The 288,358-nt window shown below is 43.0% G+C and overlaps 1 protein-coding gene across 3 annotated transcripts; it reads left to right on the forward strand.

Moving 5' to 3' along the window:
- Positions 1-2,147: 2,147 nt before the first annotated feature.
- Positions 2,148-224,871, forward strand: LOC310922098 (guanine nucleotide-binding protein G(q) subunit alpha). Of its 3 annotated transcripts, XM_083882439.1 has the most exons (8): positions 3,032-3,135; positions 27,732-27,825; positions 59,588-59,772; positions 134,430-134,584; positions 179,108-179,236; positions 180,210-180,339; positions 201,197-201,350; positions 220,263-224,871. In XM_083882439.1, exons 3-8 carry the CDS (start codon positions 59,626-59,628, stop codon positions 220,451-220,453), a joined length of 906 nt encoding a protein of 301 aa, XP_083738565.1. In that variant the 5' UTR covers positions 3,032-3,135; positions 27,732-27,825; positions 59,588-59,625; the 3' UTR covers positions 220,454-224,871. The 3 variants fall into 3 exon arrangements, with proteins under 3 accessions (XP_083738564.1, XP_083738565.1, XP_083738566.1); XM_083882438.1 differs by lacking the exon at positions 27,732-27,825 and having other exon boundaries at positions 2,148-3,135; XM_083882440.1 differs by lacking the exons at positions 3,032-3,135; positions 27,732-27,825 and adding an exon at positions 31,901-31,952.
- The last annotated feature ends 63,487 nt before the right edge of the window (positions 224,872-288,358 follow it).

The raw sequence follows: 288,358 nt of genomic DNA on the forward strand, positions 1-288,358 counted from the left end.
AGCCAAACAGTTAAAAAAACCCCACAAAAGCTGCTGAAGGATTGCTGCTGCAGTCTCTTCAAGGCCAGAGAAAGGGGAAAAAGAAACTTCTTGCCTAAGCTAATGAAAAACCCAAGCTAGCTAAGCAACAAAGTAACGCCTGTCCGCACTGCACCAAGCACGTCTAAGAGTGAGGCTTTGAACAAAGCTGCTGCAAAAGCCTCCAAGGCTCCCATTCCTCTGCCAAACCCACCTTAAAGGTACGACAACCATTTCTGGGCATAAAGCACACAATCAGGAATAGAGTATCATCATAAAATCACCCCAAGACAGTCTCAGGTACCAATAATTGTACTTTTCCATCCTTAGATATAATTTGAGCCTCCAATTTACTTAATAGATCTCTTCTCAAAAGAAGAATTGAAAGGAATGGGAAGGAGGTGTCTTTACAAACAAACAGCGGGCCTGATGGTAGATAAGGCCAGATATGGAGAGGTGAAAGAAGCAATGGGGGGAACCATAAATTCTATAGGAATTCCACTAATTGGCACAGACTGTTAATCACTCAAGACTGTGCTACATCTCTGGATTTAGAGAAAAAGAACACAGACACAAGGAAAAAGAAAAACAGGGTGGGTATACATTAGAAGGGGGTATTAGGTGTTTTGAGAAGTCTGTACCTCTCAAGTACCTCAGCCAAAGGGGAAAGAGAGAGAGAATTGCGACTATGAAATTAGGATTAAAAGGAGGCTGCATCTTCTAAAAATTTTGAGACACCCCATGGAGAATGCCTCATGACTGCTCCCTTTATTTGAATAAAGTTACAGGACTCCTCTGTCTCCTTTTTGGACATAAACCTCTGGTGTTTGTGGATTAATTTTCCTGACATTCTTATCACCAAATTTAATACATTAATCTGGGACCACAAGATAGATAAATACATAAATATACCTATATACATTTAAATTTAGAATCCACATCAAGTAAATTAAGAAGATGCTTTTATTGAAATATCATTATTGATTAATAGTAGGATTACAGAGTTTAGAATAAAATTCACATATTCATTTACTGGAATTAACATACTTATAAAAATATTTAAAATTTTCTTAAATGCGTTTATACATTTTACATAGAAAACTGATATAGATCTAAACAAAAAGCACACATTTTGTAAGTAACAAAAACATTTTCATTCTCTAAAAACTGAGAACTGTATTATTCTACTGACTGTTAGATTTTCATCTTTTAATTTCCTCTTAGTCTTATGCCTTATGTTGGACTCTACTTAATTCATATTGACAACATATATGCACAGTTGTAGGAAAGAGCACGTGATCAAAACATGACAACAGGTGCCGGAGAGGACATTGAATGTGAAACTAAAAGATGGAGAGTGATGCACCCCTCTAACTACCTAATAGACTATTATGACTTTCCTGGAAGATTTTTCAACATTCACAGCTATTTATTTAATATGGAGGTGGGAAAAGGTAGGGCAGCTGTGGGGATTTTGAAATATTTTATGAATCCACAAAAACTAGAACTTAATATGTCCATAAAATTTTGTGCTATCACTCTGGAAGCTACTAAAGGCTATGTTAAAGACAGGCTTTCTAGTACTGGAATTGAAGGCTAGCTGGTCTGGGTTTGTGAAAAAGGATGGTAGGTTAAAGCATTGGTTGAATAAAGGTTACAACAACAGGATATAAAATGGATATCGATGCCTTGAAATAATAGAATATTAGGTTCTTACAAGCAAGGGAAATATACTACTGTTTTTATCTGTTGTAAACATCTTTTATTTCTTCTGCATATGAAAGAAGTATTCAAGTATTTTCAGGATTACTGGAATAAGTTACTAGTGTCTAGTATATTTTTATTCCCCACATTTTAATTGCCATCTGAAGGTGGAGAAGATCCTTCTTCCCTCGTGTAAATTATTACATTTCCCTCTTTTCCCTATGAAGCAAAGGCATTTATTTTAGAAAGAGAATGCAAGGGTAAAATAAAAGTGTGCATTTATCGACTAAAACCAAGGGTAGCAAAAGCAAATAAAACGCGCATGGTCGGGAGCTGCATCCCCGGAGTTCCTGGCTCCTCCAGCCACTTATTCCCATCGCGCAGCAGCGCAGAGGAAGAGTGGAGAGGGAGCGACAGGGGCCATATTTCCGCCAGAGTCCGCCATATTTCTACCTCACCACGCCCGCAGACAAGCCATTGAAAAGCCCGTCGAGCTGGGCTCACAGTGTGCATGCCCTAGTCTCCACCTGCCTTCTCTTCCTCTCTGGTGGAGCCCTTTCTACTCGTCCCTCTCTTTACTGCCAGGGCAGGAACGAGCCGCGACAGCTCTTCAGCAGCAGTTCTCCTCGCGAGAGGGACGAGCGACCGTGCCTGGTAAAAAGGTTCACCGAAAGGAAGTTCTCCCGCCTGCCGCACGCTGAGATTGCCGGGCGACGGCGGCCTTGCCCACTTTCGGAGGAGCCGAACTGTCGTTTTAGGACAGAAGGAGCGACAGGGAAGCGTAATTGAGGAGGAGGGGAGGGATTAACGGACAGAAGCATTTCAGCATTTCCGTGGGGGGTGGTTATTTCGGAGGGCGGCGTAGGGTGTAGTTTGCGAGGGACATTCGTGTGGTGGCAGCGGTAGCAGAGGCAGAAATAGAAGTAGTAGTGAGGGAAGGAGGAAGAGGAGTGTTTGTGCTGAGCAGCTTGGCTCGAGAAGAAAGCACTGCTGCCGCCACGGCTGCAGTGGTGGATGTTTTCATGTTGTTTGGTGCATAATTTAGAGGAGGAGTTGGAAGCGGCGACTATTTGAGGCAGGGAATTTGTGCTGCTGGGGGCCTGCTTTTTCCTTATCTGTGTGTGGCATCGAGGCAGCTCGCTGCACTTGCTCTACAGTGCCCGGGTGGGGACTTCCGGGCAGAGAGCGTCTGTGTCCCCCGGGGCTGGTGCTCTGGTGGGGGTGTGTGTGCGCGCGCGTTTTTAGGGTGGGGGTTGTGTCTGAACCAGTTAGGAAGAATGACTTTGGAGTCCATGATGGCGTGCTGCCTGAGCGAGGAAGCCAAGGAAGCCCGGCGGATCAACGACGAGATCGAACGGCAGCTACGCCGGGACAAGCGGGACGCCCGTCGGGAACTGAAGCTGCTGCTGCTGGGTGAGTGTGGGCCGCCGTCAGCACACACGCCTTAAGCGCCGCTGGGGGTGCAGCCCAGACATCGCTGCCCCAGGCTCTGTCCGGCTGGCCCCCAGTGCATTACATGGCGTGGTCGGTTCGGTTTCCCCCAGGTGCCTGCCACCTTCACCGCGGGGCGGCCGCGTTGTGTGTGCGCGCTCGTGTGCAGGCTTCGCCAAGGCGCTTGTAGCTGGGTAAATAACTGTGGTTCTTGTGGGTGGGTTTGATATGATGGGGAACCCGTCCTTCCAAAATGGAGAGGGAAAAGATGGCTGGTCAGTGGAGGGGGTGTTGGGGGAATATCGGCGATGATGGGTATAGGAGAGTGATGGTAAGGAAGCAGATTAATGAAAGAACTTACAGGGGGGTTGCTTTGCAGATTTCTGGTGCGTTGTTCTCCGAGTCTTAGGTTGCTGGGTCACCAGTTGCATTTTTTTCATTGTAATTTTTATTTAACGAGGCAAAATGGGATAAGGGGCTTATGCCCAAATTTTGTAGACTGACTTTTAACAAAAGGAGAAAGAAATCATAAAGACCAAGATGCACCCATGAAGGTGAAAAGTAACCTTAAAGTATACTAGTGGCTAGCAGGATATTTAACACCTTTGGAATCCACCCACTGTTCCAAGAAATAAAATCTATTGTATCATTTATCTTTAATTAAAACAGGTTGTTATTTTGGAGCCACACATGTGCAAAGGCAATGTTTGTTATTTAGGAATTTGGCTTGTGTTAAAATAAGCTTTTTGAATTAAAACATTTGTCTGTATCTGAGGTGCTCTACTACACTGTGTAGTTCTTGTGGTAATATAGCTTCTGTTGTAGACTAGCAGGCCTTGAAATATGTCTGCACCAGTATTTGGGTGAATGGGAATGTTCCAAATGGATGTGAGGTGTTTATGCCAAAGACTTTAGTCTTGGATCAGGTACATGAGAGTAATTATTTATCTTGTGGTAATAAACTGCCTTTACACTAAGGTAATTTGAAAGGACCTAATTTATTTTAATGCTTGCTTATGAATGTGTTATTTTCTGCTTTAAATAATAGTTTGTCTTTTGTATATGTAAAAAGGTATTGGCATCCTTAACTGATATGGAAAAAGGAGAGATGGCGACAGATACAACGCTTCCAGTAATAACATTCTGTTTCATTTTGGCCTAATTTTGGGTTGATGTGTGTGCGTGCTGTGGCTATTTCAAGATCCAAAACCAAGATAAAATAGAGGACAGATAGCTTGCATTTTTTAAAGTTTTATGGATGTTCAAGTATAATTACTTAACTATATGCATTTGCTATGGGAGAGGCAGTTGATGTTTGACTTGTTACTCATGTCAAAATTGTTGCTGTGTATCCTGGACTTCTTGCAGTAATGCTAGAGATTTCTCCCAAGTTTTTACAAATGCATGAAACTTACTGAATGGTACCAACATATACCACACAGAGAAGGAATTTAGAGATTTAATTCCACAGTCAGTAGTGCAGATCTGGTATTGTTTTATAAGATCCACCCACTGGTAATGGTAAGTGTATGGTAATGGTAGATTAGGGCCTAATTGTGGCATTACTTTTAGATCAAATGAAATAAAGTGTTTTCAGAGCAAATAGATAAGAAACCATCACTTAGAAAGCTTTGAGGAAAACACACTGATTGCCTGTATGAATGTTTTCTTCATATATCAGTATCTGTATAAACCGTGCTTCTGAACGTATAAGCATGATGTACATGAAACCGAGGTAAATGTTCTGCTTCATACTTAATAGCATATCTGTATTTGAGTAGAAATCAGTATAGAAATTGTTCTTGTGTACACATTTTTCATGTTATACTTTGTCAGCTGCAGTCACATATTTGATTGAAAGTGTTTGTGCACGTGCAGCTGTTTAACAGTTAATATTGTAAAATGCAGTATAGCAGTAAACCACTGTTGAAGTCACGGGGTTGGATAAAGATTCAAGTTTCAATTTATTAAAAAGCCCCAAACAAACCAAAACTCAAACTTTCTAAAAATTTGTTTTAATTAGTGTATTTCTTTTAGGTATCTGACAATACTTTCAGTCACTCTCACTGCTTCCCCAGCATAGTCATTTGATCAGTTCTTAGGCTTGTGTTATTTGTTTGGGTAATTCATATGGTTAGGATGGATAAAACCATTTTAAAAATAGGAAAATAATAATTAAAATGAAGAAACTGGAAAATGTCTGAAGTTGCCATCCATTTTTAAAATTGGCTTGACCTTTACTTTCCCATTATGTATCTTTAGCCATCAAAACTTAAAGTAGCAGTAGTGCTTTATTTTATGTAACGGAAACTTTTTTTAAAAGTGCCAACTTCTCAGTCTCACACTGAAAAGTGTTGTTGGATTTAGAAGCCTAAATGGGTTAAAGGCTTTTGAACATGGAACAAAAGGTATATCCTTTTGATCATAAGGTGAGAACACAGCTTAAACTGAGATGTGTTAACTGACCACATATGCTTTTTGAATTTGTTGCAAGTGCAAAGTAAAAGGTATTAAATCAAAAGGTTGTAAGGAACAAATGAGCATGTCTATGCCATATTTTTTGTTCTTGTTTAAAAATTAGACATACATACAAATGCAAACATCTAGCAAATATAAAGAAAAAATTCTGAGTCAGAATAGAGGATTTTTTCCCTCCTTAACTTATAGAAATTATAGTGCTTCCTTGCAAAGTGAAATATTTCCCTCCTAACTGTGTTGGTTACTGTGACACACATTATGCTGTGTGCACCTTTCTTGTGTATTAACGATATGTTTTTACTTTCCTGGGATCAGAGTTTAAAATGTTGAAAGTCGTTTCTGGAAAACTTTTTGCATGGTGAGATTAGTTTAAATTATTAGTAAAAAATAAGCTCTCTCCATGATTAAGCATTAAAATGCCACTTTTAGATACTGCATTGAACATCATTGTCCTGTTCTAATCTACTGTAAAAAATTAAGCAAAGTCTCTCTTACTATTGTAATTCTAAAAAGTGAGAACTCTAGCATATGCACTGAAAATAGTTCAGCTAGCACAAGTTGGTTGCAATGTTTAATGTACTTTGGAATAAATTCAGTCTTCCACTGAATTTGGTTTTTATCTCCTGTATTTTTGAAATTCTTCTGTATTCCATTACTACTGAACATTTTGTGAAACCTTATGATTGTTGTCCAGAGCATGAAGTTGTTAACATTTATTTGTTGTTTGCTGTTGTAAATACATATATTGCTATAATACAAAAAAAGGCATGTGTTTTATATTCGTATGCACCAAACAATGTACAGTATTCTGCATGCTTGCATTTTAAGCATGTATGTATGTATTTATTGTTAAGTAGCAAGAGGTATGTGATCTAACTTTCTATGTATATAATTTTGACTGTTATCAGTGGAAGTTTTACCTGGTCTCAGAAAGCAATGCTTGGGCTTAAACGTTAGTTTGTAGCCATAAATCTTCACTACTGGAAATAATATGCCTGTACACTGTATATATTTGTGTTATGCATTATTTTCTCTTCAGGAGTATTTAAGAAAATAATCAGCAATATCTATAAGCTTTGGCAAAATTAGGTATTGGAGATGAATCAGTGAAGCAAGGTGTCAAATATGAGTATCTTTTCATTATCTATATGTCACCAAAGAAAACAGGTGGGAGGTAAGCCTTTTGAATTTAGCATGGATTGAAACTAGTCTTAAGTGGAAGACTTTGTTTTTTCTCCAAACCTATAGGATATATATATGTTGTAGGGTTTTATTTGTATACCTGTGGTAGCTGAATGAAAGATTTGTGTACAGAACTCTGTAAATTAGCAGACTTAGACTTCAAAAACCTCGAAGAGAAAGTGGGCCCATCAAGTCAACAATCAGTCTTCCTTCCCTACTGTAATCTGAAATGTATATGCAAATAGACAGTCTCATCTACTTATATAAGTAGATAAACTGATACTACATGTTTCAGGATATTTTGTGCACAATTTAAAAATGCTGGTTTTGATTAGCATATCCTAATTGAATATTTTCTTTGCTCTTCATAAAGCAGAAAATGTAATTATTTTGAAAGAGCATTGCAACCTCTTTTTATCTTGTATTGATCCATACTTATACTTGCACTGAACACTTGCAAATTAGTTTAGGTAATTACAACAGTATGTATTTATGATTAGAAAACAAGCAAATACTTAATATATCTCTTGATGATGTATGTTGAAACTAGATTGGCAAGTATATTTTAGTTTGGAGAAGCTGTTTCTAAGGTTATGTAATTTGATTCTGGATGACAAACACTGATCTATTATATATATATAGACATATACATCCAATTATAAAAATAACTGGTTTTGAGGAAAACATGAATCATCATCTTGATATCTATGTGATAGAATGATTTCACATTTGCTGGAAAAGAGCATATTAATTTTTTAATGCATGGTAAAGGAATATTTCATTTTCAGCTCTTATAAAGGATTTTCTTCTGGGTTATTTTGTTTTGATTTTCCTCCTTTAAAAGTGATCTACTGTAGTTAACGGAAATTACTTTAGAACCTCAATAGTCAAAGAATTCTGACTAACTTAGTTTTTGCTTATATGTCAAAAAATCAAGGGACCCCAAATTTGTACTTCCTTTTATAAACATTATTGAATTTGTACAGGAGGGAAACATGATAAACAGAGGACTCTTTTGAGAAGGGACTTTGGGGTATATATTGTAATGTTAAGAAATATTTATGTGTTTTTAGCTACTTCAAATTATGTTTGGTGAGTGAAGGCAGTGGTAATTTAATAAGCGACAGCATTTCTTTTGAAGTAATACGGCAATCTGCAAAATTAATCCTGGGAAGGGAGAGCATGATAAAATAGATGTGTGTTTCTTGCTCTGCTGAATGGATTAATACTGAGGGAATGTGTTCTCATACTTGAACAAGATTGCATGCAGCTGTTGCTAATAAAATTATGTGACTTTTTCAACATTTAACTGTTATTTTCTCTACTTATTTAAAACGTATAACTTGCAAAAATCAAGAGCAACAAAGTAAAATAAAACCTGAGGAAGCACTTGAATATTGGAAATACTATGAAGCCATATAAATAGTATTCTTAAAATCAGAGAAGTGGGCAACAGGCTTTAAGTAGTGTTAACACTGTGCAAAGAAATAAGATACTGAGGGGCATAAGTCTAAGTGATACTACAGTTTGAAAAGTTTTCAAAGTTCCTGGGGAAGTTCTAGAAACAACATATATCTGTGGGTTCTTTTTTTTTTTTTTTTTTTTTTTTCCTTCATGCTAAATTTGAGAATAGAATAGTTCAATTGGAAGGGACTTAAAATGATCATCTAGTCCAAATGCCTGACCACTTCAGGGTGGATCAAAAGTTAGAGCATGTTATTAAGGGTGTTTTCCAAATGCTTCTAACATTGACAGGCTGGGCCATTGATCACGTCTCTGGGAAACCTATTCTGGTGTTTGACCACCCTCTGGGAGAAGAAACATTTTTTAATGTCCAGTCTAAACCTCTCCTGGTGCAACTTTGAACCATTCCCACACATCCTCTCATAGTATAGTTCTGGACAAAATGTCCAGCACACAGATGGATAAGCACATCATGCAGTGGGTGAGCAACTGGCTCATGGGTCAGACAACAAAGGGTTATAGTGAATGGGGTAACATCAAGCTGCTGACCCATCACTAGTGGGGTTCCACAGGGCTCCATCTTAGAGGCAGTTCTCTTCAGCATCTTCATAAATGACTTGGATGCATGACTGGAAGGGATACTAAGCATGTTTGTAGATGATACAAAACTGGGAGGAGCTGTTGACTCCCTTGAAGGCAGGGAGGCCCTGCAGAGAGACCTCAACAAATTAGAAGACTGGGCAATCACCAACTGTATGAAGTTCACCAATGGAAAGTGCTGGATTCTGTACCGAGGATGGGGCTATCCTGGATGTACAGACAGATTTGGGAATGAGATGCTGGAGAGAAGTGCTGCAGAAAGGGACCAGGGAGTCCTGGTCAACAGAAAGTTGAATATGAGTCAGCAGTGTCCTGGCAGCCAGGAGGACCAACCGTGTCCTGGGGTGCATCAGACATAGCCACTTAAGGGAGATGATTGTCCCACTCTACTCTGCACTGGGACGGCCTTACCTTGGATATTTTATGCAGTTTTGGTCACCACAATATAAGAAAGATATAAAGCTATTAGTGTCCAAAGGAGGGCTATGAAGATGGTGAGGGGCTGTGAGGGGAAGCCATATGAGGAGTGGCTGAGGTCACTTGGTCTGTTCAGCCTGGAGGAAACTGAGGGAAGACCTCATTGCAGTCTACAGCTTCCTTGTGAGGGGAAGAGGAAGGGCAGACACTGATCTCTTGTCTGTGATGACCAGTGACAGGACCCAAGGGAAGGGCCAGGAGTTGTGTTAGGGCATGTTTAGGTTGGATATTAGGAAAAGGTTCTTTACACAGAGGGTGACTGGGCTCTGGAACAGGCTCCCCGGGGAAGTGGTCACAGCACCAAGTCTGCCAGAGTTCAAGAAGTATTTGGGCAACACTTTTGGTGCATGGCATGACTTGGAGATGGTCTTGTGCAGGGCTGGGAGTTGGACTTGATGATCCTTGTGGGTCTCATCCAACTCAACATATTCTGTGATCCTGTCTGGATACCAGGGAGAAGAGATCAGCTCGTCCCTCTCCACTTCCCCTCCTCAGGAAGCTTCAGAGAGCTGTGAGGTTGCCTCTCAGATTCCATTTCTCCAAACTAGACAAACCCAGAGTTCTCAGCCACTCTTCAGAGGATGTGCCTTCCAGCCCTTTTACCAGCTTTGTTGCCTTCCTCTGAAGGCACTTCAAGAACCTTCAAATCCTTTTTTAATTGTTGGGCCAAGAAGTGCATGCAATACTCAAGGTGAGGCCACCCCAATGCTAAATACAGAGAGATAGTCACCTCTTTTGTCCAGCTGGTTGTGCTGAGTTTGATGCATCCCAGGATGTGTTTTGCCCTCTTGGCTGCTGGGGTACACTGCTGATGTCAATTGAGCCTGTTGCTGACCTGCACCCCCAGCAGGGCTATTCTCTAGCCCCTCCTCTCCCAATTTATACTCTTAAATTGTTAATCTGAATGTTATTTCTCTTGGTCATGTTAGAGAACGTTGGATAAGAATTCCTGAAACTACTTCTATCCATGTTTCTGGGTAAATGGGTTTCAGCCAGAAAGACAGAAGGTTTCTGTAGCAGCAAATGCTAACTGATAAGACCAGAAAAACTCAAATGCATGAAAGTTGGGAAAGGTGTCAGGTGGTTTTAGGAACCTATCAGGCTTGGGAAACTGAGGATCTAATATGGGACTTTTTTTCAAACTGATATTGGCTTTACTAAGCATTATGCATGCCACTTCATCTCATAGACCAGGGCAATGCTATCAATAAAAATTCAATGCTATATCTAGATGGGATGGAGTTAATTTTCCTCATAGCAGCCAATATCGTACTGCGTTTTGGATTTGTTACTAAACCAGTGCCGATATCGTCAATGTTTTGGCTATTGTCAAGCAGTGCTTTCACAATGTTAAGATTTTATCTTTTATTTCCCCACTCTGCCTCCCATCTTCCCCCATCCTCTATCTCAAGTCAATAAGGAGGGAGGGGTGGCTGGTAAGATGTGCTCAGCAATAAAAGCTCTGGGAAAGAAGGAGGAGAGGGAGAAATGGCATTTGTCTTCCCAAATAGCATTGTACATGCTGAGGCCCAGAAAGTGTCAAAACAGTGAATGAATGCCTCTTTTTGCTTTACTTATACGTGTAGCTTTTTATTCACCTATTAAACTCCTTATCTTGCTACACAAAGGCAAAAAATGCACTCTTGAGCTAAAACTCTTACAGATCAACATGCTTTCACAATACTTGGTATGTTATAAAAAATAACTTTCCCCTGTGAAACATTGTCCTGTTTTTACCTTGAATTTGTCCAGGATTTGCTTCTAGTCATGTGTTATATTTTGTCTATTTTGACCTTTGATATTAGATATATGACCCATGGGCACTTAGAAACTGAGACCAAGATGGTCGTTAAGCTTTGTATCTATCATGAGGCTAAATTAATTGATTTCCTAATGCTAATTGTAGGGTGAATTTTTGAGTCCTTTAATCATTCTTATAGTTATCTTTCTCATCCTTTCCAACATCACTTCTGAATTACAGACTATGAGAAATGAGCACTGAGGTATATACATTCTTTACTACAAGTGCAGAAGTAAAACTTTTTTTGTGGTAGTTGAGATGCCGCTGTTGAGATTTGTACAAGGAAAGCAATGACCTTTTTAGTTATGGCATCAAACTATTCATGTTTGGATGGCTATCTACCATAACTAAAATATTCTTCAAAATAATTGCTTTTTAGGGTGGGTTCATTCACCATTTGCAACCTGCTTTCTCTATTCCTGTATAGTTAACCTTACATTTACCTGTATTCAGAAACACAGTCTCTGCCTGTTCCTGGTTTACAGGTTATTCCAATTACTTCACATCATCATATCCTCTTCGTAATTTACCAGTTCACAGCTTTTGTGTCACATACAGGTATTGTCAGTAGTAAGTTGAGGGTTTTTTTTTAATCTCATGGGTAAAGATATTTAAGTTTCTTATCAGAATGGGAGTATCACTGGGATCCTGTTAGAAACAAAGCTGCCTGAGGACTTTCTCTTATGTAATTTAATAGTTTCTGCTTAAAGAATTAATGTGTGCTGTTTGTTTGTTGTATGATACCAAATCAGTTGCTTAGCTGAAGTCTAGTTCTTCAAAACTGCATTTATAAACCAAACCACTAGAACTGTTGGAACTGCTTCACTCTTAGTATGCAATCTCTCTCACTTTCCATTCCCATTCTTGGTGGGTTTTTTTTGTTTTTTTTTTTTTTTTTTGTTTTTTTTTTTTTGTTTTGATATTTCAATATTTTAAAGACAGAAGGGCTTCTTCGTCAGTTATCCCTTTGATAAGAGGTGTCTTGACTTACTGAGTAACAACAATGTTCTAACTTTAGTAACTGCTCTGTAACATCTTCAGTAACTGCTATAGTGGAAACTCTTTCATTGTCACTTTAAATATGATCTGTGTTTCCCTAAAACCAAACCAGAAATATTTGCAAACTGTGTGTGGATTTTTTGGTGTTAATATGAAGAGCCATATCCATTTAATAGAGGACCAATGCAGTTTTAAGTTTGAGGGTTTTTTGGCATGAAAATATGACGTTTAGAAAACAAAAACCAAAAAAAGCCCCCCCCGCCAGTCTTTGGAACCCTTTAGTTCTTCATTTGACTTCTCTTCCCCCCTCCCTCCCCCTTAAGGATTTTTAATACATATGAAGGTTTTGACTTACCTATTTCAACTTTCTCTTTTTACATCCCCTCTTATCCAAACTCATTTTACTGTTTTTCATGCTTTCTTGTTTTGTGGAATTAAGACTGTCTAGCTATTTAATGAGATGTCATGAAATGCCTCTTAGTTGTTCCCATTTTAAATTTATTTGCAGCTGTTCTCACTCCTAATTCTGTCAGCTTTTGTTCAAGTATCTCTCATGAAACATAAAGTATTTGTACTACTAGTTTTAGACTTTTTTTGCTTGCACATAACAAATGTAATCAAGTCATGATAATGTCCTCTAAAAGTTACTTTTTATTTCAGTTCTGCCACAAGTTCTTTTTCTTCATATAAGATGTATTTCTGTATGGTGCTTTTCTGTGTTAGAAAATAATAATTTCTGAAATACAGACATTCCAATGTCATTTGCTTGAGACTTTTAGCATCCGTTATGTTGCCCTGGGAGACTATTACCTCCTGTTTTCATTAAACTGTTTAAGGGCCCTGCTCAGTTGTCTGTCAAATCACCTGTGACTTGGTCATCTGACATGGTTCTAGCTTTTGTGTCAATTCTTTCTGTCTATTAGATTTTAAAGTGGCAACCTTAAAGATCACTGTTTAGAAGCCAATTTTGAAGCACAGAAATATTAATCACTGCACTTTGACGCATGTAAATATTTGCTTTGATTATACCTCCCTGTTTAAATTTAATTTGTATATTAGCAAGTTTTTGGGTTTACCACCTACACACCTAGCATTTTTGTAGACTGTTGAATTTCCTCTTTTAATTTGATGCTTTGTTCAATTTTAATCTTATTTTAATTTTTTTCTGCTAAATAAGTACACTATTGTTTTCCTTCTCATCCTTCTCTTTCAGTAGCGAAATGATGCTCTGGCCTCTTTGGCCAGTCTGTCTTTCTGAATATTTTTCATTTTAACAATAATAACTATCCAAACTCTGCAACTCCATCTTCCACGTACATCCAGTGATGGTCTATTGTATATTCTTTACCTGTCCAGGAGTTTACCCTTAGGTGGTCTGGGTTTTTTTTTCTCCTGGTATGTAACAAAACTGTCAATTAAATTTGATGCCAAGCTAATAAATGTTGTATGTTTAGATATTTATTATTTGGAAGAATTGCAATTATTTGTTTATTAGCAAAACTGAAGTATCATCAGTGGATATTCCCAGATGACTGTAGCAGAATTTCTCAGAGAACAAGGGCATGATTTATATTTGGATTGAGGTTTGAGCTACCCCAGCCTGGGCCCCAAATTCAGGCCTGTGTAGCCTGTGGCACAGTTCGAAATTATGTTAAGGTATTGATTTATTAAAAAAACTATGGACATTGATCTAATACCAATATCCAACTATGACGGACAAAGACTCTCTAACAGTTTAAAGTTAGAAAGTGTATGTTTATTACGACGCCGGGCAGCGTGCGGGATCGCTCCCAGAAACACACGCGCCATTTACAGATCATCACAGGGTCTTTTATCTACAGGAGTATTGAATACACAAACTACAAATGCATATTCATAGCTCTGATACCTCCCATTCCCCGCTTCGTATGGTAATTAGCCCAAAAAGCCACCAAGCATGCGTAGTTTGTTCTTTGAAATGGGTCGGTGGTCTTTTTAATGGGGTGGGGTCCCAAAATGATGAAGTAAGATTGTCTTCCTCAGCTCTGACTTTTTAACCTTTAGTGTTCATGACAGCTAAATCCTGTTTTTCCCAGGACTGTTTGATTTATGATTGTATTGTGTTCATAGGGCCTATTGATTATTCAGGATGCAAAAGCCTAGTTTGACAGCTTCTCTGATTTATTAGTTCCTTCTAAGATTTATCAGTTCCTTCAGTCTGGCTTCTGTTAGCAAAAGGGAAGTCCTAGCTACATTATCTCAGCACTATCTATTTTGACTACAGTCTTTAATTCTTCTAAATCCATGCCTCAGTATTAGCATAAGACAGAGGTTTTTCTAGGTATTAATAGGTATAGTTGGTAGTGTGAACACTTTAGCCACCTTAAGAATGAAATAAACAGTCTGTTTGCATTTTTCCGTATGCTATATACCAATGAGAATGTATTTGTAATTGTAAGCTATATCGAAGTGTATGTAACCTGCCATTTTAGACAGAATAAACGGAGAACGTATGTTAACCATATTGGTTGGATCTGCGTTGCTCCTGTCCAGCTTCCCATGTTTTTAAGGGGTTCTCTTCTCTCATCTGGTGCCCGACCAAGGCTCCTTCGCTTAAATGTGGTCTCTCGCTTAAATGCAGTTTCAATATGGTTTTTTCTTCTTTTTCACTTAAATGCGGTTCGCTTAAATGCGGTGCTTAAATTCAGATTTCACTTCAATGCGGTTTTGATTTAGTTTCAATATGGGAAGACTCCGCACTTGTTCCTGGTTGCAAACTGAAACGGGGGTGAGATTTCGGAGCTGGGGAGCTAGAACGCGATCGCCTGCCTCAAACACAGAGCAGCAGCAATTTGCCGTGGAGGAAGGTAAGCTGAAGTGTGAAACGAAGACAGAGAAAGGAAAAATGGATAAAGAATTGAAAGCAGCAACGCGGCTTCTTTTGAATATTATCTCTAAGAGAGGTGAAAAATTAAAAGAAAATTACCTAGAACAGTTAGCCCTGTGCGCCAAGAAGAAAGGAAAGCTAAACGGACTGTCACTGGTGTTTAGTGAAGCAGAGTGGCATGAGATAGGAGACACGCTGTGGGATTGTGCTATTGGAGGCGGGAAAGACGGAAAAATAGCTCAGGAGCTCGGCGCAGTTTGGAAAAAAGTTTTGATTACCTTGCAAACTGTCTCAGCTGAAAAAAAGGCTGCCGAGGCTGCCATTCAGGCTCTTGAAGGGGCAGTGGATGAGAGAAAGGAAGTACAGAAACCCTCCAGGGTTGCCAAGTTCTTTGGTGTTTACAATACCTGCCCCATGAAAGGAGCAGTGGTGCTGGTCAGTCCCACTTTGCAGGATGTGATAGACCACGTGTCTCAGGCGGCGGAAGTTTCTCCGCCGGGGACAAAACAGACTGAAAGAGAACAGGAAGTCGCACAGCCACCCGGCTCTGGGGGCATGGTGAAAGACGAGGAGTCAGGCGGAGCCGAGGGTGGAGCGGGGCTGGCACAGGGGATGAAGCAAGGGGGCGGAGTGCAAGACGGAGACAGGAGCGAAGCGGTGCAGCCTCCTCCCTCCCCCGAGAATGAGGAAGTGGCAGAAGCCGCGCGGGCGGGAGTGGCCCCGCCTCCCACAGCAGCGGCAGCAGATGCTGCGGTGGCACAGCCATCAGCCCGTACACAGCACGCCACAACAGCAGCACAATGTCCCCTCCCCATGGACTCTGATTCAGAAATTTCAGAGACTGAGAGTCCCAGTTCCAATTCCCAAGGCAAACAGCGGTCGCAGAAAAAATTACAGCGTGCAAATGAATTGCAACAAATAATAACCAAGCTTGCTGAGCTCTCGAAACAACATCAGTTAGAAAAACAAACAACTGTAATTCCTCAGCCTTGGTCACCGGGAGAACACAACCCCTTTCCATCCTCGCCGACAGCTCCCCCTGCACCGTCGATTTTTCCTTCAGCACAGCTGGTGCCGCTGCCAGCAGTTCCAAAATATCCAATTGAGAGACACTGGTCTGCAGTGGTCAAAGATGCTATTTTGGATGGAGATTGGCAGACCGCCAGCTCTGTGTGGCCTGTCCTGTTATTAGCAATAATGGAAATGCTAGTTGGGAACCTCATGAGTGGAAAGTCATTCAGTCAGCAAAACAGTCACTAATTATGGAATCAGATCAGAAGCAGCCAGAAACATAATTCAATATATATTTACAGCAGATGTACTTTGCCCTGCTGATTCTGCGAGCATTGCGTCTCTGCTGCTAACACCCTCACAATTCCTCATTTTCGAAAGAGAGTGGAAGCGTTTGGCAATCGAAGAAGCCAACAAACATCAAATATTAGGAGACCCTTTGTATGCAATCCGGCCAGACATGCTGACAGGACAAGGACCATATGCTACAACAAATGTACAACTTACCTATACCATTGAAATCCATCAGCTGTCTCAATCGCTGGCTCACAGCCTTGCTTCTAGTTCCAGACAAAAAGAAGCCAGAGCCCTATTCTACAATAAAGCAAGGAGCCACAGAACTGTATGGACAGTTTATTGACAGACTGTGAGCTGCTTTGAAAGATGCACCAGATGTGTCACCAGAGGTGCAAGAACACTTGTTTCGTTCTCTTGTTTTCGAGAATACCAATTCATGCACGAGAACCATTCTGGCCATGCTCCCACAAGGCAGTCCAATAGATGAAATGCTGGTGAGGGCTACCTGAGCTGAACAAAACAACCAGACTGCAGTGTTCACAGCAGCCATGCATGATGCAATGCAGCAACAAGGACACATCATTGCAGCTGCTTTGTCAGGTGGCAAAATTAATAACCCCAGCCACAGCAACAAAACTCCACGTACCAACAAACCAGCTGGCATCATTTGCTTATGATGTAGTGAAACAGGCCATTTCAAACAAGCCTGTCAAAAGACTGTATGGTGTCACAAATGTAATCTTGCCACCCATGCCACTGAAGCTTTTTGCAAGTCGGGAAACTTCAAATGCAGCACGTTAAGGCACCATGCGAAGAGACAAATCGATGCCTTTGGAGAATTGTTTTTGCAGTTGCGGAGTGTGCTGAAACAGTGTCAGTATGTTTTTTGTGTCATGCACATTCAGAGCCATCAATGCAACAGTGGTTTGGGAGAAGGCAATGCACAAGCAGATGCTGTAGTCAGCTATGTTGTCCATGTTCCCCCACAGAACAAGTTTGAAAAGGCTTGCAACAGTTATGAAACATTTCATCAAAATGCAAGAGCCCTGCACCGACAATTTCAGATCCCCCTGAATGATGCACAAGGGACTGTGCGTGCCTGCCCTCAATGTAGTAATCATGGGCCTGGCCTTGGGCTAGGCACAAACCCAAGGGGACTGAAAGCTTTAGAACTGTGGCAGATGGATGTAACTCATGTTCCAGAGTTTGGAAGATTGAAATATGTCCATGTGACTGTAGATACTTATTCAAAATTTATTTGGGCAACAGCACAAACAGGAGAAAAAGCTTTGCATGTTGAAAGACATTTATCTGTATGTTTTGCAGTCATGGGCGTACCTGTGGAAATTAAAACCGACAATGGTCCAGCTTATGTCGGTCAACGAATTGCTAAGTTTATGCAGAAGTGGAGGGTGAAACATACCACCGGAATCCCTCACTCTTCTACAGGTCAAGCTATTGTTCAAAGAGCCAATTGTACCTTGAAAGAATATTTAGCAAAGCAAAAGCAAAAGCAAAATGATGAGATTGATGTAGTTAGTCGATTGTCAAAGGTACTGTTTACTTTAAATTATTTGTGTTTAGCCGAAGGAAGAGAAGAACCTGCGGTCGTGATACATCACCACGCAGTGAAAGAGGGAAGACCACAGGCAATTCTAGGACTTTATGTTTATCACAAAAATATGTGAACGGGTGAATGGCAAGGATCAAGTCCTGTGTTGTTTAATGGTAATGGATATATGTGTGTTTCTATAAAAGCAGGACCTGTTTGGGTGCCAAATTGATTTACCTGTGCATGTCCTCAATTAATGATACCAGCTAGCAGTGATAATGACGTTGACAACAGCGACTTACCTGGAACACCCTGTGACAACTCTGAGACTGATGAAAATTGACTTTAGAGTGTGCAGAAAAAATAGTTTATATAATCATAGTTATAAGATTTAGTTTATTATAAATTATAATTAGTATTTAGGATTAAATAATAACCAGCTGTTGTTTTTCTTTGACTGAGAACTGGAAAAGATAACCAAAAAATATGAGAAAAATGTTGTGGGTTGGAATGTTTGTTTTAAGCAGTGTTTTGGCAAAGAAAATATCTGGAGGGCTTGACATTGACCAAAGACAAAATATGTGGGTCACTTGGGCCAATCAAACTAGACAAGATTCATTTTGTCTATCTTTAGCTACACCGTCCAATCCTTTTTGTACCTGTTTAATTGAAGTCCCATTGAATTCTATCACAGAGTTGAAAACTTGGACTCAAGCCAGAATATATTCAAATTTGAATAAAGCCTGGAATGTGTGGTGCAATAAGTCCACCTGGTCCTCCAGCACTCATTTTGTCAATTGATGTGAAACCCAGAAAATTCCAAAGAATGCTTTAGGAGCACAAGCTGTTGCAGTCGCACAAAATCTCAAAGTTATGGGTACTGAGTCACAGGAATTCGACCTTCTTGGTTCTGTACCAGGCAATTATTGTTTAATATTTGGACATCGTGTTGAAAAATCAAGTTTGTTATATATGAAAGAAAAGCAGCCAAAAGATGGCAACACTTGGTTGTCTCCCAAATCCCCATTGTATTATAATTATTCAGAATATTGTAACAATTGGACTCAATCTGTAACACCATTAAAAGGTGCTGCAAGAAAATTGCCACCAGGAATTTTCCTCATTTGTGGGGACCGAGCCTGGTCTGCAGTACCTCAAAGAGCTGTAGGAGGTCCATGTTATTTTGGCAAATTAACACTGTTTGCTCTCACCATTCATCAAATTTTTGGATTGTCTCAGAAACCCCGACAAACTAGATGTTGTGTTCTCCAACTAGGTCCTGATTGCAAAGACCAAGTATCATTATGGGGGCATCCAGCTGTAATACTAGCGTCAATTTTTTCCCCAGGAGTTGCTTCAGCGCAAGCTCTCACACAGTTGCAAACCTTGGCTTGCTGGACAGGAAAACAAATTAATATAACATCTAATATGTTAAGTGAACTTGCCACAGATATTAAGGGCATCCATCATGCAGTTTTTCAAAACAGAACTGCCATTGACTTTCTTCTTCTTGCCCAAGGACATGGATGTGAAGAGTTTGAAGGCATGTGTTGTATGAATCTGTCTGACCACTCTCAATCAATCTACAAGCAGCTTTCACAGCTAAAGAGTAACATGGGAAAACTTGTAGTTGTTAGAACTCCTTTTGATAAATGGCTCAATTCATGGGGTTTTGCTGGTTGGATCAAAGACTTGGTCCATTTTGGTATTATACTTTTTATTGTTGTAGTTATTTTAGTTATTGTGCCTTGTTTATTACTGTGTATGTGAAAACAGCTAGCCGTGCCTTTGACTCAGTCTGGGTAGCTCAAAAAGAAAAAGGGGGAATTGTAGCAGAATTTCTCAGAGAACAAGGGCATGATTTATATTTGGATTGAGGTTTGAGCTACCCCAGCCTGGGCCCCAAATTCAGGCCTGTGTAGCCTGTGGTGCAGTTAGAAATTATGTTAAGATATTAGCATAAGACAGAGGTTTTTCTAGGTATTAATAGGTATAGTTGGTAGTGTGAACACTTTAGCCACCTTAAGAATGAAATAACCAATGTCTGTCTGCATTTTTCCTTATGCTGTATACCAATGAGAATGTATTTGTAAACTATATCAAAGTGTATATAACCTGCCATTTTAGACAGAATAAACGGAGAACGTATGTTAACCATATTGGTCGGACCTGCGTTGCTCCTGTCCAGCTTCCCATGTTTTTAAGGGGTTCCCTGCTTCGGATGACATGTTCACATATGTTCAATTTTGTTGTCATTGTCTATGTTAAATATACTTAAGCAAGTTCCTTCATCTGTTGTCAGGGACTTACTTGCATCCAAATAGAGTGCACATTAATGAAATAGCTATCCCAGCCATATGCATCTACCCCTTGGGATACCTGCAGACTTCTCTTATGTACTATATGTGCTGTGTTTATGGCTTGTCTACCTCATGACCACAATATGACTATAAACTAATGTCTTTGTGGAAGGAGCAATGCTTGGTGAACATTGGCAGCAGCTATTTGGCATTTCTGTGAAATATGAAAAAAGTGTTGATACACCTTGAAAAACAATTACTTTAGAGGACTGTTAGAAGGCCGCCTGCAATTTCTGCAAAGGGTCCAAGTTTGTCCTTAACAGCTGTGTGGCTCTTTTTCTCCTGAAGTAATTGAATGTTCCAGGACTTAACTGCAAGTGGAAGAGTCTGGGATGCTTACTGTTTAAGAAAAGTTCAGACCCTAGGTTCTGATGCAGAGTCGGTTTATTACAGGTCGAGCTGATGACTCCAGAGAGGGACCCCCAAACAAAGAAATCCCTGTGCCTTTATACCCTCACAGTCTGTGCACCTGATCTTCACACGCACTCTTCATGTGCCCTACACACGCCTCTTGGTCCAATGGTGATTTTTGGTCTGGGGTCTTCTAACACTTCACTGTTTTTATCCACATGGGCTGTGCCAAGTTCAGTAGTCCCACATCTGTGCTCATCCAGCTCCACAATATCTTTGGGACTTTTCTCAATTCTGAGGGTATTCCAAAATAATTTCTGGTTATACCTTCTTACATTTTTTCTTTTATTACATTAATTCCCATAACAATTAAATCTATTCCTTCTAGTGCCAACCTTATTTCTATATCCAAAGCCTGCAACAGATCCTTTCCCAAGAGACACTGATGAGTCCTCAGCTATTACATTTCCCCCATACACTCTTACTTCCAATCTTTTGTTTCTATCCTGAATTTTTTTGCCAACACTGTTGCCAATAAATTTGCCTCCTGTTCCTTCATCTTTTTTTCACCTTCCATTCTTCTACCTTTTGCCTTTCTTCCCTTCCATCATATGCAAACATGGCTGCACTCAATATATTTTTTAATATGTTTACACTTTCACCATACTAGATTTCACAGAATCACTAGGTTGGAAGAGACCTTTAGGATCATCAAGTCCAACCCATGCCCTAACACCACCTCAACTAAACCATGGCACTGAGTGCCACATCCAATCTTTTTTTTTTTAGCTAGGTTCTTCTTACTTGCAGATCACAAAAGCTGAAAATATAGCACATGAGCCTTTATATATACATTTAAACTTGAAACAACTCTAAACAGCGTCCTCCTTAGCCTTGGCATTTTACTTCCCCAAGCTGTTAATTCTCCTGAGGACCACAGATAATGGTTGTAAAATGCCAACACTGAGGCATTACTTGGCAGAGCCCTAGGTTGCATAGCAGCAGGATTTGGCACTGTGTGCAGGGACATAGGATACAGCCCTGCATTTTGCAGCAGCGGGGAGGTAGGAGCAGGAGCAAGCGAAGGGACAGCAAGTGAAAGGACAGCAAGCGAAGTGACAGAAGCAGGAGATAAAGCAGCTGCAGTTTGCAAAGGTGGGGGGTAGAAGAAAAAGCAAGCAGAGTGGCTGAAACAGCGGCGGCGGCAGCTGCAGTGTAGGGAGGAACATCCTCCCCTGTTTCGGATACCAGTTCTGTGATTGCAATCATTTCCTTTCCGATTTTGTTTTAGGTTTTCTCCTTGCATAAGCCAAATTATCCCATATAAACCAATAACACATATGATTAGAATGATGATTTTCTAAAGATATTCTTAAAGATGTTAGATGGTTTTGATCAAATGTGTACCACAACCTGGCCAGGTTTTCTATGGATTTATCCTTGTTTTTGTAGTCATGAATGAGCATTCCTCCTGATACAATTCAATAGCACGCTTTTTCAACAGTTCTTTTGTTCCAGTCTTTTGTTTTTGTTTTGCTTTATTTTTTTTCTTCAATTCTGGAGGATTTCAGCCAAGGGCATTCCCTTCTCTACTCTGGCCATATTTCCCAGTTTTACCTTGTTTCAGGAGCTCTAACCCCAAATTTCCTTTTTACCTCATTTCAGTCACTTGATCTCTGAATTTCTTTTTTACCAAAATACAGGTACCATTTTTCAGAGGACTTAAACCTCTCTTAGACAAACACCTTGTCATCTGTTATAGAGTAAGGCTGGACTCAAACCTGCCTCCTTGGAGTGTCAGATTTGAACCTGCATCCCACCTGCCTCTGTGTCAGAATTTAAACTCATTCTAGAGAGAAAGTTTCCACTGCAAAGGGCTCACATGAACTCACCTGTCTGCCAGCAGTATGGACATTTGGAGTCAGAAGGATCCAGAGATGAGACCTAGGATCCCATCTGTGTTGCTATCTGTTTAAGAAAAGTTCAGACCCTGGTTTCTGAGGCAGTTTGTTTATTTCAGTTTGAGCTGATGACTCCAGAGAGGGACCCCAAACAAAGAATCCTGTGCCTTTATACCCTCACAGTCTGTGCACCTGATCTTCACATGCTCTTCACGTGCCCCACGTGCCTCTTGATCCAATGGTGATTTGTGGTCTGGGGTCTTCCAGCACTTCACTGGATTCTTTCTTCATGTCCACCTGGTCAGGGCATTAACTGCTCTTATCTTCCAGCTTGGGCCAGCCTTGGGGCCCTCTAGGGTCTCAACCCTTATCTGAAGGTATCCAGTCTTCCTCAGTTTTCTTCCCCGCTTAGCAATTCATGCTCACAGAATTCTTTTAGAGTTCACCTTTGCTAAGTTTTGAGCAGAGCCCACTCATGCTAAGCTGTAAGTTACAATTAAACTTAAATTTACCCAATTAATTTCTAATATTCTATAAGTAATTTTTTAAAGTAAATTTATAATCCCCAACACTTACAGTACATCTTCTTTCTTTGATCATAGTCTGACTTTTGGACATGGCCAGACAATCTTACCACAGTGAGGATTTGGAGCCTGTGGGACTATGTTGTCCTACATGCTTGTGGTGACCAGCAGGTTATGTATAATTTTCAGATGTGAATAAACATAACTGAAGCTTGGTTGGGATTTGATTCCTGCTCTCCAGTGCTGACACATGAAGTTCAAACTCTTGTACTCCCTGAAAATGAGTTTCCTTGTTTAGTAGAACATTTAAACCCCTGACTCATTCTGCTTGGTGGGCAGGGATTTTGAGGCTAGTGAGTTCACAGTGAGTGTGCTGCAGCATCATCTTGCAGATGTGTATGAGCTATGTTACCACTGCAGCCAGACATTTAGTGTGGCTGGAATCTTACTATACTGTCCCTCACCTATCAGTTCCTCGTGTGCTTAGGGATTCATAAAAAATCATTTTGCAGACACTCCTGGGCTGCTATGACTGGCTACTTGAGGAAAATCAGTGAAATCTTTAGTTCTGCAGTTTTCAGGACTTCCAGCAGTAGTAGGCCAGCACACTTCTCAGGGAATAGCAGCCTCTGCTAGTAGTCTATCATAGGGGGTAGACAGCAGGATATCTTGTTACTTTATATTATGGGCTCTATTAGGTAGCCTAGGGCTGCATTTCAAGTGAGCCCTGAACATCTACAGGATTGAAGCAGAATGCAGCTTAAAGTAGTTGACTGTAAGCCAAGAGGCATTAAGAACTGACCTGGTGTTAGTAACCCCAGTGTGGTCAGCATCATACCACACCAGTACCAACACTTCCTGATAAATAATGGTTGATCATCATAAAAAACTCAGCTCTTCTGCCCAGTGCTCAGAGGCTCACTGTCTACTGTCAGCAAATTCCCTTTGCACACAAAACAAAATCTTTAAGTAACTGTATTGGGTTTGCATGTACAGGTTTTGGTAATGGGAGGGCTATAGGCGTGGCTTCTGTGAGAAGCTGCTGGAAGCTTCCTCCATGTCTGGCAGAGCCAATGCCAGGTGGCTCTAAGATGGATGTGCCACTCACCAAGGCTGGGCCAATCAGAAATGGTGGTAATACCTCTGTGAGGACATATTTGAGAAGAAGAAAAAAACAAACAAGTTATTGCACAGATGTAATTGCAGCCAGAGAAGAGCAGGGTGAGAATATGAGAGGAACAGCTATGCAGATACCAAGGTTAGTGGAGAAGGAGAGGCAGGTGCTCCAGGTGCTGGAGCTGGGATTCCTCTGCAGCCTGTGATGAAGACCATGGTGAAGCAGTCTGTCCCCCTGCAGCCCATGGAAGACCACAGGGATGCAAAGATCCACTTGCAGCCCCTGGAGGAGACCCACACCGGAGCAGGTGGATGCCTAAGAGGAGACTGTGACCTTGTGGGAGGCCCATGGTGGAGCAGGCTCCTGGCAGGGACCTACAGACCCATGGAGAGAGGAGCCCATGCTGGAGCAGGTTTCCTGGTAGGGCTTGTGACCCTGTGGAGGACCCACACTGAAGCAGGCCATGCCTGAAGGACTGCACCCCAGGGAAGAGTGATCCACATTGCAGCATTTTGGAGAACTGTTGCCCGTGGAACTGACTCACCTTGGAGAAATAGAGAACTATCTCCCATGGGAGGGACCCCATGTTGGGGCAGGGGAAGGACTCCTCTCCCTGAGCAGTAGCAGAAACAACATGTGATGAACTGACTGTAACCTCCATTCCCCATCTCCCTGTGCTGCTGAGGGGGGAAGAGGTAGAGGTGGGAATGAGGGAGGAGTGTGGGGAAGATGTTTTTATGGTCTTATTTCTCATTATCTTGCTGATTTTGTTAGTGATAAATTCAATTAATATATCTAATTCGAGTATGTTTTGCCCATGATGGTAAACAATGAGTGATCTGTCTTTGTCTTTATCTCAACTCATGAACCCTTCATTATATTTTATCTCCCCTGTCCAGCTGTGGAGAGGAATGAGAGAGGCTTTGGTGGGTGCCGGGCATCCAGCCAGGGTCAACCCACTGCAGTCTTTTTGGTGCTGTGACTCAGATGATGAGGATTTTGAGATAAGGATAGTAATTGGGAGTAGTAATGGGCAAAACAAGTACTGAACAATGTTTGAGAATAAAATGACCATGGGAAATTAACATTTTCATCTCTTTCCTTCCCAACACTTACTAATGTAAGCGTGCTATAAAGTCAGGAGATCTTGCAAAGGCCAAGATCTATCTGTAGGTTCCTTTTTAAATGTAAAACTGCTTTTCAGTGCCCTTGTGATAACTAGGCAAGGAAATCCTTGAAGATAGGCCTCAACAAATAAGAGATTTTTAGCCTTCAATAAATCATACTTGGCTCTTTGCCATTATTTTCTAAAAAGGGCAAGCAGACTTCTGATTTTTCCTATTATATCCCTGTGTTTTGTTTTTATTTGTAGTGATCTTCTGAGCTCTCAGTCTGTGGAACTACTTTACATCTTGAGATGTAAAAGCAAATAAGGACAAGTAATTTCAAAGGCTCTCCTTATTTGATTCCATGAATGGCTATTAGTGGAGTTGTCTTTGTGATGCTATACTATTTTCTTACTGAAAATTCATAAATTATAAGGAAAAATTCATTTGAATACCGGTTTATCTTTCTTCTGTCCTTTCCCGGTAGCCCACTTCAAATGGGAATGGGAATGGGAATGTTTCAGGATCACCAGCCCTTGTTCTTGTAGGTGACTTTAACCTACCAGCCATCTGCTGGGAAATTAATAGAGCAGAGAAGAGGTGGTCTAGGAGGTTCTTAGAGTGTGTGGAGGACAACATTTTGTCGCAGCTGGTGAGTGAGCCCACCAGGGGAGGGACTATGTTAGACCTGTTGTTTGCAAATAGAGATGGCCTGGTGGGAGATGTGGTGGTTGGAGGCCGCTTGGGGCACAGTGTTCATCAAATTACAGAGTTCTCAATATTTGGTGAAATGAGGAGGAACATCAATAAGACTTTTACATTGGACTTCCAGAGGGCAGACTTTGGCCTATTTAGGAGACTTATTCAGAGAGTTCCTTGGGAAGCAGCCCTTAAAAACAAGGGAGTCCAGGAAAGGTGTGTGTGCTTCAAAACAAAGATCTTGAGGGCACAGGAACAGACTGTCCCTGTGTGCTGAAAGATGAGTCGACGAGGCAAACGTCCAGCCTGGATGGGCAATGAGGTTTTGAAGGAACTTAGGAATAAAAAGAGCATGTATCATCTTTGGAAGGAGGGTCAGGTCTCTCAGGAAGTATTTAAGGGGGTTGCTAGGGCATGTAGGAAGAAAATTAGAGAGGCCAAAGCTCAGTTAGAACTTAATTTGGCAAATTTTGTAAAGGATAATAAAAAAGTTTTTACAAATATATTAATGGTAAAAGGAAGGGTAAGATCAACCTTTGTTCCCTATTGGATGCAGGAAGGAACTTAGTAACTGCAGATGAGAAGACAGAGGTGCTTAATGCCTTCTTTGCCTCAGTCTTTAGTGGGAAGATGGCTTGTCCTCAGGACAACTGTCCTCCTGGGTTGGTGGATGGTGTCAGGGAGCAGAATGATCCCCCCGTTATCCAGGAGGAGGCAGTCAGAGAACTGCTGAGCCACTTGGATGTTCATAAATCTATGGGACCAGGTGGGATCCATCCCAGGGTGATGAGGGAGCTGACAGATGAGCTTGTGAAGTCGTTGTCCATCATTTACCAACAGTCCTGGCTCACTGGTGAGGTTCCAGATAGTGCCCATTCACAAAAAGGGTAGGAAGGAGGATCCTGGTAATTATAAGCCAGGTAGCCTGACCTCAGTACCCGGTAAGGTATTGGAACAGCTTATATTGAGTGATATCACACAGCACTTACAGGATGGCCAGGGTATCAGATCCATCCAGCATGGGTTTAGGAGGTGTAGGTCATGTTTGACCAACCAGGTCTCCTTTTATGACCAGGTGACCCTCCTGGTGGATGCGGGAAATGCTGTGGATGTTGTCTATTTGGACTTCAGCAAGGCCTTTGACACTGTCTCCCACAGCATACTCCTGGAAAAGCTGGCAGCCCAGGGCTTAGACAGGTGCACTCTTTGCTGGGTTAAGAACTAGCTGGATGTCTGGCCCCAGAGAGTGGTGGTAAATGGTGCTGCATCCAGCTGGCGGCCAGTCACTAGTGGTGTTCCTCAGGGGTCTGTGCTGGGGCCAGAGAAAAGGAGACTCAGAGGTGACCTTATCACTCTCTACAACTTCCTGAAGGGTGGTCATAGTCAGGTGGGGGTTGGTCTCTTTCTCCAGTCAGCAACTGACAGAACAAGAGGACACAGTCTTAAGCCGTGTACAGGGAAATATAGGTTGGATATTAGGAAAGAGTTTTTTATGGAAAGAGTGATAAAGTACTGGAATTGTCTGCCCGGGGATGTGGTGGAGTCACCGTCCCTGGATGTGTTTAAAAGAAGGTTGGATGTAGCACTCAGTGCCATGGTTTAGTTGAGGTGTTAGGGCATGTGTTGGACTCCATGATCTTGAAGGTCTCTTCCAACCTAGTGATTCTGTGATTCTGTGTAGCATTCACTTGGCATCAATGAGCAGTGGCCCGACGCTGGACCAGCTCAAGCTTTGCGCTGCTGACAGTTGTCGCAAAATTCACTCTGGAACAGTTTCTGATTGCGAAGTGCAGCTTTTTTCCAGGTTGCTACTGTTGTGAGCCCAGAAGACCCATGTGAAACAACCCACTCCGAAGTGAAGCTTCTACCTTAAACAAAAGCTACCAGGTAAAAGAGGGTTTGCTTGGTGTCCTGGGTTAACTTTGTGATGCTTGTATCTCCAATCGTCTGTTCTGTTTATGTTGAATATTGTGTTCTGTACCTTTAAGACTGGTTCTGAGAGCGAAGGGAGGGAAAAAAAGAAGCACGCAGTTTGTTTTCAGAAACTGCTCTGACTCCTCCGCATTTTGGTTCCTCGTCTTTGTTTGTCTTATGCATGGACAGACAGCGGGACAGAGATCTCCTTTGCTTTTAGTTAGTTTAGCTAGCTGAAGCAGAGAAGTTCCCTGGACTGTTTTTTTCCTTCTTTTTCTCGGGACTGTTTAAACTTGTCCTGGACTGAAAAACCCAGAGAGACACCTGAATTTCACACCTGGGGCCCAGGAAGGCATTTTCCAGCACCAGAGGCACTAATAAGAGACTGGGTGAGCTGAGCTGCAACCCACGGCAGGGACGTTCTGAGTTTGCCATCTCACTTTGGAACAATGAGAGTATTTATTGTTTCATATTATTTTTTTTTTTTTATGCTTGTGGGCACTTTGTTTGTTGAATAAATATTTTTTTCCACTTTTTCCTATGGAGATTTTTTTCCCGGACCAGTTGGGGGAGGGGCCGTTTGGGTTTGCTTTTCTAGAGGGACCCCATTTGGAGGTTTCCTCACAAATTTGCCCTAAACCAGGACATTTGATCACCCCTGACTTTTTAAAGGCACCTCAGAAATCCCTCAGCTTTGTTTCTGGCTGCAGTGCCAGTCCTTAAAGCGATAGTAACAGTTTTGGGGCACAAATAGGTATGGAATACAATAACAATTTGGGTTACCCAGGACACCTCTAAATTCTTTTTATCTGATTTACAGATTTAAAATAATTTAAGATCAGTTATGTTCCCTCCATGACTGCATGCACATGTGCCTTCTTAGAGTTGCTGAAGAAGGACTTAAAGGTGTTGTGTAATGTTCAGTAAGCCAGTTGACAGCGGTTTTGTGTTCCTGCTGATAGCTGTTTGTGTTCCTTTTGCTTGTTTTTTTTAACTGAATTTATAATATTAAAAAATTATGAAGAATGTTGACTTGTATGGATAACATTTTAATAGCTGAAAATGTAAGCTAAAATTTATACTTGAGCACTTCTCATTTGTCTGTTTTGCAAATAAATGATGTATAAAATAACTGTTTATTCCATGGAAGTAAAAGTTTACTTTGGAGAAAAGTTAATTTTTTTTTTTTAAAAAAAGACAAGCTACAAGACCTCCTCCCTTGAGTGAGCTGAAATTTCATTATGATTCTTGTTAGGATCTGGTCTTAACATAGAACAGCAAAGAAAACTAAGTGTCTGTGAATAAAACAGATTGAACCCAGAAAGGTTCAAATTATATTCTAAAACTTTATTAAAAGTAAATGAAGTTAGATGTTGGTGTCAAAAATATTGATATATTTTATTTAATGGTAAGAGAGGCAAAGAGGAAGGAAGGAAGGAAGGAAGGAAGGAAGGAAGGAAGGAAGGAAGGAAGGAAGGAAGGAAGGAAGGAAGGAAGGAAGGAAGGAAGGGAGGAAGGGAGGAAGGGAGGGAGGGAGGGAGAGTGGTGGTGGGTGGACAGGATGAGCATTCACTGCCTCTGACCAGAGGCTTTTGCACCACACACCCAAACCCTTTCCTCCCCCCTTCTTTGGTGTGAGGATCTGTGTGAGTTTCACAGCAGATATACCTGAGGCTGTGGTCTCCACCCCGAAGGTGAGAGGCTTAATCCTGTGAATATATTCTTTTTCGCCCAGCCCAAACCCGAGGCACTTTATCATATCTCCATCAACGTGCAGTGCAGGGCCTCAGTCAGGGCATGGTGTTCTTCCATGTAGCTTTTGTTATACAATTTTGCTATAATAGGCAAAGGTACTTCATGAAGATGTTTAGGCCATAAATTATAAGATTTCAGTCTCTGACAATTCTTTGTCAGAATATCAGAATAGGGACTGATTCCCTACCTAAGCCTATTCTTGAGTATCTTATTCCATAACAAATAAAAATAACTAGAAATGTATTTGAGTCAGTTCTGCAAAACCAGAAGCAAGTATAACTAGCAAAATGTAGAAATATTGAAAACACTATAAAACAGAAACCTCTACCAGCCAGTGACTATAGTGAATTTAGAATTTTTCTTCAGATGCAGAGGCAAAGCAGGATTTATAATACCCATAACTCTTATGCCAGTAATCAGCTTGTGGACTTTGATTAAACAAAAAACCATATTTTAAGAGAGCAAAACTATGAAGAAACTTTGGGAGAGCTCGGCTTGTTCTAAGGTACATAAATCTGTACCTCAGTAGTATAGCTTATTTGCTAGAGGTGATGTTTGATTAAAACAGTAGTTGTAACTCACTGCTTCTAATTCTTGCATTTAGTAAGACTTATACTGGAAAAGTATCAGGGAGTAGATACTGTTTCTGAATGGGAACAAAGAACGCCACATCTATAATTTTCATTGTGTTCTGATTCACATAATCTTATGATTTTTAATGCCTTTTTAATAGGGAGCAGTTATTTATTAATCTATACATTTTTGGTTCATATTTTATGTGTGTGTGTTTAAAATTGCTATAAAAACATTACAAAAGAAATTATAAAAACCTTTTGAGGAGTTGCTGATTGGGTATATACAAGGTTTCATAATCAAATCCAAATAAATATGTACTTTAGGCATATAACAAGCTGCTAGGTAATTATAAGGAAAAGCAGCAGCTTTTCTTGAAGAGAATGTTGGGAGTATTAGAACCATTAGTTTTGATTTGTCTGAAAAGGCTGGAAACCATTTTTCTTTAAGTTACTGAATTAGCTCAGCTGAGCAGGTGGACAGAATGGAGTTGAATTCAAGCTAGTATGGCTGAATGGGCCCTACAGGTGAATGTTGTCCACATAATGTGATGCTCTGTTGTGCTGCTAACAATTTTGCAGAAGAAATGGAATATTATGCTGTTCTTTTCAGTCATAGGAAAGCAGTGCTTTAAATGACATAATATGTTAATACACTGCTGTTATGAATGCAAATGCAGAATGAAGTGACCAGATGTTTTGACTGATAAAATCTGCCCATTTGTCCCTGGTATCTTCTAATCTCATGTTCTTAGTGACCCAATAAAAGCTTCTGCCCTTTCCCCAAGAATAAATTTTGTTTTAATTTATTGTAATGAGCAAATACTGCATCTAAAAATTTACATTGCATTTCAGTAATTATGCAGTTAGCACCAAAATACCTATATAGTATAGTGCATAAGGCTAGCAAGAATGTCCTCTGAGAACTTAGCTGTTCAATTTGCTTTCTCTTTTTTTCTTTAATAAATAGCACAGGTTTCTTTGTGTGTGTAGAATCTAATTATTATTTTAATTATAACTTATTCTTTGATAATATTGCCCTTACCTGTTTTCTTAAACTTGCAGAATGCCAGGGGTATATTTGTATCTATAAAGTCTTCATCACTGTTTGTCTATCTACACACATTAAAGTATACACATAGGTATATTGGTGTTAAAATATACAAGGAATGTGATTAAAACGTTAATTTATTTAATGACTTCTAATGACCTGTCTTCCTAGATCGAAATGGTTGAAATTAGACTTGGGGTCTCTTCTGAGAGTATAGAAGTTGCATTGTTCCTGCCCAGCTAGAGGGCTGGCTGGCCCTGACTAATCTATATGGGAACATGGCCACCTTCCATGGGGAATGCTGGTGAAGGGGAGCTGGCTGGGCTTCCTCCTCTCCTTGCTGGTGGACAAAGTCCATAGAGGGGCTAGTTTTCTTTGAGTTTTCTTTTCTTCCAATAGCTGTGAAGATGTAGAAGTGCAAGAGCACAGAAAAAAAAAAGCTGGTGACTCTCCAAAGAAAATAGACATTAAAAAGCACTCTCAAGGACAACCCACTGTAAGCCGCAGGGAATATGTTACAATATTTGGAACTGTGCTTCCCTCTGGGTAGACTTTTAATGTTGCACTTGGAACCAGTAAAGATTTTTCTGTATGCACACAGATGTGGGTGGGTGTTGTGAGAAACAGATAAAACTGTAAGTGACCCTATAAATTCAGGACCAAGGGAGAATACAAATTCAACATTTGAGTCCCTCAGATTATGTGAGAGAGAAAAATAAAATGTGAGTAGTGTTTTCATTGTCTTGCTTCATGTCATGTCATGTCATGTCATGTCATGTCATGTCATGTCTCCTTATTGTGAACTTTCATCCAATTTGGTCTATGAATACTCACTGGGGGGAGAAAGTATGAAGGAATACTAAGAGTTTTAAGGAACAGATCTTTCAGGGACATAGCTTCTCTTAGGATTTATTAATATCCTGTAAGAAACTTTCACTTTCAACAGTGGCTTTAGTAAGGAAGAACTATGTTTAGTGCATAGCCAAGAAAGCAACAGTTGAAGTCTTGGAGCATTAATGAGAAGGGAAAGAGGGAAAGGATTTCATAATGCATTCTCAAGGCTGGTAATTGGAAAGTTTTATACTCTTTAGCCTTGCCCTCCTACCTCCCTCCAATTGCCTCCTTTTCTATTCCTCTGTTGGAGATTATGGCTAAAATTATCCATATGATTCCTAGGTAATGCTTCCTCTGTTTGTATGTTTTCTTGGTTTTATTTTATTTTATTTTATAGTGGTTTTGTTTATTCCTAATCAAATTACTAATATACCTCTTCTTTCTCCCCCTCAAAGTTTAATTATGTAATCATGTGTAATGACACTGAGGCAAATCTGAGACAACAGAGTAGCCAGGATGAGAGTATATGGGAATGAGATGAATGCTCTTTTGAGAAAGATCTATGAATGGCCTTGAAACTAGGTAGATGTAGGTCTAGATAGCTACTGCTTGTTCAGTCTTAATAAGAAAAAGGAGTGTGAAGAAGTTCTATACACTGGTACAAGGAAAAAGGGTTAAATATGAGAAGAAAATATTTATTGTGAGACTATTTTACTTACACTGTTAAGATAGTATTATCTTTATGGTACTCTTAAGATGTAGTCTCTTTGAACACCAATAAAAATATACAGTGCATAATAAATACTGTAAAGTATATTATTTTAAACTTCATGTTATCCATGAGGATTCAAGTTGTTGGAAGGCTTTGATTGCAAGACCATGGACTTGTATTTTTTTGTGTTTGTTTGAAGTAAGTATGGGTTTTACCCACACTCTGAGGCCCAGCCTGGCAGAAATGCGGCTATAATAATGAGCGAGACAGCTGATTGAGAGTGCCTTGAAAAATCAAAAGCGTTTTAATAAAGATGGAAAATAATACAAAAGGCAAAACAACAAAGCCGAGCACAGCACAAACTCCTTGCTTGCTACAGCACCTCGAAAAGCATGGAGTTCCTTTGTTCTCTCTCTTTAGTACTTAATAGCTTAGGTGGGCTTTTTAGCCCTTGGCCCAATGAGTGTAACAACAGTCTTTGAGTAACATTCTCGGGGTCCAATCTACTCTTCTGGGCTGGCTCCAAGCCAATTACAAAGAGAAATCCACAGAACTTTCCAGCTAACTTCTTAACATGTCAAAAAGTAAAGTGAGACTCTTTCCCTATTTGGAAGCACCTGCTAGAGGTGTAGGGATTGCATTACCACAAGTAAGAATTGCTTTATCATTTTAGTAGAAGTGGCATGTTTGAGCCTTGAAAGAATCCTTTTATCGTGTGTAGTTCTGAAATAGGTGTTATGGATAATCAAAACTATCAGAAGCATCTGAATACTAATATTTGATATATAATAGCTTTATGTTTCTATATTTTATTGACTATATTATATAGCACAATGAGTTCCCAAATAGCTACATGGGAGAAATGTGTTTAATATATCATGTTAGAATGACCAGCTTGATCTGCATTTATGTTTTGTACCATCTAAACCCATATGATAATGTTCTTTCTTTCACATGACTAAACAGCAGATCAAGGGAGGTGATTCTCCCCTTCTGCTCCACTCTCATGTGACCCCACCTGGAGTACTGCACCGAGTTCTGGGGTCCCCAGCACAAGAAAGACATGAGCTTGTTGGAGTGGGTCCAGAAGAGAGCCACAAAATTGATCAGACGGCTGGAACACATCTATGAAGAGAGTCAGAGTTTGGGCTGTTCAGCCTTCAGAAGGCTTTGGGGAGACCTTAATGTAGCTTTTCAATATATAAAGGGTGCTTATAAGAAAAACAAAGAGACTTTTTGCCAGTGCCTGTAGCAACAGGATTTCACAGAATATTCTGAGTTGGAAGGGACCCACAAGGATCGAGTCCAACTCTTATGTGAACAGCCCATGCGGGGATCAAAACCATGACTTTGGTGTTATTAACACAAATGGTTTTAAAGAGCTTAAATAAAATTTAGATATTAGGAAGAAATTCTTCCCTGTGAGGATAGTGAGGCCCTGGCGCAGATTTCCCAGAGAAACTGTGGATGCCCCAACCCTGCTGGTTTCAAAGCCTAGTTGGATAGGGCTTTGAGCAACCTGGTCTAGTGGAAGGTTTCTCTGTCCATGGCAGGGGAGTTGGAACTAGATGATCTTTAATGTCCCTTCCAAGTCAAACCATTCTATGATTCTATGCTATCTTGGAAAAAAGCCTAGAATTTGAGTAAATGTCTCTTCTGGAAACAGTTATTTTGCTGGTAGGCAGGGTCACCACCAAAGACACAAGACACCAGCTTAAGAAATAAGTATAATTTACTATAATGCAAAATTGCAAAGAATTACAAAAGGATAATCTAAGCAATGCACTAAATCATTAGCAAATAATTACAAAAGGATAAACTAAGCAACACATCTAATCATTACTACAAAAATTGCCTGTAGTCATCAAGAAAGATACACCACCAGTTACCCTAATACTTTACCCCTTCATCCAGATCCTCAAACACCAGCTGGGGGAAGCTGTCATAGCAAAGGACTGGAGAACCATACCCGGTAACTGGGAAATTCTGCTGTGTGTCCACCTTGCAGGCCATGAGGCTTCTGACTTTGCTGTGAGAGGGGTCCTGTTTTTATACTGTTGAATAAACAAGCTACCATAATGTCTAGTGCGGGAACATCTGGTTTCATTCTCCTTTTGGGTTTCTCCCAAAGCCTGGCCAGGGCTCAAGGAAGAACCATGGGAGTTGTCTTTGATCCTACACCCCCAAACAAGGCCAGATGTGGCCTTTTCCAGTTTCTAAATATGGAAAGATAAATACATGTTTTGCCAATGAATGAATACATACATATATCATATTGCTAATAATACCTCGTTAATGAGCAGATACATATATCATATTGCTAATAATACTTTGTTAATGAGTGGATACATATAACTTTTGGTTGGAAGGTTCATCTAGAGGTCAACTTTGGCTGAGGGCCTGTTGTTCAAGCCTTAGTACTTCAACAGTGGCCAAAAATTTGTAAGGGGAAAAAATCCTGAAAGCACTAAGAAGCACTTGCTGTTCTTAGTCTCTCATTTAAGATAATGATATTTAATATTATAAAAAAAATGCTACTTGACATAAATATTGCACTGTAACAGAAGCATACCTATTCCTATGGATTCTGTTTTCAATAGAGATGCTTATGCTGGCTTTGGTATGATAAAAGCAATTAATTTTTAAAGCATTTATACATTTTAAGAAACAAAATGCTCTGCAGTATCCTTTGATTTCCTGGATGGAGGCCCTTAATACAAGTGGGAGGTCAAAAGTTAGTTACTCTGTCAAAACAGACCTTACAAATGTAAAATATGTGAAATATAACTCCTCCTTTGGAAAGTGTACTTTTATCTTTTTGCACTTTGGTTTTTAGCATATTATTAAAAAGTAACAAATTGCATAACATACCAGGTTTTAATTTGCATTTCTGATGTATGCAAACATATATCAAATATACTTTCCAGATAGTACTTATTTAAAATATCAAATATAAAATTGAGTACCAAATATTTTATCTACAGTTTATGAAAGAAAGATGTACAAAGTATTGTTGTATTTCTGTGGTAAATGTGTGGGTTTGGTTTTTTCCTACATTTGTTTTAGTATATGATAATTACGTAGAATACTAGAAAACATCAAGAAATCCAGACTTGTCTTTTCCAGTTATAATAACTGAAATTTCATTCAGTGGAGAAAAATGTTACTCAGTGAGGCTAGAGGGGGAAGACAGGACAAATTAGGAGGAGCTGTTGATTCCCCCAAGGGTAGAGAGGCCTTAGAGAGAGAGCTTGATAGATTAGAATGCTAGACAATTGTCAGCCTTGTGAAATTCAAGAACAAATGCTGGATTCTGCACCTGGGACAGTGTAATCTTGGGTGTAAATATAGATTGGGGAACAAGAGGCTGGTGTGCAGCCCTGCAGAAAGGGATTTAGGAGTTCTGGTATGACTCAACAAAATGCCCTGGTGGCCAAAAGGGCTAACTATGTCCTGGGGTGCATTAAGCACACTATAGCTAAATGATCAAAAGAAGTACTTATACCACCATACTCAGGATTGGTCCAGCCTCACCTTGAGTACTGTGTGCAGCTTGGGACTCCACAATATAAGGAGGGCAACAAAGATGGTGAAAGACCTCAAGGGCATGAATCATCAGGAGCAGCTGAGGATACCTAGGTTTGCTCATCTTAGAGAAGAAGAAACTGTGAAGTGACCTCATTGCTGTCTACAACTTCCTCAAAGAGAACAGCAGAGAGGAGATGCTGAACTATTCTCTGTTGGGTCTAGTGACAGGACATGAGGGAATGGCTTAAAGCTGCATCAGGGGAAGATAGATATTAGGAAATAGTTCTTCACTGACAGGGTGGTCAAGCACTAGAACAAGCTCCCCAGGAAAGTGGCCATGGCTCCAAGCCTGTTGGTGTTCAAGAAGCATTTGGGCAGTGCCCTTAGGTTAATGTTAAGGTTGCCCTGTGTAAAGTCAGGAGCTGGACTCAATGATGCTCATGGGTCCCTTCAAATGTAGGTTATTCTATGATTCAAAGCGTATTCTGTTTTACCATTTTGTAGTTTCCTTTCTGCAGGATGTGTGCCAGGAAAAAATAGTATTAATGCAATAAATTGTGCATGATGTTTGTATATAAGGGGCTACTGCTGCCTTTAAGCAACTTGACTACCTTCCTGACTCTGCTATAAGTGTGCTATCAGCCAATGCTTTGATCTTTTCAGAGTGCCAATCATGGAACTTTAAAAGGTCAAATATATATATAAATCATTTGATTTCAGTGCTGTAATAATAGTCTTAAACCCCACTCTCCACCAGTAATAATGCTGTAATCATTGCAGCTTTGCTTACCTAACCTTTGAGATCCATTAACCCCAACTTTTCCTTGTTTTGTTTTAGCTAATAACACTGCTTGTTTTCTTCCAAGTTAGTCTAGTTGTGGGAGAAGTATCTGAGCAAATCCCTAGACATGCATGTATTTCATGTTCTGCCACTACTAAGCAGCTTTATTTTCACCTAAAGAGGATTTTTTTAAACAGAAATATTTAATTTCATAGTTTAAAGAGCTTTTTCTGTGCACTTTTTTTTGTGACTAACAGTAGAAAAAGATTGACTTTCTTCCCTTTGATCATAACAATCTAAGAGAAGCTATTAATGTTAAGATTTTTTAAGTTCCTGTATATTGTGCTGAAAATTACATATTCACTTCCTAATAATTTCTGTGTAATCCCATAAATTCTATTAGATCTCTAATTCATATTGTTTTATTCCATTTTAGTGCATTCTGTGATGGAAATTTTCCATTATTTCTTTTTTTACTAGGATTACTTTTCACACTTTTCCCCTGTACATAGAATCATGGAATCATTTAGGTTGAAAAAGTCCCTTTATATCATCAAATCCAACTGTAATCCTAATGCTGTCAAGTCCACCACTAAGCCATGTCCCTAAGCACCATGTCTACATAGCTTTTAAATCCCTTCAGGGATGGTGACTCAACCACATGCCTGGACAGCCTGCTCCAATGTTTGATAACGCTTTTGGTGAAGAATTTTTTCCTAAATCCAACCTGAACCTCTCCTGTCACAATTTGAGGCCATTTCCCCTCATCTTATTACTTGCTACTTGGGAAAAGAGACTGACACCGACCTAACTACAACCTCCTTTCAATCAGTTGAAGAGAGCGATAAGGTCCCTCCTCAGCCTCCTTTCCTCAAGACTAAGCAACCCCAGCTCCCTCATCCGCTCCTCATAAGACTTGTGCTTCAGACCTTTCCTCAGCTTTGTTGTGCCTGTTTGGACACATTCCAGCACCTTGATGTCTTTCTTGTATTGAGGGGTCCAAATCTGAACACAATAGTTGAGATGTGGCCTCACCAGGGGGACAATAACTTCCTTAGTCCTGCTCTCCACACTATTGCTGGCACAAGCCAGGATGCCATTGGCCTTCTTGCCTACCTGGGCACATTCTGACTCATATTCAAAGGCTTTCAACCAGCACCTCTAGGTCCTTTTCCACTGGGCAGCTTTCCAGCCATTCTTTCCAAGCCTATATCCTTGCATGTGATGACTGAAGTGCAGGACCTGACGCTCCATGCAGTTAAGGAGGGCTGGAAATGTTTGCTTCACTGTTGCTGCTGGCTTAATCACAAGATCAGTCAGTGGGAAGAAACAGGATGGTTTATTGAGCATTGACCTAAGAAGGGACAGACTTGAGAAAGCACAGAGAAATGACATTTTTATATATGTATGTCTAGTATTACATTTTCTTTTGCATGTGTGTATGTGGCTATATAAAAAGAACATTGGATCCAGTTCTGTTCCGTTACAGACTTCTAGAAAAGCTGAAGACAGGAGTAAAAATAGTTTTAATTCAGCATCATTGCATGACAATCTTTGCAAAATTTAGTATACTATTGGCGATTGAGAGACAGGGACATTCTGAGTTCTGATCAGAAGCTGAATTTATTGAGCATACAAGGCGTTTATATAGGGTTTTTCTTGTATGGCACTTATATAAGGTTCTATTTTTGGTAACAATTTTTTATTAGTTATACATTCTTTATGACATCAATTACTTGGTAATCATTACAAAATTTCACAACATGTTTCTTGGTCACTTCTACCCCAGGGAGCCTTTATCTGTGTCTGTTTTGGTTTGGAAAGACAGGTGTCTGCTAAGGAAGGCAGGAGCCTCCCTTGAAATGGAGAATGTAAACCCCCTGCCTCTGAATTATAATTTTGAAATTAAGGGGCTCTCAGGCAAAGATATGGGAATAGGACTAACAGTTCTTTACTAGGAAAATTAAAATAAAAATGTGGTAATGTGGTGGTTTTATGTTTGTTGAATTTTATTTATTAACTATGAAATAGAATTTTGGGAGAAAAAGGTAAAACAGGCTCAACTTAAAAGTAAACAGTTTATTAACACACAGTAAGGAAAAGGAAGAAAAAAAATGGAAACTTTAAATTTTTTTTTCTTACAATGTTTACTTTTTAACAAACAACATAGAGACAAAACTTGTGACATTCAGTTAATTTTACTATTTAAATATATAGTTTTTATTAATTTTTTAGGAGAGGAGTTTTTTGTTTACTATGGAATTTTTTTACTAATAATTTAGAAAAGTTTTTTTGTGGGTTAGGATTTTTGCAGAAACAGCCGCCTGGGGAAAACTTGCTTTTATGTGGTATTTTTTTATTAGCAGTTGCCCAAGCTGCTTATGGGTTGTGGAACTCAGGCATCTGGGGTGTTATTTTTTAAAGATAAGCAACTTTAAAGTAAAGGATTTTTTATTTTAAGGAGAAGAAATGTTTTTTTACTTCTTTCACTGATGGGGGAGTTTTTTATACAGTTTATTACAAACACTTTTGTTTAAAATTTATAAATTATTTTTTCAAATGCATTTTTTTATGATTTAAAGGACAATTTACTAACAGAGTTTATTTTTATAGCTTAAACAAGAAAGTTTAGCCAGCAGGCAAGTCTTTTATTTTTTTTTTTTTTAGTTAATTTTTTTACTTACTCTTTTTATTTGACTGCTATGCTGAGTTTTTTCTATGTTTACTTTGTCTCTCTCCTTTCTCTCTGGGAAGAGCTAAGTTTTAAAAGCTTTATGTTGGCAGGAAAGAGTTAAAACTTCCTTAGGCTTGCGGTTGTCAGGTGATTTTTGCTGGAGTAGTAGCCAGGATTTTCAAAAGCCGTAGCCAGGATTTTCAAAAGCTGTGGGAATGGGAGAAAAACTCAAGCAGGCAAATCTTGGAACAGCCTGGATGATGAAAGGCTCCTTGCCCCCACCCCTCTGTCTCCTTCAGGGTGGCCTTAGCTTGGAGTGGCTGCAGACTGCAGGCTCCCCTTTTTTTGTTGGAGGAAAGGATTTAGGCTTATGGGCAGGCCTCGGGCTAGCTTTTTTTTTATAGAGGGAGCGGCAGGGTGTTTTTAGCTGCTAAAAAAACCCAATCCGGACTGAAATAAGAGCACATCATCCCCTCCCCTGGCCTGGGAGTTACTGGGCCCAGCGGGCCTTTTGTGAAGGCTTGGGCCCAGACAGGCCAGGCCGCTCCGGCCCCCTCTAAAGGAGAGAGCCGAGCTTGCTTTACTTGTGAAAGGCGGAAGCAAGATTTTAGGCTTTTTTCTAACTTTTAAGGCTGTGTGTTTCCCAGAGGTGTGTTCTTGCATGCAATTGGCTATTTTGGTTGTCAATTCAAAGGAAACTACCAATTGCACCTTACTATTTGTGCTAAACCAACGCAGGTAGTAAAAAAAAAAAATAGACAACAAACAAAAAAGAAAACACTGACAGGGTCAGAATATAACCTGACACTGTTGGTCAGGGTGTTGATAGCAGTCCAGTCAAGTCCTCCTAGAGTGACAGACGTGGTTCTGTTGAAAGCGATGATCCTGTAGAAGGGTGTAGTTTTCCTCTGAAGGTCCAGTGGTGGTGAGATGGGTCCAGTTTTCCTCTGGGAATCCAGTGGAAACAGACTGCCTTGGTGTTCTGACTCTCAGATTTTAACCAGGTAGGAATACTCGGCTCCTCCCACTGGGTGGAGCATCTCACAATGGGATGATGTAATTTTATCAGTCATGCAGTGAGACTCAATGGCCTATTAACAGAAGATATCTCCCTGGGCAGAGGATGGGGCATGGAAAAGATAAAGAACACTGCCCCACCTGGTTTTAACAGATGATAACAGAATACATGCTTTTGGTTACATCTTACATTGCAACTGAAGACACTGTCTCCCATGATTTCTGCTCGATCAGGCCTAAGATACCAGGCTCCTTTATCAGTTCTATTATACTCTCTGTTTCAATCCCCATAGTATACCTTTAGATCTCCAAATATAGTTTATTATCAGCCTTAGGCTGACAAAGCCTTAGTACAGTGCCACCCAATTAAAGAATCACAAAGCTGAATAAGATATAGACTCCTTCAGTTTTATTTTTGTGAGTTTTTAAAATTTTGTTTGTCTATATGTTGTAATTTTTATAGACTCACAGAGTAAATAATTGGAAGTACTGTTTTCTCTAATATAATGCAGATGGCTTTAATGACATGTTTTCTTTCCAGTTGTGTATGATTTTAATTGCTACCTAAGCTCCCAGTAAAGAATTACAAGCTTCAAGTTTTATTTTATTTTAAAACAGAGTAGATAATACAAACATGTTCTTACCATCTCAGTGACTAATGATTTGTTTTTGGAGGAATATGGATTTCTTCTTAAAGAAGCAATATTTTGACGAAAAATGGAAGTTACTTTGTATTCCAATGATTTAAAGATATGGAAAATCATGCTGTGAAAGGTCAGTGTCCACAAAGGAGACAGAGGAGTCCTGAAAGAATCAACTTTATTCAAATAAAGGGAGAGATTCCACAAGGCCATACCCCCATGGGGTCTCTCAAGTTTTTGAAGGATGTGGCCTCCTTTCATCCTAAACTCTGTACTGCATGTTGCCCTCCTCTGTAGCACCGCGTAGCTACAGTGAACATCGTGTCCAGGGAGGTACAGCTGCCAGCAGGGAAACAGATGAAACAAGTCTCTGTTTTTTTAAGCACGAGAGTCCATTTTATTTCCATCCCCCTGAGCCAGGGAGGGAGGAGAAGGCGGAGAGAGCTAGCAGGGGCAGGGTGATGGGGTTTTATCAGATATTGCAGGAGAGGAGTCTTAGGGTTTGGGTCAAGGGAGGAGATAACATAAGGAGAGTAAGATCAGATTTCAGCTTCTTCAAAATGGGAGGATTCCACACTCCTCCTTTCCCCATTGGCTGCGGTACTAGGAAGGTACAGACTTCACGAACCGCCTACTAATTTCCCCTTTACTATGTATCCTCCCCTCATCATGCATTGTATGACCATTAAAATTAGCTTTAAGCCTCCCCTGGGCAGACAAGTTAATATTCATAAATCTATTAAACCTGAGCATTTTCTCATAAAGTTCAGACTGCTGGGTTCTGCAACAAACTTGTGTGGCTTGATGTTCGTGACGACTCCCACACCCATTCTTCCAGAACCTGATTAGTTCTTTCAGATCTAGTAGTTTGTGCAGACATTAACACCCATTTCTCCTATCAGGGAGATTTGGTGCAAATTACTTTTTTATGTATTAAAGGAAAGTTTTAAATAAGAGTTAATCCTGTCAAAAATGCATACCATATACTGTTCTGTGCTTTATGGATTCATATTGAACACTTGTACTAAATGTATGACATATCTTGCAGGAAAAATTGAAAATATTACAGAATTGTTAAAGCAATGTGTGATATGGTACTTATTTCACTTCCTATATAGTCCTGGTTTAGGGCAAATTTGGGAGAAAACCACTGAATGCGGTCCCTCTGGAATAGTAAATTCAAGCGTCCCTTCCTCCAACTGGTTCGGGAAAAGATTTTCTTGGAGAAAAGTGGAAAAAAACCTATTTATTCAAAAAGCAAAGTATCCACAAGCATAAAAAATGAACAATATGAAACAATGAAACCTCTCGCTGTCCGAAGAGATAGCAAACCCAAAAAGTCCTTGTAGTGGCATGTAGCTTGAATGGCTCAGTCTCTTATCAGTCCCTCCGGTGCTGGAAAATGCCGAGGCCCAGGCCCTGGTGGGCCACAGGTGTGAGCTCCTGGTGTTCTGGGTTTTCAGTCCAGAGCAGGTTTGAACAGTTCCAAGAGAAAGGAAAGAAAATAAAAACTTCTTTGCCTCAGCTAGCTAAAAACTAACTAAAAGCTAAGGAGATCTCTGTCACGCTGTCTGTCTGTGCTGCAGACAACACAGTCCAGGAGAGGAATGTGGAGGAGTGAGTGCAGTTTCTGAAAATAAACTTGGCACTTCTCTTTCTCCCCTCTTCACTCTCGGAACCAGTCTTAAAGGTACAGAACATACTATCCAACATAAACAGAACAGAAAATTGGGGGTACAAGCATCATAAAGTCACCCTAGAACATATATATAAGAACATGACACTATTGCATAGGTTTCAGAAGAAGGGAAAAAATGAGACCTGAGGGTAGCCTGAAACTTTTTTTTTTTTACTATGCAGTAGTTTTTCATTTCCTCGGTCTGTAATTTTATAAACTCTTGAAAAAAAAGTCATGTTCTCTCCCCTCTGGTAGATTACATCCTTCTGGCCAGTTAATGCCCTGCAGAGATGGTATGCATATTTGGTGCTTTGCTCTTGATCACATCACAGTCTCGGGATCATAGTGAAGGCTAACTGTGGAAGCAGGTTTGGTCTAACCTTTCAACTCTGGAGAAGTTTCATTGCAGCATTAACCATTTGTGTTTCCACAAAAAAATTAAATGTGCTTGTATATAGTGCTTGATTTTGTGGGAATGCATGTGTAAGGAAGTGTTGTGTTTGGTTTATACATGTGGGAGATGGGGCTGAAGGTTTCAAAACAAAGTCCACAGTGTCACAGTCTCTTTTGATCTCAAATTTTCAGGACGACATACTCTGTGATTAAAACTTTTTATCATAGTCTCAATAAGAAATACAACAATTGGGCTCAATCCCCTTTTGCCCAGACTACTCTATCACATGGATTCACTTATTCACCACTAAAGTCATAAGGTTTCATAACTGATAGCCCATAACTCTTATTATTGTGCATCTGTTACCAAAAATTGTGTATGGTTAGTCTATTTCTGAAGGTAGATATTTGGGAAATGAAGATGGATTCTAAAATTCATCTCACTATGGTTCCTGTACTGGGGTGTTTCCAAGTCTCATCATGTTTAACTTTTCCCCATAGTTGGGTTCCCAATGGTGACTCCTTCCACAAGGGACATAATGTTAATACTCCCAGTGTCCATTGCACTCTTGATTCTCCCAAGGTCCAGATTCCATTACTTCCCACCCATACTGTGGGTCCTAATGATTTTACTGTGTCCTGCTGACAGTCTATATCTCTCCAAGTCTTGTTATTTGTTAGGTGAGACCAGGTGTCATTAAGAAAGGTAGAATAATTTCTACAAACACATCCTAACCATAGAGCTTGAGCCACAGCCATGAGCTGCTGTATCTCAGGATTCTTACTAGTACAAGTGTATACTTGAGTGCCGTTCCACTTTTCTTTTATCTTTGGATCCTTTTGCCCTGACCTTATTAAATCAGAATATTTTATACCAACCTGTAAGGGGTCTTCTGGAAGGCCTGGATTCCCTTCCCAGTCCAGACACCATTGAACTGGCTGTATATATTTCCATTGTCCCATTTGAGGGCTGTTCCATATTTCCGGAATTTGACATCCCCAAGGGGTATTAGTGCAGTCTGTTGGCAGATAAATATTCCCTGAGGTTATTTACAGATCTGGTTTTGAGATATTACAATTCTCAACCGTATCATTCTTCATGTCTGTTGTAAGGAATATTCTCCTTCCATCCCTGTCCAATTGGCATGGGTGCTATTCCCTTCCCATGTGTTCCCAAATTTTTGTCAAATTACTGACTAAAGCTCCCCACAGAACTGGATTTTCTGCAGAGGTCGGTGTTGGCAAACAAGCTGTTATGGAGGTTACATTCCGTAATCTGCCAAAATCTTGCACTAGCTTTAAGATCACACTTCCCTTCTCAGAGATTAACAACCTAGTTTCTATTATTATTATTATTATTATTATTATTATGAATATGCAATTTTTTACCATTTTCATTTAGATCCAATAAATAATATCTCTCTAGAAAATCATATTGTATACCTAAAACAAAAGGATTTATATACAAAAAAAACCTCCACGGTGTTAATTAATCTTGGTTTTGCGATGTTTAATGTGTGGTTGCTGGTTTTATTTGTGTGTGATGGACCCAGGGTTTGATTCCTTCCACCTTAAGTGCCTTGTAGGTTACCCAGAGGACTTGAAAGGGTCCTTGGCACTTTTCCTTAAAGGGTTCAGAGTTCCAGGTCTTTACATATACAAAGTCCCCAGATTGGTATGGATGAACAGATGCATCCAAAACAACTGGTCCCAATAGGGTTATAAACTGACAGAGTCCAGCTAGAGATTTTCTTAAAGAAATTAAGTATAGATTTAAATCTGTTTCTCCCTTTGAATGTATTTCTCTGGGAATGGATGGTGTTTGATACAGCTGTCTGTACAGCAATTCATAGGGACTTGCTTTAGTTTTTGACCTTGGCTGAATTCTGACTCACAAAAGAGCCAGAGGGAGGGTCTGTGGACATTTTAAGGAAGTTTCTTGACACATTTTGCTAATTTGCCGTTTCAAAGTCTGATTCATCCTTTCCACTTTCCCACTTGATTGTGGTTGCCAAGATGTGTGTAAGTCCCATTTTATACCTAGAGTTTTGCTCAGCTGTTGCACCACATCTGCTATAAAATGTGGGCCTCTATCTGATGACATCCCAAGTGGTACCCCAAATCTCAGTATGATTTCTTTAAGCATGATTTTTAACACTTCCCTAGCATTATTGGTATGACAGGGAAAGGCTTCTGGCCATGTGGAAAAAGCATCTACCAATACCAAAAGATACCTATACCTGTTTTGTCTGGGTAATTCAGAGAAATCTATTTGCCAGTACTCTCCAGGTGAATTTCCCTGTTTAATTGTTCCAGGAGGTGGCCTCTTCCTATATATGGGATTGTTTTTTAAGCCAATTGGACATTTCACTAGGATTGATATTGCTATTTCAGTCATTCCTATGCTGAGTACAGAGCTTTGGAGACTAGATATCATGGACTCAATTTCCCAATGGGTTTTGTTGTGTTCTTTTTCCATTGTTTTTCTCATTACAGAAGGTGGAACTATAACCTGTTGGCTGTCTGTTACCCACCATCCCTCCTGATTCTTAGTGGCTTTTAATGTGTTTGCTAAGCACTGATCCTCACTGTCATAATTAGGCTTAAATTCAGATATGTCAATTTGTCTTTGTGGTACTAATGCTAGGATGTCTTTTTCAGCTACTCCTCAAGCTGCTTTGTCTGCCAGTTGGTTTCCCACTATAACATTAGTTTGCTCAGGTTGATGTGCTTTGCAATGCATCACTGCCACCTCTTCTGGTTTTTGAATTTCTTCCAAAAGTTGTAAAATTTCTTTTTTGTGTTTAATAGCTGATCCTTGAGCTGATAGGAGTCCTCTTTCCTTTCATATAGCTCCATGGCCATGAATTACACCAAATGCATACCTAGAATCAGTCCAAATATTCACCCTTTTGCCTGCTGCCAAATTCAATGCTTGTTTTAGTGGTATATTTCCGCCTTTTGTGCTGACGTCTTAATTGGTAAAGATCGAGCTTCCAATACTTCAGTAGTGGTTACCATTGCATATCCTGCTATCAGTTTTCCATCCTTCATGAAACTGCTCCCATCTGTGAATAATTCTAAATCAGGATTCTCTATTGGATCATCTCTCAAATCAGTTCTGCTGGAATATACCTGTTCGATAGTTTGGAGACAATAATGTGCCAGAGCTCCCTCATCCACTGCCTTTGGATTGAGGAACATGGCTAGATTTGTGTCTGCTGTCTTCAATTCCACATCATCCTGCTCCAAAAGTACAACTTGGTATTTCAGCATCCTGCTGGAGGACAGCCAATACCCCCCCTTTCACTCTAATATGGATATCACCATGTGAGGGACAAAAACAGTTATGTGCTGTGCAGTAGTGAGCTTCCTAGCCTCTTGGATCAGTAGAGTAGTTGCAGCAACCACTTGCAAGCATCCTAGCCATCCTTTGCTCACGTTGTCCAGCTGTTTGGAGAAATAGCCCACAGGTCTCCTCCAGGTTCCCAGCTTCTGAGTCAGGACTCCCAGGGCTAAATGTTGCCTCTCATGTACAAACAGTCCAAAGGGCTTGGTTAAGTCAGGAAGCCCTAATGCAGGTGCTGTCATTAATGTCTTTTTCAGTTCTCAGAAGGCAGTTTGGCACTCAGGAGTCCACAGCAATTGTCCTTCCTTTGTTTCTTTTAGGGCTTCAAAGATGGGCTTCACTAAAAGTCCATAGTTTAATATCCACAACCGGCACCACCCAACCATTCCCAGAAAACCTCATAATTCTTGGATGTTCTGTGGTTCTGGAATTTGGCAGATTGCTTCCTTTCTGTCAAGGCCAAAAATTCTTTGCCCTTGAGTGATCTCAAAGCCCAAATAGTTCACAGTTGTCTTTCCTATTTGAGCTTTTCTTTTAGTTACTCTGTAACCATTCTGTCCCAGAAAGTTCAACAGACTTTTGGTCATTTGTAGGCATTAGTTTTGGGTCTCTGCTGCTAGAAGAATGTCATCCACATACTGTAAAAGTGCTCCTTTGGTGTTATTTTTCTTCCATTGTTCTAATTCTTTTGCTAGTTGATTTCCAAATATTGTGGGACTATTTTTAAATCCCTGCAATAGGATGTTCCAGGTTAACTGAACTTTGCATCCAGAGGTGGGACTTTCCCATTCAAAAGCAAATTATTGCTTGACTCTTTTCCTCCAAGGATATGCAGAAAAAGGCATCTTTAAGATCAATCACTGTAAACCATTTATATTCCCCTTTTAGTGCTGTCAAAAATGTATATGGATTAGCTACTACTGGATGAATATCTGGTACTATTTTATTAATGGCCCTTAAATCTTGTACTAACCTATATTCCTGTAGTGGTTTCATGTTTGCCAATTTCTGTTTCGCAAAATTAGTGTAGTGGTTTAAGTGTCTACTAGAATTATTTACTCTTTTTCTGCTGTGAGATAGGATTAGGAGAAAAGCAAAGCAGGCTCAAAACTTAAAAGGTATAAAGACAGGTTTATTAACAAAACTGCAAGAAAGAAAAAATTAATACGAATTAGAATGAAACCTTCAAAACACTTCTCCACCCTACAACTGTTCACTTTCCCACTGACAACATAAAGAGACAAAACTTAGGATTTTTAGTCAGTTTTACCACTTTAAATAGTCTTTCTTTAGTTCTTAGGGAGAGAAGCCTCTCTTAGAAATCCCATGGAGACATCGCCACAAGAAACAGTTCTTTGGTGGCTCCCACATCACAAATTTGCATCTGCCCAGAAACCCTGCAAACCATGAAGTCTCTCCCATTTGGTAGCTTTTTCCACAGCTGCGCTCATGGGCATATCAGCTTATTAGGGTACAGTTTAAGGATGACTGTTCTAGTATAAAACAAAGATTCTCTTCATCTATCTCTAAAATCATCTTCATTTCAAGAAACAGAGGTCATCTTTTTCCCTGGGGGCAGAGGGCTTCATATCTCTTTCTCTCTATCTTCTTCTGTTCAAAATTCTCCATTAGATCACAACTACATCAGTCCATGGCTATGACTAGAACTTTGCATCCCCACCAAAAAGCATTCTATAAGTTACAGGGATATTTTAGTCCATTTTCCATGGCCTCACAAGAGAAGTCCAGCCCAAACTAGGCAACGTCTCAATCTTCCTCCCATCTAGGACTTTTACTCTCTCTCTCTCTCCACTGACTTCAGTCTCATGCTGTCTCTCCACATCTCACTCTGTCCTTTTCCTCTCACTTGGGGAGAGGGTTAATGTCCTCAGGTCTCATTTGTGCAGTGAAAGAGTTAATATCTTGCCCAGGTCTCTCCCTTTTGGGCTGCGGCTCATGGTGTTGGAATTCAAAACCACACTGATAGGGGGCCTCAGTAGCATCACACCTAGCAGTCAGAGCAGCCTGGAGAACAGTGGCTAGGATCTCAGCAGCTAGTCAGGCTGATGGACACTTCCCCCACCCCTCGGTAATATTGGAGTGGGCCTGGCCTAGCCCGGGCCCGGAGCCGCTCCTGGGGGCCTGGCAGACACCTCCCTTGGCCCAGGCCGGAGGTGAGGCAGGCCTTAGAGTCGGCTGGATGTTAGTAGCCGCAGTCTCCCCTTCCCCCACCGGCAGCTGCTAGGGGCCTGGCCAGGCCTGGCCCCTGGCCCAGCCCGCTGGCGGGTATTTCTTGTGTTCTGGTGTCTGTGTAAACATAGGCATAACCATGTCTCTATGTAATGAGGTCCCATGGATTTTCCCACTTGTTCATGATAATGTCTTATACCATTACTTTAGGTTTAGGTGACTGAGCATCTCCAGATGACTGCAGTGATAGGAAATGATTTAAGATCACTGGGTTTTGGGATTGTTCTGGTACTGTTAAGTGATTCAAGGTGTAAACAGCTTTCGCTACTCTGCTCTGTGGGGTCTCACTGCACATCCCTCCCTTTTGTTTTAAAGTGCCATGTGCTCGCTCTACAATGGCCTTTCTAGTTGGTAAATGAGGTATACTGGTTTGGTGTGACACACCCTAGAGCTGTAGAAATTGTCTATTTTTTTGTGATGTGTATGCAGGTCCATTATCTGTTTTGATGTTACGAGGGATACCCAAAGCAGCAAAGCTAATTGCCAATGTGTGATGGCATCACAGCCTTTTTCTCCTGAGTGGACTGATGCCCATATGGCAGAGTGCAGTGGTTCGGCTTTCCAATGGGTGCAGTTCCGGCCAGCCCTGCCGCCACTACATCCAGGGGCCACTTTGCCAGAGGCGTGGGCAAACTCGACCACGGTGCGGATAGTGCGCAGAATAGAAAGGCGGGACTCTCAGGGTGTGCAACCAAGGGGTGCGTGGTCCCAAGGCCGCGCTCCGGAGAGAGACGCTGGCCTCGAGATGGCACGGCTTTTTATTGAGTGGGTTCAGGGGTGGGATTGCGTGGGACCAATCATGACCTTTTGCCATTGTATAATGAGGGGATGCACAACTTTTGGACCAATAATAAGTAACTTGGGGAGGAGGAATACATGATGAGGGGGTGGGGAAGTTACATAACTTAAAGATTGACACTTAACAGAAAGGTGGTAAACAACTATTATGGGATAGGGTTACCAGGACAACCAAGGTTTTGGCGGGAAAGTCTGGGGGAAGGAGAGAAGGGGAGAAGGAGAAGGAAGGAGAGAAGGAGAGGGAAGGAGAGGCCATCTTAAACAATAGTAATAATTGCAAAATTATAAAACACAAATTATAAAACCAAACTGGAGCAGTAAAAACCCAATTGGAATTGAATTTAAGCACCACCACAGCAGAGGAAAAAGTATCAATCGATAAATGCACATATTTTAACTGTCTGAATTTGGGAATATGGGTGACATTAGTCTGCCAGATTTACAAGACTTTTAAGCTATGGAGATTAACTCCCATCTGTGATGGTGCAGTGTGGCCTTGGCAGTTAGCACAAGTATTGACTATGTTATGAGCCTCTGTGTTCAACAGCAGAAATTGCCTCTGCAGAGCTCAAACACCTTGATGAAAGAAATTTTGTGAGGCTTTTGCTTGTGCCAGCATGTCTGGCTGTGGTGGTGTCCAGGCAGGGCTAGCTAGGTGATCTGCTTATGCGTTGCCCTCTATAATAAAACCTGGGAGATTTGTGCGGCTTCTAATGTGCAGAATATAGTACGGGCAATTTCTTGTCTGTATGGTGTGCCACAAAGTTTTTAATAGGCTAAATAATTGTGCATTGTCAATTTCTTTCAACAGAGCTTGGTCTAATATCTGTATTATGTCAGCAACATAGGCAGAGTCAGTGACAATATTTTAAAGGGTATGGGGAAAGTGCTGAAAAGTCATAGCTACAGCACGTAGCTCCACCAACTGAGGTGACCCATTCTCATGACCCTCCAATATTTGCCATTTGCTTTTTTGCTTCCATGTCACAATTGCCTTTCTCGTTTTCCCAGAACCATCAGTAAACACAGTAATACCTTTTAAGGGTGTACAACTGTTTAGAGGTTTTAGGGATAGTGCAGTGGTTTTGCTCATTTGAAGTAATGTATGACTCAGTAAATGATTGCTAATTTGCCCTGAGAAATTTTGTAAGGCACTTTGCAAAACAGTGCTGTTGGCATAACACCACTCAAATTTTTCTTGTGTCACAGGAATAATGATTTTTGAAGGATCTTCTGCAGTCAGTTGTAAACATCTTTGACGACATTTCATGATTAACTGGGCAATTAACTCAAAAATAGTAGGGGCTGTTTTTCTAGGTTGGTCAGGTAGGAACATCCATTCTAAAACATACAAAGGGTCAGACCACTGAGTATCTCACTGTCCAATAACAGCAGTAGGATGGAAATCAACGAGAATAAACACAGTAATGCACACTTCTAGGTGTATTTGGTGGATCTGTCTCTTTGTGATGGCTTGCTCTACTATCTCAAGAGCAGCCTTTGCCTTTGGGATTAATTTCCTGGGAGAAGTTAGATCAGGATCACCCTTCCAAAGGTGAAATAAGGGTACTAATTGTGGAGTGGTCAACCCTAGATAGGGTCTGAGCCAGTTGATTGTACCCAAAAGTTTTTGAGCATCATTTAAATTTTTAATTTTTGTCGAGAATTGAATTGTCTGGGGCTGTATAGTATGATCCATAATTTTGAGTCCGAGGTACTTCCAAGGTGGTTGCTGCTGTACCTTTTCTGGTGCTACTTCCAGCCCAAATGTTTTTAATGCCTGCAACAGGCTTGGCTGAATCTGTGAGAGTTCCCTTTTTGTTTGGGTTGCTATCAAAATGTCATCCATGTAGTGGTAACAGTATGCCCCTGGAAATTGTTCTCTCACTGATGAGTGCCTGAGCAACATACCGCTGACAAATTATAGGGCGGGCTGTTTTCCATACCCTAAGGCAAAACTCTCAATTGATAACGCTCCACTGGTGCAGTATTATTAATAGAAGGCACAGTAAAGGCAAACTTTGGGGTATCATCTGGATGCAGTGGAATAGTAAAGAAACATCCTTTCAGGTCCACAATTAGAATATCCCAGTTGTCAGGAATCATTGTAGGAGATGGCATACCAGGCTGGAGGGTGCCCATGCTCTTCATGGCTGAATTGATCTTGCTCAGGTCATAGACCAACCTCCATTTACTTGACTTCTTTTTAATAACACTGGAATGTTCCAAGGGCTTGTGAATGGCTCTATGTGCCATTGAGCCAGTTGTTCCTGCACCAACGACCTAAGGGTGTGTAACTTCTCTTTCTCAAGGGACCACTGTGGTTCCCACACTGGCTGAGCGATAAGCCATTTTAGGGATAGTGTGGGATATTTCATGCCTCTTAAAACAGTGGCCCCTGTTAAAAATCCATCCCCACCTGGACTCCCCAGGCAGATAGAACATCCCTCCCCCACAGGTTAAGTGGTGCTGCAATGATGTAAGGTCACTGAGGTAACAGTTTGTCTCTCAGGATTTTTTACCAGAACAGGTTTGCTGCTCAAACAGTTCTGTGTGGTCCCTCTGTGGCCAGCAACAGCAGATCCTGCAGGCTCAGTAGGCCACGATGAAGGCCAAGTGTGGACAGAGATGATCGTGACATCTGCCCCTGTGTCAATCATGCCACTGACCTTTATTTCGGAGGGTCCTGCTGGAGGCATTGTGACAATACAAACCATATTGGGCCTCTGCTCACCCATGACCTGGGTCCAAAATACCTAAGGTTCACCTGTTGACCCGAAGCCTTGGTCTCCTCACACTCTGGGATCTGTATTTAGAACACAAGACTTAAAAGGCATAAGCTGGGCAATTCTATTTTTTTCAGGGGTAGTCATGGGTGGAGTAGGGGTGGAAACCATCACATGCATTTTTCTTGTAAAGTCTGCATCTATATCACCAGGGTGCACATAGATGCCTTGCAAGGTGGCACTAGATCTTCCAATTAACAGTGCACTCTAGTCCTTTCCTGATAGGCCCCTGTGCCTCCAGAGGGACTTTATGTACCTTTAAGGTGGTAATAGTTACTGAGATGGAGGTGGAAATATCCATTTCAGCTGCTCCTCGAGTCGTTCCTGTGAGCTAGTCACATAAACTTGCACAGGAAGGTGAGGAGATACTTGTGTCTTCATGCATCTCGCCCTCGTGTTGGGTTGTTCGTTTCCCTGGTTCTTAAAGGATTCTTTAAAAGATTGTGTATTAGTATAAACTTTGTATTTGCACTGCTTGGCCATGTGACCAGGTTTCCCACATTGATCACAGTTAATGATCATATTCCTTTGTCCTTGACATGTCCCCATCGGAGTGGACTTGTGGGGACAGTTCGCTCTCAGGTGGCCTTGCTGTCCACACCTGTAGCATTGAGATGTTACCTTTACAGCAGTTGCCATGGAATCTGCTAGCATGGTCACGTAATGAGAATTAGATCCAACCTTAGCACAGGCATTTATTAGTTCATTTAGTGATGGGTTTTTATTAGGTAGCACTTCTATGACCTTTCGGCAGTCCTCATTTGCATTGTCCTTTGCCAGTTGCAAAATTAGATGATTTCTGGCCCCACATTAACAAATTTTTTTTTCCATAGCATCTTGTAACCTCTCTATAAACTGTAGATATGGTTCTTTCACCCCTTGTCTGATTTTTGAATATGTTTGAGTCAGGCTTGCCATGTTAATTACTTTAAGCAGTGCCTTCAATCCCAACTCTTTCACTTGTGCCAGTATTTAGGGATGCAATCTAGCCCGGAGTTGGGGATCTCCCACTGGTGGTAATCCCAGAAGTTGAGGGACTTCTGACTCATAATGTGGGTCTTCTCATGGAGCTTTTAGATTTCTTAATTCCTGTTTTTCAGCACTGCTTTTCCACATAATTTTGATTACCATCTATTGGACTGTTGTAAACATTTTGGAAGCTGCTTTATATCAAAGGGAGTCACCTCCTTGGTGGTTAGGAATCACAACATGTTAGTAATGGCAGTGGAACCCAAACCATGCTTGGCCACTAACTGATGCAGTTCAGAGAAAACTGTCCACTGCAAGGGGGTGTACTTGTTAGGAGTAGTTCCATTGCCTCTTATTACTGGATAAACAGCAACTGTCCCATCCTCAGGCTCCCAGCCCCCTGACATGGATACATCAATGAGTTTTGCCCCTTCATAGTCCCCACTAGCGATAGCCGCCTGTTTTACCTTTTGCCAGACACAGGATCGGGCAGGGTCGGCAGTGCAGCAATGGTGGTGATATTGCAGTGTTCCACAGGGGGACAATGGTTCTGGCTTTCTCTGCTGGTGTCCCTTGCATCCCTTGTTTATATATTCCAGAAGCAGCTCCAACTCTGGCAGGGGCGGTGCTCTCGGGACAGCGGTGGCAGTGGTTCCAGGGTCCCTGGGTCCACTGTCACTTCCAGGTATCGTGTCTCCAGGAAGTCCTGGTGACGCATTTCCCGGACCTGCCCACGAAGGTTGGATCGGAGGTGGGGCCACGCCCCATAGGGGCTGGGTTGGAGATGGAGGCACACCACACAGAGGCGTGGTCCTGGAGCTTGTCCACTTGGTCTCAGGAGGAGGTGGTCCTGACGCGCATGTGGTAGCTGAGGGTGAGTGTGGTCCTAGCGTGTGCTGATCTGGTGGCTGCACAAGCATGGTTGGAGCTGTGGGGCACTCCATCACCATGGGAACTCATAGGCACAGTTGGAACATCTGTAGGGAGCCCTGCTTCTGTGGGAGCTGGGCACCCCGTGGTGTGGTGACAGAGCTAACACAGTCAAGGAGGGTCACAGAGCATGGTTCAGCTGCAGATGGGACTTGACAGTAGCCAGGCGCCTGCCAGGAGGTAATGGCTGGCACTATGTCGCAGCAGCCAGTGGTCGGTGCGGTCCCACGGCAAGCAGGCATCTTGTAGCAGCGGCACACAGTCTCACAGCAGCTGGGAGGGGTCGCAGAGGTCCCTGCCAACACAGTGGGACACGGGGTGGCAAAGCATGGAGTGATAGGCATGGCTTTGTGGCAGCTAGACATCTCGCAGCCACTGGGCGCAGTCTCAGGGGTTTCTGCCAGTTCGGCAGGACTCGGGGCAGCAGAGCATGGAGTGGCAAAGCACGGTTCGGCTGCAGCATGCTCCGCTGACAGCACGTCCTTGCCTGGGGTGGTGGCAGGGTCCTGGGCGACCAGGGGATGCTCCACTGGGGTGGCATCCCTGCAGGGAGTGGCAGCATGATCCTGGGCAGTTGGCTACTCTGCTCTTCCTCCTCTCCTGCTCACCCAGCACGGCATCTACCCCCCCCCCCCACCACCTCCCCTGGCATCTATTTTGCCACTTGTACCAGCAGACGGCGTCAACGGCAACTCGTCTACTGTTTTCACTTCCTGCTCTCTCTTTAACTGTTCTGTTCTAATAAGTCCATGACAAGCCTCCAAGGTTTTATAACATCAATGGTGGTCTGGTCGCCTGTCAAAGCTGCTGAAAGGATATGTTGGCCAGCCTGCTCCCAAATTTTAAAGTCTAGGGCGTCCTCTTCAAGCACATTTAATTTGTGGCTCTCACACCATGTCAGCAGGGCTAACAGAGCCCGCTCCTCATGTTTTATCCCTTTCTTTTAAAGAAAGAAAGTCCATACCTTCAGAGCAAGGTTTTCTGGTGTTGAGCTTGCTGCTCCCATGTTCCCGGTGGCGTCTCTCTTTCACAAGGGGGGAGTCTAGACCCACGCAGCTTACTCCGCCGTCTCCCACAGCAATATTCCACTGCTCCACTGGGACTTTGCAGCAATTCTGCTGCCCCACGGCAAAATCTGCTGCACACTGCAGCAATACTGCTGCTCCTCGTCTCCCTGCAATACTGCAGCCGCTTGTTGCTATCACGTCAGATGGTCACCAGATGTCGCAATGAAGTTGGAGACAGGGATGCGACATACACACGCTGAGGATCATGTGGCAACAGCTTCGTTTATTGTTTGGCAGCTCCTTTTATAGGGTTTTCAAATTTCCCACGCTGACAGACATGATTGGTCAAGGATCTTAACTCTGCCTAGCTACCTGGCCAATGATATGGGTATATTTGTGCTTCACAGGGGTTGGCTGAGGTCTTTTGACTGGGTTTGAATCTGACCTATCCTTCTTGTATCTACTTTGAACTAGGCTGGTCGAGCTAGTGTCTGTTAAGCCAAATCATCTATGCAGATATAGTCCAGCTATATTTGTCATAGCTAACTGTACTGCTTCCTCTGGATTCTCAGGATCCAGATTAGTATATTTTCTGGCAGTCACCTTCAATCGTTCTGTGAAAGCCATGGGGGAATCTGTACTGTCCTGCTTTACCTCATACAGTTTTGACCAGTTCATGGCTTTCAGTACAGCATGCTTTACGCCAAACAATGTCCATCTCTAATATCTTGTTAAACGATCTTGGAGCCCCAGTTTATTAGGGTCCCACCTTGGATGTGTTGAAGGAAAATTCTGATCTACAGTTCCTTCCAAGTCTCCATTAGCATGTGCCCCCTCCACCTGCTTTTTGGCCATGGTCAAAACCATCCTTTTTTCTGTGCTATCCAACAACATATCTAACATCACTTGTATATCATTCCAGTAAGGGTCCTGAGTCCTAATTATGGTTTCAAATACTTAAGCAACTCTATCCAGATCCTCTCTATAAACTCCTGCTGCCTTTCCTCATGACATTAAATCCACAATGGAAAATGGGGTCTTTATTTTTACTGGTCCATGATTCTCAACCGCCTGTCAGAGGGGAGCCATCAGAATATCCTCAGATCCCCAGCATTCCTCTCAACATCTCCTTGCTGCCTTCTAGTGTGTTTTGCAATCAGGCTAAAATCCTCCAATCCCCTAAAGCATTCTCTCCATTCCAGTCCACTCTCCCATGACCTACTTATGCGTCTAGCCGCATTCCCTGACGATTCATCATTCACCCCACCTGCTCTTTGCTGTAGAGAAACCATCATCTCTAAATCATCGTCCTCTCTTCCATGCTTTAAGCACCTCTGCCCTATGCTCCACGCAGAACAACACCTTTTCAACCTTTTGCCTTTCTTTTCCTTTTCAAGTCCTAAAATTAATGGATCTTGTGGGGTCCTCCTGCATTCCTTTTGCCACTCTGGATGATTTCTTAGGGTGAAAAACAAGTCAACATAAGGAACTCCATCCCACTTATTTTCCCTTCTACAAAACAACATTAATTGCAAGAGGGTGTTATAATGTAAGGTTCCATCCTTAGGCCACTTCTCTTGATCATCCAGCATGTAAAGTGGCTACCATGGATTACAAAATTTTAAGCTTTTCATGTGTGAGGGGGTTTACCCATAATTTGTTTCCAGTGTTTCAAGATACATCCCAGCAGTGACACCTGTAATACCCCTTTTGAGGTTTTGTTTCCCATTATAACAAATTACTGTTTAGGAGCTCCTTTGAAGGGACTCTAACCCTTCCCTTTCTCACCTTAGGTACCTTTAAACCAAACCCTGTGTAGCTTTTGCTGTGCCTTATAGGTAGGTTAACAGTTAACACCTTTAAAGTAAAGAATGCCTTTATCTTACCAGGGGTCTTGGTCCAATTTCCTTCGGATTGAGGATCGAAGGTTCTCCCCAAGAATCCCTCAGTGCCAGCTGGAGGTCCTGTGATCCCTTGGATCTGTTGAAATTCAGGAGTCTGTCCCATCTGGGTCACCAAAACTGTTACCAAAAATTCAGTAAAATAAAAAACCCCTTATCAGCAATGTAGCATTAAGAAACAGGCATTTTTTATTTGGCTGGATACACGGGGGGATAGCTCCTCCCAAAGCCATGCATATTGGGTACAGGAAAGTTTCTGTTTATATATGTATTTTGCATACATATTCATTGATTGTCCCAGATTAAACATACATCTCCTCTTTACTCCTGTGTTCTGTCCTGGGGGTCTCTCTGGTGGTCATAGACCCCAATGTTCCAGGTGACCTGGCTGAGTTGGCAGGATACTGAGGCTGGTGAACTTCCAGTTCTCCTTCTTACACAATAGGCATTGTGCAGTTTCCATAGGCCAGTAGTTCTGGAGAACAAGCATTCTGTTAACTCACCAGGTGTAGGTCATTTATCATCTGGTAACACACCTATGAGGAAAAAAAAAGAATTAGCTGCCTAGCCAACAGTGAGTGCTCATCCTTCCTCTTCCAGCATGGTGCAGGCATCTCCTGTATCACACCAGGAAGCATGAAAGCCTCAGCAGTCCAACTGCTGTTGGATCTACTTCAAAAGCTTTCTGGGTAAGCTGATGTTCTATACTCTCCATCTTGGAGATTTGGTCTGTACCATTTCTATAATTTAGCAGAATCTGATGAGACTGCCAAACAAAAGATAACAGCTCCTGGAAATAACAATTTTCAGGTGATAATGGTTGGATAATCGCCTTCTATCTCTTTTTGGCCACCTGTCCTGCCTACTTAGTGCTTGGCTTTGATCTAATGACTCTGCTCCTGGCATACATCAGTCCTTAACATGAGCTGTGATAACTAAAAATTTAAGTGGGAGTTGAATAAACAGTCACATACAGCAAAGACAAAATCTTGTAGCGACTTTGAGGTTAGATTTTGAGGTGTACTACCTGAAATACTTAAGAGTTGCAAGCACAGAATCATGCTTTACCCTCGCATTGCACTGCTTGTGAAATACACTAATTTGAGACACCTAAAACTGCATGTAAAGCATAAGACTTTCTTTGTCCTGGTAGTCAAATATTATATCATAAATGAGGCCTGAAAGCTTTATAAAAATGATCAAAATAAAATCTAGGCTGAAAGGCTAAGTACTGCATGCATTTAAATGCATTGCATTTCTTAGGGAGCTAAATAGCTAGGTGAGCATACAGCATTCACGTGGCTGTGCAACTTTTTAAAATTTCAATTCCTTCTTGTAAAGTATTCATATGATTTGTTTGCTTAGGTGAGCTCTGCTAATCACAGAGACTGAATTTTGCCAAAGGAAAAAATGCTGTGTGATATATTTTGTGCAAAATTCCAAATAAACAAATCTTAATTTTAAATTGGTAAACATGCAGAATATTATTTTATTAGTTATTTATGCTTTGTGTAAAGTATAAAGACACAAATAAATTTAAAGAAAGTAATGACTCTCCATTACCAAATACAAGCCAAATTTTACTTAAAGCTGATTTTATATATTTCTGAGGTTGAAGTTTGCACAACTGTAATTGTTATATTATTTGGCTTTCTAACAAATTTATGTAATGGTTGTATATTGCTGCTTACCATAATGTTCTGAAAGTTGACCACACAAGCTAATTTTTGTTCTTACTCAATTTTTTTTGTGATAGAACATCTAATAGTAATTCCCTATAGTTGAGAACTATATCTTTGGAATGGAATTTTATGCTTATAATTTTAAATACACAGTGGTGTATACTAGATTTTTTTGAGAGTATATTTTGTTTTAGTTATTAACTTATTGCTATTTTTTTCTGCTTCTATTTTGTCTTCAAAATAAATGCTTTAATTCAATGTTGCTTCAGTTGTTACTGTTACTGCTGTCTTGATATTAAAGCGAGCACCTTGCAAGCACCATAACCACTTGACAGTGTTTTGCCCGGCACTGAACAGGCTGTACACTTTGTGCAGAAAAGTCATGTTTGTGTCCATTGGCTGAAGTATATTCTTATTTGTCTTGCAGGCACAGGAGAGAGTGGCAAAAGCACGTTCATCAAACAGATGAGAATCATTCATGGATCAGGTTACTCTGATGAAGACAAAAGGGGCTTTACGAAATTGGTGTACCAGAATATATTTACAGCAATGCAGGCCATGATCAGAGCCATGGATACCCTCAAAATCCCATACAAGTATGACCATAATAAGGTGAGATTTTTTGTTTATTTCCATAGCTGAAATGTTTCCTCTTTTATCTTTAGGAAATGTACTGAAGATCTCAAAAAATTATAAATCACAAATTATATTCTATCTAAAGTTTAGAAGAAAAGGGCTTCTTCCAGTCCTGCCTCTAGTACTCTGCCCTTTGCACTGCTCTTGACAACACAGGTGCTGTTCTTATCAAGATGTTTGGGGGGATTTGTCATAGCAAGAGGGTAGAGGGCAGGCTGCTGTTTGCCTGTGACTTTAGTTATCTTTTTTCCTTTCCTCCCAGCTCATGTTCTGGCCAGAGCACAGTTAAGTAATTTTTCTGGTTTGTACCAGTACTTCTTAAGGTTTTTCATTAAAATTATGTGGGGGAAAAAAATATTGGAAAAATAGGTGGGAATATCTGCTTGTGTGTGAGTATATTATGAAATAAAACTTTTGATACAAGGCCTTAGAAGAGGTAAATTCTTTTGAAAGTGATGACATCATTGAAACTTAGAAAGAAAATACATTTAAAGCATTTTGTAAGGTTTATCTTTGATTAATCTTTTTAAAATTTTTGTTCCATTCAGAAATTTTCCATTTAAAATCAAATGTATAACTGGTATAACTAGTATTAAAATGGAAATTTGCATGTGTATTTCAGCTCCATGTTTTTGCTGTACATAAAGCACTGAATTTCCTAACAAGCTGACTTGAAAACTTAGTTGATTGCAAAGTGCACTTTTTTTTTCAGAATCGGTACTGACAGTCATTTTGCTGTAGTATATGAAAGTCATAATCATAAATCAGTAAATTATTTTCTTGTTTTATACTGAAAAGTGTATATTCTACAGTTATTGTTCAAATTGAGTGTTCAATTTATATAGGCTGTTTTTGTATAGTTGTACTGAATTAGATATGTCATAGCTGTATATATGTGACCAGACCTTTCTAATTAGAGCTGTTCATTTCTCTATATAAAAATACCTTGACTTAAAGTGAGTGAGTCTATCTTTGCACTCACCTCCTTCACAAGCATTTCCATCAGTTCTAGGTGTGGATTAAAGTACAACTTGCCAAAGTTGCCAGGTTCTAGATGCAATTCCTTTAAAAACTTGGGGATTTTTTAATTCAAGGAAATTAAAAATGCAAATTTATTTCTCCACCTCTCTTCTTTTTTTCCTCCATTGAGAAGGTAAATTCATTAGCCTTGCAACCTAAAAAACGCGGGAAGGACATTTCCCATTAATTTGAATCTCATATAAAAAAATTTGGTCTCTAGAGAATATCTCAAAGTTCAAGTAACTGCATATTTTTAGCACAGTACTTGTCTTGCACAGTAGCTTAGAAAACTACAGCTCAAGCTGATGTTTGTATGGCTGAGCCTAAAGAAAAGAGAGTGAAGTGACACTTACCAATTCAAAAAGTCCAGTTAAGTAGACAGTTGAGATCCTTGTACAGCATAAAAAAATGACATCCAGGCTGGATTATTTTAATATCAGTGTAGGAAGAGGCATGTTGTAAATTAGAGAAGTTAGTTCTTTCAGTGTTGTGTTGGCTTCCTAGTCAGTGATATAATTAAAAAGGCAGAGTCTGAAATTCATTGTCCTATATTATAATAATCTAGGATCTTTGAAATATTTATTATCAGAATAGTGAAAGTCAATTGAGAAATGTAAACATTACTGTTTACATTGTAATGTCTCAAAACTGATGGTAAGGCATTGTATCATACTTCATCACACTTTTCATCACACTTTTTTTGTCTTAGTTTCAGAATATGAGCTCTAATGACCTTTAAGATAATAGGTGAGGGTTATCACTTAGGGATATGACATAGGAAATGGTGGCTTATGGATTGTGTTTTTAAGTTTCCATTTGAGTAAACTGTTACTGTGTTTCCATTTTTTTTAATCAGAAATTTAGAATTTTTATATGCGTCTTGAATTTTGGAGAAGCAGTTTATAAAATACAGAAAAGCCTTAGGTGGTTTTTTTTTTTTTTTTTTTTGTCCTGTTTTTTTACAGAAATGGACTTTGGCAATTCTGAAAATTACCTGTCTGCAAAGTTTTTGTGAATGTACAATAGTAACTCATGTGCAACCACTGACATTCAAATTCAATTAAAAAAATCTTATATATATTTTAAAATAATTTTTAAATTGTCTTTTTAAAAATCTGACCTGTGCATTTATGTTCCTGTCAATCCTTTCAAATTCTGAATTAAAACATTAACTTTAATTTTTTTATCTTCTGACGTTCCCAGTGTTGTCCATAGTGGCTTAGAAGTCATTGCTCCAGGTAATGTAGTCCCCCGATTCTCCTTTTCTATCTTTCTTCATGTCTAATATTGCTGAAGGAAGGCTTTGTATTTTTTCCTCTTCTGTTGTTACAGAACTTTTACTAAATAAATGTACTACTGTACTAAAGATCTACTACCACTTTTACCCATTACTGTTCCCTTTCAGTGTAATTTTCAGAAGACAGTTGCCTCTTCTTACAGACTGTCAGGAAGATGTCACTCAGCAGTGGTTATCAGGCAGAAAATCTTATTTGAGTCCATATCCATAATTTCCCATGAGACTTCCTAAATATTTATAACAAGATACCTAATGTAAGATAGAACAGGTTACAAGAAACTATAGGGACTGAAAACATAAAATGATGTCTTATTGTAGAACCTGTAAGTTGTTTCCATTGCTGAAGTTGTTAATACCTCCACACCCTCACCCCCATAGAAGTAATCTACTGTAACAAACACACAAAAGTAAGATATCAGGATCAGGTATGGAGTCAAATTACATAAATTCTCATCTCAAGTAGTGGAGTCTTAAAAGTTTTTGATCTCTTCAGTGAAATTTCATGAACAACAAAGTAGTAATTTCAGATTGATGATGATTGACAGAAAGATGTGGACTTCGTAGGTTGCATGCATGAAGCCAAAAGCTCGTTTATTGATACGCCTAGCTGAGTTTATATACCTTTCCATTATATAACAAGTAATAATGCCAAGTACATTGCTTAATACATGCCTCGTACTAACTAACACAGGTATGTACTGTCTTATCTCAGTTCTGCGTGCTAAGTACGTATCGTACCAAGCACATTGCTGTCTCTTACATTCCTTTCTCAAACTTACGCTTTCAGTTGCCAAGGCTTGTGGCCTACTAATGCTCACATGTCCATTTCTGTCATGAGCTGAGCAGTGCTCCCAGCACGGCTCTCTAGCTGTATCCCCACATCTCCACCTTTCTGTTCCACCATCAGGATTCTCTTTGTAGACTTATCAATCAGTCTCTGCACACATTGCAAAACACAAGGCAAGCACATCATTATAAGCAACAGTACAGTCAAAATATAAATTCCTGTTTTAACTAAATGCTTAAGCCAGCCAGTAAGCCCCCATCCCCCAAGCATATGTCCAAGCCAATCATTATCATCCACCATCTTCAATTTGGCTACACTGTCCCGAAGGGCCTGGATGTTAGCATGAATAGACAAAGAGTTGTCAAAAAGGTTCATGCAGCACAAACCTTCAAAATCCTCGCAGCCATGTCCATGAGCTAGAAGCAAAAAATCGATCGCGGCCCTGTTCTGGAGGGTGGCATGTCTTACACTATCAACATCTGTTAGTAAACTTGTTAAAGCAGAGCTAGTAGCATTAGTTTGTTTTGCAAGCCAACAGCCAAGGTTATTCAAAGTTTTTAATGCATGTGCCGTTCCTATAGATGGAATAATTGAGGCAAACACTCGGGCTCCGAGGTTCCAGGATTCAACATTGTCATCACAATCCGGGCTATACGTGTGTGTGTGCTGCATTTTGCTCGTGCCAGCTTGTGTAGAGATGGCAAGCTGCCCCAAAAGGAGCGAAACCTGGTTAGTTGGCCAAAAGTACAAGGGCCTCCTATAGCCCTTCCTGATATTCCCTTCCAGGCTCTATTCCCACATATCAAAAATATATTGTCCATCAAACCAATAGAAACAATTCCAGGTGTAATGGGCTGAGGCATGGTATGATTACACCAGGCAGAAGCACTGGCATAGATTCCTGTGCCTGAAACATCAAGACCAAATTTTTGGTTAGCAAAAGGCCCAGTGGTATGATTTAAAAAGAAGCATGCAAAGGCCTGCATGGATCCAAAAATGTCCAATTCTTGGGGTGGTAGGGAAAGGGTAAAAAAGTCAGAAATTTTATTTACTCCTAACCATCTATCGTTAGCAAAGTACCACTCGGCTGGCCTGTTATTCTTTTTGCGATATGCATCATTGCACCACAATAGCGGCTCAATCTGACCTGAAGCAACACAATCCATGTGCATTGTTTTATTATATAAGGCATCCCATTCACTTTTCCCCAAAGGTATGGCAATTAAATAAGTCTGGAAAGGGTCACCGGGGGAAGTCATAGACAAGCACAATGTAGATTCATTTAAGGCTTGAGCAAGTGTAAGCCACACATTACGTTCTGGGAGGGGTGGCATCATCGCCACCTTTCCTTTGCCAAGAATCCACAGCCATAGAAGGGCTAATATTTGAATTTTCCACATCTCGTTTTAATTATAGCTTGCCGATTCCACAATTCAACAATCAAGCTATCTATTGTTTGGTGATATATATCACTAGCTAAAATACATTGGTCTGTGGATTCTATTCTCCTCAAAAATCCTGGTAAATCAAAATACCGATTTTCTGGAGGACCAGAAAGATGCTGTTGGAGAACCACGGGCCCTAATTGCTCTTTAATAAATGCAAATGGAGTAAATGACCTGGGAATCTCACAAAAGCATCAATACCATAAAATGCCTACAGCATGTGCAATTCTACGAGTAAGTTGTACCTTATAATGTAAGCAAACAACTGTCACTACTGGGCGACAGCTAAAATTATGTGACTGACACCATGCTATTCTTTCTAAACGACTTTGTGCCTGGATATGTGCATATTGCAATGCTTGTGTTATATCATCATCATTACCGCTGTACTGCGGCAGCGACAGGTAGCATTCTGCTAGTCCTCCAAACCTGTCTTCTGGTTGCTTATGGGTCTTCCAGCTTGCTGTAAGAAGGGCTGAACCAGCTGTCTCAGGGATGAGTTGATCTTGCAGCTCACAAGTTGGCAAGAGGCCAATGAGTCCTCCCTGATCAGGCAGAGGCTGGTTCAGGTGGTTGCAGGCTCTCAGTGGTTCTGGATTCAGCAGTCTGAGAGAGCAGAGGGGAGGGTGAAGCAGGTGAAGTGTCGAGGTGACCAGGATCCTCAGGTGAGGTGTCCAAGGGTTCTCTGAATGGTCTCACATTCTTGGCTGGAATCCACCTTGGGCCAATTTCTGTTGAGACACAAGCAAATCCTCTTCCCCATGTGACAAGGGGATAAGGTCCCTTAACTTTACCTGTTTCTGGGTCCTTGATAAGGACTGGGGCTTTCTGTTTAACCTCCAACTTGGGGTTGTTGCCAAAGTGCCTCACAATTGGAGGATTAGGATCTGTAAGTGAGCAATTTAGAAAGTTAAAAACATACAGTGCTTTCTGCAATCTCTCTGCCGGAGTGGCATTCCCCATTCCCCCTTTCTGTTGCAACAAAAGAAGCTTCAGTGATGCGTGAGCTCTTTCAATTATGGCTTGTCCTGTGGGGGAGTGAGGAATCCGTTTTGTGGGTTACCCCCCAGAGGGCAAGGAAATTTCTGACCCTCTGGGCAATGTATGCTGGGCCATTATCAGTTTTGATTTGTGAGGGGATTCCCAGGACTGCAAAAGCACTTGCAAAATGATGGCAAACATCCTTTGCTGATTCTCCTGTGTGACAGGATGCAAACAAGGCACCTGAAAAAGTATCAATAGAAGAATGAATGTACTTAAGTCTGCCAAACTCAGGGAAATGAGTAACATCTGATTGCCAAATTTGAAGGCTCTTGAGCCCTCTAGGGTTAACACCTCCTGCAAGGGAGGGGAAGGAGTGTCTCTGGCAGTCTGGGCACACAGCCACAATACTAGCAGCTTGCCATGTGCTCAAGTCAAAGGCGCGGGCAAACGCAGCAGCATTCTGGTGAAAAAATGAGTGACTGAGTTTGGCCTGGGAAAGGCGATCTGGGAGTTGAACAGGTAAAGCGAGTAAATCAGCTTGGCGGTTCCCCTCTGCAATAAAACCAGGTTAAGTGGTGTGAGACCTGACATGCATCACAAAGTAAGGATGCTCTCTAGTATCTAAAAGAAAAACAAGTTGTTGTAACCACTGAAACAGCTCCTTATTGGGCACATCCTTTAGTACAGCAGCCTCAGCTCTCTCCACAAGTCCTGCAACATAAGCAGAATCTGTTATCAAGTTAAAAGGGGTTACAAATCGCTGAAAAGCTCGGACAACAGCTGCTAATTCAACAATCTGAGGTGAACCTGATACAGTAGTGACATTCAAGTCCCATCGGTTGAGATCAGTGTCCCACCAAAGCAATACTGACTTGTGGGTGCGACCAGATCCATCTGTAAAAACAGTCAAAGCCTGCAATGAGACTTCACTTCTTTTGGGTCTTGTCAGAAGACTAAAGCTGGTTGCCACAAGCTTGTGCTTCGGGGGATGTGTAGAAAGCTGTCCTGAAAAATCAGTTTGAAAAACCTCAGATTGCTGCAACAGCCACTGTAAATAAAAGGTAGTAACAGGCAAGCAGATTAAACAAAAATCCACACCTGCAAGTGTGGTAAGTCTCTGTCTAGCTTTTACAATGCGCATAGCAAACAGTTCATGTCGTGTGCTTACAGTTTTAGACATCTGATGTGGCAAAAAAAATCCACTCAATGTTTAGCAAGGGGTCAGGCGCTTTAGGATCCCACTGGAATATCAAAGCATGAGGTTGCCTAGCCGGATTCAGGATGATTAAGGAAAAGGGTAACTCAGGGGCCCATCGGGCTGCCTGCCAGTTTGAGATAGCATCAGCTACTAGTTGCAATGCCTGACAGGCTTCTGGTGTGAGTTGGCGAGGTGATAGCAGATCTGGTTCCCCTTTTAGCAAATCAAACAAAGGGCTCAGGTCAGCGTTTGAAATTCCCAACAAGGAACGAACCAAATTAATTGAACCCAAAAGTTTCTGAGCATCATGCAAAGTATGAATTTCTGTGTGAAACTGCAAAGACTGAGGAGAAATACTCTGGGTCCTAATGCACCAGCCAAGGTATTTCCAAGGAGGTTGAGACTGAATTTTTTCAGGAGAAATACAAAGCCCAGCTTGGGTTACAGCATCAGTGACGAGAGCTAGGGCTTCCTTCATGATCTCCTGTTTTTCTGCTGCAACAAGAATGTCATCCATGTAGTGATATAACAAGGCTGCAGGCATTTTCTGGCGAATGGGGCTGAGGACCCTCGCAACAAACCATTGGCAAATTGATGGTGAGCATTTCATCCCCTGGGGTAAAACCACCCAGTGATATCTCTGCAAGGGTGCTTGCATGTTGGTGCTAGGGACAGAAAAGGCGAATTTAGATGCATCCTCAGGATGTAATGGAATGTCAAAAAAGCAGTCTTTTAAGTCAATGACTGTCAAATGCCAATCTCGGGGGATCATAGTAGGGGAGTGGAGACCAGGCTGCAGGGCTCCCATGTCTTCAATGACATCATTAATTTTTCGGAGATCCTGGAGCAAGCGCCACTTGCCAGTTTGTTTTTTAACAAGAAACACAGGTGAATTACAGGGACTGGTAGAGGGGACTATATGTCCCTTTTGAAATTTTTCCTGAAGAAGCTCAGTAAGTGCGCGTAATTCAGGCAGTGGAAGGGGCCATTGATCCACCCAGCAAGGTGTTTCAGTTTTCCAGGTTAGTTTTAGAGTGTCACGTGCCACAATGGCCCCAATTAAAAATCAGTTTGAATTTTGAATCCCCATTAAGAAAGCACATCTTGTCCCCACAACACCCTGGGCACAGGCAAGACAAATGGCTTCACAGAGGCTATGTGACCTTCAGGTCCTATCACTTGAATTAGATGGAGACTTTGGTAACTGCAACTGTTCCCCCCAATCCCAGAGAGGGTTTGGGGTACCTCTGTGAGGGGCCAAGTGGGGGGCCACTTGGCTTGAGAGACAACACTGATATCTGCTCCCGTGTCTAAGATACCAGTGAGTGTCACCTGTTGTCCCTGTAGTGACAGGGTACACTTGCAAATGGGATGTTTTTCATAAATTTCTTGCACCCATAATACTTGTGAGGTTCCTGTGGAACCAAATCCTCCCACCCTTGTATCATACTTTGCAGAAAGGAGTGACAAATTGTGTGAAAAGGGAATCAATTGTGCAATACGTGTACCTTGAGGAACAGTGCAGGGTGGAAAGGGAGTCCAAGCCATAATTTTTATTTCCCCAATAGAGTCTGAGTCTATAACTCCTGGTAAAACAAAAAGCCCTGAAAGGGTAGTCGAAGACCTCCCTATCAGTAGAGCACTTATCTGGGGCCCTAGAGGGTCAAAAATTCCTGTGGGGAGTAAATGAACAGAAGAGTCAAGCAACGTTACTGTGATTGAGGTTGCCAGGTCCAGTCTGGCACTCCTTGCAGTTGCTGGGCGAAGACTTGAGGCTGTCCTCCTCTGGGTGTTCTCGGTGGCTGCACTTGTGGGGCTAGGATCTGCGGTGGCTGCATCTGCATTGGCGGCTGAGGAATTTGTGCTGGGGCGTGGCGCCGTCCCGCGCTCTGACTCCGTTTTCCCTGGATCAGACGACCTTCAGAATCATACTTAGATCAACACTGATTAGCAAAATGACGACCTTTGCGGCACTGTGGACATATATCAGGGGCTTTCAGCTTAGCTTTCTTCCGAGCAAGGCAGTCTTTTTTAAGGTGGCCTGGCTTGCCATAGCCATAGCAAACTGCTGCACTTCCAAAAGTGCCTTTGGCTGTCGCAAAAGCTGCAGCCATAGCCTCATATTGATGTTCTGTTGTCCCAATTTGGTTACATGCCTCAACCATTTTGACAAGACTCAGATCTTGCTTAGGCAGGGATTTAAGGAGTTTTTTACAGTCTGTGTTTGCATTTGCAACAGCAAGTTTTAAAAGCAAAATTTCATGGGCATCTGCATTATCAATTTGGTGTTCTAATGCTTGTTTAAGGCGATCAACAAATTGCATATAGGGCTCCTGAGGCCCCTGGACAATGGTTGTAAATGCTTTCTGAGGTGTTTTGGCATCTGGGACCTTAAAAAAGGCTTGGTGAGCTGCATTTCGAGCTCCATGAAGGACTTCTTTTGGGCACTCTCGCGCCTGAAAAGCAGGATCTGTATACGGTCCCGTTCCCATAAGCTGCCTGATTGTGAGGGTGGCTAGGGCTTGATCAGTGTGGCCCATGTAATATAAAAGCAGGTTTTGCAAACGTCTTTCCCATTCTTTCTCCCATAAGCTGTATTGCATAGGAGATAGCAGCAGCCGGGCAAGAGTTTTTAAATCATATGGAGTCATTGTGTGAGCAGCAAACACAGAGTCCAGCAAGCTTACAAAATGCAGCGAGCCGATACCATGCTCTGTAGCTGCTCACTGGAGCTCTTTAATTTCCGAGAAGGATAGCTGTTCCCACCATGCATTTTGCCCTCGTGATCCCTGGTATATGACCAGAGCTATGATTCTTTCAGCAATTTCAAAGTCTCCCTCTTTTAGTGCTTGTCATTTTAACTGCACCCAGTTGTCGGGAGGGTCAGGGAGATATAAATCAGGTTCTTTGTCAGGATCAATAGGTCCAGGATCAAAGGGATCCTCCTCCGGACCATCTTGATCACTTTCCTCACTGTCATAGTCAGCAGCGAAAACCCTCATGGAGCATGAAGGGCCCCCTTCCCCTCTCCCCGCAATAGCTGGTGTCAGGGCTGTGGGTAGTGTTTGCTGCAGCGTGGGAGAGGGAGATACAGTCTCTTCAGTTAAGGATTTATTAGATTCAGATTCCACAGCACAGGAGGGAGAAGCAGCAGTTTGTTTAACTTTAGCAGCAGTCTCTTTAGATTTTAAAGAGCATTGAGAATCTGCTGTAGAAGAACAAGCATTCCCCATATCTTGGGAGTTTTCTTGAGCCTTTAAGGTCTCAAAAGTCACCCTCCACGAGGGTAGCATTTCCGCGGCCGCTTTATTTCCCTTGGTAGCAAGATCCCATAGCTCAACTCCTGCTTTGTCCCACAGATCTGATGTAAAGATCGTGGACTCGGTGACTCCCGGAATCTCCACCGCTCCCCAACGTAATAGAGCTTTTAAATCATGCGAAGGCAAGGTTTTACCATGCTGTCGCAACAGCCTGCACATAAACTCAAAACCACTCTTTTCCTGGGCAGACATTCCCTGACCCATCGTCCCCTGCAGCGACTAACCTCCAAAATCCAAGAGTGTTAGCTCATCTCCTATTTCCTGGAGGAGTTCTGCAGTGGTTCGGCTTTCCAATGGGTGCAGTTCCGGCCAGCCCTGCCGCCACTACATCCAGGGGCTCACTTTGCCAGAGGCGTGGGCAAACTCGACCACGGTGCGGATAGTGCGCAGAATAGAAAGGCGGGACTCTCAGGGTGTGCAACCAAGGGATGCGTGGCCCCAAGGCAGCGCTCCGGAGAGAGACGCTGGCCTCGAAATGGCACGGCTTTTTATTGAATGGGTTACAGGGGTGGGATTGCGTGGGACCAATTACAACCTTCAACCAAGGTATAATGAGGGGATGCACAACTTTTGAACCAATAATAAGTAACTTGGGGAGGAGGAATACATGATGAGGGGGTGGGGAAGTTATATAACTTAAAGATTGACACTTAACAGAAAAGTGGTAAACAACTATTATGGGATAGGGTTACCAGAACAACCAAGGTTTTGGCGGGAAAATCTGGGGGAAGGGGGGAAGGGGAGAAGGAGAGGGAAGGAGAGGCCATCTTAAACAATAGTAATAATTACAAAATTATAAAACACAAATTATAAAACCAAACTGGAGCAGTAAAAACCCAATTGGAATTGAATTTAAGCACCACCACATCTCCCCCTTTTTTATTTTTTTGTGATGGATTTTAGTAGTGTCTGTTCGGGGGATAGATTTCCTGAAACTGTTCTTGTTCCGTGAGCCACCTCTCGTCATCAGTCTCCGGTACAAAAGTCCTCTGGGTCAGGGTATTCCTCGTCTTCCCATGGCGGGAGTTGCTGCATCTCAATCTCCTCGACGGGAGGAACACTGGCCCAGACGTTGTTCACGCTGAGTGAAGAGGTGGCTGCAGTGATGGTCTTTTGAGTGACTCGTCGGACGATGCCAAATGCAATTCCAATGATGAGTAACAAAAACATAGGAGTAACTTAAAATATAACAAAATAAATTAATTAACAAAAAGCCAGTGAGGAATGGGGAAGGAAGGAGCGGACCTCTCTTCCTCCGGACTAACGGGCTTCCTTTTTCTTCGCCAAGTGACATTTTTCACCTGATGAGCTGACTCTTTGGAGGCCCTGGGAATGTAAGGTTTCACCCACTTGGCCGGCACCCATTTAAGTCCGGTGGGTGTCGATACGCAGGCGTACCCGCGTCCCCAAGTGATTAAATCGTGAGGACCTTCCATTCTCATGGTCTCCGGGTCCTTGATGAGAACTGGCGGTTTGGATTCTAATTTTAAATTTGGGTTCCCTCCAAAGTGCCTAATTATTGGGGGATTCATCAATTCAAATGAACAATTTAGAAAATTAATTGTGTATAAGGCCCTGGCCAATCGAATTTGGGGTGACTCCAATTTCAGAATTTGTCCCTGTTGATTGAGGACTCTTTTGATGTTTTGGTGTGTCCTCTCCACAATTGCTTGGCCTGTCGGGGAATAGGGGATGCCAGTCTTGTGTTCTACTCCCCATTGCTGGAGGAAGTTGCGGAACTCCTTGGAAACATAGCTTGGCCCGTTGTCCGATTTGATGACTTTAGGGATGCCTAGGAAAGAGAAGGCTTGGAGAAGGTGTTTAACAACATCCCCTGCTTTCTCCCCTGTATGGGCGGATGCATAGACTGCTCCAGAAAAGGTGTCCACAGACACATGGACGTACTTCAGCCTCCCAAACTGAGAGACATGAGTAACGTCCATCTGCCATACCTCGTTGCTGCTCAGCCCTCGGGGGTTCACCCCGGCATGCAGGGTTGGGGCTGCATGTCGCTGGCAGCTGGGACAGGTCGCCACAATGGCCTTGGCCTGATCTCGAGTCAGTTTGAATCCTCGGACCAGACCTGGCACATTCTGATGGAAGAGTTGGTGGCTGAGCTTCGCCTGCTGGAAAACGTCAGGCAGCGGGGCCTTCTCGACAGGGGCAGCAAGAGCATCAGCCCTCCTGTTTCCCTCCGCTATGAACCCTGGCAAATCCGTGTGCGACCTGGTGTGCATCACGTAAAACGGTTGCTCTCGGTGGGAGATTAGCCTTATTAGCTTCGAGAGCAACTTAAACAGAGCAATGTTAGTCACTTCTTGGAGAACTGAGTTCTCCGCTCTGGACACTACACCTGCAACGTAGCTCGAATCGGTTACCAAATTAAATGGTTCAGAGAACCTTTCGAAGGCCCTGACGACTGCGGCCAACTCAGCAATCTGAGGGGATCCTTCCACCTCAGCAACGTCAGACTCCCACTGCTGAGTCTGAGGATCTTTCCAAGTCATCACTGACTTGTGGGACCCTCCGGACGCGTTTGTGAAAACGGTCAAGGCTTCGAGCGGTCTTTTGCTCTGAACACTCCTTAAATTTAATTTAAATTGAGCATCCGAATTAAAAATTTTGTGGGCAGGCCGATGGATTAAAATTTGACCAGTGTAACTGTCTAGGGCAAACTGAAGTGCTTCGTTCTCTTGAAGCAAGTGCTCTAACATTGCCTTTGAAATTTGGCCCGTACTCAACCGAATTGGTACGTGGATCACCTCAAAGTCGCAACCAGCCAGTTCCCTAATGCGGATTCTGGCCTTCCGGATCAATTCAGCCATCAACTCCTGTGGGCGTGTCATCCTCTTGGACCTGTGGTGGCTGAGAAAGACCCATTCTATAATAAGAAGAGGATCTCTCCCGCCTCGGTCCTTCCGGGGTATGCTGGTCACCCCGTTGTCCCATTGGAATATCATTCCATGGAGGTGCGGCAGATTCCCTAGAATGACAAATCGGAAAGGCAAATCAGCATGGCATCGATTTGCCTGTCTGGTGGACATCAACTCTTGAACTTTTTTCAGTGCTTTCTGTGCCTCCGGGGTGAGTGACCTAGGGGAACTCAGCCCCTCTCCCCCTTTCAATAAATTGAAAAGAGGTGCTAGGTCCTCGGTGGTAAGGCCCAGCCAAGGCCTCACCCAGTTCAAAGCCCCACACAGCTGGTGCACATCCGCTAAGGTCTTGATGTTAGTTTGGATCGCCAATTTCTGCGGAACAATGGTCCGCTTATTAATTTCGAGGCCAAGATATTTCCATGGTGGCATCTTTTGAATTTTTGCTTCCTGCAACTCAAACCCTGCAGCAACCAGTGCAGACACTGTCAGGTCAAGCGCATGCGTCAACAAGTCGTCGCTGGGGGCGCACACGAGCACATCATCCATGTAATGAAAGATGATGGCCTGGTGTGCAGCTGCACGCACGGGGGTCAGCAAGGAAGACACGTACTACTGGCAAATGGCGGGAGAATTCTTCATTCCTTGGGGAAGAACCCTCCAGTGATACCTCTTCCTTGGGGCCTCTCGGTTGATGTTAGGAACTGAGAATGCAAACCGTGGAGCATCGTCGGGGTGAAGAGGAATTTGGAAGAAACAATCTTTGATGTCAATCACGGCCAAATTGTAATTTTGGGGCAACATGGCTGGGGAAGGCATCCCTGGTTGGAGAGAGCCCATGTCCTCGATGACCTCGTTAATTTGTCTGAGGTCCTGGAGAAGCCTCCATCGGGTCTTATCCGATTTTTGTATTACGAACACCGGGGTGTTCCAAGGAGAGGTGGTCTCCTCTATGTGACCTTTCCGGAGTTGCTCTTCCACGAGCTCATTCAGCGCCTTTAACTTTTCCTTAGAAAGCGGCCACTGCTCCACCCAAACTGGAGAATCTGTTTTCCAATTCAGTTTTTGGGTGGGGCGCCGTTCAGTGACCGCAGCCTGAAAATTTTGTGGAGGGTCAGGGAATTCAATTGTTGCCCCCCACTGGGCCAGGACATCTCTCCCCCACAGGGGTGCTTTGTAATTCAAAACAAAGGGCTGGATGTTTGCCAATTGCCCATTGGACCCCTTAATTTGCACCATGTGCTTTGATTTTTTTGCCAATTGAAGGCCTCCAACACCCTCAACTTGCTCCACCACTGTTTGCAGTGGCCAACGTGACGGCCATAGGTGTTCTGGGATCACCGTTACGTCCGCCCCCGAGTCAAGGAGACCTTTAATGATGGTGGTCTCCCCGCCCACCCTTAATTTGCACACCTCCTCAGGTCTGTCACGTGTAATTTTTATGACTGTGCTTATCTGGGGGTGGCAGGTCCTGCAGTCGCCCTCGGGACACACCCTTTCGGGGAGTGATGGTATTGCCTGGGCGACTATCTGTCCCTTTGACAGATAAATGGGTGGACTCGTGCAGCGAAGCCAGAGTTCAAACCACTCGGGATCCGCAGGAGTGGTTTGGGGAACAACTTCCATCTCCGGCGGGGTATGTTTACAATCCCCCACGACTACATATGTTGTGCCAATTTTGTGCCAGGTACCTCGATTTTTAGATACCGCCACACGGTGCCATTCATCATCACGGATCCACAGGGCATCAGACAGTTGAAGATGAAAGGGCACTCCCTCGCTTGTTGTTGTCAAGGACTTTCCTGCAAAAGGAACAGGCACATTCGGGTCAGGATCATCAGGTGAAAGACTCTTCAAAGGGGAGTCCCTTGTCTCATCCGGTGAATTTCCCCCTGGACCTTGCAGAGAATTCCTCCGCTGTCCCTGGGAAGAAAAAGTCAAGTCCGTTAAAATGTCATGTCCGGTGCAACTCAAATCTTCATTTCCCATTCCCCCTCCCCCGGCTTGGGCTGCCCGATTGGGGTCATCGCACTGGGCAGCTCCGCACTCCCTTATTCGTTTTTTGACTGGGAGTTTCCTCCCCTTCCACCTCCTCCTCCCCCCTCTTTTTGTTGTTTGAATTCCTGAAATTCCTTTCTCAGGGGGCATGCTTGCCACCAGTGGCCTAGCTTCCCGCATAAAGCGCAGGATCTGTCTGCTGCGCCCTTTGACGGGTATCTCCCTTTTGGTACCACGGCCGCGTTGTCCTGATGGCAGGTTGGGGTCGCTGCGGTTGCTGCATTCACGGCTTTCCGTCGCTGTTCCGGCCTTTCTGGTTTCCCCGGTGTCATCAGGGGGACTACCTCAGTTACCACCTCGACATAGTCTTGTAATGTCGGCTTGGGATTCCGTGGAAGGGTCAACATGGCTTGTTTGCAGACTTGATTGGCGTGCCTGAACGCCAGCAACGTGACAAGCCTGTCCCTTGCCACTTCGTCCTCTTCCTGCTGTTCTATAGCTACCGTTAGCCTTTCCACAAACAGCAGGAAGTTTTCCTGAGGTCCCTGAAAAATATCTGAATACGATTCCATGGGGCCGGAAGGCCGCATGGTGGAAAACGCCTTGACAGCAACCTTAGCAATTTGCCTTAACAACGGCTTTGGGAGGCTTTCAGCTTGTTTTTGTGGCATCTCCCATTCTCCCTCACCCATTACATGTGCCAGTGTTATCATGTTCCCTTCATTGTCCACAGCTGTGTCAGGGTCATTTGACCACCCTGGGAGAGCGTCCTGCAAGTGCCTTTTCCAGGTTGCAAACCAGAGCTGATACTCAGTTCTGGAATGCAAGCACCTGAAAAGGTACTTGATGTCATGGGGGACAACCTCACTCCCGGTAACTTGGCCATCTAACAAACCAAGGAAGTACGGACTCATGCGGCCGTACTCCTTGAGGGCCTTCATGAGTTCCCTGACAACATTCTGGGACAACTGCTGCCACTTTGCCTCCTCATGCCCTCCCCTACCCCTCCTGTAGGTAACTGGAGCGATAGAAGGGACATGGGGACCATCACTTCCTGGATCCCACCCCTCCCCCTCAAAGCCCCAAGCGTGGGAACCGGAAGAAGGGGCGTGGGAACCGGGAGGCAGTGGGCGGGACTTGGGCGTCACCGAGGGGAGTGGCTTGCGACGGGAGGGGGGCGTGCCAGGGTCTGGGAAAGGCACGCCTTCGGAGGAGTGGTTTTGGGTGGAGACTCAGGAGGAGCGGCAGGTGGGGGGGTCATAGGAAGGGGTTTCAGAACAGGGACAGCCTCGGGGAAGAGTGGAAGGGGACAGAAAAGGGTTGGGGGGGGAAAACTTGGAAGACTGGGAAGGGGAAGGGAACGGGGCCATGGCGGCGGCGGCGGCGAGCGGCGCCTCCGGCAGCGGGACGGCGGGCAGGGCGGACAAAGAGAACGACCGCGCCATGCGGCCGCCGCCATTCCGCGCCTCTGCCGCGCGAGCGCCGCGTGCCAGCGCCTCTGCCGCATGGCTGCCACGCGCTTCTCCCGCGTGGACGCCGCATGCGCCTGCCGCATGGAAGCCGCATGCGCATTCCGCATCGGCGCCGGGGTCTCCTTCCGCATGGAAGCCGCGTGCGCCTGTCGCATGGGCGGCGCGTGCCCCTGCCTCATGGACACCGCGTGCGTTTGCCGCATGGACGCCATGCGGCTTTTCCGCATGGGCGGCGCGTGCGCTTGCCATGCGGTCGCCGCGCGGCTCCGCGCCTGCCGCGCGGGCTCTGAGCGGCTTTTCCCCCGCGCCCCCCGCGCGGGCGCCGAGCGGCTCCGCGCGGGCATTTTGCGTGCATTCTCCTCCGCTAACACTGAACCGAACTCGGGGTTTGTTTAGGGAGGTTTGGGGAAGGGAAAATTCCTCGGGAGCGTGGCCAGTGCTCCGTCGGACATCCCGGGCAGACGGCTCTGTCTGACCCAGGCGGGGGGGCGGCTTTCTGAGGAAGCCAGGGCTGGCGGGCTGGATGCCCGCTGCATTCCTGAAAATGCCGCGGTGGGGTGAGGGGGACCGGGATACAGAACGGGAAGAACGGGGGGAAACAGAGCTTTCTCCGGGAGACCGCTCTTTCTGCACTCCTTTCATGTTTTTCACGGCGGTTTGAATTTGCCGCGACCAGAATAGGTATTTCGCCGCATTTTTATCTCCGGCGGCAGCCAATTTGGTAAGTTTTAACATGACGGGTTCCCAATATCGGAGCTCCGTCACAACTTCCGGGTTTGTTTTGGGAAAGTGCAGAAAAAGCATGCGCACAAACTGCTTCAGTTCTCCTTTAGAAAACTTAACATGGTTAAAACTGAGAACTCCAACAAAACAACGAAAAACGCCTTTCTGCTCTGCCGAGAGCTTGGCACCCATTTTTCACTTCCAAACCGTACCGCAACACAAAATAAACTAAAAACCGAATCCCAGCACGAAAAACTCCGGTCAGGCAGCCCCCCCCACTGCCTCCGCCCCGAAGGTGCCTCGTAAAACAAAAAAGCCCGCTTCAAACCCCGTCTGCCGCCCGTGCGCAGACCAAAAAAAGCGGGGGTGGCTCCGCGCCGGGACCCGCCGGGTTCGCCGCGCCTCCCGCGGTCCCGGTCCCGACCGGGAATCGAACCCACGTCTCCCGCGCCCGGGCCGGCAAAAGGACGAGCACGGCGCCGCTCCCGCGATCCCGGGATCCCGGTCCCCCGACAGGGATTCGAACCCGGGTCGCCGCGGCGAAAGCGCTGAGCCCTAACCACTACACCACGGGCTCTGCCGTGTTGCTCCCGCCTCGCGGCTTCCCGATACCTGCCGCGGCGCGCCCGTGTCGCTTCCCCCGATCCCGAGCGCTGCTGGGACCAGCTCGGAGCCGCGGAAACTCAAAACATAAAGCAACAAAACGAAATAAAAACAGGAACCGCGAAACAAAAACCCGAGAGAGGAAAACAACCCCCCCCCGGGCGCCGCGCGGCTGGATCCCCCCGAGGACAGTCTCTCCTGGGCTGGATCCTCCCTTTTTGGGTAGGGTGAGGGCTAGGGGCTCACTCGCTTACCCGTCCCTGGTTCCTGCGTGGAAACGGCGGTTTGGTCTGGGGATGGATCCGCACTGGAGAGGACTCTGCTGGGTGCTGCAAAGCCACCCTCTCCTCCCTCCCGGGAGCGCACCTGCCACCAGGAGGCGCGACGACAATGAAAAATCCGTAAAAGTCCCGATGGACCGGATTTGACCGCGACGCTCTCAAACCGCGTGCGCCGCGTCAGAGCCGTCGCCGCCGAGCTGTCAGCTCTTCGCCCACGCGTGACAGCCCCACGTTGGGCGCCAGCTTGCAGTGGTTCGGCTTTCCAATGGGTGCAGTTCCGGCCAGCCCTGCCGCCACTACATCCAGGGGCTCACTTTGCCAGAGGCGTGGGCAAACTCGACCACGGTGCGGATAGTGCGCAGAATAGAAAGGCGGGACTCTCAGGGTGTGCAACCAAGGGATGCGTGGCCCCAAGGCAGCGCTCCGGAGAGAGACGCTGGCCTCGAAATGGCACGGCTTTTTATTGAATGGGTTACAGGGGTGGGATTGCGTGGGACCAATTACAACCTTCAACCAAGGTATAATGAGGGGATGCACAACTTTTGAACCAATAATAAGTAACTTGGGGAGGAGGAATACATGATGAGGGGGTGGGGAAGTTATATAACTTAAAGATTGACACTTAACAGAAAAGTGGTAAACAACTATTATGGGATAGGGTTACCAGAACAACCAAGGTTTTGGCGGGAAAATCTGGGGGAAGGGGGGAAGAGGAGAAGGAGAGGGAAGGAGAGGCCATCTTAAACAATAGTAATAATTACAAAATTATAAAACACAAATTATAAAACCAAACTGGAGCAGTAAAAACCCAATTGGAATTGAATTTAAGCACCACCACAGAGTTCCTTTTGCTGGCTGGCGTTCCTGCTACTTTCAGCAGCACTTTGTTCTGCAGGGCTCGTCGTCTGTCGCTCAGCTAGGCGATTGTCGCTCCTCACACGGAGCACCATTTGATGACGATTGACAGAGAGACGTAGACTTCGTAGGTTGCATGCATGAAGCCAAAAGCTCGTTTATTGATACGCCTAGCTGAGTTTATATACCTTTCCATTATATAACAAGTAATAATGCCAAGTACATTGCTGTTGTGGTTTGAAAGCAAAATGAATGAGAGGCTCCAAGTCAGAGATATAATTTAATAAGAAGAAAGGTAAAAAGGTAAAAGTAAAATAAAATAAATGCAATAACACAAAGGATCACTGACAGAGTCAGAATACAACCTGAGCAGGATGGTGGAAGCAGTCCAGGTGAAGTGCTCTTCCTGAAGCAGTGATCCTGTAGAAAGGTCTGGTAGCTCTGGTCGTTTGGGAATCCAGTGGATAAGTGCTCTTGCACTGTCCCACATACCAGCTTATATCCAGGTGAGAATGCTTGGCTCCTCCCCCTGGGCAGAGCATCTCACAATAGCATGAGGAGTGTGAAGTGGGTCCTTGATGGCCCATTAAACAGAGATAACCCCTGGAGGGAGTTACCTGTGAGTCATGGGCCAGGCGTTAATGGGCCATTAGCAGAAGACACCCCAAAGGCCATTAGCAGAAGAGGCAGGGGACTTGGGAAAACACTAGCCCACCTGGTTTCAACAGTTCATGAAGATGGTGATAGAATAAATACTTTGTGTACATCCTACACTGCAACCCAGGACAATTGCTTAATACATGCCTCGTACTAACTAACACAGGTATGTACTGTCTTATCTCAGTTCTGCGTGCTAAGCACATATCGTACCAAGCACATTGCTGTCTCTTACATTCCTTTCTCAAACTTACGCTTTCGGTTGGCAAGGCTTGCGGCCTACCAATGCTAACATGTCCATTTCTGTCATGAGCTGAGCAGTGCTCCCAGCATGGCTCTCTAGCTGTATCCCCACATCGGTTGACTTTTTTTTTCTCCCTGGTTAAAGTAGGTATAAAGTCTAAACATTAGAGCTATATGAACAGCATAGATTGGAGAAAAGGACCTCCCTCATATACCTTACCTGATATTCAGAGTATGAAGGATTGAATCCCAAGCATCAGCATACAAGTTGTGAGATGCATTGACTCTCAGATGATGCAGAATCTGCAGGATTCATGGCCTTCTTTAAAAAAAATATAATTTTGGGATGTTGAAATGAAATGCTTCTAAACAATAGCTTATTGGTCTGAAATACACATAATAAAAAACTGAACTGTGCCATCTTTGTAAAAATATTCTTCAGTGTCTCAAAGTTGAAGCAGAGAGCTTAAAAGCAGGTTTCAGGAAAAAGGGATTTATACCAGTCATGTTAGTTAGTACTCCTAGTACTCTCAAATGTCTTCCTCTAGACACACAAAACTAAAGAAAAATTACCCAGTAAATAAAAGTTTTGCCATCAATTAAATGCTTCTAATACTGTGAAGCTACTGATGCAATTTTTTTCCACAAGAAATAGACTACCTAAGAGCAAGCCAATATGGGAAAGAGTGCAGTAAGATTTCAAGTATTGTTATCAATTAACATCTATGCAGATAAAGAAATTAAAGATTACATTTTTTTGTTCGTGAGCCTTGTTTGACATGAGGTAAAAGCTGGCTCTCCAATAGCTTTACATTTCCTCTCATGAGGATTTGCTTTAAAGAGGGCTTCAATAAAGCCATGGACATTTTTTTTCTTCAGTGCTTCATAAAAAATCAACTTCAACAATCCAAAACAGAACTCAGTCTCCCCCTAACTGCTTTTCTTTTAAACTGTCTTCCTCTGTCAGTCACTTATTTCTCTCTTGCTTAGCTGGCCTCTCTCCAGTTTTATTTTACATTTGACCTTATAAAGTTTTATCTGTTTACCTGTGACTATGTTGTCCTACTCTCTATTGTTTTCATTTTTCATTGCATTTAAAGCAATTTTTTTAAAAAGTCGTTGCTTACTTCCCTTTTTTTCTTTACCTTTTGGTTAGAGCTGAAATTTCTTGCATTTGCCTGTATTACTCCAATGATTTTTTAAATTGTTTCCATCTCTTATATTCTTCTTTACTATTTCATATTTTATCCCAACAGAAGTGACTTTTAGATTATATTTTTTCCAAGTGTAGGAAAAATTATGGTCTATCAGAGGTAAGATAGGTTAGCAGTCACTCAAAGAACTGAAAATATCTTTTGTTTTCATTTTGAATCAGCTGCAAGCCCGCAAAATTAAATTAATTAATCACACTGAAGTTCATGCATGTGCTAACATTTAATTTTGAAATGAATCGGACCTAGATTATTTAATATATATGCCAGATACAGAATACTGTAGGCATAAATTTGAAAAAATGTTAGCTACTCATATTTCAGTGCATTAAAATTTCTTCATTCCTTCTTTTATATTTTATTTTAAGAGAAGCACTTTATCTTTTTCGGAACATAATATTTTAAGTGATTAACAACCCTTTGCTCATGGGAAATGAGAAGTCAAATACAAAAGCATATGTATGGGGTGTGATGTCCATTTTTTATCTTTCCAATTCCACCATTTTACTCCTAGTAGAGAGAATGGGTGGTTAAAATGCTTGCTTACAGATTCTTGTAGATTTTGTGATGGCTCCTGCAGGTGTTAAAGGACTAATTATACAAGATGTTTCTAGTGCTTTTTTTTGGTCACTGTTGTTTCTTTTTTATAAGTATTCTTTCTCTTTTATTTAGATATGTTTGTCACAGTTATTTTTTTTATTGTGTGTCTGAAAAGAAATATTCATATAACCATGCATTCTGACAATAAAAATGTGAAATACTCTCAGGGCAACTTTTCTATGTAATAGAGGTCCGGAGTTTATTTTAAGGTAATGAGTAAGATGTCACAGTCTTGAAATTATTCTGATTTTTTCCTTTATTAGCAGTATTTTAATAGCTATAAGGGTATTTATAATATATATAATTTTTTTTAGAGCAAAATATTTGTTAACTTACTTATTAGTTCATTCATTTGTACAAATTGTGTTTACATAATCCAGCATTCAATTCTGAAATAATTTCAAATTGAAATATTTTATTAAAACTCTCAAAGTTTGGAAAATATTTTCTACCCCCAGTAAACATTTTTTTTTTTTGAAAATAACTGATACAGTTATGTTCCATTTATGTTATGTGAAATTACTAAAAGCTTTTCAGTCTCATGTCTTCATTGTTCATTTCTAACTCACAAGATTTGCTTGAAATAAGATTTACTGCCATGAATTAAGAAACCATCAGCTAAAATGGGCCATTTTTTCTGAAGATTTTATTGGTGTCTCTTTTTTAGTTTGCACTTTCTATGTGGTAAAAGTTGTAACATCTGAAATGCAAGAAAGCTTCCTCTTATACAGTTCAGGTTTGGTTTAGAAAATTGGCTAAATGTTGAGCAAATTAGTTGTGGGGTTTTTTAATAAATATTAGAAATTTACCAACTTTTTTTTATCAAGTGTTTGTTTTTTTTATTGCAGTACTAGTAGTTTTGTATTTATAGTGGGATGCATTGCCTGATAGAGATATTCTCATAATTACTTCGATTGTTGAATTTTTTCTTGCATTTTTTTCTCCCTGCTTAAAGTGGGTATAAAATCTAAACATTAGAGTTTATTACATATTCACACTATGCAATTCGGATCACATGCCTACCTGATTTCAGAATATGGACCTATGTACCTCCATTCTTACAACAAAGTGAATACAAAATCTAACTTTAGGTGACTACCTAAAGGTCAGGCATGAGACAAAGGACCAGTGTTTTATTTCTGGAACAGGAGGTGGGCAAAGAAAAATCTTAGGTATGACACTATTTGTGTTAATTTTGTTTTGACAATATGCTTTTCCAGAATCAAAGGAAAGCCTCTGTTGCATGCCTCAATTTTGGAAAGAAGTATATACATTTTTGACTGGTTTCTGTAGATTATTTATTATTATGGTGGACCTAAGATATTGGATAAGAAGAAAATTATTTGTTATGAGCAAGTGGCTTCTGTGAACAGTCTTCAGTTTGAAAAAACAGAGCTTAGTATTGGGTTGAAAGGGTAACTTGAGAGAGTTGCTTTGAATCCCTTCTTTCACTTCTCTAATTCTCATGTGCATTAGAGTTCATGAAATGTATGCCTTGGCTGGGGTAAGTAATACTGTGAAAAAACTGTTATGATTAAGATATTTTCATGCAAATTAAGTTTGTTTCAGGTTGATGACTTTGCATTTTTCTTCATGTGACCAATAGGGCAGAGTTTAAATTTGGCTTGTTTTGTTTTAGTTAACCTTGTTAGCTAATTTGTATACAGTGTAGCTATAGATTGCATGTACATGTTTTGCAAATTTTCAGTTTTTCTTGAATATTTTCAAAATGTAACTTGTGACAAGTAGTTTGTTTGAAGATGTTCCTCTATTTTTAGATTTTAATTTCTTTAATAAGCTATGACCCTTGTTTTGAGAACATATGCTCTCAGTATGTATTGTTGCTATACAAGCAGATAAATGAGCACTCTTGGGGTCTGCATACTTTATTTGCATCTTGCTTTCAGTCCTTATCCAACTATTTTTTTTGGACCAGAGAACCAAGTGCTGTCAATTGTACAGGTTATACAAAAAAGTAACTGTCACTGGAGCATAAAAAAGGTCTTGGGCACACTTGTTTTCTTTCTGGACTCTGGTACAGACATACTGGATAGAGACAGAATAGAAACATGCTCTGGAGTAGAGAGATATTAACACTGCAGTTGTGTAACCCTGGTGAATCCCATTGCAGTCTTTGGGGTGCCAATTGCACCACTTCATTACTATTTTTATGTTTTTATTTCTGTTGATCCAAAAAACCACAGAGATCAAAATTATTGACATTGGATTTTGTTTGATCATATTTTTCTTACCTAGTCTATATCTATTTGTAATCCACATTGAGTTTGCTGTATATGTTGTAGAAAAGAAGCACCACCTTGATTTGGAAAGTCTGACAGAAAATGTTTTTTTCTAACCGCACCATTTATAAGGCCACACTATGTTGTTTTACATTTGTTAAGAGGTTTAGAACAAAATGAAAATCAAATTTTTGTGCGCTCATTTCTATTAATGTTTGTTCAATTATTTTTGCGGTAGTGCAGTAATTTATTCTTGTATTGGGTTTGCATGGCAAGGTTTTGGTAGGGAGGAGGTACAGGCATGGCTTTTGTGAGAAGCTGCCAGAAGCTTTCCCTATGTTTGATAGAGCCAATGCTAGCTAGCTTCAGGAGAGACCCATTGATGGCCAAGGCCGAGCCCATCAGTGATGGTAGTACCACCTCTGGGATAACATATTTAAGCAGGGAAAAAAACTGTGCAACAACAACTGCATCCAGAGAGAGGAGTGAGAATATGTGAGAGAAACAACTCTGCAGACCCCAAAGTTAGTGGAGAAGGAGGAGAAGGAGGCACTTCAGGCGCCAGAGCTGAGATTTCCCTGCAGCCCATGGCGAAAGACCATGGTGAGGCAGCTGTGCCCCTGCAGCCCAGGGAGGTCAATGGGGGAGCAGAAATCCACCTGCAGCCCATGGAGGAGACCCACACTGGAGTAGGTGTGTAAGCACACCTTGAAGGTGTGTAAGCCTGTGGGAAGCCTGCGCTGGAGCAGGGTCCTTGCAAGACCTGTGGAGAGAGGAGCCCATGCTGGAGCATATTTGCTGGCAGGACTTTTGACCCTTGTGGAGGACTCATGCTGGAGCAGTCTGTTTCTGAAGGACTGCACCCCGTAGAAGGGACCCACGCTGAAGCAGGTGGATGCCTGAAGGAGGCTGTGACCCCGTGGAAAGCCTGTGCTGGAGCAGGGTCCTGACAGCACCTGTGGACATCTGGAGAGGAGCCCACGCTGGAGCAGGTTTGTTGGCAGGACTTGTGAAACTGCAGGGTGGTCACGTTGGGAGCAGCCTGTTCCTGAAGGACTGCACCCTGTGGAAGGGACCTGCACTGGAACAGGGGAAGAGTGTGAGGAGTCCTCCCCCTGAGGAGGAAGGACCAGCAGAAACAATGTGTGACAAACTGGCCGCAACCTCCATTTCTTGTCCCCCTACACCGCTGGAAGAGGAGATTGAGAAAATTGTTAGTAACATTAAGCTCAGGAAGGAGGGAGAGGTGAGGGGGAGGTGTTTTTAAGATTTGGTTTTATTTCTCATTATCCTGCTCTGATTGGATTGGTAATAAACTAATTTCCCTAAATTTAGTTTGTTTTGCCCATGACAGTATTTGGTGAATGATGTCTCTCTGCCCTAATCTCAACCCATGAGCTTTTCATTATATTTTCTCTCCTCTGTTCAGTTCAGCAGGGGAGTGATAGAAGGGCTTTGGGCACCTGGCATCCAGCCAAGGTTAACCCACCACAATTCTTTTCCTGCTGGATCTGCTCAACTAGGTGCTTGACATTGGAGAAATATAGTAGCACCAATAATTCAAAGATCCTCCGAGGATCATTTAAAACACAAATCTACTGAGTACAAAACATGAATAGCTTTTACACCTGCAGGGTGAACTCAGACTACACTAGAACTTATAGCTGTGCAGAAACAGGCTTCCTGTCTCATCTAAGTATTTTAATAGGTGTTCTGACATAACAGAACTTTTCTGCAGTGTACTTCAGCATTTCTTTTGAACTGGGTGTAGATGCAAAGGTAATATGTTATCAATCCTCTTTTTTAAAAACTGAAAAGATAAGAATAGTTTGGTTTTGAAGGGTTTTCCTTACTGTTATGATTTTTATTAAGAGTTAGAATCATGACAATATTCCATTAAAAAAACCAGCACCCTCCATTTCTATGTCTAAGCCATAATGTCATATGTTGTTAAATCATTTGGTAATAAAGGTAAAAAGGCCACAATAATTTCATTGTACCAGTCTCTGAAAGCTAAACTTAAAGGCACATATTACAGTCAAATAGGAAGAATCTTGTATAATTTTAAGTTTGTGAAGGGTGGAGGTTTTTTACTTAACTCACAACAGGTAATCTGATAAAATTGTATGTTTTCTGGCATGAAATATTTGTATTTTTAAGAAACCTTTTTAATAAATTTTTAATGTTTTCTTTGATGTTCCTATGCATTTTTTTAAAGCTGGCCTCATTCAAACTCTGGATTGAAAAGGGACTTTTGAAAGATGAAATCTTTTGCGGTAAGGCTTTTAATTACTTTTTCCCCATGAAACCAGTACTTTCTGGGTTTCATTTGGTTCTTTTTTTCTCCCTTTCCTGTCTTCTATTTTCTCTGTCAGCTTGAAACTTTAATACTCCCTTGGCCTTTTAAAATTTAAAACATTAAAGGATTGAAAATAAAGCTGTTCAAAAAAGCACAAAATATACTGGATATTTGTGGTGGGTTGACCCTGACTAGATGCCGGGTGTCCACCAAAGCTGCACTATCACTCCCTTTACTCAGCTGTAAAGAGGAGAGAAAATATAATGAAATGCTCATGCCATGGGTAACCCAAAATGTTATTGTATTCCATAGCCATCTGTGCCCAAAAATTGTTACTGTCTCTTTAAGGACCAGCAGTACAGCTAGAAACAGAATCACGAGGTCTGGGGAATGATAGGGCAAGTGCTTTTAGTCTGCTCTTTCCCAGGCAGCCCACTCTCTTTTTTTTTGCCTCACTGGCTTCTTGGGTTTTGCCTTAGGCAGAGCTCGCTCTTTCTTGGTTGCTTGGTTTGGATCTTGGTTTCTTGCTATAGAGCTGAGGCAGGATGGGCAGAGGCTTTTCCTTTTTGGGCTCTCTTTTAGTTTTTTTTTCTAAACTTGGAGAGACTGCCTTGGGGCGAATTCCACAGGTGCCCAACTGTTGCCACAGCCCTAAGCAGGGTCCTCCCCCTCCAGCAAGCCAGTCTAGCACACTATTGGTGCCCAGCCAAGGGGAGAAGACCATGAGCTGCCCCAGCCCAGACACTTTGCTTTTGCCTGCTCCTGTCATCTCCTGCTGTGAGGAAGGTGAAGTCCTTCTGTGAGTTTCTAGCCCTTGATCCAAAGAATACCAGTTGGAGCTCCAGACATCAGGGAGATAAGCAGAGCAGAGGGGGGCATGGGAGGAAGACTGACACCATCTTTCCCTTTGTCCTTCGAACCACATGCTCGGCTGTGGAGTGCCATCTTGGAGGGATGTGCTTGGCATTTTGGGTCTCTTTGTTCTTGGGGGAATGTGTGAGATTTAACAATGTTTTATCTAGCAGTTATTTACTGGTTTGGTTGTTTTGGGATTTTTTGCCTGTTGCTGTTCCACTTGGTAGTAAATTGTTACTGTTTCACTTATATCTACTTGTATTCATTGCTCATTAGTGGAAAGGAATTTGTTTGAACCTATAAAAGAAGGCAACTCATTCCAGAATGGTCTCCTTTAATTTGTCTCAAACCAAGACAAATTTGGCACCCAACTTAAGGGGCATGAGAAAGAAAGTGGAAAAATTACAATTTTGTCTGGAACATTTTATATTGGATACAGAACTCACTGGTCAACATGCTGCCTGGTTTAATCATGGGTCTCTGGCACCTAGGGTTATATACATCTCCATATATATGGTACAATTTGCTCGGGATATGGTTCTTTTTCAGATCAGGGACACAAACCAAGATTGCTTTGTTGATACACTCTGTGATATCAGTTTATGTTAACATCAGAGGCAGTGAGATGTGTATTTTCTGCTGTTTTGCCTGTCCTGGTCTCAGCTGCGACTTCTGGGGGTTTAGTAATAAAAGTAGGGGACGATTTTTCCCAGCCTTTTACGTCCTTCTCCCCCTTCAGGTCTGAAACATCACCTTTTGAGAATGTTCATTTCTGTCTGGATGTTAAAGACATCATGTTTCTGTTGTTAATTCTGTTAACTCTCTTCTATATGGCCTACAACACATTTAGAATCAGGGCTGAGATTTCCAGGGTGGTTGCTCAGAGATCTGCTCCAGTGGTGGAAAATCCGGAGTGGCATGGGATGCGGGAGGATATAGGCCAGGTCCTGAAGAAAATCTCTGCCCCGATAGTTTGGAATTTCGCCCCTGAACAAATTCAGAACCCAGCTGAAGTAGGGAAATATCTGAAAGAAAATCGCAATGGCAACTTCAATGAGGGGCAGCTCATTGCACTGTGCTGGGTCCTGGCTAATGCTTATCCCACACTGCTTGATACCATACAGCAGCACCTACAGCCAGAGGGTAAGGAGAACAAATCAGAGGACACCATGGTCACTCAGTCTGCAGTTAAACCAGAAGGACAGCCTAAGCCAATAGCAGTTGCCTCCATCCAGAAAAGGAAGTATAAGACCAAATCCATTCACTTGATGGATTATGATGGGGAGGCAGGACCTTCACAGGGAGCAGAGGAATCAGAACCAGAAATAATCACTGAATCTTCATCCTTATAAAGTCTCCACAGTCTCAGGAAAGACCTCACCCGATGACATGACAAGTCTATACTGAGCTTCTTGATCTGAGTCTGGGACACTGCAGGCGATGGTTCAGTTTTAGATGGTATTAAAGCAAAGCACTTGGAATCTCTGTTGTGTCTTGAGTATTGACCAGGGGATCGTGAGGAGGTCCGAACCCTTCAGCCTCTGGACACAACTCTTGGCCATTGTGAAGGATAGATACCTTTGCCCGGAAGATCTCCAGCTGCAGCAAGGCCCTCGGAAGACCATGGAGCAATGAATCCAATGCTTGTGAGAATGGGCTGTGCTAGAGATCCTTTTCTCAAATGATGACAAAACCACTAAGAGTCCAGACCTGGTAAAATGTGGGGATACAGCTAGAGAGCCGTGCTGGGAGCACTGCTCAGCTCATGACAGAAATGGACATGTTAGCATTGGTAGGCCACAAGCCTTGGCAACCGAAAGAGTAAGTTTGAGAAAGGAATGTAAGAGACAGCGATGTGCTTGGTACAATGTGTGCTTAGCATGCAGAACTGAGATAAGACAGTACATACCTGTGTTAGTTAGTACGAGGCATGTATTAAGCAACGTACTTGGCATTATTACTTGTTGTTATGAATAAAAATGGGCGGAGAAAATATTAATCTCCATAAACACCTTTATTAATCAGCTCTTCCAATATTTGCTTGAGGGGTTTTTGGCTGCCCGTGGTCGCCGTGAAGGAGGAGGGTCCTTTTCAGCTCTGCTGCAAGCAATTCAACAGAGTTGGAGGACTGACCCTCGCTGGGAGCAACCCCAGAGTCCTGACAGTTCTTTGTTTTCTCCTGTGGTCTCATCTCTGGTTTGGTCTTTTTAACTTACGGCTAGTAAGCAAAACCAGAGAAATTAGCTCTTCTGATTCTTTAGGGTCTACACGGCTGAGCATTAGTTCTTATCCGTTTTAATTTTACTTGGTTTTTATTTGATAAGGGTTTTTTGGTGTTAAACTTCATCCCGAGACGCTCTTGGAGTCCTTAATTTGCATGCGGGATCAGCCGGGGCGGGCGCTTGAAGCTCTTTGCGGCCGCGTGGCAGTTCTGCCGCAGCCATGGCATTTCGGTCTCACGCTGCTTCACAGCGGCGGCACCGTTTGCGGGGGTTTGGGCCGGGGCTTGTGCGGTGGGAGGTGGAACGTGGCGGGCGTGGGTTTCTTTCTTTTGAAACGGGGCGGCTGCGGCGGCCCGGGGTGGGCAGCATGGCGGCTGCAGGCGGACGGGGCTTTTCTTTTCGGCTCCGGCACGGGGAACGGCTGGGGGCTGGGGCGGCCGGGGCTCTTTTTGGCTCCGGCACGGGGAACGGCTGGGGCTGGGGAGAGGCTTCTCCACGGCGAACCGGGGGGGGCGGCCGGGGTTTCTCTGCGCCGAACCGGCGGCGGCTGACCGCGGGCGGGCTGCTCCGCTGCGGCTCCCTCGCCCCGTCTCCGACCTGGGGTGGGGGGGGCGCGGTGCTTGAGAGTTCTTTGACGGGAACGGGTTCTTTGTTTTTAAGGTGGTCTGGGAGGAAGGAAAGCCACGGAGGTGGCTTTTCACTGTTACATTATAGGATAAACATTTTAAATTTCATTTTTATCACTTGTTATATAACAGAAAGGTATATAAACTCAGCTAGGCATATCAATAAAAAGCTCCATGCATGCAACCTACGAAGTCCACATCTCTCTGTCAATCATCGTCAGTAAAATGTACAACACTGATGTGGCTCAAACTTGCATGACACAGGCATACTCCCATTTCCTAACATCACTGCAGTGGAATGAGGAAAACGAGACAGTGGGTACTATGACTTCTTCTTGTTAGCCATTCAGGCACAGGGAGGGGCTTCCTCCACCGATCAGAGGTGATTTTAAAAGGGAGCTGAGCAGGTGGTTCCCTTCCTCTCATTAGCTATTCAGGCACAGGGAGGGGCTTCCTCCACCTATTTAGATGATTTAAAGAAGGCTTTAGGGAGCACGGCAACCCAGAGTGGGCAAACAGGGGTGTGGTGTGTCTTTGAAGGTGTTGCACAACAGTTTGCACAGGTAGGGCAAGCAGGAAGGGTTCCAGCCATCCTCTTGGTAGTGGAGTTGTATTTTGTGTTGAGGTTTTGTTTGATTGCTGAGTTTTGGGGTTTTTTTCCTCAGCAATGGTCACCAAACTATCAAAAGCTATAGCTAATAAAAGTGTACCAACACAAACAGAACCTCTCAAGAAGGACACATCTGTCAAGACCCCTTTGTGCAAGGAGTGTTTGAGCCTGTCAGTAGTACCAGGGGATGGTATAAAAGATCCCTCATGTGGTGCAAACAGGTGAATGATCTGTTCTGTCTGGTGGTGGAGCTTAAGGAAGTAGAAAGACTAAGGAGGATTAGGGAAAGTGAAAGTGAAATAGACTGGTGGAGTTTCATCCTTCCATCCCTGAGAGAAGCTCACCAGGAGTCAGAGGACTCCCATGCCTCTTTACATCAGGCAGAAAGAGGAGACCTAGTAGATGAAGGGGAGTGGAAATGAGTCTCTACTCAGGGACTTAATAAAAATACCTCCTGATCCCCATCACCTACCCAGGTGCCACTTCAGAATAGGTATGAGGCCCTGGATGAGGAGGGTCAGCCAGATGACATCAAAGAAAATAATCTGCCTGGAGAACCTCCCAATTACACTTCATCTGTCAGATGAATCACCACCTCTGACATTAAAAAGGAAAGAGGGGTAGTCGTAGTAGGTGACTCCCTTCTGAGGGGAACAGAGGGCCTCGTATGTTGACCGAACCCATCTCACAGGGAAGTCTGCTGCCTCCCTGGGGCCTGGGTACAGGATATCACTGGGACACTCCCTTAGCTGATTCAGCCCTCTAATTATTACCCACTGCTGATACTCCAGGCTGGCAGTGATGAGATTGAAAAGAAGAGTACCAAGGCAATCAAAAGGGACTTCAAGGCTCTGGGTTGAGTGGTTGATGGGACAGGAGCATAGGTGGTGTTCTGCTCAGTCCCTTCAGTGGCAGGGACAAATGATAAAAGGAATAGGAGAACCTGCATTATCAACAAGTGGCTTAAGGGCTGGCGCCATCAGCAGAATTCTGGCTTCTTTGATCATGGGGCAACTTTTATGGCACCTGGCCTTCTGAATCCAGATGGGCTCCATCTATCAAGGGCAAAAGGATTCTAGCCCATGAATTGGTGGGACTCAGTGAGAGGGCTTTAAACTAGGTTCAAAGGGAGAAGGGGATGCAACTAGGCTCTCCAGAAACAAACCCAGAGTCAGGGGTGAAATCAACAGCCCATTTGAAGTGCATATACATCAATGCACACAGCATGGGTAACAAACAAAAAGAGCTAGAAGCCATGGTACAGCAAGAAAGCTATGATGTAGTCACCGTCACGGAAACATGGTGGGATGACTCACAGAACTGGAGTGCTGCGATGGATGGCTACAAGCTCTTCAGAAGAGACAGGCTAGGGAGAAGAGGTGAAGAGGTGGCTCTGTATATTAGGGAGGTTCTCGACATCATGGAAATTGAAATTAATGATGATAAGGTTGAGTGCCTATGAGTAAGAATCAGGGGGAAGGCCAACAAGGCTGACATCCTAGTGGGAGTCTGTTATAGACCACCCAACCAGGAAGAAGAGGTAGATAACTTATTCTACAAGCAACTGGAGGATGTTTCAAGATGACCAGCCCTTATTCTTGTAGGTGACTTTAACCTGCCAGACATCTGCTGGGAACTCAACACAGCAGAGAAGAGACGGTCTAGGAGGTTCTTAGAGTGTATGGAGGACAACTTCTGGTCACAGCTGGAGAGTGAGCCTATGCTAGACCTGCTGTTTGCAAACAGAGAAGGGCTGTTTGGAGATGTGATGGTCAGAGGCCGTCTGGGGCACAGTGACCATGAAATTATACAGTTTTCAATATTTGGTGAAACAAGGAGGGGCTTTAATGAAACTTCTACACTGGACTTCCAGAGGGCAGACTTTGGCCTATTGAAGAGACTTATTCAGAGAGTACCTTGGGAAGCAGCCCTTAAAAGCAAAGGAGTCCAGGAAGGATGGGTGTGCTCCAAAACAGAAATCTTGAAGGCACAGGAACAGACTGTCCCTGTGTGCCAAAAGATTAGCCGATGAGGAAAATGATCGGCCTGGATGGGCAAGGAGCTTTTGAAGGAACAAAGGAAAAAAAAGAGGATGTATCACCTTTGGAAGGAGGGTCAGGTATCTCAGGAAATGCTTAAGGGAGTCCCTATGTCATGTAGGAAAAAAATTAGAGGCAAAAGCCCAGTGAGAGTTCAATCTCTGTGAAGCATAATAGAAAATATTTTTACAAATATGTTAATGGCAAAAGGAAGGCCAAGGACAACCTCCATTCTCTATTGAATTCAAGAGGGAATTTAGTAACTAAAGATGAGGAAAAGGCAGAGATACTTAACACCTTTGCCTCAATTTTCAACAGAAAGACAGATTTTCCTCAGGACAACTGTCCTCCTGGGCTGGTAGATTGTGTCAGGGAGCAGAACAGCCCCCTGTTATCTAGAAGGAGGCAGTCAGAGATCTGCTGAGCGACTTAGATGCTCACAAATCCATGGGACCAAATGGGATCCATCCTAGGGTGATGAGGGAGCTGGCAGATGAGCTTCTGAAGCTGCTCTCCATCATTTATGATCAGTCCCGGCTCACTGGTGAGGTCCCAGATGACTGGAAGCTGGCCAATATGATGCCCATTGACAAGAAGGGACGGAAGGGGGATCTGGGAAACTACAGGCCTGTCAGCCTGACCTTGGTGCCTGGCAAGATTATGGAACAGATCATCTTGTATGCTATCACACAGCACCTACAGGATGGCTGAGGGATCAGACCCAGCCATCATGGATTTGGGAGGGGCAGGTCATGCCTGACCAGCCTGATCTCCTTTTATGACCAGGTGACCTGTCTGGTGGATGTGGGGAAGGCTGTGGATGTTGTCTACCTGGACTTCTGCAAGGCCTTGACTCTCCTACAGCATACTCCTGGAAAGGCTGGCAGCCTATGGCTTGGACAGGTGCACTCTTTGCTGGGTTAAAAACTGGCTGGGCCCAGAGAGTGATGGTGAATGGTGCTGCATCCAGTTAGTGGACAGTCACTAGTGGTGCCCCCCAGGGATCAGTATTGGGCCCTCTCCTGTTTAGTATCTTCACTGATGATCTGGTTGAGGGGATTGAATCTACCATCAGCAAATTTGCAAATGACACTAAGCTGGGAGCATGTCAGTCTGCTGGAGGGTAGGAGGGCTCTGCAGAGGGACCTAGACAGGCTGGATAGATGGGCCGAGTCCAACAATATGAGGTTTAACAAGTCCAAGTGCCAAGTTCTGCACTTTGGCCACAACCCCCTGCAGCGCTAGTCTGGATACAGAGTGACTGGACAATGGCCGGACAGAAAGGGACCTGGGAGTACTGGTTGACAGCCGACTGAACATGAGCCAGTACTGTGCCCAAGTGTCCAAGAAGGCCAATGGCATCCTGGCATGTATCAGAAACAGTGTAGCCAGCAAGACTAGGGAAGTCATTCTTCTGTACTCGGCACTGGTGAGGCCACACTTTGAGTATTGTGTCCAGTTCTGGGCCCCTCAGTTTAGGAAGGACATTGAGATGCTCGAATGTGTCCAGAGGAGGGCAAGAAGGCTGGTGAAGGGCCTGGAACACAAGCCCTATGAAGAACGGCTGAGGGAGCTGGTGTTGTTTAGCCTGGGAAAAAAGGGAGGCTCAGGGGTGATCTTATCAGTTCCTACACCTACCTGAAAGGAGGTTGTGGTCAAGTGGGGGTCGGTCTCTTGTCCCAGGCAACCACTGACAAAATGAGAGCTCAGTGTCTTAAACTGCACCAGAGGAAGTTTAGGTTAGGCATCAGGAGAAAATTATTCACGGAAAGAGTGGTTTGGCTTTGAAATAGGCTGCCCTTGGACGTGGTGGAATCACCGTCCCTGGACGTGTTTAAAAAAAAGACTGGACGTGGCACTCAGTGCCATGGTTTAGTTGATAAGGTGGTGTTAGGTCATAGGTTGGACTTGATGATCTCAAAGGTCTTTTCCAACCCAGTTAATTCTGTGATTCTATGACAAGAAGACTCCAGACATATGAAGACACTGTCCATGCCCTAACAAGAGCCCAAATCCTGGCTGTGGAAACAGACTTGACCAAGCGTATGCAGAAATTTGAAGACAGGATTGAAGAGACCCATCAGAAACTCAGCAAGGAGCTTAAAGAGGGCCTTCTCCAAGTCTCATCAGTACCAACCAGAGCCCCTGTTGTCAGAAGCAGACATCGCACAGCTAGGGAGAGGAGGTACACTCCATGAGCCAACCCATGGTTCTTCCCGTGTGAAAATGGGAAAGACAGGAGATGGGATGGAAAACCTACTTTTGTTCTTACAGCACAGGTGCATAAGCTAAATGAGGAAACTACTAACAAAAGGAGTCCTACAAAAATGAATGTGTCTCCAGAGTCTTGTGACCAAGCTGCTAGACATAACAGAAGGCAGGATGACATGTCAGATCCCCTTGAAGGAACCTCCAGAATGTATGCCCAGGGAGGGAACAATAGCCAGAACTAGAGGGGCCTTGCCTCCAGCCAGGTAGAGGCCAGGGAAAATTGAGTCTATTGGACTGTGTGAATCCTATGGCCTGGTGTTGTGGTTTGAAAGCAAAACGAGTGAGATGCTCCAAGTCAGAGATATAATTTAATAAGAAGAAAGGTAAAAAGGTAAAAACAAAATAAAATAAATGCAATAACACAAAGGATCACTGACAAGGTCAGAATACAACCTGAGCAGGATGGTGGAAGTAGTCCAGGTGAAGTGCTCTTCCTGAAGCAGTGATCCTGTAGAAAGGTCTGGGAGCTCTGGTCCTCTGGGAATCCAGTGGGTAAGTGCTACCTGCACTGTCTCACATACCAGCTTATATTCAGGTGAGAATGCTTGGCTCCTCCCCCTGGGCAGAGCATCTTACAATAGCATGAGAAGTGTGAAATGGGTCCTTGATGGCCCATTAAAAGAGATAACCCCTGGAGGGAGTTACCCGTGACTCATGGGCCATTAGCAGAAGACACCCCCAAAGGCGTTAATGGGCCATTAGCAGAAGACACTCCAAAGGCCATTAGCAGAAAAGGCAGGGGGCTTGGGAAAACACTAGCCCACCTGGTTTCAACAGTTCATGAAGATGGTGATAGAATAAATACTTTGTGTACATCCTACACTGCAACCCAGGACATAATCTACTCCTTATTTTATTACCATCTACATCATATCCAAATTAGTACATTTTTACAAAGATATGCATACACATAGAGAATAAATTGTTACACACTGTTCTCACTTAAAATTAAGTTTTCTTGTGGTACACAATGGGTTTTCTCATCTTTTTGTATTACTCACCAAGTGTGACCAGGTCTTTGAGCAAAGACAATTCTACGGATGGGTTTGCTTTTTTTTGAGGCAGGATTAATCTAAACAGTTTTCTTTAAAATTTTTTTTATATGTACTGCAGGGACTTTATTTTTATCTACTGTGTGCAAGGGTTCAGACTGGGCAGGACTACTTTGATTAATAGACTTTTGGGTGTTGACTATCTAGGTAGCTTTGGTTAAGTTCATTTCCTAATTTTTGAAGGTTTCTTTGCCAAGTGCTTTCAGGGCAGTCTTTAGTAGTTTATTGCACTGTTTAACTTTTCTGGCAGCTGGTGCGTGATAAGGAATGTGATATATCCATTCAATACTATGTTCTCTGGCCCAGGTGTTTATAGGGCTGTTTTTGAAATGGGTCTCATTGTCTGACTCAATTCTCTTGGGGGTGCTGTGTTTTTACAGGACTTGTTTTTCTAGGCCTAGGATGGTGTTCCGGGCAGTGGCATGAGGCACAGGGTAGGTTTCTAGCCATCCAGTGGTGGCTTCCACTATGGTTAGCACGTAGCGCTTTTTTTGGCGGGTTTGGGGAAGGGTGATGTAGTCAATTTGCTAGGCTTTTCTATACTTGTACTTTAGCTATTGTCTACTATACTACAGAGCCTTCACTTGCTTGGCTTGTTTGATTGCAGCACAGGTCTCACAGTTGTGGATGACTTGGGAGATGCTGTCTATAGTAAGGTCCACCCCTCGGTTACGGGCCCATTGGTATGTTGCATCTTTTCTTTGATGACCAGAGGTATCATGGGCCTAATGAGCTAGGAACAGTTCTTTTTTGTGCTGCCAGTCTAGATTCACTTGTGATACTTTTACCTTGGTAGCTTTGTCCACTTGCTTGTTGTTGTGATGCTTTTTATTAGCTTGGCTCTTGGGTACGTGTGCATCTACATGTTGAACTTTCACGGTCAGTTTTTCTACTTGGGCAGCGACGTTCTGCCAAATGTCAGCGGCCTAGATGGGTTTTTCTTTGTGCTGCCAGTTGGCTTTTTTCTAGCGATTTAGCCATCTTTACAGAGCATTAGCTACTATCCATGAGTCAGTGTAGAGATAGAGCTTTGGCCATTTCTCTTGTTTAGCAATATCTAAAGCCAGCTGGACAGCTTTAAGCTCTGCAACTTGACTTGACTCACTTTGTCTCTTGGTAGCCTGTGCAACTTGTTGTGTGGGGCTCTAAACTGCAGCTTTTCATTTTCGGTTAGTGCTTACAATTTGACAGGAGCTATCAGTGAAGAGAGCATATTGTTTTTCAGTCTCTGGTAGCTTATTGTATGGTGGGGCTTTCTCGACACGTGTTACTTGGTTTTTTTTTTAGACAATAATTCAAAATTTTCACTTTCTGGCTAGTTTGTTATAACTTTTAGAATTTTAGGGCGATTTGGGTTTTTAATACGGGTGCGCTGTGTGATGAGAGCAATCCATTTGCTCTATGTGGTGTCAGTGGCGTGATGTGTGGAGGGAACCTTTCTCTTAAACATCCACCCCAGCACAGGTAACTGGGGTGCTAGAAGCAGCTGTGTTTCAGTACTAATCACTTCTGAGGCAGCTTGAACTCTTTCATAGGCGGCCAAGATCTTTTTTTTGTGGGAGTGTAGTTGGCTTTGGAGCTTCTGTAGCTTCGGCTTCAGAATTCTAATGGTTGGCCTTGAGTCTCCTCAGGCACCTTCTGCCACAGGCTTTAGGACAGACTGTTGTTTCTGGCTGCAGAGTAAAGCACATTCTTTACATCTGGTCCCGTCCTGACTGGGCCAAGGGCTACTGCGTGAGCAATTTCTTGCTTGATCTGAACAAAGGTTTGTTGCTGTTCAGGGCCCTAGTGGAAATTGTTCTTTTTGCGGGTAACTAGATAGAGAGGGCTCGTGATCTGACTGTACTCAGGAATGTGCATTCTTCAGAAGCTTATGGCACCTAGGAAAGCTTGTGGGTTTTTTTTGTTGGTAGGTGAGGACATGGCAGTGATCTTGTTTATTATTTCTGTGGGGATTTGGCGACGTCTATTTTGCTACTTGACTCTTAGGAACTGGATTTTTTGAGCCAGTTTTTTGACCTTACTTTGTTTAATGGCAAAACCAGCTTTCAACAGAATTTGGATAATCTTCTCTTTTTTTTCAAAGACTTCTTCTGGGGCGTTTCCCCATACGATGATGTCGTTGATGTACTGCAGATGTTCTGGAGCCTCACCTTTCTCCAGTGCAGCCTGGATTAGCCCATGGCAGATGGTGGGGCTGTGTTTCCACCCCTGGGGTAGTTGGTTCCAGGTGTACTGCACGCTCTTCTAGGTGAAAGCAAACTGGGGCCTGCACTGTGCTGCCAAAGGAATGGAGAAGAAGGTATTGGCGATGTCAATGATTGCATACTACTTTGCTGCCTTGGACTCCAGCTCATATTGAAGCTCTAACATGTCTGGTACAGCAGCACTTAATGGTGGCGTGACTTTATTCAGAGTACGGTAATCTACTGTCAGTCTCCATTTTTCACTGGACTTACGCACAGGCCGTATTGGGCTGTTGAAAGGTGAATGAGTTTTACTGACCACCCTTTGGCTTTCTAGTTTACAGATTATCTTATGTATGGGAATCACAGAGTTTCTGTTAGTGCGGTATTGGCGGCAGTGTACTGTTGTTGTGGCAGTTGGTACTTGTTGTTTTTTGACTCTTAGCAGTCCCACAGCAGAGGGGTCGTTTGAGAGACTAGGCAAAGTATTCAACTGTTTGATGTTTTCTTTCTCAACTGCAGCTATTCCAAAAGCTCAACGATATCTTTTTGGGTCTTTGAAATATTCATTTTTGAGATAGTCTATGCTGAGAATGCATGGGGCCTCTGGACCAGTTGCGATGGGGTGTTTTTGCTACTTGTTCTTAGTTAAACTCACTTTAGCTTCTAATACAGTCAGTTTCTGGGACTCTCTTGTCACCCCAGAAATAGAGATGGATTCTGTTCTTACATACTTTGATGGCATCATGGTACATTGGGCCCCAGTGTCAACCAACGCCGTATATTTTTGTGGGTCAGATGTGCCAGGCCATCGGATCCACACAGTCTAGTAGATCTGATTGTTCTTTTCTTTTTCTTGGCTAGAGGCAGGGCACCCTTTATCTTGGTCATGGCATACATTGTTCTCTTCCTGTACGTATGTTTCTGAGGTCCTTTTCAGAGGATCAGTTATATTATCATTCTTGTACTGTCTGGAGTTCTGAGAGACTGGGGCAACTTTGATTTTAGATGGGCTTCTTGTGGTAGGTGTTTTTTTTTTTTAGTTTACGTACCCGGGCTGCTAAGGTGGAAGTGGGTTTTCTATCTCACTTTTTTGTATCTTCTCTATGCTCTTGAAGAAAAGACTAGAGGTTACTTCGTGGTGTGTATCTTCTCTCCCTGGCTGGGGGACGCCTGCTCTTAGTGGCAGAGACTTTCGTCGGCTCTGGTGAGATATGGTAAATTTCTTCTTTAAGTTCTTTTAATTTCTGATGGCCTTTTTCAATCAAGCTTTGGACTTCCTCAGCCAGTTTTGTTTCCACAGACGAGACATGGGTGCGAACTGGGGCGATGACAGTGTCCTCATAAATTCTTAATTTATTAGCCAAGACACCTACCTTGTCTTTACTTTCTCTTTATTGCAGTGTTGCCAGGTAACGTGAGTGCATCTCTGGTCTAAGCCGTGCCAGTCTTAGCCACATTCGTGATGTGCACTGGACATCATCTGGGTTTTTAGGAAATCTCTTGTTTTCTGAAAAAATGATCTCTAGCACAGCCAATTCTCTCAGGCGTTGGATACTTTGTTTTATTGTGCTCTATTTGCCTTGGTGCACTTGGAGGTCTTCTTTACAAAGGTATCTGTCTTTCACACTTTTTAGCAGTTGCTGCCAGAGGCTGAGAGGTTCTTGGGTTTTCTTAATTCCTTGGTCAATGACTAGATCTCGGGACAGTGATCCTAGTTGCTTGGCCTTAATTTTATCCAGAATGGTGTCATTGGCTGCAGCGTCCCAGATGCGGAGCAGCCAGGTCAGGATGGACTCGTTGGTCTGGCGGGTGAATTCTCTTTGTAGGTCACGCAACTCACTCAGGGATAGAGAGCGAATAATAATCTTTATCTCTGTTTCTTCTGCTGGCTGCGAAGGTCTTGCTGCATCCTCGTCAGTCACTACACGGACTGATTTGCTTTTTGACTTTTTTTTTTGAGTGGTGGCAACTGCTACTGGTTTAGGTGGTTCTAGTTCAGTGACGGTTTGTGTGGAGATACTGGCAGCACCTTTGACTTCTTTCTCCTCTGCGACAGTCTGCGTAGATGTGGACACTGTTGCCTCACTTTTTGCTTCTTTCTTCTTTTTAGTGGTCTGTGTAGATGAGGACACTGTTGTCTTGCCTTTGGTTCTCTTCTCCTTTGTATTGGTTTGTGTAGACGTGGACACTGTTGATTCACTTTTGGCTTCTTTCTCCTCTGCGATGGTCTGTGTAGATAATGATGCTGTTTTTTTGCTTCTCTTTCTTTCTTTCTTTTTTTTAAGAACACACTGTATCACACTATGTAGCGTTTTGATCTTCAGCATGGTGCAGAAAAAACAAAGGGCTGTGCAGAGAAGAGAAAGCAGGACTAACAACAACATCATACTGTCTTTGGTATCAAGAGGGTACTCAATATTTTTAAAAACTGTTGTGTTATGCTTGAAAAGCTGGAAAAAATCATTTTTTACTCTTCCCCACAGGGGCTGGGTAAGATTGTTGAGGCTCTAGATGTAGCATCTTAGACTAGAAAACGAATCTAAAACTGGGTATATATTTTGAATGCTGTTCATTGCCTCAGAGTTTATCAAGCAATGGACTTAATAGACCAATAAGGCAATTTTAGTACCATACCCTGGTCGACGCAGGAGCATTAAGACCAGCAGATAGTGCCTCATGTGTGGAAAAATATAGAGAGATAGGTATAAGACACATGTAAGCATGTTGAGCATCATAGCAAACATGTGTCTTCTTAAATACAAAACTGTAGTTCTGACTTTTCTCACTGCTTCTGCCCCACGTTGGGCACCAAAAAATGTTGTGGTTTGAAAGCAAAACGAGTGAAAGGCTCCAAGTCAGAGATATAGTTTAATAAGAAGAAAGGTAAAAAGGTAAAAATAAAATAAAATAAATGCAATAACACAAAGGATCACTGACAGAGTCAGAATACAACCTGAGCAGGATGGTGGAAGCAGTCCAAGTGAAGTGCTCTTCCTGAAGCAGTGATCCTGTAGAAAGGTCTAGGAGCTCTGGTCCTCTGGAAATCTAGTGGGTAAGTGCTACCTGCACTGTCTCACATACCAGCTTATATTCAGGTGAGAATGCTTGGCTCCTCCCCCTGGGCAGAGCATCTTACAATAGCATAAGAAGTGTGAAATGAGTCCTTGATGGCCCATTAACAGAGGTAACCCCTGAAAGAAGTTACCCGTTACTCATAAGCCATTAGCAGAAGACACTCCAAAGGCCTTTAGCAAAAAAAGCAAAGAGCTTGAGAAAACACTAGCCCATCTGGTTTCAACAGTTCATGAAGATAGTGATAGAATAAATACTTTGTGTACATCCTACACTGCAACCCAAGACACCTGGCACATCAGAACCACAAAAATACAAGGCTTTGATTGACACTGACACACAATCTACTCCAATATCATCGGGACATGTGGGGACATGTGTTGATTTGGCACAGCCTGGTTTTTTGGTAGTGGTGGGGGGAAGGACACAGCTTCTGTGCGAAGCTACTAGGAACTCCCACCATGTCTTATAGAACCAAACTCTGATGGCTCTGAAGATGGACATGCTGCTGGCCCAATTAGAGAGCTTGGTAAGGCCTCTGTGATAACATATTTAAGAAGAAAATCCAAACAGGGCACTAGCAGCTTTTTCCAGTAGGTGGTAAGGCATTGTTGCCGGGGGCCATCCCCAGTGTGGCGCAGTGATGTGCCACAGCCACCACCATCTCGGCGTGGCCTCCGGTGAGCCTTGCTTGCCTGGCTGCCCCTAGCTGGCTGTGCCATGGGCGGAGGGGTGGCGACAGCTTCTCCTTCCTGGCATCCTCCCAAAGAGAGGCCTTGAGTAGCACCAGTGCCACGGTGGCTGCTGATGCCTGCACAGTGGTGGCGGGACCATGTGGCCGGCAGCGAGGACATGTGGGCAGCTGGATGGCATCGGCCTCTCAGTGCTCTGGGATCCAGCGGGAACCTTTGGATTGGTGGAGCTTGTTGGCACTGATGCTGTCACCAAAACTGTGGGAAAAACAAAAATCCCTCCAACAACATTTTCAAGTTAGAGAGTCAAGGCATTACTTTATTATCTGGTCAGGATGTGCTAAGGAAAATATTCCAGACACACGTTATTGCAGGATTTTCCCCCAAACTTTATACAGTCAAAACCCATAGAGATGCACTGTTTCAAAGTTCATTGGTCCAGAGTTGAGCAACCCCAAGTATTCAGTTACCCGTTGGATCCGAATCTCCTTGCCTCCAATGTTAACTAGATCTTCATTCTTCAATTTTCTTATCAGTCTTTTCTGGACCAGATGTCACCAACTCTGCCAGAGGCAGCATCTGAGGGTAGATGTTCATAGATTGCCACTGATGTTCTGTTGATGTTCCGTTGATGGTGTTTTATCTTTCTGGGTATCTTTGGTCTACTCCCAGTCTATTGATATGTTAAGCCTGAGTTGTGGAAAAAGGACTTTTTTAAGGTTTAGGGCAAATTTGGGAGAAAACCCCTGAATAGGGTCCCTCTGGGAAGCAAACCCAAACAGCCCCTCCCCACAGCCGGTCTGGGAAAAGAACTTCCTCAGAGAAAAGTGGAAAAAACTATTTATTTAACAAAGTGCCCACAAGCATAAAGAATGAATAATATCAAACAATAAAACCTCTTATTCTGGAGTGCAATGGCAAATTGAGAAAGTCCCTGCTGTGGGTGTAGCTCAACTCGCTCAGTCCCTTATCAATCCCTCATCAATCCCTCCTCAATCCCTCCGGAGGTCCAGGCCCTGGTGGGCCTCAGGTGCCAGCTCCCCAGTGCTCTTCTGGGTTTTTTCAGTCCAGAGCAGGTTTAAACAGTCCCAAGAAAAAAGAAAAAAAAAAAAAAAAAACAAAAAAATAGTCCAGGAAGCTTCTCTGCCTCAGCTAGCTAAACTAACTAAAAGCAAAAAAGATCTCTGTCCAGCCGCTGTCCGTGCTTCAGATGAACACCATCCCGGGAAAAAATGCAGAGGAGTGACCGCTGTTTTTCAAAACAAACTGCACACTTCTTTGTTGGGAAAGATGGGACAGGAAGGACTTATGAATATGACTGCATGGTAAGAAATACTGCAGATATAAAACCTGTGAGTGAAATAGGAATGAAAGCCACTTTCGAGATGTGTGCATGGCAGGCAGGAAGACGGTGATTAGCTGAAGACAGGAAAACAAAAGACAAGAATGCTGCCTTTCCACCTTGGCAAAGACATCCAGGAACAAGTGCATAAGAAAGAAGTCTATAGAGTTTAGAATATAAAATGACATGGTAATGTAGTAGTTCTTATAGGCTGCATGCAAAGTTTGTAGATTTTGTATCTCATGCCGGTTGGTCACTGTAAATTAGAATATTCAACACAAAAAGAGATATAATGTATTGTAACAAGAGGATCACTCTCTTCTCCTATCTCCTCCTCTCTTGTCCTGGCTCTCCTACCTTTTGCCCTTACCTCTCTCCTCTCCTGGGTCTCCTACCTTTTTCTCTGGCCCCCTCACCCTTCTTCCCTTACCTCTCTTGGCCCATCTCCTCTCCTCTCTCTCACCTCACTTGCTCCTGTTTTCTCTCCACGTCTTTCCCCTGCTCCTACCCTGTTTTTACCCCTTAGCTCTCTTCTATCTCTCTCTCTCCCCATTCTCTCTTTAGGGCTTTGCTTCAGCCGAGGCTGGTGGCTGGAAGCGGGACCTTTTTACCCACGACCCTTGTAATAATAAAGCCATGTGTTTCTAGAACATCTCAGGTCTGCAAAGTTCTTTGTCCCTGCCATCCACGGAAAAATTGCTACACTTCTTTCCCTGCTTCACTCTCAGAACCAGTCTTAAAGGCACAGATCTCGATATACAGCACAAACAGAACAGATGATTGGGGATACAAGCATCATAAAGTCACCCTAGGACAAATTAAAAACTGTAAAGCAGGTTTGTTTTATTTCCAGCTGGGATGCATGGGGGAATTTCCACCATACATGCAGACCTGGTTGAGACAAGTTTAAGGTTTAAATACACTTAGATCCCACAAAACCTCACCTCTCTGCCCACCCATTCCCCGCCCATTCTCCACCTCCTTGCATTTCATATTATAATTAGTCTTCTGTGGTGCCATGCCTCCTGGTGGTCACAGGTAGGGGTCTTCTGATGAAATAAGAAGTCTTCCTCAGGTGTTTGCTGTTTGACCTCCGTCTCTGGGCAGGCACAGTGGAGGTTTGGCTAATTCCCAGGTCACTTTGTCCTGGCCAAAACCAGGAGCCTGGTTCTTGCTGGTTTCTTAAGCCACAGGTTCTGCTTTATCGTGTTTCTACAATATCTAAGTCCTGCTTTACTGAGTTTTAACAATATGCATCTTATCTTTATGGCCTTTACCTAGCAACTAAATTCTTATGTGTTCTGTTACAAGTTGTTTTTCTAATTCAAAAAAATTGCTAAATAAACTATATACTTCTGTTTTCCCTCCACCTGCTTAAGCTCATTATATGCTTCTAAAATTCTGAATTTTCATGTACATATATGTTTCCCATATCAAGCCCATCTCCTTAGAGTGATGCAATATCTCTTAAAAAAAAAAAAGAAAATTCCTTTCCCCGAGGCAAAGTCAAGTCAAGCCTAACTAGAGAGACAAAATAAAAATGTAAAAGTTATATTGTTTCCAACAGCACCTATGGGCAGCGGTTTTTCTTTTAGTTGGCAAAAAGGAGGAAGTGAGGAGATTTGAGGGAAAACAACATGGCGACACCAAGGTCAGTGGAAAAGAAAGAGCAGGAGGAGATGCTCCAAGCACTGGAGCTGAGATTCTTCTGCACGCTGTAGTGAGGACTATGGTGAAATAAAACTGTCCCCCTGTAATGCATGAAGTCCACTGGGGATGTAGAGATCTACTTGCAGCTTGTGGGAAAACTGGAGCGGGTGGATACCAAGGAAAGCTGTGATCCAGTGGGAGACCTGAATAGAGAGAGAGCCTCTGCTTCCAGAGATAGAGAAGGAGAGGTCTTGCTTCCAAACTAGAGCAGCCTATCCTTAAATGACTGCACCCCATTGACGAGTCACCCATGCCACAACATTTTTGGGAAGACTGCCCATGGGAGAGACCCCATGGCATAGCAGAAAAAAGACTCCTCTCCTTGAGGGAATATAAAAGGATCTCGAATGATGAACTGACCAAAATCCCCATACCCTGTCTCCCTGCACTGTCAGTGGGAGGGAGAGAGGGGCTGGGGGTGGGGGAAGGGTGTTTTAAAGGCTTATTTTACTTCTCATTATCCTCCTCTGACTCTGTTAATAATAAATTTACTTTATACCTTTAAATTTGAACCTGTTTTGCCCTTAGAGTATTTTCTCCTGGTCCTTATCTCAATTCACAAGCCCTTTGTTAATTTTTTTTCTCTCCTCTACCCAACTGTAGCAGGAGAAGGTAAGCCAACAACTTTTGTGAGTGCCTGGCGTTTGTCCAGTGTCAAACCATGACAGGGCAGAACCTGTTTCTAATACTGGGGTGACAGACGGGTCTCAACATTTGACTTTGAAGCTGAGGTGAGCTTGACTGGGGAGGAGGGGAAACAAACATCTTATTGTGACTGGTCCAGAGGGTCTGTGCATCCTTGGTATAGATTACCTCCAGAGTGGTTATTTCAAAGACCCAAAAGGACTCAGGTGGGCTTTTGGGATAGGTGCTGTGGAGACAAAAGGCATTAGACAGTTGAACACCTTGCCTGGTCTCTCAGAGGAACTTTCTGCAGTAGGACTCCTGTTGGTTGAAGAACATCATGTACTGATTGCCATCAGAGTAGTGCATCGTCAGCAATACCACACAAACCAAGACTATAATTTCCATCCATAAGATGATCCATGGAGACCCGGAGACTTGTCAGTAAGACTCACTCACTCTTCAACAGCCCCATTTGGCCTGTGCATAAATGTAATGGATAATGGAGACTAACTGGACTATCGTGGCCTGAATCAAGTCACACTATCACTGAGTGCTGCCATGACGGACATGCTCAAACTTCAGTATGAACTGGAATCCAAGGCAGCAAAGTGGTGCCACTATTGACATTGCTAATGCTTTTTTCTCCATTCCTCTAGCAGCAGAGTGCAGGACACAGTTTGCTTTCACCTGGAGGGGTGCATAGTATACTTGGAATTGACTGCCCCAGGGATGGAAGCACAGTTCTACCATTTGCCCATGGACTGATCTTGCCTGTACTGGAAAAGGGTGAGGCTCCAGAACATTTGCAATAGATTGATGACATAATTATATGGGGGAACATGGCAGAGGAAGTTTTTGAGAAAGGGGAGAAAATAATCCAGTTTCTCCTGAAAGTGGATTTTGCCATCACACAAAGTGAAGTCAATGGCCTGCCCAGGAAATTCAGTTCCTAGGGATGAAGTGGCAAGACGGATGCAGACAGATTCTAACAGCTCATTAATTAAGGACAGGCAGAGATCACTCATTGATTACCATGAGGGGAAAAACAGACTTGGCTCAGGAAATTAGTTTATTACCAATCAAAACATAATAGGATAATAAGAAATAAAACCAAATTTTAAAACACCTTCCCCCCAACCCTCCATTCTTCCCAGGTTCAACTTCATTCCCAGTTTTTGCTACCTTCTCTCCCTGAGCAGCAACAGGAGGTTTGGGGTTGTGATCAGTTCATCACATATTGTTTCTTTGTTCCTTCATCCTCCCATTCTTCTGCTCTAGAGTGGGCTCCCTCCCACAGAAGACAGTCCTCCATGAACTTCTCCAACATGAGTCCTTCCCACAGGCTGCAGTTCTTCACAAACTACTCCAGCATGAGCCCCTTCCACAGGGTACAGACCTTCAGACACAGCCTGCTCTGACATGGATCCCCAGCAGGGTCACAAGTCATGCCAGCAAACTGCTCCAGCATGGGCTCCTCTTTACATGGGTCCACAGGTCCTTGTCAGTACTCTGCTCCAGCATGGACTTCCCACAGGGTCACAGCCTCCTTTGCACATCCACCTGCTCTGGCATGGGTCTCCATGGGCTGCAGGAGGATCTCTGCGCTGCTGTGAACCTCCATGGGCTGCAGGGGCACAGCTGCCTTACCATGGTCTTCACCATGGGCTACAGGGGAATCTCAGCTCCAGTGCCTGGAGCACCTCCTGCCCCTCCTTCTCCACTGACCTTGGTGTCTGCATACTTGTTCCTCTCACATATTGTAACTCCTCTCTTCAGGCTGCTGTGTGCAGCAGGTTTTTTTCACTTTTCAAATATGTTATCCCAAAGTTGCTACCACTGTTGATGATTAGCCTGGCCTTGGCCATCAGTGAGTCTATGTTAGCCACCTCGCATTGGCTCTATTGGACATAGGGGAAGCTTCTGGCAGCTTCTCACAGAAGCCACCACTGTACTGCCTCTGCTACCAAAACCTTGCTGTGCAAACCCAATACAATTTTATAAATTCTCTTGCAGTCAGTCTGACAGGAAATGTTTTAATATTTTTCAAAAGTAGTTTGCAGAACATTTAATTTAGATGTACAGTAACAGTTTGGGGAATAAAATAATTTCAACATTTATTCTCTTTTTTTTAAAGTTTTTTCAGCTCCCTGCCATTTCAAAACTAGCATGTGTTTTTTAAGCCCTTATCTGTAGCGAAAAGGTCAACTGGTTCTGTGGTAATGCAGGTGCTAACAGTATTGGACTGAGATATCACTAAAAGATATGGAGACCATTTGACTAGTTTGTTTGTACTGTGGCTGACTGTATAAAATGGATTTTTCTAAAAAAAAATTTGAGTTACTTCTCTGTTTCAAATTTGCTCATGGGAAAAGGTTTTCAAGGATATGCATGAGGAAATTGAGGAATATGTGAAAGGACATTTCTTCAGGGGTTGCAAAGGAGTCTTGAGCAATGGGATGTTTGCACAATGGGATGTTTGCAATGGACAACAAAGCATTCAAGTAGTTTCTAAACTACCTTCAGGAAGTTTCTAAGAACCTTATTTGTCCTTTCTTGGATGCTTATCATCTTTTGTGGTCTTTATGCAGAACTTTCTGTGTGCTGTTTTTGGATACCATATGAATCAGCAGTGTGTGTGGTGTTTTACCCATCTGACAAATAAAACTACATCAACAATATTTTTAATATTCTTCATTGACACTGGCTTTATTAAGAGCACTGCTTTCTTAAGTTGTACTGCAAGTAATTTATGCAATCCAGTAGGTCTTTTTTAATTTTTGTCATTTACTAGCTAGGATAGGCAGTAGAAAACAGCCTTTTATGAATGCATCCCAAGCAGATGGTACAACTGTCTGAGTGTGCTGAAACAGATGCCATATATAGAAGCCTTTTCTACATGAAATCAATTCATGGCTGTTTCACATTCTAATGTAAGTTTTCTTTGTGTCCTGCATTGCTAGGTTGAAAAACATGAGAATTGGATTGTATGATTTCTTTCCCATTGGGAAAGGAATGTAAACTAGATCTCTCATGTAAAGCTATCCCAATGAGAGGAAATACACATAAATATGCTTTGGAGAGGATTTGACAGTATAAGAGTAGTGATATAGTTGAGATGCAGGTTGAAATGTCAAACCTGCTTCTAAGGTCAGGGTTAACACCTAAGTGTATTCAGTAATGTTTCTCCAGTGTTTAGATGGTCTCATTAAATAATTATTCCTTAAGAATGACAGTTATTTCTCAGCAGGGTATCAAATTAAGGTTTTTTCACTAAACACCTGAGCTGGTTTTGCCTGAGATAGAGTTCATTTTCTTCACAGTAGATAATATGAGGCTGTGTTTTGGATTTGTGCAGAAAAAAGTGTTGATAATGCAGAGATGTTTTAGCTATTGATGAGCAGCACTTGCACAGTGTCAAGGCCTTTTTTGCTTCTCACCCCACCCCACCAGCCAGTAGGCTGGGGTGTGAGAGCATCCGTGGACGGCAGGGAGAAGGAACTCTGCAGACCTGAGATATTCTAGAAACACGTGGTTTTATTGCAAGGGTCATGGGTAAAAAGGGCCTGCTTTCAGCCACCAGCCTTGGCTGAAGGGAAGCCCCAAAAAGAGAGGGAGAGAGAGAGAGAGTAGGAGGTAGGAGAGGTGTCAGGGGTAAGCGGGGCAAGGTAAGAGAGGTGGGCCGGGTAAGAGAGGTAAGGTAAGAGAGATGGGGCAAGAGAGATGGGGGAGATAAGAGAGGTAAGAGAGCAAGGACCTTGTTGCAATACATTATATCTCCTTTTGTGTTGAATATTCTAATTTACAGTGACCAACCGGCACAAGATACAAAACCTACAAACTTTGCATACAGCCTATGAGAACTACTATATTACCATATCAACCTATATTCTAAACTTCAAAGACTATTTTCTTATCTACCTTTTCCCTGATACCTTGGCAGGGTGGAGAGGGGCTACACCCTTGGGTCCTTTTGTTTTCTATCCCTCAAACCAGCTGATCACCGTCTTCTTGCCTGCCATGATTATATCTCAAAGCCGGATTTCATTTCTATTTCACTCACAGATTTTATATTTTTAGTATTTTTTGCCAGGCAACCATATCTGTAAGCTTTTCCTGTCTCATCTTTCCCAACACTGGGGGTGTACAAAAAGGTGGGAAGGAACACAGCAGGGAAAACTGACCAAAGGGGGATATTCCATACCATATGGAGTCATGCTCAGCATATAAAGCTGGGGGAAGAAGAAGGAAGAGGGGGATTCTCAGAGTTATGGCATTTTGTCTCAGCAAAGCTATGATTACAACAGCAAAAAAGCTATGATCTAGTCACCATCACGGAAACATGGTGGGATGACTCGCATAAGTGGAGTGCTGCCATGGATGGCTACAAGCTCTTCAGAAGAGAGGCTAGGGAGAAGAGGTGAGGAGGCAGCTCTGTATATTAGGGAGGTTCTCGACGTCATGGAAATTGAAATTAATGATGATAAGGTCGAGTGCCTAGGAGTAAGAATCAGGGAGAAGGCCAACAAGGCTGACATCCTAGTGAGAGTCTGTTATAGACCATCCAGCCAGGAAGAAGAGGTGGACAATTTATTCTATAAGCAGCTGGAGAATGTTTCAGGATCACCAGCCCTTATTCTTGTAGGTGACTTTAACCCACCAGCTGTCTGCTGGGAAATTAATAGAGCAGAGAAGAGGTGGTCAAGAGGTTCTTAGAGTGTGTGGAGGACAACATTTTGTCGCAGCTGTTGAGTGAGCCCACCAGGGGAGGGACTATGTTAGACCTGTTGTTTGCAAATAGAGATGGCCTGGTGGGAGATGTGGTGGTTGGAGGCCGCTTGGGGCACAGTGTTCATCAAATTACAGAGTTCTCAATATTTGGTGAAATGAGGAGGAACATCAATAAGACTTTTACATTGGACTTCCAGAGGGCAGACTTTGGCCTATTTAGGAGACTTATTCAGAGAGTTCCTTGGGAAGCAGCCCTTAAAAACAAGGGAGTCCAGGAAAGGTGTGTGTGCTTCAAAACAAAGATCTTGAGGGCACAGGAACAGACTGTCCCTGTGTGCCGAAAGATGAGTCGACGAGGCAAACGTCCAGCCTGGATGGGCAATGAGGTTTTGAAGGAACTTAGGAATAAAAAGAGCATGTATCATCTTTGGAAGGAGGGTCAGGTCTCTCAGGAAGTATTTAAGTGGGTTGCTAGGGCATGTAGGAAGAAAATTAGAGAGGCCAAAGCTCAGTTAGAACTTAATTTGGCAAATTTTGTAAAGGATAATAAAAAAAGTTTTTACAAATATATTAATGGTAAAAGGAAGGGTAAGATCAACCTTTGTTCCCTATTGGATGCAGGAAGGAACTTAGTAACTGCAGATGAGAAGACAGAGGTGCTTAATGCCTTCTTTGCCTCAGTCTTTAGTGGGAAGATGGCTTGTCCTCAGGACAACTGTCCTCCTGGGTTGATAGATGGTGTCAGGGAGCAGAATGATCCCCCCGTTATCCAGGAGGAGGCAGTCAGAGAACTGCTGAGCCACTTGGATGTTCATAAATCTATGGGACCAGGTGGGATCCATCCCAGGGTGATGAGGGAGCTGGCAGATGAGCTTGCAAAGCCACTCTCCATTGTTTACCAACAGTCCTGGCTCATCAGTGAGGTTCCAGATGACTGGAAGCTGGCCTATGTGACACCTATTCACAAAAAGGGTAGGAAGGAGGATCCTGGTAATTATAGGCCACGTAGCCTGACCTCAGTACTGGGTAAGGTAATGGAACAGTTTATATTGAGTGTTATGCAGCACTTACAGGTATCAGACCCAGCCAGCATGGGTTTAGGAGGTGTAGGTCGTGTTTGACCAACCTGGTCTCCTTTTATGACCAGGTGACCCTCCTGGTGGATGCGGGAAATGCTGTGGATGTTGTCTATTTGGACTTCAGTAAGGCCTTTGATACTGTCATCCACAGCATACTCCTGGAAAAGCTGGCAGCCCATGGCCTGGACAGGTGAACCTTTTGTTGGGTTAAGAACTAGCTGGATGGCTGGCCCCAGAGAGTGGTGGTAAACAGTGCTGCATCCAGTTAGTTGCTAGTCACTAGTGGTGTTCCTCAGGGGTCTGTGCTGGGGCCAGTTCTGTTCAATATTTTTTATTGATGAAATGAATGAAGGTATTGAGTCTTTGATTAGCAAATTTGCGGATGGCAATAAGCTGGGAGCATGTGTTGACCTGTTGGAAAGTAGGAGGGTTCTGCAGAGAGACCTAGAATCGTTGGATGGATGGGCAGAGTCCAATAAGATGAAGTTTAATTAGTCCATGTGCCGAATCCTGAAATTTGGCCACAATCATCCCCTGCAATGTTATAGGCTGGGGATGGTGTGTGTGGACAGTGCCCAGGCAGAAAGGGACCTGAGGGTACTGGTTGACAGCCGACTGAACATGAGCCAGCAGTGTACCCAGGTAGCCAAGAAAGGCAATGGTGTCCTGGCCTGTATCAGGAATAGTGTGGCCAGTAGGACCAGGGAGGTCATTCCTCCCCTGTACTCGGCACTGGTGAGGCCGCACCTTGAGTACTGTGTCCAGTTCTGGGCCCCTCAGCTTAGTAAGGATGTTAAGATGCTTGAGCGCATCCAGATGAGGGTAACAAGACGGGTGAGGGGCTTGGAACACAAGCCCTATGAGGAACGAGTGAGGGAACTGGGGTTGTTTAGCTTGGAGAAAAGGAGACTCAGAGGTGACCTTATCACTCTACAACTTCCTGAAAGGTGGTTGTAGTTAGGGGGGAGTTGGGGTCTTTCTCTAGGCAGCAACTGACAGAACGAGAGGACATAGTCTTAAGCTGTGCCAAGGGAAATATAGGTTGGATATTAGGAAAAAGTTTTTTACGGAAAGAGTGATAAAGTACTGGAATTGTCTACCCAGGTTTCGTGGTTTGAAAGCAAAACGAGTGAGAGGCTCCAAGTCAGAAATACAATTTAATAAGAAGAAAGGAAAAAAAAGTAAAATAAAATAAAATAAATGCAATAACACAAAGGACCACTGACAGAGTCAGAATACAACCTGAGCAGGATGCTGGAAGCAGTCCAGATGAAGTGGCCTTCCTGAAGCAGTGATCCTGTAGAAAGGTTTGGTAGCTCTGGTCTTCTGGGAATCCAGTAGGTAAGGGCTGCTTGTACTGTTCCAAATCCCAGGTTATATCCAGGTGAGAATGCTTGTCTCCTCCCCCTGGGTGGAGCATCTCACAATGGGATGATGAGTCATACAGGGGGTCCTTGAGAGCCCATTAAACAGAGATATCGCCCGGAGGGAGTTATCTATGAGTCATGCAGCAAGGCATTTGATGGGCCATTAACAGAATATAGCCCAGAGGGAGGGGGCCTGGGAAAATATTGCTCCAATAATTGGATTCAACAGTTCATGAAGATGGTGATAGAATACTTTGTGCACATCCTATACTACAACCCAGGACACCAGGGATGTGGTGGAGTCACCCTCCCTAGATGTGTTTAAAAGAAGATTGGATGTGGCACTCAGTGCCATGGTTTAGTTGAGGTGTTAGGGCGTGGGTTGGACTCAATCATCTTGAAGGTCTCTTCCAGTCTAGTGATTCTGTGATTCTGTGATTCTGTCTCCCCAAGTAACTGTTACATGCAACGGAGTCCTGCTTTCCTTGACATGGCTAAACACCTGACTTCCAACTGGAAGTGGTGAATAAATTCCTTGTTTTGCTGCATGAACAGCTTTTGCTTTCCTTATTAAATTGTCTTTATGTCAGTTCATGAGTTTTCTCACTTTTATTCTTCCAATTCCCTTCCCCATTCCATCAGGGGACCATGAGCATCAGGGGACCATGAGTGGCTGTGTGGTGCTTCGTTGCTGGCTGGGGTTTAGCCACGACAACCTATTTTGCTTATTCTGGATTTGGTGATAAGATTTTTTTGATCACATTAGGGTTGCGTGTGTATGTGATGGTTTGGAGTTATATTAGCTTCAGAGTTTTAGAGAATTTTAATACAATGATTGTTAAAATAAGTATGCTAAATGACTGTGGAACCAAACAGAAAACAGTATCATAATTTTAGGCCTTACAGTTGGTGGTGTGCAAAATGCAAAACATTCCTTTTATAAGCTATGTGTAAAGAAGCAACAGTATATTTTCCTTATGAAGAGCAAAAATGTAATGCATACTTTTACCATTAATTAATTTTGTCTCAGAAAATTGAGTTTATATATACTTGATACGCTGAATAAAATGTGCTTAACCAGAACTACATCACACTCAAAATTCAGACATCTATATTTATCACCATCTCCTTATTATGTCTAAGTGCATCAGCAGATGAATGCAATTAGTAACAAGAATAAGTCTTCTGTATTATTGTTGTGGTTTGAAAGCAAAACGAATGAGAGTCTCCAACTCAGAGATATAATTTAATAAAAAGAAAGGTAAAAAGGTAAAAATAAAGTAAAATAAATGCAATAACACAAAGGACCACTGACAGAGTCAGAATACAACCTGAGCAGGATGCTGGAAGCAGTCCAGGTGAGGCGGTCTTCCTGAAGCAGTGATCCTGCAGAAAGGTCTGGTAGCTCTGCTCCTCTGGGGATCCAGTGGGTAAGGGCTGCTTCTACTGTTCCAAATCCCAGATTATATACAGGTGAGAATGCTTGTCTCCTCCCCTTGGGTGGAGCATCTCAAAATGGGATAATGAGTGTGAAGTGGGTCCTTGATGGCCCATTACACAGACATATGTCCTGGAGGGAGTTATCTGTGAATCATGGTCAAGGCGTTGATGAGCCATTAGCAGAAGACAGCCCAACACTAGAGCTCTGCCCCACCTGGTTTCAACAGTTCATGAAGATGGTGATAGAGTAAATACTTTGTGTACATCCCATACTACAACCCAGGACATAATCCACCCCTTATTCTATTACCATCTACATCATATCCAAATCAATACATTCTTACAAAGATATGCATACACATAGAGAATAAAATGTCACACATTGTTCTCACTTAAAATTAAGTCTCCCTGTGGTACACAACGGGTTTCCCCATCTTTCTGCATTACCCACCAAGTGTGACCAGGTCCTTGAGCAAAGACAATCCCATGGATGGGTCTGCCTTTTCCTGAGGTGGGATTAATCCAAACAGTCTTTCCTAAAATGCCTTTCATATGTACTGCAGGGACTTTATCTCCATCCACTGTGTGCAAGGGTTCAGACTGGGCAGGACCACCTCAATTGATAGACCCTCGGGTGTTGACCATCCAAGTAGCTTTGGATAAGTTCATCTCCCAATTCTTGAAGGTCCCCCCGCCTAGTCCATTGCACCGTTCAACTTTTCCTGCAGCTGGTCCGTGATAAGGAATGTGATATATCCATTCAATACCATGTTCTCTAGCCTGGGTGTTTATAAGGCTGTTTTTGAAATGAGTCCCATTGTCCAACTCAATTCTCTCGGGGGTGCCGTGTCTCCACAGGACTTGTTTTTTCCAGGCCCAGGATGGTGTTCCGGGCAGTGGCATGAGGCACAGGGTAGGTTTCCAGCCATCCAGTGGTGGCTTCCACCATGGTCAGCACGTAACGCTTTCCTTGGCGGGTTTGGGGAAGGGTGATGTAGTCAATTTGCCAGGCTTCCCCATACCTGTACTTCAGCCATCGTCCACCATACCACAGAGGCTTCACTCGCTTGGCCTGTTTGATTGCAGCACAGGTCTCACAGTTGTGGATGACCTGTGAGATGCTGTCCACAGTAAGGTCCACCCCTCGGTCATGGGCCCATCGGTATGTCGCATCTCTTCCTTGATGACCAGAGGCATCATGGGCCCAACGAGCTAAGAACAGTTCTCCCTTGTGCTGCCAGTCCAGATCCACCTGTGATACTTTCATCTTGGCAGCTTTGTCCACCTGTTCATTGTTGCGATGCTCCTCATTAGCCCGGCTCTTGGGTACGTGTGCGTCCACGTGTCGAACCTTCACGGTCAGTCTCTCTACTCGGGCAGCAATGTCCTGCCAAATGTCAGCGTCCCAGATGGGTTTTCCTCTGCACTGCCAGTTGGCCTTTTTCCAGCGATTCAGCCATCCCCACAGAGCATTAGCTACCATCCATGAGTCAGTGTAGAGATAGAGCCTCGGCCATTTCTGTCATTCAGCAATATCCAAAGCCAGCTGGACAGCTTTAAGCTCTGCAACCTGATTCGACCCACCTTGTCCCTTGCTAGCCTGTGCAACTTGTCGTGTGGGGCTCCAAACTGCAGCTTTACATTTCCAGTTAGCGACTACAATTCGGCAGGAGCCATCAGTGAAGAGAGCGTATCATCTTTCAGTCTCCGGTAGCTCATTGTATGGTGGGGCTTCCTCGGCACGTGTTACTTGCTTTTCTTCTTCTTCAGACGATAATCCAAAAGTCTCTACTTCTGGCCAGTTTGGTATAACTTCCAGAAGCCCAGGGCGATTTGGGTTTCCAATACGGGCACGCTGTGTGATGAGAGCAATCCATTTGCTCCATGTGGTGTCAGTGGCGTGATATGTGGAAGGAACCTTTCCCTTAAACATCCACCCCAATTCTGGAAATCAAGGTGCCAGAAGCAGCTGTGTTTCAGTGCCAATCAGTTCTGAAGCAGCTTGAACTCCTTCATAGGCAGCCAAGATCTCCTTCTCTGTGGGAGTGTAGTTGGCTTCGGAGCCTCTGTAACTTCGGCTCCAGAATCCCAATGGTCAGCCTCGAGTCTCCCCAGGCACCTTCTGCCACAGGCTCCAGGACAGATCGTTGTTCCCGGCTGCAGAGTAAAGCACATTCTTCACATCTGGTCCCGTCCTGACTGGGCCAAGGGCTACTGCGTGAGCAATCTCTTGTTTGATCTGAACAAAGGCTTGTTGCTGTTCCAGGTCCCAGTGGAAATCGTTCTTCTTGCGGGTAACCAGATAGAGAGGGCTCACAATCTGACTGTACTCAGGAATGTGCATCCTCCAGAAGCCTATGGCACCTAGGAAACCTTGTGATTCCTTCTTGTTGGTAGGTGGGGACATGGCAGTGATCTTGTTTATTATCTCTGTGGGGATTTGGCGACGTCCATCTTGCCACTTGACTCCCAGGAACGGGATTTCTTGAGCCAGTCCCTTAACCTTACTTCGTTTAATGGCAAAATCAGCTTTCAACAGAATTTGGATAATCTTCTCTTTTTTTTCAAAGACTTCTTCTGGGGCGTTTCCCCATACGATGGTGTCGTTGATGTACTGCAGATGTTCTGGAGCCTCACCTTTCTCCAGTGCAGCCTGGATTAGCCCATGGCAGATGGTGGGACTGTGTTTCCACCCCTGGAGTAGTTGGTTCCAGGTGTACTGCACGCTCTTCTAGGTGAAAGCAAACTGGGGCCTGCACTGTGCTGCCAAAGGAATGGAGAAGAAGGCATTGGCAATATCAGTGGTCGCATACCACTTTGCTGCCTTGGACTCCAGCTCATATTGAAGCTCTAACATGTCTGGCACGGCAGCGCTCAGTGGTGGCGTGACTTCATTCAGACCATGGTAATCCACCGTCAGTCTCCATTCTCCACTGGACTTACGCACAGGCCATATTGGGCTGTTGAAAGGTGAATGAGTCTTACTGACCACCCCTTGGCTCTCCAGTTTACGGATCATCTCATGTATGGGAATCACAGAGTCTCTGTCAGTGCGGTATTGGCGACGGTGTACTGTTGTTGTGGCAGTTGGTACCTGTTGATTTTGACTCTCAGCAGTCCCACAGCAGAGGGGTCATCTGAGAGACCAGGCAAAGTATTCAACTGTCTGATGTTTTCTTTCTCAACTGCGGCTATCCCAAAAGCCCCGTGATATCCTTTCGAGTCTTTGAAATATCCATTCCTGAGAGAGTCTATGCTGAGAATGCATGGGGCCTCTGGTCCAGTCGCGATGGGGTGTTTTTGCCACTCGTTCCCAGTTAAACTCACTTCAGCCTCTAATACAGTCAGTTCCTGGGACCCTCCTGTCACCCCAGGAATAGAGATGGATTTTGTTCCTACATCCCTTCATGGCATCATGGTACATTGGGCCCCAGTGTCAACCAACGCCGTATATTCTTGTGGGTCAGATGTGCCAGGCCATTGGATCCACACAGACCAGTAGATCCAATTGTCCCTTTCCTTTTCCTGGCTAGAGGCAGGGCCCCCCTATTCCTGGTCATGGCATACATTGTTCTCCTCCTGTACGTATGTTTCTGAGGTCCCTTCAAGAGGATTAGTCATATCATCATTCCTGTACCATCTGGAGTTCTGAGACACTGGGGCAACCTTGATTCTAGATGGGCTTCTTGTGGTAGGTGTTCCTCTTTTCAGTTCACGTACCCGGGCTGCTAAGGAGGAGGTGGGTTTTCCATCCCACTTCTTCATGTCTTCTCCATGCTCTCGAAGAAAAGACCAGAGGTTACCCCGTGGTGTGTATCCTCTCTCCCTGGCTGGGGGACGCCTGCTCCTAATGGCAGAGACTCTCGTCGGCTCTGGTGAGATATGGTAAATTTCTTCCTTAAGTTCTTTTTTCAGTTTCTGATGGCCTTCTTCAATCAAGCTCCGGACTTGCTCAGCCAGTCTTGTTTCCACAGACGAGACATGGGTGCGAACTGGGGCGATGACAGTGTCCTCGTAAATTCTTAATTTATTAGCCAAGACACCCACCTTGTCCTCACCTTCCCTCCATTGCAGTGTTGCCAGGTAACGTGAGTGCATCTCTGGTCCAAGCCGTGCAAGTCTCAGCCACATCCGTGATGTGCACTGGACATCATCTGGGTTTTTAGGAAATCTCTCGTCTTCTGAAAAAATGATCTCCAGCACAGCCAATTCCCTCAGGCGTTGGATACCTTGTTCTGTTGTGCTCCATTTTCCTTGGTGCACTTGGAGGTCTTCTTTACAATGGTATCTGTCTTTCACACTTTTTAGCAGTCGCTGCCAGAGGCTGAGAGGTTCTTGGGTTTTCCCAATCCCCTGGTCAATGACCACATCCCGGGACAGCGATCCCAGTTGCCTGGCCTCAATTCCATCCAGAATGGTGTCATTGGCTGCAGCGTCCCAGATGCGGAGCAGCCAGGTCAGGATGGACTCGTTGGTCTGGCGGGTGAATTCCCTTCGCAGGTCACGCAACTCACCCAGGGATAGAGAGCGAGTGATGATCTCTATCTCTGTCTCTTCTGCTGGCTGCGAAGGTCCTGCTGCATCCTCGTCAGTCACTACACGGACTGATTTGCTCCTTGACTTCTTTTTCTGTGTGGTGGCAACTGCTACTGGTTTAGGTGGTTCCAGTTCAGTGACGGTTTGTGTGGAGATGCTGACAGCACCTTTGGTTCCTTTCTCCTCTGTGACAGTCTGCATAGATGTGGACACTGTTGCCTCATTTTTGGCTTCTTTCTCCTCTCCAATGGTCTGTGTAGATGAGGACACTGTTGTCTTGCCTTTGGTTCTCTTCCTTTTTGTGACGGTCTGTGTAGATGCTGATGCTGTTGTTTTGCTTCTGTTTCCCTCTTCCTCTTCCTTAAGAGCACGCTGTATCACACCAGGTAGTGTTTTGATCCTAAGCATGGTATGGGCTGTGCAGAGAAGACAAAGCAGGATTAACAACAACATCATACTCTCCTTGGTATCAAGAGGGTACTCAATATTTTCAAAAACTGCTGTGTTATGCCTGAAAAGCTGGAAAAAATCATTCTTTACTCCTCCCCACAGGGGCTGGATAAGATTGATGAGGCCCCAGATGTAGCATCCTAGACCAGAAAACGAATTGAAAACTGGGTATATATTCTGAATGCTGTTCATTGCCTCGGAGTTTATCAAGCAATGAACATAATAGACCAATAAGGCAATTTTAGTACCATACCCTGGTTGACGCAGGAGCATTAAGACCAGCAGATAGTGCCCCATGTGTGGAAAAATATAGAGAGATAGGTATAAGACACATGTAAGCATGTTGAGCATCATAGCAAACAGGTGTCTTCTTCAATACAAAACTGTAGTTCTGACTTTTCTCAGTGCCTCTGGCCCCACGTTGGGCACCAAAAAATGTTGTGGTTTGAAAGCAAAACGAATGAGAGGCTCCAAGTCAGAGATATAATTTAATAAAAAGAAAGGTAAAAAGGTAAAAATAAAATAAAATAAATGCAATAACACAAAGGACCACTGACAGAGTCAGAATACAACCTGAGCAGGATGGTGGAAGCAGTCCAGGTGAGGTGGTCTTCCTGAAGTAGTGATCCTGTAGAAAGGTCTGGTAGCTCTGCTCCTCTGGGGATCCAGTGGGTAAGGGCTGCTTGTACTGTTCCAAATCCCAGATTATATCCAGGTGAGAATGCTTGTCTCCTCCCCTTGGGTGGAGCATTTCAAAATGGGATAATGAGTGTGAAGTGGGTCCTTGATGGCCCATTACACAGACATATGTCCTGGAGGGAGTTATCTGTGAATCATGGTCAAGGCGTTGATGAGCCATTAGCAGAAGACAGGCCAACACTAGAGCTCTGCCCCACTTGGTTTAAACAGTTCATGAAGATGGTGATAGAATAAATACTTTGTGTACATCCCATACTACAACCCAGGACAATTATGTTACTGATACCAACACTGTATAGTTCATAAATAGAATTTGTAACTCTGGAAAGCATTTTTACTGCACTGTTTAGAATTTTTTCTTCATCATAACCAATTATAGAAAAACAGAAAGACTTGTGTTCTTCAAAACATTTCATCTATTTTTTTGGAATCTTGCTATTTTGAGTGTTAGTTTGTGCTATATTTCACGCTTTTACATCATCTTGCTATTCAGCGCCCCAATGCTCTTGGAGGCCAATATGTTGGACTGAAATAATAATATAATACACTTTAAAATGAAGAAGAGTGCTGGATAAGTATTCAGAGCTTTTATTCAAAGACTATTTCGCAGAATCACAGAATATTGAGTTGGAAGGCACCCACAAGGATCATCAAGTCCAACTCTTCCACAAGGATCATTGAGTCTAACTCCTGGCCCTGTGCAGGGCACCCCAAGGATCCTACTATGTGCCTGAGAGCATTGTCCAAATGCTTCTTGAACTCTGGCAGGCTTGGTGCTGTGACCACTTCCCCGGGGAGCCTGTTCCAAAGCCCAATCATCCTCTGTGTAAAGAACCTTTTCCTAATATCCAACCTAAACATGCCCTGACACAACTCCTGGCCCTTCCCTTGGGTCCTGTCACTGGTCATCACAGACAAGAGATCAGTGTCTGCCCTTCCTCTTCCCCTCACAAGGAAGCTGTAGACTGCAATGAGGTCTTCCCTCAGTTTCCTCCAGGCTGAACAGACCAAGTGACCTCAGCCGCTCCTCATATGGCTTCCCCTCACAGCCCCTCACCATCTTCATTGCCCTTCTTTGGACACTAATAGCTTTATGTCTTTCTTATATTGTGGTGACCAAAACTGCACACAATATTCAAAGTGAGACTGCACCAGGGCAGAGTAGAGCAGGATAATCACCTCCATTGAGCAGCTGGCAATGCTGTGCCTGATGCACTTCAGGACACAGTTGGCTCTCCTGGCTACTGTTGACTCATATCCTACTTGCCATCAACCAGGACCTCCAGGTGCCTTTCCATGGCACTGCTTTCCAGCCTCTTGTTCCCCAGTCTGTCTGTATATCCAGAGCTGTCCTGTCCCAAGTGCAGAATCTGGCACTTGCCCTTGTTAAACTTCATACAGCTGGTGATTGCCCAGTCCTCTAATTTGTCAATGTCTCTCTGCAGGGCCTCCCTGCCTTCAAGGGAGTCAACAGACTCTCCTAGTTCTGTATCATCTGTGAACTTGCTTAGTATCCATTTATATCCTGTGTCCAAGGCATTTATGATGATGTTGAAGAGAACTGGCCCTAAAATGGTTCCCTTATAATTTATTGTACTAAAGTGTTCATCATACTAGCTTGGGGTTGCTGCAAAACCTGTGATTGTAGAAGTGAATGTTGGAATCATGTATTTGTGGTTCAGTGCCTTGTGCCACCATGCAGGAATACAGAAATACATGCTCTGCATTTTATAGGAGCTGGTTTAGCTTTCATAAATGAGTTCTAATTTTGGAAATTGCAGGAATGTGCATAGTCAATTTGTAATAAATAAATGCTAATGCTTTCCTTCATCATCCTTTTTTTCCCATCTTACCTTTCTCCCTCCTTTATTTAATGCACTTCCTTTTTAACTTTTCACTATCACATTTTCAATTATATTAATAAAAAAAGGATAGATTTTGCAACTGAATAGAAATAAGATGCAACTGTTAGAAATAGAAAACTCCTTTTCATCATCTTCCAGCTCTTTTAATTGATGGCTGTTTGCCAGAAATAGATTTCTGCCTAATACATGGACAATAGGAGTACAATGAATGTACTGAGAAAATTCCTCCTTTTAATTGTACCATCTGCCTAACACAGGTAGAAAGGGATTGACTCAGCTAACTAGTATTTTCCTCCACTCCATTTGTGTTTTCAGTGTTGATGCACATTATGTATTGATAGTGTATGTGACTTCCATACAGATAGTACACTCAGACAAATGTAATCTTTAGTGCATAGGTAGATCAGTTCAGTTGGATGTACTGACAGGGTGGGGTCTACAGGGCAAGCACAGTAAGCTGGTTCTTGGTAGGAAAAACACTCAGTTCAATCACTCAATTTCAACATATTTATTTTGGAGTTATTTCCTTGGTTGTTTTTTTTTTTACATCAACATCCCACTACCACTCCAGATCATCTGTCCATGATTGAACTGTGTGAATTGCATACTGTTAACAGGAAGGGATTGTTTACCCCAGAGCTCTTTCTCACATAGGAACCCTTTGATTTTTATGAAGATTATCTGTTGTGAGTTACTCTTCGCAGTTAAAAAGTACTCATCCTGGACCCCCAGTACCTGTATTTCAGATTAGAAGAGAAAGAATGATTAAACACTCTCCTACTATTTACCTCGGCAAAACAATTAAGATGAAATATATAGCTGGAATTGTAGCTAAAAATGTGAGAGCTCTTGCCATGTATCCACTCTGCAGTCAGTTCTTCTTGAAATGTGTCCCTTCAAGCATGCTTCTAGTGGAAGCCTTGGTTAAAAACCTTTTTGTAAAACTATTTTGAACAAATATTTGAAGAAATCTTTAAATTTTATAGTACAAGTTGAACTTGATTTGGCCCACTTTTTTTTCTCCCCCAAGGGCATTCATGATTCAGTGTTGATTATGAGTTCAGTGGTTGTCATCTTAATCAAGTTGATAAGCACTTGCTCAAACTAATACCAGATTATTCACATAAAAATTCATGAAGATGAATGTTTTCAGTATTTGTGGTTAAAGAAATTTTGGAACAAACTGGATAAAATTATGACAATCCTAAATTATCTGTGTTAAAATAATTTTAAGTTGGTTGTGTTTCACTATTGTAATAAAAAACCTCAACATCTCAGATGACAGCAGTTAAAAGCATAGAGAATGCATGCCTTCAACTCTGTGTGCTATTTGAGAAAAACAACAATAAAAATAAGCTTAGAACCTAATTCTGGTTCAATTTTTTAAAAAAAGCTACACTAATGTATATGACATTACATATCAAGATTGTCAGATACTATAGCATTCATAATTTGTAGTGCTTAAGGAGTTAGGGAAAAATGTTCTAGAAATAAGGAGGAAAAACAATTAGTTAATTATTAGTTATGGCTTAAATAATCAGGACAATCTTAAAATTTCTTTCTATGCAGTTTAGCAGTCCTATGCACTAAATGGCTTTTTGCTTCTCCTGAACTGAACCTAATGAAAGTAAGTGTAGAGAGTTTGTTGTTTTTTGATTTTGTTTAGGTTTTTTGTTTTTGTTTGCTTAGGTTTTTTTTTGGTTGGTTGTTTTTTTTAGTGCAAACTAAAAAAAGGAAGGAAAAGAAAGTGAAGGGTATAATTAGAAGTTTCATAGGAGTTTGGGGACTTATATTTTACAATAATGAAACTTTGTATAGTTATATCACTATATAGTGCTGTCCTGCCACTGTAGTGCTGATTATTTGATTGTTGTTTAGTATGCACGTGGGTAGTAAGGTTAACCTTATCCTCATGCTGATTTTTAGGTAAATAGCAGAGCCTATATTCTTCTAAAGCAAAATTTAAATTAATCTGTGATTTTCCATAATGCCAAAAATAAAAGAAATATACATGAGAAAGCAAGAAGTAAAACATTTATATGTGGCCTTTATTCAAATAAAGTATTGCAAATTGTTTCAAACTGTCTGTATAGGTCAAGGAAAATGTATGGCCTACCAACATTTGCTCTAATGTTTCTATTTTACTTATTGTTAGTCTTGTGGTGCTTAATCATATGGATATATGCTTATTAGATGGCACACATCTATGGAAGTAGACTGCAGAAGAACTTGAAAAATAGTTGATACTATTCTTGTACTGTTTTACTAAAATTTTTGCAAAAAATCATCTAGTGCTCTGTCCCACCCGGGAACATCCTCTCTGGAGTCAGGAGCTCTGTCAGCATCTCTTGGTCTGCCAAGATTCCAAGTTTATGGGTGTGTGCTACTCCAAGAGGAAAGGAAGCTTCCTATTTTCTGTACCTTGGTCTTATGTGGTACAAAACATAGAATCATAGAATTGTAGAATCATTAAGGTTGGAAAAGTCCTCTAAGATAATCAAGTCCATCCGTTAAACCAGCACTGCCGTGTTCACCATTAAACCATATCCCCAAATGCCACATCCACATGCCTTTTCAACACTTTAAGGAATGGTGATTCTACCACTTCCCTGGGCAGCCTATTCCAATGCCTGACCACCCTTATGGTGAAGAAATTTTTCCTAATATCCAATCTAAATCTCCTCTGATGCAACTTGAGGCCACTTCCTCTTGTCCTGTTACTTGTTACCTGGGAGAAAAGACTGACTCCCACCTCGCTACAACCTCCTTTCAGGTACTTGTAGAGTGATAAAGTAATTCCTGAGCCTCCTTTGCTTCAGACTAAACAACCCCAGCTCCCTCAGCTGCTCCTCGTAAGACTTATGTTCTAGACCCTTCACCAGCTTCATTGACCTTTGGACATGCTCCAGTGAGGCCAAGATGATTTTTTGCCTTTTCTTCTATATATCTTTTATGCAACTTTTATGTATCCTCAGTATTCTTAGCATGCATACTTGTAATTCCTTAAGTCGTATAACTTAGGATAGCCCTAGTGTTTTGTTAGGCCAGGAGACCAAACATCCTGAAGGCCTCATAGTAGGAGGCCAGAAAACCCTACACTATCTTGGGAAACCAAGGTCCCCTCTAGAACATGTCCTGTAAACTAAAGATTTGGCACATCCAGGGGAGAATTCCTCAGATGGGGGAATATCACATCATTCATCCAGGCCTCCCATTGGGGCATCCTTGTTAGATATGCTAATTTGTAAGGTCTATAAATTGTATATGTGATCTATCATGTGGGTGCATTGGGACGCATTCCACATTGGCGAAGTGGTACACCAATAAAGATCCTTATTAAAATACCAAGGTAAAACCCCTTATCCCTTAACTGTGTCTGGCTCTCAATTTTTAAGACCATGAAAAGGCATCACCAGCACCTCAACATCCATCTGGTAGTGAGTAGCTCAGAACTGAACATAGTACTTAAAGTGGGGCCTCACCAGTGCTGAATACTGAGGGACAATCACTTCCCTAGTCCTGCTGGCCACACTATTTTTGATGCAGGCCAGGATGACATTGGCCTTCTTGGCCACCTGGGCACATGCTGGCTCATGTTCAGCATGCTGTCAACCAACACTCCCATGTCCTTTTCTGCCAAGCAACTTTCCAGTCACTTCTCCCCAAGCCTGTAGCATTGCATGGGGTTGTTGTGACCCAAGTATGGGATGCAGCACTTGGTCTTGCTGAACCTCATACTGTTGGTCTTGGCCACCTACCCAGTCTGTCCAGATCCCTCTGCAGAGCCTTCCTACTGTCTAGCAGATCAACACTCCTGCCCAACTTAGTGTCCTCTGCAAACTTCCTGAGGGTGCACTCAATCCTCTCACCCAGATCATTGATAAAGATATTAAAAAGGACTGGCCCTAATACTGAGCCCTGGGGAACACCGCTAGTGACCAGTCGCCAGTTGGTCACACCCTTTTTTTGCCCTGCAGCATGTCATAGTGTTTATTATCTTTGTGTCTGGTGCAACTTAAAAGTAAACAAGAAATCAGGAAAATTCAAAGCACTGATTTTAGTGTAGAAAGGAATTTCTGATTTATTCAGCTACTCTGTAAACTTTCTCTGAGCCTAATTAAAAATAAAAAACAAAATATCATAGGTTTAGACATTACTTTTTTTCTCTTGTTTTTACACTGTTTTCTAATTGTCCTGGTTTAGGGCAAATTTGGGAGGAAACCTCTGAATGGGGTTCCTCAGGAGGGCAAACCCAATTGGTCCCTCCCCACCCCACCCCCACCCCCCCCCCAGCCAGTCCGGGAAAAGAACTTTCTTGGAGAAAAGTAGAAAAAACTATTTATTTAACAAACAAACTGCCCACAAGCATAAGAAATGAATAATATGAAACAATAAAACCTCTCGTTGCTCCGAAGAGAGATGGCAAAACTGAGAGAAGTCCTTGCCGTGAGTAGCTCAGCTCTCTTAGTCTCTTATCAGTCCCAGTCCCTTTGGCACTGGAAAATGCCGAGGTCCAGGCCCCGGTGGGCCACAGCTGCAGCTCCTGGTGCTCCTCTGGGTTTTTCAGTCCAGAGCAGATTTAAACAGTCCCAAGAAAAAAGGAAAAAAAAAAAAAACAGTCTAGGAAGCTTTTTTTTGCCCCAGCTAGCTAGACTAACTTAAAGGAAAAAAACTCTAGCCGCTGTCCATGCGTTTGATGAACACACACTCTCCAAGGACGAAGGAGTGCAGAGGAGTGAATAGTTTTCCAAAACAAACTATGCGCTTCTTCTTTCTCTGCTCGCTTCCAGAACCAGTCTTAAAGGTACAGAACACACAGAACAGACGATTGGGGATACAAGCATCATAGTCACCCTAGGACACTAATATAAAAGTATTACAGGTAGAGTTTAATGATACATTTTGAACTCAAGTAATTCGCAGACCAAAGTGACAAGATATTTTGTTTACATCTTTATTTATTGTTTTCCTGTAGTACCCACAAGTCATGGGTTAGGAGTCATTATTCTAATGATTTTACAGACAGTGAACAGTAGCAACAAAAATATTCTTTATTGCAAACTTAAATTTTTATATTATGTGTCTGGAATTCTTTTTCAAAGATCATATGCTATTTTTCCTACTCAAAATTAGAACATAAAATGGGAAAGGATGACAAATTCTTTTTTAGGCAATTTTGATACTGTATTGACCTTTTTCAATAACCGCAGGATGATTAGCATTGTACTAAGCCTCCTTCCATCAATTCAGAATGCATTTTATTAATTTATATAAAATTTTTCAGTGTAGCACACAATGCCTCTTTCTGTTTAGCCTAATACATTCTGTGCTTCAGAGTTGCTCCAAGGAAGCAACTACCTCTCCACAATCCTCTTCCAAATTAGTTCTCTCTGCTATGTAAAAGCACTTTCCTACCTTGGACTGATTCTCAGAAATTTATGATTCCTGATACATTAAAGAACACATTGCCCATCTATTACTTTGTCAAGACACTGAAATACAGCCTACTCTCCTTGAATGTTGCACCTGTTTCAATTATGTCCAGGTTTGCAGAAATCTCTTCTTTTTCATTTGATATTGATTTACTAGGTCCAAGTGATGCCTTAGGATTTTGTTTTTATATTTTTCAGATCCTGTACTACTTTAGTGTATAACTCTAAAACTCCATGGCCTGTAATCTACTCTTCCCCCCTTTTATTCACAAAAAAAATTCCTTTCTTGGCCTGAACCTCAAGGACACCTTGTTATCTCAGCCCCAAAGAGATGTAAACAACAGTGAATTGGGGAAGGCCACCTTGGAGTAAATGACTTCATTACCTGAAACTGTAATTGGAGGATTAACCCCTGATACATAAATGGACCAAACTTATAACTATATGAAAAACTTGTGACTGTCGTCCATCTTGGTGTAGCCCCTTGGAGGCTTTTGACTGCCCAAGGTGTACCTATTGAAGGCTTTCAATAAATACATGCTTTTATTCTCTTAATTTTGTCTAATCTCTGTTTCGGTAGCCACTCCAAGGCATCACAAGGAATAAGAAAAGAAGGGAAAAGATAGATAAAGATTTCCTCCAAAGCTGCATATCTTCCTATACAACCCAGTAAGGCAAGGCATTTGCATATACTACAGTTGTAGATTACAGGTCATCAAGGTCTGAATCTGTAAATGACTCATGACTTTGACTAGCATAAATAATTGTTTATTCTAAAAGCAAGAGCTACATTGTCAAGAAATTAATTACTGGGGTGTTAATCCTCTCAATACAGGAGAGAAAAAGTCATGATGATGACTTTTTGTACTGACTTCCATTCAGCTCCCAGACTGCTTGGATCTGATCTCTTGCCATTGATGTATATGCAATCTATGTGAATTATACCATGCAGACCTAGAATCATACAATGGCTTGGGTTGGAAAGGACCTTAAAGATCATTTAGTTCCAATCCCCCTGCCATGGGCAGGGTCACCTCCCACTAGACCAGGTTGCTCAGAGCCCCATCCAGCCTGGCCTTGAACACTTCCAAGAATGGGGTATCCACAACTCTGGAAAAGCTGTTACAGTACCTCACCACCCTCACACGGTAAAGAATTTCTTCCTACTATCTAATCTGAACCTACCCTCCTTCAGTTCAAAGCCATTCCCCCTTGTCCTATCACTACATGTTCTTATAGAAAGTCCCTGTCCAGCTTTCTTGTAGGCCCCCTTTAGGTACTGGAAGGCTGCTGTAAAGTTCTTCTTGGAGCCTTCTGCAGGCTGAAAAACCCCAACTCTCTCAGCCTGTCTTCAGGCTTCACTGTGGTTGATGATTTAGTTATTGGCAGGCCAAGCGCTACAATATTTCTTCCAGTTTTGGGAAATCTTGTTACAAAACAGAAAATATCTGCTAAGATTTGTTTTCCCATGTGTTAAAAATGGGCGGGAGACAATGTTTTTTTCTTAAAATGCCTTTATTGATCAGGTCTCAAAGGGGTAGCTCGAGGGATGGTTTGAGCCCTCGCTGCTCTTCCTGGTTCACCTTTGAGGAGGAGGTGCAATTCGGCTTTGCAGCTTTCGTCACTGCAGAGCCGGGAGCCCGCCCTCACAGGTGTTCCCAGAGCTCACTCAGGCCCACCTGCTCCAGGGATATCCTTCCCTTCTTGGGCACCCTTTAAGTTACAACGAGATACAAAAAACTGTTTACTAACACTTTAGGGCATAGCCAGGTCAGTACTGTCTTTTGTGGGTCCCGATTTTGCATCGGTTTGTCTCGGCTGGGGATTTTTGGTGCCGATTATGTTCTGGCTTACAGCGGGGCTTTATGGGTGTTCTACTGATTTCCATGCCAGCAGGAAATGCTGACGGGGTGCACACGGGCAAAAATGCAGACGGGGCGCACGTGGCACTGGCAGTGCTGGAGAACTCGCACGGCGACAGTGCGGTGGCGGGGGCTGATTTGCAGCCGCGGCGGCGGGGGGGGCACGGGGCTGTGCCCATGGCAGTAGTATTGGCGGCGGGGGCGGCGGTGGCCCGGGGCTCACGCGGTGCCTCTGAGAACGCTGGCTTGTTGTAGGGCGAAGAACAACGCGGCTGTGCCCTGTCCCCCTCCAAGGCGGCGGCAGTGACTTGGGTGGCCCCTCCGCCGCCTCCTTCCCGCGGGGAGCGGGGCCGTCAGTTTTCAAAATGCAAACGTGCTCCCTGCCTTGGCAGGGAAACCACGGAGGTGGCCCCCACTGCCACACTACAGGGGTTTATAATTACAAACTATTTGAAACATTAATACACTTATTACACAACAATTAAGAGGATTTTAACACTTCAAACTTTTAACATATAACCAGGAATCTTTTTAACTTTATTTCTTTCACCATGTAAGAGAGATTCTTTAATTGGGCATCTTAAAATCAATTGGTCCACATAGACCATTGATATGAAACAACCTTGCCTGTTAAAAATGGGCGGAGATAATATTTTTCTCCTTAAAATGCCTTTATTAATCAGCTCTTACAAGGGTGTCTCGAGGGATGGTCAGCCCTTCCGGGTTCACCTTGAGGAAGAGGGTCTTGTTCGGCTTTGCAGGCTCAAGTTGCTGCAGAGTCGGGAGCCCCGCCCTCGTCGGGGGTCGTAGGAGTTCACTTTTCATCGGGTTGGTCTGGGGTCTGCTTTCTCTTGGGTACTTTTTAGGTTACAGTGAGTTACAAAAAATTGTTCATTAATACTTTAGGGTATACACGGTTTAGTACTGTCCTTTGTGGGTTCAAATTTTACATTGCTTTGTTTTGGTAGGGGATTTTTGGTGTTAAAAGCGTCCCAGGGTACACCGGGACTTCTAAATTTGCATGTTGGTGGCCGGGGTCGCCTGAGGGGGGGGGGGTCACGTGTGTGCTGCAGTGGGGGTTGCTGGGTCTCTCTCAGTGGCGGCGCTGCAGAGGAGGCACAGGGCGGCTCGCAGCTTGCCGTGGCCCAGGCGGCGGTGGGGTCTCATGGCGGCGGCGGTGGCTGGCGGCCGTGAGGCTCCTATGGTGGGCGGGTTTACTCCGGCGTGCCGCGACTTCGGGAGTGGCGGCGGTGGGCGGCCGTGGCGACGGCGGTGGCCACGGCAGCCGCGCAGCGGTGGGAGGGGCTTGCCGTGGAGGAGCGGCAGGCTCCCCCCCCGGCCCCAACGGTGGACGAGCCCCGGGAGCCGGGAGCAGCGGCGGCCGGCACGGGCAGCGGCTTTCGCTTTCGGTTCCTCCGACTGCTTGGGGGGGGTGCTGCACGCTGGCAAGTGCGGGGGATTTTTTTTTTCTTTTCCGGCTGCTCGGGGGGAGGCTGCTGGCCTTCAAAGAGCCCCCCCCTTTGCCCACAAAGATGGCTTTCCATTGTCACACTACAGGAACTTACAATTACAAACATCTATAACATTAATACACTTATTATACAATAACCAAGGGTTTTAACACTTTAAATTTTTAACATATACTTAGGAATTTTCTCATTTTTATTCCTCTCATTGCCTACTGCATCTGAAGCATATTGCTGTCTTCTGTAGATCAGAATACTTTTTAAAAATAGACTGCATTTGTGTATGTCTCTCATAATTTTTAGTAGGTTAGAAAGCTGTCACCAAAACTGCAGGAAAAACAAAAAACTCTCCTACGAAATCTTTTCAGTGTTAGAGAATCAAGGCATCACTTTATTCTGGCCTCTAATGCTAAACTCTGCCTCCTATCCCTGTAACTAGGTCACTACTGTTGTAAGATTCCAAAAGGTTGGTGCATCTATGGAGACAATATGGGAACAGATCCATTTTTCTGTCCTGCCTAGTCACTGAGGAACATCAGCGCTTTCAAAAAATTAGATAATAGGTAGAAAACTGGCACTATGAAACTGTCATGGTTTAGGAATGGTACTCTGCAATTTAGTTCTCTTAACAAGACTTTCCAAACCACACTGCCGCTTGGTTATTCCTCCTACCCCCTCTTCCACCCCCCCTCCCTGCGAGTGACCAGGGTTAGGCCAGAGACGAGAATTGGAGGCACCAAAGGCAAAGATCACAGGGTGAGATAAGAACAATTTATTGTAAATGGCAATGAGATTGATGCCTTAAGTTTTAGCTTTCATATTTTCCACATTCTTTACTGCCTTAGTTTGTGACTCTAAACTTCATATAAAGTGTTAGCAAGTTCTCTTCACAGGGTAGTTAGACAAAACAATCCTTTTCCAGCCTGAGTACCAAGGACACCGTTGCAGCTTCAGGCCCAAAAAGGTATAAACAACGGTGAATTGAGAAGAACAATCTGGGAGAATGGGACTTCATAACCTGAAGCTGTAATTGGACAATTAACTCCATTATGTAAATGGACCAAAACTTATAAAACTGTAAAAACTCGTGACTGGTCATCCATCTGTGTCCATCTTGGGTCCATCTTGAGTAGAGCCATGGCTGGGCTCTTGTACTGCCCAAGGTGTATCCTTTCAAGGCCTTTTAATAAATACCTACTTTATTCCTTTAACTCTGTCCAGCCTCTGTTCCAGGTAGCCTCTTAAGGCATCAAGATAAGAAAACTAACAGCAACAACATCAATAACAAAGTTATACAAAAAGATAATGGTTCACATGCAAAAATGCTCACCACAGAGCCAGATCCAACCTGACTGCAGCCATGTTTTTCCAACTGGAAGGAACTCTTTTTCCCTGGAAGCGAGACAGTCCCTTCCCCTTACCCCTGGCAATCACATAAGGTGTTATTGAATAACATAATGTCTTGGCTATGTCCCTTCCCACTGATCTGGGCCAGAACCAGGGCAGAACCTTAGAGATTAAAAAATAGATTTCTTTTAAAATGCAATCAGGAGGAAAATAATATTGCCAGAATGACCAGTATAAAAATATAATTATCTTCAAGCTCAGAAATAGTTTTTAACATTGTCAATAATTTTCTGAAGGGAATTATGAAGAAGGACAAGATAGCTATTTTGGTATCATCTAACACCGATTTCCTGGTTTCAGAAACATAAAATCTCTGTTAGAAAATACCTCTAAGGGTATTCCTGGAAATTTCAGTTTTCTTTTTCTGGGATTATTCTTTTTAATACCTGTAGAAATCAAGGAATAAACTCTTAAAAATTGATGTGATTTGCTAAAGATAATTGGATGAATGTTTCTATAACATCTGTGGCAAATAATGTGCAAATTGTTACATGTATTCTTATATCTTCAGAAGGACATAGAAAATGTTCTTTGACTGCTGATGTCAAGTGTATCAGGCTGTAAAGTAAGATCATCTAGATTTTGTTTGCAGAACATTACAGCTTAACTAGTAATTGCATTTTAATTACCAATTTGAATTTGGTGGTACTCGAAGAATCCTTTTTGTTTGTTTCACTGCTTTGATAGCAGGTGTTGGTGTTCCAAAAGAAAGGAATCTCAGATGGTACATTTTTTTAAAGGGTGGTAGCCTTAATGTTTTGTTTCAAGTAATGTCTATTTTTGGGTACAGCAAAAAGTATCAGTGAAGACTAAGAAGTACTAGATAAAGTTTATACTGCAGAAACTGGATGAATGATGACTCTTCAGATTTTTCATGCAAGCAATTTGAGTGGTAACATCAAAAGTTATGTTCCAAGATTGATATGATATTAGTGGAAGGAAACTAAACCCAGTATTTAGCAGTTGTAGCACCACACATCATGCATGGTTGAATCTTTTTCTGCATTAAATTTATGCTTTTGCATCTCATTAGGCTTCAGTAGAATTACGTTTGACTTTTATCAGAGCAAATGAGAAAACAAGCCAATAGATGAGATCCTGGTTTTAAATCTCTCTCTTTTTGACCAAAAATTAGAAGCCAGTAAAAGATACCAACTAAGACTAGGAGAAAGAAAAATTGCAATCTACAGCAAAGTGTAGTACCTCTGGGGAACAAGACACCATAGCCTAGATGTAGCATAAAGACTTGAAATGTGTGAAGGGTTATTACTTTTTCTTTTTTAAGAAAAGCAGCATTGTTGTGAAGAGCTGTATGTCAGTAGGGTACAAGTAGTCATGAGTCTACCCATGTCTACCCAGGGAACCAGAAACAGTTTTCATTGAGGAAAGAATGTTTCTTTTAAAAGGCTGAATTCTATTTCCAATGTATACACATTATTGGTATATACTGAACTTCATTTCAGAGGTTTTGCCACATAGAGCAAAGTCATATTAGTTCTAGGGCAGGACAAATAAAACTATTAAAAATCTTTATTTTTTTTTTTAGTAATTATATTTCTAAAGTAAGAACTGAATAAAGTAATTACCTTTTATGATGCTCTTGATGTATAATATTTGAGCATCTGCCAATTATGATGAATTGCCCATGGAAGCTTAAGACCAACTTTTGAATACTGAGTCAGTCTTTTACCTCTGTTAGCATTTTAATATCAGCTGGCCATACTTTCAGAGCTCAAGGACAATAAAAGAAATAATATCTGAATATATTGTTGTATCAGTTTGTTACAAGTAGTGAGCAAATACTTGGGGTATCATTCTTTTGGAAGACTATAAAGCCAACTGAATACATAACTGGGCTTGAGTAAAAAATACAAAATCTTTTGGGAAAAAATATATCTTCCTGTTTCACAAGAGTATGGGCTTGTGATTAGTGGAATGCCATTTTTTAAAAAAAATTGCTATCAGATAGTAGAAACCCTTCATGATCTGTCCAGTTTTGGGATGGGTGAACATGATGTTCCAGAAGAAAATATACTTTGTTAGAACTTGGAGACTTGAGTTCTTATAATAGAGAGCATATGTTCTCCATATCTCAAACATTTTTCAGATTGAACTTGGGGTTCTTGATTTCCCCATGAGTAGACAATAGTTGCAGGTATAAACTTTTATTAAGTAACGAGTAGTAGCATTCTTCTGGATTGTCTAAAAAGAGGGGTGACAGGTCATATGTGTGTAACCAGGATAAATTACTTTAAAAATAACAAACCCAGTCCTTACTGTATGCACTTACCTGATTTAAAATGCAAAGGGGTCTGTGTCCTTACTGAAATGAGTCTAGTCTAAATTGTAGACTAAATTTGAGAATAGAATCCCTTGTGTTTTTGTTTGCTAAGTTTTCATCTGTTCTTTTTCTCTCTTAGTGTATGTACATATAAATGAATCTCTTTAAAAGACAAGTTTTCTCCTTCCTTCCCAATCTTTCTGCTCCCATCAGTCTAACTCTGCCAAGTTGCTTAATAGGTTATCATTTAAAAAGCAAGTATATTATATGCCCTAAAATTGGACCTGAAAAATGAAAGCTTTCTTAAAAATTAGTTTAATTAAATATAAATTTTCATGTGACCATTTCAGCTAAATAATACTGGATTAGGATAAGCTTATTCTGAAATAATGACCCATATACTCATTTATTAATTCACCTTGTCTCATATCATCCCTGTTACTATTTTTCTTAGTTTGAACACACCTTACTTAACATCAGTCATTTATAACCTCACATTGGTAAGACAGCCAGTCTGAAAAATTATTCCTGTTAATCACATTCACAATATATGAACTATTTGTAAACATAGAGAATGAAATAAATTTGTTTTCTTTGTTTCAAATTAGGCTCATGCACAGTTAGTACGAGAAGTCGATGTAGAGAAGGTGTCAACTTTTGAGAACCCCTATGTAGATGCACTGAGAAGTTTATGGAATGATCCTGGAATCCAGGAATGTTATGATAGACGACGAGAATATCAGTTATCAGATTCAACAAAATAGTAAGTATATAGTGGTTACAAACAACTGTATCTTATTTTCTGTTCTTTGTAACAAATTAATTCTTACTTTTTATCTTTGTATACTATATTTTTGTGTACTTACATGTACAGCTTTTGTGTGTGCATCTACAAGTATCTGTGTGTGCATACATATTTATCGGCGATTGAAGGAGAGACGGGGAGACTGACCATGATCAGAATCCGCTTTTACTCAGGTTTTCCAAGAACTTATATACCATTTCAGTAAGGTTAATAATTTCTACTACAATAATTAGGTTAAAAGATCATACAAACAACTCATACATTTTTCAACATATCCATGCAGGGGGTTGATTGAATCTTCTTCTCTTGAGCAGATTTCTAATCCCATCTTCTCATGAGCTCAAAGTTCTGTTTGTTCTTTCCAGGGCATCCTAGTCACCAGACTAGATATGCTAATTAAGTCTGTCTTACTCTCGTGAATCCCCACACATATTCAGCACAAACCTGCACTTAATAATGTGAATGCAAAGACTACTGTAAGGAAGGTAGTGTATCTAGTTTACTATTATGTGTGTGTTTGTTTCTCAAAACAAAGCCTATGTTATTTTGAAATAACATAAATAAATCCTATGATAATTTGAAATCTTACATTAAGTTTATTACTAGGGAAGTGCAATCAAAGGTAGACCTCTATGAAATTAATAAAAATTGCAATGCCCTTGAATATCTGTTTTCCTAGTTTAAAATAGCAATGGAATTTAACATTTGACCCTGAACATTGTCTAAATGTCATCTCCAAGAAATTCTGTGGCTCTGAGTAATATACTACAGAGCTCTGGTAAAATTTTTCATCTGGTAAAAAAAAATGGTGGTAGAGGAGGATGACTTTCTGGCATTGCCCACTGGAAAAAGAGCTAGCATACTTGGATATTAAAGTTGTGGCAAAAACTTCCATGGTTTCCACTGGAACTTTTAGATTACCTATGGAAATCAATCATATTATATTGTTCTAGTCTCCATGTCAGGTTGGCATGAAAGACATCCTCTCATTGAGGAAAACACAGAAGAAACTGAAAGGCACCATGAAGGTAAAGTCAATGGAACATGACCATACACATAACAAAAGTCTGGAAGGAGATTTATCTGCACAGTAGCCTGATAGTCTGAGGGTCCTTATCTAGCACAATCCTTTATACATTATTGATTCAAGACAAACTAAAATATCTTGCTCATACAGTTTAGGCAGCTAGAGAGCTACTAGTGTGTGAATTAGGTCTGCTCAAATTAGCCCCAATGCTCTGTAATTACCATACCACATTCTGCTTCTGCTTTATCAGCCTCTCATACAGGTTTTTCTATGCAATATGCTGTCCCATAGAGCTGGCTAGCTTCACAATCTATCACTTTTATTACGTATATATGCATATTTTGGTGCACAATGGTTCAAAATGCAGTAAACTCTCTCTTGTATTGCATGGATTCTCAGTGTCCCCAAATATACAATATTGTGTTTTATTTTTCAATGGTAAGAAAGCTAAAAACCATAGGAAATTACATATAAGTGAAAATTTTTAGAGTACGTAAGTAGGAAAAGAACATTTTAGAGACAAATTAAGCTAACTATACTTTCTGATTGTTTTAGTTTTGAAATGAACAGCAAACGTAAGTAGAAGGTAAAGCAGCTTTTCTTATACTTTGATTTTCTTATATTTGTATGTCCTAACTTGGATTCCATGATAGATATAATACTGATTTCAAAATTTTAATTAATGCATATATTTTAGTGGTTGCCTTAGAAGAATACAAAAAAATTAATAAGTCTCCAAAGTAGGGAATAGGCATCTGATGTCACTTCAGATCAAATCGTACTGAATATTAGTTTTGACCTAGTTCTAATGAACTCATTGCCATAATAGATCTTTTGAGTAGTATTAAAATAGTATAGCTCATTAATGAGCTATAGAAACATAATTTTCATACATTTTATTGCAGAAGGGAAATATACTAGTTAATTGGTAATTTTTAAAGCTCAGCATATGTAACCATTTAACAACATGATTTATTGAGGATTTTGTAGATTTTAGTTATAAAATATTAGAGTTCATTTTGTGATGTTCTGCCAAAAATTGTTTTAGAACAAGTAATAAAACATTAGAATTATGAAGCACAATATATGAGTCTTTACATGAGCCTCTCTTATATTTATGCTTGAAAATAGAGTTTCTTTACATATGTAAGTTCAGGAAAAGCAATTTGGAGAAACCAAAGGAGCATTATTAAAAAATACAGTCCACATGTCAGCAAACAAGGTGAAAGAAACTTATCTAAACTTATCCTTTGATGTGAATAAGCAGACACTTCTTTATTCAGGGCGCCGGGACACTTAACAAACAAACCCCATCCATTTTATATACTTTTTCTGCTGAATCATCATTATATAAGTTCTTTTGCATACTATGCATACCATACCCACTCTTAAATTTAACCTTTACGTTGATTGGTTCCAATAGTTAATAACTTCATTAATATTCTTATCTTAAAACAATCATTGGTCATCTCTACAGAGATCTACTGATTGGAATCCTTAATATTAAAATCAAGATGGGAAGGGTAGTGGGTTTCCAAGCAGCATAACTGGTGAGCATGACAGTCTCCATAGCTTCTTGACTGAAACATAAGGCTCTGGTAATTTCTTGGTGAGATTTCTGTGGTTACAGATTCCAAACACAGCACTCCTGATATTTCTATACCTTAGACTTCACAATTTTCTACCTATAATCATAGCAAACCCTTTAATATGATTTAATTGATTATTTGATCAAAATATTCATAGTACACATGTTTAGGGATAAAACATTGTCCTTGTTTTAGCCAGGACAGGGTTAAGTTCTGCAGTACCCAGGAGGGGGGGTGGCCAGGGCCCGGAGGCTATTCTATAACATATCACATCATTGCTGGGGGTGGAGGAAGGGACTTCCTTCTGAGGAGAAGGGATTCCTTTCAGTTGAGCAAGTGTGGCAGACAGGGTGGTCAGGATATGGTAGCAGTCACATAGGATTGGGCTCTGCAGTGAGCATTTTTGCATGTGAATCACTCTCATACACTTTTGTTGTTAATATTGTTGCTGTTACTGTTTGTTTTCTTGTCTCATTGCCTTTTCCAGTAAATTGTTCTTATCTCAACCCATGATCTTTGCCTTTTGTGCCTCCAGTTCTCCTTTCTGGGCACCTGTGGGGGCTGAAGAGGGGGATGGGAAGTGAGTGAGCAGTAGTGGGGTTTGGAAAATCTTCATGGGAGAACTAAATTGGGGAGTACCATTCCTAAACCACAACAAACATCTAAACAAAATTTGCCAGTTTTAAGTCCCAATGTCACAAAGCAGAAAAAAATTAAATTTATTACTGGGATTGACAAAGCACTTAAAAGGAAGTAAGCATCCAGTGCTTACTGACTTGGTGAGATTTCAGTAATTTCATCTGACTTGATAGATAAAACTGGAAAAATAGTTTGTTGGCTACCAGCTCTCTTGTATATGTTTTGAAACATGTGTCAATCTCATTCTTCTTCCCTCATCCCTTGCATGAATCTCTCCTGTAGTCTTGTCAGATTTTTTGGCCCAGTATTTTTACAATAGTGGTATTTTTAATCTGTTCAGTGTTGCTTTTCCCCCCCTTCACCATTAGTATATGTTGTGTTTCTGAATCTTTCCCTGTATTTTCTGTTTCTGTTGTTTCTAAATTCTGTTATTAGCGTCTAATATATCTTGTAAGTTTCTATACTTTCACTTTCTGTTGTTTTCTGAGCTGCTTTGTCATTCTTAGCAACAGTTTTGAAGTTTTCTATCCTCTGCTAGTACACTGCAAGAAGACATCTAATAGATGTGCATTTACCAGAAGGGGTGAGAGAAGTGTCTAAGAAAGTAAGTTTCCTGAAAGGCGGGAGTTGATTTGAACCTCTTGGTAGCTCGGCAAACGGATTCCATAGTTTGCCCTTACCACTGGGTGCACCAATGGTTGTATGTTCATGTTGTTTTCTAAGTAATTTCTAGACTTGTATCTGCACTAAAGTCAGGAGTGCAACTTATAAAAAGATATTATTCATTTCCCACATACATTGCTGGGTGACTTACCCACTTATTTACCATTAAACCACTTCCATTTATGGCTTCAAAGATACCATTCACAGTGTGAGACAGATGTAAACCAACACCACAGTGTGGATAGCTTGAAATAATAGCTGGGTGAGATTATATATTTTTCTATATATATAAACTCTACAGACCTAAACCCAAATAGAAAAAAGTTGCTAGTCAACAGTTTGATTATATCATGATTTTTCAAAGTCTAAAGGTAAGAGAAGCAACAGTTTTACCAAGAAGATACAGTTGTTAGAAGTATCATTTCATGTTCTTGCTACAACTTGCAGAATTTGTGAAGACTCATCACCACAGGAAACTTTTAGAATGCAACTGGAAAACTTGCCATAACCTTCCTAAGTGTTATAAATGCAATGGCAAATATCGGATCAATAAAAAGACAATTTATTAATAACACAATATCGAACACCAGCAAAATGAGAAAACCACAAAATAGGAAAATAGCAGCGCTGCGCCGGGTGGATAGGGGTCCGCACACCAGGGTACAAGACGCCCAAATCCACGCCGTGCAGTTCTCAGTCCACCGTTTTATAGGATTTTTCTGCCCTTAGGCAGTCCAGGTGTCCAGGGTGGGCTGAATAGTCCGAATTTCTTTTCGATGGCCTTCCCGGATCTTGTCAAGTCCCGTTGATCCATTCCAGGAAGGTTCTTTCTTATGCCAATTATACAGGTCAGTCTTATGTTGATTTCAATTTGCATGTCGTGCCAGGGCGTTGATGAAATCTGCATCGTCGTCAAGAAGGAATTCTCCTTGCATTGGCGAGGAAGTGATTCTTATCGGGGCTGGCTAGCGTCTTTGTCCAGTCTGATGATCCTTGTCCTGTTTCGCAACTGAAGCCGTGCAGGCTGGGGGGGAACGATTTGCTTCCTACTGGATTTTACATTTTATTAACATTGTTCTTATTATACATCAGATTATTATTATTTCATACACGAATTTTTACCCCAAATTTATCACAGTCCCCCGCCTAATAATTCATCAAATTAAAAATTCATCTCCTTTATTTATTTTGACCTCAACTCCAATTGAGATCACACTCTTCCCAGTCCTCCTGTGAGGATTCATCACCTGGTTGAAGTTTCTGTCCCTCTTCGAATCTCCTCAGGGCTGCTGCAGCTCTCCCTTTCCCCTTTTCCTCCTCAAGCTTCATTATCTTGGACACCGTTTTCCCTTGTGCTGCCTCTGGGTTTATGGGAAGGGAGGCTATCTGCATCCCTTGGACGACTGAATGAATCAGTCGGATGAAACAGGGGATCAAACACGGGAGGAAAATAATGCCTGCAATGGAGCAGGTTATGAAAAACACTACTTTCTTCCACCATTCCCCTTGTCCGAATAGCTGATCCCACCATGAAGCTTGAAGGATCGAATTCCATTTCTGGACCGGCACATGAGCCACCTTTTTAATTTCTTGGGCTAGTCCTTTGATTGTTTCCCCATAGTCATCGATCTCAGTGCAGCATTCTGATTCATTATATCTGCCACAAACCCCTCCTTCCTCTGCCAATAGATAATCCAGGGCAAGCCGATTTTGGTACACAAAAGCCCTCATTTGTGAATGTTGTTTGGCCAGGAGTTCCAAGGCATCTGAGGTGTGGTTTGAAACCACCTCTACCACTGCTTGCAGCCGTATCAGCCTATTCAGGAGGTAAATGGGCGTCCGATATCCCCAACTACCATCGTTCGCCCAGGTGGCTGGCCCATAATACTTAATGATTCTTTCCGCGGGCCACTCCTCCTCCCCCCATTTTTGGTTGCCTCCAGCTACAGGTAGTTCTCGCCTTATCTCCCTTCTCTGTCGGTTCAACGTTTCAAAGAGAGGTGCCCCTAACAAATTACTTTTGGCTCTGGGCAAGGTAAAGAAAAAGGGTCTTATCATGCCTAGGGTGCAGGACCCCTTCCATTTCCTGGGAAGTTCACTGTAAGCTTTCTTTCTGCAAATCCAATATATTCCATCTGGTGCTTTCCAGTCTACATTGGTTCTGCCTGGTTCGTCCCAGTACTCTTTCAGACCCACTAATGCCTGAAACGGATTAGCCCCAGGACTTTTATGCCAACAAAGTCCCATGGTCTCAAACCATTCACAATCCTTTTCTCGAATTTTACTCCAAGATCCGGAGGGTGGCTCGGGTTGCCAGACCCTTGTCTTATCATTTACCGTTAAGGTGTTTATGCAAGGAGTATAACCCACCAGATCGGTAAACTCCTTCCCTTCCCGGCTAATGCAGATAGTGCCGACTATCCTTTTCTCCAAAATCCATCCCTCCGGTCTTTTTATGATTTTTGATATTTTTGAACTTGCCCATTTCAGGAGTTGTTCCGGGGCTAATCCTTCTCCTTTCCAGGGCCACCTTTCGGCTGACTTTAATCCCCCACAGATCCAACAATTCGTCAGTCCTAATTCAGTGGCTATTTCCTGCATTAGTTCTACAAAGAGGTTTTGGTTAGGAGCCGGAAATCCCCCATCACCATATTGTTTCTCCAATTGCTCATACTGTTCACTGAGCGATTTCAATCTTTCTTGCTCAATCCTCCTCTTTCTGGCCTCAGCTTCCTGTCTCCTTAGTTCCAAAGTTACCTGCTTCATTTTACTCTCAGGGTCCATCCCCTCCTCGTCCCTTGAAAAACAAAAGGTCTGATCAAACTGCAAACACACGCGATTATCACCCGGGGGCAATAAGTCGAAAACGATGGGTTCAGTATTAAAGGAACCTATTTCCTCGTGTTTGAGATTCTTCCCCTCCCAGTACAATTTTCCGCCCATGTTACATATTTTCAGTTTCGTTTTGTCGTAGCACAGGGGATTCACTTTGAAATAGGCAAGGAAGGTAGATTGCCTTTTTCCTCCCATCCATACAGTTTTGTTACATTGGTTACATGTTTGCACCGGGTAAGGAATTTCGAGTTCGCGCCTCTGTCTAATGAGTGAGTGAGCAGGGTCCCTGAACGATCCGCCCTTAGGACTTGCCCCTGAGTGTTGGCACCGGACCCTTCCTTCCAATTCACAAAGGTGAAATCGAGTGCCATTGGCCCAACAATCACCCAACTGCCTTTCCAGAGGACAATCCATTATCTGCTCGGTTTCTGGGGCTGTTAAGCACCATTCACACTTCGCGGGAGGATTCTCCCCCAGGAGTGCCCCTGGAAGGGCCCCCTTGGTCCAGCACACAGCTAGACTCAGGACTGTCAGGATTCCCCACCGAAATACCCCTCTGCCTTGCCCTTCGCCTGTATGTAAACATACGGCGGGGTAAACCATCTTCTCGGCAGCAAGGGTGTACTTCAGGGGCCCGTGTAGTCCTTATTGGCAAACCTTCTTTTGTAGGTTGCCCACCGGGATAATTTGATTGTGTCCCTTCGGCAGGGTACTTTGATGGTCCTCCGGCACTCAATTGCCAAAGCCTCTGCTTTAGCGTCCAATTTTCCCCTTATTCCCTTTCTGAAAATTTGGTACCACTCAGGAGAGTCTAACTCCAAAAGTAAGGTCCGAGTGGCAAGTATTAAGAGACGGCTTGTGTTCTCCTGCTCCTCAATTAGACAGTTAGTACACAAACCCCTAGGTCGATTCCCTCCCCAACAATGGGTGACCCAAACTTGTTTACAGTATACACATTCAAAATTAATAAAAGGAAAGCATTCACAGTCTGGGGTATTGCAACTTATCTGACTGGTCATTTAGGTTGACGCCGGAGCTTGATTTTGAGTTCTCCTGGAGGAGTGGTGACCTTCCAGTCCGAGGTTTTTGGGTCCTCGATCTTTTTCACCCTTGACGAATGAGTCCAACCCTTTTCTGCGGTTCGAACTGCGGTGTCAGTGGTTAGCAGCACCAGGAACGGTCCTTCCCACTGCGGGGCGAGAGGGATTTCTTTCCAAGTTCTGATCAACACTTTGTCTCCCGGCTGAATCTGATGGATTGCAAATCTGAGAGGGGCACTTTGGGGAATGAGTCCACGCCTTCGAAGCTCCTGTAAATTTTTGTTTATAGTGATGAGATAAGGTTGCAATTGCACATCCTCGACTCGGGGATGTCCCACCGGCATTCCGTGTTTGTATGGCGTCCCATACAACATTTCAAAGGGGGACAGCCCCGTATCGGAGTGTGGCATGGTTCTCACATTAAGCAGAGCAAGGGGAAGGCATTTCACCCAACACATTTTCTTTTCCAGCATGAGTTTTGCCAGTTGTGATTTTAGGGTTTGATTCATTCTCTCCACTTGTCCCGAACTTTGAGGGTGCCAGGGGTGTGATATTGCCATCTGATTCCCAAAGCCTCGGTTAATTGTTTTATGATTTTTGAGGTGAAGTGAGTCCCCTGGTCTGAATCTATGCAATGCACGATTCCATACCTGGGGACTATTTCTTCCAATAATACTTTGGAAACCGTTTGGGCCGTAGCTTTTGCCCTTGGGTATGCCTCTACCCAATGTGTCAATTTGTCTACTATTACTAATAAGTACCTATATCTTCCGACCTTTGGTAAATCAGTGAAATCGACCTGGATCCTTTCAAACGGCCTATATGAAAGAGGAAAACCTCCCCAGGCCGTTTGTCTGGATCTGGACCGCTTCACCTTCTGGCAAATCACACACCCTTGTACCTCCTGTTTTGCCAATTCAAAAATTCCCTTGCACCCAAAAAACTTCAAGAACTGGTCAGCCAATGCCCGTGTTCCCCAGTGAGTCTGTTCATGCAAACGTCTCAGGATCCCTCTGGCTGCACTTTTCGGGACCAATTCCCTCCCATCTGGCAATTTCTACTTTCCCATCTCCAATGCCCCTCCTACCTCTTTGAATCCTTCAATGTCCTTTTCTGAGGGACATATTTGGATTTCGGAGTCCTCCTCCCCGACCACCTCGGGGACGCTCACCGTGAGCAATGCTGCCCTTTTCGCCTCCTGATCAGCCAGGTTATTACCGCGGGTTTGAAATTGCAGTCCGGTCTGATGCCCTTTCACATGGACTACCACAATCTCTTTGGGTTCTCTGATTGCCTCCAAGATTTGCCAAATCATTTCCCCGTCGACCAGACCTTTCCCCTTCGTATTTATCAAACCTCTCTCTTCCCAAATTTTTCCAAAAGTGTGAACCACCCCAAACGCATACCGAGAATCAGTGAATACGGTCCCCCTTTTTCCCTTCAACCTTTTGAGAGCCCTGAGGAGAGCATAAAGCTCACAAGCCTGGGCCGACCATTCGGGTCTCAGGGGGCCCGATTCCACCACTTTTCCCGTTCTGCCATCCACCGCTGCATACCCCGATTTTCTCTTTCCTTCCACTACTCTCGCCGACCCATCCACGAACCATTTTTTTCCCCCTTCCAATTCCTGGTCCTCCAAATCTGGTCTTACTTTTGTACTTTTGTCTGGAGTTCCACGATCTCAGCACAGTCATGCAACAGTTCCTCGGAGGACTCTCCAAACATGAACTGTGCAGGGTTCCGTGCCGAGGTGGTTTTTAACTCCAATCCCGGGGAGCTGATTAGGATGGCTTCATATTTCAGAAGCCTAGAGTCGGTCAACCACTTTTCTGCCTTTTGTTGTAGAATGTTTCTCACATCGTGAGGGGTGTAAACTATCAAAGAGGCCCCGAAGGTGATTTTCCTCACCTCCTCTACCAGGAGCGCCACCGCGACTATGGCCTGCAAGCACGTAGGCCATCCCCGACTCACAGGATCCAGGATTTTTGATAAAAATCCTATGGGTTTTCTTCTTTCAGCCCATTCCTGAGTCAGGACTCCCTGTGCAGTTTGCTCACTGACATCTACAAACAATTGGAACTCCTTATTCATGTCTGGGAGGGTCAGTACTGGAGCAGTCATGAGGACCTCTTTCAATTTTTGAAAATCCAATTCATCCTGATCAGTCCACTTCACTCTGTCGGTGTTTAACCTTTCATAAAGAAATTTCACCTTTTCACTGAAATCTTCAATCCATTGCCTGCAGTACCCCAGGAGCCCTAATACTTGGCGTATCTGCCTTTTAGTTTTTGGAGCGGGCAATGCTATAATTCCCGCGACCCTCTCAGGGTCTAATTTCTTTTTCCCTTGGGATAGTCAATGACCCAAATATTTCACTTCGGGCTCCGTGAACTGCAGTTTGGATTTTGAAACTTTCAGACCCTTATCTCCAATGAAATTCAGCAATGCCACAGTACATTCCCTCACACTTTCCTCAGAGGATCCAGCTATTAGCAGATCATCCACATACTGCAACAGTTTTGTCCCTTTCTTCGGGGTGAATTGAGTCAAGAGGTGTTCCAGAGCCTGTCCGAACAGATTAGGGGATTCCACAAATCCTTGGGGAAGCACTGTCCATCTTAACTGTTGTTTTCTGTTGGTATTGGGATCCTCCCACTGAAAAGCAAAGTAATCTCTGCTTTTTTCATCTAAGGGGCAAGTCCAAAATGCATCTTTTAGGTCAATCACACTATACCACACATCCTCGGGCGTGAGCCGATTCAATAAAGTATATGGATTGGCCACCACCGGAAATCTAGTCCTGGTTCGAGCGTTCACCGCCCTCAAATCCTGAACTAGCCGATAACTTCCATCTGCCTTTTTCACAGCCAGTATAGGGGTGTTATGGGGGGACATGCATGGTTCTATTGTTCCTCCCTTCAAAAGGTCATCGATTACCCGTTTCAATCCCTTTCTCCCTTCCAGGGGAATGGGATACTGTTTGACCCGTATAGGGTCCTCGGGGTTCTCGATTATGATGTGAATGGGGTCAATTTCTAGTTTCCCCACCTCTCCTTTAGAGTGCCATACCTCCGGATTGATGTCTGCCTCATCCTTCTCGGTGAGCTTAAACATTTTCACCACGAGATCGGAACTTTTTACAACTATGCTAATTCCAAGGGCGATAATCATATCTCTCCCTAGCAAGTTGTAATCAGCTTCCTCCACCAACAACAAATTCCCCAAGCAGACTTTGTTTTCTGGTTCAATTTCCACATTCTCTATCACTGGCACTCTAAAAGGATCCCCTTTTGCACCCACCACCATAACTCTCTCCTCACTGGCCATACACCCCTTTGGTAAATGCTGTAAAGTGCTCCTTTCTGCCCCGGTATCCACCAGAAAAACGGTCTCTTGACGCTGGGGACCTACTTTCAATTTTACCAGGGGCTCGTTAGATGTCCTGGTCCCCAAGGTGAAGAGCCCCTGACACCCTTAATCCTCCTGAAAAATCTTTTCATCTTTCATCCTTTTCTTACAATCCCTCCGAAGGTGTCCTGCCTTCTTGCAATAGTAACATTCAGGCAGTTCCCTTCTCGTGTCTGGGGTCGCCTTGCGGGGGCCTTGAGGCTTTTGGGGTAAGGTTTTATACTTACCCGAAGCCTGCTCCTGTCTTTGGACCTCCTTCACAGCTGCTACCAAGACCTTAGCCTGAACTTTCTGTTTTTCGTCCTCCCTCCTCATGTACACTTTCTGTGCTTCCCTCAGCAATTCTTGCAAGCTCTTATCGTGCCAGCCATCTATCTTTTCCAACTTTCTCCAGATGTCCTCCCAAGATTTTGCTACAAACTGTGTTTTGAGCAACACTTCCCCCACAGGGGAATTAGGGTCCGTCCCAGAATATATCTGCAGACTTCGCCTCAATCGCTCAATCCATTCAGTGGGGGACTCCTCTTTCCCTTGACATTCATTGAAGGCTTTACTGATATTCTGACCCCTTGGGACGGCTTACCGAATGCCTTGGATTATGATATTTCTCAGGTCTATCATGCTCCTTCTCCCGTCCTCTGTCTGAGCGTTCCAACTCGGACTAGAGCTGGGCCATTTTTGATCACCGGGCGTCCCTTGTGGGTTGCGCCTGTCCCAGTCTCTGATACCCGCCTGCTTTATCATTTCTCTCTCCTCGTTGTTGAACAGAGACCTTAGGATTGCCATCAGATCCTCATAGGTATAGATACTACTTCCTAAGAACTCATCCAACCTGTCTGCCACACCAAAAGGATCATCCAACAATCGTCCCATTTCCCTTTTGAAAGCTCTTACATCTCCTGTGTTGAGGGGAACATTCACAAACCCAATAACCCCGGGGGCCGTCGGTACCTCTCTTAATGGGAGTAAACTGTGTCCCTCATTTTCGCTTTCTCCCCATTCATCACCCATCATCCTTGCTTTCAAGCGGGTCCTGCTAGCAGGGGGAGAACTGGTAGCTGTGGGTTGTCTCCCTTTTCCGGACTGCGGGGGTGGAACTGCCGCCTGTGCGGCAGAGGGGATTCTCTCCTCCGCTCGGACCAACCCTGGTTGCGGCGGAAAGAGTGAACGAGAGTGCTCTCATGCTTGCGCAGACGGGATCTCAGAGGAGGCTCCTGCGGTCATGGCATCTATCGACAGGGGTTCCGCCGACGGACCCAGGCCGGACGGAAGAGGTAGGAGAGGGGCTGGCAGCAGAGGGACTGCCAGCGGGGACAAGGGGTGGGAGGCCTGGCTCCCTACTTGGGATGCTTGTGCCCCCATAAGCTGGTTTTGGGGGTCCAAGGGAGCCGTGGGCACCACTTGCTCTGGAGAGGGTGGTGAGTTCGGCCCATTGTAAGGAGGTGGGAGATGATCTAGGGGGTCCCAGGGCTCGGTCCCAGTTCCGGGCCGCCCTTTCTGTTTCATCGGGAAAAAACCTGCTTGGGTGTTCAGCCAGAGCCGAGCATATTCCCTCTCCTCAGGGTCTGAGGGGCTCTTGTTTTCCACATAGCGATTCAACTCACTACATGTCCAATTTTCAAATGATCCTAACACTGGCCAGGTAAGGTGGCTCCTCAGCTCTTCACCACCCCACACATCCATGCAATAGTACACCATCTTTTCTTTGGACTTCCCTTTTCTCTGAGGGCAATCTCCCCAATGTTCTAACATCCAACCCAGGGGACTATTTCGGGGGATTTTCATAGTTCCCTTTTCCTTACCAGAGGGGAGTTTTTCTGCGGTCTTTTTCTGGGGTTTGCTCTTTCTCTGTCCTATGTTTCACAAGTCTTTCTTACCAAGTCTGCAAATTCTCTCCGAGTCGGCTTTCTGCCTGTGCGTTGTGTTTCTGGTTTTTCTCAGAGGACTGGGGCTTTTCCGATTACTCACCCCTCCAGCGAGCTGTGCCGAGGGGTCCCAGATCGGTACTCAATCCTTTCCTGGATTCTATCTGGACCCTTACCTTGGTCCGCTGGCAAAAAGGGTTTACCAATTCCCGAGCTCTACAGGACGTATCCTTCCCCTTTTCGCCCACTCTGTGATCGGTCCCTGTGACTTTCCTAGTCCCAGTTTTGACGAGCAATATGAGAGAGTTTTCACACAAAATCGCTTCCTTCGCGGTCGACAGTTCCCCTCGCAGGAAGACGGAAATGCGACCTTGAAGACCACACTCGCTTCGTGATCAGATCACGTCTCACACACTCGCCCGATCACCCGCTCAACCAGCAGTACTTACAGCTCCTTTTCCTGCGTGGATGTCTTCGTGCACTTAGACGTTTTACGAGCAATTGTCAGCCGCGGCTTTTTGAAGGCCCTCTGCCTTCCGAGATCTCTTTGCCCCCGGATCCATCCTCTCCCCTGTCCTTTTTGTGGTTTTCTCGTCCTAAATTTGGTTCGGAGGTTCGGGTGGAGCCGCGGGGTCTCCTCACTCACCAGGCCGCCAAAATCGGCGGGGGTACCCTTCTGGGTCGCGGGTCCCCACAGCCTCCTCCGAATCCGAGTCATGGCACCAAATCTGTTATAAATGCAATGGCAAATATCGGATCAATAAAAAGACAATTTATTAATAACACACTATCGAACACCAGCAAAATGAGAAAACCACAAAATAGGAAAATAGCAGCGCTGCGCCGGGTGGATAGGGGTCCGCACACCAGGGTACAAGACGCCCAAATCCACGCCGTGCAGTTCTCAGTCCACCGTTTTATAGGATTTTTCTGCCCTTAGGCAGTCCAGGTGTCCAGGGTGGGCTGAATAGTCCGAATTTCTTTTCGATGGCCTTCCCGGATCTTGTCAAGTCCCGTTGATCCATTCCAGGAAGGTTCTTTCTTATGCCAATTATACAGGTCAGTCTTATGTTGATTTCAGTTTGCATGTCGTGCCAGGGCGTTGATGAAATCTGCATCGTCGTCAAGAAGGAATTCTCCTTGCATTGGCGAGGAAGTGATTCTTATCGGGGCTGGCTAGCGTCTTTGTCCAGTCTGATGATCCTTGTCCTGTTTCGCAACTGAAGCCGTGCAGGCTGGGGGGGGGAACGATTTGCTTCCTACTGGATTTTACATTTTATTAACATTGTTCTTATTATACATCGGATTATTATTATTTCATACACGAATTTTTACCCCAAATTTATCACACTAAGTAACTTCACTTTCACTACCTCATTAGATAGATGAGTTATGGCATAGTGTATCTCCAACCAAGGGTTTTCTAGTTGTTACACAAGCACTGAGGATATTAGTTTAGCTTCTTTTCCCTGTGTTTTATTACATTTTGGATAATTAAATATTATTCTCCCTCAAGTTCCTACACCACTTTATCTATGCCAGTCAGTATTTACTGCCTTTTTTTTTTAGTTATACATACATATTTATTCTATCATGCAATAGACATACTAAATCTAAAAGCAAGGCTTGAACAAAGGCATAGAATTTGCTGTGTAATCGTGTTTCCTGTAGAAAAACTGAAGATTAAGCAGTTGAATTAGGGAAATTCAGAAAGGCAAGTGACATTGCATTAAACAGTATACAGGATGCATTTCTTTCAAGATTTTCTATCACCGTTCCCAGAGAGCCCTCCGGCTTGCTGGGCTCTGTCGTGATATCGTGAAGTTTTAGGCAGGTCTGGACCCGGGCAGAAGCGTGCTTAATTCAGAGATGGAGCTACTCACAATCAGTGGTAAAAGGTGTTTATTCAGGGTGAAGGCCCAGGTGGTTAAAGCTTGAGTGTGTGTCCAAAAGTGGAGACCAGAGAGCCTGGTTTTCTGTCTCTCTTGCCCTTATCAACAGGGGTGTTACTCATGGAAATTAAGGGGTGCAACCAAGTCAGAGAGGGTGTTACATTACCATTTAAGGATTGAAAGGGGTGGGATGATATCCGAGGCCTCTCTGGCCATCTGGCCTGCTAGAGCCATCAAGTACCAGGGGTGTGTTCACAGATAAGATACAAAGTTATACAATGGCCTAGCCAGGGCTATTAAGAGACATACAATGGGGATGGCCAGGGCTATTATGTGAGTTAATTACAGTGATCAAGGGAAGCAGGGTATGTGTGGGTAGGAAAGAAACCTTTTACAGAACTTAGATACAAAAATTATACAAAAATAAAAACCCCCAATTCCACACCACTACAATTTTCTTTTTAATGCAGTAATGAATATGCTTTTCATATCTTTATAATTTTAATCCCATTTCTGTTATAAATGCAAAGGCAAATTTCAGGTTAATAAATGACAATTTATTAATAACAGAATATCGAGCACTTGAAAAAGAGAAAAACCACAATAATAGGAAATTGTCAGCGCGCGCTGGGTGGATAGAGGTCTGCACCGATGTACCAGACGCCCTAGTCCACGCCGGTGCAGCTTTCAGTCCACCGTTTTATAGGATTTTTCTGCCCTTAGGCAGTTCAGGTGTCCAAGGTGGGTTGAATAGTCCGGATTTCTTTTCGATGGCCCTCCCAGACCTCGTCAAGTCTAGTTGTCTCATTCCGGGAAGGCTCCTTTCTTATGTCAATTCCAAGAGTCTGTCTTATGTTGATTTCATTCCGCTTGTGGCACCAGAAGGTTGAGGAAGGAATTTCTCCTTGCCTTGGCGAGGAAGTGATTCTTATCAGGGTTGGCCAGTGTCTTTTGTCTAAGTTGATGACCTTCGTCCTGTCTTTGCAACTGAGATTAGCAGGCTGAGAGAGAACGGTTACCCTTCTATTGGATTTTACAATTTTACTTTAGCTTTGTTTCATTATGCATCGAATTATTATTTTATACACGAATTTTTACCCTATTTTTATCACAGTCCCCCACCTAATAATTCATCAAATTAAAAATTCGCTTTTCTCCCTTTATTGACCTCAACTTCCTTTTTCTTGAGTTCCAATGTTACTTGTTTCATTTTACTTTCAGGGTCCATCCCTTCCTCGTCCCTTGAAAAACAAAAAACTTGGTCAAACTGCAAACACACACGCTTATCTCTCGGAGGTAATAACTCGAAAATGATGGGTTCTGAGTTCAAGAAACCCGTTTCCTCATGTTTGAGATTCCTCCCTTCCCAATACAATTTTCCACCCATATTACATATTTTTAGTTTCGCTTTGTCGTAGCACAGGGGATTCACCTTATAGTAGGCAAGGAAGGTAGATTGCCTTTTTCCTCCCATCCATACAGTTTTGTTACATTGTTGACATGTTGGTACCGGGTGAGGAGTTTCGAGCTCCCGCCTTCGTCTAACGAGTGAGTGAGCAGGATCTTTGAACAGCCCGCCCTTAGGACTTGCCCCTGAGCGTTGGCACCGGACCCTTCCTTCCAATTCACAAAGGTGAAATCGAGTGCCATTAGCCTAACAATCACCCAACTGCCTTTTTAGAGGACAATCCATTATCGGCCCGGTTTCTGGTGCTGTTAAGCACCATTCACACTTCGCGGGAGGATTCTCCCCCAGGAGCGCCCCTGGAAGGGCCCCCTTGGCCTAGCACATGGCTAGGCTCAGGACCGTCAGGATTCCCCACCGAAAAACCCCTCTGCCTTGCCCATCGCCCGTATGTGAACATACGGCGGGGTAAACCATCTTCCCGACAGCAAGGGTTTGCTTCAGGGGCCCGTGTGGTTTTGATGGCAAACCTTCTCTTATAGGTTGCCCACCGGGATAATTTGATTGTATCTCCTTGGCAAGGTACCTTGATGGTCCTTTGGCACTCAATTGCTAAGGGTTCTGCTTTAGCGTCCAATTTTCTCTTTATTCCCTTTTTGAAAATCTGATACCACTCAGGAGAATTTAATTCAAAAAGTCCGGCTCGAGTGGCAAGTACTAAGAGGCGGTCTGTGTTAACCTGCTCCTCGATTAGACAGTTAGTGCACAAACTTTTAGGTCGACTCTCTCTCCAACAATGGGTGACCCAAACCTGTTTACAGTACACGCATTCAAAGTGAATGAAAGGAAAGCACTCACAACTTGGGGTATTACAACTTATCTGGTCGGTCATCTAGGTTGACGCCTGAGTTTGATTTTGAGCTCTCCAGGAGGGGTGGTGACCTTCCAGTTCGAGGCTTTTGAGTCCTTGATCTTTTTCACCCTTGATGAATGAGTCCAACCCTTCTCAGCGGTTCGAACTGCGGTGTCAGTTGTGAGTAGTACCAGGAACGGTCCTTCCCACTGCGGGGCGAGAGGAATCTCTTTCCAAGTCTTGATTAACACTTTATCTCCGGGCTGAATGTGATGAATCGCAAATCCGAGAGGGGCACTTTGGGGGATGAGTCCACGCCTTCTGAGCTCTTGTAAATTTTTGTTTACAGTGATGAGATAAGGTTGTAACTGCACATCTTCGACTCGGGGATGTCCCACAGGCATTCCGTGTTTGTATGGCATCCCATACAACATTTCAAAGGGGGACAGTCTCGTATCAGAATGAGGCATGGTTCTTATGTTCAACAAAGCAAGGGGAAGGCATTTTACCCAACACATCTTAGTTTCCAGCATGAGTTTTGCCAACTGAGTTTTTAAGGTCTGATTTATTCTTTCTACTTGCCCTGAACTTTGAGGGTGCCAGGGGGTGTGATATTGCCATCTGATTCCCAAGGCCTCGGTTAATTGTTTTATGATTTTCGAGGTAAAATGAGTCCCTTGATCTGAATCTATGCAATCCACGATTCCATACCTGGGGACTATTTCCTCTAATAATACTTTGGAAACCGTTTGAGCCGTGGCTTTTGCCCTTGGGTATGCCTCTACCCAATGTGTCAATTTGTCCACAATAACCAATAAGTACTTATACCTCCCGACCTTTGGTAATTCAGTGAAATCCACTTGGATCCTTTCAAACGGCCGGTATGAAAGAGGACGACCTCCCCAAGCCGCTTGTCTGGATCTGGATCGATTCACTTTCTGGCAAGTCACGCACCCCTGTACCTCTTGTTTTGCCAATTCAAAGATCCCTTTGCACCCAAAGAATTTCAGAAACTGGTCAGCCAATGCCTGTATTCCCCAGTGGGTCTGTTCGTGCAGGCGTCTCAGGATCCCTCTGGCCACCCCTTTCGGGACCAATTCCCTTCCATCCGGTAATTTTCATTTTCCCATCTCCAATGCCCCTCCCATCTCCTTAAATTCTTCAATGTCCCTTTCAGAGGGACATATTTGGATTCCGGAGTTTTCCTCCCCAATCACCTCGGGGATTCTTACTGTGAGTAATGCTGCCCTTTTTGCCTCTTGGTCAGCCAGGTTATTCCCACGCGTCTGAAATTGCAATCCGATTTGATGCCCTTTCACATGCACCACCGCAATCTCTTTTGGTTCTCTGATTGCCTCCAAGATTTGTCGAATCATTTCGCCGTGGACCAAACCTTTCCCCTTTGTGTTTATCAAGCCCCTTTCTTCCCAAATTTTCCCAAAAGTGTGAACCACCCTAAACGCATACCGAGAATCAGTGAATATGGTCCCCTTCTTTCCCTTTAACCCTTTGAGAGCTCTCAGCAGAGCATAAAGCTCACAAGCCTGGGCCGACCATTCGGGTCTCAGGGGACCCGATTCCACCACTCTTCCTGTTCTGCCATCCACCACTGCGTATCCTGATTTTCTTTTCCCCTCGACTACTCTTGCCGACCCATCCACAAACCATTTCTTTCCCCCCTCCAATTCCTGATCCTCCAAATCTGATCTTACTTTTGTCTGAAGTTCCACGATCTCAGCACAATCATGCAACAGTTCCTCAGAAAGGTTTCCAAACATGAACTGTGCAGGGTTTTGTGCCGAGGTGGTTTTCAACTCCAATCCTGGGGAGCTGATTAGGATGGCTTCATATTTCAGAAGCCTGGAATCGGTCAGCCACTTTTCCGCTTTTTGTTGCAGAATGTTTCTCACATTGTGAGGGGTGTAAACTACCAGAGAGGCTCCGAAGGTAATCTTTCTCGCCTCTTCTACCAGGAGTGCCACTGCAACTATAGCCTGCAAACACGTAGGCCAACCTCGACTCACAGGATTCAGGATTTTTGATAAAAATCCTATGGGTTTCTTTTTGCTGGCCCATTCCTGAGTCAGGACTCCCTGTGCAGTTTGCCCACTAACATCTACAAACAACTGGAATTCTTTATTCACATCTGGAAGGGTCAGTACTGGGGCTGTCATGAGAACCTCTTTTAATTTTTGAAAATCTAATTCATCCTGTTTGGTCCACTTCACCTTGTCGGTGTTTAATCTTTCATACAGAAATTTTACCTTTTCGCTGAAACCTTTAATCCACTGTCTGCAGTATCCCAGGAGCCCTAATAATTGGCGTATTTGCCTTTTAGTTTCTGGCGCGGGCAATGCTATAATTCCCGCGACTCTCTCAGGGTCCAATTTCTTTTTCCCTTGGGATAGCCAATGCCCTAGGTACTTCACTTCGGGCTTCGTGAACTGCAGTTTGGATTTTGAAACTTTCAGACCCTTAGCTCCAATAAAGTTTAACAATTCCACTGTACATTCCCTCACCCGCTCCTTTGAAGATCCTGCTATTAGCAGATCATCCACATACTGCAACAATTTCGTCCCTGCCTTTGGGGTAAACTGATTCAAGAGGTGCTCCAGGGCCTGCCCGAATAGATTAGGGGATTCTACAAATCCTTGCGGAAGCACCGTCCATCTCAACTGCTGTTTTCTGTTGGTATCGGGGTCCTCCCACTGAAAAGCAAAGTAATCCCTGCTTTTCTCATCTAAAGGGCAAGTCTAAAATGCATCCTTCAGGTCAATCACACTATACCACACATTCTCGGGCGGGAGCCGATTCAACAAAGTATACGGATTGGCCACTACCGGAAACCTAGTCCTGGTTCGGGCATTCACTGCCCTCAAATCCTGAACTAACCGATAGCTTCCATCTGCCTTCTTTACAGCCAGTATAGGGGTGTTATGGGGGGACATGCATGGCTCTATTGTTCCTCCCCTCAAGAGGTCATCGATAACCTGCTTCAATCCCTTTCTCCCTTCCAGGGGAATGGGATACTGTTTGACCCGTATAGGGTCCTCGGGGTTCTCGATTATAATATGAATAGGGTCTATTTCTAGCTTCCCCACCTCCCCTTTAGAGTGCCATACCTCTGGATTGATGTCTGCCTCATCCTTCTCAGTGAGTTTAAACATTTTCACCACAAGATCGGAACTTCTTACAACTATGCTAATTTCAAGAGCGATGATCATATCTCTCCCTAGCAAGTTGTAATCAGCTTCCTCTACCAACAACAAATTCCCTAGGCAGACTTTATTTTCTGATTCAATCTCCACGCTTTTTATCACAGGTACTCTAAAGGGATCCCCTTTTGCACCCACCACCACAACTTTCTCCTTACCGACCGTGCACCTTATTGGTAGATTTTGTAAAGTGCTCCTTTCTGCCTCGGTATCCACCAGAAAAACGGTTTCTTGTCGCTGGGGACCTACTTTCAGTTTTACCAGGGGCTCGTTAGATGTCCTGGTCCCCAAGGTGAAGAGCCCCTGACACCCCTAATCTTCCTGAAATACTTTTTCATCTTTCATTCTCTTTTTGCAGTCCCTCCGAAGGTGTCCTACCCTTTTGCAATAGTAGCACTCGGGCAGTTCCCTTCTCGTGTCTGGGGCTGCTTTTTGGGGGCCTTGAGACTTTCGGGGTAAGGTTTTATATTTCCCCGAAGCCTGTTCCTGTCTCTGGACCTCTTTCACCGCAGCTACCAAAACCTTAGCTTGTACTTTCTGCTTTTCATCCTCCCTCCTCATGTATATTTTCTGGGCTTCCCGCAACAATTCTTGCAAGCTTTTGTCCTGCCAACCCTCTATCTTTTCCAATTTTCTCCGAATGTCCTCCCATGACTTTGCCACAAACTGAGTTTTGAGCAGAACTTCCCCCACAGGGGAATTAGGGTCCGTCCCAGAATATATCTGTAGACTTCGCCTTAATCGCTCAATCCATTCAGTGGGGGATTCATCTTTCCCCTGACATTCATTGAAAACCTTGCTAATGTTCTGACCCCTTGGGACAGCTTCCCGGATGCCCTGAATTATGATGTTCCTTAGATCTATCATGCTCCTTCTCCCGTCCTCTGTTTGTGCATTCCAGTTTGGGCTAGAGCTGGGCCACTTTTGATCCCCAGGTGTCCCCTGTGGGTTCCTCCGGTCCCAGTCTCTGATACCCGCCTGTTTTATCATCTCTCTTTCCTCACTGTTGAATAAAGACCTCAGGATTGCCATCAGGTCCTCATATGTATAAATGCTGCTCCCTAGGAACTCATCCAACCTGTCCGCCACACCAAAAGGATCATCCAACAATCGCCCCATTTCCTTTTTGAACGCTCTTACGTCTCCTGTGTTGAGAGGCACATTCACAAATCCAATGATCCCTGGGGCAGTTGGTACTTCCCTTAATGGAAGTAAACTGTGTCCCACATTCTCATTCTCTCCCCATTCATCACCCACCATCCTTGCTTTCAATCGGGTTCTGCTAGCAGGGGGAGAACTGGTAGCAGTGGGTTGTCTCCCTTTCCCGGACTGCGGGGGCGGGACTGCCGCCTGTGCAGCAGAGGGGGGTCTTTCCTCCGCTCGGAGCAACCCTGGTGGCGGCGGAAAAGGTGACCGAGAGTGCCCCCAAGCTGGCGCAGACGGGATCTCAGAGGGGGCTCCCGCGGTCATGGCATCTATCAGCGGGGGCGCCGCCGACGGACCCAGGCCAGACGGGAGAGGCAGGAGCGGGGGTGGCAGTGAGGGAGCTGCCAGTGGGGACAATGGAGGGGAGGCATGACTCCCCACCTGAGATGCCTGTGCCCCCAAAAGCTGGTTTGGAGGATCGGAGGGGGCTGTGGGCACCACTTGCTCTGGAGAGGGTGGGGAATTCAGCCCAATGTAGGGAGGTGGGAGGTGATCTAGGGGCTCCCAGGGCTCGGTCCCAGTTCCGGGCCGCCCTTTCTGTTTTATCGGGAATAAACCAGCTCGGGTGTTTAACCAAAGCCGGGCATATTCCCTCTCCTCGGGGTCCGAGGGGCTCTTGTTTTTCACATAGCGATTTAACTTACTACATGTCCAGCTTTCAAATGATCCCATTACCGGCCATGTGAGGTGTTCCCCCAATTTCTCTCCACCCCACACATCCATGCAATAGTAAATCATTCTTTCCTTAGATTTCTCTTTTTTCTGTGGACAATCTCCCCAATGCTCCAACATCCACCCCAAGGGACTATTTCGAGGGATTTTCATGGTTCCCTTTCCCTTACCAGTGGAGGGTCTTTCTGGGGTTTTTTTCTGGGGTTTACTCTTTTTCTGTCCCATGTTTCGCGAATTTCCTTACCAAATCTTCGAAATTTCCTGCAAGTCGACTTTTCTGCCTGTGCGTTGTGTCTTTGGTTGTTTCTCAGGGGATGGGGCTTTTCGATCACTCCCCCTCCAGCGAGCTGTGCCGAGGGTTCCTGATCGGTTCTCTAATCCTTTCGGATTTTCTTTGGACCCTTACCTTGGTCCGCTGGCAAAAAGGGTTTACCAGTTCCCGAGCTTAACAGGACGTACCCTTCCCCTTTTTGCCCACTCCGTGATCGGTCCCCGAGACTTCCCTCGTCCCGGTTTTGACAAGCGATGTAAGAGAGTTTCACACGAAATCGCTTCCTTCGCGGCCGACCGCTCCCCTCGCGGGAAAAGACGGAACTGCGACCTTGAAGTCCACACTCGCTTCGTGATCAGATCACGTTTCACACACTCGCCCGATCACCCGCTCAACCAGCAGTACTTACAGCTCCTTTTCCTGCGTGGATGTCTTCGTGCACGTAGACGTTTTACGAGCAATTGCAAGCCGCGGCTTTTCCGAAGGCCCTTTGCCTTCCCGAGCTCTCTTTGCCCCCGGATCCGTTCTTTCCCCTGTCCTATTTTTGTGGTTTTCTCGCTCCTAAATTTGGTTCAGAGGTTCGGGTGGAGCCGCGGGGTCTCCTCACTCACCAGGCCGCCGAAATCAGCGGGGGTACCCTCCTGGATCGCAGGTCCCCGCAGCTTCCTCCGAATCCGAGTCACGGCACCAAATCTGTTATAAATGCAAAGGCAAATTTCAGGTTAATAAATGACAATTTATTAATAACAGAATATCGAGCACCTGAAAAAGAGAAAAACCACAATAATAGGAAATTGTCAGCGCGCGCTGGGTGGATAGAGGTCTGCACCGATGTACCAGACGCCCTAGTCCACGCCGGTGCAGCTTTCAGTCCACCGTTTTATAGGATTTTTCTGCCCTTAGGCAGTTCAGGTGTCCAAGGTGGGTTGAATAGTCCGGATTTCTTTTCGATGGCCCTCCCAGACCTCGTCAAGTCTAGTTGTCTCATTCCGGGAAGGCTCCTTTCTTATGTCAATTCCAAGAGTCTGTCTTATGTTGATTTCATTCCGCTTGTGGCACCAGAAGGTTGAGGAAGGAATTTCTCCTTGCCTTGGCGAAGAAGTGATTCTTATCAGGGTTGGCCAGTGTCTTTTGTCTAAGTTGATGACCTTCGTCCTGTCTTTGCAACTGAGATTAGCAGGCTGAGAGAGAACGGTTACCCTTCTATTGAATTTTACAATTTTACTTTAGCTTTGTTTCATTATGCATCGAATTATTATTTTATACACGAATTTTTACCCTATTTTTATCACAATTTCCCATTTAGAAGTTTTGAAAAATTTGCACAACTGTTTTTTGGTTTGATTACTTCAGTTTTTTACCTGTCTCCAAATTTTGGTTTTGAGCCATGTAGAAATTATAAATTCAGAGAAGTAATTAGGTAGAATTTGGATGGGATAAGAATAAAAAGAACACAGTGCATCTTTCTTCTACACCTACTAATCTTAGCTTGACTACATTTATTTTACTTTAGACTAAGATCAGATAATTCTGGAAACTGATAAACATGCCTCAACTTTTTGCAAGTGGTAAGGAGGTTCAGAGATGCAAACATCCACAGAGGTTGTGCAACCACTACTTTACATTTAGCTTTGCTCACAGCTCATGTTACTGTAGTGGAAATTGATTCCATTTACTGTACTGGGTGTTCCCAAAGAGGATGCTCTTCCCAGTCTGGCAACTGTGATGTAGGAAAAAGTCCTGCTACAATTACTTTGACATTTTGCTTATGTGGAATTCGGAGACAATAAAGTTATATGTATTTTTCAGAAATGCATAAAAAACCCCTTGCCTTTCAGAGCTTGTTGCTTTCTAGCACATGGTCAAAATTACTGCTTGTTTTGGGTAGTGTCATCAGTCAGTACAGTTTTTAGCAAAAAGAAAACTCACAGAGCTCCCCCACCAAACCCCAACTATAACTCAGTCAGGGTAGCTCCATCCAATTTTGGAAGAAACAGGTCCCAAAGAACAGAAATATAATAAATGGAATTAACCAAAGTTTAGTACTTAAAACTACCTAATCAGATTATTTTGTGGTTTTTTAACTTTAACTTGTCATACTGACAAGTATGACAGGTAATTGTAGAGAGCAATAAGATCTCCCCTGAGCTTCCTTTTCTGCAGACTAAAAAACCCTAGTTCCCTCATCGGCTTCTCATAGACTTGTGCTCTAGGTCCTTCAGTTGGCTTTGGCCCATCTATCCAGTCTGCTCAGATCCCTCTGTAGAGCCTTTCTACCCTCAAGCAGATCAATACTTTCACCTAATTTGGTGTCATCTACAAACACTGAGGGTGCACCCAATCTTCTCATGCAGACCACTGATAAAGATATTAAACATGACTGGTCCCAGTACTGAGCCCTGGGCAACACCACTTGCAACCAACTTCCAACTGAGTTTAACTCCATTCACCACAACTCTTTGAGCCCAGTCTTTCAGCCAGTTTTTTACTCAGTGAAGAGTATACCTATCCAAGCCATGAGCAGCCAGTTTCTCCAAGACAATGGTGTAAGCAATGATGTCAAAGGGTTTACTAAAATTTAGGTAGACAATATCCACAGCCTTTCCTTAGTGTTCTTAGGTGCTTCCATGTTTTCTAACACATCGACAACCCTTGCATATTTGCTGCTGCATGGATCTCCATCCCCTACCTCCACTGAAATGGCTATGGTTCTGTGCACATTGATACAGGGACATTTCAAATGTATTCCAGAGTACTCAACATATAGTGGAGCAGACTGAAGGACCTCGCTAGAACACTGTCCCTCAAACACTGGCATGCTGATTCCAGGCTTATCTATAGCAAGCCTGGTTTTATCCCTTTACCTCTTCAAATCTAGTTTAAAGCTCCTACAATGAGCCCTGCTAACTCTTGCACAAATATTCTTTTTCCCTTTTTTTTCTCCTTTTGAGAAAGATGCATCTCATTTGACACCAGGAGGCCTTGAGTCAAATGGACTGACCTGTGATTAAAAACCCAAAATTCTGCTTGTGACATCAGTCACAAAGCCAGGTTTTGATCAGCTGGCTCTTCCTGTTTCTTTCATCATTCCCTGCAACTGGAAGTACAAAGGAAAACATAGGACCTTTCATTCCACACAAGAGAGTCTGCTATGACAATAACCTGCCTTTTTTTCTTTATGTAAGTGGTTTGGATATGGTGCATAGTCCAACTTAACCTTGACAACACCTCCAACATAGATGGACCATCATCCTCATCATTGTTTGGTTCCGCTTGCAGACCCTTATACTTATTGTACAAGGACACCTGGGAAGGTGAGGTAGTCACAGAGGAGATGCTCCTGCTGCATCAGGGCAGGAACTTGTTGCCACCACCTCCATCCCTTAAGTCACTGCATTCTGCCAGGTGGAGAGAGCATAGGGAATCCTCCATATCATGTGTCCTGTCTGCCAGACAAGACTGTCCCAGGGAAGGTAGGGTGCAGTTCCAGTAGTGGATCTCCTTAGACTCCCTGATGCTGCTTAACCTAGTTACCTCCTCCCTGTAATCTCCTGAACAAACTTTCTGTTAAATGGTAAACTTAATTTCTTGGGTTTTCTCCCTTCTTTCTTCCCCTGGACTCCCACTCTCTTCATATAGATTAAGAAAAGATCTAATTGCTGACCGTATTGTAACAAGTCATCTTTACTAGTCTTAGATTTATTAGTGTGAATAATCAGCTCTATCTCAACAAATTTATTTTATGTGTAGAAATTTTTCTTGGAAGCTTTCTAGTGTGGTGTCAGTCATATTCCTTCTCCTAAGCAGTGCATTTCAAAGGTAGTATATCCCCCAAGAATTTCCCCTGTGTTCAAAAGGACTTCCAGCAGGATTTCATCTAAGCATGGGGTTCATTAACATGCCAGTGAATATTAATTTAGTATCTCACTCCACCAGATACCCTGAGTTTGGGAAGAGGTACTGGGCAGTATTCCTAAATGAAACAATCTTATTCTTGGCCTTGGAAAGGAAAAGGAGTATTAGAAATAGTTGAAGGCTATAGCTATCTACATTTGCCCATCCCTTAGTGCCTTCTCTTGATTAATTGGACTATATACTAAATTGAGTTGAGATACAGAAATTCATAGAATCATACAATGTTTTGGATTGGAAGAGACATGTAAAGATCATCTAGTTCCACTGCCCTGGTAGCTGGGTATCCTAAGGACCATTGGGTTTTGTATTAAAGACTGAGGCAAAGAAGGCATTAAGTACCTCTGCCTTTTCCTCATCCCCTGACACTATGCTACTCTCTGCACCCAGCAAAAGATGGATACTCTCCTTAGCCATCAAGATGGTATCCTTTCCCTGAAGTGTATCTACTACACCATTCAACATGATGTCATCTGCAAACTTGCTGAGAGTGCACTCTATCCCACTGTCATTAATAAAGGTATTGAACACTAAAGGTCCCAATATGGACCCCTGAGGGACACCACTTATTACAGGTCTCCATTTGGACATTGACCCACTGCCCTTTGTGAAACCATGTTAGCTCTCTCTAATCACCTCTCTGTCTTCCATGTTTTTTGACACATCTTCCAGGATGATCTCTTCCATGATCTTCCTGGGCACAGAGATGAGGCTGACTGGTTGGCGGTTCATCTGATTGAATTCATCCCAAGAAAATGCTAATATATCATGTGACTATTTCCAACAGAAATGTGACCTCAAAGATACTGAAAAATAGTAATTCATGGATGGAGGTGGGTGTTTGTTTGAAGTGCCTGCCTCATGCTTGTTTATGTTGAAAATATTTCAAAAGTTCATTTATTGAAAGTAAATTCAGATATGTTTCAATGGCCAGTCTTCATTAGGTGGCATTATTTGGGATTTTAATTAAAGCTGTCAGGAAAATGAATCCACAAACAGCAGAGGTTTATGTCCAAAAAGGAGGCAGAGGAGTCCTGTAACTTTATTTGAATAAAGGAATAGGCCATGGAGCATTTCCCCATGGGATGTCTCAAATTGTTAGAGGACATAGCCTCCTTTTTATCCTAATTTCCTGGCCTCATTTCCCTCCCAGTTTGGAGGTAACCTGCAATGCTACTCATGGCCAGTCTTCAGATCTTCCTGGTCCTCCGCAGACCCAACAAGTGCTAAGGTTAAAGGTTTTTGCTACTTCTTCTCCTAGGACTAGAAAAACGGTTGTCCCACCTCTGTCCCAAACCTAACTGACAATACAAAGGTAAGATTATTAAGAAAAACATTCTAATGGTGTAATCTAATCTCCTAATATAATTCTCACGTTGTCTTCCTCACCACCTGTGGCGAGTGAAGACACAGAAACAGCTTAACATAGAAAAAACAATGACAGTGAGGATTAGCCCCCCAATGACTGGAGATCCGAAAGGAGGAATGCCCATACAGACTATTCCAACAGACACTCTGTGGGTAGGCACACAAGGCTTCCCCTGATGTTGATGCACTGGCTACTGCTCTGGTCCACTCCTCCAGAGTGTCAGTCATGGCCTCCCATCCTTCTCCTCCAGCTGAGATGTCCAAATCTCCAGGGCCTTAGAGACCTTGACCCGAGTGTGATGGGTCCATGCATGTGCAGCTGTCTTGATGGCTGTTTCTGTGGTCAATAACACCTGGAAAGGCCCACGCCACTTCACCACCAGTGGTGCTTCTTTCTACTCCTTAACTAGGACCCAATCTCCTGGTTGGATGCTATGAACAGCAAAGTCCAAAGGCAGGGTCTGTGCCAGCTGAGATTCCTGCTGGATAGATTTCACAAGAAACACATATTGTTTTAAATATGCATCACTTATTTCCACTCCTCCCTTGTTTTGGGTGGGAGGCTGTGTAAATCTAGCTTCTGTAGGCTGTGGTTTCCCCCATTCCAAACTCAGCCAGGGAAGAATCTCTGCTGCGTTTGACTTTCTTGTGGATGCATCTCTCTCTTTCAGCCTTGCTTGCTTTTTCCTAGGCCTGAGATGATTAAAGAATGGGTTTTCCCTTTATCTTATCTTAGTGGTTTAATTTACAGTCCCAAGTCCCAGGCAGGTATCTTCAGGAAGGCTTCTGTGGTTGCAGCTTCTTTATACAGTTTTTGTTATAATGGACAAAACTTCTTTATAACAATGTTTTAGGCATGAGCTATTTCAGTCTCCGTCCCGTGACTCAAACATTGTCTTTTGTCCACAGAGGTGATGAGGAAAGATAATAGGAGAAAAGATAGAAACAGCAGAAGTAATGACATACAAAATTAACACACAAAATGTTTTCAGACAAAATGTTCTCATGCAAACATATCCTTACATCAGGGCTATGCTCTGTTTTCCAGGAGACAGATTAGAGCACTCTTGTAATTTAATCTCAACACAAACCAGGAACTGTGGCTTTATTATTGGTGGGATTAAAGATGAAATTAATTCCCTTTCAGACTTAGGTTTATTATCCCAAGTAACTTTTTCTTTTGAATTTTAGAGAGTAAATTGCCCTCCTTACATTTTGTATCCACAACTGAGAAGCATGTGCATTGCAGAATGTACTGTAGTCACTACACTGATTTGCATAAATAGGAGAAGTGAGGCAAAGTTAAAATTCTCTCTTAAGACATATGGCATGAAATTCAACAGTACATTAGTTTGAGAGTTGGTAGAGGGCTTTTCTGTATTTTTTTAATGTCTTATTTGCAGTCCATGGCTACTTCTCCTGGTTTAGGAAGGGGGATTCAATCATTTTATCATGTAACATTTGCTGGGGTTTTGTTAAGTTTTTTTAATTCACTAATTAGTAAATCCAAAAAATTTAGTCAAATTATAATAGTTTTGAAGCCTTTCAAGGCAGAACTGTGAAGGTTAGTACATATTTGTATGATTTCAAATATGTATAAATTCTTATACCAACTCTCAGGATAAAATTGATTGAGACAAATTATACATCCACAAGACCTTTAGCCACACCATTTTTCAGTAAAAAGACAAAACAAGTTAGAGAAAAATCAAACTCAAGAATATGTAGAATGCTTTAACTAATATTTGGTCTCCCACCAAGTCACTTGCAATGAAAACATAAATCACATACATTAACAAACTGACAATGCATGCAATTATGATGGCACTTTAAATTTCATCGGTTTTCACAAAGTTCTATCTCATGTGTTGGTAGGTTCCTGAAAAAGAAAAGTGAAAATTTGGCCCACTAGACTGATTATTACAAAGAAGTATTACAAAGAAGTTCCCCACAAGATAGGAGTTGCAGAATTGGCTTCAGGACCGAAACCTGGCAATTCTGGCTTTTCACTACAAAACACACAAAAAACACAGGGGAATGGGTCCCCTCCAAACAGGATCTTTAGGCTCCTCACAAAATCCCATATAGACAAAGGAATTAAATCCCCAAATCCATTAACCACAATTTCCATATTCTCTCAGAGAAAGATGCGTTCAAACTTCCAAGCCTACAGAAGAAACCACAATTTCCACAACCCCTCAAATAATCAAAGATCTTTTTGACAATTTTCCCCCCTTAGGGATAAAACCGAAGGTGGATCGAGAGGCCACTGTGTCTACCAGGAAACACACCTCCTCTTGATCTGGACCCACCTTAAAAGTTGACAAGGGCTGCAGTGTGGTGGGTCCCTGGTATAACAGGAGGTCCTGACACCCCTAACAATCCATCGCCATTATCTTCTGGACTTCCTCCTCCTGAGGATCCAGCTCTCTCTGCAGAGAGTCCCAGTTCCAGTGTCCCTCTGCCCTGCAGATAGCCCACTGATTCTTTGGTTGGTTTTCCCCTGCTGAGGAGGGAATGCTTCTGCCACTTTCTTGTGGTCTACCCTGTCCCTTCTATCCCGGGGGCCCCCTTGGACCCTGCAGCTTATTCCTCCGGGGCTGTAAAAACTCTGCCATCCCTTTTTACATACACATGCTGTATCTTTCTAACCAGTTCATCCAGGGACTTATTCTGCACTTCTACTCATGTGTGTGTATGTGTGTGTGTCCCCCCCACTGCCTGTGGGTACTCATTCTCCCACAACTCAAAAGCATTGCTTTCTCCAGTGAACCAAACAAAATCCTTCAAAGAAAATCCTAATCCTTCCACTTACAATCTCCATTTCCCAGATATTCCTTCCTTCTCCTCCTCCTTGTGCTCACTCTATCACACACTGTATACCAGAGCTGGTTCCCCTGTCCCCACCCCGGCCCCAGGCATGGCTGGCAGCATCACAGGCAGCCGGGGTGGATGTCCTGCAGCCTCATGGAGGCCGGCGGCCACTGCCACCCCTGCTCAGTGGTGGTGGGATCAAGCACTTCCCGGCGCTGAGCCCCAGCTGCCCCACAGGCCCCCAGCCTGTGCTCTGTGCTCCCGGTCCTGCACCTCTGTGCCCGGTCCTGCTGCTCCTTGTCTCAACCATATCTGTCCACACTCCATTTCAACCAATTCTTTTCCAACATACTGTGAAAAACAAGGTTCACTTTCTCGGTAAATTTTATGAGATAGATTTAATAAAAAATTAAGACACTTAGGAGATAAAAAAGCAAAGTACAGCTGGCCGGGTGAGTTGTCACACAGCCAAGTCCACATCCTGCTATCTTAGAGACATTTGTTAAATACTCTTTCTATTGCATCAGTTTGTTGAATATTCATATTTTTCCATAAACTTGTTTCCATATTCCAGGAACTGTTTTGCATGGTCCCTCCTTGCGTCCACCTTTTGAGAGCATGCGTGTTTCATGGCTGTGTCTTCATTATTGCCTCCAGCTTGGGCCTTGGTCCATACTTTCTTCAGATAGTAGATGCTGATAGTTGGTATATCAGTAGCAGAGTCTTCTTTACATGTTCACTGGATGCTATCCTGACCAAACAGACAGTTTAAGCATAATATATCAACTGCTACCACTATGCCTAATTTTCTTTACTAAAAGCAGAAATAAAAAACTTATATCCTATATCCTTACTATAACGTTATTAATCATATAGCACACATCTTGCAAAAAACCAACTTTATGTCGTGGTTTGAAAGCAAAACGAGTGAGAGGCTCCGTCAGAAATACAATTTAATAAGAAGAAAGGTAAAAAGATAAAAATAAAATAAAATAAATGCAATAACACAAAGGACCACTGACAGAGTCAGAATACAACCTGAGCAGGATGCTGGAAGCAGTCCAGATGAAGTGGTCTTCCTGAAGCAGTGATCCTGTAGAAAGGTCTCGAAGCTCTGGTCCTCTGGGAATCCAGTAGATAAGGGCTGCTTGTACTGTTCCAAATCCCAGGTTATATCCAGGTGAGAATGCTTGGCTCCTCCCCCTGGGCGGAGCATCTCACAATGGGATAATGAGTCGTGAAGTGGGTCCTTGATGGCTCATTAAACAGAGAGAACTCCTGGAGGGAGTTATCTGTGAGTCATGGGCAAGGCGTTGATGGGCCATTAGCAGAAGACAGCCCAAAGGCAGAGGGCTTGGGAACACTAGAACACTGCCCCACTTGGTTTAACAGTTCATGAAGATGGTGATAGAATAAATACTTTGTGTACATCCTACACTGCAACCCAGGACACTTTATAATATGCATTTATAACAATACTAACATTATCCGTCCATCCCTTGTTGTCAAGACTCCTTCTAGCCTCTCCTTATTGCCCTCCCTGGGCATGGATTTTTGAGACCCCTTCTCGACTCCCCTATTGCCTCCTTTGGACATACATGTTTTTAATTCTGGGAGAATATGTAAACCAACTCCACATTCTTCCAAGAGATTCTTTGGAGATACTTTGGGATCATCATCCCTTTTGCCAGGGCCCCTTCCTGGTTTTACCTGTGCTACCCTCCATGAGTGCTCTCCCAGGTTTACTCCCTGAAGATCCTATTTTATTTACTGGTGAGATTTTCAGTGGTCCTTCCCTGTGGACTCTTCACGGACTGCCCAGGTCTACCACTCGTCTGTCTCATGGACAGTCTCCGGAACCCAATCTATCACCCAGTGGCAGCCACCACCAAGAGGAGCTGATCACCAAAACTGGGCAAGGCACGCCCTTAGCTCTGCTCGCTTCATTGGACAGTGGAAATATCCCAGACAACAGCCCCCAAATTGTCAGGAAAATTAATCCACAAACACCAGAGGTTTATGTCCAAAAAGGAGACAGAGGAGTCCTGTAACTTTATTCGAATAAAGGAATAGGCCATGGAGCATTTCCTCATGGGGTGTCTCAAATTGTTAAGAGGATGCAGCTGCCTTTTTATCCTAATTTCCCAGCCTTTCTTTCAAACCAAGACATGAGGATTGCCCCACAAATATGGGGGCTAATAGTTTCTCCCTCCTCTGTTTCAGTATCCTTATTATTATAGTTTCGAGCCATTTCTTTCAGGTGATTTAAAAATTCAGTAGGTGATTCTTTGTGATCCTGCTTAATTTTGAATAATTTTTCCATATTGATAACCTTTAGTATGACATGTCTAATTCCATATAGTATCCACTGTTGCTATCTCTTTCATCTCTCTCTAAACCTGGGCACATTATGGTCTCACTCAGCATCCGTGGTGGGAAAATTAATGTCCAATGTACTGGGCAAATTACCCATCAAAATTTGTTCTTCCGCCAACCTCCTACTGGTTTTAACAACCATCTTTTTCCATACCATCAAACAACATTTCTAACATAGTATCTATATCCTTCCAGTCTGGATCCTGAGTTTTAATCATAATTTCAAATGCTTTTGCCATTTTGTCTGGGTCATCTCAGTAGGTGCCAGCCATCGACTTCCAATTCTTAAGGTACGTTATTGAAAACTGCACTTTTACCGTGATTGGACTGTCTGCACCTACCGTCTGATGGAGGGGAGCTACTATCACATCTCTGTGTTTAGCTCTAGTTTTCCCTGCAATGAGGCTTAAACCCTCTGCTCTTTGATACATCCTCCCCATCCTTTCTATCTTCTCTCCTAGACTTGTCAATTCCCCCTTAAATCAGTCCTGGCAGCCTGATTATCTGTTTCCCCATCCAACCTGTTATTAGGACTGACCATAAGATCTAAATCACCCTCCTTATTAAGGAGATGTTTAGAACAAATTTTTCCTATGCTGCACATAGAACAATATTTTAACCCTTTTCCTTGATTCTTTTTTTCAATAGCCAGATTAAAAGGGTCTGATGGTGTTGGATTCAAGCCACAATCTTTCTGCCATTCCAGATGATTCCACAAAGTGAAAAACATATCAACATACATAACCTCATCCCATTTCTGTTCCCATCTTAGAACCAGCACTAACTGTAACAATGTATTATAGTTGAAGGTTCCATTTGGTGGCCATTTTTCTCCAGAGTCTAGTTTGTTAAATGGTCACTATTAATTGCAAAACTTAATCAAATTCTTCTTGGTAGCTGTTCCTCCAGGGGACTCGCCAATCTTTCTCCAGTATCACAAAATGCAACCAAGTGGGAATTTTTTCAAAATTATTGTCTGCTACCCATCTCTAAATAGTAGAGCCAAAATGTTACAATACAGATACAAATACAAAACAATTAAAACTATTATTGACTGATTGATAAAACCAAGTCAAACACTGAATTCCAGAATACCAAATAATCCATCAAACGCTGGAAAATCCACATGGCTTATATGGGCAGAATTCCCAAAAGAATACCTTATTATTGAATGTGATCTTACCTGTGTCCCAGACTGGTCCAAAGAACTGTAGTCTTCTCCTGGAAAGTCCCAGTGCCAGCGTGAAGATCCAGAGATCTTGGGACATCAGGCTGAGTATCCCATCTGGGGACCAGAAAAAGATACCGAAATCAGTCAGCTAGAAACTTGCTAACACAGTTTTGAGTATTAGAAAGCAGGCATCCTTTATTGCAGTGCTGGGTACTTGGAGGATCCTTCCTCTAATTGAGCACTCTGAGCATCAGGTAAATAGAGTTTTTATCATACATACTGATTACATATTCATTTGCTATCTCCACTTCCTTGATCTATATGTATTACTTTATTTTACATAGTCACACCCCTTTTTGGAAGTCCTTATATGGTCTTTTGGGATCTTCTTTGGTGGTCTTCAGTGTCCAGTGTCCTGATTTCTAGGTGGTCATTCCTTGACCTCACCTCTTGACTAAGGGCAATACTGTTGTTTTGCATGATTCCTGCTTTGTCAGCCTTATCTACTTCACCAAGTCTAAATTGTTCCCTTTATTTGGTAAGAGTGAAGTGTTGTTCTGTTCTTCTATCCTTATCAGTTTTTTTTGTTAAGTTAAAGAGTCTTTTCACTTCTTTGTCTGATTTCTAGATGAGAAAAATATGGGAAAATATAAAGCTAATTAGTCTATTCCTATTATCACATTCTTTTTGTTTTTGTAATATGGACAAATAGCTCCTTTGAAAGTCTTTCAATGGTATTATAAGCACCTTCATAGCCCGGCTACTTCTTTGAAGGCTGGTTGCAGTTTTGGCCCTTGTCACAGGGGCCAAATAATTCATTAAAAGTAAGTGCTTCTTTCTTAACACTGACTAGGAAACAAAAGGTTTTCTTCTATTTCTGATCGGTTAGTTTGCAGATCACAAGTATGCTTGAGCAGTTTTTTCTGATGTTAAGAACTAGCTACTCTCAGCAGCTTGTTGCATGCACATTACTTCAGCAGCCATTCAAATTAATTTTTAGAAAAGTAAAGTAATTATAGCTATAACTAACTACTTAGACTTGGTCTGTAGTGTAAATTTACACAGTGCTATGTTACTGGGTTTTTTTAAAAGTAACTTTATACAATTTCCTTTTTTAAAATTTTTTGTTTTGTTCCTTTGTATGATGCTTAGCTGAGTACATACCATTTGAGTGAGAGGCCATAACTATATGTCTCATCAAAATAAGATATTTCTTAGCAGGTGGTAAAAATAAAATCCTAGTGCCATGTAGTTCTGCCCTAAATTGTTTGCACAGTTGCTGCTAACTGTTTAACTGACTCCTCAGTAATAATAGTGATTATCTTGTTTTGGACTCCACCTTAGGACAATGGCCAGGATGTTTCCAAGATCTGTATCTTTATTAGAATTTTAAATTTTGAAGTTAATAAACTAATAAACCATCTGGTTTTGGCAACTGTTGGCAACACTTTTTGTGAAAGTCCATGTTTATGATGATTTCCTTGTTTGTTTGAAAGAGTGCATGTGTATAGCAACTTCTTGTGTATACTGAATCAGCAGTTGTGTCACAAAATCTGATTGCAGAATTTGTGCATGCATGTATGTGATAAAGCTTCTAAGGGCTTGTGATTTTATTTGGATGTTGTCTTTTTTTAGTTGGACCCGTATCCTAAAATCCATTATGCATGCTTGTTAAATGATTAAAATTTTTTATATGTGCACATGTCATGGGTAACCCAAAATGCTATTGTATTCCATATCTATCTGTGCCCAAAAATTGTTACTATCTCTTTAAGACCCTGCAGCCAGAAAACAGAACTGGAGGGGGGAGAACTTTGCCACAGTCCTTTTTTAAGTTGGAGCCTGGAAGCAGAGATGTCTCTGTCTTCTGACAGCATTTGCTGAAGGTGGAGGCTTCCCATTTGAGGGGTTTTTTGGGGGCTTTTTTTTTTTCCCCTGGGCTTGCAAAAGTAGCCACTCAGACAAACTGCATTTTGCAATCAAAAACTGTTTCAGAGTGAACTTTGCAAAGCAAGCCCCAGTCCCTGGGGCCAGGTCACCCTGCATTGGTGCCAACAGACCAGTTCTTTTCCCCCAGCACACCTGCAGTGCAGAAGACAGCAGCACCAACACCAGCAGAGTCCAGTGGGTGGCAGGAGGAAGCAGCAGGAGGTGGTGCTGACTCCACACATGCCGGCAAGTCTTCATCTGCCACTAGAACTGCTCCACAAGCTCCTACCTTCCTGAGAGGGTTTGCCGCCATCCTTCCCCCTTGTGTCCCAGACCATGCAGTCACCTGTGAAGGCTGCCATCTTGGCGGAAGGGTCAGATGCCATTCTCCCTTTGTCTCTTTACATGTGATTGCCAGTGGCAGGAAACATTTTGGAAAGGGAATTTCTGTCACAGTACAGCTAGTCTGTAGCTGGACATATAAATCTGGCTATAATAAGAAACCCAATTTGGCTCTCCTAATTCAATAAACAAGTCCCTAGGTGAACAATCATAGGATAAATTTAAACTCAGAGACCTCAACCAATCCCTTTCAAACCTAAATGCAGATGTATCATTGGCCAGGGAGCTGGGCAGTGTTAAGACAGACCAATCAGTTGTCTAGACCCCAGAGTTTTGAACTCCCTATATAAGAAGGTTCCAAACAATAAAACAGGCTGTTTGTTGAGGATGCTTTGTGAGTTTGTGTCAACTCTGTTATGGGTTTTCCCAATACTTCCGAGGGTCCGGCCCTTGCAGAGTAGTGGCTAAAATTAATTAGCAAGATGGCATGATGGAGTGTGTCTTGAAAAAGCAAAAAGGTTTTAATAAGGAATGAAAATAATACAAAAACAAAGAGTAAAGCCAAACACAGTATAGAGATGGCTCCCTTCCTTGTTACACCACCTTGAAAACCCTCGAGCTTCTTTGTTCTCTTTCTTTAGTACTCAATAGTTCAGGTAGGCTATTTGGCTTTTGGCCCAATGAAATCAACAATAGGCACTGAGTTACACTCTCCAAGCCAAATCAATGCTCCTGTGTTGGTACTGAGCCAATTACTGTCCAGAGGATAAAGAAGTTTCTGGGTCCTTTACCTTATACAAAATACAAGGGGTGAGTCTTAAACCTTTCCCTATTTGGAAACACCATCTGGGGGTGTGGGGTGCATGCCAACACTCTGTCTCCAACCAATGGCCCCAAACATAATATCTGGTGGCCCCAATATGATGATATGATGACAGAAGCCATCCTGTGAGTAGAATGGGAGGAGACAGAAAAACCATGCATGAAGAGCTTCAAACCAGCAAAAAGCTGGAAATAATTAAGAGGCATGTGAGCAGAGCCATCCAAAATATACAGTATACAGAGCAAAAATCCAGATTCCTCTCTGTAAATACCCCTTTTAAATAGAAAACAGCACTGAAGAAATGGGAGAATGGTTTTTGCTGGAAGAAAACCCAGTTATGAAGGTATGGACTTTTTTTTATTTCAACGGCTAGAAAAGCATGAGCAACAGGCTTTAGAAGTTGCTATGGGCATTATAAAACCCTGGAGGCTTGTTTCGGACTGGCTGGGGTGGTTGGAAGATGAGCGAGACGCAGGGACAGCAGCAAAAATGCCACGGACACCGCCTGCTGAAATGTCTGCCGAGGATGTGGAGCCAGGCAGAGCGGCAGGCAAAAAACCGAGGGGGGTGTGCCTGGTTTTTACCAGAGCTCCCCTGCCAGTGGCAGCACCTGGTGTATTCTCAGAATGCCCACGCCCACCCACGCCCCAGCTACAGGTGCCATCTTTGGGCTCAGCGCCCTTTAACATGCCACAGAGACAGCCCACCGAAAAACCCCATGTGCTTCAGATGTGAGTCACCCAACATGGCGGACACCACATGGCACCAAAGTCACTCATCCAAGATGGCGGACCGCTGGAGGCAGCCCTTGGGGGAAGAGATGCTGTGCTGAGCATGCAGTTTCAGCGGCTAGAATTGCCCCTGCTGTGATGCTTGGGATTTCCTCCAGTGCGTCCACCAAAAACCAGAAAAAATGGCATCGCATCACCAGAAACCAGAAGTGAAGCCAGCAGCCCCACAGTGCCAGGGCATCACACTTTTGGGACTGGAGGCCCCTCACCATGGGTGCCGGATGCCACCGCCAATATAGGTTGCCCCTGTACCACACACAACTTCGCCCATGCCACCACCGCCTGAGGCACCGCCAGAACCCGCAGCTGGAGAACACCATGTCACATACATTTGCAGCTGAATCTGAGCATCTGCAAACCAGACAAAAAATGATGTTTGTGTCCCCATGACAGCCCCTCCAAGCCCTTCTATGCCTCCAGCCAACAACTATAAGTTTACCAGGGCTGTGGGAGGAGAACTAAAAGATGGCCTGAGAACCCCCCAATTCTGTTAATCTTAAGAGAAGCCCCAACAGTGTCATGGGGGAGCCCGCGCTGCCCTGTACTGTGCAGGCCACCCTCTCAGTGAGCCCAGTGAGATGTCAGCAGCTCCCTGCGTGCGAGCAGTAAAGAAGCAAACCAATGAACTTAGCAGCGCCGGTCAAGGCAATGACAATAAAGGCAGCTCCGAGTTGTTATCCCACACACACAGCAGCGTGTGCCTGGTAAAGCATGGCTGCCCTCCAATATGTCAGCAGAGCCCCACAGCTGCCCTGCCTGCCTCTACTTTGACTCTGACAAGGCTCTCAAGCCCTGCAGACTCTAATAAGCTGATACTAAATAAAGGAAAAGATCAAGCTAGCTTAATAGCCTCTTCCTCAAGAGGGAGGACTATAGCATCTGCATGTGCTAAAGTTGAAACTGATTCATATAACATATCTTTCTTAGCTAATTCTTTTATAGTTACTATGAAGCTGTCACACCAATGTCACCACCACCATTTTGGGTGTCTCCTTGTTCTCTGGGAGTTTGTAAGATTTAGCAATTTTGTGTCTAGTGATTATTTACTGGGTTGTTTTGCCTGTTGCAGTTTTGCTTGTTAGTAAGCTGTTATTTTTCACTTATATCTATTTGTATTTTGCTTCTCCTTATTGGTGGAAAGGGATTTCTTAAAACAAAGGGAAAGAACTCATTTTAGAGTGTTTCCCTTAAAATTTTCTTAAAACCAAGACAGCACGTTTTCTCACGTTAGTACTGTATTTGTCAGTGTGAGAAACAAGACTCGCTCTTTAAAACTTTTAAAAGCTTACTAAGGGATGAAAGGGACAGTACCCAGCACTGGGGTGCCTGGCAAACTGCCAAAAGCACAGTGTTAGCTTAAAACAATTTTCTTATATACTTTTTCATTACACTGATTGCATGCATACTCATGAGGCTTATACATATTCAAACATCCCTGTGAGTTCTTTTATATGTTCTGGGAATTCTTTAGCTTTGTTGACCCCTGATCTGTCCTACAATAGTGTAGATTTGATTTTTGAGAGTTGTGTGTGTCATTTCCTCACAATGTATATGCCATTTCCTCACAACAACAGATGAAATTATTGATAACTGCAGGGTCAGTAGCAGGAGTTTTTTCACATCCTTTCTTTTGCTGTTATCTGTGTGGTTCCTTCAGTATTATCTAATCATAGAGACAGTTTTAAGCTATTTCCACAAACTTATTCACTACTGTCAGCTAGTTACAAAAAAAAAAAAAAAAAAAAAAAAAAAGCACTCTGCAAAAGTTAACATCTTCTCTATTTCGAAAGCCTAAACTGCAATAAATATTTATCACACTAATGCCTAGATAAGATACACATGGCCAGGGCACTGGCCACAGAAGCTGTACAATACTATATCAAAACCAGTTAAACTAAATGATTATAAACTGTACTACATCAAAATTGTTATGATTAATAACAATTTGCAAAAGCCAACACATAACAGTGAAAGTCAATAATTACACAGTTATCTATAACAGTCAGTAGTTTGATTAGAACTGCAGTAGATGAGTGCTTTAAAAGCCATGGTGAATTGTGTCTTTAACAAATAATGATAGAAAAAATAGATAAAAATATTCATTTTCTGATAGTGTTCACTTTTACTCTTCATCCAGAGTAGTCTGAATTCAGACATTCTCAAGACATTTCATGTAGCCCTATAATTTTGTTATATATCTTTTAAATTAAATGTCTTCACAAGTGCTCTTCTGGTTGCAAATAAACCAGTGGAAGAGGTAACTATGAGAATCAAGAATCACTCTTTAGAATTTTTAAAGTTTAATAAGGGATAAAAGGGACAGTACCCAGCGCTGGGGTACTTGGCAAATTGCCAGAAGCACACCAGTTCACTATAACAACTTTCTTTATATACTTTTTTCATTGTGTTGGTCAAATGTATATTCATGAAGATTATTCATATTCAAATATTCCTTTGAGTTCTATTGCATGTTCTGGGAATTCTTTACCTTGGTTCAACCCTTGACCCACCTTGCAATAGTGTAGATTTGATTTTTGGAAGTTGTGTATGTCATTTCCTCACAACGTATATACCGTTTCCTCACAATGACAAATGGGAAATTATTGATCACTGCAGGATCAGTGGTAGAAGTCCTTTTCACATCCTTTCTTTCAATGTTATCTGTTTGGTTCCTTCAATGTTATCTAATCATACAGACAGTTTTTGCTATTTCCACAAACTTATCTGAGTTATTTTCACTATTGTCAGCTAGTTACAAAGATAAAAACATTCTGTAAAAGTTAACATTACACAGTCTCCATTTTAATATTTTGTGAAAGCCTAAACTATAATATATCAATCACACTAATATTTATAAGCTACACATGGCCATAGCATTGGCTACAAAAGCTGACAAATTATACTATATCAAAAACAGTTAAACATGATTATAAATTGTACTACATCAAAATTTTTGTGATTAATAAGAATTTGCAAAAGCTAATACATAATAGCTAAAGGCAATAACTACATAGTTATTTATAACAACTCCATCCTGCTTCCCTGCTGGAGCTTACAGACTTCCCACATCCCAGGTTGTATCAGTCAAACAAGCTGTCTTAATTTGAGCAATTTCCATAGGGTTTCTTTGCTATTTCAAATAATCTTCACAGCAATAGATCATGGAGACATTGCACAAAAGCAAGAGTTAAGCATGGACTGTGAATTTTGGAAAAAAATTGTACTTAGAAGCAGATGGAGTGAGGATTTGGTCTGCACAGTTGCAGTTGGAAAAGGTGTTTGATGTTTTGATGCTTTTATTTAAAGTTGCTGCTTGTGCGAGATGATACCAATGTGATTGCCATTACTGTTCTCTAATATATGCTCACTGTCAGGATGCTAGGCATCCTCTGGTGTCAGGAGGGAATATATGGATTGAAACCAATTCAAGCCTGTTGCCCTCCTCAAAATTCTTCTGCTAGTTGTTCAGTTCTTATACTCTATAATGAGCTTAGCCATGTATATGTTCCTCCCATGCTGGACTGACTAACTCGGAGAGATATTCACTCTCTTAATGAACTCAGAGAAAAACATTTACATCAATGGTTGATACACTCAACTCATTGATCCAACTCTTTTGATATGAAGAAGCCTTGAATATAATTCACTGTAATAATAAAGACTTATAAAATATGATAAACCAAAACTATGATAAACCCTTTATCAAAGGGTTATCAAAGGCAGGGGCTTGATTTGAGTGTTGTGTGCAGTTCTGGGGCCCACAATTTGAAAAGAATGTGAAGGTCTTTGAATGTGTCCAGAGAAGGACCACCAAGCTGGTGAAAGGGCTGGAAGGCATGTCCTGTGAGGAGCAGCTGAGAACTCTGGGTTTGTCTAGTTTGGAAGAAAGGAGGCTGAGGGGCGACCTCATGACTGCAGCTTCCTGAGGAGGAGACCTGGAGAGGGAGGTGCTGAGCTCTTCTCCCTGGAATCCACTGACAGGATGTGTAGGAATGGTTCAAAGTTGCATCAGGGCAGGTTCAGATAAGGAAACATTTATTTACTGAGAGGGTGGTCAAACACTGGAAGAGGCTTCCTAGAGAGGTGGCTGATGCCCCAAGCCTGTCAGTGTTTAAGAGGCATTGGGACAATGCCCTTAATAATATGCTTTCAGTTTTGGCCTGCAGTGAAGTGGTCAGGCAGTTGGAGTACATGATCATTGTAGGTCTTCCAACTGGAACTATTCCATGCTTTTCTAAAAAAATAAAATTCTAAATGTTCTGTATTACTGTAACACCTATGATAATATTTGAAAATCATGTCTGCTGGTAGTGTGCATTTAGGTTATAATAGTATTCCAGTCATCTTTTCTTTTTTATGTAAATATTCACTTTTATTCATTTATACTTTCCATATTCCTGCTCAGCATTTTGAAATAGTCCGTCAACCCAAAAAGTTACTTTAAACAAATTACACCATTACCCCATTCCTCCTAATGGAAAATGTGTTGGCAGTTCTAGAAAAGTAAAAGTATCCTCTTACATAGTTAATACAAAAGTCATTTTAATGTTATTGATCATGTCTGTTGATTTGTTCTACTGGCATTTTGGGAAAATGGTACATGACTAAAGAGAAAATTAATTTCTGCTATATTCCAAAATATTCAGATGTAGTACAAAGCAGTGTGTGCAGTAGAGCAGAAATACCCTGATGACAATCCTTATGATACACATGCTTACCCACTGATGACTTTTTTAAAAATTAAATATATTATTTTGGATCAGAGGGAACATGAGCTTTAAAGAGAAATATAAGGAGATTTTATTGATTTTAGAGTCTTTTGAATGAAATATTGTATTGCTGACGCAGGCAAAGCTTTCAGACTGATTGTCAGAAACATGTTTAATTCCCTCTAAGTTGATAAAATAATCAAAAGTTATATCTACTGCCAGCAACTAAGTACGGTGCAGCAGCTCACTCACTCCCCTGCTTTCCCCCTCTCCCAGTGGGATAGGGAGGAGAATCAGGGGAAAAAATAAAACCCATGGGTTCAGATAAGAACAGTTTAATAATTGAAACAAAGTAAAATATAATAATAACGACAATAATAACAATAATTGTAATAAATATGGGCGGAGATAATATTTTTCTCCTTAAAATGCCTTTATTAATCAGCTCTTACAATGGTTGCTCGAGGGGTTTTTGGCCGCCTGGTGCGCCGTGGAGGAGGAGGGTCCTTTCAGCTCTGCAGCAGGAAGTTCAGCAGGGCTGGAGAACTCTTCCCTCGTCGGGAATATTCCCAAAGTTCTGAATTTCCTTTGTTTCCCTCGGGGTCTCACTTCTGGCTTGGTACTTTTAAGTCACAGGGAGTCACAAAAACTGGAAAAATCAGTTCCCCTGATACTCTAGGGTTTACACGGCCTAGTATTGGTTTTTGTGTGTTTTAATTCTACTTAGGTTTATTTTTATAAGGGGTTTTTGGTGTTAAAAGAGTCCCGAGATGCATCTGGGATTTCTAATTTGCATGTACAGGGTCGTCCCGGGAAGCAGGGGCTGCAGGCTCTCATGGCAGTTTCGCAACAGCCATGGCGTCTTGGAGGTTTCGATGGTGGGCAGCACTGGGGCTGTGAGGTGGGGGGGACAGGCCATGGCGGGCGCGGGTTCTTTTTTTTTTTGGAGCAGGGCGGCGGTCTGGGCGCGCCACGTGGTGGTTTTGCGAGCTTTGGGGTTTTCCGCGCCAGGCTCAGGCCGGTTCTGTTTGCTCTCGGCTTTCTCGGCGGCGGCTGGCTGCCCGGCGGGGACCGCGGTGGCGCCGGGAGCCAGGAACCCACGGCGGCGGCGGGGGGCCGGGGCCGGACGGCCCCGCTCACTGGGGTCCCCGCTGTGGGCACGGAGAAGCGGCCGGTTTTCTCTTTCCCGGCCCCGGCGGCGGCAGCGCTGGGCCCCGGCGGCGGGGGTGGGGGTGGGGTGCCACGCTGCGGGTGAGGGCCGCGGTGCCGGGCTTCTTTGAATGGAGCGGGCTCGCCCGCTCTCGAGGTCTGTTTTTAAGGTGGTCCGAGGTCTGGGGGGGGTGCCACGGAGGTGGCTTTTTACTGTTACATTACAAGATAAGCATTCAAGATATTAATACACTTATTACATAACAATCAGGGGTTTCAATTTTCCAAATTTCATTTTTATCAATAATGATAACAATAATTGTTATTAAAAAGAGAGAGAGAATGGAGCCCTCCTTTTAATTTCCTTTCCTCTTTTATGTCATCATTGCTTTTTTTTTTCTGTTGTACTTCTTTCTATCCCACACCTCATTTCTTTTCCTAAGACTACCTTTCTCTTTTCCTCAGTGGGATTATGGTCTCACTGTCTTGCATTCCGGTTGTTTCTTCCCATCTATAGTTACCTTAACGACTTGGACCGCATAGCAGATTCGGCTTATCTGCCAACTCAGCAAGATGTGCTTAGAGTTCGAGTCCCAACAACAGGGATCATTGAATATCCATTTGACTTACAAAGCGTCATTTTCAGGTAGAAAAAAGTTTAATACCCATTTGCTTTGGTTTTTTTGTTTCCTTTTACATTAGTAATACCATGTATAGGATATTGGTTAAATGTACAAATTATTCAATGTTTTTTAAATTTGAGCTTAGTGCTAATTTTATTTTCATGTTTTTGTCCATATATGATTAGCAGCTGTTTTTAAAGGTGTCAAGAGGATGAGAGACAGATTTGTCTTTTTCTGAAGGTAGTTATTATTGATTGATAGAAAAACTGGAAGTAATTTTTCAATAAAATTAGTACAAATGTTCTATTATGAATAATTATGAAATGGAAAGGTACCACTTCTGTATTTTATTTTTATAGAGAAGTGATATTTTGAAAATTTAATGCCATTCCTACAAATAATTTCCCCCACAGCTCATTCTCAGGGCAAATACAATTGCTAAAGAATAACTATGCAGTTACAAGTACAAGTTAGACACCTGAGTGTCTAGTTACATTGAGAGTCATAATAAATTTGGAGTACACTCTGCCAGCAAATTTGAGTTTTTATTTTGGGTATTAACAACTTCAGTAAATACAGATTATATTCTAGTTATACTCTTAAAATTAGGCAGCCTTGACAAGTTTGGAATTTTGACTGGCAATTTCTTGGGAGAACAGCAGGCCACCAACTTAATTCTGTGGACACATTTCTGCTGAATATACAGAGCATACATTCTAGAATCGTGACTCAGAATCATAAGTGTTTTGAATAACAGAAATTTGATGGCTTTGAGACCCATAATAAGTTAAATTCAGAAAGCACATCAAACTAAAAAGCAAATATGTTAACTTATTTATTTACAACACATTCCATCAGTCTTTAATATGAATGGTAACAGTTTTAAGAAGAACCAAATTGTTTTCAACTAAATTCTTGAATTCAGTGTTTTGTGTGTTTGTATATTTACATGCAAAGGTATTTGTGGAGTTGATGCGATCATTGTTAATTTTGCAGAATGGTGGATGTAGGAGGACAACGATCAGAAAGAAGAAAATGGATACATTGCTTTGAAAATGTCACATCTATCATGTTCCTAGTAGCTCTTAGTGAATATGATCAAGTGCTTGTGGAGTCCGACAATGAGGTAAGCAAGCATTAGCGTAAATCACCAGTTTTTAAGAAAAAATACTTTCCCTAAAATTAGTTTTAAATTTTATTTGCAAATTGATTAAAACACAACTTTGTAGAGAGCTTTGTTGTGTGTGTTTTTACATGTTTATTTGGATATTAAATATTTAGGACCAGTAAAGTGTAATGATAGATTTAATACTTCATGCTAAACAGCAAAACAGAAGGTTGCTAGTCCTTTTAAGACATTTTCAAAGCAGGCTGGCTTGTCCAGTCCTGGTTGCTTTCCAAATGTCTACCAGCAGTTGTATGCAACGGCATGAAATGAAATGAGAAGTTCTACACTGATTAAGATGCTAATCCTCACATAATATGACACAAACTGATCTCTTCCATGGAAGATCAGTGGAACCCATCTATTTTGTGTTAAAGGTGGAATAGCTGACTGTAGAGAAATGTTATTATTGTAGCTATTTGCATGGTTAATGTGTAGCAGAGCCATAAAAATACAATGGGAATTAGAACAAAATTCATAGATTCATTGCTAGAACAGACCCTAAAGAGGTAAACTTCATTCCATTGACCTAAAGTATAGGATTTATATTGCCTTATATTTTCTACTTGTGTTGCTATTTCAAAGAATAACAGAAGTAAAACTCATGGGTAGTGATACATGAACTAAGTAGGAAAAGTGCAGGAGTACTCAGTGTTTTGTATACAGCTTTAAAAAGTAGGGGGGAAATTTAATATTTGGACTTTTTCTTTCATAAAGACTATTCCCATTATTTATCAAACTTACATGAGTTACTCGCCAGCACTGTTCTATGCAAGTTTTTAGTATTCATTTACAAAATTTAGGTGAAAAAAAGAAAGCATTTTAATGTTCTTCATGACTGTATGTATATGTTGATTTCATTATTTAAGACAAGGATTGACATACCAAGATTAAACAGATGTCCCGAGGCAGTCCTGATTGTATTCTCAACTTTTTCAATAATAATTTTTTCAAGAAAGACTAGGAGTTCTGAAAGCTTTTAAATTTATACTTTTCCCATAAAAGAAAGAAATCTCATTAATCTTTATATCATCAGACATCTCCTTAAAAAGTACAGCTGTTACAAAGAAAAAAAAATCAGTTGCTTATATAGTGAATATATCTTCTAATTTATTTTTGCATTTTTTTTAACTTGGCCGATATCAGAATGCTTTTATTTTGTTTTGTAAGACATATATTTGATGTTGTGGTCCAAACAGTGATGGATTATGACAATACATTATAAAATAAAGCTTTATTGAGGAAGTAAGAAAGATGAACAACATTTCCTGCATATAGCAACTCGCCCAATCACCAGTAGTGAGCACAGGATGATAAGCAATGCTGTGGCTGTGGTGGACTGCTAGGACATTTGGTGTCTGGGTCATCTGGCAGAAACAGCCAATCATGCAAATGTCTTTTAAATGTGGAAAAGAGTTGTGACAATGTAGATCGGGAGTGAAGTGTTGGCAGACTGTCTAAGATACCAATATTGGTTAAGGGACAGGGTGTCAGAAGGCAAGATGTTGCTTCCACCCTGTGATTCTCTCAAATCATCCCTTGACATGGAGTTATAGGCAAGGGTGTTATTTTGATGGGTTGTTAGCTATATAATAATGTAGGTGAGGTTGGTGTTTCAACACCTGCAGGATATTTTATACAGTCAGAGGTTGAAAGGTGGTGTATCAGAAGATGGGTACTGTAGAATCATCTCTATCAAATATCAGTTGTTTAGGCGTCTGGGAGGTGATTACTGTTACGAATGGAGAGGAGAGCTTAAACAAGTCCTGCCTTTGACTCAGATTTCTGGCAGTAGCTCTGATTGGGGCGGCCTGCACCCCAGATCACTCTTGCTTGCAGGTTCTTCATCATGGCCAATTAGGTCTATTAGAAAATGAGTAATTTATTTAATAGACACGAATTTAACAGACATGAGACTTTAACAGGTTACTTACTACACAGGATAAACAAAAGAAACACTACTAGTAGATAAACAACACAGTGCACGAGTGAGGTACCTATTATTACAGCTAGTGAAGAAATTGTATAGATTAGGATTCAATGTATCTTACCATCCAGTTTCTGATGGGCCACACATAGGATTCTTTCAGTTTCCAGAAAAGTAACCACAAAGATGCGTCCAAGCTTTGGGAAGAAGTCCTACATGTTTCCAAGGAGTGTGTAGGAGACTTCTACCTCTGTGGAAATTTGTGTAGCTTTTATAGTTGTAAAAGATCCTTTCAGTCAAGGATTCCTGGTTTATCTCTCTACATCTTGCTCTCAAGGCAAGGGATGTTTATTATCAGCTGGGGATCTTACCTCCCTGGCACCAGAGATAACTCACTGCAGGACATCTGTCCAGCCTGGGTTATCTCACCAATTCATGTGAGGGGGGACAATGTCCAGAGCTATGCACCAGCTGATGGACAGAGCAGATAAGACTTTTTGTGGTAGAGGGAGGACTTCATGCCACAATTGGTACTGCATTTTCCCAATTGCTATAAGAGAGGCTGTGAAAGAGATTACAGCCAGGTTTTATTTATATCTAGTGTCCCCAACCCCAGTCAGGGAGTGGCTTGACATGATTGGAAAATGTTTTACAACACAGTCCACAACTTCATCCACTGATATGAAACAAAACATAAATAATGACAGCGAAGTTGATCATTAGAAAAAGTACAGCCACAATATTTTGACAGATGCCCTGAGATCTGGGAACCAAGGGATAAGCCATGACCTCAATTTGTCAATTCCCCAATCTACATCTGCAGTTGCTATACAGTGCAAGGGCTTTAGTTGTTCCTGGATTTTCTTAAGGTCAGTCTCAATGCATAGATCTTGGCTGACACAGACACAGCAGATAGTATTTACTAATGTGCAAATGCCACCTTATGTAGCCATCAAGTACTCTGAAGCTAGTGGTTTTGAACAGAAGTCTGTGGTACTTGAGCAACTTCTTGCTGCAGTGCCTGGATGGCATCAATTATTACATTTTATATATTTGCTAGAGTAGCAGAGAGATTGATGATTGCTTTCTCCAGCTCAGAGATCCCTAGACAAGGAAGGAGGGTCCATGGAAACTGGTGAAATATGCATCCTCATTCTACTGAAGGATTAAAACCACACCAATGTCGCAGGGCATCAGGATAATTATGGACATGGGTCCTGAAGAGGTTTACTTCAACATGCATTGCAGGCACTATTAGTCTGGGTGCATAGACCTCCACTCTCTCCATGGGAGGATTTTCATGGCACAGCTGATACACAGCCAGTATAGGCCAGGGGCACCTATTTTGATAAGGTCACAGCAGCAAGTGGTGTCTTTCAGGCAACTATCAGTATTGGCATGGTAGGTCTGCATGCTGTAGGATGGACTCTGCTGCATGGTTTGTCTGATCATGGGACAGATGATAGCCCATAAAGTTTTGGAGGGCATAGAGTTCTGATCCATGATTTACCAGCATGGCAGTCAGTAGTCAGGGATTAAGAGACTAGCCTAAATAGAGAAATATCTAACAAAAATTTTAGGTCCACAGCCCCACAATTCCACCACTACCAGCATTCCTACCACAGGAAAACTTTGGTTCACAGATGCAGGATGCTATGTACAAATCCAACAATCAGTTCCCTTCCTGACATTCACCAGCACCTGAGAGAATTAGCAAGTTAGGATACCAACCAGCAAGGTTCTGATGGACCTCTTGGGGATGAGTGGCTAAAAAGATGCTTGGCAGAAAAGGACCTGGGGGTGTTGGTCAACAGTTGGCTGAATATGAGGCAGAAGTGTACCCAGGTGGCCAAGGAGGCCAATGTCATCCTGACTTGTGTCAGTATCGTGGTTTAACCCCAGCCAGCAACCAAGCCCCATGCAGTCACTCACTCACTCCCTCACCAGTGGCATCTGGGAGAGAGTCAGAAGGGTAAAAGCCAGAAAACTTGTGGGTTGAGATAGACAGTTTAATAGGGAAAGCAAAAGCCATGCACACAAGTAAAGCAAAACAAGGAATTAGTTGCTTCCCATGGGCTGGAAGATGTTCAGCTATCTCCAGGAGAGCAGGGCCCCATCACACATAATGGTTACTTGGGAAGACAAATGCCATCACTCCAAATATCCCCCCCTTTCTCCTTCTTCCTTCCACTTTATATACCGAGCATGATGTCATATGGTCTGGAATATCCATTTAGACAATTTGGGCCACCTGTTCCCACTGTGTCTCCTCCCAACCTACCATGCACCCCCAACTTCCTTGCCAGCATGGCAGTACAAAAGCAGAAAAGGCCTTGGGTCTGTGTAAGCCCTGCTCAGGAATAGCAAAAATTTCTCTATATTATCAACCCTGTGTTCAGCACAAATCCAAAACACAGCCCCATACCAGCCACTGGGAAGAAAATTAACTCTAGCCCAGCCAAAACCATCACAATCAGGAATAGTGGGGCCAGCAGGACTAGGGCAGTGATCTCCCTGTACTTGGCACTGGTAAGACTGCACCTTAAGTACAGCATGCAGTTTCGAGCCACTCAAAACAAGACACTGAGGTGCTGAAGCGTGTCCAGAAAAGGGCAACAAAGCTACTGAAGGGTCTGGAACACAAGTCTTATGAGGAGCTTCTGAGGGAGCTGGGAGTGTTTAGTTTAAACAAAAGGAGGCTCAGACAAGAACTTGTTGCTCTCTACAGCTACCTGGAAGGAGGTTGTAGTGAGGTGGGTATCAGTCTCTTGTCCCATGTAACAAGCGGTAGAACAAGAGGAAATGGCCTGAAGTTGCACCAGGGGAGGTTTAGATTTGACATTAGGAAAAAATTATACATCAAAGGGGTTGTCAAGCATTGGAACATGCTACCAAGTAAAGTGGTTGAGTCAGCATCCCTGGTGTTATTTAAAAGATGTGTAGGCATGGTGCTTAGGGATATGGTTTAGTGGTAGACTTGACAGTGCTGGGTTAATGGTTGGATTTGATGATCTATGAGGTCTTTTCCAATCTAAATGATTCTATGGTTCTATGACTATCCTTAAGAACAGTATCCACAGCATATTCAAAAGAGGGGCTTTCTTGGAATAACCAACAATAGTACAAGTAAAACAACTACAGTAAACAGCAATATAGCAGGAGTATTTTTCCAGATTGTTATGGTTGAGATAAAGATAGTTTAATAGGTAAAGCAAAAGCTGTGCACACAAGTAAAGCAAAATAAGAAATTCATTCACTACTTCCTACTGATGGGCAGATGTTTAGCCATTTCCAGAAAAGCGGGGTTCCATCATGTGTTAACAGTTACTTGGGAAGACAAATGTCATAACACTGAACGTCCTCCATCCCCCTCCCCTCATCCTTCTCACATATTCTTGTCCATCTCCGCCTGCTTACTGGCAGGGCAGTGTGAGAAGCAGAATAGGCCTTGATGCTGAAAAAGCACTGTTCAGAAATAACAAAAATATCCTTATGTTGTCAACACTGTTTTGGTCACAAATCCAAAACAGCACCATATGAGCTGCTATGAAGAAAATTAACTCTATCCCAGCCAGAACCAGTACACATATCAGTCTGTACATCCAGGATGGGCCAGTAATGGGGCTGAGTGAATGGCTTCTGGCTCATTATGGATCTTATCACTTCCAGAAATGCAAAATCACTTTTATGAAAGACCAAAGGGGCAGTACGTGGATCCAATGACTGCCAACCTGTCAGCCTCAGTTCCATGCCCAGGAAGATCATGGAACAGAACCTCTGAGAAGCTATGCTAAGGCACATGGAGGACAGGGAAGTGATTCAAGACAGCCAGCAGGGCTTCACCAAGGGCAAGTCCTGTCTGATCAACTCAGTGGCTTTCTATGATGGAGTGACTACAGCAGTGGACAAGGGAATAGCTACAGATGTCATCTCTCTGAAGTTCTGTAAGGGTTTTGACACAGTGCCCCACAACATCTTTCTCTCTAAATTGGAGATACATGGATTTGATGGCTCAGTTATTTGGTGGATGAGGAATTGGCTAGATGGTTGCATCCAGAAGGTAGCGGTGAATAGCTCAATGTCCAGATATAGACCAGTGACAACTGGTGTCCCTCAGGGGCTGTATTGGGACCAGTGCTATTTAATATCTTCACTAATGACATAGACAAAGTGATTGAGTGAACCCTCAGCAAGTTTGCAGATGACACAAAGCTGAGTGGTGAGGGACAGGATGCCATCCAGAGGGACGTGGACAAGCTTGAGAAGTGGGCCCATGTTGCGAGTGTATTAGGCACAGCTGAATAACGACACAAACTCCAAGTCTTCTCAGAAGGCAAATCTCAGAGTTTATTAGAAATTGCATCTTCTATAGACTGTTTCGAGAAAGCCGGACATGATTGGTCTTCTAACCAACACCCCTCACCATTATTGGCTAATTAGAAACAACACCCCTTCGTAAACATCTTGCAAGTCAACAAGTGCAAAACAACAGGTGCAGAATTGTTTGGATTCCTTCATGAGTTTTCTCACAGCTTCCCAGAGCAGTGTATGGGAAAGTTATGTGACTTTCACAGGCTCTGCGGCTATCTGATGCTTCCTCTCTGACTTGGCTGTCAGCATCCACAGGCCCATATAAACCTCGTAAAGGTCAGCAAGGCCAAATGCAAGGGCCTGCACCTGGTTTGGAGCAAATGTAAGGCCCCAGAACCTCACTTAATGAGCCTCTTAAAAGGGCTTACAGTTTTTCATGCACTCTGAGTTAGATGCATGGAAAAAGTATCGACAAGATATCCTCAAAAGGCCAAAACAACAACAAAAAAATCACTGACAACATCGGAAAATTAGAGAACTTTGGCAAAAGTTTAAAGCAGCATTCAAACAACATAAAACATTTCACAAAACATTAACTCAGTCCATTCAACTTAGCAAACTCCAAGCCCATTGGATTTTAAGTTACTCAAAAATCTGAGAAGAGGGAAGAAGAAGGAGAAAGAGAGAAAGACAGAAAAGATATAGAAAAAAACAAGTATAGCTTCCCCTTCTGGTTCCAGTGGTGGTCAGCTGATAGAAATCCCAAGAAGAGGTAGAGTCAAGATATATGCTTGCTTCATGTACTGGCTTAAGTACACTTTGGCTTTCCTGGGGCCTTCCCCCAGGTGGGACTTCTGGTCATCTGGCCACTCTGGGGCTAGATTGGGGCTCCAAGGTTGGGGTGTGGAGCACTGCCTCTGGTGTGCCAGTGATTGGCGGACATTGCGGGGTTGGGATACAGGCCTACAGGCCTCAGGGTGTGTGGGGTATACAGGATGGTGCATTGTCTCACCAAAGGCAAGGCCCAACCTGCCTCTTTCCTTCACACACATGCACCTGAAATGTTTTGAACCACTAATCCTTCCAGTCTCACTGCAACCCCCAGTATCAATACAGACTGGGAGGATGAAGGGATTGAGAATAGCCCTGAGAAGAGGGACTTGACTACTGGTGGATGAAAAACTGAACATGAGCCAGCAATGTGCACATGCAGCCCAGAAAGCCAACTGTATCCTGGGTTGCATACAAAGAAGTGTGGCCAGCAAGTCAGGGGAGGTGATTCTCCCTCTCTACTACACTCTTGTGAGACACCACCTGAAGTATTGTGTCCAGCTCTGGGGTCCTCAGCACAAGTAAGACATGGATCTATTAGAGCAGGTCCACATAAAACAAATTGTATTTTTGTCAGAATGTGAGTGCAGCAGAAATATGAAAACATTTCTTCCCTTAAAGTAACAATAAGATTATTCTTATTCCTCACTGTGATGTGACAGGTTCATTAAGGAAGACAATAATTGAACTTGGCTGCTTTGGTAATCACTCAATGGATATTTTTTCACACTGCATATTTCAAATAAACTTTGAACTGTGAAAGAGTATTAAAATTTCAACACCAAATTTAGAGTGTGTATAAATGCCCTTCTTTTTTCTTATAGATAGCACCACTGTGATACTATGATAGAATCTAATCCTTCTTTGATATTTGTGCCTGTCGTGTTAGAGATCTGACTCAAAAACTTGCAGTGTTCTGCTACTGCTCATGGTCAAATTAAACAGTATGAATTCTGTAAGATGCCCTACTTACTTTTTCTAAATAGTCCATTGCATGATATTGTCTGAAGTCTTTTTCCTTGTAGTATGCTTTAACAAAGAAAACAATACTTTTTGAAACATCTCCATGATATTTGAAAAGTCATGGCAGTCAGAAAAACTCCCAGGTGACTGGAAAAAGGGAAACATTGCATTCAATTTTAAAAAGGGTTGAAAGGAGGACCCTGGAAACTACTGACCTGTCAGCATCATCTCTCTGAAGGAGACAACAAACTTACTGTTCTCAAAGGGGAATATGAAGGTTGGCATGACTGCTATGAAAGGCTGTCAGCCACTGAGAAGCCTTGAGACAGCTCCAGCTGCATATTTCTGTACATTAACCATTCACAAATTTCTGTCGGCAGCCTTTTCACTTTCTACAGCTACCTGAAAGGTGGTTGTAGTCAGGTGGGGATTAGTCTCTTTTTCCAGGCAGCAGCTGACAGAAAGAGAGGACAATCTTAAGCCATGCCACGGGAAATTTAGGTTGGATGTTAGGAAAAAGTTTTTTACTGAAAAAGTGAAAAAGTACTGGAATCGTCTGCCTGAGGAGGTGGTGGAGTCACCATCCCTGGATGTATTTAAAAAAAAGATTGGATGTGGCACTCAGTGCCATGGTTTAGTTGAGGTGGCATGAAACTTCCTGGAGTCTGAGCCCGAACGTTCAGAGCCCTTTGAGTTTCCTCGGGACTCTGGCCCAGTGGGGACTTAAATGGAGAGAGACAGCTTTGATCCATTGTCCAAAAAGTAAATTTAATAATACAAAAATAAGAAACAATGAGACGTCCACTGTATTGGAGCAAGCTGGATCAAGGCAGTAACAAGGGGCAAAAGGCACGATGCCAAAGGCGGAGTTTAGGGTCAAACAAGGGTACTTATGCACCCTGCTCTGGGTGGGGAGTTAAGGTGTGGTCTGAGGGAAGAGTTCAATGGGGGACAACAATTAAGAATATTAAAATTCTTGCACCAAAAATCAACCTATGATATCACAGAGAACTGAGAACTTTCTAGTAACAATTAGCATAGAGAGCATGTCAATAAGCCTTTTGCTTATGGCACTGAGAATGGGGTTTCCCAAGGCATTTTTTCCAGGGTTTTCTTCTTCCATGGGGAAACTGCCTTTTACAGTGGTGTTAGGGCATGGGTTGGTATGGGTTTTACCCACACTTCTGAGGCCCAGCCTGGCAGAAATGCGGCTATAATAATGAGCAAGATGGCTGATTGAGAGTGCCTTGAAAAATCAAAAGCGTTTTAATAAAGATGGAAAATAATACAAAAAAACAAAACAACAAAGCCGAGCACAGCACAAACTCCTTGCTTGCTACAGCACCTCAAAAAGCGTGCTGTTCCTTTGTTCTCTCTCTTTAGTACTTAATAGCTTAGGTGGGCTTTTTGGCCCTTGGCCCAATGAGTGTAACAACAGTCTTTGAGTAAGATTCTCGAGGTCCAATCTACTCTTCTGGGCTAGCTCCGAGCCAATTACAAGGAGGAATCTACAGAACTTTCCAGATAAGTTCTTAACATGTCAAAAGGTAAAGTGAGACTCTTTCCCTATTTGGGAGCACCTGCTAGAGGTGTAGCAATTGCATTACCATATCTCACCCTTTGTTTATTACAAAAAAAGAAAAAAGAATAGTTACTTTGAAAAATTCTCACATTTGTTGCCAATTATAATTGTTAATAACTTATTGTTTAATAATTTCGGTTTATAACTCAATTATGGTATGGATCAAATAGCTTTGAATTTAGTACTGTCTTTTCTTTTTCAGTCAATTATTTCAATTATTAACTTTTTAAGATTAATATTTAGTCTAATTAATTATGAATTTTATTTTACTTTTGTTTGTGAAGATTTTTTCAAGTGAACTATATTCTTTTGTCTGCACAGGATTTAGGCTAATGAAATTTGTAAACTAAAAACAAAACAATAATATTAACAATACAGTAAACACTTATAAAACTTTTTAGTGCAAAAACTTATCTGAATAACTTATAACTAGTGCAGACTTTATAATAATGCAGTCTCTGTTTTTTGAATGTTTTAATGTTCATATTTCTGGTCGGTGCAAAGATGTAGAGTCTCTCTGGGAACACGGTCCACGGTCAGTTGTCACTCAGCGTTTTCTGTGTGGTCTTCTTTTGGTGTTTTCAGTTGTTCTTGAATCGGCTGCAATTGAGGCTTGACATTTTTTGCTGGGACCCATTTAGGGCCAGCATTTGTTGAAATGCACGCGAAGCCTCTTCCCCATGTAATGAGGGGATAAGGCCCCGAAACTTGTCCCGATTCAGGTTTTTTGATGAACACTGGTGGTCTCTCTTTGAGCTTTGATTGTGTGGTGTTACTGAAATGCCTAAAAATAGCTGGTACCTGCTCCATAAAAGAGTTATTCAAAATGTTAGACATATACTGCTTTGTTTAGCCTTTCTACTGTAGACAATACTTCTACCCCACCTTTTTGTCTTTCTAAGAGGGTTTTTAGTGATCTGTGTGCTCTTTCTACTATAGATTGACTTGTAGATGAATGAGGTATACCTGTAGTGTGTTTGATGCTTCATGCATTGAAAAATTCCTGTAGTGTCTGAGATTTGTAAGCAGGTCCATTATCTGTTTTGATTTATTGAGGGATACCTAGGGATGCGAATGCTTGTAAGAAGTGTTTAATTGTATCTTTGGTCTTTTCGCCATCATGTGCTGAAGCAGAAATTGGTCTTGAGAATGTGTCTATAGATAAATGTATGTGTTTGAATTTTCAAAATTATTGGTATTGTGTTATATCTGTTTGTTATAATTGCAGAATGTTTAAACTTCAGGGGTTTACTCCAGTAGCTATGGCTGGTATGTCTAATTTTTGACAATCTGTGCAGAGGTGTCTTGTCTCTGCCTCGGCTAGCCCTGACACCTCGACAGTGAAGCGTACAGCTCGGTAGCAGGATGAACCTCACTGACCCCTGTGAGTTCTTTCTTGCTTGAAGGAGTGAAGCAACGACAGCAGGGAAAAAGAGGAGGCTGTTCTGGGTTAACTGCTGGCTTTATTCATCAGGGTGTCTGCCCCAGCAGACATGCCTCAGCAGAAGCAGCGGGGAAGAAAAGCGAGGGAAAAAAAGCGGGAAACCCCCGAATGCAACACCTTTTATTGGGGGAGGAACTCAGGGATGGGTTTAACTGGGGACAAATCAGGAGCCAAAGGGGTATGGCTCTCTGGATAAATGACATACATTGTAACAAATTAATAACTCAGGTGGGGAGACAGCTGAAGTCTTGTCCAATCACTTGGGGTTTTTCATGGAACTTTCCAGACTTTTGGGAGAGACCCCAAAGTGACAGACAAGGCCCAGGGGCTGTATAACTTATGATTGACATAGAACTGGGGTTGGGATGAAACCAATGAGGGTGGAACATGGGTGCATGGGGTAAACCATTATAACTTTTAAAAATGAACTTAATACAAGGAACAAATACATACATAAAACTGATAAAACCAAAACCACACCACTACAAGTCTGGACATGCTTGTACAATTGATTTTGCCTGTCTTTGTAATAAATTGAATAATCTTACTAGGGCAGGTGCATTTTGATGAAAAAATGCATGACTTATCTGGGCTTGCTCAATAACATTTGGCAATGTGTTCTGTATGGGCATAGCTAAAAGGTCTGCCATTGCATTCCTCTCTGCCATGAAGCCTGGGAGTGCTGTGTGTGACTTAATGTGAGTGATGAAATAAGACTGCTGTTGGGAGGAAAGAACAAATGTTAATTTTTAAAGTAGTTTATATAACTGATCATTTGGAACTTCTTTTAGGAGAGATGCTTCTGCTGTCTCCACAACACCTGCAACATAAAAAGTCAGTAACAAGATTAAAAGTGAACTTGGAGAAAACATGCACAACAGCTGCCAGCTTTACAATTTGAGGAGAGCTTTTTACTTTCTCTATATCTGATTTCCACTGTTTTGTGTTTGGATTTTGCCAAGTAATTACAGACTTTTGAGACTTCTCTGAACTATCTGTAAAAAAGGTGATTGCCTCTAAGGGTGTATGACTCCTTAGAGGTTTCTGGATCAATTTTAGGGGTGAATTTAACAACCTGTGTTTTGGATAATGAACTGAAATCTTCCTTGAAAAATTTGCAAGAGCAATTTGTAAAACTTCTGAATTTTGGACTAACTACTCTAAATACATCAATGTGACTGGCAAAAAGATTTCTGAGAAATCTTTTCTAGCAAGGGAAAGAATTTTGGATCTGGCTTTCATAATTAATTAAAATATAATTTCAGGGCATGTTGTTATGGTCTTGCCTAATTGCTGAGATAGAAGGATCCACTCCAGAATTATTAGATGGGCGTTCTTCTCGAAATCCCACTGGAAAATTAAACCATGGAGCTGCGGGTTTTCTCCTAGGACTGCAAATAAAAAAGACAGGTTAGGGTTATACCGATGCGCTTGACATGTCTGGATGGCTTGCAGCACTTTATCTAAAGCATTTTGTGCTTCTTTGGTGAGTTCCTGTGGAGAGTTTAATGTTGTGTCTCTTTTTAATAAGTCAAATAAAGGATTGAGGTCTTGATTTGTGATTTTTAATAGAGGTCTGATCTAGGTAATGGTTCTTATGAGCGGTTGCATCTCATTAAATGTTCTGGGATTATTTCTTAGCTGAAGCTTTTGTGGTGTTATGGTTTTCTCTGTAATTCTATACCTTAAATACTTCCAAGGTGGAAGCTCTTGTATTTTTTTCTGTTGCTATAGTGAATTTTGCTTCTTGCACTGCTGAGATTACATGGTTTGTTGCTTCTTTCATGGAGTTTTCTTCTTCAGCTGCTATTAAAATGTCATCTATGTAGTGTAGTATAATGGAATTTGGATGTTGTGCCTGAACTGGAGAAAGTATTTTTGCAACATACCATTGGCAGATAAATGGTGAATTGCGCATTTCTTGGGGTAGGACTTTTTAATGAAGCTTGTTGATTAATAGATGGAATGGAGAAGGCAAAATGCTGTGCATCATCAGGATGTAAGCTAAAATAAAGAAACAGTCTTTCAAATCAAGAACAGCTAAAGTCTAATCTCTGGGGATTATAACTGGGGAAGGCAAACCTGTTTGCAAAGATCTTATTTCAAAAATAATTTTGTTAATTTTTTTTAGATTATGCAACAATCTTCATTTTTCGCTGCCAGGTTTTTTGATGGCAAAAACAGGAGTGTTCTACGGGCTAGTTGTTGGGGTTTAATGACCTTTATTTAATTGTTCTTGGACTAGTTGCTCTAGCACAGTGAGCTTCTCTGCTGGTAAGGGCCATTGGTTCTTCCAAATGGGTGTATTAGATGTCTGCATGAGTTTTAAGGTGTCATGCTCACTTGTAGTTCATATTAGAAATCTGTTTCTATCTTCAGACCCCATTGCGACAGGATGTCTCTTCCCCATAGGACTATATCTGCTCCTACAATGAATGGTTTAGTGGTCGCAACACGACCCTCAGGGCTCTCAAATGTGACTGGATGCAAGCTACGAAAGCTGTCACAGTGACTTCCAATACCTGCTACTCGATCTAACGCAGGTACGATGGTCCAGTCCAGCGGCCAGAGATTTCTCAATATAAGCGAAATATCCACGCCTGTATCTATAAGGCCAGTGAGGGTGATGGTTTTCCCAAGTTGCTTGAGGACACAGGCAAGATGTGGCTGCCCACAACTGATGTGCTTCGACCAAGCGATGAAGGCTGTGTCACTGCGTGGCTCTGGGAGAAGAAAAGCTTGTGCTATGGTTAGTCCTTTAGGTAAGAAACACAGGGGGTCAGGACAGACAGCTAAAACAGTGATCTCTTGCAAAGATGTTACAGATAACACTGTGGGGAGAACATAGAACTCTTCAGCATTATTTCGGCTCACTCCCGTTACTAAGAATTCACGGGGTTGTGGCTCAGGGCCCGACTGTCCTGTTGAAATTCTATGTTGAACAGAATTTGTTAGCATTACTGGTTGAGCTGTGTGCAGTTCTAAGCAGATACTTGGGGGCATTGTGACTGGTAACTCAGATATGAGCTGCTGCAGTTCTGGACTTGGTGGTCTGAGGTGATTTCTGGCACGTTGGGCAGGGTTTCTTGTGTCTCCACTGCTTCGAGGTCTTCTGCCTGTTTCCCAAACTCTGCCATCCGAAACCCTGTGCTGGATGAGAACTGTCAATATTTTGAAAATTATTTTTACAATTACAGTGTCTTAAAGGTGGTTTCTTTTGAAGTTTTGGGCAATGGCTTTTAAAATGTCTTTTTCTCCTACAAGAATGGCAAGTAAATTTTTGGTTCTGTTGATTTTCTATGACTCCCTTAAATGCAGTAAGGGCTTCTGCTAGGGTCTGTGTTTGAATCTTTACTGCTTTTTTTTTTGCATTTTAAGGTGTTTTCCTGAGCTGTTGTAATAACATTGGCTAAGACTTCAGCTTGTAATGCTGCTGCATGTTCAGGGGTATTTAAATTATTGTATGCTTCAACTAATTGAGCTATTGTTGCTTCTGGCTCTTGGGGAAGTGCACATAACATTTTTTTGCAGGTTGGATTTGCATTAGAAATAGCTTCTAATTCACTTCTGAGGCCCAGCCTGGCAGAAACGTGGTTATAATAATGAACGAGATGGCTGATTGAGAGTGCCTTGAAAAATCAAAAGCGTTTTAATAAAGATGGAAAATAATACAAAAAAACAAAACAACAAAGCCGAGCACAGCACAGAGACAAACTCCTTGCTTGCTACAGCACCTCAAAAAGCGTGCTGTTCCTTTGTTCTCTCTCTTTAGTACTTAATAGCTTAGGCGGGCTTTTTGGCCCTTGGCCCAATGAGTGTAACAACAGTCTTTGAGTAAGATTCTCGAGGTCCAATCTACTCTTCTGGGCTAGCTCCGAGCCAATTACAAGGAGGAATCTACAGAACTTTCCAGATAAGTTCTTAACATGTCAAAAGGTAAAGTGAGAATCTTTCCCTATTTGGAAGCACCTGCTAGAGGTGTAGGGATTGCATTACCACAGGCTGGACTCAATGATCTTAAAGGTCTCTTCCAACCTAGTGATTCTGTGATTTTCCATTGCAGCTGAAATAGGCTTTTGCTGAAAGCAATTTTATGAGGTAGAGCTGTCTCATAAAATCAAAGTTAGAGATTGAACAAGATATTAAATGCTGCCTGCTCCCCACTGCTCCTGTCCTCTCTTCCAAGAGCCATACTGTCTTGCTTGGTTTGGCAAGGCTTCCTTCACATTGCATCTGGTATAAGGTCAGATCCCTAATAGAGGCCTTCCCCTATATTCCTTGTTATCCCATCTCTTTTTCTAGAACTAGATCATATTTCTTCAACTGTACAAACAGGTATTTAATGTATTTGTAGGAAATCATTTTCCCTTGAAGATTAGTTTAGCACTGGAAAAGGGAACCCAGAGAGGTGGTGAAATCTCCATTCTTGGAGGACTTTCCTAGACAAAGCAGTGACTGACTTGATCTTGTGTTGCTAATAATTATACTTGAGTTAAAGGCTGGACTACATGGGCTTCAGAGGTTAATTTCAGCTCACACTTCTGGTATAATATTCTACTGTCATTTTAGCGGTGTTTCAGTGGGATATGTGTGAGTACTTACAGACTTTTACATTTCAATAGATTAAATATGTGACCATTGGTTGTTCAGTGGTACCTAATAGTCTCAGCAATGCATCAGTATCCCTGCTACACAGTCACACTCTTTATGTTCTCTTAGGTTATAAAAGTAACTGCTCTCATCTGTGTTTTTTTACCATTGATAGACCTAACCCTTACTCTGAAGGTACCCATGTAGTCAAACTCTGCATTGGGTAGGACCAGTAGTATTGTATGATAAGTCTGATTCTGAAAATAAACTGTAAAATCCTGCTCTTAATTTTATAATGAGTAATTTATGGTGAAATAAAGGGAAAATACTCTAAATGTAAGTGTCCCAGTATCTCAGTGCAAAGAATGTAGGCGGTTCCCTCTTGGGAAGAGCTATTCAGCAACAGATGCGCATATGATGAAATTTTCCTACTCAATTCCTAACAGACCATCTTGCAACACAATTTCTTTCTTATGTCTAATGATAAGCAAAGGATCAGTTTTGCAGAAATACATACATATTTACAGTTAGAATTAGACTTAAGTACTTTGCTGAATCACAGAATGCTTAAAGTGGAAAGGGCCATCTTGAGATGATCTAGTCCAACCTCCCTGTTTAAGCAAGGTCAGCTAAAGCAGGTTGCCCAGGAATAATAACAAGACATTCATAACAGTAAGAAAATAACTGTCCTAATATTTATCCTGTAGGCTTAAATTGAATACTTATCAGCTACCCCAAAATAAATTTACTGTACTTGTTTCTCATTGTAAATATGAGTGACAAGTTCAACAGAAAGTCTTTAAACTCAAACATTCAAACTGTAATATTTTCATTAAAAATCCATTACTTTCTATTAGTATTCTATCAGTGTTTAAGCTATAACATTTCAACTCTGCTTCTTCTGTTATGCCTCTGCTTTCTTTTAAACTTTCTGATTCTATCAAACTACAAAAAGCAAGAGGTTGTATTCATGTGAGCCTTTCAATAGAAACAAGAGGCTAATAGTTTTTATAATAAAACATTTTAAGTTCAGGTTTACAGTGATGGCTTTTAGGACAGTTTTTAAAAAGTGCTTAGAGTTTAATATGTGTTTAACAAAATCCTGTCTACTTTCCTTATAACAACAGGGAAAGGGAAAAAGCCTGATAAATATTTTTATGTACTTCTGAAGGAGGGGCTCAGTTTTGGAAAGACAACCCACTCAAAGGTAGCAATTACAGGGAAATAATGGAAGAGCTAAATCCTACAGGATTTATAATTGCTAAGACATCAGAAGATACAGGCATGCTCCTATCTTTAGAGCATGTTAGGTATTTTATTTTCTCAAACCTTAAGAGTTAGAGATACTATTGTCCATGGTATGAGTGTAGTTTGTGACAGTAAAAAACCCAAACGAAACCACAGAAAACAAAACTGATAAAAAAACAACTGTGTGAATTTAGGACATGTACTCCTTCAGTTTTTCCCCTTCTCTGACTCTCCTCGAGTTTTAACTATGATATTGTTATTAGGTCTCTATATTAGAAAGTTATAAAAAGAATCTTCAAAATTGTGCTTTAATGATTGACCTAAGAGCTTATGTTTTATGCTCAGCTCTGTTGATATTTCAGTTTTTCTCCTTTTTGAATGAAATTCTTGCACCATTGATATCAATGCAACTGATTGCATATCTTGGTTTGAAAGACGTGTCTGCCAAGGAAGGCGAGAACCTCCCTTGGAATAGAAAATGTGACCCCCTTCCCTCCAAATTATTATAACTTTGAATTTACAGGGCTTTTAAGCAAAGATATGGGAAAAATAATAACAGTTTTTTACTAGTGTATATATATCAATGTATAACAAGGCAAACAAACAACCACAACAGCAGCAACAGCAAACAAAAACAGAAACACAACAGCCTTCTCTCGGCCATCAAGCATTTTCCCCTTTGGTGTAGTTATGGTCACAGCCGACAGGGGCACTGTTGGCTCCCAGTGGGCAGGGCAAGTGCAATGATTCCCATGCAGCTGCAGGGGGCACTGTGGCGCAAGTTTAGCTGCCTCTCTCAACGTGGGCAATGGCAGGCAAGCCGGCAGGAGAGAGAGAGAGAAGGGGCTTCCTTTACAAACCTCCTGGGGCAGCTGGTCTCAGTGCCCCTCTGGATAGTGAAATGGGCTGTAGCAGGAACCTTGGAGTGGTGGCTGGAACGACAGAGGCAGGCATACCCCAGCATGGCAAACAAAATGTTACGGAAAACTCCACAGCCTTAGCAGGAGCTGCGGGGTTTGGGTGAACATGGGGGGTTGGATTAGGATCCACCCAAGTGTATTGGTGGCAGGTTCTGTTTAACTAACTTGGTCTCCTACTATGACAAGGTGACCCACTGTGGATCTTGTTGACCTGGACTTTAGCAAAGCCTTTGACACCATTTCCCATAGCACTGTCTATGAGAAACTGGGTGGACAGGTATACTCTTTGCTGGGTAAAAACCTGGCTAGATGGCTGGATCCACATATTTGTGGTGAATGGAGTTAAATCCAATTGGCGGACAGTCACTAGTGGTGTTCCCCAGGGCTCTGTATTGGGGACAGTCCTGTTTAATATCTTTATCAATGACCTGGATGATGGGATTGAGTGCACCTTCAGTAAGTTTGTAGACAACACCAAGTTTGGGCAGGAGTGTTGATCTGCTGGACAGTAGGAAGGCTCTGCAGAGAGATCTGGACAGGCTGGATCAATGGGCTGAGGCCAACTGTATGAGGTTCAACAAGGCCAAGTGCCAGGTTTTGCACTTGGGTCATAACCCTGTGCAATGCTATAGGATTGAGGAAGATTGGTTGGAAAGCTGTCCAACAGAAAAGGATATGGGGAGTGTTGGTTGACAGCCAGATGAACATGAGTCAGTGTGTGCCCAGGTGGCCAAGAAGGCCAATGGCATCTTGGCTTGTATCAGAAATAATGTGGCCAGCAGGACTAGGGAAATGTTCATCCCTTTGTACTCAGCACTGGTGCAGCCACAACTCAAATCCTGAGTTCAGTTTTGGGCCCCTCACTACAAGAAAGACATTGAGGTGCTGGAGCACATTCAAAGAAGAGTAATGAAGCCAATGAAGCATCTGGAACATAAGTCCTATGAGGAGTAGCTGAGCGTAATGAATGTTTTTTGTCTGGAGAATAAAAGGCTCAGGGGACACCTTATTGCTTTGTACAAGTGTTTGAAAGGAGGTTGTAACAGTGTCAGTCTGTCATCCTATGTAACAATTGACAGAACAAGCAAAAATGGCCACAAGTTGCACAAGGGGAGGTTTAGGTTGGATATTAGGAAATAATTCTTCACTGAAAGGGTTATCAAGCATTCAAACAGGTTGCCCAGAGAAGTGATTGAGTCACCATCCCTTGAGGGTATTTAAAAGATGTGCAGTTGTGGCACTTAGAGACATGGTTTAGTGGTGGACCTGGTAGCGTTAGGTTAATGGTTGGACTCTATAGTCTTTTAGGCCTTTTCCAGCTTCAACAATTCTATGATTCTATGGCTCCGCAAAATCAGAATCTACAAGATTCACTTTGATTTTGTTCTCTAGAAGCCTGTGTGAGGACTTAAAGAATGCAATTACATGTCTCAAAACACTATTCCCATAAGATAAGCCACCACGACAGGAACTTGAGATAAGCATGGGTGGCAAAAAGGAAGGTGCTAATTCCAGGCCTAAACAAAGGTGAAAATTTGGAATTAGCACACCAGACAAAATTCCATTGTGCAGACTGTGGGAAAGGAAACCACTGCTTACACCCATGCGAGTCCAAGTTCTGGGAACATCTGCAATCACCCCTTGGATACCCAGAACTTGGACTGTATAAAGGTAGTACCTCCAATAGAATGACTCTGGGACCCCCACCACCAAAGACCAGGGTGAAGAATGAAGAGGTGTCTTGTCCCTGCCTCGGCCAGCCCTGACACCTCGACAGTAAAGGGTACAGCTTGGTAGCAGGATGAACCTCACCAATCCCTGTGACTTCCTGTTTGCCCGAAGGAGTGAAGCAACGACAGCAGGAAAGAAAGAGGAAGGCTGTTCAGGGTTAACTGCTGGCTTTATTTATCAGGGTGTCTGCCCCAGCAGACACCCCTCAGCAGAAGCAGTGGGGAAGAAAAGCGAGGGAAAAAAGCGGGAAACTCCCCAATGTAACACCTTTTATTGGGGGGAGGAACTCAGGGATGGGTCTAACTGGGGACTAATCAGGGGCCAAAGGGGCATGGCTCTCTGGATAAATGACATACATTGTAACAAATTAATAACTCAGGTGGGGAGACAGCTGAAGTCTTGTCCAATCACTTGGGGTCCATACTGGAACTTTCCAGACTTTTGGGAGAGACCCCAAAGTGACAGACAAGACCCAGGGGCTGTATAACTTATGATTGACATATAACTGGGGTTGGAATGAAACCAATAAGGGTGGAACATGGGTGACATGGAACAAACCATTACAACTTATAAAAAAGAATATAAAACAAGGAACAAATACATACATAAAACTGATAAAACCAAAACCACACCACTACAGAAGAATGCTGCAGGAATCCACATGGTGGTGATATCGTTTGCTTCATTTCTTTCTCACTGTCTCCCTCTTCCTTCTTTCTTCCTATTTCTATCTCTCTGCCTTACATTTACTGTGAAATAAAATCTGTGCTATTAACTTTGGTATATGGTCTCGTTTACACATTAATTTGAGCAGAGGCGTCTCTCACTAATCTGATCAAAACATCCTGTTTGGTGGTGAAACTTGTTTCCAGGAGGCATCTCCTAAAAAAAGCTTCCATTGTAGCTAATCAGGCCTGCCTTAGAATTTTCAAATAATAGAGAAGTAGAGTTAATTCCTGGTTCTGGACTCAATTTGTTCTGACTCTGTATTAACTACATTGTGTCAGCCTAACAGTTCTTCAGAATTGTATTGAATCACAATTCAAGAATAGTCATGCTTGAGTCATTTAGTTTGCAAAAGGAAACTGCCTGCATATTTAATATACCACATACCTATGAATTGTAAATGAATCAGTTAAATCTTACATTCTGGTATAAAGGTGGAAAACGTGAAATGGATATGTTTATCAACTAAAATGGAATTGCACTGACTGATTATAAAAAAATATTTTCACAACTGCATAAATGTATCTCTTTTTTTTAAATTCCAGAATCGAATGGAAGAAAGCAAAGCACTCTTTAGGACAATTATCACATATCCATGGTTCCAGAATTCTTCGGTCATTCTGTTCTTAAATAAAAAAGATCTTTTAGAGGAGAAAATTATGTACTCCCATTTAGTTGATTATTTCCCAGAGTATGATGGTAAGTATATTGCCACCAGAGCTCATGCCCCATTTAAATTGCAGTAACGACCAAATGCAATAGCATTGCCCATATTTTGCTTGGAGGTTCTTAGGACAAAGATAATCACCCATTCTTCATTAAATCCATTTTCTTCTTTACAAATTGTACTAAGTACACCAAATGGTTAGTTTGTAGTTGAATGACTTATTGGTCATGTTTTTTAAAAAATTATATGAAAAGGAAAAAATTATTAAAAATAACAGATTTTAATGCTTCAGATTTTTAAAGTCACTGAAGTCTTGTGGAACTTTCTAAATTGCTAGGATTTCATCTTATACCACCATTAATAGTGGACAAGATGGCAGTACCTTTCATGCGAAACTATTGATTCTAGATGAGTAATATATTAGCAATGGACCTTACTCTGTCCTTGTTCATAAGTTGGGGTGAAGATTTCAACTGAAGTATAAAGCTAAATTAATATAAAAATACATTTTTAAATCTAATCAGCATTTCATATACTCTTCTTTTTTAACTGGGTTTGTGTTTTGTTGTTTTTTTTTGTTTAAGGCTGGAAATTTGAAGACAAGTGTCATAAATTCTCAGTGGCTCTCAGATAAAGCAGTATCACTTCTCTCACCCTTTTATTGTACCACTTCTTTGTTTCCATTATTTTAATTTTATGGCACTTATATGAAACACAATGTGCTTGTCCCAGAAAACATTACATGGAACAAACAGCTGTTTCTAAAGAAGTTATACTTTGAGAAAGTTCTCCTGAGGTGAAAACCTAGGTATTCAAAGGTAACTGAGTGGAGGCTTTGGTAACAGAGAAAAAAATCAGATTCATATAAAAACATCTCTTTTGTCACACCTGAGAGTGAAAAGCAGATTCAAAAGCTACAAAAAAGGATGAAATCTCTCATTTTCAAAACTAGATAGTGATAGAAGGAAAAAGTTTCATGTTTTACCTGTTTGAGAGGAGAGGATGTGTTCACAGTGAACAGCCTGCAGAATGAGGTGACAGATGTTAGCACGTGGCTAGTCTCTTATAAACTACGTGCTAATATATCAATCTATGAGGGTCCAGCCTTTGCAGAGAAGTGGCTAAAATTACTTAGCGAGACTGCTTTTCAGAGGTGTTTTGTAAAGCAAAAGGTTTAATAAGGAAAAATAACAAAATAACAAATGTTACAGAAAACAAAGGATAAGCCGAGCACAGGTGTCTGAGAAAACCTCAGACATCCTGCTAAAACACTCCAAAAAAGCCTTTCTACTTCCTTAGTGCTCTTTCCTAAATACTGAATGTTCTAGGAGGGACAATTTGGCTTGCCGCCAATAAGATCCCCAAGAGGCTTTGATTTACACTCTCAGAGCTCAATCCATGCCCTTGTGCTGGCCTTGAGCCAATTACATAAGAGAAAAATACAGAACTTTCTAGTTAAACTTCTTAAAATGTCTAGAGGCAAACTGAAACTTTTTCCCTTTCTGGAAGCACCTGATGGGGGTGTGGGGTGCATCACTACATTTCACCCTTTGTTTATTACAAAAAAGAAAAAAAGAGAAGAAAATACAAATAGTTACTTTGAAAAAATTCTCACATTTGTTGATAATTATAATTGTGTTAATAACTTATTGTTTAATAATTTGGTTTTATAACTCAATTATGGTATTATGGATTAAATACTTTTGAATTTGGTACTTTCTTTTCTTTTTAGTTAATTATTTCAATTAATACTTTTTAAGATTATTATTTAGTCTGTAATTGCTTATGAATCTTATTTTACTTTTTGTGGAGATTTTTTCAAGTGAACTATATTTTTTTTGTTTGCACTGGATTCAGGCTAATGAAATTTGTAAACTTTTTTTAACATAGTTTAAGAACACGATAGTGATATTAATATGGATATGACAGTAATAACTTATAAAATTTTTTTAGTATAAAGAATATTCTTTAACTAGTCAAAACTTTACGAAAACTCAGTCTCTGCTTTGAAAATGTTCCAATGTGTATACTGCTGGGTTGTGTGGAAGTGTAGAAATCTTTTTTGGAGACATGGTTTAGCTGTCACACTGTGTTTTTCGCATGGTCATTATTTGGTGTTTTTTGCTGTTCTCTCTTTCTTCTCTAGCTGTGACTTGACATCTTTTGCAGGAGCTTAGTCTGTACCTGTAGAGACAAACAAAACTCACTCCCTGTTATAAAAAGGCAGATTTTAAAATTGTCTTGTTTCTGAATTTTTATGAATATGAAAAATTAGAGAACATATATGTTTAACCTTCCTATAGTAGTACTAACACACCCATTTTTATTTTTTATGGAATGTATTTTTACAACAGCTTGGATTTGAATGAAGTAGTTATATTGTGTGGTAAATTTGATATCTGATATGCTGAAAATTTTGTGTCATTTTGAAAACTGTATGTTTAAGAATGAGAAGTACTTACAAGAAATGTTTTAATAGTATGTTTGGTCTTTTTTGTTATATGTGTTGAGGTAGAACTTACTTTAAAAAGCGTGTAGTTAGACAAATTAATTTGTTTGGATATTGTGTTATTTTTGTTTGCTTTTCATATTGGAGACTAATTTTTGCTGCTACTGGTAGCACAGTTAATTTTTGATAGTTTGGGCATGGTTGCTTTTGGTTGATTTAGAGATATATGAGATACTTTTTATAAATGTTAATGTAAAAGTTTGTTATTACATTGCTATTTGATATGAAACTTAGGAATTTAGTGTTTGATTTAATATTTGTGCCAAAACATGGATGCTGTTGAGAAAAAGGAAAAAGATTAGTATCTTTTACAATTAATTAGAATTTCTTCTTGAGTAGAGAGGTCTTTGCTTTTTCTATTACCTGTAACATATGAAGAATTTGTTAATAGGAAATATGAACTCTGAAAAAACATATAGACAATTGCTTTTTTGATTTTGAGGTATGGCTTTTAGACTTTTTAAAATTTGATTTTTATCTTTTGGTATTTGGACTTTGCTATATGACTATGAGGTTTTTAAATTTTCTTGATTAATTTATAGAAACAAATTGGTTTTAGGGGTTTATGAATTTTAAAAAGTTTTAAAATTAATTTTAAAGATGAATTTGATGGTTAGAGATTTTTCTTGTAATATTTATAAGGGTAATTTGCAAAAACTTTTTGAAATTTGAATTAACTATTTTAAATAGACACATAGGTAAGCAAATAATTTTTGCAAAATATTTTCCTGTAAAGAAAAATTATTTAGGAAATAGCTTTTATAATTAGCTTGGACTATGGATTTTTGGGCAAGTTAGTACAATTTTACTTAATTGCCAATACAAAAAGACTTAATTTGAAATTATTAGATTTTTTTTCTCCAAATTTCACTGAAGGATCAATTTATAAAGTGAGATTTCTTTCCAAAGCTGTAAAAAATTTTTAAAAGGTAAGGTTGGGTTAGATTTACAGTATTTTGAGTATTTTGATGAATTCTTGTGATGGTTTTAATGTGTGTGTTTTGCTTAGTGCAAGGTTCTTGACTGTGTCTCTTGCCTCTGCTGGGGTCGGGCTGGCTCCCAGGGTGCTGGTTTCTTTCTTTTGGAAGATTTGAGGAGACAAGAAATTACTGCTTTCTGCTCTGCTGCTGGAACTGGGGTTGATTGTTGTTGTTTCATTGTTTCTTTTTTTTGCTGCTTTTTTGGTGCTTGTGTTGGCTTCTCTTCGGCTACCTCCAAGGCCACTTGGCTCCGCCCGGTCTTAATGTTCAGCCCCGCTTCTCCCCTCACTCTGCTGAGCGGGGGTGGAAGGCTGCAGTATCTCAGCTTACAGTCACCTGAGCTGGGGGGGTGTCTTCCTGAGCTGAGGGTGGTAACAAAGGCTGTGACGAGTTGGAGTGGGTGTGCCTTGCAAGGCAGAAGTAACTGCCCACAAAGGTGAAGCAATATGATTTCGCCACGTGGCTCCTCAAAAAGGACTTTTTTTTTTGGGAGCATTTTTTAAATTTTTGGATTTGCTTTTCTTTTTTGGATTATTGATAGAAAGGAAATGACAGCAACAGAAGAATAAATGGATATAGGAGACAGAAAGATCACTCACATGGCTGGTGTTCATTTGCTTTCTGCGCGTGGAGGGGGCAGGGTGAAGCTGTCTGGAATCGGTTTCAGGTTGCCTTTCAGAGTTAGTACAAGGAACATTTCAGGATTACAGAATCAAAACATGCTTTTTTCTTCTACTTCTGCTTGGTTGGAGCTGAGGTTTTTTTACTTTTTAATTACTTTGCTTCATCCTTAGAGGTATGTTACCACTCGTCTCACCGGTTCATTTCTTTCTGATGTTACAATATATATCTTCTTTTTTCCAGACTGCGCGTCTTTTACTAATTTTTAGCTTATAGAAGTCCCGTTTCTACGTTTGGGTTTGTTTTTCTTTTATAGACTAATTTTAAAGGTCTTTCGAGGTCTCAAATTAAAGTAATTAAAATAAAAATTAATGTCTTGCTTTCTTCTAACTGCTGGGGATTTCTTTCACTCACCAGAAACGCTTTTTTTCTGTGGCTATCTCCAGCTCCCTTGGTTTCCCTGATCCTCTCTCGGCCACGTGGCAGTCCTTTGTTTTCTGACTTGGCTCTGCCAGTCTTCCGGGAATTCCTGCATTCCAGGATCGGTGCTCTGGCTAAGACTCCCTCTCGCTGGCATAGGAGTTTGAACTGAGAACCCCCTCTCGGCTCTCAGCTCCAAAAGTCCAAGTTTTTTTAATGACCAAAATACTCGGCACTGGCTCGCTTTAAAAAAACGAAAACCAAGGGAAAAAATCTGGCCTAGCTGACATTGAGGGCTTGTCAGCAAAAAAACCCACCTAAACAGTTCCACTTAATGATAGTATCCCTGTTCGGGGGGCCATTTGATAGAGGTTAGCACGTGGCTAGAGTCTTATAAACTACATGCTAATATATCAATCTATGAGGGTCCAGCCTTTGCAGAGAAGTGGCTAAAATTACTTAGCGAGACTGCTTTTCAGAGGTGTTTTGTAAAGCAAAAGGTTTAATAAGGAAAAATAACAAAATAACAAATGTTACAGAAAACAAAGGATAAGCCGAGCACAGGTGTCTGAGAAAACCTCAGACATCCTGCTAAAACACTCCAAAAAAGCCTTTCTACTTCCTTAGTGCTCTTTCCTAAATACTGAATGTTCTAGGAGGGACAATTTGGCTTGCCGCCAATAAGATCCCCAAGAGGCTTTGATTTACACTCTCAGAGCTCAATCCATGCCCTTGTGCTGGCCTTGAGCCAATTACATAAGAGAAAAATACAGAACTTTCTAGTTAAACTTCTTAAAATGTCTAGAGGCAAACTGAAACTTTTTCCCTTTCTGGAAGCACCTGATGGGGGTGTGGGGTGCATCACTACAATCAGGCCATATTAATGAATAAGTGTTAATTTAGTTTGATAGTACTAAACAGAAGAGAACTGATAGTTGAATAGAATATATTCTTGTCTTTTCATGTTAGAAGCCTGGCAGATGCCTTAGATAACATCCTGCAGGTAAGAAGGCTATAGGGGCCTTTTTGTTATGATCACTCAAGTGGAGGTACACCTGTGTTAAAAGCTTGTCCAGAAAAAACAGGCAAAATTCATACATAAGAGTTGACGTTGGAACGGAGCTCTGAAGATCATCAAGTCCAACCCTCTTGCTCAAACAAGGTCATCTAGTGACTGTTGGAGTCCAGGACATCCCTTTGGATGACCTGGGACCCGGGAAAGGGAATTTGAGCCCTGGACAGGGGGGTGTGGAGCCAGTCCAGGGGAGTTGGAGACCTTGGCACAGAGCCCAGGAAGACACTGAGTTTGATCTTAGCCCATGGGAGAAACTTCCAGCACAAGGAGAGGAATTGTAAATCACCAGGAAGTGAAAATAGTAGTTTAGCACAGTAGAACATGCAAAATTCAGTAGTTTTAGGATTCTTAGAATAGAGGTAAATGGGGGACAAGATGGTGGAATTTGGGTGGTACCTCGTGTCCCTCTCCTTTTCCCTCGTCCTCCATCTTCTGGGGCGGTGATGATATAATGTAGTTAGAGTGGATTGGGTCAAAGCAGAAGTGACTCTCTTAGTGTAAGCACTAGGCATTGGTACAAAATAGTAAATAACCTACATGTGACTATCTGTATAAATCGGTGGGTAGTCGCCTCATGTCTCAGCCACTGTCCGGACCTCGGCTGGGAGCAGAGAAAAACTCTGTGATATCAAATAATAAACAACTTGAGAAACCAGAAAACAAGGCCTTGAAGACTCTGCTTCTTTGTACCAACGTGTTTAGAGGGCAAGGACTTTAGACAACCTGAATCTCGGGTGAGAAAACCAACCCGAGAAGTGACTGCTTCACAGGTATATGTCGAGATGGCTTTTGAATATCTCCAAGGAATTAGACTCTACAATTTTTTTGGGAAACCTGTCCCAATGCTCAGTCACCCTCACAGTAAAAACGGAATTTCTGATGTTCAAATGGAAACTCCTGTATTTCTTCTTGTTCTGTAACTGGACACCATCAACAAGAGCCTGGCTTCATCTTCTTTGCACCCTCCCTTCAGTTACTTGTACACATTGATAAGATCTCCATGTGAGCCTTCTTTTCTCTAGCTTAAACAGTCCTAGGTTTCTCAGCCTTTCATCCAGTCCTTTAATCATCTTTGTGTCCTTTGGCTGGACTTTCTCCAGTATGTCCTTGTCTTCTTGTACTGAGGAGCCAAGAACTGGACACAGAACTCCAGGCATGGTCTCATCACTGCTGATTAGAGGGGAAAGATCACATCCCTCAACCTGCTGGCAACATTCCTCCTAATGCAGCCCAGGATACCATTTGCCTTCTTTGTGTCAAGGACACATTGGTGGCTCATGTTCAACCTAGTATCCAGCAGATATTATGTTATGGGTCATTGGTTGGAGACAGAAACTACACAAACTCACCGAGCTTCCTCAACAAACAGCACTGAGTTTATTATGGCTGCCTCTTTTATAGGGGGTTTGATTTTCCTGGCTTTAGATAGCCAATTGGTTGGGATCTCTCTCTGCCCAGATCTCCGTCCAGTGGTGTTTCTGCATCTAGGCTTGAACAGGGTTGGCTGAGGTCTCTTGAGTTCAAATCTATCCTATCATTGTTCACCCAGGGACTTGTTCTACTTCTTTTCTAGAACAAACCAGGCTAGTCAAATTTGGTTTGTGTTATGGCAAGATTTATCTTGTCCAGCTACAGACCGGCTGTACTGTGACAATTCCTCCTTTCTGTTTTATTAAAAAATGCAGTGTTGTCTGTTATCGTACCTGCAAGGGCCCTTTGCAGATGGTGACAGAAGACAGCATGGGTCTAACTTGAATGAGACTTTCCACCCAATTTTGACAAACCTAGCTCCCCTTAGCCAGTGATGTGTCCTATGTACCACTAGAGTTGCAGCACTCACTTCCAGGAGCTGTCAGGCGAGATCACAATCCTTCAGGCTAATATACCACAGGTTAGCTATTTATAGTTACAAGTTACAACTTAACACTAAAAAACAAGAAACCATTTAACCCTTAGAACCATTAAAAAAAAAAAACCATCTACCAGAAAAACAATTTGTAAACAAATAGAATCCTTAAATGAACTGTCACTTCAAAAGTCCCAGATTTCCATGAGGTAGGTGAACAAGTTGTTTCCATCACTGTTCCACACATGGCTCCATGATGTCTGTTGACAGGCTGTCAGGAGGATGCTGCTTGTGATCCCAGATAGGACGTAGGGCAGGACACACACATCTGGCAGGTACCCAATGCATTCCAGTGTCCGTGGAAACACATGCATATCCCCATCCCCAGGTAATGAGATTCCACGGGTCTCCCCACCTATTGATGGTAAGGTCTTGCACCATTACCTTGGATTTGGGTTACTGATCATTGCCAGATGATTGTAGTGGTAGTAAGTGATTTAAAATGACTGGGTTCTGGGACTTTTCAAATACTCTCAGATGATTTAGTGTATAGACAGCCTTAGCTACCCTGCTCTGTGGGGATTCACCACACATTCCTGCCTTTTGTTTTTCAAGTATATGTTTTAAAGTGTCATGTGCTCTCTCCACTGTGGCTTGTCTTGTTGCTAAGCAGGGAATACCAGTGCAGTGTGACACTCCAGAGCTGTAGGAAATGTCTTGTTTTCTGTGAAATATATGCAGGACCATTGTCTATTTTGACGGTACAGGAGATACCTAAAGCAGCAAAGGCTGACCGCCAATGTGCAATGGCATGCCAACCTTTTTCTCCTGTGTGTGCTGTAGCCCATATTGCTGATGAAAAAGTATCAATGGATAAATGTACATATTTTAGACATCCAAATTCAGGGATGTGTGTGACATCAGTTTGCCAGACTTGCAAAGCATATTGTCCACAAGGGTTTATACCCATCTGCAGTGGTGCAGCGTGGCCTTGGCAGTCAGCACAGGTGTTAACTATATTATGATCCTCTGTGTTTGACAGCTGGAACTGTCGCTGTAAGGCCCAAACACCTTGGTGGAAAAAAATCATGTGATGCCTTTGCTTGTGCCAGCATATCTGGCTGTGGTGCTGTCCAAGCAGGGCTAGCTAGCCTATCTGCTCGAGCATTGCCCTCTGTGATGAAATCTGGTAAATTTGCGTGACTTCTGATGTGTAATATGCAATAGGGGCAAGTTCTGGCTTGGATAGTATGGCACAGAGTTTTTAGTAAGTTAAATAATTGTGCATTGTCAATTTCCTTTAGTAGTGCTCAATCTAAACTCTGTGTGATATCAGCAACATAGGCAGAGTCAGTCACAACATTTAAAGGAATGTGGGGAAAACATAGGAAAGATATAGCTACAGCACATAGCTCCACCAACTGTGATCCACTCTCATAACCTTCCAACATTTGCCATTTATCTTCCTCTTTCCATGTTACAATGGCCTTTCCCATTTTTCCAGAACCATCAGTAAACACTGTAACACCTTTTAGGGGTGTTCAGCTATTTAGAGGTTTTAGAGAGCGTGCAGTTTCCCCACTTCAGCAATCTATGGCTGGGTAGATGTTAAGTAATTTGTTCTGAGAAGTTTTGTTAGGCACTTTGCAAGGCTGTGCAGTTAGCAAAACACCATTCAAATTGCTCTTGTGTCCCAAGAATAATAATTTTTTAAGGATCTTTAGCATTCAATTGTAAACACCTTTGGTGGCATTTGATGAATAATTGTGTGATCAGTTCAAAGATGGTGGGTGCCGTCTGTTTTGGTTGATAAGGTAAAAACGTCCACTCTAGTATGTGTAAAGGATCGGGCCAGTGAGTATCCCACTGCCCAATAATACCAGTAGAGTGAAAATTAACAATGAGAATAAACACAGTAATACATACCTCTGGGCATATCCTGTGGACTTGTCTGTGATAGCTTGCTCTACTGCTTTGAGAGCAGCTTTTGCCTCTGGGGTTAATTTTCTGGGGGAAATTAACTCAGGATCAAATTTTAGGAGGTCAAATAAGAGTGCTAATTGTGAGTTGGTCAATCCTAGGTAAGGTCTGACCCAGTTGATAGTACCCAAAAGTTTATGTGCATCATTTAGAGTTTGGATTTTGGTTAAGAGTTGGATTGCTTGTGGTCATATAGTCTGATACATAATTTTGAGTCCAAGGTACTTCCAAGGTGGCTACTGCTGTACCTTTTCTGGTACTACTCACAGCCAAAATGTTTTTAATGCTTGCAACAGGTTTGGCCAAATCTGTGAGAGTTCTTTCTTGGTTTGGGTTGCTATCAAAATATCATCCACGTAGTGGTAACAGTATGTCCCTGGAAATTTGTCTCTCACTGATGAGAGTGCCTGAGCAACATACCATTGACAAATTGTGGGACTGTTTTTCATGCCCTGGGGAAGAACTCTCCAATTTTAAAGTTGCACTGGTGCTGTGTTATTAATAGAAGGCATGGTAAAGGCAAACTTTGGGGTATCATCTGGGTGCAATGGAATAGTGAAAAAACAGTCTTTTAGGTCCACAGTCAGGGTGTCCCAGGAGGCAGGTATCATCATAGATGGCATACCAGGCTACAAAGTGCCCATGCTCTCCATCATAGAATTGATTTTTCTCAGGTCATGGAGTAGCCTCCATTTACCAGATTTCTTTTTTATAACAAATACCAGGGTGTTCCAAGGGCTCATAAATGGCTCTATGTATCCTTGAACTAGTTGTTCTTGTACCAGGGTTTTTAGGCCGTCTAGTTTCTTCTTTTCAAGGGACCACTGCAGTACCCACACAGGTTGAGTAGTAAGCCACTTTGGAGCTAATGTGGGATACTGTCCTGGTTTAGGGCAAATGTGGGAGAACATGGCCAAATAGAGTCCCTCCAGGAAGCAGACCCAAATGGCCCCTCCCCCCAGCCAGTCTGGGAAAAGAACTTCATCGGAGAAAAGTGGAAAAAATTATTTATTTAACAAGCAAAGTGCCCACAAGCTTAAAGAATTAATAATATGAAACAATAAAACCTTTCATTCTGGACTGAGATGGTAAATTGAGAAAGTTCTTGCTGTGTGTATATTTAGGCTCTCTCTCAGTCTCTTATTCATCCCTCTGGAGGTCCAGGCCCCAGTGGGCCACAGGTATGAGCTCCCTGGTGCTCCTCTGGGTCTTTCAGATCAGAGCAGGTTTAAACAGTCACAAGAAAAAGGAAAACATCAGTCCAGGAAGCTTCTTTGCCTCAGCTAGCTAAACTAACTAAAAGCAAAAAAAGATTTCTGTCCTGTTGTTGTCTGTGCCTCAGCCGAACAACATCGTCCCAAGGAAGAAGAAAATGCAGAGGAGTGAACGCTGTTTTTCAAAACAAACTGTATGCTGCTTCTTTCCCTACTTCACTCTCAGAGCCAGTCTTAAAGACACAGAACTCAACATACAGCATAAACAGAACTGACTATTGGGGATACAAGCATCATAAAGTCACCCTAGGCACCTTACACCCTCTAATTCAGTGGCCCTTGTTAAAAATCCATCCTTACCTGGACTCCCCATGCAGACAGCACATCCCTCCCTCACAAGTTTAGTGGTGCAGCAGTGATGTATGGCTGAATTGCAGCTGTTTGGCCATCAGGATTTTTAACCAACACAGGATTGCTACTCAAGTAGCTCTGTGTGGTCCCTCCGATGCCAGCAATGGCAGAACATGCAGGTGTGGTAGGCCAGGATGAAGGCCATATGTTGGTAGAGATGATGGTGACGTCTTCCCCTATGTCAATCATCCCACTGACCTTGATCCGCAAAGGCTTTACTTGAGGCATCGCAAAAGTACAAACCATATTAGGTCTTTTATCACCTATGACATGAGTCCAGTATACCTGGGGCTGTCCTGTTGATTCAAAGTATTGGTCTCCTGGCTCCCTAGAATCTGTTTTGGGGACAAAAGACTTCAAAAGGAAGGAGTTGAGCAATTCTGGTTTTAGCAGGGATAGTAACAGGTGAAGTAGGGGTTGATACCATGTCATGATTTCATGTTCACCAGTTTCTGTTTCCCAAAATTAGTGCAGTGGTTTGAGTGTCTCCCAGAATTATTTACTCTTTCTGCTGTGAGATAGGATTAGGAGAAAAACAAAGCAGGCTCAAAACTTAAAAGATATAAAGATAGGTTTATTTATAAAATTATAAGAGAGAAAAAATTAATAAGAATTAGAATGAAACCTTCAAAACAATTTCCTTCTCCCTCAATAACTACTTTTCTTTCACACAGACAACATATAAAGACAAAACTTGGAACTCTAGCTCAGTACCACTTACAAAATAGTCTTTCATCTGTGTTTTTAGAGGGCGAAGTCTCTTTTGGTCTGTTATGGTACTTTCCACAAGAAAGAACAGTCCACTTGTGACTTTTAATTGTCACAAAAACAGTTGCCCAGGGAAATCTGTAGTTGTGAAATCCCTCCCATATCATGCAGCCTTTCCTGCGGCTGCATATGGGCCATGAAGTTCTTTGGGGTATCATTTTAAAGATGAGCGGTTCCAAAAGCAAAGTATTTTCTTCAGCTATCTTTAAAATCATCTTCATCTCGAGAAACAGAGGTCGTCTTTTCCCTGGGGGCAGAGGGCTTCATATCTTTCTCTCTATCTTCCTCTGTTCAAAATTCTCCATTAGATCACAGCTACTTCAATATTTACATAGTCCATCACAGATACCTTTCCTCAAATCTACAATCTGAATTATCTCATCATCTCCCCAATGCATATTTTCTCCATGGTTTAAAGGGGCATTATAGAAAAATACAGTCTGTTAGCAGGTCCACATAAGACTTTTAGCCCAAAAAACAAGGCATCTTCTCTATTTCCTCATCTGAGATACCACTCTTCCTTAACTGACCCTGATATCTTCATAGTGTCTTTTTACATGTCTCCCACTCCGGCTGCTCTCTCACTCAGAGAAAGGTTAGTGCTTTGCAAGCTTCATTTGTGCAAGGAAAGAGTTAACATTCTCCCACGTCTGCAGAGGGCATGCAGCTGGGCTTTCCCCCTCCCCCTTCCTCTGTCTGCCAGCCTGCTGGAGGAAGGGGGGGGGGGGGCTTGATGTACAGAGTAATTTTGCAATTTGTTTCATATCATAGGGGGTTAATTCACTAGCAGTTATTAATCGAAGCATATTTGCAATAGCAGGCAACCCCAGCCCATGTTTAGCAGCCAGTTGGCATAGCTCTGAGAAGATTTGCCAATTGAAGGGTATGTATTTGTCAGGGGTTGTCCCATTACTTCGTTCAACTGGGAATGCTACAATTGCTCCCGCCCCCTGCTGCCAGTCCTGTGAGGATGGCAAAGACATGGGTACAGAAATTAGTTCAGCTCTCTCTATATCCCCACTTTCAATCGCTATTCATTTTACCTCCATCCAGAAGACGACCAGGTCCCAAGTGGGAATGGCATCCAATCTGAATAGCGATGAGGCTGGAGCTGATGCCAGTATTACTGTGAGTGCTTCCTCTCTGGAGCTGGTAGCAGGGCGGAGACTTGGGTTCCCTCTCTGGGGGTCTTGTGTATCCATTAGCGATGTAGGTTGCTCAGGCTGTTAAAGCTTTGGCTGCTGACTTGGTGGGGCAGTGGCAACTGTGGGGTTCACAGGGTCTGGCAACATGGGGTTGGTATTTCCTGGTTCCAGTGCACTTCCAGGTGTGATGTAGCTTCAACATCCAGGCACTCGAAGTGATGTCTCCTCAGGCCCCTCCCCAAAAATGCAGGGGCAGGTAGGCATAGGCAATGGAGGTGGGGCTGTAGGAGCGGCTTCTCAGCCAAGCCAATTAGCTCCAGGTATAGGTGGTCAGGGTTTCCATGGCAATGAGGTGTCAGTGGTGGGGAGACGGCCCTGGGGACCATGTGACACTGCGGGATGGTCCCGAGGTGCTTGGCTGTCATGGTGGCATGGCTCAACCTGGGGCAACAGCCCGGGGAGGCCAGAGGGCAACTCAGCCCAGCACAGCATCTCGGAGCAGGCACTGCAGCTGTGTTTGCCTCTGCTCTGCTGCAGGTTGGGACTCCACCAGCCGCTGCTGAGGCATTTGTGTGCTGGGCTCTGCTAGCTGCCTCCGTGCTGGTCTCGCAGGGCGCCCCATCCACTGCAGTTTGGCTGCCCACTGGGGCTGTGCCTGCTGCCAGCGCTGCCACCCCGCCGCGTGCTGAGTGGCCTCCCCCAGCTCTGCCACCTTCCGGAGCTGCAGCACATGGCTGGGTTGCGCAATCCAGCATGTCACCTGCCTGGGCACCAGCAGCCACTGCAGCACCAGCCCAGCACGATTCGGCTGTCTCTTCTGGTTCCACTGCCTGCCTGGGCTGCTGAGCAATCCTCCATGTGGCGACCATTCTGTGCCGTGCAGCGCAGCCGCTTTGTCCAGCACCCGGTCCTCGCCACGCATCTTGGTTTTTATCTGCTTTATCAAGTTCAATATTAGCTTCCAGGGCCTTAGGATTTTAACTGCATTTTTGTTGCCTTTTGTGGATGCATCAAATATATATTTTCCAGTCCATGTCCAGGTATTTATATCTAACACAGTCTCTTTGGTAGGTTCTAGCCCACGGTTTTTAGTCAATATTATCAAATCTAATAAAGTCCCTTCTTCATAATCTATCTCCCATTCACGTAGAAAATTAGTCCATGCCTTCACTGCTGAGTGTTCCTCCACAGAGACAAATCCACTCATGTCTTCTGTGGGGTTTTTCTTCTATTTAAAGGGGGTATATACAAAGGAGAATCCAGATTTTTGGCAGCTTTCCACTGCAAATAGCTCTGCTCTCTAGATATTTTGGGCAACTCTTTTCGCACGCCTCTTGATTATTTCCAGCTTTTTGCTAGTTTGCGGCTCTTAACGCACATTTTGTCTGTCTCCCTCCATTCTGCTCATGGGATAGCTGCTGTCTTCATGTCGGGAATCACCAGATATTACATTATGGGTCATTGGTTGGAGACAGAAATGACACAAACTCACCAAGCGTCCTCAACAAACAGCACTGGGTTTATTATGGCCACCTCTTTTATAAGGGATTTTATTTTCCTGGCTTTAAATAGCCTATTGGTTGGGATTTCTCTCCACCCAGATCTCCGTCCAGTGGTGTTTCTGCATCTAGGCTTGACAGGGTTGGCTGAGGTCTTGAGCTCAAATCTATCCTATCATTGTTCACCCAGGGACTTGTTCTACTTCTTTTCTAGAACAAACTAGGCTAGCCAAATTGGATTTGTGTTATGGCAAGATTTATCTTGTCCAGCTACAGACTGGCTGTACTGTGGCACACCAGGACCCTCAGGTCCCTTTTCTGCCAAGATGCTTTCTAATTGGGTGGCCCCCAGTATATATTAGTGTCTAGGTTTGTTACTCTTCAGGTGGAGGACTTAGCACTTGCTCTTGTTGAAGTTCATGAGGTTCCTGTCAGCCCATCTGTACAGCCTGTTAATGTCCCTCTGGATCGAGTCACTCCTCCCAGTTTTGTGTCACCAACAAATTTGTTGAGGGTACAGTCTTCTCCTATATCCAGATCATTAAAGAAGATGTTAAATAAGACTGGATCCAGTATTGGCCACTGGGGTACCCCACTAGTTACTGTCGTCCAACTAGACATTATCCACTGCTCTCCCCTCATCTAATAGGCCAGTCATTTCAACATAGAAGGTTGTCAAATTTTCAATCAGTCAGCTCAGAGAAACCCTCTTCTCCTTTACCATGGGTAAGGGAAACAAAAAAAGGTTATGGTCAAGTAGGGCCATAGCCAGTAGGCCAGACCTGAAAGTCTTTTAAGTGTCTAATTCTGCAGATCTTGCTGGACTTAACCCCTTAAAGAATGTTATTATTTATTTTGATTTCTTATAGTGGAAAGATGGAATGGATGACTTGTGGTTTACTCCCATCTGGAAACTCAGTATCACACAGCTGCTTACTCACTCCTCCCTGCCTGGGGAGAAGAATCAGAAAAAAGGCAGAACCCATAGTTTGAGATAAAACCAATTTAATAATTGAAGTAAAGTAAAATATAGTAATAATACTAATGATGATAATAATAATAATAATATTAATGAAAAGGACAAAATAAAAACAATTGATATATAATAAAAGCAGTTAGTGCGCAATATAGTTGCTCATCACCCACTGACTAATGCCCATCTCATCCCCAAGCAATGATTGGCCCCTTCTGTCTAACTTCACCCAGTTTATATACTGGGCATGATGTTTTATGGTGTAGAATATCCCTTTGGCTACTTCGGGTCAGTTGTCCCAGCTGTGCTCCCTCCCAGCTTCTTGTGCACTTCCTCACTGGCAGAGTATGAGACACTAAAAAGGCCTTGACTTAGGGTAAGCACTGCTCAGCAGCAACCAAAACATCAGTGTGTTATCAGCATTATTCTCATACTGAATCTAAAACACAGGACTGTAGCAGTGTAGTGGTTTTACCTTGGCTGGATGCCAGGTTCCCACCAAGCTGCTCTATCACTCCCCTTCCCAGTGGTACTGGGCACAGAAAATAAGATGGGAAACAGCTAGTAGGTTGAGATAAAGCAGTTTACTAAAGCAAAAAAAGAAAAGTGAAAGTTTGAGTGCACATAAGCAAAGGGAAAAGTTAATCTCTAATTTCCATCAGTGAGTGATATTCAGCCACTTCACAGGAAGCAGGGCTTCAGCACATGCAGCTGTTGCTCCAGAAGGCAAACATTGTAGAATAATGAATGTCCCTGTTCCTCCTCTCTCCCTTAGCTTCTCTATCTGAGCTGATGTCATATGGTATGAAATATCCCTTTGGTTACATTGGGTCAGCTGGCCTGGTTGTGTCCTCTCCCAGGATCTTTCCCACTCATAGCCTCTTGATGAGGGTAAGGAATGTTAGAGGGACAGTGCTGCTCAGCTGGGCCAAAACACTGGTGTGTTATCAACACACTTCCAACTACCAATGCAAAGCAAAACACTGTGAAGTCTGCTAAGAAAAAATGAACTCTATCTCAGTCAGACACTACAACCAGCTACTAAGAAAATTAATTCTATCCCAGCTGAAACCAAGACAGTTGCAAAGTCTTTGGTTTTCACAGATCACTGTGTGTCCCTCTCTGCTGTTCCAACACCCTATTTGGCGATGTTGAAGATGGACACATTTGGAGAACTCATCAGAATTAGGTATTTTTCAGCTGGATCACTTTTCCCATGTGGGTAGTACAATGGAGAAAGTACCATAGGGATGAGAAATGGTAACCAGGATGGCAAACTGGACTGATTAAACTAAGCAGTTGTACTGCACAGTATGTCATAACAACATTGGATGAGAGACTGAGATGTGCTCAAGGGTCAGAGTATCACATGAGGATATGCTTTCACAGATCATACTAAAAGACCAACTCAAAGACCGGAATGAAGTGCTGGAAGTGAGGCAAAAGACAAAAAGTGGCCATGTTTGGGAAGGAAAGAATTAAAAAATGTCTATCTGTGGGACCACACTCCCCTCCAGAGTCTTCAAAGAAAATAAATGCTGACAATTACAAGTTAATGTAGCCAAGCTAAATTGTAGTGCTTTTTATACAGGACTTGACTATCATATAGAGAAACCCTTTTAAGACTGCTAAAAAGGGAGCAAGGGAGCTATAGTCAAGAAACCTACTGATTTGTATTATAATTCTTTTCCAAGATTATTTAGATTGTAACCATTAAGCGTTGTAAATCTAGCATTGGTTCATTCCCTTTTTCTAAATACCTGAGATGGCAAACTTTCTTTTTAATCTCAGTTTTCTGTACTTGAATTCCAGTCAAAAAAAATTTGAATTACATTATAGTAACCAGACATGTTATTAGGCAAGCAAAATTTGGATATGGACTTTAAATAGTGCAGTAGTTTTTAAAAGAGGAACAAACCTGCCTGTGCCTACTCACTGTAAAATTGTTTAACAAAATTCTAGGAAGCTGATTAAAACAATAAATATCTTATTTTGAAGAAATCATTGTCTTTGAAAGTGTTGGAGTATCCTTTACAAATGTTTAAATTTCTTAAGAGTAAAAAAAAATAGGGAAATTAATTTTGCTGCTGTTTCTATAGAATATGTGATGAAGCTAAAGGCTAGAATCTGTTGTGTTTAGAAATTTTAAAAATTTTGAAGTCTTCTTTGTCCTAGTTCAGAGAAATTATTGTTTACATGTCCTTCTCTAAATCTCAGAAAATGTGTCTGTGTGTATATATATACACATACATATTCATGTGTATACAAGATATTGTAGAATCATGTTCTCCTTCCACAAGGCTTTGCAACCAATAGATATCAGAAAGTATTTTATCTTTTGTGATTCCATCGTTACCTAATTTTTGCATTTATCCAAATTAGAAATGCTTAAATTTGTATTTAAATATTAAAAATAAGTTTTATTGTGCAGTCATTGAAAGTTATGCAGGCACATACTAACTTCCTAAGTACAGATTTAATAACCATTGAAGGAGAGAACTATATAACAGCTGAGTTCTGGTATTTATATTGTCATATAAGAAAACCATAACTAATGAGGAGATAGGAGGAAGAGGCACAGCAAACATACATGTTCCGTAGAAAAACACATCGCAGAAACAGGAGGACAATGGAATAATGGCCTATGACAATTGCAGTGGAACAATATATGTATATACAGTATAGGAAAAAATAACTTGTGGCTTATGTTCCTAGTTCTGTACTGCTCTTTTGGCTGTGAACAGGAACCAATTCTCACTCTTATAGATTGGAAGTCATTATTTTGCCTTCTGCCTTATGCAAAGCAGAATATGCAGTTTGGTTGTTCTGAGAATTACAGACTTTGCTTAAATTTTATAGAATTGTTATATATAATTTAGAAAATTGATTTGTTAAAACATTAAGTTTTGCAATTGAACAGCTTTAACTAGCAAGCATGTATATTTTACTATCATTAAATATGGTGATTTGAAATTGGAATTGGTGCCTCATGTGAGGAAAGCAAACCAAACCCGCTACACTTAAGTAAATTCTGTTGGGGACAGTTTCAGACCAGTTTAAGATGTAACTTGATTATGTACATTTTAGAAGAATGTACTTAAGTATAGTTTAAATATAGTAGACTGAAAATGGGCCAAATCTATTCATTTTTAATATATTTATGAGTATAAAGCAACTAATTCTTCTGTTGTTCATTTTGTGGGGTCATCAAGTTCATCTCTCCATTTTTAACACCTTATGGAAGAAAGAGGATAGTCATCACAAAAAGAACAGCTCTTCTATTATCAACTTCTGGAATTTCCTTGTTTTTATTTTTTAATGGTCCCTACGGGGAAAAAACAGTATATGGTAGTATTTGTTAGTAAAATTTTTCCCTTCCTCTCTTATACAAGGATAACAGTCTGAGTCTTTCTTCTGGTTTCTGCTCCTGAGGTTCCCCTCTAAATAAGTTCAAATACTGAATTGAGTTTAGGAGAAACTGACTTTTTCTTCTTAATTATCAGGACCACAACGGGATGCACAAGCGGCACGAGAGTTCATCTTGAAGATGTTTGTAGACCTGAATCCAGACAGTGACAAAATTATCTACTCCCACTTCACTTGTGCTACAGACACAGAGAATATACGCTTTGTCTTTGCTGCTGTCAAGGACACGATTCTACAGTTAAACCTGAAGGAATACAACCTGGTCTAACTGTGCCTAAGAGGCCCTCCAAGACCACCTTTGCATGACTGAAGATGCACAAGAGGGACTGTATTATCTGTGAAAACAAGTTGCATAATACTAATTTATTGCTGGCCTGCACTCTGAGAATGTTCACAGAGTTTTTTAGTTAATATTATGATATTATTTAAACTATATGGAGGAAAACCAAAATATGCTGAAGTACATTCACAGTACATTTTCTTATTTTTTAGGCAAAATCTTGTGACTCAGTGGTTTCTAAATTCTCAATCATACACTCACAAAGGATAGCAGGTTTTTGCTATTGAAGCAAAATTAAGCTGGTTCCTCTTTCCCTGACCCTTTCTCTCCCTCCTTTCTCCCCCTCTATGTTTTAAAAGTACAATGGCCGTTTCACCCCTTGCATTCCTTGATAATATATTTTCTGTTGAGTGATTTGTTCAAGAAAATTACTATCATCAGAAGTGATCAGTCATTGAAGTTTTACAGAATGTGCTTTCTCTGATGGATCAACAGTATTGATAGTATGATTTTTTAAATTCTTAAAATTAGTGTTCTCATTCTGTCTTCACTTGTGAGACTAGAATATTGGGAAATGCAAAATAAATAGTTGTGTATGGATTTAGAATTTAAGCATACTTTCACAGTTCAGAAAGATGCATAGAAGACAGCAAGGAAATAATTAAAGACATAAACCTCAGATGTTCATAGAATATCATAGAATCTCTTTTTAATTGCCATGTGCCATTTTTTTCTTTATTCACTAATGACAAGTAGAAATGTCATGGACACTACATTTTCCCCAGTGGCTACAGCCTGAAACAGGGATAGGGGTTTATTTTTCAGTTGTGTGCATTTTTTCTTAAGTTAGAGCTCTTTTAAAGTGTTTTTCCATGGTAGAAAAAAAAATTTGTTGTATAAAATCTTGCCAAATATGGCTTTTTATGAAACCAATACATTTGATACATAAGATAGTGATTGAAATGCCAAACTAATAGATTGGGAATTGACCTGATTGAGTCAACTGCTGAATGACGAACATAGTTTTAACTCTTATGTTCCTGTTTTTATTGTGTTCCATTTTCTAATGCAAAAAACAACAGTGTGAGTGAATATGCTACTCAGTATACATGTATAGAAGACAGTTTAATTCTCTCCTTATGCGAGAGATGGCATGTGATTGCATACAATGTTTTCTCTAATAATATCAAGCACCTTTGTACAGCACAAAATTATTGATGAATGATCACATTCAGAAACCTTTCTTGATAAGGTTGCCTCTTAACCTATTCACAAACTTTTTATAGGTTTCATGCAAAATAGTCTCTCTTGTTGTTCTTTAGAAAGAATTCTTAATGTAAATCACTCTTGAAATTTAAACATGCAAAATTTGAATAACAAAAATGTAGCACCCATCAATGAGCAGCTTGGGTGGAAAGGTATTTTTTTACCAGGTGCATGACTGCTAGCAAGCTACACAGAACTCTGAGGTCAGATATAATTTAATTACTTACATTGCCAAGTAGCAATAGCGTGCACTTATCACAGGAGTTGCTGCCTCTCGGCAGAAAGGAGAGGTGGAAAAACAATCTCTTATTACTTGAGTAACAAAGGTAACAATAAATATTAATGAGATGTTTTTCATCCTTGGTACTCCCCACTCTAAAACAACATTAATAAGAATAATTGCTAGTTTTTGTTCCCTCATAAAACACCTTATAATTGGAGACTGATTGTAGGTATAGTGCAATTATGAATGCTATAATCATTGTACATACATATATATGCCAGCATCCATATTGGCTTTATATTCATTAATTTTTGGCTAATTGAATGTGCTGTGTTTGATATGTATCTATGTAATTGTATAATGTCTTATAGCTGATTCACATTTTAAATAATGTTATTTTATTTACTTTTTTAAGAGAAGAATGTAATTTTTTTCAGTTAATTCCTGACTAGGTATTTGTTGGTTTTATTTAAAAAGCAACAAAAAAGCTTATCATACTACAGAATTGTACTAGCATTGTGCTATATAGAATCATTTGAACATTCCTGAGTAAAAGCAAATTGGAGACACACAGAGGACATTCATAATCAAAACAATGCTTAAATCTTGCCAGGGTTTTATACAGATGTAGAAGCTGTTTTTGTTAGAAGAATTTATGCCGTTATATCTAGGATTAGAATATAACATCTTAAATGTCAATTTGCATTTGGTAGATTCAACTTCAGTTAATTTTACCTTTCTAATAGCCTTTTTTAGAAAAGTGAATTTAGAGACATTTCAAACCATTGAACATAAGTACTAATGGGTATAGGTTATTTCCCTAAAAATATAATAAAACCATCAGATCAGTTAAACATTAATTCAGAAATTACAGAAACCTTAGATCTAGCAACAACAAAGTTGCCAATGTTAAAAATTTTAAGGAGTTGAAAAAATTTGTTTAATAAAGCTAAAGCACGTAGTTGAAGGCTATAAAAAGTGACACTGACATTCTAAATGTATCACCAGAACAGTTGTTCTTGTTATATATGTAATTATAACATTTGCCCTGATCTTACTTATAAACATAAGAAATCTTCTGTTTTAACCATTGACTCTGGAGTGTGTGATAATAACCCTTCTTTCAGCCTGTGAATACATTGGCCACCTTGGATTTAGTGATATAAATAGAACTGTAGGGGGAAAAAAAGTCAGTGTTGTTTAATGAAGGTTTGGGTTTGGTTTTTTTATGGGATATTGGGGAGGTGTATGGGGTTTTAAGTTTTAATATAAAAACGTTTTGTATAAAAACAAACCAAAAATTTACTCACACTTTATAGATATATTAATATATAATTCAAATGTGTGTGCCACTGGGCTACTTCTGGTATATTTTGAGTTGAACCTGTGACAATGTTTAGATCATTTAAACATATTCTGAAATATATAGTCAGCATGCTAATGCAAGCCTTTCATGATTCACCTAACATAGCATTGCAGTGTGACTGTTTACAAAAACATTTCATTTTTAAATGACAGATGTTCTCATTTGCAGTATATTCCATTGCTGTTTTAATTGGTGATTTCCACTATGCATTATAGTGCTTGAGTCTAGAAGTATGTGCCTCTAACGAAGCTGAAGGCAAAAATAAGACAGGAATCCTTTTAATTTTGCAAAATTACATTGTTTCATTGAATGTCATAAATGGAGGAGGAGGAAAACATTGGGAAACTATTCTAGGCGTACAAGAAAGCTGTAAATATGTTTTACAAAAAACTTAAACTTGCTTTTTTCACTAATTAACTAGCACTTTGTTTACATATATAGGATGATGAAGCTATAAGGGCAGTTTACTTTTTATAATTCAGACTTGATTTTCAAGGTAACCTGTAGTTTTAAATCATACTGCCACATGATTGTGAAGCACTTTTTAAAGTTTGAAAGTGGAGGTTTCATGCTGGTTATCAGTCAGAACTACCTGCATGATTTGCAAAAACTTTAAAAGGTGATAAAAGGGCTGCAAATGAAGATATTGCTAGACTGAGCTTTTGGTTGAGATACAAGACTTTGTGGTTGCTCAGCTTAATGATCCTTCCCTTGTTATGCATTCTTCACAAAATAATGAAATAATAGGAGAAAGCAGAGACATGTTAACCCATGTGGAAAAGAAAAATAATGCCCAAATAATTTATTATATGTGCTTCTGGTATTGAAAGTCTGTGCATGATTATCCTGCATTACATTAGCAAACTAATGAAGTGTGCACAGTATATTAACAAGGCCTACAAATTACCTACCTCTAGTTAAGAAATCAATAAATTAAATCTTTTGGAGAGTGTCACAAGTAAGGAAATTAAAATGGCCTGTTGTAGATAATTAATGGTTATTTGAGATGTTCACACTTCTGCAGATAAAGTCCCTCTCTGGACATAAACAACTAAGGTTGTATGTCCCTGTCCAATTTGCTAGTTTAGTAGAGATCATGAAAAACAGTGTTTTGGTTTGAAAAGAACCACTGATAGTTACTCTTTTTTGTTGCTGTATTGCTTTAATTTACAATTTTACTTATCAGTCAAAACGAACATTTCCATGTAATCAGTAATCCATTGAGGGTCATTGTTTATCTAGTTACAGGGATTTTACTGTAACTTTTACTTGAGCTTTTTCACAGTAGCTATGTTGCAGGAAAAAAGGAATCAAAGAATCATTTGGGCAAAGTTGATGTTGAAGGTAGTGTCAAAAATACAAGGGAATTCAACCAGATCAATCTTACTCTTGGTAATAAGAATGAGATTGCTGTTTTCATGGTGTTGGGGGTTTTTCTATCAAATGATGGTCTAAGATTAAGTCTTGCTGGATTTCTTATTTATCATGCTGCAGAAAAACCTTTTTGTTTTGGCCAATATATTGGAAGGGGTGTCAGATACCTTTTTTAAACTTGCAATGTTTAACAAAATAAAGATCATATTTGTTATTCTAAAGTGTCATTTAAATGCATGTATTGTGTATTGTTTGGAGGACAAAAATAGGGTGTGGTTTTCTGTTTTTCTGCTTAAAAAACTAATGCATAAATGCTGCTCCTCAACAGTCGTGTTGGTTAAAAATACAATAGTTTTCACCATAGCTTTGTACTATAGTATCTTCTTCATTCCTTGACATTTAGCTGTTCTGAAATATATTTGGGCTTGTTCTCCCAAAACTTTTCTTTTGACAAATATTTTTCTTGGGAATGGTTTTTATCCTAAATCTATTTTTGGGGGGTTTTTTTTGTGCCCAGAAATGGTCACTCCCTCCCTCCCCCCAGCTCCGGGAGTATCACAATGGGTGAGACCCAGCCCAGGGGCAAGGAGTTGCTTCCTTCTGGTGAGGCAATTCATCTCAGCAGCTACATGGCACAGTGCCTCTTACCAGAAATACTGTTGCTTTGTGGTTTTTACTTGTTTTTTTTCTTCTCCTTTGGCACTGTGACTGGACTTACTGGCTTGCTTTTCTGTTCCTCTGCTTGCTTGGGAGCCCAGAGCCAGTGCATGCTGCCCCAGGAGCTCACTGGGGCCACCCCTCTGTGTGGCCCGACCCTGAGACCAGCCATCACCAGTGAGCTATCCAGGGGAGTGATTCCCTGCCCAGCCCTGCTGTTTTCTGCTGCTGCTTCAGGGCTTCTTGCTACATTTTAATCCAACACTCAGCTGCCCTGCAGCTTCTGGCATGGCCCTGGAGCCTGTGCTACACTTTGTCATCTTGGGTGTGCCCGCCTCTACCATTCCAGTTTGCTGCTTCTGAGGCTCCTACTACAGTCCATTTCGCCATCTGAAGGGCACTGGGACTGACTGCCCCTGTGAGTTTGTACAGGAAGCCCCTTTTCTCTCTTCTTCTGGCTCGCCCACTATTGGCCATGTGGAGAGAGGTGACTGAGCTGGTGCCACAGTGCCTCCTGTAGTCGCGGGACGATCATTGCACCTGCCCAGCCTCACCAGGAGCCAACAGCACCCCTGGTGGTTCTGACCATAACTACACCAAAGGGGAAAGTGCTTGACTGCCAAGATGAGGCTGTTATTGAGCCTCTGGTTTGTTTTTTTTTTTCTGTTTGTTGTTGATGCTGTTGTTGTTTGTTTGCCTTATTATACATATCTATATATATACACTAGTAAAGAACTGTTATTCCTTTACCCATATCTTTCCTGACAGCCCTGTAATTTCAAAGTTATAATAAGTTGGAGGGAAGAGGGTCATATTTTCCATTCCAAAGGAGGTTCCCGCCTCCCTTGGCAGACACCTGTCTTTCAAACCAAGACAATATTGTATAGATGTATTATCCCCATTAGTTTTTTAACAATATGTGCTCTGTCCTCACTTTCCATATACTAACATTTCCTGAATATCCTTATTACAGTCAGAAAGTTCAAAACATTTTAGGTTCAGTACAGTGAATACAGTTATTTGACATTATTACTAATTTTTTTTTTGTTTGTGTACAACAGAAACTCAGAAAAATGGGGGAAAATAAATAACCATCTGCATCTTTATTAATAGAAAGCATTCAGAATTTGTAGGCTCTTAAGTGAAATTCTGAAGCATTTTGCATGATTGCAATAGTTCTGCAAAAGCAGACTGTTTCTTTGATCTTTTTGTTTGCCTAAGTGATAGAAAAAACAGAAAGAGGCCTACATATTGCTTTTCAAGATTCTGACTCATACTTGAGCAGCAATCATTGCATCTGACATCTTTACAACTGAAGAAACATAATTTCAGGACACATGGAAAAATGACTGTTCTCTATTATGTGATTACAAGTTTAAATAAGATTTTTGGAATGCAAATATTTTTCCTAAGTAAGGACTTCAGTGAACTTCTGTTGCAGAATGCAAAGGTGAGGGATCAATGAGGAAGGATTTCTTTTACCTTTATGTCTCAGTGAAAATAACATCAACAAAAATGCAAGTGCAAGTTGTGATATTTAGATATGTGAAATAGATGCTGAAACTGTATTTATGTGATAAATTGTGCATAGATGTGTGTCAAGGTTTGACACTGGACAAAACGCCAGGCACTCATGAAGGTCGTTCGCTTACTCTCTCCTGATATAGTTGAGTAGAGAAGAGGGAAAAAAATTAACTAAGGGCTCATGACTTGAGATAAGGACTGGAAGAAAAAGGGTTCAAATTTAAAGGTATAAAGTAAATTTATTATTAACAGAGTCAGAGGAAGATAATGAGAAGTAAAATAAGCCTTTAAAACACCCTTCCCCCCCAGCCCCTCCCTCCCACTGACAGTGCAGGGAGACAGGGCATGGGGGTTTTGGTCAGTTCATCATTCGAGATCCTTTTCTATTCACTCAGGGAGAGGAGTCTTTTTTCTGCTATGCCATGGAGTCCCTCCCATGGGCAAACAATCTTCCCAAAAATGTTGTGGCATGGGTGACTTGTCCATGGGGTGCAGTCTTTTAAGGATAGGCTGCTCTAGTTTGGAAGCAAGAGCTCTCCTTCTCTATCTCTGCAAGCAGGGGCCCTCTCTCTCTCTATTCAGGTCTCCCACTGGATCACAGCTTTTCTTGGCATCCACCTGCTCCAGCAAGAGCACTTTTCATACAGGCTGCAAGTAGATCTTTGCCTCCCCTGTGGACTTCATGCATTACAAGGGGACTGTTTTACCATAGTCCTCACCACAGCTGGCAGAGGAATCTTGGCTCTGATGCTTGGAGCACCTCATCCCCCTCTTTCTTTTCCAATGACTTTGGTGTCATCCTGTTGTTTTGCCTCACATGTTCTCACTTCCTCCTCTTCTCCTACTAGAAGAAAAAATGTTGCTTGTAGGTACCATTGTCAACAAGTTGCACTAATTCAAAGATTCTTTCAAGATCCCACAGTACGGAAAGTTGATCTCGTCTAGGTTCCACATCGAGGTCTTGCTTGTCATGCTTCCACTGCTGGTCATGGTGCTATTTAATGCCTCTCTTCTTGTGGGGGGCCTGGAAGGGGAAGCCTCTGCCACTGCCCCTGCCCTTTTCGCCCACAGTGTGGCTGGCTGAAGGTGGGCAGGCAGGCAAGGCTCGCTGTGGGCTGCACTGAGATGGCAGTGGCTGTGGTGGCGCATTGCTGCACGGTGCACCGGGGATGGCCCCCAAAGGTGGTGCTTCGTTACCCTTGAAAAAAATATGTGTGCATGCTGTTTTGATTTTCTTAAATATGTCATCACAGAGGTGTTACCAACCTCTCTGAGGCCAGCAGCATGTCTATCTTCAGAGTCATCAGAGATTGGCTATCTTGGACATGATGGAAGCTTCTAGCAGCTTCTCACAGAAGCTACTACCCCTGTGGCTCCCCCCACTACCAAAAATCAGACTGTGCCAAATCAAGAGAATGTGACATAAACTTACATCACATACTATGTTCATATGACCTGACTGTCAAACCATTTTGTACTATACTGTCCCAAACACCTAGCAGTTTCAGAGTATTTGCAAACAGAGAATGCTTCATCTGCCACAAAATATGCAATTTACTGTTTTTATGAACTCTTCTGGTATCAGTGACAGAGAAGTTTCACAACTGACACAATTTCATAGCTCTGCTGCCAAAATGAACTACTCTCTAATTCCTCCTCAGTTTCTGGGTCTCAGCTACTTTGTACTTTTCCCTGTCCCTTCTGTAAGCCCTTGGTACCTGGCAAACCAGTAAAATGGGTAAAAACAGCCCCCTGATTTCTGTTACTCTTGCTTGACTAGTTTAGAACTCTAATTTTCTGGGGTTTTTTTGATCCAGTTTGGCTAATCAGTGGCTCAAACATCCCAAGTTGACTCAAGGGAAGATGTATAAGTGTGTGGCCAAAAGAAGGGCTTACAAGTTGTCTTGGGTTCCAATGCAAGGTGTAACCAAAAGTATGTATTCTATTACTATCTGTTGAAACTGGTTGGGGAAGTGGTTTTTTTCTCTTCTATGACCCATTCCTTGTGACTCTGGGGGGGAGGGGGTGAGTGTCTTCTGTTAATGGGCCAGCTGTTAAAGCCAGATGGGGCAGTGTTCTTTATCTCTTCCACAACCCATCCCCCCTCCGGGGGATATCTTCTGTTAATGGGCCAATAAAGCTCACTGCATGACTGATAAAATTACATCATCCCATTGTGAGATGCTCCACCCAGCAGGAAGAGCCAAGCATTGCTACCTGGATAAAAAACTGAGATCCGGAACACCAGGACAGCCTGTTTTTCCACTGGATTCCTAGAGGAAGACTGGACTCATCGCCACTGCACCTTCAGAGGAAAACTACACTCTTCTACAGGATCGTCTCTGCACCAACAGAACCACATCTGTCACTCCAGGAGGACTTATTTGGACTGCTACCAACACCCTGACCAACAGGGTGTCAGGTTGTATTCTGACTCTGTCAGTGTTTTCTGTTCTTTTTTTTGTTTGCTTGCTTTTTTTTTTTGTACTACATTTTTATTTTTAATACTCCTAGTAAAGATCTGTTATTCCTATTCCCATATCTTTGCCTGAAAGCCCCTTAATTTCAAAATTATAGTAATTCGGAGGGAAGAGGTTTACATTCTCCATTCCAAGGGAAGCTCCCGCTTTCCCCGGCAGACACCTGTCTTCCTAAACCAAGACACAAGTTAGAAAACAAGGTAAGTTTACCTTCTTCTTAAAATCTAATCCTAAAATTTCCATGAACACTGAGCAGTATCTAAGCCCCTCATTTCAAGCACTTCCTGGGCTACTAGGTATTTTGGCTTGAGAAAATCGCCCTATTCAATTTGAAAGGTCTTGATTTTATTTTTATTCAGAAAAGGAAAAGCCTTTAATGAAAATGGTAAGACAAGAAATGCTCTTTTTTGCTCTCCTGTAAAAATAACAAGTGTGTAAATATGGACTAAACCTGTTGGAGTATGAATCCCCTCTGGGCCAAATCCATACGGACCCAGGAGTGCCCAGAGATGTGAGAATTGAATTAGAACCTTCAGATTATCTAAAATACATAAATCCACCCAGACATGAGGTAGAAATGCAAGTTTACTTTTAAATAAATAGAGGATTTTAAGTGCCTGTATTAGCTAGTGAGAGAAGCCCTAAGATTTAGTTTAAAGTTTAGTAGCATTGCCTTTTGCAAAGATAGATAAACTCTAGATATATTGAAAATAATGTAACCTTGCTATGCATTCTTAGATAGAACAGATAAAGCTATATGCGTAGAATTTGTGCAAGAATTTGCATTTGTCTTCGCACATTAATAGTAACTTGAGATTGGTCCAGAAAGGATGTAGAAAATTTGTGTGAATAACCAATTGGCTAAAAATAGAATAAAAATGCACTTCTTTGAGAACACACACACAGAAAAACACCGATGCCACTGTTGTTGTTACTGCATAGACTGCTACTGATAAGACGCTCACGGGACACAGATTACTGATGCCTTTACTGCAGCTGTGGCTGCTGCTTCTGCTTGGGACTCAGAAACTTTATGTTAGAAGGTGTTGGGGGTTAGGTTTGCCTCTTTTTTTTACTTTAAAGATTTTTTTCCCCTTAAGTTACCAAGGAGACTAAGTGTTGGATACTTAAAGAGTACTTGACCAAAACAAAGAGATGGCCAAAAGCTCGGCTGGGGAGGTTTTTTCTTATCTGTTGTAACTCCAGAAGGGAGGGGGTAACTGCCTTCCCTGATAACAAGCCAGCTGTTAAAAACTGGGTGGGGTATTGTGTCTTATCTCTGCTCAACTACCTCCATGGGAATATCTTCTGCTAACGCACCATTAAAGCTCACCAATGGCATGACACATTTCATCATCCTATTGTGAGATGCTCTACCTGGGAGCAGAAGGCAAACCATTCCTACCTAGATAAAAAGGAGCCACAAGTATCACCAGGCACTCCGGTGTTTGCCACGGGACTCCAAAAGGAAGACCAGACCCTCTTCAGGACCCCTGGCTCCACAGGACCATCTCTGCTTCCAACAGGACCACATCTGCCACTCCAGGAGGGCTGACTTTGGACTGTTTCCAACACCCTGACTAACAGGGCATCAGGTTGTATTTGTGACTCTGTCAGGGTTTTTTTCTGGGATTCCTTGTTTGTTTGTTTGCTTATTCGTTTGTACTACAACATTTGTTTGGGGTTTTTTTGGGGTTTTTTTGGTTTTTTGTGTTTTTTTTGGTTTTTGTTTTTTTTTTTTTTGTGGTTTTTTTTAATATCCCTAGTAAAGAACTGCTATACCTATTCCCAAAATCTTTGCCTGACAGCCTTTTAATTGCAAATTTATAATAATTTGAAAAGGGGGAGTGGGGGGGGGCTTATATTCCAAGGGAAACTCCAATCTTCCTTGGCAGATACCTGTGTATTCAAACCAAGACAGAAGGCTTCTGTGTACTGCTAGGGACACTAATAACTTTGCCTTCATGGGACTGATATAATGATGCAATAAAGGACTTCTTTTGCAACTATGCAACTTCTAGTCTTCAATGAAGATGCCCCAGAAACATAACAATGGTATTCAGACTGAAGCAAACAAATCATGCTTGGTTTTAGGAAAGGAAAAGTATAACAGTTGAGTGTTGGACACTGAATGTTATAATTTATGGCTTAAACATCTTCATGAAAGACCTTTTGCCTATTATAGCAAAACTATTAAAAAGCTGCAGAGAAAACCACCAAAATCCTGAATGGAGTCCTGGACTCCTTGTTGATGAAGATAAGACTCAGGGGAAAAGAATGCATCCACAGAGAGATCAAGCTTAGCACTTTTGTGGTGGAGACCAAAGCCCCAGGGCTATCAGCTGCCAGGCTGGAACAGATCCTCACACCAAAGTGGGGGAGGAGAGATTTTAGGTGTGTGGTAAAAAGCCTTTGGTGAGAGGCAGTGAATGCCCATCCTCCACTGTGCAGAGGAGCTCAGCTGTGAGGCCCCTTCACCATAGGAATATCTGCATCCAGGCAAAGGACAGCAGAGGGAGTGTCATGGCCCATCAGAGGCCCCCTAAAGGAGTCTCCAGATCCCACACCAGAGCACTGCAACATGATGCAACAGATACACAGTGTTGGAAGGGACAGTGGGAAACTTGTCTTCCCAAAGGGATGCACCTGGGCATTCCCACTTGGCCCAAATGTATGTTAATCCATGAGATTCCATACTTTTCGGCGGTGGCGGGTGGCAGGGGAGTCTCTCACCACCAGGAAGACCAGATGAAGGGGAGTAAAGAGATGTCATTGGGACCTCCAGAAGAGTGATATGTTTCTACTTAGTCCCTGTCACTCTGTCCCTGTGCTCCCACCCTCCCCCCCCCCCCCCACTTCTTTTCCTATTTCTTTCTTTTCTTTTCTTTTGCTTTCTCTTTGCCTCTTTTACTATTAATTAAAACATACCAATATTTTTTGGCACCAACATCTAACCTCGTTAGGTTTTAATTAAGGTTTTTGGGTATATTTCAAACCTTTCTGAGTTTGAGCCATTTTATTCAAAGAGACTTAGTTTCTGTAGTGGTTTTGGTTTGCCAATTTGAGTTTCCCAGCCAGTGCATCAAATAATGTAGTGGGTCTAATTCTGGCAAAATTCTAATGCACCTAGTAGAATTAATTATTCATTTTCTGCTGTGAGATAAGAATTAGGAGAAGAGCAAAGTAGGCTCAAACATTAAAGGGTATAAAGAAAACTTTATTAACATAATGAAATGAAAAATAATAAGAATCAGAATAAAACCTTCAGAATACTTCTCCCCCCACAACCTTCTTTTCTTTCCCACTGACAATGTAGAGACAAAACCTGGGACTTTCAGTCCGTTTACCACCTCTAAAATAGTCTTTCATCAGTTCTCTTAGGGACAGGAGTCTCTCTTGCCATGCCATGGAGACTTCTCCGCAAGAAACAGTTCTTTTCTCACTTCAATGTCACATTGAATCAGCCACTCGGGATATGGAAATCTGTTCGTCATGTGAAAATCCCTCCCCTCGACTTATGGCTTTCCTCACAATTGTTTTCATGGGCTTTCTCTTTGGCTAATGGGGTACGCTTTTAAGGATGAGCTGTTCAAAAGCAAAGTTTTTCTACATCTATGAGATCATCTTCATCTCTGGGAACAGAGGTTTTCTTCTTCTTCATCCCTGGGAGCAAAGGGTCTTCATCACTGTTATCTCTCTCTGTTCAAGCTTCTCATTTGGATCACAGCTACTTCAACATCTGTTTTGCTTCAGCATGGATGTCTTTGATCATGTCTACAGTTTGAACACTCCATCCCTCCATGCTTTTTCATGAATTACAGGGATATTCCAGTGTATCACAGTCCATCATCATGGCCTTACAAAAGAATTTCAGTCCAAGACTAAGGCATCTCCTCATCTTCCTCCCATCTGGGATTTGACTCCTTCTTCACTGACCTTGGTGTCTCCATGTTGTTTTCTTTACATGTCTTTACCCTTCCTTTTCCTCTGACTCAGGAGAAGATTGATGTTTATAAGCTTCATCTGTTTTAGGGAGTTATATAGCACTGAAACAGTTAATCTTGCCCAGGCCTTGCATCAGGAATTTACCTCTCACTGTTGGTCCCGTGATCTCTGCTGAGCATTGGCAGGAGCTGTTTACGGTGGAGGATTTTTTGGTGGCTGCACTGGGGGAGGAGGGGTGAAGCAGCTAGGCAGAATCTCAGCAGCCAGGCTAAGACTCAGCAATCAATGGTCTCCCCTCCTCCTGCCTGGCAGCTGCTGGGGCTCAACCCAGCCCCCACCAGACCACACAGTAGAGCTGGCCTGGCCCAGCCTGTAGCTGCTCCAGGAGCCTGGCGGACCCCAGCTCGGCCTGGGCTGGCGGTGGGGAAGGGCTTAATGTCGACAAGATGTTGTCAGAGTCTGTCCGAGGATGTGTTATGCCTCACAACTGTCTCCGATGGTTGAAGACCAAGACCCCCGAAGAGACTGGGGAGAGCCCCTGGCCTGGCTGAGGTGGGGCGCCTGCCGAGGACTGATATGCATCTCCACGAGGATGGAATGCAAGAACAATAGTAGCTCGTTACAGTGGACTGAGCTGGTTATACTGACCGTGCTAGAAGGGTACAGCTTGCCGCTTGTTCCTGAGCACCCAACTTTGACGCAGGTGCCTGCACTGGCCCAGTGCCCTCTTTGGCTCCATTCCACTCGCCTTGGTCCTTTTCCTGACCAGCCTATAAAGACTCTGCGGATCCCGTGCACCCTTTGTGTACACCCCACTGGAGAAGATCGCGTCTATGGGCATCTCTACGTCTTGAGGACCTCCGACTCTCCACGTGGTAGCTATAATCCCCCTTCCCCTCTTTCTCTATCTTTCTCACTATTCTCTATTTTCTCTCCCTACTATCGCATTGTGGGCACTAAATAAAAGTGCATTTTTTGTTTAAGCAAACTGGTTTGTCCCCTGTTGTGTCTTTTGCGCTTTGAGATCTCCAAAATGAACCATCAGGTTCCCCGCATATGTTTGCGGACCCTGACATTAAATTGGCGTCACGGACAGGATCTTGATAGACTGTGGAGTTGCGGGTTTTATATAGTTTGTAGAAGGGGAAGGACCCTCGTCTCAGCCGCACCTAGCACGCCACTTCGGTGAGCGCTGTTAGAAAGTAAGGGGGGCGAGGGAAAATTCCCGCAAACTGTATACACCCAGGCGAATAAGCACTCCCTGTCATCAGGATATTTCAGAAACGATCTCACTGTGCAAAAGATGGGACTCTGTGTTTTGAGCTGCTTGGTGTAGTTGAGGAGACAACAGGTTTTTTTGTGAAGAAGTGCCTCCCAAGCAGCTGGGTCTCCTCTCCCATTCCAGGGAAGCGAAGGGAAACACAGTATTAGCTGTGCCATTGTTTGTAACTTTAAGAATACCTCCCTGAGAGTGGTTTTTGTCCCTTCACAAAAAAATGAGTGAAAATTCTAGTACAAAAGATAAGGATATTCTTTTTGCTTTGTTAACAAAGCATGGTGCTAGACCTTCTCCAGCCAGAGAAGAGTGGGCACAAGATAATTGGTTTAAGTGTGAAAACATTGTAGATAGAATATATTCTTTGCAACATGATGCTAAGTATAAACTGGGCAGAAATAAAACCATTCTTTGCTCAGTTTTGGGGGCTTGCCTTTCGGCAGCCATAGAAACCCATTTTAAACGGGTAAGTGAAGAGAGAGCAGAAATAGAATCCCTGCAAAAACAATTGGAACATGAAAGAAATCAAGAGGGAGAAGTAATAGAATCCCTGCAAGATTTGGTAGAAGCTTTGCAAAAACAATTAGAACAGGAAAGAAGTCGGATTTATTTGCTTGAGATTTCCCTTGCAGAAATTCAAAACTTGTAGATTCACCAAAGGAAACAGGAGGAAAGGAGAAATACAGCATTAAACAGATATACCCTCAGAAAGAATTAGCACACATGCAAAATTGTGGGGAACTCTGTTGCTCCAACTTGAGACCTCTTGTCAAAACAGAATTTAGTTATATAAATGCAGAGGATCATGACCCCCACATAACCACCAAAGAAATACCATACACAGCCACTGAATTAGCTAAATTAAAGAAAGAATACTCCAGACTTCCTAGTGAATCAGAGACGGAGTATGTCTTTAGAGTTTCACTTACTGGGGGTGACCAAATTAAATTAAGTGAACAAGAAGCAAGTGGCTACTGGGGACATGGAGTTTTCTTAACAACAGGGAATACACGTGCTCCATGGTCCCTGACACAGCGTGCAGCTTACTGGGCAGGGGGACTAAGCCCCCTTGAAAGGGGCGACCCTCTGGCAATAGTCGGCACCCCGGACCAACTCCTAGAAAACATACACAAAGCTGCATGCTTGCAAATGATACATGAAAGAAAATTGATTTATGACTATGAGTCACCCATGCAACAGCCTGTCAAACCTGAAATAATGACCCCTCTAATTCGAGGTTTGCCAGAATCTCTTAAACCAACAGCAATTCTTCTTCAAAAAACAATAGCGTCTATCACTCCGGTAGATAGGCTTGAAAGATTTCTTGGACACACAAGTGATCAAACCGGTTCCACTGACTCCACTGACTTCTTGCCTTTTGCTACTCCTAGCACACAATCTAACAGCAGTCATAACAGTGGAAAATACGGACCAGTGAAGCACTCAGAGGACAAACCCGAAAAACCCAGAGAAGTCAGGCACATTGCTTCTCCTAATGAAAAACCAGAAAAGGAAAAACAAATCTCTAACCGGCAGCAGTTGTGGTTGCTAGGGCTGAAAAGGGGACTACCTCGAGAAGTAATGGACAAATTGCCTTATGATAAATTGGTTAAAATAAAATTGCTGCTTTTTGAAGCAACTGCTCACCAAGCCCTTGGCCCTATTCATCCTACAGATCCTTTTCAGGTAGAATGGAGATTTGCCACCTCAGGATTGTCATTATATATATGGCAAAGGGGTCCTGAAGGCCCGATTAGACCTGTCAGCTCTTACTCCTGTGGCTTTAAAGATGCTGAAAAGAGGTACACAACTTGGGAGAAAGGCTTGTTTGTGGTTAGCTTAGCTCTCATAGAAGTGGAGAAAATTGCACAACAACAACCAATTGTTTTGAGAGACCCCTCCAAAGCTAAGTCATTCACTACTGGGACCCCCCCACCTGCCGGGGTGGCCCAGAGGGCCTCAGTAACACAGTGGTCTGCTCAGATTGAACATTATTGTAACATCTTCTCAATAACTAAAGGAGCTGTGAAAAATCTAGCACTACAAGAAGCAGAAAACTTGGATAGCATCCAAGACAAACCTGCCTCAGTCATTACCCCTCCCTTTTCCCCTGAACAGTCAGCAAATCCTTGGTTTACTGATCCTTCTGCCTTTTGCCTGACAGCTCTGAGCATAATTCCCTCACTATGGGGACCAAGTGATTCCAGCAATCCAGCACGTTACCCTGGACAACCTGTTTTGGTGGACCTCCCTACTGTAGGGGAAGTACCACTAGTGCTGAAAACCCCTCTGAATAAATATACATGGGCAGCCTTTGATGCTCTAGGGAAAGAGCATCGAATAAATACAGGATGGGCAACTTTCATCATTCTAACCTTCTGCCTCCTCGTGGCAGATTCTGTTGTGCTTACTTTCCACAGGAGAACTCCAAGGGACATGAAGGCCATATAAACCATGATAAATATTTTAAACAGAAATTTTAAATAGCATTGATTCAGAAATATTAATGAATAAATTGGTTGCCACAATTAGAGATTTGACCAAATTACAACAATTTTTACAATTGTCCTTATTGGCTTTGGGGACACTTCAGTGATTGCTATTAAACATATTACCAAATTGGGAAAAGATAAATGTAAATGATAGCAAATTGGTAATTGATACACCTGGTGCTACACAAAACAATAGTTCTTTGGCCCTTAAGCTGCATCCAAGCACAGCTTTGGATGCAGATGGTTGTTGCCACAATTATAAGGCAAGAAGAAGAAGGAATTCTTCCTACTGAAATTTGGAAAATAATTTGGGACAATTCAAATTATTTTCAAAGAGAATTCCAATCCTGGTGGAAATTAGTGAACTTTACCTATAACCCCAATACTAACACAGTTACAGCCTTTGTGTTAACAATAGGTAATGCTTCAGTGCATTTGATATTCCATATCATTGTATTAGGTATAAACCATGATGGAGCTATTCTCTATCCTTCCGAGCATAGAGAATGGGCCCGTCAAACTGGTGAGGAATGGCAAACTGTCAATTTAGAATCTTGTGTTGTTAGGGAGCAGCAAGGTTTCATTTGTGAAAGTAATGCAATCATAGCTCAGGACATTTGTTTAGACACAGAGCAAAATATTTGTCACTTTGAAGTACATCCTAACGAAGCTCCTGGAACAGTGCTCGTGTATATAGGCAATGGGTGTGCATGCTTTAGGACTGTCTGTGATGTTGTAGTTGTAGAAAATGTAGTGGTAGATACTAAAAATCACTCCAATTTTTGTGTCTGTAATTTTACCACAATTACAGGATGTGACTTCTCTTATAAAGTCCCAGCTACGTCCTCCTTTTGATTTTGGTTTTGATTGGCCTTGTTTTAGTTAACATCCCTTTTGCAAAGGACACTCCTAAAGTTATTGATGTAAAATGCACTACCCAGACAGCAAAAGTTAAGCCTGTAACGACAATTTGATTTAAAATGGTTTGCTGTTTTGATTAATGTTGCTTTGTCTTAGTCATATTAATTAAAAATTAAGGGGGTTTTTGTTTTGTTTTGTTTTTTGTTTTGTTTGCTTAGAAATTATTATTTTAAAAATTTAAAGAATTTTGTGAAAGAAATTGTTTTAAATTAAGTATTTGATTGAAAACTGTAATTGTTGATTTTAATTGATGGTATTATATTAATTATTTAGTAATTTGAGTTAATATTTTGAAAAATTGTTATATTAATTATTTGGTGATTTATGTTGATTATTTTGAAAAAAATTGTTAAATCAATTTTTTTTAATTTTTGTTTCATTTTTTGCTTCTATTCCCTTTCCGTATTTTTCCTTCTTACTCTCTCTCTGTCTCTCTCTCTCTCTCTGTCTCTCTCCTACACCCTCTCTATTGTCTCTATTTTTCTGGGATATGCTGCCAATGTGGATGAGTCCTGAAGACTTCACGAGACTACGGAACCTGCTAATGGAAGAACACCTTTGTCGTCAGTCGTGAGTCACGGGGTGGTGTCAGAGTCTGTCCGAGGATGTGTTGTGCCTCACAACTGTCTCCGATGGTTGAAGACCAAGACCCCCGAAGAGACTGGGGAGAGCCCCTGGCCTGGCTGAGGTGGGGCGCCTGCCGAGGACTGATATGCATCTCCACGAGGATGGAATGCAAGAACAATAGTAGCTCGTTACAGTGGACTGAGCTGGTTATACTGACTGTGCTAGAAGGGTACAGCTTGCCGCTTGTTCCTGAGCACCCAACTTTGACGCAGGTGCCTGCACTGGCCCAGTGCCCTCTTTGGCTCCATTCCACTCGCCTTGGTCCTTTTCCTGACCAGCCTATAAAGACTCTGCGGATCCCGTGCACCCTTTGTGTACACCCCACTGGAGAAGATCGCGTCTATGGGCATCTCTACGTCTTGAGGACCTCCGACTCTCCACGTGGTAGCTATAATCCCCCTTCCCCTCTTTCTCTATCTTTCTCACTATTCTCTATTTTCTCTCCCTACTATCGCATTGTGGGCACTAAATAAAAGTGCATTTTTTGTTTAAGCAAACTGGTTTGTCCCCTGTTGTGTCTTTTGCGCTTTGAGATCTCCAAAATGAACCATCAGGTTCCCCGCATATGTTTGCGGACCCTGACAGATGTTAGCATCTGTGGCCCGGCCCAGCCTCAGCCAGGGCCCCGGGGCCTCCCCTCCCCCACCCAGCCACTGGGCTGGGGGGCAGGAGGAAGAACTTCTCCCTTGAAATGCCGGAAACAAGGGAGATTTTTTCCAGGCTTGTTAATTTTAAAATGGGAATCTCACAGGGGTGGATCTAGCTTTCTTAGTAGTTTAACAGTGTGGCAACCCTCAGAACCAGCCAGGGATTGGTTTTTACTGGCACGGAGGAAGCTGCTACCAGCTTCTCTAAGAAAATCACTTCTGTGGCTGGCTTCTTCCCTCCTCACCAAAAATCAATTACTGCAAAACCAGCACAGTTTCCTTTGCTCTTCTGCATCTAAAGCAGTTCATAACACTGGGCTTTCATTTGTCTCACAGTAAAAAAGAAATTTAGCTCCTGTTTATTTTCAGCAAGATTTTAAAAAGCAAAAATAAAAATAAATGTCTTCCATCTGAATATATTAAAAATGCCATGTCACTACATTTGGCATTCAAGGTTATTGTCTCCTTGGCCAAAACACTCCTTCACTCCTTCCTTCTCCCTTCACACTTGTCTATCATCACACTGATTAACTGCTTCCTGCCATGCAAGGAAATATATTTTTACAGTACTGCTGTATGTATGCACTTTCTGGAATAGTTTCTGATGCTTCTGAATTAAGTGTAAAGTACTCTTCTGTCCCGGTTTAGGGCAAATTTGGGAGGAAACCTCCAAATGGGGTCCCTCTGGGAGTAAACCCAAATGGCCCTTCCCCACAGCCGGTCCAGGAAAAGAACTTCCTAAGAGAAAAGTGGAAAAAACTATTTATTTAACAAACAAAATGTGCACAAGCAGAAGGAATGAATAATATGAAACAATAAAACCTCTTGCCGCTCCAAAGAGAGATGGCAAAACTGAGAGAAGTTCTTGCTGTGAGTTAGTTCAGCTCTCTCAGTCTCTTATCAGTCCCAGTCCCTTCGGTGCTGGAAAATGCTGAGGTCCAGGCTCCAGTGGGCCGTGGGTGCGAGATCCCCATCCTTGTCTGGGTTTTCAGTCCAGAGCAGATTTAAACAGTCCCAAGAAAAAAGGAAAAAAAACAGTCCAGGGAGCTTCTTTGCCTCAGCTAGCTAAACTAACTAAAAGCAAGAAAAAACTCTCTGGCCAGTGTCCGTGCACCTGATGAACACACCATCTGGAGGAAGAAGAAAAAATGCAGAGGAGTGAACATTGCTTTTCAAAACAAACTGTGCTTCTTCTTTCTCTGCTTCACTCTCAGAACCACTCTTAAAGGTACAGAACACAACATACAGCACACACAGAACAGACAATTGGGGATACAAGCATCATAATGTCACCCTAGGACAACGATTTAAGGGGATATTTTAGCATATTACAGTCTATTGCCATAGCACACAAAAGACTTCCAGCCTAAAATCAAGGCATCTTTTCATCTCTTCTATTTAAGATGTAACACTTCCTTTACTGACTTTGATGTCTTCATATTGTCTCTCCATGTGTCTTTACTCTGTCTTTACTCAAGCATCATAGTCACCCTAGGGCATCTTCTAAAACTGAACAATGAAGAACAGTACAGCTGAAATATGCCAGAGCTTCTTGCTTAGTCTTCTATCACTTTCCTTCTACCATTTTCCTCATTATTTTTCCATATCTTTCCATTATGCTGTTTGTCATAAAGAGAAGGTTGCTTGACATATCGGATTCAGTTCTGGTAATAATTATGGGACTGTTTATAATGGCTAAATTAACAATAAATTGTGACTAAGAAGAGGATTAGAAATTTCTTGTTGCTTGGGGCAGTTCCCTTGTGGACACACATTTTAGAAGACAAAACTACTATAACAAAATAGTTATTCTACAGTCAACTGAAGCATACAATGGGCTAATGTCCTGTTTTGAAAGACATGTGTCTTCCATGGAAGGTGAGAATCTCCCTTGGAATGGAAAATATGAGTCCCTTCCCTCCTAATTATTATAACTTTCAAAATATGGGCTTTCAGGCAAAGATATGGGAAAAGGAAAAACAGTTCTTTACTAATATATATACATGTGTATATCTATATATAACAAGGCAAACAGCAACAACAGCAGCAACAACAAAAAACTAGAAACCAAATAACAGCCTTCTCTCGGCCATCAAGCATTTTCCCCTTTGGTGTAGTTTCTGGTCACAGCTGGCAGAGGCAATGTTGGCTCTCTGCTGTGCACGGCAGGTGCGATGATTCCCCTATGGCTGCAGGGGGCAGTGTGGCAGAAACTCAGATGATCCTCCATGCCCTCAATGGCAGGTGCGTCAGTGGAAGGGATAGAAAGGGGCGTTCTTTGGAGACTCACTGGAAGCCGCCAGTTTCAGTGCCACTTGGGAAACTGAATGGACTGCAGCAGGAAACCTCAGAGGCAGCAAGTTGGAATGGCAGGGATGGGCACACCCAGGATGACAAAACAAAGTGTAGCAAGGACTCCGGCTGTTCCAGAAGCTGCAGGGTGGCTGGGTGTAGGGTTAAAATGTAGTAAGAAGCCCTGAAGCAGCAGCAGAGAGCAATGGGGCTGGACAGGGGATTGCTCCCTGGGTAGTTCACTGGCAGTGACTGGTCCCGGGGTTGGGCTGCACAGAGAGGAGGTCCCTGGTGGGGTGTGGCAGGCTCCCAGGTCTCGGCATGGCACACAGTGGCTGTGGGGTCCCAAGCAGCAGAGGAACAGAGAAGCAAGCCATTAAGCTCCAGTCTCAGTGCCGATGTGTTGGAACCCTGGAGGCTGAAAATTTCAGGCTTTCTGAGCTGAGAGGTGCTGACCCTCAGGCAGGCACCACATTTGACTTGAGGCCTTGGAACAGGCTTCCGAAGTTGTGTGATAGCACAGAGGTTGTGAGTGTGTAGTTAGAGTGGTGTTGTGTGATCTCACAGGGTGAAAACTTAAGTTTGGGGTTTTGGTATATAGTAATGTGTATGGGCCAAGATGAAGGATTCAGGGTGTTGTCCGAGTTCTTCTTCTTCACCTTCTTCTTCCATCTTCTTCACGGATTTGGGTGGCTTTCTCTAATTGGGTGAAAGATGTCTGCATTGCGAACATCAAATGGTCACTATTGGGTCAAAAACATAAATAATATAGGTGTCACTTTGGTATTGGGTAACTATCTCTTAAATAGCCTTGGTGAAAGTTAGAAGCCCTCCATTTTATCTTGTTTCTCTAACTGGCAAGTTGGAGTGCAAGCTGTAAATAGATAAGATATAATAAACAACCAAGACCAAACTCGACTCTACGTTTCCCATGTCTTTCATCCTGACCTGGGTCGAGATAAAGCAGGCAGAACGGTAACACCAAAGGAAAAGAAAAATAAAACAAGCAAAAGCCAAATGGCATCAAGTATCTTGTCAGAGAGGGATTGTGCTGTGTGGCCGAGGAGACAAATCACCTGCCCGGAAGCAAGCAACTGTCCCTTCCCCGAACTGTCGCAGGAAATAAATCCAGGGCTGGGTCTCAACCATTGCAATACTTCTGGAGTGGGGTGGGGGAGCGGGCGAAGGGGGGGGGGGAGGGTTGGAGGTGGGGAGGCAGTGACCACACCAGACACAAAACAAAAAACAAAACCAAAACCAGATATGGGATAAAAAAAAAATCCCCAACACATTCCACCCATTATCCCATACCATTTGAATAATGCCCAAATTATTATAACTTCAACTGCAAACACATGTATCTATACCTATACAAATACATGCATTACCCTAATTATATGCATATATATATAGATCTAGGTACAGGCACAGTATTGTGGGGGTGCTGGAATTGTTTTTAGGTTTTTAGTTAGAAGTTTGATGTGATTTGGACTTTAACCCTAGCCAGGTAAAGCTCCTGTCCTGGAATGTTCTTATCAGAAGTTGATAAGAGTTTCCAAGACAACCTAATCCTCTGCCTGGAGTTTCGGTCATCCCATTGTCTTTCTCCCTCATCTCAATGCATCTCCCCTCCCCGCCCATCATCTCCCAGGCCCGAAACCTTCGGAGAGGTGTCGGACAGTGATTGGTGGATCTCCGAGGACCCCACTCCAATTAACCTGATTTGTTAATGTTGTGTATTGCATTTGGCATTAGCCACCTTGCTTTGTTTTCATTGGTCTTGTAACTTGTGCCCACCCCTGAGATTTCTGGTGAACAAAAACCCCTTGCAAACCAGGCCCTGGGTCACTCTCCAGAGGCACAGGCCTGGGACTGCCCCTGTGATCCCCGAATAAAACCTTCTTCCTGAGCCTTAAGAGTGTCCCCTCTTTCGAACCACGGCCGTGACAGCCAAGGCAAAGGTACTGCGGAGCCAAGACCCACACAAAGGTACTGTTGAGGCGTATCAGAGCTAGCAGGGTAGTCCAACCGAACGCTGGGCTGGCCTGAGAGACAGATACACGAAGCAACAGATTGGCCCACCAACTGTGGGGCCTGCAGACGCCTTTCGACCTGGCTGTGCCGTGGGGGCTGACACGGAGGCCCGAGGAAGACTCGGACCCTGTGACCCAGAGACCTTCTGAGAGGATATCGCTTTGTCGTGTCCCGAGGTCTCCAGCACTCCACGTGCCACTGGGGTTGCTCAAAAAGCGCCCCTGGTGGACGAAGGGAACAGCTCCTGCCCAGAGGAGTCCCCTTCTGGCTTGTGGTTGCCCCAGCAACGTCTCCAGCGTCCCGAAGGCTGGGTGAGTAATTTTCCTCTAAGGGAGGGGAGAATACCCACCACAGAGGCTTGGAAAAGCCTCAGGGATCTAGGTTGCGCAACGCCTGGGAGGGACGGGACAGGGGGGACCGGGGGTCCGCCCTGAGCAGGCCCTTACCCCCAGGAAAGGACGCCCGCAGGGATTTGGGGTGGTTTTGCTGGGAAGGCGTGGTGAAAAAAGTAACAGCTAGTCGGAATGGGAAACGGACTAAACACCACCCAGAAAGAGGTTTTTAAAAGTTTAATTGGAGTTTTAATTGTCGCCAAAATTAAATACTCAAAAAAGGAACTGAAAAAATTTATTAGGTATTTGTTTTTGCATTTTTCGAATGTTAATTCGGACCAAGTAAACAGCATTTGGTTCTGGGAAAATGCTTCTAAAAAGTTGGAACAGTTAGCGAAGTCAGGAGATGTCCTAGCTTCAAAATTTGCATTTTGGCCCTGGCAGATAAAAGCCACTTTAAAAGAAATCACAGGAATGCCAGAGAACAAAGTTGCATCCTCTCAAAGCATTCCCTCAGTCCCTTCCCCCCTTCCCCTTCCCCCTGCCTCTCCCGAGTCTCCCAAGCCCCCCCTGTCCCATCCCTCTGCCTCCCCGAAGTCCCCCAAATCCCCCAAGTCTCCACTTTCCCCCCCCCCCCCCAAGTCTCCCAAGTCCCCAAAAACTCCAAAACCCCCCCCAGGTATACTGAAAAGTGCTCCAGCCCCCCAGGGATCCCCCTGTCCAGGCGCTTTAAGAATTCCGGGGTCCCCTTGCCCCTGCAGCCATGGCCGGGCTGCGAGGGGTTACCGGGGCAGCCTGGCTGGCCAGGATGCCCAAACCCCCCCCTGCTATCCCCCTGATTTCCCCAGCCAACAAACCCAGAGTCCGTTTCTCATTTGCCGAAGAGGAAAACCAGCCCCTGACACCCCCTGTCGGGATCGGCAGCGAAAATGGCTGTGGAAACCCCAGAAAAAGAGACGCAGAGGGCCCCCTCTCTTCAGAGAACAAAGAAAATTGCCCCTGTAAGGGCAGCAGCCACAAGGAGCAGCCATCGTCTCTTTGTTCACTTCCCCATCCCTGTTTCTTTCTCCCAGAATCCCTTTCCCCCTCCCACAGGCCCTTCCCCGTACCTGCCCCTCTTTTCCTCTCAAGGCTTGCCCCCGCCCCTTCCCCCGCCCCCGCAGAGCCGGGGGTGGGGTGTGCCCGCCTCCTGCAGTGCGGGCGCCGCCCCGACTCCACCCCAACCCCTTTTCCCTCCCCCCACTTTTTCGGTGCCGAGCTTTTCCGAGCCGTGCGGCCCCGGGAAAGCCCCGCACCCCCCACATACCCCCACTGTGCCGGTCCCGCTCCTGGGACCGGTAGGAGATCACGGCACAGCCCAAACAGCGTGGGGCTCGCCGCTTCTCCTGGCTCTGCAGCAGCCGTTCCCGCCGGAGCTGCGGCCGCCCGCTTTCCCCCCTGCCGGTCCGGCCCCCCCTCCCCCGCCTCCGCACACAGTGGGAGACGCCGCTTTCCCGGAGCCTCTGCAGAGCGGAGTGGAGGGGGCCATCCCGGCTCCCTTCCCACCCAGGTGGTGTGCCCACAGTTACTCCAGTAACATACCGCCAGAGTCGTGGGAAGGGAACAACTGTTGCCACCTGGAAAGCGTTGTCACAGACGCTTGTTAAAGACCTCATGAAGGCCTTAAAGGAGTATGGACGAGATAGCCCTTACTTCGAAGGCATGTTGTTTTCTTCCTTTGGTGGGATCACAGTTGTCCCATTCGATTTGAGGCAGATTTTGAAGTGCCTCTCAAGCAAAATGGAGTTTGAGCTTTGGGAGGTCACTTGAGGAAAACTGCTGAAAGATGCCCTTCCAGGCTTGCTGGAAGATCCAACCACAGCAACTGACAATGCAGGCAACCCTATTACCCTAAACCACCTGTTAGGTGAGGGTGATTGGAAAGCAGCCTCAGATCAGGCCACCAACATTCTCCCAAATGTCCTTGAGTTTGTAGCTAATCAAGCTTGCAAAGCCTTTTTAAAAATGCAACCATATGGTCCCTCACAATGTTATTTAGAGATTTTTCAGGAACCACAAGAACCCTATGTCAAGTTTGTGGAGCAACTTGCATCAGCTGTGGAACAGCAGCTGGTTGGAGAAGAGGGACAGAAACAAGTGATACAGCAGTTAGCATTCTCCCATGCGAACAAGGAATGCACTGCTGCCATAAATCTCATACCCAGACAACCAGGTTCGACACCTCCTCTCAAGGAGATGCTGCAAGCTGTGAGCGCCATCATCCCACACTGCAGAAAACCAGCCCTGAGAGAGGGGAAAACGCGCCAGAAAATCACCGCTGCTGCCGTGGAAACACCTAAAACACCAGAGCCACACAAGAAGAACACTCCTGCACGAGCTAACTGCCCGTGTTTTCTTTGTGGAAAAAACAGTCACCGGATCAACCAGTGTCCATTGAAGGGACGATTTGACAAAATTTTTAAAACAGGAAAGGGAAAATGAGGAGAGGGAGAACAAAAAGAACACCAGGTTGTCAAAAAACTGATTAGGGAGCGCGGGACTGCCCAGCGTGAAGACCCCAATCGGGCAGCCCAATTAACCCAAAAAGAAAAAAGGTCACCTAAATCAGATTTGTCCCTCTCTTCATGGGACCTGACAAAACAAGGGAAACCAAGGCACATAGTATTGCCTGAGCCAACAGGATCCTTGACAACGACGGACAGGTATGAGCCCTTTAGGCTCCAGTTGGCAGAGCCTCTTCACCTGCGGGACAGTCAGTGGCAAACAGCCATGGTCTCAAAGGAACCCAGCACGTGGCACATGGTGGAGACAAAATTTGTGGTCATCGGAGACTGTAAGTTCACCCCCTCAGACATAAAGATCGCCCCTGGGACAATAACAACTGACCCAGAGCGATTTGTTGTGTGGCTCTGCAGTGAAAACCCGCCCACCTTTCTACCAAAGGGGCAAATCATTGCCCAGGCCATGCCAGCAGTGCAAGGGCTGGCAGCAAAAGCAAGTCCAGAGGACGGTGCCACAGAAAGTGGCAAAGGAGAAAGCGACGAAGACACCACTGTCGCTGTGGTAAAATAGATAGGCTCAGACAAGCCAAAAGATTACTGTAAGCTTTCCGTGGGTGGGGAATCCAAACTCCTTAAAGGAGGCTGGGACACAGCCGCTGATGTGACGGTCGTCCCAGAAAGGATGTGGCCATCACATTGGGAACTGCAGGACATTGTCAAACATGTAAACGGTATTGGAGGCTTGCAATTGGCCAAGCAGTCAAAAAAAGCAGTGACAATTGAAGGGCCAAAAGGGCAATTGGCCACTCTACGCCCTTTCGTTTTGGATTTTAACGAACCTCTGTGGGGAAGAGATTTGATGTCCCAATGGGGGGTCACAATTAGCATTCCTGACCCTCCAAAGGTTTTTCAGGTGGCGGTCACTGAGGAGCGCCCTATCCAGAAACTGAATTGACTGACAGATGAACCACTCTGGATAGAGCAGTGGCCACTTTCTAAGCAAAAATTAAAGGCGCTCAATGAGCTTGTGGAAGAACAGCTGAAAAAAGGCCACACTGAAGAGACCACTTCACTGTGGAACTCTCCAGTGTTTGTCATTCAGAAAGCAGATAAGACTAGGTGGAGGCTTCTACACGACCTCCGCAAAATTAATGAGGTAATTGAGGACATGGGATCCCTGCAACCAGAGATGCCCGCCCCAAGCATGCTCCCCGAAAACTGGAGTTTGACTGTCATTGATATAAAAGACTGTTTCTTCCACATTCCTCTCCACCTCGATGATGCCCCACGCTTTGCCTTCTCGGTGCCCACCTTGAACCGAGAGGCTCCGTGAAAGAGGTATCAGTGGAAAGTTCTTCCTCAGGGTTTGAAAGTTTTGCCAGTGATTTGTCAAAAATTTGTTGCTTCCCTGCTCGCACCTGTGCGTGCAGCGGTGCCCCAAGTAATAATCCAGCATTACATCGACGACGTGTTGATTTCCGCACCAACAGACGACCTGTTGGCTCATGCACTCGACCTCACAGTGTCTGCACTGGTTTCTGCAGGTTTTGAGCTGCAAGAATCCAAAATTCAAAGGATGCCACCCTGGAAATACCTAGGGCTTGAAATTGGGAAGAGGACAATTGTTCCTCGAAAATTGGAAATCAAGACCCAAATTCAGACCCTTGCAGATGTCCATCAGCTGTGTGGAGCTTTGAATTGGGTGAGACCTTGGCTGGGTCTTTCTACTGAAGACCTGGCCCCCCTTTTCAATTTGTTAAAAGGGGGAGTTGAATTGAGTTCACCCAGGGCCCTCACCCCAGAGGCAAAGATCGCACTGGAGAACATTCAACACGCATTGTACACCAGACAGGCCAACAGATGTAAACTTGACCTGCCTTTTCGTTTCATCATCTTAGGAAAGCTGCCACACCTCCATGGGATGATTTTCCAATGGAACAGCAAAACCCTCCAAAAATCAAGGAAGGTCCAAGGCAAAGAAGATCCTCTCTCTATAATAGAGTGGGTCTTTCTGAGCCACCACAGGATCAAAAGGATGACAAAGCCACAAGAATTGATGGCTGACCTGATTCGGAAAGCCAGAGTTTGCCTTAGGGAACTGGCTGGTTGTGACTTTGAGTGCATTCACATGCCAATCAAATTAAAATCGGGTCAAATTACAAAAGCAATGTTAGAGCATCTGCTTCAAGAGAACGAAGCACTGCAGTTTGCCCTAGATAACTACCCTGGTCAAATTTCTATTCATCGGCCTGCCCACAAAATTTTCAATTCAGATGCCCAATTCCGATTGGAGTTAAAAAGTGTCCAAAGCAAGGAGCCTCTTAAGGCTCTAACCGTCTTCACTGATGCGTCCGGAAAGTCCCACAAATCAGTTATGACTTGGAGGGACCCTCTCACCCAGAGGTGGGAATCAGAGGTTGTTGAGGTGGAAGGATCGCCTCAAGTGGCTGAGCTGGCCGCAGTCGTTAGAGCATTTGAGACGTTCCCTGGACCTTTCAATTTGGTAACAGATTCGAGTAATGTTGCAGGGATAGTTTCTAGAGCAGAACATTCTGTGTTGCAGGAGGTTTCCAACGTCACTCTGTTTAAGTTGCTTTCTAAGCTGGTCAAACTGATTTCCCACAGGAAGCAACCCTTTTATGTGATGCACACCAGGTCACACACAGAGCTCCCAGGGTTCATAGCAGAGGGAAACAGGAGAGCCGATGCTCTTGCTGCCCCTGTTGAGGTGACCCCTCTGCCAAACCGTTTTGAGCAAGCCAGAATCAGCCATCAGCTTCACCATCAAAACACGCCAGGTCTGGTCCGGCAGTTTAACTTAACCCGTGACCAGGCCAATGCGATTGTGACCGGCTGTCCACAATGTCACAAATGTGCCATCCCATCCATGCCCACAAGCGTGAATCCCCGTGGTTTGTCCAGCTGTGAAGTGTGGCAGACAGACATCACGCACTTTGCCCCCTTTGGGAGGCAGAAATACGTGCACATCTCTGTGGACACGTTCTCAGGAGCTGTTTTCGCTTCTGCCCACACAGGGGAGAAGGCTGGGGATGCTATCAAGCATGTCATCCAGGCTTTCTCTGTCCTGGGCATCCCAAGGTCACTGAAAACAGATAATGGGCCAGCGTACAAATCCAAGGAATTCTGCAGCTTCCTGCAGCAATGGGGTGTGGAACACAAAACCTGACATCCTCCACTCTCCGACAGGTCAGGCGATTGTGGAAAGGACTCATCAGAACCTCAAAAGAGTCCTCAGCCAGCAGCAACCGATCCTCAAAATTGAACCCTCATCTGTAAGACTAGCCCGTGCTGTGTTCACTTTGAATTTTCTTAACTGTTCTTTTGAGACCATGAACCCGCCGGTGACAAGGCACTTCCGTGGGAGCTCACAGTTAGAGCCCCGTGAAAGGCCAAAAGTCCTTGTCAAAGATCCAGAAACTTAGAGGATACAGGGTCCTCATGATTTGGTCACCTGGGGGCGTGGGTACGCTTGCGTCTCCACTCCCACCGGCTTGCGGTGGATCCCCTCCAGAAGTGTGAGACCCTATGTCCCCAAGACTTCAGAAACAAAGGTACCCCAGGTCACTGTGGCCTCCTGGAGAAGGAGGAAAAAGGAGGAAGAGGAAGCAGGCCCAGAGGCAAGTCCTCCTTGCCCGATTACTCTTCCCTCCTGGGTTTTCTGGCATGAAGAGGAAGCAGAAGAGCTGTTTCCCCCAGCTGAGTGTTTTCGGTGGTTTTTTAACTGACCCCTTTTTTCTAAGTTACAGAACCGCAGTCCAGGTGATCAGCATGGAGGTCCGCAGCACAGCAGTTTTTGCCCTTGCGGTGCTGCTCAGCTTCCCGTTGATAACCACCCCCTGGATCGTTCCACAGCCCAAAACCAATGTATGGAAGACCCTCACAAAGAGTCTAGGTCAAGATCACATCTGCCTAGCCTCAGCAGCGGCCCAAGATCCCATGTCCTCCTGCCTGGTAGGAATCCCTGTGAAAGAGGAGGAGTTTCCATTCTCACTCCTCCAGATACAACAAAAATACAACCGAAAACCTGTTGAAGCTAGCCACTTTACAGAAATTGGTGATGCCCCTTCTGCCTTTGTCATAAATCCCCTTACTTTTTGGAAAGAGTGGTTGCAAATTCTCCCGCGTGCCCCCCAAGAGCCCCAAGAATTAGACCTTCTTGGGTCCTCAAAAGCTCCTTTCTGTGTTCACTTTCGTTACACCCCCCAAGATGAACACACCAGGTCATTTTATCATTTGTTGCAAATTAAGGATTCTTATATAGCAAAAAACTGGTGCACAAAAATTGCACGTTACCACTCCCTCCACTGATGCTCACAGTCCCTTTCCCCATTCCCTACCCAAAGGTTTTTTTCCTCTTTTGTGGTGACAGAGTTTTTACAGGCATTCCTGCTCGGCTGATCGGAGGCCCATGCACTTTAGGCAAGTTGAGCCTGTTTACCCCAAACATGACTCAAATCCTTAATTGGCACAAAAAAAAATTCCTCTCTCCATGTACCAATCCAGAACAGAGACCTAACAAGTCTCGACCCAGATTGTAATTCAGAAATCATCCACTGGTCCAGGGCAAAGGCCACAGCCCTCACAGTTTTTTTACCCTGGGTCTCGATAGCAAAATCTATGGGAGAATTAGGCCGTTTAGAATGTTGGGTGGCCAAATAAGCAAATTTAACAACTCAAGCTATAAGTGACCTCCTATTAGACGAACAGATTACCAGGCAGGCGACCCTTCAGAACCGCGCAGCGATTGACTATCTACTTTTACTGAACCAACATTCATGTGAGGAGTTTGAAGGGCTGTGTTGCTTCAATCTATCATCTAAGGCAGAGAACGTCAAAAAATCAATCCAGCAGCTGCGAGGAATGGTCGATTCCATCAAGCAAGAAACTGGGGACTGGTTTGACAACCTCTTCAAAGGTGTTGGACTCTCTAACATTGCCAGCTCGTGGGTCAAAACGGGACTGCTGTTTCTGTTCATCATTTAAATTGTAGCCATTGCTTCTGGCTTGGTCAAAAGCCTGATCATGAATGCAATTTTCCCCACTACTACCCCCTTGGTGCATTCCGTGGCACCTGCCATCGAATTCCCACCAGACTCTGACTCCAGCAGCGAGTGCCATTCAGATATCTACACTCCAGAACAGTAACATAAATAAAAGAAAAAGGGGGAGGTGTGGGGGTGCTGGAATTGTTTTTAGGTTTTTAGTTAGAAGTTTGATGTGATTTAGACTTTAACCCTAGCCAGGTAAAGCTCCTGTCCTGGAATGTTCTTATCAGAAGTTGATAAGAGTTTCCAAGACAACCTAATCCTCTACCTGGAGTTTCGGTCATCCCATTGTCTTTCTCCCTCATCTCAATGCATCTCCCCTCCCCGCCCATCATCTCCCAGGCCCGAAACCTTCGGAGAGGTGTTGGACAGTGATTGGTGGATCTCCGAGGACCCCACTCCAATTAATCTGATTTGTTAATGTTGTGTATTGCATTTGGCATTAGCCACCTTGCTTTGTTTTCATTGGTCTTGTAACTTGTGCCCACCCCTGAGATTTCTGGTGAACAAAAACCCCTTGCAAACCAGGCCCTGGGTCACTCTCCAGAGGCACAGGCCTGGGACTGCCCCTGTGATCCCCGAATAAAACCTTCTTCCTGAGCCTTAAGAGTGTCCCCTCTTTCGAACCACGGCCGTAACAGCCAAGGCAAAGGTACTGCGGAGCCAAGACCCACACAAAGGTACTGTTGGGGCATATCAGAGCTAGCAGGGTAGTCCAACCGAACGCTGGGCTGGCCTGAGAGACAGATACGCGAAGCAACACAGTATGATGGACAGTTTACCCCAAAACAAGGTCTCCTTGAGGTATGCATTGTCTCTCCATCTGTCTGCATCACCCGCCAGGTGCAACCTGGTCCCTAAGCAAAGACAACCCCACTGGATGGGTTTGTCTTTGCTCAAGGCAGAGTTGATCCAAATGGTTTTCTCCAGCCTATCTTTCATGTGTACCACTGGAACCTTATTCCCATCTGTTGTTTGCAAGGGTTCAGATTGGGCAGGGTCTGCTTGGAGCCTCAGGTGTTAACTGACCATGTGGCCTTTACTAAACACAGCTCCCAATTTTTGCAAGTCCCCCCGCCCAGTGCCTTCAAGGTGTTTTTAAGCAGGCCATTGCACCATTCAACTTTCCCAGAAGCTGGTGCGTGATAAGGAATATGGTATAGCCACTCAATACTGTGTTCTCTAGTCTAGGTGTTTATAAGGCTGTTCTTGAAATGGGCAGTAGCGTGAGGCACAGGGTAAGTCTCCAAACATCCAGTGGTGGCTTCTACCATCGTGAGCACGTAACACTTGCCTTGGTGGGTTTGAGGCAGTGTGATGTAATCAATCTACCAGGCCTCCCCATCCTTATATTTGCACCACCATCCACCATACCACAGGGGCTTCAGCTGTCTGGCCTGCTTAATTGCAGCACATGTCTCACAATCATGGATAACCTTGGAGACACTGTCCATGGTTAAATCTACCAGTTGGTCTTGTGCCTGCTTATAGGTGGCGTCTCTGCCCTCTTGGCCTGAGGCATAATGGGGCCCATCAAGCTAGGAACAACTCTCCCTTGTGTTCCCAATCCAAGTCTATCTGTGACTGTAGTGACTGAAGCACAGACTCCATTATGGTGCAACAGAATCACTTTATTAAGCACTCAGGAGCCTTTTATATGTTTTACTGTTTACAGTTAGGATCAGACTATGCAGCCAAGCAGGATACTAAAATCACTAGCCAGCATGCAAACAAATAGCAGAGCAGGATGTTTCTTGCTCTTATCGCAAACATTTTCAAGCATTCCATGCAGCCTGTCTTGGAGCTGCTAATTAAAGCATTCTCACATAGGTATTTATGGCTGGCCATGATCCTTTGGTATGTGCTTCCTCATGCAGACTTTAGGTTGAACAGCAGTCACATATGCATGTCCCCCTTCTTTGTTAAAGGAGGAACTGATCACAAGAGCAGTCATTATGTTTGCTTCTGCCTTTTTTGCTGACTCAGAACTGTCTGCACAGGCAAAGAAATCCTGTAATAAGAATAAAAAAAACCACCATCCTCAAAGTGCCAGTCATATGTGTAAATTTAGTCCTTTAAATCAAGTTTTTGGATTAAGCCAAGTAAAGTCATTAGCAAGTGTATCATAAAAATTCTGTGAAGACATGGTTTGTAATGATTGAGATTGTTTCCTAAGGCTATCTCTTAATGCATTTATGTTTTTATCCATGTCTGTAGAAAATGCCCCCTTTAAATGAACCTTCACCTTATCCCAAGAAGTTTCAGAACTGTTCCATTCTACAGGGGTAACACACGTTACCATTGGTGTGCTGCCAATTGTAATGAAGGCATAAGTGAGTATTTAGGGCATCTTGTTTTTCTCCTACCCATAGCAAGACAGCCTCAAGGGCATACAAGTGGGACAATATTTGTTGATTGACTACTGTTTGCATTTGTAATCACTCTGTGAAATTGCTCATTGCAGAACTAACTTCATGAGCTGTTTTTACTGATTCCGTAAAGTAGCAATGGCAATAGTAGATGAAGCTAAAATAACAATAACAGATACAATGAAAGCAATAAGCCAAGCAATAAATCTCTTAGTTCGCTTGGATTACTTTAAAAACAAGCATTTTAGATACATAACTCCTGATTCTCTTTCCTATTCTTATGAAAGATTCACAGGAATCCATATTTCTGCATGCTGACATAGGGATAAGAGATAAGTAAAATTTCTTTCAGTTCTATTTTCAGGGGTGATGCAGGAGGTGTACATACGGTTGACAGCTGTGATGCAATGTGACTGATTACAAGATTCAACTGTCATATTTGTGGTTTATAAAAATGCATAAAGATGTGTTATGCAGATCACGGTGTCAAGAGTTTTGATATGTGGCATTCATCCAACATGAAGATGACACATGAGAATAATGCAAAGCCCATATTCATGGAGTCAGGAAGGGGAACATTAATTGCCAATGAACTGTATGAGGGAATGTAGCCCTGGTTTGTGCCTGAGATGTTTTGTTTTCTGGAATTCCTTTCCCAGGGAATTTTCTGTAACCAAGAGACATGTTTTGGTAATTGTAAACTTGGTTTACATTCTTTCCCTAGGAGGGACTTCTTCTTGATGTCCCTCTGGTCTGACCAATGTGATTGAAGAGGTTTGTCTTGTCACCAATCAAATTGGTCTGTGTAGAATAGTATAAAAAGGGAGACACATTCCAAGAATGGAGGAGTCATTTTCAGCCTTCTGAAGTCGGAGTCTGTGTTGTTGTGGTGTACAACAGCGTCAAGGGAAGGATTCACCACTGGCATCACGGGTCTGTGTGATAGACCCGGATAGTCCTTTTTCCAGCTGATGCTTCCTGAGCAGGAGCTATTCACATCACGTCTGGCATTGTTACAGATAGAATGACTTTGTGGGCCCCATTCTGACACTGATATATTAAGAGAGTGTATCTGATGTTGCTCTGGGTTTTCCATCCTACATAGAGAACATGCAATATGCACTGAAGATGGGACAGCTCTAAGGTCACATATGGGAATATTATTCAGAGATGTGGTCGTGTTTATAGGGTTATGTGATGTATCAACCCCTGGAATTTCGATTGCTTGTAAGGTAGTCTTTTTGCCAGTATAATTTTTTATCAGATGTATGTGCAATGTGAAAGGGGTGCAAGTGCTGTTGCTGTGAGTAGTTAAGCATAGGGGATAAGAGTCTGCTACAAAAGTTTGATTTCCTTCAACTGATAGCCATTATGTCCCATTAGTTAATGACCCAGATGGAGAGAGCCATGTCCGTCCTAGTATTTTAGAGTTGTTATTAGAAATGGGAATTTCCAAGTCACACCAGGTTACTGCACGAAACACCAAAGGGTCATAAACATGAGCCCAGGAGATTTGTGCCTTGACACCCATAACACAAGAGCTAAACAGCAAAGCATAAAGCGAAGGTCTTGCTTTCAAGTTAGCTGATAAAATGGCGAGATAGGCCAAGAAGGTATTTGTGGCACTGAGTTCTGCCTCCACACACTGCATCATTCTAGATGCCTCAGCATCCAGAGCCTTGAGATCACCCCATGTTATGTTTTGACTTTTCTTCCTCTTCTTCCCTGTTGAGGGATTGGTCAGCTTCAATTTGATCATCTCTGGCACAGGATTCTGCTGGGTGTCCCTCCACCTTATGGTATGGTTTGACAGCTTTAGGCAGTACCCATAATGGACCTATAGGGGATAGAACATAAGCACATCCCCGCCCCCATGTTAATAGATCAACAGGTCTGTGCTAGACGGTTGTATCAGGAAGCTGCCTATATAATACCTTAGGATGTTGCAGCCTATCCTTGGGGCTTTTAAAGTGACATTCTGCAGCTGTAAGAGTAAAAGGGTCATTAGAATGATTTAAAAATTTTAAAGTAAAACAAGCAAAATCCAGTTCATCCTGCAGTGCCAATCCAGGGTTCCCCTTTTTCTGTTTAGCAAGGAGATTTTTGAGTGTGTTATTCATCCGTTCCACAACCCCCTGGAGGAGGGATTGAGGGCAATTCCAAAGGAGTGGGGAACACCCCAGGCCTGTAAAAACATAGCAACAGAATTGGATTGATAAGCAGGGCCATTATCCGTGTGAATTTCCTGTGGCTGGCCCATGGTCGCAAATGCATGGAGAAGGTGGTGATGAACACCCTTTGCAGATCCACCTGTATGTACATTGGCAACTAAAAAGCCTGAAAATAAGTCAATAGAACAATGAACAAATTTCTGCCGACCAAAAGACGGGATGTGTGTAACATCAGTCTGCCATAATTGGCAGGCTGCAAGCCCTCTACGTACTACTCCACTGGGCACATTAGGAGAAGAAAAACGTTGGCAGTCAGGACAAGCACTAAAAATCATGCGCACCTGGGACATTGAAATAACATAATCTTTAGATAAAGCAGCAGTGCTTGGATGAAAAAAAGGCGTGAGATTCTGAGGCAGCTGTAAATGTGTGATTAGATATGACTGCCACTGTCAAGCAGTAGGCACAAGCGTTCCCTTCAATTAGAGGACCTGGTAGGTTGGTATGGGACCAAATATGCATGACAAAAAATGGTGTACTGCGAGAACAAATGAGAGATATTAAATTAACAAGTAACAGGTTATACCAGCAGTATTTACAAGGTGCAGAGAAATGTCAGGTATCTGCAGTAGTATTCTGGTAATATATGCACTATGTGCTATAAGATTAAAAGGTGAGTTGGGAAAAAGACTAAACACCTCCATGCAGCTCTGAGTTCGACTACTTGCGCAGAACCAGCCTGTGTAACAACATGATCCTTCCACTAGACTCTGTAATGTCAAGTTGCTGCAGCTAAGTGAGTTTTTCCTGATCCATTTATAAACACAGTTACAGTATTAGGGATTGGGGCTGAGGCAACAAAGGTGTTAACACTTAATGGGAGACAATTCAAAGCCTGAAGGAGTTTTTGAGATGGTTAATGAAATTAATTTTCCCCTAAGAAATCAGCAAAAACAGACAGCACAAGTGTTGTGGTTTGAAAGCAAAACGAGTGAGAGGCTCCAAGTCAGAGATATAATTTAATAAGAAGAAAGGTAAAAAGGTAAAAACAAAATAAAATAAATGCAATAACACAAAGGATCACTGACAAGGTCAGAATACAACCTGAGCAGGATGGTGGAAGCAGTCCAGGTGAAGTGCTCTTCCTGAAGCAGTGATCCTGTAGAAAGGTCTGGTAGCTCTGCTCCTCTGGGAATCCAGTGGGTAAGTGCTACCTGCACTGTCCCACATACCAGCTTATATCCAGGTGAGAATGCTTGGCTCCTCCCCCTGGGCAGAGCATCTCACAATAGCATGAGAAGTGTGAAATGGGTCCTTGATGGCCCATTAACAGAGATAACCCCTGGAGGGAGTTACCCGTGACTCATGGGCCATTAGCAGAAGACACCCCCAAAGGCGTTAATGGGCCATTAGCAGAAGACACTCCAAAGGCCATTAGCAGAAAAGGCAGGGGGCTTGGGAAAACACTAGCCCACCTGGTTTCAACAGTTCATGAAGATGGTGATAGAATAAATACTTTGTGTACATCCTACACTGCAACCCAGGACATAATCCACCCCTTATTCTATTACCATCTACATCATATCCCAATCAGTACATTCTTACAAAGATATGCATACACATAGAGAATAAAATGTTACACACTGTTCTCACTTAAAATTAAGTCTCCCTGCGGTACACAATGGGTTTCCCCATCTTTCTGCATTACCCACCAAGTGTGACCAGGTCCTTGAGCAAAGACAACCCCACGGATGGGTCTGCCTTTTCCTGAGGCAGGATTAATCCAAACAGTCTTTCCTAAAATGCCTTTCATATGTACTGCAGGAACTTTATCTCCATCCACTGTGTGCAAGGGTTCAGACTGGGCAGGACCACCTCGATTGATAGACCCTCGGGTGTTGACCATCCAGGTAGCTTTGGCTAAGTTCATTTCCCAATTCTTGAAGGTCCCCCCGCCAAGTGCCTTCAGGGCAGTCTTTAGTAGTCCATTGCACCGTTCAACTTTTCCGGCAGCTGGTGCGTGATAAGGAATGTGATATATCCATTCAATACCGTGTTCTCTGGCCCAGGTGTTTATAAGGCTGTTTTTGAAATGGGTCCCGTTGTCCGACTCAGTTCTCTCGGGGGTGCCGTGTCTCCACAGGACTTGTTTTTCCAGGCCCAGGATGGTGTTCCGGGCAGTGGCATGAGGCACAGGGTAGGTTTCCAGCCATCCAGTGGTGGCTTCCACCACGGTCAGCACGTAGCGCTTTCCTTGGCGGGTTTGGGGAAGGGTGATGTAGTCAATTTGCCAGGCTTCCCCATACCTGTACTTCAGCCATCGTCCACCATACCACAGAGGCTTCACTCGCTTGGCCTGTTTGATTGCAGCACAAGTCTCATAGTTGTGGATGACCTGGGAGATGCTGTCCATAGTAAGGTCCACCCCTCGGTCATGGGCCCATCGGTATGTCGCATCTCTTCCTTGATGACCAGAGGCATCATGGGCCCAACGAGCTAGGAACAGTTCTCCCTTGTGCTGCCAGTCCAGATCCACCTGTGATACTTTCACCTTGGCAGTTTTGTCCACCTGCTCATTGTTGCGATGCTCCTCATTAGCCCGGCTCTTGGGTACGTGTGCGTCCACGTGTCGAACCTTCACGGTCAGTCTCTCTACTCAGGCAGCGATGTCCTGCCAAATGTCAGTGGCCCAGATGGGTTTTCCTCTGCGCTGCCAGTTGGCCTTTTTCCAGCGATTCAGCCATCCCCACAGAGCATTAGCTACCATCCATGAGTCAGTGTAGAGATAGAGCCTCGGCCATTTCTCTCGTTCAGCAATATCCAAAGCTAGCTGGACAGCTTTAAGCTCTGCAACCTGACTGGACCCACCTTGTCCCTCGGTAGCCTGCGCAACTTGTCGTGTGGGGCTCCAAACTGCAGCTTTCCATTTCCGGTTAGCGCCTACAATTCGGCAGGAGCCATCAGTGAAGAGAGCATATCGTCTTTCAGTCTCCGGTAGCTCATTGTATGGTGGGGCTTCCTCGGCACGCGTTACTTGCTTTTCTTCTTCTTCAGACGATAATCCAAAATTCTCACTTTCTGGCCAGTTTGGTATAACTTCCAGAATCCCAGGGCGATTTGGGTTTCCAATACGGGCGCGCTGTGTGATGAGAGCAATCCATTTGCTCCATGTGGTGTCAGTGGCGTGATGTGTGGAGGGAACCTTTCCCTTAAACATCCACCCCAGCACAGGTAATCGGGGTGCCAGAAGCAGCTGTGTTTCAGTACCAATAACTTCTGAGGCAGCTTGAACTCCTTCATAGGCGGCCAAGATCTCCTTCTCTGTGGGAGTGTAGTTGGCTTCGGAGCCTCTGTAGCTTCGGCTCCAGAATCCCAATGGTCGGCCTCGAGTCTCCCCAGGCACCTTCTGCCACAGGCTCCAGGACAGACCGTTGTTCCCGGCTGCAGAGTAAAGCACATTCTTCACATCTGGTCCCGTCCTGACTGGGCCAAGGGCTACTGCGTGAGCAATCTCTTGTTTGATCTGAACAAAGGCTTGTTGCTGTTCAGGGCCCCAGTGGAAAGCGTTCTTGCGGGTAACCAGATAGAGAGGGCTCACGATCTGACTGTACTCAGTTATGTGCATCCTCCAGAAGCCTATGGCACCTAGGAAAGCTTGTATTTCCTTCTTGTTGGTAGGTGGGGACATGGCAGTGATCTTGTTTATTATCTCTGTGGGGATTTGGCGACGTCCATCTTGCCACTTGACTCCCAGGAACTGGATTTCTTGAGCCGGTCCCTTAACCTTACTTTGTTTAATGGCAAAACCAGCTTTCAACAGAATTTGGATAATCTTCTCTCCTTTCTGAAAGACCTCCCCTGGGGCGTTTCCCCATACGGTGATGTCGTCGATGTACTGCAGATGTTCCGGAGCCTCACCCTTCTCCAGTGCAGCCTGGATCAGCCCATGGCAGATGGTGGGGCTGTGTTTCCACCCCTGGGGCAGTCGGTTCCAGGTGTACTGCACGCCCCTCCAGGTGAAAGCAAACTGGGGCCGGCACTGTGCTGCCAAAGGAATGGAGAAAAATGTTACCCCTGCCCTTTAGAGGGGCAACACGTTGTGACGTGGGGGTGGACCTTGACAGAGGACAGCAGGCAGCAGCTTGGTGAAACATGGAAAGCTCTTTATTATCTGACTCCAAAGGCTTATATACATTTTGTACAGAGGGCCAAGATTGGCCCAAAGAGGTTACAACCTCCTGACTCCATTGGTCAATATGACCATCAGTCAAGTTCTCTCTCAGAGAACAAGAATGCAAAACATACTGAGAATTTCTAAGAATAAAATATTGTTTACATGAAGCAGCGTGAGAAAGCTGCTGCAAAGACTCAAACACTTGAAGGCAAGAAATTCAGGGATGACAGAAAAAGGCATTGGCGATGTCAATGGTCGCATACCACTTTGCTGCCTTGGACTCCAGCTCATATTGAAGCTCTAACATGTCTGGTACAGCAGCACTCAGTGGTGGCGTGACTTCATTCAGAGCACGGTAATCCACCGTCAGTCTCCATTCTCCACTGGACTTACGCACAGGCCATATTGGGCTGTTGAAAGGTGAATGAGTCTTACTGACCACCCCTTGGCTCTCCAGTTTACGGATCATCTCATGTATGGGAATCACAGAGTCTCTGTCAGTGCGGTATTGGCGGCGGTGTACTGTTGTTGTGGCAGTTGGTACCTGTTGTTCTTCGACTCTGAGCAGTCCCACAGCAGAGGGGTCATCTGAGAGACCAGGCAAAGTATTCAACTGTCTGATGTTTTCTTTCTCAACTGCAGCTATTCCAAAAGCCCAACGATATCCTTTCGGGTCTTTGAAATATCCATTCCTGAGATAGTCTATGCCGAGAATGCGTGGGGCCTCTGGACCAGTGGCGATGGGGTGTTTTTGCCACTCGTTCCCAGTTAAACTCACTTCAGCCTCTAATACAGTCAGTTCCTGGGACCCTCCTGTCACCCCAGGAATAGAGATGGATTCTGTTCCTACATACCTTGATGGCATCATGGTACATTGGGCCCCAGTGTCAACCAACGCCGTATATTCTTGTGGGTCAGATGTGCCAGGCCATCAGATCCACACAGTCCAGTAGATCCGATTGTCCCTTTCCTCTTCCTGGCTAGAGGCAGGGCCCCCCTATTCCTGGTCATGGCATACATTGTTCTCCTCCTGTACGTATGTTTCTGAGGTCCCTTCCAGAGGATCAGTCATATCATCATTCCTGTACCATCTGGAGTTCTGAGACACTGGGGCAACCTTGATTCTAGATGGGCTTCTTGTGGTAGGTGTTCCTCTTTTCAGTTCACGTACCCGGGCTGCTAAGGAGGAGATGGGTTTTCCATCCCACTTCTTCATATCTTCTCCATGCTCTCTAAGAAAAGACCAGAGGTTACCCCGTGGTGTGTATCCTCTCTCCCTGGCTGGGGGACGCCTGCTCCTAATGGCAGAGACTCTCGTCGGCTCTGGTGAGATATGGTAAATTTCTTCCTTAAGTTCTTTTAATTTCTGATGGCCTTCTTCAATCACGCTCCGGACTTGCTCAGCCAGTCGTGTTTCCACAGACGAGACATGGGTGCGAACTGGGGCGATGACAGCGTCCTCATAAATTCTTAATTTATTAGCCAAGACACCCACCTTGTCCTCACCTTCCCTCCATTGCAGTGTTGCCAGGTAACGTGAGTGCATCTCTGGTCCAAGCCGTGCAAGTCTCAGCCACATTCGTGATGTGCACTGGACATCATCTGAGTTTTTAGGAAATCTCTCGTTTTCTGAAAAAATGATCTCCAGCACAGCCAATTCCCTCAGGCATTGGATACCTTGTTCTATTTTGCTCCATTTGCCTTGGTGCACTTGGAGGTCTTCTTTACAAAGGTATCTGTCTTTCACACTTGTTAGCAGTCGCTGCCAGAGGCTGAGAGGTTCTTGGGTTTTCCCAATCCCCTGGTCAATGACCACATCCTGGGACAGCGATCCCAGTTGCCTGGCCTCAATTCCATCCAGAATGGTGTCATTGGCTGCAGCGTCCCAGATGCGGAGCAGCCAGGTCAGGATGGACTCGTTGGTCTGGCGGGTGAATTCCCTTCGCAGGTCACGCAACTCACCCAGGGATAGAGAGCGAGTGATGATCTCTGTCTCCTCTGCTGGCTGCGAAGGTCCTGCTGCATCCTCGTCAGTCACTACGCTGACTGATTTACTCCTTGACTTCTTCTCAGTGGTGGCAACTGCTACTGGTTTAGGTGGTTCCAGTTCAGTGACGGTTTGTGTGGAGATGCTGACAGCACCTTTGGTTCCTTTCTCCTCTGTGATAGTCTGCATAGATGTGGACACCGTTGCCTCACTTTTGGCTTCATTCTCCTCTCCAGTGGTCTGTGTAGATGAGGACACTGTTGTCTTGCCTTTGGCTCCCTTCTCCTCTGTATCGGTCTGTGTAGACGTGGACACTGTTGATTCACTTTTGGCTTCTTTCTCCTCTGCGATGGTCTGTGTAGATGCTGATGCTGTTGTTTTGCTTCCCTTTCCCTCTTCCTCTTCCTTAAGAACACACTGTATCACACCAGGTAGTGTTTTGATCCTAAGCATGGTGCATAAAAAACAAAGGGCTGTGCAGAGAAGAGAAAACAGGACTAACAACAACATCATACTATCCTTGGTATCAAGAGGGTACTCCATATTTTCAAAAACTGCTGTGTTATGCCTGAAAAGCTGGAAAAAAATCATTCTTTACTCCTCCCCACAGGGGCTGGGTAAGATTGTTGAGGCCCCAGATGTAGCATCCTAGACCAGAAAACGAATCCAAAACTGGGTATATATTTTGAATGCTGTTCATTGCCTCGGAGTTTATCAAGCAATGGACATAATAGACCAATAAGGCAATTTTAGTACCATACCCTGGTCTACACAGGAGCATTAAGACCGGCAGATAGTGCCCCATGTGTGGAAAAATATAGAGAGATAGGTATAAGACACATGTAAGCATGTTGAGCATCATAGCAAACAGGAGTCTTCTCAAATACAAAACTGTAGTTCTGACTTTTCTCAGTGCCTCTGGCCCCACGTTGGGCACCAAAAAATGTTGTGGTTTGAAAGCAAAACTAGTGAGAGGCTCCAAGTCAGAGATATAATTTAATAAGAAGAAAGTTAAAAAGATAAAAACAAAATAAAATAAATGCAATAACACAAAGGATCACTGACAGAGTCAGAATACAACCTGAGCAGGATGGTGGAAGCAGTCCAGGTGAGGTGCTCTTCCTGAAGCAGTGATCCTGTAGAAAGGTCTGGTAGCTCTGGTCCTCTGGGAATCCAGTGGATAAGTGCCCCTTGCACTGTCCCAAATCCCAGCCTATATCCAGGTGGGAATGCTTGGTTTCCCCCCCCCGGGCAGAGCATCTCACAATAGCATGAGAAGTGTGAAATGGGTCCTTGATGGCCCATTAACAGAGATAACCCCTGGAGGGAGTTACCTGTGACTCATGGGCCATTAGCAGGAGACACCCCAAAAGTCATTAGCAGAAAACACCCCAAAGGCGTTAATGGGCCATTAGCAGAAAAGGCAGGGGGCTTGGGAAAACACTAGCCCACCTGGTTTCAACAGTTCATGAAGATGGTGATAGAATAAATACTTTGTGTGCATCCTACACTGCAACCCAGGACAAGGCTGCAAAGTTTTTAAGGCAGTATACACAGTTTTCCATGTAACAAACATATTGTCAGTGACTGGCCATCCTTGTTTTTTCTGTGCCTCTTCCTCATCCATCCATTTGGATCATCAGTGTGATCATATGTTGTTATGTTGGCATAGGCCCAATCTTTATCTAGGGGCCAAACTTACCAGACCTCATTTTCACATATTGAATACCACCCTGACAAGTTGTTTTTATGAAGAGTTTTTGGATACATTTTGGACTAAAACCACTTGCATATTTTGGGACCAAATGTAAACCGCGGTTATCAACTGTGCAGATAACAGGCACAAAAAGAACAATTTACATCATGTCTTCCTGATTTGTTTCAGTCTCTTTTTTCCAGTTGTTTCAGGAGCAGAGGTCTTCTTATTTCTGGAGTAGTGAATTCAGGGTTCTCTGCCAGCACCTTTGGTGGTGGTGAGGATAGTCAGGACTTGGAACGGTCCTCTCCACTTAGCTTGTAAGATTTATTGTTTCTCCATTTAACATAGACTCAGTCTCAAGGCTGGAACAGATGAGCAGGTGTGTACAGTCCTATTGATCTGGGTAACATGATGAATCTCTCTGGAGCTTCTGCAAAGTGGAACTTAAAGCCATTAGATATCTCTGTAAGTCACTTTTCCCCCTCATGCATTAATTTCTCTTGTAATATACACAATTTGATATGGCCTGCAATGCAATATTTCATAAGGACTTATGTTGTCACTCCACATTGGTTGTATGCAGATTCTCAGTAAGGCTATAGGCAAGGCCTGAGCCCATGTCTTGGATGTCTTTGACAAATTTTACTAATTTGTGTTTTGAGGGTTCCATTCACACATTCAGCCTTACCACTCATCTGGAATATGCAGGAAATTTTCAGATCCCAAACAATTCCAAACATTTGACTAACTTCCCTGATCACTGGGGGATCAACCCCAAAGAAATCCCAAACCTTGGAATTATATGATTGGGCAAAACTTCCACCACTTCTTTTGTTGTGTTAGTGCAACAGGGGTAAGCTTCAGGCCATCCACAGAACCACAGAATTACTAGGTTGCAAGAGACCTTTAAGATCATCTAGTCCAACCCATGCCCTAACACCTCAACTAAACCATGGCACTGAGTGCCACATCCAATCTTTTTTTAAACACATCCAGGGATGGTGATTTCACCACCTCCTCGGGCAGATGATTCCAGTACTTTATCACTGTGCTGGTTTTGCATTGATTGAAGAAAGCTGTGGCAAAAAAAACAATTAGTGACTGGCTTTGAATGTTGATGGCTTAATTAACCAATTAAATATGGGATACGCCTCTGGGCTACACAGGTTAAAAATCAAAGGAATTCCAGGAAAATTCCTCTTCCTTCCTGCCTGGGAAACAGTTAACAAGCTGCCCTGGCTCCCTCTTTGCCGCAGGAGCCGGGCTGGCTGGGCCCTGCCTGGGGCCAGGCCCCTTCCCAGGGAGCCCTCTGGGCCAGGCCCCAATGACAGCCAGGCAGAAGGAGGGGAGGAGAAGAGGCCCCATCCCAGCTGGATTGGGCCTCCAGCAGCTCTTAAAACCTTACCACCAAAAACCTGGAAGGCCTAGCAGGGCCATAACACCCCCCCCACACACACCTTCCCGCCCAGGCTGCTGCCAGGCAGAGGAAGGGGGAGGAAAACCCAAGCCACAGGTGTGCAGCTGTGAGATCCTAGCCGTCCCTTCTCCTCAGCATGCTCTAGCCACCACTACCAAGACCTCATGCAGAGGGAGGGGCCCAGCCACGTGAAAGATGCTGGCTCCAACCTGGCATGGCTGGAATCTACCACCTTCAGCCATTTCCTGGGAAAGAACCATCATGCCCTCTGCAAACGTTAGGGAATGTTAACTCTTTCCTTGCACAGATGAAACTTACAAAACACTAATCCTCCTTCTGAGTGAAAGAAGAGACAGAGTAAAGACACAGACAGACAATATGAAGACATCAAAGTCAGTAAAGGAAGTGTTACATCTTAGATAGAAGAGATGAAAAGATGCCTTGATTTTAGGCTGAAAGTCTTTTGTGTGCTATGGTAATAGACTGTAATATGCTAAAATATCCCCTTAAATCATTGTCCTAGGGTGACGTTATGATGCTTGTATCCTCAATTGTCTGTTCTGTGTGTGCTGTATGTTGTGTTCTGTACCTTTAAGAGTGGTTCTGAGAGCAAAGCAGAGAAAGAAGAAGCACAGTTTGTTTTGAAAAGCAATGTTCACTCCTCTGCATTTTTTCTTCTTCCTCCAGACGATGTGTTCATCAGAGGCATGGACAGCAGCCAGGGAGAGGTTGTTTTGTTTTTTTCTTGCTTTTAGTTAGTTTAGCTAGCTGAGGCAAAGAAGCTCCCTGGACTGTTTTTTTTCCTTTTTTCTTGTGACTGTTTAAATCTGCTCTGGACTAAAAAACCCACGCGAGGATGGGGATCTCGAGCCCACGGCCCACCGGAGCCTGGACCTCAGCTTTTTCCAGCACCGAAGGGACTGGGACTGATAAGAGACTGAGAGAACTGAGCTAACTCACAGCAAGAACTTCTCTCAGTTTTGCCATCTCTCTTTGGAGCGGCAAGAGGTTTTATTGTTTCATATTATTCATTCCTTCTGCTTGTGGGCATTTTGTTTGTCAAATAAATAGTTTTTTCCACTTTTCTCCTAGGAAGTTTTTTTCCCGGATCGGCTGGGGGAGGGGCCGTTTGGGTTTACTCCCAGAGGGACTCCATTCAGAGGTTTCCTCCCCAATTTCCCCTTAATCAGGAAAAAAGAACTGGGGACATGAGAGTATTCAGATTACAGTTATACAAGCAAAGGTATTTGTGATGGACTAAGTAAATATTGAAATCCCTGTGATCTTATGAGAAGCTTGAACAGAGAGAGAGGGATGAGATGAAAATTAAGATCTACCCCTAGAAAGAAAAGATCTGTGTCCTTAAAAATGAAGAAATCCTTTGCTTTTGGGATCGTTCATCTTTAAAATGATACCCCATGAGTATGCATGACTCATTGCAGCAACGGGAAGGCTGTGATATCGGAGGAACTTCACAAATGCAGATTCCCAGGCGGCTGTTTTTGTGAGAGCTAAAAGTCACAAGCAGACTATTCCTTCTTATGGAAGTTTCCATAGCAAACTAAAAGAGACTTCTCTCTCTAAAAGAACTGATGAAAGACTATTTTATAGGTAGCAAGCTAACCAAGAGAGTTCCAAGTTTTGTCTTTATATGTTCTCTGTGCGAAAAAAAAAGAAGCTGTTGGGGGAGAGGAGAAGTGTTTTGGAAGTTTTATTCTGATTCTTATTAATTTTTTCTCTCTTGTAGTTTTGTTCATAAACTTGTCTTTATACCCTTTTAAGTTTGGAGCCTGCTTTGCTTTTCTCCCAATCCTATCTCACAGCAGAAAAAGGGTAAATAATCCTAGTAGACACTCAAACCACTAATTTTGGGAAACAGAAATTAGTGAACATGAAACCACTACATGATTTAGTGTCTCCACCCGGTTAAACCTGAAACCATCACAATCACCCTTTCCTTAAAAAACTTTTTCCTAATATCCAACCTAATATTCCCTTGGCACAGCTTAAGACTGTGTCCTCTAGTTCTGTCAGTTGCCTGGAAAAAGAGACCAACACTCACCTGACTACAACTACCTTTCAGGAAGTTGCAGAGAGTGATAAAGTCATTTCTGAGTCTCCTTTTCTCCAGGCTAAACAACCCCATCTGCCTCAGTTGCTCCTCATAGGGCTTGTGTTCCAAACTCCTCACCAGCCTCGTTGCCCTCCTCTGGATGGGTTCAAGTGTCTTATGTTCTTCCTGAAGGTGTCAACAAACACCAATACATACCTGTATCCTTCTTTGCTTGGTAACTCAGCAAAATCTATTTGTCAATAATCTCCAGGGAAATTCCCTGCCTCTGTTATCTCTAATACAACTCTTTTGCTCATGTTTGGGTTGTTTCTATAGCAGATTTCACATTTGCTTGTTATAGATTGTACAGTATCAGTCATTTCCTTTTCTATTACAACCTTTTTCAGATATTTTAAAAGGTTGTCTGTTCCCTCATGGATGTTTACATGTTCTTGCTGAGGTGGGACTACCATCTGTCTCTCTGGTGTAATAGACCATTCATTTTCCTTGATTTCAGCTTTAAAGGACTGATGGTCTTCCTGTTTGCCTTGGGGCAAACCCTGACAAACCAATTTCCTTCTGTGGCACAACTGTTCAGATGTTCTTTTCTGCAGCCCCTTTTGCTATTTCATCAGCAAAATAATTCTTTAATTCAGGTGTTGCTTTCCAATTTTGATGAGCTTTGCAATGCATAAAAGCTACTTCTCTAGACTTCCAAATACTCTGTAGCAATGCATGGATCTGTTCAGTATATTCAATTCCATTACCTTGAACAGTTGGCAGTCTTCTCCCCTTCCAGATGACTTCACCAGCATACATAACATTGAATGTACATTCAGAATTAGATCATATTTTTACCTCTAAAACAAGGGCTGAAAGGACTCCACAACTAATAATAGTTCTTAGAGCAATATGTATTTATTGATGTTGAGATACATGGGGAATAATTTCAACAAAGACACGCATGAACACCTGAGAGCTTGCCCCCCTTATTATTCCCTGTGGTTTTACATATGCATGACATTGCACAATCTGCCTCATTCATTCCTAGCCCCGCCTGTCCTCGATTCCTATGGTAAATAACTCCACGGCCTTCTGGGCGTGCTCAGTCCATCTTGGTGTTCTCTGGGGGTCTCTGAAGGATGAAGGAAACAGAGTCTTCCTCAGTGAACTCTTCACCTTTATCTCTCTTCTTGGAACTTTTTCAAGGGAAAACTCAGTTTCGGCCATCTAGGAGTCTGTGTTCTTCTCTTTATCTGCATTCTTAGTCCTGTTATCCCATGGTGTTTAGGTTAATTTTTCTCATCATCACCGAAGGGCTACAAATGCTTATAGTGCTTTAAAAATATGTAAAAGGGTAACAGACAGTGTTTGGTATTCACTAAATGCCTTCTAAAATGTGATTTCATACATGTTCTGAAGCACTATTTGAAATACATTCTAACATGCAATGCATGTTCTTAAGTTTACTATAAAGGATCAGCTAGAATTTTCAAAACTCTCTCAACCTCCTTTCCTTCACTCAGTCCCAGAGCTCTCGTTCAGGCAATCAGTTCAGCTTTTTGTGATGGTGCATCTGATGGCAAAGCCTTTGTCTTGGTTGCCTTGTCTGTGGTTGTCACTGCATAACCTGTCATCTGTTTACCATCTCACATGAAGCTATATACAGCTCCCAATCTGTATCTTCTGGAGACATGTCCTTCAGATCTGGTCTGCTGGAATAGGCCTCTTGGATGGTCTGTCAACAGTCATACTCAGATATATTATCAGTTAGTGCCAAGAACAGAAGCATACCAGGATTGTCAGCAAACATTTTCAGAATAACATTACCCTGTTGCAGTAACATGGCATAAGATAAATGTCGTCAATGTTCACAGAACAAACTTACAGCGAGTTGGATGCAGCTGTTGGATGCAGCAATTCTTGGCTGCTGCTTGGATGCAGAAATTCTTAGCTGCTGCCTTCTCCAGTTCTCCAGTTCCTTTGACAGTTGATTTCTGAATATAGTTGGGCTGGTCTTTAAACCCTCAGGTAGGACTGTTTCAGTGAGTTGGCTCCTTTTCCTTGTTTCAGGATTCTTCCACTTAACAGTGAAGAGTTCCTGGCCTTTCTTATTCACAGCAATGCAGGAGAAGGTATTTTTAAAACTTAATACAGTACACCATCCTAAATTATCTGCTATTCTTCCCCCTTTACAAAACTTCAATAGATTCTTCTTAGGAGAATTTGGCAAATAGAAAAACTGATAAACCATCCAGTGTTTTCCCAATTCATATTTTAAAGGTTGGAAGAAAGGTCTCATCTCACCCCTGTGGCACCATTTACTTTTACAATATCTTGACTCAGTTTCCTGTCTAAGATGTTCATTAAAACAGGACTCTGCTTATAGCCTGTTTTAAGGGAGCCTGAAATGTAACTTCTTCCTCTTCTCGACCTTCTGCTAGACATAAATAGTTTAAGGTAAATAATACTTTTGACAATCTACTAACTACATCAATGTCATCAGTCTGTTTTTGTTTTGCAATATACTCTTTCAGGGTGCGGTTTGCTCTTTCTACAATAGCTTGACCTGTGGGAGAATGAGGAATCCCTGTAGTATGTTTCATCCCCCATTTCTGCATAAATCTGGCAACTTGCTGACTGACATAGGCTGGACCGTTGTCGGTCTTGATTTCCACAGGTACACCCATGACTGCAAAACAGACAGATGTCTGTCTACATGCAAACCTTTTTCCCCTGGCTGTGCTGTTGCCCAAATGAATTTAGAATAGATATCAACAGTGACATGGAGGTATTTCAATCTTCCAAACTCTGGAATATGAGTCACATCCATTTGCCACAGTTCTAAAGCTTTCAGTCCCTTTGGGTTTGTGCCTAGCCCCAGTCTGGGCCCGTGATGACTGCATTGAGGGCAGGCACGCACAATTCCTTGTGCATCACTCAAAGGAATCTGAAATTGTCTGTGCAAGGCTCGTGCATTTTGATGGAATGTTTCATGGCTGTTGCGAGCCTTTTCAAACTTGTTCTGAGGAGGAACATTGACAACACAGCTGACTGCAGCATCAGCTTGTGCATTGCTTTCTCCCAAACCTCTGTTGCACTGATGACTTCGAATGTGCATAACACAGAAGACATGATGACGTTGTTTCAGCACACTTCTCAGTTGCAAAAACAGTTCTCCAAGACGTTGATTCTGGGTTTGCCGGAGGAGTGCATCTTCAATTCTCGGCACAACTCCAACCACGTACAAAGAATCTGACACAACATTGAGTGGTTCCTTGTTCCAAGTCTGCAAAGCCCAACACACGGCTTTCAACTCAAGGGTTTGAAGTGTATCTCCTGCTTCACCCTTAATTACATGTTTCAGCCATTCTCCTTGTTGCTGCCAAACACATGCAGCCTTTTTTATTTTTTGACCAGCATCTGTAAACACTGTCCTGCCTTCCACTGGTTTCAGTGAACACAAAAGCCTTTCCAACCATCGATGGCGTGTGATCAGATGCCACATTGGACCTTTTGGCTGCTTGTTGTGAACCACACCTGCAAAACCCAACAACGCTTCTTGCAATGCAACTGAGTGCCTCAACAGCCATTCCAAGTCTTCATCTTTCATGGGAATGCTGATTTCTGCTGGTTCTTTCCCGTCTATTTCTACAATTCTGTCTCTGCCTTTCCTTATCAATGCTGCAAAAGCGTCTGTTCTGCTCATGACATGACACTTTGGCTGCACGGGCAAAAACACCCACTCAATTACAATTGCTGCAGAATCGAATTTTTGATCAGATCGGTTCTCCCCCTTTTTCTTTCCACACAACAGGCACTCCATCCACGTTGAAGTTTTTCAGACACTTGCATTAAAGTTTTTTGTTATTCGGGGATACAAACTCGTGAACTGTTGGCATCACTGCCATGAAGCCATGGCAGGAATGGTAGCAAGTCATCATTGGTAATGCCTACAATGGTTCAAACCCATTGCAGGTCTCCAAAAAGTTTCTGAGCATCATGCAAACTGGTGATGTTGTCATGTAAGGTAATTTTCTGGGGACGAATCTGCGCATCTGTAATCAGCCAGCCTAAATATTTCCAAGGGGCTGAGCCCTGTATTTTTTCTGGCACAACTGTCAATCCCTGATGCTCTAATTGCAAAATCAGCCAGTCTATTTTTGTCTTTGGCAGTGGTCGCTTTGTGGCAATGAGAATGTCATCCATGTAATGATAGATCAATGCATCAGAGAAGTGTTGACGAATTGGTTGCAAGGCCCAGTCAACAAACACCTGACACATACATGGAGAATTTCACATGCCTTGTGGTAAAACAACCCACTCATATCTTTTTGTTGGAGCAGCTCTATTAATTGATAGCACTGTAAAAGCAAAACGTTGAGTGTCATGTGGGTGGAGCAGAATAGTAAAGAAACAGTCTTTTAAATCAATGAAAACAATGCTCCACCCTTGCGGTATCATGGTTGGTGCTGGCAGGCCAGGTTGCAAGGCATCCATAGCCTGCCTCTGTTCATTGACCTTTCTCAGGTCGTGCAACAGTCTCCATTTACCTGATTTTTTCGGGATGACAAAAATTGGAGTGTTTCACGGACTGACAGATGGTCCAGCATCAAGTTATTCTTGAATCAGCTGTTCTGCAATTCGCAGCCTCGTTTCAGTCATCGGCCACTGCTTGACCCATACGGGATTGTCAGTCAACCAGATGATCTTCAGAATGGGTGGCTGCTCTGCAGTGGCCATTAGGAAAAATGCTGATCCATGGTTAAAACCAAACCAAGCTGTGACAACACATCTTTGCCCAACAGTCCTGGAAGCTCAACATGCAAAGGCATGACGTACAGTCGTGCTACAACAACTCGACCGTTCTTGAAAATTATGCAAATGGGATCTGCGCTGATTGCAGAAACTCTCATTCCACCCACTCTGATGATGTGGTTGCTCGGAGTCTGCAAAGGCCAATCAGGAGGCCAATACAATTGATTTATTATAGAAATATCTTATCCTGTGTCTAGAAGTTGTTTTAGCTTAATTTGATGAGAACCACGCTGCAATCGCATGGTTCTTATTGGGTGATTTTCAAGTCCAAGGTAAAGAAGACATCATGGCCAGTGGAGCCAAAGCCTCCATCCATTCTTTGTTTTTCATGTGGCTCTCTTGGATGTGGGCGATGTGGCAAAAAACTTTCAAGAGCTACAATTTGAGCAATTCTGCTGCCCTTGAGAATTGTCACAGGTGGTTGCAGGGCATAAGCTAAAATTTGAACTTGTCCGGTAAAATCTGCATCAATGAGTCCTGGGATTACAATCACACCTTGTTTGCTCATGGAGGATCTGCCAAGGAGCAAACCTCCAATGAGAGACGTGACACTGTACATTGGGCCACATACATTGGTGGGAATCATTGCAACTTCTTTGTCTTGTAGAGTGACTTCTGCAGTTGTTTCCACATCCACACCAAGACTCCCCCAAGTGGCAGGTTTGTTGTTAATTAAAAATCCATTGCTGGAATCTTCTGGGTCAGGGCATCGATTTGTGTCTTTGCGCGGTGCTGCAACACGCTGCATTTTAAGTTTCGCGATCTTCAGCAAACCTCAGTGGCATGATTGCCAAGGTTGCATTTTTGGCTCCACACAGGCTTCCGACATAACTGTTTAACATGGCCTGTGTCGCCACATCGAAAACAAATTACGTTGGTTTGTTGCGATGTGAAGACTTGTTCTTGGGTTTACCATTTGTCAAAGCAGCAGCAATGATGTGTCCTTGGTGTTTGATTGCATTGTTCATGGTTGCCATGAATGCTGCATTCTGATTATTTTGTTCTGCTCAAGTTGCTCTCACTAACATTTCATTGACAGGACTTCCTTGAGGAAGTGTGGCTAGAATGGTTCTGGTGCATGAATCGGCATTTTCAAAAGCTAAAGAACGAAACAGATGATCTTGCACATCTGATGTTAAATCTGTTGCATCTTTTAAAGCAGCTACCAATCTGTCTATAAATTGTCCTTAAGGTTCAGTGGCTCCTTGTTTTATTGTAGAGTAAGGTGATGACTTTTTCTTATCTGGAACAAGCAGCACGGCTTTGAGAGCTAGTGATTGAGCCAATTGATGCATTTCAACAGGGTAGGTGAGCTGCACAGCAGATGAAGCGTACACTCCATGCCCAGTTAACATGTCGGGCTGGATTGCATAAAACGGATCACCTACTTGTTGATGCTTGCCGGCTTCCTCTGCAGCCAGGCACTTGCATTCTCACTCAAAAATGAGAAGCTGCAACGGTGTGAGAAGCAATGATGCAACGCTGGTACAGTCAACTGGGCAAAGTAGATCAGCAGTGTAGACATACGGAATGATGTTTCTTGCTGCCTCTGATCTGAGCCCATATGTTGTGACGGTCTCTTTGGCTTTCCGTAATATTTTCCAATCATATGGTTCCCATTTCGCTTGGCTGTTGGCAATTAAAACAGGACAGGAGAGGGCATTTGCGGCATCCCAATCTCCATCCATGACTGCTGCTTTGGCAACAGCAACTCGGCATTCATCAATGGGATTTGTTGTAAAAGCTGGCATTGACACTGAAGAAACAGGTGGCATTGCTGGTGAAGATGGAAAGGGGCTATGGTCTCCCTGGGCTCTAAGTTGAGGGCTTGCAGCTGTCTGTTGCTCTTGTCTGTTGTGATGATGTGACAGCTGAGCAACTTTAGAGATGACTTGATGCAATTCAGATGAATGCTGTCTGTGTCGTGAGGCAGTGACACGCTGGGATTGTCTCTGTGATCGCTGTCTGCCATGAGCTGCAAAAGCAGTGACTTGATTGTCTGAAGCATCCGAGTCAGTGTCAGAGTCGGAAGGGAGGGGACATCCTGTTGGTTTGGGGCTGCGCAACTGCGTCAGTATCTCTGTTGTTGCAGCTGTTGCCAGGCGCTGTGAAGCTTGCTTCTCCCCCGCCGGGGAGGGTGAGCATTCGGCATTGCTGTGACGTATTCGCGATGTTCCGGGTCACTCTGCACCCGCGCGCGCTGACACTGGGTCTGCTCCGCCCACGCCACCACGTCACTCTGGTCTCTGCCTCACGTTTCGCCTCTGTGCTGTGTCACTTGGGACTGCCCATCTCTGCCCTTGGCCCCGCCTGAGTCCCAGCCTGTCTCCACGCCCACAGAGTTGGGTGACTGAGCTATTTCCGGTTCGCTTTCAGTCCGTCTCAGCTGCTGAGGAGACAAGTCCTCTGCCTGAGTCACATGATCGAAAACATCCTGTGGGGTGGGGCTGATGGGAGCAGTCAGACCGCAAATTGGGGGACTGTAAATGCCGAAAAGTTTTGCAACTTTGGCCGGTTTTTGGGACAAAAGGGACGGGGTTTCTGTTTTTGCCTGTTCAGCCCCATTCAAAAGCCTTGATCTCTGCTGCAGCCACTTTTTTCTCAGCCGAGACAATTTGCAAGGTACGATTTACTTTTCGCCATACAACACCAAGGTTGCGAGCGACCTTGCCATCTTTCCCTCCGGAAATTGCCAAATCCCAAAGCATTTCTCCAACCTCCCTCCATTCCGCAGAACTGAACATCAAGGACGGCTTGTGTAACTTTCCCTTTTTCCTGGCCCACAGGGTCAACTGCTCTAACTCACTTTCCTTCAGTTTTTCACCTCTCCTGGAGAGAATATTAAACAAAAGCTGCACCGCTGAACTGAGATTGCAATTCATTTTTTCTCTGAGCTTTCTCTCCCCACTGCGGCTTACCTCCAGCCACGGGGTGGCGCTGACGCTTTTCTTCAGAGCCACGTGGCTCCAACCCTCTTGCTCCTTCCTCTCTGTTTGTCTGGTCTCGGTCCGTGCCGCTTTCAAGCGGGTTCTGAGTCAGGTCAAAGCAAGGAGTCTTCCAGTGAGAGTTCACCCATATTTAAACTAGAACTCTTGACAATTCACCCATATTCAAACTAGAATCGTCATGAGGACTCACCCACATTTAAGCTAGAATCCTCAACAAAGCTCACGTCTAGACATTTTCTGCATTTAAGCAATTAAACCGCATTTAAGCGAAGGTTGTCCGTGGTGTTTAGGCGCCACTATGAAGCCAGGGATGCCCTTAATATAAGAGAGGGTTGGACAAAGCAACGCAGGTCCGACCACTATGGTTATCACTACGTTCTCCTTTATTTCGTGCAGAATGGCGGCTTATATACATTTCTACATAGTTTACAGATTCGATAGCTTTTTCATTGGCACACAGCAGAGGAAAGAATGCAAACACACAATATTTGGTTTACTTTTAAGGTGGCTAACACGTGCCTCTTAACAACTCTATTCAGTGACCTTCAACACCCCATTATTTTTCCCAAATACCTTAATATCTAATTCTAATTGTGCCACAACTTTACCAAGTAATTTTATCTGCGTCACAGGCTTCAAGGCCTCAACAAGGCCTCAGGTCAGGGCTCAGTTAGGGTAGTTCAAGATCTAAATATAATTCATGTCTTCCTTTCCTGAGGAAATCCGTAACACTTACACTTCAATGTCCAGGAGGAAAAAGTGGGAGAGACTCCCTGTGTGGGGAGTTTTAAGCCCTAGGGAAGAGGGGAGGGGGTCTATTGATCAATGGGGACTGACCCAGGGGGACAGGAGATACAGGGGGTATCAGATGAAGGGAGTGCAAAAGTACATGGGAAGGTATGACCAAAAACACCCAGTGCAAAATGAACTAACTTATTAGTGCAATACAACATCTCACCCTTGTGTGTTATAATAAAGTTGAAAAAAAAGGCATCAGGCCTACTCAGATGCAAAATAAGTATTTGCCCATCACTTCTGATTTGCAGGCAGTTTTGGCTGCTCTTGGCCTGCAAGCTCTGCATGGCAAACTTCTGAGGTAGTAGGGATTAAAGCATTGAGGGCTTTTAAAACTAGGCAGCACTGGATTCCGAACGCCAATACAATTAAAAACAAAACAACAAAATACAACAGGATTGTCTTAATTATCAAAGTCCACCACCCCAAGAGTCCCCAGCCTTTGAACATCCCAATGAACCAGTCCTCGGATTCTTGCTTCATCTATCCAACCATGCTTTTCAGTTCTTTGAGGGTAGTGTGGACTTTGGGTGCTTTCCATGTTAAATTCATGCAACAGAGTCCTTCAAATTCTTGGCATTCATGTCCATGTAGCAGAAGGAGGAAGTCAATGGCAGCACGGTTTTGAAGAGTTGCCTGCCTGGTGATTTCCTTGTCTTCTAGGAGGGAGCTGATGGCAGTGGATGTTAAGTTTGACTGTTTAACTACCCAGCACCCTAGGTGGCCCAATTCACCTAGAGCTTTGGCTGCTGCGACCCAGGGAAGGAAGAGGGATGCAGCAACTCTTTTTGATTTTGACCAATGAAAAACTGAAGTCAGGGTCCTGATAAGAGAGGGTTAGACTAGACAAACGCAGATACGACCAGTATGGTTAATTCTACTAAGTCCGTTTATTACGTGCAGTGCAGCTACTTATATACTATTCTACATTATTTATACATGTAACAACTTTTTCATTGGCACACAGCAGAGGAAAGAATGTAAACATACATTGTTTGGTTTACCCTTAAGGTGGCTTACACCTGCATGCTAACAATTCTATTCAGTGACCTTCAACACCCTATTATCTTTCCCAAACACCTTAATACCTAATTCTAACTACGCCACAACTGAGAAATTTTTGCTGTGTCAGAGGCCTTGGGCCCCAACTAGGCCTCAGCTAGGACTCAACCAGGCCTCAGTTAGGGTAGTTCAAGAAGGTCTAAATACACATCACGCCCTCCTTTCCTGAGGAAATCCGTAACAAAAAACTTCTGAATTACAATTTGGGTCCAAATTGTTAACGCTTCTCTTATGAATTTTGTTAGCTGAATTGTTCTTTCAAGTCCATTTGCTAATCAAGATTTGGTTGGGTGCCAACAGAGACAACCGCCCGATGGTACACAGCCCTCGTAAAAGCTGGGATGAGATGCCTGCCCATGCCCGATCTCCACAAATTAGGAACAGACCTTTAGGGAGACTTTTGGGGTGTGAATGGTATGGATTGTCTGCTGCAACATGGCTCAGAATATTACACCAATTTCTTGCAGTGAACTCTTCTCGATATTGTAGTATGGTTGTGAAAAGCTCTAGTGCTAGACAGTGGGGTGAAGACAAAATGAATGCAGTATGGTGCTGGAAAGGAACCAAACAATTCTAATTCTTGAGGTTCCTGAGCTGCTCTGGGCAATTTTGGTAGCCACTATTCTATGGGATTTTTTATCATTACAGCCCACCGATGGTGAATTTCATTTGGTGATATGTCATGTGATTTTGGATTTGGATTGGGCATATGTGTGTCAAACCTGTCTGGATACTCTCCAGCTTGCAGGGGAATCCCTACCAGGCAGGTAGACATTGGGTCTTTTGCTGCTGCTGTAGACAGGCATATATTTTCTTGTTGGAGTGTCTGTGCCAGGGTCACCCAGATGTTTTGGCGTGGCTGAGGGACCATCCACGCAGCTGTCAGACTGCTCAGTGCCAGCAGGATGACAATTTGGACAGGGTTCAGCACAAAGCTGAGTGGAAGGTAGGGGGTTTTTTGCCTCTAAAAGGAAACACAAACATGTTTAAAGCACATTAACAATCTAAGATCTGCCAGAATTAACCCGATACTTAAGAAAGTTCTGTCTTCTTTTTTCCAGCGTCATCTTCTTTACATAGCAACAGCTGATTGCTTCTCATCATCTTCTCCTGGTGCTGGGTTTTTGGGAACAAAAGGTTTTACCCACTTTTGGGGTACCCAGCATGGGCCTGAGGGGGTGGATACACATGCATAGACACGCCCCCAGGTCACGAGTTCATAGGGACCTTTGATTTCCAGGTTTCTGGGTCCCTAATTAAAACTGGTGGACGCTATGACAACCTAAACTGATTGCTGCTGTTAAAGTGATGTACCACTGGAGGACTCATATTTCCAAATGAACGATTCAGAAACTTGATTGTAAACATTGCTTTGCAGAGTTTCTGTGGTGGTGACATCCACGCTGTGGAACTATTTTGCCTAGCCAGGACCTTTTTGAGCATCTGGAGGGCATGCTAGACCGCAGCTTGGCCTGTGAGGGAGTGGGGGATGCCTGTTATATGCTCCACTCCCCACTGCTGGACAAACTCTAGGAATTCCTTGCCTTTGTATGCTGGGCCATTGTCAGTTTTGATTTTCTTAGGGATCCCCAGTACTGAAAAGGATTGCACAAGAGGCTTCTGGGCATATGCAGCTGTTTCTCCTGCGTGGGCAGAAGCATAAACTGCGCTTGAATAGGTGCCAATGCTTACATGTACATATTTTAGGCAGCTGAAACTAGGAATGTGTGTGATGTCTGTTTGCCACTCTTTGCAGCTCCCAAGCCCTCTGGGGTTAGCCCCCATACCTAGCGATGGCATGGCTTTTTGTTGGCAGTCAGGGCAGGTGGCCACAATGGAACAAGCCTGACTGCATGTTATTTGGAATTGACGCATTAGGCCTGGTGCATTTTGATGGTACTGCTGGTGACTTAGCTTTGCCTGTTGGAAAATGTCTGGAAGGCGTGCCAATTCTTCTGGGGCTACAAGGGAATCTGCCTTGCGATTACCCTCTGCCATCTCACCTGGCAAATTGGTATGCGACCTCACGTGCATCACATAAAATGGGTGCTCCCGATGCGAAACTAAATAAATTAGTTTTGAGAGCAACCTGAAGAGATGCTTGTTCTCGATGTCCTTGAGAATTGCCTGCTCTGCCCTGGACACTACCCTTGCCACATAGATGGAGTCCGTGACCAAATTAATTTGCTCCGGGAACCTCTCAAAAGCTCTCACTACTGCAGCCAGTTCAGCTACCTGAGGCGATCCCTCCACAAACTCCACATCAGCTTCTCAGTGCTGAGTTTGGGGATTTGTCCAAGTCATCACTGACTTGTGGGATGCCCTAGATGCATCAGTGAACACTGTGAGTGCCTTGAGTGGCCTACAACTCTTTCTCACAAGGAATGAAGTGGAACTCCTCATTAAACAATTTGTGAGATGGGGCGTGGACTGATATTTGCCCACTGTAGCTGTCCAGGGATATTTGGAGGTTGGCATTCCCTTGGAGCAGACACTCAAACATCTCTTTGGTCAGCCTCTTGGGAGCATTCTTTTCCTCCCCAGAAAGCTTGACCAGGAGGTGAATACACGCAAAGTCACAACCAGCCAGCTCACACAGTCTCAGCCAGGCCTTTTGGATCAGCTGAGCTATTAGGTCTTGGATCACTGACAGGAGAGAAAGACCCACTCTATTATTAAGCGTGAATCTCTCTGCTCTTCGATCCATTGAAAAATCAAACCGTGTAAGTGTGGTAATCTTCCTAGAACAATGAATTTGAAAGGCAGCTCAGGCTGGTAAGAGTGAGCCTGCCTTTCGGTCAAAGCCTTTTGTGCTTTTGTTATTGCAGTTTTTGTATCTGGGGTCAGTTCCCTGGGAGAGAGCAGCTCTCTCTCCCCCCTCAATAAATTGTTGAGGGGTGCTAAGTCTTCTTTGGTTAGACCAAGCCAGGGCCTGACCCAGTTCAAGGACCCACACGGGGAATGGAGATCTGCTAGGGTTTTGGGATGACTCTTGATTTCCAATTTTTGCAGAACAATGGTCTGCACAGTGATCTCCAAGCCCAGGTATTTCCAAGGTGGCATCTTTTGAACTTTATCTTCCTGCAGTTGGAATCCAGCAGAGGTTAAAACTTTAACCACCTGGTCAATCGTGTGTTGGAGTATAGTGTCATCAGGGGCACACACAAGCACATAATCCATGTAGTGGAGGATGATGGCCTCCTTTCTTTTGGCACGTAACGGGGACAGTAATGAGGCTACGTACTGCTGGTAGATGGAAGGACTGCATTTTAGACCCTGCAGCAAAACCTTCCAATCATAATGCTTCATTGGAGCTTCCCGATTGATGGTAGGAACTGAGAACGCAAACCGGGATGTGACTTTCAGGTGTAGTGGAATTTGGAAGAAACAGTCTTTAATATCTAAGACAACTAATTGCCAGTTTTGAGGGAGCATGGTTGGGGAAGGCATCCCTGGTTGGAGTGAGCCCATGTCCTGTATCACCTTGTTTATTTCTCCGAGGTCATGAAGGAGCTTCCACTTATTCTTCCTTGTTTTTTTTTAATTACAAAGACCAGGGAATTCCAAGGACTGGTTGTTTCCTCTATGTGACCTTTTGCCAATTGTTCTTCTACGAGCTTAAAGTTTTTCCTTACTGAGTGGCCACTGATTTATCCAGACTGGGGTATGATCCAGCCATGTTAACTTTTGGGTAGGGCACTCCACAGTGGGCACTTCTAATAATCCTGGGGTTTTTTTGGGATAACTAATCTGACTCCCCACTGGGACATAGTGTCTCTCCCCCACAAGGGAGTCTTATAGTTGATGACAAATGGACAGAGAGTAGCCAATTTTCTGTCCGGTCCCTCAATTTGTACCATGCTTTTTGAGATTTTTGCCAATTGGAGCCCTCCTATACCATGAATTCTGCCAGCCATGGGTTGCAATTCCCAATGAGAAGGCCACTTCTCTCACGTCCGAGCCGCAGTCCAACAAGCCATTCACGTGGAGGTGGTCTGTTCCATGGGTTAGGTTGCATCCTAGTATGGGCTTGTAGTTGCCCACCACTTCTGCCCAGTAGACATCAGGTGTTTTGCCATCTACTGGGACCTCTGCTGGAATGGGAATGGCCTAGGTAATGATTTGCTCCTTGGCCAAATAGAACAGTGGCTGAGGACAATGCGCCAAGAGACTGAATTTAGGTATGCTCCCCTTGGTGATCATGGGAATGATTTCAATCTCTACGGGTGTGTGTGCAGTGTCCCCAATAACAAAAAACTCACTGTCTAGTCCTGTGTGATCTACCTTCACATCTTGTGATTTTTCAGGCAACTCTACTGCAATTATGGTCCAGTGTTTAGATCTGAAAAGAAAGGTATCTTTATTTGCAAGCTTAAAACGCCCGCAAGGTTACCAAACCTTGTTAGATAAACACTCCCAATTTTTTTATTTTTGTTTCCCTGCACCCAGTTTTCCTTCCTCCCCTGTGTCTGTAGAGAGAGTCTTTTTTCGCATTGGAACCCTCTGCATTTGTGTCATGGCGCATTACGGGTTCACGCTTGGGTTTTAGTTTTTTCAATTGCTGGTTGTTTCATCTTTTTGAGTGTTTTTCTTCTTTTGCTGGTTTTGGGGACAGTCTCTGGCAAAGTGTCCAGGCTTTTGCACAGGAAGCAGATGATGTGTCGAGACTGTCTTGGTGAGATCTGTTGTCTTGCCTCTCCTGGTGTTGCAGCTGCTACAGTCTTTGGGTTGCTAGATTTGGGCTTTTCTTCAGGCGTGTTTAACAGCTCTGCTTTCTTGGCACATGCTTTTGCAATCTGTGTTGGTGTGGGCAGGAGGTCGACAGGCAGTCCTAGAATTACTCTGCGGCAGGCTTTGTTGGCATTGGAGTATTTGTGCCTGTGCCACTGAGCCTTATACCTGTCTTTTAATTGCTGCTCAAAGCCGGTCGACAAACTGCAAAAAACCTTCTGAATTATGCTGTTTAATATCAAGATAATTACTTTGTGGTTTGATTGTTGGTAACTGGTAAAAAGCTTTTTCTGCAACCTTACAAATTTTCTCTATAATGAACTTTGATAAAACTTTGGCTTGTTCCTCTAGAACAGCCCACTGTCCCTCACCACACAGGTGCTCATAGGTGATATCTCTCCCCTTTAAATCTTTAGCACCTTGAGCGGTTTGACTAAGCTCCTTTAGGAGCTCTTTTAAAGATGTTTTCCAGGTATCTTCCCTGAAATCAAATTCTGAGGGAGACAACAGGCATTTAAATATTTCTTTTATATCTACTGGTGTTAATTCGAGAGATGAAAAATAGTTTTTAACATACTTTTGAATACCTTGTTGTCTTTACCAAATTGCCTCTGGATTTTGCTTAACTCCTTTCTATTTTGGAAAGAGAAAAGCTGGTAGTTCCTAATTGCATTATCTCTCCCAGTATAAGTAACAGGAGTTGCTGAAAATACGACTTCACCTTTCTGGCTTTGATCTTTAGGGCTATCCCACCTGGTTTTGTTTTTATGTGGGTTGGCTGTAATCTTGTTCTGTCCCCTGCTTTCCTCCCATTCACCCCGGACCCTGGCTGTGGCAGCGGCAGCAGCCTTGGCTCCACCCCCGACCCTGGGTCTTGGCTCTGCCCCACCCCCGTGGGGATTGGGTCCGGCACCGCCTGGGGCTCTGGGCTCCTCCCAGGCCCTGGCCTTGGGGCCGGACCTTCCCTCTGGGGATTGGGTTCGGGGCTACCCCGAGTCCCAGGCTTGGGACCCCTTCCAGTCACGGCTTCTTCCAGTGCTCCGGGGCCAGCAGCCTCGGCCCCGCCCCAGTCCCTGTGGCCCTGGCAGCTTCGGCCCTACCCCCATCCTTGGACCACGTGGCTTTGGCAGCCTCGGCCCCACCCCCACCCCCGGTAACCCCGGCATCCCCAGCTCTACCCCCACCAGACCATGCGGTCCTGGCTCCACCCTCACCCCTGCAGGGGCTGGGTGGGTAGGCATGGGAACTGGATGGGGATGTGTGTGTGTCAGGTGGGGGGTGTGGGGGCTGGGTGTTGAAAGGGGCGGATGGGGGAACTGGGAAGCTGGAGGGTGGAGGGCTGTGGGGGGGGTGTGGTAACCGTGGGGACAGGGATTGCAACATCGGGAGGCAGGGTTGCAGGATGACACCATGCAGGGCAGGAACATGGGGGAGGGGACAGAGGCATCTGGGGGAGGGAAGGGGTTGTAGGACTGGGAGGGGTTGGGGGAGGGGACATATGTGTGAAAGGGATTGTGGGAAGAAGAAAGATAGCATGGAGGGCTGCCCACATGGCCATGGCCATTTTGGCTCCTTTCCATGTGGTCAGGCTTGCTTATAGGGTAAGGACCCTTCTTTTCAGAGTCATCAAAGCACAAATTTTCAGATATAGTGGCTGGGAAAGAGGGGTAAAGGGAAGAATCTCTCTCAGCTTGCGCACAGCTACTAGAGCTACGGTACTGAGAGGGAAGTGAGAGACCAGGAAGACGGTGGCTTTCTGGCCAGGCTCCCTGAATTTTCTGGGCTGTCTCACCCTTCTCTTTCAGCTCAGGGGCAGAGGGGATGGAAAGAGATGTAGGGAAATTGGTGGTGGTGGTGGTGGGGGGGGGGGGTGTTGCACTGGCTGTTCTTTCGCCTGCTTTTTGTTTATTTCCTTACAAATTAAAATGAACAGTGGGAGAAATTTCAGAGCTGTTTTATCACCTAATTCCGCTTGGTTAGTTATTAATGTTCCAACTTTGTCCCAGTAAGAGACAGAATTTACATTTTGCTGATTAAAGTCAGGCAGAAGAGAGGACAGCCAGCGAATGAACTGCTGTAATTTTCTCTTGGAGATTTTTATATCCACATCATTTAAAGCATTTAGGATTTGGGAATATTGGCCTTTTTCCTGCTCAGAGAGCTTTGACCCCATTATGGATGTTAAAATGCAGTCTGCATGGTTTTATCTACCCCGTTTACAGTAAAATGCAAACCAAAACCGAAAGCACAACCACCCAGCTTAGAGAAAGGGCTCAATTACTCCTCCTCCCCGGTAGTGAGGTAAGATGAAGAAACCACATGTCAGGGGAAGCCCGCAGCTTTTAAATCCACCCACTCATCTGAAGTCCCTTTCCTAAAATCAGAGTTCTGTGCCCCACCACCCCACATACTCGGGGATTACTTCGGGGAGTCCCAAACTACTTACCTTCGTCTTGGGACCTTGGCTGGCTGCAGTCTGCTGTAGCAGGTCCCTTGTCCAGGTACCAGCCAGTCTGGGTCTCGACGGGTTGCCAGTCCCGTCCCAAGCCAGAGCACCGTGCAAAAAACATCAATTCTGGTTTGGGTAATTGACAATCCAAAGCTTGTAAAATCCACAGGTTCCAGTGGAAATCCAGCTACTCACGTGGGGTCTCAGACCTTTTTGGGGGGCCCCCCACGTCTTGGACGCCAATCTGCCCGAGTTCCTACACCTCTAAGGTCTGTCCCTGGCTAGCTGTGGACCTCGGGGGGGAATCTGGGCTAGGATGAAGATAAAAGACAAAAGGCGCTCTTATTCCTCCTGGGAAACAGTCCCACAGGTTTAATGTAGAACTTACACTTCGAGGTCCAGGAGGAAAAAGAGGGAGAGACTCCCCATGTGGGGAGTTTTAAGCCCTAGGGAAGAGGGGAGGGGATCTGTTGACCAATGGGGACTGACTCGGGGAGGGGAGATACAGGGGGTATCAGATGAAGGGGAGGGGAATGATAGGGGGTATCAGATGAAGGGGGTGCAAAGGTACATGAGAAGGTATGACCAAAAACACCCAATGCAAAACTAACTAATTAGTGCAGTACAACTTTAGTTTTGTTAACTTTAGGTGATGTCAATTTTGAGTTCTGTTAAGTTTGAGTTCTGTTAAGTTTAAGTTCTGTAAAGTTTAAGTGCTGTTAAGGTTAGGTTCCATTAGGTTTAAGTGTTATTAAATTTAAGTGATGTTAGATTTAAATTCTGTTAATTTGGAGTTCTGTTACATTTAAGTTCTGTTCATTTTCAGTGATGTTAACTTTAGGTTCTGTTAGGTTTACTTTCTGTTACATTTAAGTGACGTTAATTTTGCGTGAAGTTCTGTTGCAATATGCTTATTTAAATTAAAATATATAGTTCTTTTGTTATAGAGGTAAGATGGGACTGGCTGAAGCAATTATAATGGAGAATTGGTAAGGCTCTGTTTAAGAATATAAGATACTAAGTTGTTTAAAAATATCTGAAGATATGGTTTATTAGTTCCTTATTTTCATCAAAGATTCTATGGGTATAAATGTTCTACATTGGTCAATTAACAGAATTATTCATAACAACATTTGCTATTTTATCTTTAATAGGTAGCATGGAAGAATAAGTAACAATTGCAAGTTGTGGATATTATTAATTGTAAGCTGTTAAATGCTTTCTTTCTTGCTTTTATTTTGCTTTATTTTCATATATGCATAGATGTGTGGAGAAATATCATCTTGATCTTTTAGAACACTTACTGTTGCTGTATTGATGATTCTGAATATGTTGTTAATGTCATAGCGTGCATTCACTGACCTTTTGTAACAGGCATTATCCATAAGATATTATTTGATGTTACACATATGCATTTCTCTGGTTGTTTGCTGTTTGTTCATGGTACCATTGACTCCTTAGCTAAAGATAAATGACAAAGCCAGCTGCTTTACAAACTTTCAGATACTGTTATGTAGCTATCTGCAATATGTGTAATTTTAAGAAACTTTCCCAACTGATATTAAGAGGCTTGTTTATAGGATATGTTGAGGGAACCCTTCCAGTTAACCCTTGGCTCTGATCAAGCCCTGGCCCTAGCTGGTCAGAAGTATGCCAACAGACCTGGGTGTTTCTGCACTAAAAATGTAATTAGGTCACTTTGACTTGCCAATTTGGGCTTATAAAAGCTGGATCCCCTTTCAAGGTAAACTTGGAAACCTTTTCTGGGAAGGCTTCTCCAGGTCCTCACTGTGAAACAGGGCTCACCAACTATTGCAGACTCTGGGTGATGGTACAGTATTTAGGCAACTGATGATGTATTTTTATAGATCACTATCGTCTCTCTCATATGCTAATGATTACCTGTATTACGCTGCTTATTTTTGCTCAATGTGAGTTTATTGTTTCATTACATGTATTGATTTACTTTTATGTTGCCTCCATGTTCATAGTAAGAGACACACATGTTGTCAAGAAAAACAAAGGAGGGGAATATGGCTCCTCAAGAACATTTAGATAATACAATATTTACACTAAAATTTTTGAAAGCAGATCATCATTTTTGATCACCAGCAGACCAATACTGCTCTGAAGATTTGTGTGTGCAGAACCAATTTCTAAAAGTTTTATGTAAGGATCCACAATTGGGTTTTGCAATGGCAAGGCCCAGCTGATTTACTAGAGAGAAGGGATGCATGTGGTTTTTTTGCCAACAGGTCTAAAGTGGTTACCTACTTGTCTGGATGAACATCAATTGCCTCTGAGAAGATGAGGCCTGGTGAGAGGAAAAATTACCTGATCACCATCCAGCCCTCATAGCCAAGGCAGGATCAGGGGTAGGTCTGCCAGGAACATGGCTGTGCCGTGAAACTTATGGAGGCAGCCTGTCAACAAAAGCCTTGTGTACCACTGCACCCACCATCATATTATTGTGTTCCTGCTGACCTTCTTTAGTTATTCCCTGTTCCATGCTTCAAGAAAGGTGTGGGGATGCTGGAATTGTTTTATAGGTTTTAGTTATGAGTTTAGTATAGTTTTAATTGTAACTTTAGTGTAGTTTTTTAGCTACCTTAAGTGGGCCCCTATCCTGGAATGTGTTCTTATCAGAAGTTGATAAGAGTTTCCAAGACAACCCAGGTCTCTGCCCAGAGACTGTCTCCCATTGGTCCCTCCCTGGGTTGAATCCCTATCCATTCTTTCCAATGTATCTTCCCCCCTTCTGTCCATCAATTATCTCCAAGGTCCGAAGGTTTGGCCAGTGGTTGGTAGATCCCCCAGGGACCCCTCCCCAATTTACCTTGATTTGTTAGTGTTTATGTAATTCAGTTGGCATTTGCCACCTTGCTTTGTTTTATTGGTTTACAACTTGTATCCACCCCTTGAATTGTTTTGGACAAAAACTCCCTGCAGCCCAGGTTTGGGGTCTCTCTCCTGAGGCACCGGGCCTGGAGCCAGGGGCTTCCCTGTGACCCCCGAATAAAACCTTTGTTCCCTGAGCCTCGAGAGTTTCCCCTCTTTCAAACCACGGCCGTGACAGCGAAGGTAAAGGTGCTGCAGAGCCAAGAACCCACACAACGGTTCTGTTGAGGTGTATCAGAGCTAGCAGGTGGTCCAGCCAAACACTGGGCGGACCAGAGAAAGATACGCACCCCAACAGAAAGGCATTCAGTAATGTCAAAGTCAGCATTTCCAGCTAATGTACTCCTTCCTGACTAAACAGCATGGCCCCTGAGCTCCAGCCATATGAGCTTTGGAACAGTAGCCATTTACTTCCACTTCCTGGGGACATTAGACACCATCTTTTTGTTTTCCTATGTTGTGGGTCTCTTTGTCAGTGGCATGGTTGTTTTTTGATGGTTTTTTTATTGATTGTGATCTGTATTCAATGCATCTTATCCTTTGTCTAGCAGGTGACCAGTAATAGTCTTAATAAGATAATGGCTTTACAGGTGCAGACTGTTTTGGCATTAGGGTACATGTGCAGAAAGACTCCACAACTCGCTAAAAGCCAAAGTTGTAAAGTATGTATGTTTATTCAGTGCTGAGTCACATGGGGGAATAGCTCCTCTGCATGGGAGAATAGCTCCTCTGAAGGCATGTGCACCTCTGGGGATTTCTCTCTTCTATTTATTCTCCAAAGAGTTACATATGCCTTAGGTTTCGAAATACGCCTATACATATTCATCACTCAGCTCTGCCTAGCCTCACTTCCTATTAAAATGAGCTTAACGGCCCTTCTGCACTTGTGCAGTGCTCTCTGGTGGTCATATGGTGGTTTTCGGGATGAAGTAAAACAAGTCTTCAGGCTGAACTTTTCACCTTGCCTCATTGCGCATGCTCCCTGGTCCCTTGGTCACAGTCCAAACCACTGATCTGGCTTTGGCCAGTTTTAGGGATCAGATGAGCCTCTTTTATCACTAGAGTCCTTGTAGACACTGAATTTTTCATCCTGTTTTGGCAAGCAGAGTGCTTTCCTTATCATACAGCTTCTCATTCCTCCTTCTGCTTTTGCAAGCAATGGCCTTGCCTGCTTTTGCAAGCACAATAAGTGTTAAGTACAGTAAATGTTAAACTAAATACATTGTCCAAACTGCTACCCTTAATCAACAATCACTCCCTAAATCTTAACCCCCTTGCTTACATGAACCCTTTGCACAA

The sequence above is a fragment of the Zosterops lateralis genome (genome assembly GCF_965231275.1).
Source record: "Zosterops lateralis genome assembly, chromosome: W".
Classification (NCBI taxonomy): domain Eukaryota; kingdom Metazoa; phylum Chordata; class Aves; order Passeriformes; family Zosteropidae; genus Zosterops; species Zosterops lateralis.

Coding starts and splice junctions, on each gene's coding strand:
- LOC310922098 (XM_083882438.1), top strand. CDS start 3,000: ATGACTTTGGAGTCCATGATGGCGTGCTGCCTGAGCGAGGAAGCCAAG. Junction 134,585..179,107: donor TTATCAGATTCAACAAAATA/GTAAGTATATAG, acceptor TCCCATCTATAG/TTACCTTAACGACTTGGACC. Junction 179,237..180,209: donor TTACAAAGCGTCATTTTCAG/GTAGAAAAAAGT, acceptor TTAATTTTGCAG/AATGGTGGATGTAGGAGGAC.